At 38.9% G+C, this 284634-nt stretch overlaps 34 protein-coding genes and 4 pseudogenes across 59 annotated transcripts; 17 read left to right on the top strand and 21 right to left on the bottom strand.

Moving 5' to 3' along the window:
* Window positions 1–567, bottom strand: part of LOC135604323 (wall-associated receptor kinase 5-like) — a 5384-nt pseudogene extending 4817 nt beyond the window's left edge.
* A 7221-nt stretch (window positions 568–7788) lies between these two features.
* LOC135604282 (wall-associated receptor kinase 3-like) lies at window positions 7789–11908 on the bottom strand. The gene is made up of 5 exons (XM_065094360.1): window positions 11757–11908; window positions 10220–11229; window positions 9635–10111; window positions 9302–9454; window positions 7789–9203 (listed from the first exon to the last, which is right to left on the bottom strand). Exons 1-5 carry the CDS (start codon window positions 11762–11764, stop codon window positions 7981–7983), a joined length of 2871 nt encoding a protein of 956 aa, XP_064950432.1. The 5' UTR covers window positions 11765–11908; the 3' UTR covers window positions 7789–7980.
* Window positions 11909–35777: 23869 nt separating this feature from the next.
* LOC135611873 (uncharacterized) lies at window positions 35778–36413 on the bottom strand. Its single transcript, XM_065107524.1, has one exon. It carries the CDS (start codon window positions 36411–36413, stop codon window positions 35778–35780), a length of 636 nt encoding a protein of 211 aa, XP_064963596.1.
* A 796-nt stretch (window positions 36414–37209) lies between these two features.
* Window positions 37210–38629, top strand: LOC135611865 (kinase-interacting family protein-like). The gene is made up of 3 exons (XM_065107514.1): window positions 37210–37216; window positions 37441–37703; window positions 37746–38629. The coding sequence occupies exons 1-3, from the start codon at window positions 37210–37212 to the stop codon at window positions 38457–38459; spliced, it is 984 nt and encodes a 327-aa protein (XP_064963586.1). The 3' UTR covers window positions 38460–38629.
* Window positions 38630–39835: 1206 nt separating this feature from the next.
* On the bottom strand, window positions 39836–41068 carry LOC135604266 (wall-associated receptor kinase-like 1). Its single transcript, XM_065094358.1, has one exon. The coding sequence runs from the start codon at window positions 40988–40990 to the stop codon at window positions 40136–40138; it is 855 nt and encodes a 284-aa protein (XP_064950430.1). The 5' UTR covers window positions 40991–41068; the 3' UTR covers window positions 39836–40135.
* Window positions 41069–41170: 102 nt separating this feature from the next.
* Window positions 41171–43920, bottom strand: LOC135611854 (wall-associated receptor kinase 1-like). The gene is made up of 3 exons (XM_065107505.1): window positions 42865–43920; window positions 41850–42344; window positions 41171–41301 (listed from the first exon to the last, which is right to left on the bottom strand). Exons 1-3 carry the CDS (start codon window positions 43760–43762, stop codon window positions 41171–41173), a joined length of 1524 nt encoding a protein of 507 aa, XP_064963577.1. The 5' UTR covers window positions 43763–43920.
* Window positions 43921–56141: 12221 nt separating this feature from the next.
* LOC103975037 (uncharacterized) lies at window positions 56142–76881 on the bottom strand. Its single transcript, XM_065107496.1, is given in 11 exon segments — window positions 56142–57452; window positions 57454–57557; window positions 57656–57808; window positions 58471–58947; window positions 59481–60522; window positions 72598–73817; window positions 73998–74147; window positions 74287–74457; window positions 74615–75091; window positions 75181–76172; window positions 76783–76881. Coding segments are annotated over 11 exon segments (5913 nt in total). The 5' UTR covers window positions 76791–76881; the 3' UTR covers window positions 56142–56333.
* A 6240-nt stretch (window positions 76882–83121) lies between these two features.
* Window positions 83122–98405, bottom strand: LOC135604189 (uncharacterized). Of its 7 annotated transcripts, none has more exons than XM_065094351.1 (9): window positions 98115–98405; window positions 96219–96641; window positions 95463–95527; window positions 94969–95361; window positions 90181–91681; window positions 89323–89385; window positions 88151–88248; window positions 86151–86289; window positions 83122–84088 (listed from the first exon to the last, which is right to left on the bottom strand). In XM_065094351.1, exons 1-9 carry the CDS (start codon window positions 98329–98331, stop codon window positions 83415–83417), a joined length of 3573 nt encoding a protein of 1190 aa, XP_064950423.1. In that variant the 5' UTR covers window positions 98332–98405; the 3' UTR covers window positions 83122–83414. The 7 variants fall into 7 exon arrangements, with proteins under 7 accessions (XP_064950423.1, XP_064950425.1, XP_064950424.1 ...); XM_065094353.1 differs by having other exon boundaries at window positions 90181–91534; XM_065094352.1 differs by lacking the exon at window positions 89323–89385.
* Window positions 98406–100493: 2088 nt separating this feature from the next.
* On the top strand, window positions 100494–104038 carry LOC103976330 (receptor-like protein EIX2). Its single transcript, XM_009391526.2, has 2 exons — window positions 100494–101937; window positions 102058–104038. Exons 1-2 carry the CDS (start codon window positions 100542–100544, stop codon window positions 103893–103895), a joined length of 3234 nt encoding a protein of 1077 aa, XP_009389801.2. The 5' UTR covers window positions 100494–100541; the 3' UTR covers window positions 103896–104038.
* Window positions 104039–110561: 6523 nt separating this feature from the next.
* LOC135611839 (receptor-like protein EIX2) lies at window positions 110562–113591 on the top strand. The gene has a single exon (XM_065107488.1). The coding sequence runs from the start codon at window positions 110562–110564 to the stop codon at window positions 113589–113591; it is 3030 nt and encodes a 1009-aa protein (XP_064963560.1).
* Window positions 113592–119311: 5720 nt separating this feature from the next.
* Window positions 119312–122326, top strand: LOC135611831 (receptor-like protein EIX2). The gene has a single exon (XM_065107478.1). The coding sequence runs from the start codon at window positions 119312–119314 to the stop codon at window positions 122324–122326; it is 3015 nt and encodes a 1004-aa protein (XP_064963550.1).
* Window positions 122327–126577: 4251 nt separating this feature from the next.
* Window positions 126578–129658, top strand: LOC135611826 (receptor-like protein EIX2). The gene has a single exon (XM_065107472.1). It carries the CDS (start codon window positions 126578–126580, stop codon window positions 129656–129658), a length of 3081 nt encoding a protein of 1026 aa, XP_064963544.1.
* Window positions 129659–133960: 4302 nt separating this feature from the next.
* LOC135612882 (receptor-like protein EIX2) lies at window positions 133961–137210 on the top strand (annotated as a pseudogene).
* Window positions 137211–137391: 181 nt separating this feature from the next.
* On the bottom strand, window positions 137392–140801 carry LOC135586445 (dihydroceramide fatty acyl 2-hydroxylase FAH1-like). 5 transcript variants are annotated; one of them, XM_065094346.1, is made up of 8 exons: window positions 140166–140315; window positions 139868–139937; window positions 139070–139162; window positions 138786–138982; window positions 138600–138705; window positions 138261–138407; window positions 138019–138178; window positions 137392–137672 (listed from the first exon to the last, which is right to left on the bottom strand). In XM_065094346.1, exons 1-7 carry the CDS (start codon window positions 140255–140257, stop codon window positions 138059–138061), a joined length of 825 nt encoding a protein of 274 aa, XP_064950418.1. In that variant the 5' UTR covers window positions 140258–140315; the 3' UTR covers window positions 137392–137672; window positions 138019–138058. The 5 variants fall into 5 exon arrangements, with proteins under 5 accessions (XP_064950418.1, XP_064950422.1, XP_064950421.1 ...); XM_065094350.1 differs by lacking the exon at window positions 140166–140315 and adding an exon at window positions 140432–140801 and having other exon boundaries at window positions 137394–137672; XM_065094349.1 differs by lacking the exon at window positions 140166–140315 and adding an exon at window positions 140331–140800 and having other exon boundaries at window positions 137394–137672; window positions 139868–139934.
* Window positions 140802–140975: 174 nt separating this feature from the next.
* LOC103975844 (receptor-like protein EIX1) lies at window positions 140976–144077 on the bottom strand. Its single transcript, XM_009390947.3, has one exon. The coding sequence runs from the start codon at window positions 144049–144051 to the stop codon at window positions 141121–141123; it is 2931 nt and encodes a 976-aa protein (XP_009389222.2). The 5' UTR covers window positions 144052–144077; the 3' UTR covers window positions 140976–141120.
* A 1981-nt stretch (window positions 144078–146058) lies between these two features.
* Window positions 146059–149011, top strand: LOC108951923 (uncharacterized). The gene is made up of 3 exons (XM_018821460.2): window positions 146059–146581; window positions 147002–147132; window positions 148027–149011. Exons 1-3 carry the CDS (start codon window positions 146354–146356, stop codon window positions 148739–148741), a joined length of 1074 nt encoding a protein of 357 aa, XP_018677005.2. The 5' UTR covers window positions 146059–146353; the 3' UTR covers window positions 148742–149011.
* LOC135611819 (uncharacterized) lies at window positions 148992–150765 on the bottom strand. The gene is made up of 2 exons (XM_065107463.1): window positions 150352–150765; window positions 148992–149580 (listed from the first exon to the last, which is right to left on the bottom strand). The coding sequence occupies exons 1-2, from the start codon at window positions 150637–150639 to the stop codon at window positions 149188–149190; spliced, it is 681 nt and encodes a 226-aa protein (XP_064963535.1). The 5' UTR covers window positions 150640–150765; the 3' UTR covers window positions 148992–149187.
* A 699-nt stretch (window positions 150766–151464) lies between these two features.
* LOC135612877 (sugar transport protein 10-like) lies at window positions 151465–153066 on the bottom strand. The gene is made up of 2 exons (XM_065109656.1): window positions 152928–153066; window positions 151465–152852 (listed from the first exon to the last, which is right to left on the bottom strand). The coding sequence occupies exons 1-2, from the start codon at window positions 153064–153066 to the stop codon at window positions 151465–151467; spliced, it is 1527 nt and encodes a 508-aa protein (XP_064965728.1).
* Window positions 153067–153962: 896 nt separating this feature from the next.
* Window positions 153963–154547, bottom strand: LOC135611812 (E3 ubiquitin-protein ligase RING1-like). The gene has a single exon (XM_065107451.1). It carries the CDS (start codon window positions 154545–154547, stop codon window positions 153963–153965), a length of 585 nt encoding a protein of 194 aa, XP_064963523.1.
* A 1615-nt stretch (window positions 154548–156162) lies between these two features.
* LOC135611804 (E3 ubiquitin-protein ligase RING1-like) lies at window positions 156163–156771 on the bottom strand. Its single transcript, XM_065107444.1, has one exon. The coding sequence runs from the start codon at window positions 156769–156771 to the stop codon at window positions 156163–156165; it is 609 nt and encodes a 202-aa protein (XP_064963516.1).
* Window positions 156772–158679: 1908 nt separating this feature from the next.
* LOC135604088 (transcription factor TCP7-like) lies at window positions 158680–160093 on the bottom strand. Its single transcript, XM_065094345.1, has one exon. The coding sequence runs from the start codon at window positions 159985–159987 to the stop codon at window positions 159241–159243; it is 747 nt and encodes a 248-aa protein (XP_064950417.1). The 5' UTR covers window positions 159988–160093; the 3' UTR covers window positions 158680–159240.
* A 12692-nt stretch (window positions 160094–172785) lies between these two features.
* On the top strand, window positions 172786–189587 carry LOC135604026 (myosin-1-like). Of its 4 annotated transcripts, none has more exons than XM_065094341.1 (22): window positions 172786–173943; window positions 176077–176178; window positions 176267–176410; window positions 176487–176637; window positions 176732–176759; window positions 178519–178684; window positions 178903–178966; window positions 179088–179270; window positions 179952–180055; window positions 180146–180284; window positions 181107–181225; window positions 181321–181473; window positions 181590–181679; window positions 183673–183750; window positions 184606–184764; window positions 184849–185052; window positions 185195–185400; window positions 185471–185603; window positions 186003–186132; window positions 186274–186420; window positions 186514–186593; window positions 188688–189587. In XM_065094341.1, exons 1-22 carry the CDS (start codon window positions 173275–173277, stop codon window positions 189354–189356), a joined length of 3918 nt encoding a protein of 1305 aa, XP_064950413.1. In that variant the 5' UTR covers window positions 172786–173274; the 3' UTR covers window positions 189357–189587. The 4 variants fall into 4 exon arrangements, with proteins under 4 accessions (XP_064950413.1, XP_064950412.1, XP_064950414.1 ...); XM_065094340.1 differs by having other exon boundaries at window positions 186514–186602; window positions 188688–189502; XM_065094342.1 differs by having other exon boundaries at window positions 186536–186593; window positions 188688–188866.
* LOC135604072 (putative GEM-like protein 8) lies at window positions 189570–190904 on the bottom strand. Its single transcript, XM_065094344.1, has 4 exons — window positions 190673–190904; window positions 190491–190556; window positions 190125–190399; window positions 189570–190011 (listed from the first exon to the last, which is right to left on the bottom strand). Exons 1-4 carry the CDS (start codon window positions 190887–190889, stop codon window positions 189835–189837), a joined length of 735 nt encoding a protein of 244 aa, XP_064950416.1. The 5' UTR covers window positions 190890–190904; the 3' UTR covers window positions 189570–189834.
* Window positions 190905–193951: 3047 nt separating this feature from the next.
* LOC135612870 (putative ripening-related protein 1) lies at window positions 193952–194618 on the top strand. The gene has a single exon (XM_065109646.1). The coding sequence runs from the start codon at window positions 193977–193979 to the stop codon at window positions 194538–194540; it is 564 nt and encodes a 187-aa protein (XP_064965718.1). The 5' UTR covers window positions 193952–193976; the 3' UTR covers window positions 194541–194618.
* A 3180-nt stretch (window positions 194619–197798) lies between these two features.
* On the bottom strand, window positions 197799–202294 carry LOC103975850 (CDT1-like protein a, chloroplastic). Of its 2 annotated transcripts, none has more exons than XM_009390955.3 (9): window positions 202120–202294; window positions 201612–201885; window positions 201463–201532; window positions 201269–201388; window positions 200966–201197; window positions 199223–199918; window positions 198346–198547; window positions 198164–198254; window positions 197799–197995 (listed from the first exon to the last, which is right to left on the bottom strand). In XM_009390955.3, exons 2-9 carry the CDS (start codon window positions 201853–201855, stop codon window positions 197938–197940), a joined length of 1713 nt encoding a protein of 570 aa, XP_009389230.2. In that variant the 5' UTR covers window positions 201856–201885; window positions 202120–202294; the 3' UTR covers window positions 197799–197937. The 2 variants fall into 2 exon arrangements, with proteins under 2 accessions (XP_009389230.2, XP_009389229.2); XM_009390954.3 differs by having other exon boundaries at window positions 201612–201870.
* Window positions 202295–203213: 919 nt separating this feature from the next.
* On the top strand, window positions 203214–204304 carry LOC135612869 (aquaporin TIP3-1-like). Its single transcript, XM_065109638.1, has 3 exons — window positions 203214–203382; window positions 203455–203702; window positions 203787–204304. The coding sequence occupies exons 1-3, from the start codon at window positions 203250–203252 to the stop codon at window positions 204168–204170; spliced, it is 765 nt and encodes a 254-aa protein (XP_064965710.1). The 5' UTR covers window positions 203214–203249; the 3' UTR covers window positions 204171–204304.
* A 4676-nt stretch (window positions 204305–208980) lies between these two features.
* On the top strand, window positions 208981–212786 carry LOC103975852 (alpha-galactosidase). Its single transcript, XM_009390957.3, has 15 exons — window positions 208981–209128; window positions 209393–209451; window positions 209828–209884; window positions 210009–210043; window positions 210170–210273; window positions 210517–210592; window positions 210670–210728; window positions 210840–210905; window positions 211296–211379; window positions 211477–211541; window positions 211633–211715; window positions 211792–211882; window positions 211989–212041; window positions 212320–212463; window positions 212561–212786. The coding sequence occupies exons 1-15, from the start codon at window positions 208998–209000 to the stop codon at window positions 212645–212647; spliced, it is 1194 nt and encodes a 397-aa protein (XP_009389232.3). The 5' UTR covers window positions 208981–208997; the 3' UTR covers window positions 212648–212786.
* Window positions 212787–213950: 1164 nt separating this feature from the next.
* LOC135603985 (uncharacterized protein At1g65710-like) lies at window positions 213951–216260 on the bottom strand. The gene is made up of 2 exons (XM_065094338.1): window positions 215179–216260; window positions 213951–215087 (listed from the first exon to the last, which is right to left on the bottom strand). Exons 1-2 carry the CDS (start codon window positions 216199–216201, stop codon window positions 214095–214097), a joined length of 2016 nt encoding a protein of 671 aa, XP_064950410.1. The 5' UTR covers window positions 216202–216260; the 3' UTR covers window positions 213951–214094.
* Window positions 216261–217312: 1052 nt separating this feature from the next.
* On the bottom strand, window positions 217313–222961 carry LOC135582786 (ultraviolet-B receptor UVR8-like). Of its 7 annotated transcripts, none has more exons than XM_065094335.1 (8): window positions 222816–222961; window positions 222300–222439; window positions 221834–222197; window positions 220174–220383; window positions 219985–220095; window positions 218705–219073; window positions 218473–218580; window positions 217313–217770 (listed from the first exon to the last, which is right to left on the bottom strand). In XM_065094335.1, exons 3-8 carry the CDS (start codon window positions 222170–222172, stop codon window positions 217429–217431), a joined length of 1479 nt encoding a protein of 492 aa, XP_064950407.1. In that variant the 5' UTR covers window positions 222173–222197; window positions 222300–222439; window positions 222816–222961; the 3' UTR covers window positions 217313–217428. The 7 variants fall into 7 exon arrangements, with proteins under 7 accessions (XP_064950407.1, XP_064950404.1, XP_064950409.1 ...); XM_065094332.1 differs by having other exon boundaries at window positions 221834–222228; window positions 222707–222938; XM_065094337.1 differs by having other exon boundaries at window positions 221834–222228; window positions 222300–222403; window positions 222707–222938.
* A 535-nt stretch (window positions 222962–223496) lies between these two features.
* On the top strand, window positions 223497–224312 carry LOC135603893 (uncharacterized). The gene has a single exon (XM_065094330.1). It carries the CDS (start codon window positions 223517–223519, stop codon window positions 224180–224182), a length of 666 nt encoding a protein of 221 aa, XP_064950402.1. The 5' UTR covers window positions 223497–223516; the 3' UTR covers window positions 224183–224312.
* A 1790-nt stretch (window positions 224313–226102) lies between these two features.
* Window positions 226103–228623, top strand: LOC108952124 (protein Rf1, mitochondrial-like; annotated as a pseudogene). Its single transcript, XR_010486669.1, has 7 exons — window positions 226103–226185; window positions 226301–226644; window positions 226699–226974; window positions 227065–227638; window positions 227839–227890; window positions 228161–228243; window positions 228359–228623. The product of XR_010486669.1 is annotated as a protein Rf1, mitochondrial-like (transcript).
* A 1053-nt stretch (window positions 228624–229676) lies between these two features.
* LOC103975857 (uncharacterized) lies at window positions 229677–233907 on the top strand. The gene is made up of 6 exons (XM_009390967.3): window positions 229677–230358; window positions 230557–230976; window positions 231545–232252; window positions 232351–232444; window positions 232516–232680; window positions 232881–233907. The coding sequence occupies exons 1-6, from the start codon at window positions 229861–229863 to the stop codon at window positions 233717–233719; spliced, it is 2724 nt and encodes a 907-aa protein (XP_009389242.2). The 5' UTR covers window positions 229677–229860; the 3' UTR covers window positions 233720–233907.
* Window positions 233908–234426: 519 nt separating this feature from the next.
* LOC135603862 (monothiol glutaredoxin-S11-like) lies at window positions 234427–239726 on the top strand. The gene is made up of 3 exons (XM_065094329.1): window positions 234427–234659; window positions 237529–237603; window positions 238210–239726. Exons 1-3 carry the CDS (start codon window positions 234465–234467, stop codon window positions 239458–239460), a joined length of 1521 nt encoding a protein of 506 aa, XP_064950401.1. The 5' UTR covers window positions 234427–234464; the 3' UTR covers window positions 239461–239726.
* Window positions 239727–243987: 4261 nt separating this feature from the next.
* LOC135586330 (membrane steroid-binding protein 1-like) lies at window positions 243988–246938 on the bottom strand (annotated as a pseudogene).
* A 7146-nt stretch (window positions 246939–254084) lies between these two features.
* Window positions 254085–261841, top strand: LOC135603836 (DEAD-box ATP-dependent RNA helicase 8-like). 2 transcript variants are annotated; one of them, XM_065094327.1, is made up of 10 exons: window positions 254085–254528; window positions 256322–256382; window positions 256949–257183; window positions 257586–257824; window positions 258615–258866; window positions 258955–259135; window positions 260175–260263; window positions 260644–260717; window positions 260812–260962; window positions 261623–261841. In XM_065094327.1, the coding sequence occupies exons 1-9, from the start codon at window positions 254278–254280 to the stop codon at window positions 260888–260890; spliced, it is 1461 nt and encodes a 486-aa protein (XP_064950399.1). In that variant the 5' UTR covers window positions 254085–254277; the 3' UTR covers window positions 260891–260962; window positions 261623–261841. The 2 variants fall into 2 exon arrangements, with proteins under 2 accessions (XP_064950399.1, XP_064950400.1); XM_065094328.1 differs by lacking the exon at window positions 261623–261841 and having other exon boundaries at window positions 254144–254528; window positions 260167–260263; window positions 260812–260878.
* A 400-nt stretch (window positions 261842–262241) lies between these two features.
* On the top strand, window positions 262242–263941 carry LOC135611791 (hydroxycinnamoyltransferase 1-like). Its single transcript, XM_065107431.1, has 2 exons — window positions 262242–262948; window positions 263338–263941. The coding sequence occupies exons 1-2, from the start codon at window positions 262526–262528 to the stop codon at window positions 263806–263808; spliced, it is 894 nt and encodes a 297-aa protein (XP_064963503.1). The 5' UTR covers window positions 262242–262525; the 3' UTR covers window positions 263809–263941.
* Window positions 263942–264544: 603 nt separating this feature from the next.
* On the bottom strand, window positions 264545–270803 carry LOC135582768 (uncharacterized). Of its 2 annotated transcripts, none has more exons than XM_065109609.1 (3): window positions 270656–270803; window positions 265739–267751; window positions 264545–265236 (listed from the first exon to the last, which is right to left on the bottom strand). In XM_065109609.1, exons 2-3 carry the CDS (start codon window positions 267734–267736, stop codon window positions 264910–264912), a joined length of 2325 nt encoding a protein of 774 aa, XP_064965681.1. In that variant the 5' UTR covers window positions 267737–267751; window positions 270656–270803; the 3' UTR covers window positions 264545–264909. The 2 variants fall into 2 exon arrangements, with proteins under 2 accessions (XP_064965681.1, XP_064965684.1); XM_065109612.1 differs by having other exon boundaries at window positions 265739–267748.
* Window positions 270804–278335: 7532 nt separating this feature from the next.
* Window positions 278336–281135, bottom strand: LOC135582762 (silicon efflux transporter LSI2-like). 3 transcript variants are annotated; one of them, XM_065094322.1, is made up of 4 exons: window positions 281006–281135; window positions 279399–280493; window positions 278996–279185; window positions 278336–278820 (listed from the first exon to the last, which is right to left on the bottom strand). In XM_065094322.1, exons 2-4 carry the CDS (start codon window positions 280377–280379, stop codon window positions 278555–278557), a joined length of 1437 nt encoding a protein of 478 aa, XP_064950394.1. In that variant the 5' UTR covers window positions 280380–280493; window positions 281006–281135; the 3' UTR covers window positions 278336–278554. The 3 variants fall into 3 exon arrangements, with proteins under 3 accessions (XP_064950394.1, XP_064950396.1, XP_064950395.1); XM_065094324.1 differs by lacking the exon at window positions 281006–281135 and adding an exon at window positions 280683–280951; XM_065094323.1 differs by lacking the exon at window positions 281006–281135 and having other exon boundaries at window positions 279399–280652.
* Between the last annotated feature and the right edge of the window lie 3499 nt (window positions 281136–284634).

Below are 284634 nucleotides of genomic sequence, written 5' to 3'. Positions count from 1 at the left end.
CCGAAAGGGTACTCGATGCCGATATTACCGCATCTTTTTGTGCAATTGGAAGGTAAAATGAAAGGTTCCTTTGTCGATGCGCTTTCTACATTTGTTAAACCCATTGAACTCAATGTCAGAAGTAGCAGCAACAGTTCCACCCACCCCATCCTCTCTCTCTCTCTCTCTCAGAGACTAACCTTTCCCTCTTCCGGCTGCCTCAGTCCTGTTCGATAAAGCGGGATTCGTGCAGGTCAGAGAGTAACTTGAATCGGCGACATGGGCAAGACATAAAACACTCTACGGTAATACCATAAATGCTGCTACAGGGGAAGCTATGTATGTATGTATGTATGTATGATAGTTAACAGTAGCTAAATTGCCAAGCATGATACTACTGAGGTTTTCTGCATATTTCTAGCTATAGCCCAAGATATGGAGGATCTCTAGCATAAGAAGAGAATTCATTTGATCATATACATCCGTTTTGCATCGATGTTACTAAGGAAAACCAAGAAGCGCAACACAGAAATTAAATGTCAAGCTTGTGAAGAAGACCGGAGTAATGGGAGAGCAAATTCCACTCACCTTCGCGTCTCTGGTTGGTGCTCTAGCTTGAAGGACACCTGCAATAGGGAGTTAGGCCGTTGATATAGATGATGTTCTAGAAACAATTGCTGGAGTTATAATTAACCACACTTGCAGATGGAGATGTCATGACAATCAACAAAGTTGAATAGACTTGTAGTGTGTACTGCTACGTCTTTGAACTCGTCAGAACTGTTCCATCGGCCACCAATTATGATGCAATGCATGTTTTTATTTTCCAAACGACTAAGCTGGTCGGAATCATTGCCACTTCCAAAGGCTCGCGAAATCTATTTCTATTGTCCATCGTACAAAAACAATATCCGGGTCGATCTCGATGCTACGGTGAAAAAGAAAATAATATGAACAACCCGCTATTGCATGCAAATATGTCTACTTCTGGGTATCGACCTGAGATTGTGCTTGACTCATAAAGTCAACAACACCCTTATAAGCCATAAATTTGGTTCAATGAGAAGCCAGTCTTCCTTCGTTGGTGGCTCGGCTTAAGTATTGTTGTAAAACCGGCATTGTCGTGATCATATGGCCTCACCTTTTACATTACGTGATTGAGACAACTGAAGTTTGATGAATCGCTTGCATATCTTTCAACGATAAAGTCAATACAACCCAACATCGACGCCAATAGCTTGATTGGGATAGATTGAGAAAAACCCACCTGGAAATTAAACCATTCTCATTCCGTTTCTCACCTGATAAGATGGTCGATGACATCCGATTGCTGCCTCCTATGATCTTTCAAAAGAACAATCGGTTCTTTACTCGGTTTCAAGTTTGCCTTCGGATTCACATCCAACAGGCATTTGTGAATTCCAGGAAAAGAGAACAGAATTAGGAACAACGTGCAACAACACTTACAATGGAATGCGAATAAATGAGTGGAACGAGAATGGAGCATGATTTCATGATGACAGGGTGAGGATCAATTTAAGTTGTCATCACACCTGCTTCACAACCATCCCCTATTTAGAGTTTGCATATGGTGGTAATATATATAAGGATAAAAAATAATTGAAAAGTCTCCATTCCTGCAAATATTATAATTGATTTCTTAATTTTATCTGACATGCCAGTTCAAACAGGAGAAAGATTAATGCCATGAGTATCACATCTCCAAAACGACAATGGACCTTGACTTCCAAGTCTTCACACTAAGTCCTATGGTAGAATATGTTGTGATGCTAACTTGTGTTATCTGTCCTCCCTAGAAAAAAAAATCCTTGTGCTCGTGGAAATTTCAAATAGGAGGCAAAAACATGCATTTTGACTTAAAAACTTGACTTGAGCCCTAAAATAAATAGAACTTACCAATATTTAGAATAATAATTTGCAAGCACAACGCCTCAGATAATTTAGGAAAACAATTTAAATCAATATTAGAGTAAAATAATAAAACCACATAAGTAAAATTAGAATTTTAAAATATTATTTTTCTGAAGACCCAACCCTTCTTGTTTAAGTAATATCTAACCAACACTTCACAGATTAATTGGGAAAGAAGGGGAATAAATATATAAATGTTGTCTTCCGAATATTTGTTTCAGAGCAATAATTAGAACTACACTACGGAACAGACTTTGCTAGAATTGTAGAGTGTATTGCTATCTATGTCGACTTGTGGTTGTTCCATCGGGCACGAACAATGATACGATACGTTTCTCCCTGCTGAAAAATCGAGTCTGTAACAATATATCACGGTTTAACGTTTTGATAAAAATATAAAATAGAAATAGTGGACTTGACATCTGTCCCAATTCACGTAATCAGTTTATAATATTTGTGTATCATGTCATTCTGATTACTCTGATTACTCGCACTTCATTTGTTGTCTTAGATGTAGCTAGTATGCCAACTAGAACTTCTTTTAGGACATATAATACGTGGCTTTTGGATTCGATAAAATTGTGATATATCCTTCACAACTAGTAACAAAAATTGATATTTGACTCATATACTAAGAGTCAAACAAGGATCATCTCAAAGTACTAATTGAATAGTGCCGTATGGTATGCTAAAAGTTATTATTGACTAGTCAAGTAATGTTTTTAACTTTGAAGTTAAATGTGGATTTCGAGTTAGTCTATACTTTCACAATTTTTCTCTTAATAGTCTACGCTTGTAGTCATCTAAAGCATCCATATTCAATTAAGATATTATATTTGGATTTTTTCATTGTGTTGTTGTTATCTTCTCGTTCGAAGAAAAACTATCCTTAGAGGCTTTCACATAAAGTCGTTCTCGCTTCTATCTTCATGTTGCAGTGAGGTAGGTTTATTCTTTGGATTTGAATAGGGAACGACTAGTCAAGCTATCAGTAGAGTAATATAACATGATTATAATCTAAAAACTTATATTATTTATTTTAGATATGAAATTACTTTCTAATAAAATCCCATAATTAGTAATAAAAATTAGGATTTAACTCATCCACTAATAGTCAAACAATGATCATTTCGATGTACTAATCAGATAGTGCAGTATCGTATTATTGAAGTTATTATGGCTTGTGAAGTAATGTTTTATCTTTGAAGTTAAATGTAGACTTTAACGTTAGCTTATACTTTTCATATTTTCTCTTATTAGTCTACAGTGATAGTCGTCTAAAGCTTCCATCTATGAGTGAGACATCATATTTGGATTTTCTATCGAGTTATTGTTATCTCTTCATTCGAAGAGAAACTAATTTAGAGATTTTCACGTAAGTCGTTCTCACTTCTTATCTTCTTATTATACTATGATTTATTTTTCAGATTTGGATAGGGAACAACTAGTCATACCATCAGTAGGGTAATATATCATTAAATGTATATCTAAAAACTTATGTTATTTAGTTTTTGGAGCAATGTTGATAGCGGGACTAATCCTAAACTACTCATTTCTTAATTTATTTTAGATATGAAATTACTTTCTAATATAATCCCACGAATAGTAACAGAAATAGGGATTTAACTCATACACTAAAAGCCAAACAATGGTCATTTCAACGTCCAAATATGATGGTACAGTATCGTATAGTTGAAGTTATTGTAGGATTGTCAAGAAATGTCTTTATCTTTGAAGTGTATATATAATTTTTCAACGATAAATATGAACTTTCGGGTAGCTTATACTTTTCTCTTTTTTTTTTCTCATCAATCAACACTTGTAGTCCATTTATGAGTGAGAATCATGCTTGAATTTTTCATTAGGTTGCTATTCTACATAACTCGTTCTCGCTCCTCTTTTGTCACCAAAAAAGTGACTCAAGGAATCTGATAGGTAACGCTGATATGAAGACGAGACATTTTATAGCACAAGAGTGCAGCATTTTTTTTTAATTTACCGAAGCTAATATCTATCTCTTAAAAATTAATCCTTTAATTTTTTTTTGTCCCTTAATCTTTCATCATGTGGCATTGTCACGAATCGACCTGATAGATAACTAATATATTAAACCTGAACTATTAACTCAAGGTACTTAAGCATAATTTAGCAGTAATATATATATATATATATATATATATATATATATATAACATAATTTTTTACACCTTTTTGTTAGCTGATACTATCTTTGTAATCAAGTTTATATTAATTTATATTCAAAGGCTTGAAAAATCTAACTTCACTTATCTTCATACAAATAACTATATATATGAGTTAATCTTGATGCTATGATGAAAAAGAAAACAATGAATGAACGATGCATGATTATTGCAAATGGATTGCTAGTTATAGTTACGTTATAGTTACGTGTATGGGTGCTGAACGACTAAACTGTGTCACATATTTTACGCACGGTATATGAAAATGAAACGTCAAAATCATATGTTGAAGATCATCAAAATTAGAAACTAATGGAGTGCTCAAGTACTTAATAATAGTGTCAAATGTTTAAAACAATAACTACAAAGGTTAGAGAGAAAATAAATTATGATTGGCTCCTCTTAACTGACCATCATTTTCCACAATGAGGATAATCATACAGTTTTGAAATAATTCATTTGACATAGAAAATGATATATTAAATTGGATCCTGACTTAGACTTCGCCCTTTCTTGACAACCTCCTGAACTTAAAAGAAAAAGAAAGAGCATGATTTTAAATTGATATTTCAACAACCCGTCTCTTAGAAAGTCAACAAGACAATCAGTTTAAGCCCACCTCATTAGGTCATTAGTGGTCAGCGCAGCAGCACGAGTCTATCTAACGTGAACAACACGTTCACGCTACAGAAGGTGTGGTCGATTTCAATAGAATACAGATTAACCTACCATATTTCTGTCCCAAAAATGTTCTCATTCTGTGGCTCTCACATGATCTTTTAAATGTATTTGGGATGAAAATTTCAAACACAACGTTACCCAAAACAGCATTACATTCTATGTGACTCACCTTGGATAATTGTGTGACCACAAGAATTCCATCTCCAAGCTATAATTTGAGAAAGAATTACAACCTTATTAAGAATTGATTTATGTCACTCTTCTTCTTAATTTTTGATTTTTTATGGCAACTACACCTTGATCCGGTATAATTCCTTTTGAACTGCTCCATGTCCTCCACCATCGAGTATTCGATTCTCATAAAAAAATGTTAATTGATTTCTATCTTCTAAAGAAAATATTTTTGTTGTTCTCCATGCAATATTTTCAATGGAATAGATTAACTGTTGTAGTGGTAATCCATAATTTTGACGGACGTACCTTACCCTTATTTTCTTTTGATTTCTCTTCTTCCATTTCTTTCTTAGAACCACAGAAACCTATACATAACAGTAGCAGCCCCGTGCCATTGCTTGCACCGAAGATAACACCTGCACGGTACCGATCAAGTTTTAGCTACTATTAACTTCCCGTCTGTGTTTCATAGCTTTGTCAATGACGTTTAGTTTCTTTTTCTATTTCTTTTGCTTTCTTTTCCATTTCAGTTACTCAATCATGCAATTCCACGTACCTAACAAAAGAGTCTGCTTTTTGTCAGGGATGCACTGTCCCTGTTTACGATCACCGAGTGTCCCCGGTTTACATGCGCACGCAATTGTATCTGCCGTTCGTATTAGCACAAATCCCACGCCAAACATATTTCTCAAGAAAGCTGCATTCATTGATGTCTAACAGACCATCAAAAGATTAAAAGTTATGTCTAACATCGGGATTTAACTTTTGAATCCAATTTTTAGGGAAGCTACTATTCATAACCTCCTCTTTACAATTGACAATCTCCTTACTATAGGCAATCATTTATAAAATAATAAAATATTATTTTATTATTAACAATCTTTGAATTATTATTTTATTTTTTTCTTCTCACAATCACTTATTTCATCGTCGCAATTGATGTTGCTTATTGTTACCGCTTGCCATGCTCGATGTCATTTTTTTTAAGAGAAGAAGATGATATTTATATCTATTTGTCAGATAATTTTAAAATATTAAAAAAATTAAATTAAAATTATAAATAATAAAAAAATAGATTACAAATAGTAATATCCTCTCTTAAAAAGAAGATTACTTTGTTTAGTCCCTTCTTTCGTTATAAGATCTTCTATGAGTTCGTACAAGTGTTTGTTTATTCTGTGGAAAGATAGGTTCTATTTATTTTTGAGGCTCTAAAATCTGATACTTTTGTCATGAAATGATCACCCAAAAGCATGCTCGACGACTTAACATCTCTGTGTAAAATAGATATGGAAATAGCTAAGGTGCAAATAGGCAAGTGCTGCATAAGTGATGTTGTCAAGTAAAAGTAAGAAGCGCATCAAGAAATCAAATGTCAAACTTGTGAAGAAGACAGCAGTAATGGGAGAACAAATTTTATGGTACAGCGGTCAACAAAGTTGATTTGACTTGTCCTATGTACATTCGTAACATGAACTTCATGTTGGTCGAAGCTTGTCTGGGTTCTATTCGAATCGAAATATTAGAATTATAATTGAATGGAAATCGAATTTAGGTGGTTCGATTTTGATTTCTGATTTTGGAAAATTAAGATCGATGATTTCGGTTCAAAATCAACTGTTTCGATTTCGAACCGTTTAAATATTTTTAAAAATAATTATATATTATATATAGTATAGTGGCTAAAATATTAAATTTAAATCAATGTATATGAGTTTCAGAGAGACTTTTTGTTTGATTAAAGATTTTCTTTGAAAAGAGCTATTTAGTTGGATTAAAAATTTTATTATTTTATTTTATTTATAATAGCCTTGCCTATTATAGTTATACATCTATTTTTTAAATTTTAGAAATAAAATTATTATTTTTATATTTTAAATTATTTTTTAATTAAAAATTTTGAGGTTAGAATCGGAACCAAAATAGTCCGAATCAGAACCAAAACCGATAGTTCTGATTTCTAATTTCGAGAAATCAAAACCTATGATTCCGGAATCACGATTCGATCTGGTCAGAGCTGTCCCATTGTGTGTGAATATATATCGATGCTTGGCTTCCTTAAATTGGCATCCACTATTAAAACTTTCTATTATAGAAGTTGGTCCGATACAATTTTTCGTGGAACAGAGTCTCCTTCCTGGTCGTGATTTTGACCTCAATATGGGATATTGGTGCCATTACAGTTAACAATAATATGACAATTTTAACTCATTAACTAATTAACAATTTTAACTAATTTTAACATGACTAATGTTTAATTCTGAAGAAACGAATAGGATATCAAACTAATAAAAGTAACAGATCCTATTTCTTCGCTTTTCTCGAGTCTAATTAATGCCATCGTGTGTATCCGTTTTTGTCTTATATATCAACGATATAAAATTCTCATGTGTCGGTGAGAGTCGAATAAAACAGAGCAACGACACAAAATGTATATGCAGCAACAAAAATATCTCCAGATAGCAATATACGATCGAATCCATTTATATCCTACTAATGAGATTTCTGATTGATGTAGGTGAAGATTATATAAGAAAGAATATGTTTTTCATTGATTTTCCATATTTTGATGTTGAAGTATACTGGCCATCATAAAGATGCTACTCCTTTGGTGTAGATAAAAAAAAAAAGCAACCAATATTAGTGAGTGACATAAAATCAGTAATTGTCATTTTTATATCTATGAAACTAGTATTTAACTAATAAGTATTTCATAAGAAGCATCATCATAACTGTCAATAACACTACAAATTCAAACGAGAGAAAATTAACCTGAGCCATTAAGCCAATAAGTTGTATACATAATATGATCAGATACATATATCAGATAACATATACGATCATTTATAAGATATAATCATGTCAGTGACAATACAAGTCCTTAACAATCCTCATAGTTATTTGGCTACATAACGTTCCCACATGAGAACTACACGACATAATGACCCGCGCATAAGATGCGTTAGGTTACATTGCCTATACAAACAAATATAAATACCAGTACAATACACACTCACCGTGGGTTATAATGTGACCACATGAATTCTTTTTCTAAGCTATAATTCCTGGATGTCCCTTCGGTTGCTTGGTCAACTGAATCAGAGAAAGCATAAGATGAATCGCTCAGCAGGCACTCAGTTTCTTCATTACCTTCTGCAATATGACGTCCTCCATTCTTTCGAATCCTTCTTAGGCTTTGTAGTTTATACTCCACTTCTTTCATCGTAGGCCTTTCGCTTCCTTTAAATTTTAAGCATGTTGCTACTAGTTGAATAACTTCCACAAGTTCTTGTTTAGTCCCTTCTTTCATAACACGATCTTCCACGAGATCAAAATAGCGCTTCTCTTGTAGTGCTCGGAGAAAATACATTGACAGGTTCTGTTTATTCTCATGTTCGATGGAGAAAATAGGTTTCTTTCCTGTTAAAAGCTCCAGAAGAATGACCCCAAAGCTATAAACATCGCTCTTCTCTGTCAATTGACTTGTTTGATAATACTCTGGATCCAAGTATCCAAAGGTCCCTTGAATACCGGTGACTATATGAGTTTGATCAAGTGGAATAAATCTTGAAGCTCCAAAATCTGATACTTTTGCTGTGAAGTGATCATCCAAGAGAATATTCGATGACTTAACATCTCTGTGTAAAATAGATATTGAAGCAGCCGAGTGCAAATAAGCAAGTGCTCCTGCGGTTTCTGCAGCGATCCTCAGACGAGCTTCCCATGACAATGCAGAACTACCATCTGAAGTATGGAGATGGTCCGAAAGAGCTCCGTTTGAGATAAATTCATAGATCAATAAGGGCACTTCGGTCTCCAAGCAGCATCCAAAAAGCTTTACCACGTTTCTGTGATTAATTTGAGAAAGAATTGCAACCTCATTGACGAATTGATCTATCTCGCTCTTCTTCACAATCTTTGACTTCTTTATGGCGACTACGCGTTGATCCGACAGAATCCCTTTGTAAACTGTTCCGTGTCCTCCACGACCGAGCACTCGAGTTTCATCAAAATTATTGGTTGCCTTTTCTATCTCTTCCAGAGGAAATATCTTTGTTCTCTCAGCAACATCTTCACGGGAAGAGATGAGTTGTTGTAGCAGTAAACCATGATTCTGACGGAAGTGTTTTTCTCTTATTCTCTTTTGTTTTCTTCTCTTCCATTTCGTCCTCAGGATGATCAAACTCGTACTCAACAGCAATAGGCCCACGCCATTACTTACGCCGATGATGACACCTGCACGTTAACACTCAAGTTTTAGCTTTCCCTGACTCTTGGTTAGCTTTGTCGATGGCATTTATCCTCTACTGTGTGAATTGGTATCCAGGACTTACCCATTACAAGAGTATGCTTTTTGCCAGGGATACAGGCTTTTTGAGTAGGATCACCGGACGACCCAGGTGGGCACGTGCAACTAAAACTGCCGTTCGTGTTAATACAAGTTCCATAGCAAACATATTTTTGGGTAATGCTACACTCATCGATATCTGACAATTCATCAAAAATATTAGCGATGCTTGAGAAGGAAATTTTAGAAGGTCATTGCAAAAAGAAGTATGTGAATGCGGAAAGCTCGAGCATTTCTGCTGTGCGTGTGCATTAAGTAGATGTTGCTCAGACGACTAATAATCTTCATATCAAAGAGGGAGGGAAAAAGTTCCAAGTACCTCTACATCCATTACGGAGATATGGATTTCCTTCGTAACCATCGTTGCATTGGCAACGATATCCTGAGATTTTCTGGTCATTGCTACTAATGTTCTTGTCGTTACATGAGCTGTTTTGGTCGACACATGCGAATGTGGTCGTGTTCACCTTAGCATCCTTGCAGGACTGGTCTGTGATTATCCAATTCAAGATGATTAGCTCTTCAAAACCGATGAAAGGTTGATTTTCGTCTGTGAAGGAAAAGTACTCATAATCATGTATTCTCTTGACTTCCAATTTCCCTTCCTCGAACGACATATTCATCACTATGTAGTAGTCTTGGAAGAGGAGAGTGGGTGGCTTAGTCGACCTGTTGCATGTTAGTAAAAATGATTGGTCTCTATGGCAACCCTTTTCCAGCCCAAACGGAAAGGTGATATTAACATCCCCGCATTTTGTTGAACAGTTATTTAGTAGAGATGGTGTGGAAGTTGCATCTGTTGAGATGGTCAAAATGGTCAGCAACAGAATAAATGCAACACAACTTTTCTTTTAATACATTTATTTATTTAGATAAATACAGCGAGATGAGGAAGGAACGTTACCTTGGCAGCCATTGGGTATGTAGGGATTACCTTGATAACTTAATGAACACCGACAAATATATCCAATAGTATAATTTATATGGGCAAATTCAGGAAAGACATCGTAGCAATCACTATTCTTGCTGCGGCAAGCATAAGTGATCATATTCTTGTAAGCCTCTTTACATGTTGGGTGGTCGGTGATGTAATATGCTTGGGTGGTAACCGACACTTGTGTTCTCGTCCCGTTCAATATTCCTTCGATATTCTCATCAGTAAAATTTCTCGAGCTATACAAGAAGGCCTTAATAATAGAGGCATTAAACAAATGATGCTCGGTCTGGTTGAGACGAGTTAACCGAATCCCCAAAGAAGTCAAATTCTCAGCATTCAAATAATACATATCAAAACGACAGTATCCTGTATCAAATGAGTACCAGTACTCATGTGGACTTGAACTATTGGCATAACAGGTAGTTGAGCAAGTATCAATGGTTTTATTGGTAGCAAGATCAACTAGATCAGCATTGGCGCTGCAACCAGCGACAAAAATCACGTTATATGCCAATGAAATAGTGAAACTGTCAGTAAAGTTTGCCTCCAAGTTAAAAGAGAAGGGGAAATTCCCCAGATCAATCAATGTGTCGTTGATATATTCATCGTGGACATCCAAGGTGACAATTGGAGTTTTCACGTACACGATTCCATTGTCCATATCAAAATCAATGACCTCAACGGTGCCATCGCCCAAGAAGAGGCTACGAGTAGGAGGATCAGTGGAATGGTTCATGCAGGTAAGGTTAAAACCTGGACGAAAGCAGCCGCTGCCTATACCGAAAGGGTACTCGAAGCTGATGTTACCACAGTTTTTTGGGCAGTTGGAAGGGAGGGGAAAAGTTGTGTCTGTGGATGTATTTTCTGCTCCTGTTGAACCCATTGGCCCCAATGTCAGAAATAGTAAGAGCAGCACCTCTGCTAACCCCATCCCTTCTCTTCCCTCACTCGAACACCAACGTCCAGATGTTACCAACCTGTAGAAAAAGAGAGTTACTTGAGTTGGCTACATGGACAATATTTATAACACGAACCCATAACACCATAAATTTAATTAGTGGAAAAGTCGATTTCTGCAGCCCAGGAAAAGCATCCCAAGCCTGCATATGTATATAGTATTAATTTATACAAGTGTCCATTATGAATAATATTTAGCAGTTTGATAGTATAGTGGTGATGACAAGTGTGACCCAGGGCTTTTAGAGGATGAGCAGAGGAACTCTGAAAACACGTCGGATAAAGAACGGGCTTGATGAATTCTGAGCTATCAATAATCCTCGGACACAACTCCATGGCATCTGCGAGGTTAGGGAGGTTCTCTCTAATGGATTAGCCAGGATGGGAAGCAAACGGAGGCAGTGGGAAAGGAAGGGAAAACTTGTATATAGGGGATAAAGCACGGGCACATGTTTCATATTTGACATTAATCTAAGAATAGCTTAAGAAGAAAATTGGTTTAATGATATAAGAAATTGCAAGAACAGCCAACGATAGCTCTACTAACCTTCGCATAGCATGAAGCCTAGCAACTCTCTTCACCTTTCTCCTCTCCGCTTCTGGCTCTTACAGGGACGAAACTGTTGCAGTGCACAGAGTGGTATATTCTCGATGTAGATAAATAACGCTGGGGCAATAATTAGCATTAGACTAGCGAACATATTGACTTAGTCTGGATTGCTACCTCTTTGGATTTCTCAGAGCTGTTCCATCGGGCATGAACAACGATGTTATACATTTCTCGGTGATATCGGATAAGTTCAATTCCTTGGAAAACAATGTTTCCACCGATTTATCTAGCTGAAGTATGTATTATCTAATTTCAATTTGATTGGTCCTACTAAAACTTTAGTCAGTATATATTTGCAGTCCACCTCAGGAAAGTGAATCCAGAGTAGTCCGATGTGACGTGGTTTTCAGTGAGTCATTTGAATATACTAATGGGATAGTGCAATATTGTATTAGTTGTGAAAATTATCGTTGACATGTCAACGATATATAATGACAATACCCGTGGGCCCTAGTGTTTCAGTTTTCTCCAAAGATCTAATCACGTGATTTCCTTAAGACTTTGAGTCTAGTTTTTCTCTTTGTCTGAGCATAAACTTTGAATTGTCTAAATGACTTTGTTGTTTGTACGAAGAATATAATAATATAACTCATACTTCTTTATCGATGAAAGTGATTGTAGGATTAATACTAGGAATTGCAAGTCAGTAGTTGAGAGAAGTAGACGATTGACATGAGAGATCAGACTTGATGACACAAACTCCTTTTAATATTATAAGAAAAATTACATGTAATAACTTTCTAAGCGACGTAGCCCCCACGTGCTAATGACATCACCAGACTTCCAACGTATATATATAAGGTTTTTTTTAAAAAAAATAAACAACAAACTTATTTAATAGAAAATATAATAGTTACAAAAATCATCTCACCATCAAAGCGAAGGTTAAATGGGAGAGAATTCCCTCGCCAAAAGAATTTATAATGCTTCTTGTATTTTCCTTGGCTATAGGTATCTTAACCTTTGAGATAGCACATGCTATAAGATAAATATGGGTAGCTGCTAAAGACGGTTTGAAACGTGCTTACATCAAGACGGATTTCAATACGAACATCCTCAACCGATATATTTCTTCACCTAGGTTTTGTTGAGTGTGAATTCACACATTTTGTAAGAAAAATAATATTACTAATTGGTTTGCTGAAGTGCTCAATTGAGAATAATAGTGTCAAATGTTTAAAACAATAACCACAAGGCCAGAGAAGAGTAATTATTGGTTGGCTCCTCTTAACTGACCATCATTTTTCACAATGATGATAATCACATAGTTTTTAAATAATTCGTTTGTCATAGAAAACGATATATTAAAATGGATAGTGACTCTGTTGACTTCGGTCTTTCTTGGTAACCTCCTGAACTCAAAAGAAAAGTAGAAAGCACGATTCCAATTGATATTAATCTAACGTGAACATCACGTTCACGCTACAAAAGGTGTGGCCCTTGTGAATCCACCCGTTTGCATTTGTCCCATTGGTTTGTCCCATTGGAGCTCGTGCTTGAATCATGCAGTCCACACTATGCTACAACGTTGGATAGAAGAGACTGAGACTCACCTTTTGTTCGACAAGTGGCCTTGTCCTGCTACATGCGTTACATCATGTAGAAAAATCAATCACCGTGGGTCACCTTATGTGAAATGAGAATAAAAGATCAATGGGATGACTTCCAACAAGTCTTTACATCGCTCCCTGATGTGGTACGCAATGATAAAACAAACAAGAACCTGAGCTGTCTGATAAAACAAACGTATAATGTGCATATGATGTGGTACATACAAAGGCTATACTGAACGAAAATTGACTTAACACAAGCTCATCACCCGCAATTTCAATAGATTTAAATACCAAATTTCTGTCCCAAAAATGTTCTCATTCTATGTGGCTCTCACATGAACTTTGAAATGTATTTGGGATGAAAATTTCAAACACAACATTACCCAAAACAGCATTACGTTATATCATTAAACCCAAAGACAAATAAACTGCAACATTATATAGGCATAAGTAGAGATCAAATGGTCAATGAATCATGAATATTTACCCAATACAAACTCACCTCAGGTAATTGTGTGACCACAAGAGTTCCTTCTCCAAGCTATAATTCATGGATGTGTATCGTTTACATACACACATTATAATGACATTACTGGTGGGCCCTGTTGCTTCATTTTTCTTCAAAGATCGAATCACATGATCTTCCCAAAACTGAGTATGATTTCTCTCTCGGCAACATAACGTAAACTTTGAGTTGTTTGAAGGGCTATGTCTTCATTTGAAGAATATAACGATGTAACTCAAAGTTTCTTTATCGATGAACATGATGGTGGAACTGATACGAGGAACTGTAAATCATCACTTGAGAAGGAGAGACAATTGATATGGAAGACTAGACTTGGAGGACACAAACTCCTTTATATATATATATATATATATATATATATATATATATATATATATATATATATATATATATATATATATAAAGGATTACATGAGATAATTGAAACCGATATTTTATCTAAACATATTCAAGGCATAAGAGGTTGAGAGCAAGTAACTAATAGAAACATAAGTACTAACCGGAAACAAACTCTTCCTGGAATATTGTATTAGTTGTGGAAATTATTGTTGACATGTCACCTAGCATATTCACTTTGGACTAACATATACTGTTCATATACACATACAGTGTAAAGACATTACTGGTGGGCCCTGTTGCTTCATTTTTCTCCAAAAATCGAATCATGTGGTCTTCCTAAGACTGAGTCTGGTTTCTCCCTCAATAATATAGCATAAACTATGAGTTGTCGGAAGAATAGAATCATGTGCTCTATCCTTGTTTGAAGAATAGAATGATGTCACTCAAGCTTCTTTATCAATGGACATATTGGTGGGACAGATACTAGGAACTACTAAGTCATCACTTGAGAAGGGGAGATGATTGGCAAGCGAGAATTGATACTAAAGGTTTTTTCTTAACATGTTGAAGGCATAAGAGGTTGCAAGCAAGTAGCCAATATAAACATAAGTAATAAATGGAAAAGAACTCATCAAAGAATATTGTATTAGTTGTGGAAATTATTGTTGACATGTTTACTAGCATATTAACATTGGATTACTAGTAGGCCCTATTGCTTTATTTTTCTCCAAAGATTGAATCACGTGATCTTCCTAAGACCAAGTCTGGTTTTTCCCTCAATAACGTAACATAAACTTTGAGTTGTTTGAAGGGTTTTGTCCTCATTTGAAGAATAGAATGATATAACTCAAGCTTTTTTATCGATGAACATGACAGTGTGACTGATACAAGAAACTACAAGTCATCACTTGAGAATGGGAGACGATTGGTATAGAAGTCTAGACTTAGAAGACAAACTCCTTTTAATATTATAAAGAGAATTACATGCAATAATTTTCTAGGCGAGGTAGCCCCATGTGCCAGTGTCATCTTCAAACTTCCAATATATATATATATATATAAGGATTACATGAGATAATTGAAACTGAGATTTTATCTAAACATGTTCAAGGCATAAGAGGTTGAGAGCAAGTAGCCAATACAAACATAAGTACTAAATGGAAACAAACTAATCAAACTCACCTTTGATTACCATCCTCATCCTGGATGCAACATCCTTTGTCTCATCAACCCTTGAATCCTTCATTGGACCATGCGTCACTCCTTTCACAACCTCAAATGGTGGTGCCAATTTCTAGTCAAGCACTCCTTACAAATCCCCATTGCCTCGTTGAACTCTCCTTTCTCAATCAAACCTCGGATCAGGAAACCATATATGTCAGCATTAGGCGACACACCCTCACTACCATTCATCCTTTTCATGTCCATCCTCCTGAACGCTTGAACTACAGCATTAACGTATTTCCTTCTCAACAGAACCCATCAATATGGTATTAAAAGTGGTCAAGTTAGGTTGGATCCCTTTCAAAACCATAACATTGAGCAACTCTTTGGCTTTAAAGTTATCCGAATTTTGACACAGCTTGGAAATCCTACAATTGTAGGCAACAACATTAGGTTCCAATTCCTTGTTCAAGACTTCCTTCAGAATCTCTTCAAACTAATCGCCATCCCCTTTCTTCAAGTACCCATTCAAGAGAGTATTGTAAGAGACGATATCCGGCCCAACTCTTTTTTTGCACATTTCGTCGAGCACATTGCGGGCGGTTTCAAGATCACCTTTTTCACACAGAGATTGAAGCAGAATGTTATAAGAGACGATGCCAGGAGCAATACAGAGTTCCCTCGGTGCACGATCAACGGTCTCGATGATGAGATCAAATAGGCGATTGTGGAAGTAGTCGGAAAAGAGGCCGGAGAGGGATTTATCGGAGCGGGGCCTGCCAAGGAGGTCTGGTATGCGGTTGAAGGGGCGGCGGCGGCGTGGTTAGGCATGCCAGCGGCAGAGTAAAGGGAGATGAGACGGATGATGAAGCAACGGCGGGATTTTGTTAAATAAATCACTTGAAACAGCTAAATAAGTTATTACGAGATTGCTAAGTGCATAGCTAGTAATGCCATAAGCATGTGATAGCTAACTAGTGATCCATCATAGTTCATCTACATATCTCGGTGTGCATATTCCAAGGACATTTAAATACGTTCGACAATACATAGGTCAATCTTTGGCCTTGTACATATCCCACCAAGACGCAGCCTTTCCTACTACTGAAAAAATATATAATTACAAATCCCATCTTTCACCATTTACTCTTTGAAAAAAATATATAATTACAAATCCGTATATGATCATGCACAGAGAATAAATACCTCTTCCTGTTCGTACAATGAATCGATACGAGACAATCAATTGTTGCGTCTCACATGCGTACCATTTTTTTATATCTAGATTTAGGTTAGAACACTAGTAACGAATGTTAGAACTTTGACATCAAAATGACTGATGATGCCAGGCTCTTTGATTCTGCTATTCTTCCGATGCCCCGTTGTATGATACATAATACATAGAATTTAATTTCTTTAATCAGCTTATGTACAAGTTTCCATCTCAAAGGCTATTTCTTTATTTGGTCGATTCCCATCGCCAACAGTATTCAAAGTCGAATACATAGACCAGATTAAAAACATATATCCAAGCAGGAGAGTTTGGCAACCAAAATAATGCAGCTACGGAACTGTTGGGGAAAAAATAAAAATCACATCATCTTTGCAAGAAAAGCCCAAAAAAGCAATTAACCACCACTCACCTCAACGGCTTTCAAATACAAAAAAAAAAGGAAAAGAAAAGGGCAACAGAGAATATATCATTTCTAGTTGTATAGAGCATGCTCTTCTAGAAATTAAAATAATGATTCTGTAATAGTGAATACTTATGATCAAAGGGCAAGGCCAGATCAAAATGTAAAAGGAGCCATGAATTTTCTGAGAAAATAAAGCTATGATCTACTTTTTTACTTATGAAAATTGTATGCTGAGAAATTTCACAAGTCAAACCTAGAAGAAATGATCTGTTCCGCTTACAACATCCAAAGTAGTACAATTACAAATTCTCATTCAGGTCGTTCATTTGAGTTCCGACTTCTGTGACCAGAGCTGTCAAAACTGCATCATACTGCCTACCTCACCAAGCATCCACCAAATGCATCATTGATCCAATATCTATGTCAAAAGATGTAGGCAGATGAAGAATCTATTAGTTCTCTGGCCAATCTAAATGTTCAATAGGATCTCCACTCAGCCGCCATGCTCCTTCTGTAATCTCTTGGAAAAGCTGGTCATATCCCCAACTTGAGAAACCCAAGAAGAACCAATAATCATCAGGAGATTCTTTTTTCAATTTAATTTCTTCAATCGCCTGACGTGTTACGATTGGATTTCCAAAATAAACACCTTTCACGATCTCTATATAACCCTCTTTAGCTTTCCGAATCAAACTGACAAGAGGTAAAGTCTGAAACCTGACAGGACCTCCATAGTAGAGAGGAGCATGCTTTAGTGAAACCAGATCACTGTCTAGTTCCTTAAAAATATCTCAGCTTATCCGTTTGTTAATGATCAAACCTTGGAAACCCTGGTTCTTGTCCATGGTCACTATCAGCACTGTAGAGTTGTCAAATGGAGCAGCATTGAAGAGTTTATCAGTGGCAGCAAGAATGGATCCCACAACTACATGTATGTGTTTATCATGAGAGGTGACTGGTGTACATTTATTAAGGGGATGTTCGCTGTCTGCAGAAATAGCTTTATTCAGCACAATTTTGTTGTATTTGTCTTCTGGTGAATGAGGTTTCTCATCAGCAGCCAAAGTGGATGCATATAACACCTGTTCATCCGTGTTTCCCTTCCTTGAATGGGTCCACATAAGGCCTAGATATATATAGAAAAATATTGGACTACATGATGGAGAAAATGAGAGACGAAAGCAGTGTCACAAAAGAGTAGAATGATTCTTCAATTACTGGATATCGATACAAAAGCAGTGCCAAATACTGCATTGAATATATGATCTGCCGGACAATTTCTGTTCCATTTAGGACTCAAAAACTCGTGGTAGCTAATCTCAACTTAAAGACATGCAGGCAGTTGAGTTTACTGTTAACTTAAAGGGCAGTTGGCAAAAAAGAGTCCTATCAGACTACTAATGTAGATAGTGGACAGAAAGGAAACTAACTGCAATATCTGTTAAGGAACCAAAGATACCACGTCTATGGAGGAGCTGTAGAAGTCAAACAAGGCTGGTGTAATAGCTAAGTCATAGGATCCCAGATCATTCTCATTTTAGACTGACATTGAAGATGCCAGGTACATATGAAGAGGCAGTTGTGCTCCAATAATTTCTGATGTGTAGTCATCAGATCCATAGACCTTAATACTGTAGCATGTCTATAATTCCATGACCTTTCAGTTTTCCAATCAAACAACAATTGAAGCATTCATGACATTGACGGACGTACTTCATCCGTATTTTCTTTTGATTTCTTTCCTTCCATTTCTTTCTTAGAACCACAAAAACCTATACATAACAGTAGCAGCCCCGTGGCATTGCTTGCACCGATGATAACACCTGCGCTGTACCAATCAAGTTTTAGCTTCATATAACTTTCCGTTTGTGTTTCATATCTTTGTCAATGACGCTTAGTTTCTTTTTAATTTCTCTTGCTTTTTTTTCCATTTCAATTACTCAATCACGCAGTTCCACGTACCTAACAAAAGAGTCTGCTTTTTGTCAGGGAGGCTACCATTTATTCCTCCTCTTTACAATTGACAATCTTTTTACTATGGGCAATCATTTAAAAAATAATAAAATATTATATTATTTTTAACAATCCTTGTATTATCATTTTCTCTTTTTTATTTTTTATTTTCATAATCGCAATCGAAGTTGGTTATTGTTATCACTTGCCGATGACTCCGCTCAACCTCTCGATGTCACTCTTCGAAAGGAAAAAAATAAAAAAAAGAAGATGATAGCATTTACATCTATTGTGAGATAGTTTTAAAATATTAAAAAATTTTAAAATAAAATTATAAATAATAAAAAAATTATAAATAGTAAACTTATCTCTTAAAAAGAAGATTACTTTGTTTAGTCCCTTCTTTCATTATAAACTTATCTCTTAAAAAAAAGATTACTTTGTTTAGTCCTTTCTTTCGTTATAAGATCTTTTATGAGTTGGTACATGTCTCTCTCTCTCTCATTATCCGAAGAAAATACATTAATAGACTATGTTTATTCTGTGAAAAATATATTAATAGACTCGAACTATAAAAATTCTCTTCTCCATCAATTGACTAGTTTGATAATACGATCTAGGTATCCAAAGGTACCTTGTGTAGTCGTGACTATGTGAGCTTGATAAGGTGGAATAAATCTTGAGGCTCCAAAATCTGATACTTGTGTCATGAAATGATCAGAATGTTCGACGAACTAAATATCGTGTAAAATAGATACGGAAACAGCTGAGGTGCAAATAGGCAAGTGCTGTATAAGTGATATTGTCAAGTAAAAGTAAGAAGCGCAGCAAAGAAATTAAATGTCAAAGTTGTGAAGAATACAGTAGTAATGGGAGGGCAAATTCCACTCACCTTCGTGTCTCTGGCTGTTGCAATGGCTTGAAGGACGCCTGCAGGGTTGTACAGAGAGAGATAGATTGTTGATATAGATGATGTATCGAACCTGCAGTAGCTGTGATTGAGGAGCGAGACTTACCGGAGGGACGGATTGCAGAAGCTCACAAAGGGGTAGATTGCTGATATAGATGATGATGACTTGGAACGGCAGATGCAGTAGTAATTGGCACGACTCAAAAGACGGTACAGCGGTCAACAAAGTTGTTAGACTTGTACTATGTACACTCATAACATGAACTTCATGTTGATCGGAGCTTGTCGTGGTTCTGTCCTGTTCCTGTTCTGATCAAAATCGAATTAGGTTGAAATTATAATTGAATCGGGATTGATTCTAAGTGGTTCGATTTTTATTTTTTATTTTGAAAAACTAAAGTCGATGGTTTTAGTTCTAAACTGACGGTTTTAATTTTAAACCATTGAAATATTTTTAAAAATAATTATATATTATATATAGTATAGTGACTAAAATGTTAAAGTTAAATAAATGAATGTGGGTTTGAGTCTTGAGAGAGGTTTTATGTTTGATTAAAGATTTTTTTTAAAAAAAAGCTATTTAGTTGGATTAAAAATTTTATAATTTTTTTTATTTCAGCCTTGCCTATTATAGTTATACATCTATTTTAAATTTTTAAAAATAAATTTATGATTTTTTATATTTTAAATTATTTTTTAATTAAAAAAATCTGAGGTTAGAATCGGAATCGAAATTGTCCAAATCAGAACCAAAACCGATGGTTTCGATTCCTGATTTCGAGAAATCAAAATTGATGATTTCGTAATCATGGTTCAGTCTGGTGGGATCTGTCCCATTTCATGTGAATATATATTGATGCTAAGCTTTTTTAAATTGACAAAGTTGGCATCCACTATTAAAATTTTCTATTCCCTTCATTTTTCTTAACAAAATCTCCTTCTTAACAATAACATGACAATTTTAACTAATTAATAATGTACGACTAATATTTAACTCGTTTCCTCGTAAAGAAAAGAAAAATATATTGAACTAATAAAAGCAACGGGTCCTCTGTCCTCTCTTTATTTGAGTCCAATCAATGCCATCGTGTGTATTCGTTTTCATCCCATTTGTCGACGATGTGAAATACTCATCAGTTGTTGAGAGTATAACAAAAAAGAGCAAAGACACAGTGTGCATCTACAACTACAAAATTGTATCCAGACAGCACTATATGATTGAATCCATTTAAATTCTACCAATATAACTTCTGATGGGTGTACGCAAAGGTTATATAAGAAAGTACACGTTTTGGTTGTTCATATTTTGATGTTAGAGTATACTGGTCATCATAAAGATACTACTCTTTCGGCATGGATCAGAAAAGAGTAACCACTATCGATGAGCGTCGTATTATTAGTTATTGTCATTCTTATATCTATGAAACTAGTATTTAACTGTTAGAATAAGTATTTCTTAAGTATCATCATCATAATCATCATTAACACTATAAAAACAAGAGAAAGATTAACCTAGGCCATTAAGCAAACAAGCTGTATACATATTATGATCAAATACAAACATCCTAGCGTTTATAATATATACTAGCGTTTATAAAATACAAACATCCTAGCGTTTATCAAGAGAGTTATTTAAAATAAAAATTTACTACATAACATATCTACATGATGACCATGATGACCGTAAGAAAAATCAAGGGGTGACATCATATGTACAACATACAAGAACAAAAAGAAAAATCTCATATTTTTACAAAAAAAGGTTTTATCGATGTGTGAAGATTAGTACAAAAAATTCGTGAAACTGAAAACCATGTGTGCGATAGTTGTGTTCCTCGGAGAGATAGTATATTTTTGAATTTCTCTAGATCTATGGGAGAGGATGAAGGAGATCAAACACCCTCCTCCTTAGCGGTGATCCACATAACATAGGTTGCGAAGACGCTCCTCAAATTGTTTGCTGAGAAGAAAAAGAGGAGAGGAGAATAGGAGATGACAACCAAGAATACCCTGATTCTTTGGTTCTCTCCTATTTATATACGTTCTTTATCAATTAACCCTAATGGATCATGCCCTATTGGGTATTGGATCTCCATCCAATTACTCAAGCCTATTAGATTAATGAGTCTCTACCCAATAATCTCTTATTAAATCTCATCTATAGGATCAAATAATTCAGGAGCTTATTGGATATCCAACAAGATATGACCTCAAACGAATATCTCATATCTAGATCTCTACTTATTGTAATTTCTATCATATGTGTGTGACCCTCTAGGCCCAATATTGAGCTGATCGTGAGTCATATATATCAGAACTCCTTCTGGCTTAGTGAATTATTATCTTCATAATAATTCACTCGACTTATCAACTGCGGAAGTACTAGATCACTACGCCGCAATCCAAATGATATAGGGGAATCCAATCCTTTGAACGTATCCATCCTTAGTTACCATGTACCTATAGTCCCTCATCAATCTAATATCATAGAGATCGTATATGGTGCTATTAGACTTACACGATTTCTCCTCGAGTCTTCCTATAATCGGATTCTCTTGGAAAACTCTTTCTCTCTCAATTCGAATGACCTTGACTAAGGATTTGTCTAAGCAAGAACACATGTGATATTCCCAACATGATTTTCCTGCTTTAATTGTCTCATCCTGATCGAAGCATCCTGCGTCACTCAAAACACAGATTAAATCATAAACATATATCAAGTAGTTTCATCATCAAAATACGAGATTCAACAATATTCCTCTCATGATACGAGAGTGGATGATCCTATATCGATACTCAATAGCCCTCATAAGGTTGGTTGTCACTCTCCATGTCTGATTGTGCTAGATCTGAAACTTCTAAACATATATGTCCGATATCAAAGAGTGGGGTACTCATATAGGACATCTTTGGTATCTCAAGTTTAAGGATCATATACACCATTGGGATGACAAATCATTGTAGGTATCATCAACCATCCAGCATTCCGTGAGCAGATCAATCAATAAACTCATTCTTCAATAAGCATATGTACTATAGCCCCAATGTCCCCACATGGGCAACTATGAAACCAATCGTTTCCATCATATGGACAGGTATACAGTACACCAAGTTTTAGTTATCTCGATTTCCCTCTCGAGTAACATATGACTAGGATTATTTATAGTATGTGTTTAAAGGTGAATCGATCTCATTATCGTGATCTCATCACGATCGGATTTTCATTGCATATATCCATAGACATCAAAATATATTTATGCAACAAGAAATAAAAAATAAAAATTATTATAATAATAATAAATAAAAAGAGTGTTTGTCATGTCACACGTGTCATCATTCACGTGATTGACTTATATGATATAATTACCAGCATAATGATCGGCACATAAGATGTGTTAGGCTATATTGCCCGTACAAACAAATATAAATATTAATACAATACACAATGACCATGGGTTATAATGTGATTATATATGAATTCGTTTTCTAAGCTATAAATTTCGGATGTCTTTTCGGTTACTTGGTCAGCTGAATCAGATAAAGTATACAATGAATCACTAAGTAAGCACACTCAATTTCTTCATTACCTTCTGCAATATGATGTCCTCCATTCTTTCTAATTCTCCTTAGGTTTTGTTGTTTATACTTGATTTCTTCGTCTTTCGCTTCCTTTAAACTTCAAGTACGTTGCTACCAGTCGAATGAGTTCCATAAACTCTTGTTTAGTCCCTTCTTTTATAACATGATCTTCCACGAGATCAAAATATATTTCTCTTTTAGTGCTTAAAGTAAATACATTGACTGGTTCTATTTATTCTCATGTTCAATGGAGGAAATATGTTTCTTTCTTATTAAAAGCTCCAGAAGAATGACTCCAAAAGCTATCAATATCGCTCTTCTCTGTCAATTGACTTGTTTGATAATATTTTGGATCCAAGTATCTAGAGGTACCTTGAATACCAGTAACTATATAAGTTTGATCAAGTAGAATAAATCTTGAAGCCTCAAATTCTAATACTTTTGCAGTGAAGTGATTATTCAAGAGAATATTCGATGACTTAGCCTCTCTATGTAAAATAGATATCGAAGCAGCTGAGTGCAAATAAGCAAGTGCTCCTACGGTTTCTGCAGCGATCCTTAGACGAGCTTCCCATGACAATGTCCGAAAGAACTTCGTTTGAGATAAAATTCATAAATCAATAAGGACACTTCGGTCTCCAAGCAGTATCCAAAAAGCTTTATCACGTTTCTATGATTAATTTGAGAAAGAATTACAATCTCATCGACGAATTGATCAATCTCGCTTTTCTTCACAATTTTTAATTTTTTAAGATTACTATGCATTGATCCGACAGAATCTCTTTGTAAATTGTTCCGTGTCCTCCGCGACGAAGCACTCGAGTTCATCAAAATTATTGATTACCTTTTCTATCGCTTCAAGAGGAAATATCTTTGTTCTCTCAGCAACATCTTCATGGGAAGAGATTAGTTGTTGTAACAGTAAACCATGATTATGACGAAAGTGTTTTCCTCTTGTACTCTTTTATTTTCTTTTCTTCCATTTCGTCCCGTCCTTAGGATGATTAAATTCGTACTCAAGAGAAATAGGCCCATGCCATTACTTAGCCGATGATGACACCTGCACGCTAACACTCAAGTTTTAGCTTTTCCTGACTCTTGTTAGCTTCGCCGATGGCATTTACCCTCTACAGTGTTAATTGGTATCCAGGACTTACCTAATACAAGAGTCTGCTTTTTGTCAGGGATACAGGCTTTTTGTCTAGGATCACCGTATGAGCCAGGTGGGCATGTGCAAAGTATAACTGGCCATCGTGTTATTGCAAGTTCCATGGCAAACATATTTTTCGGGAAAGCTACACTCATCAATATCTGACAATTCATCAAAAATATTAGCGATGCTTGAGAAGGAAATTTTAGGTCATTGCAAAAAGAAGTATGTGAATGCGGAAAGCTCGAGCATTTCTGCTGTGTGTGTGCATTAAATAGATGTTTCTTATACGACTAATAATCTTCATATCAAAGAGGGAGGGAAAAAGTTCCAAGTACCTCTACATCCATTTAGAAGATATGAATTTACTTCATAACCATCATTATATTCGCAACGATATCCTAAAATTTTCTGACGATTGCTACTAATTTTCTCATCCTTGCATGAGCTGTGTTTGACACATGCAAATGTAGTCATGTTCAGCTTAGCATCCTTGTAGGACTGGTATGTGATTATCCAATTCAAGATGAATAGCTCTTTAAGACCAATGAAAGGTTGATTTTCGTATGAAAAAAATAGTAATCATGATTTTTTCTTACTTCCGATGTCCCTTCAACGATACATTCATCACTATGTAGTAGTCTAAAAGATTGTGAGGCTCAGTTGTCCTGTTGCATGTTAGAAAAAACGATCGGTCTCTGTAGTAGCCCTCCTCCACCCCAAACAAAACAAAGATGTCAACATCGACGCATTTTGTTGAACAGTGATTTGGCAGAGATTGTGTGACTGTTTTATCTATTGAGATGATCAAAATGGTCAACAACAGAATTAATGCAACATAACTTTTCTTTTAATTCATATATATATTTAAATATACACAGAGAGATGAGTACGTAGAGACAACCTTAATAACTTAATGAATATCGACACATGTATCCAATAGTATAATTTATGTTGGATACATAACGAAAGACATCTTAGCAATCACTATTGTTGCTGCGGCAAGCTTAAGTCGTCATATGCTTGTTTGCTTTTTTATATGTTGGGTGGTCGGTGATGTAATATGTTAGGATCACCATAACTTGTATTTTCGTCCTGTTTACTATTCCTTTGATACCCCCAGAAAAAATGCTCCAATTATATAAGAAAGTCTTAATGATAGAGGTATTAAACAAATGATGCTTAGTTTGGTTGAGTCGAGTTAATCGAATCCCCAAAGAAGTAAAATTATCAGCATTCAAATAATACATGTTAAAACTACAGTATCCCACCTCAAATGAGTACCAGTATTCATGTGGACTTGAACTATTGGCATAACAGATAGTTGAGCAAGTATTAATGCTTTTATTGGTAGCAAGATCAACCATATCATCATTAGCGCTGCAACCAGCGACTAATATCTCGTTAAGTGCCAATGGAAAACTGTAACTGTCTGTAAGGTTTGCCGCCAAGTTAAAAGAGAAGGGGAAATTCCTCAGATCAATCAATATTTGGTTGACATATTCCTGTTGACTTCCATGGTGACAATTGGAGTTTTCACGTACACGATTCCAATGTCCATATAAAACCTGCACGAAAGCAGCCGCTGCCTATACCGAATGGGTACTCGAAGCTGATGTTACCACATCTTTTTGGGCAGTTGGAAGGGAGGGGAAAAGTTACGTCTGTGGATGTATTTTCTTCTCCTGTTGAACCCGTTGGTCCCAATGTCAGAAATAGTAAGAGCAGCACCTCTGCTAACCCCATCCCTTCTCTTCCCTCACTCGAACACCGACGTCCAGATGTTACCAACCTGTTAGAAAAAGAGAGTTAGGCTTAGTTAGGAATGCTTACTTAAGTTGGCTACGTGGACAATATTTATAACACAAACTGATAACACCATAAAATTAATTAGTGGAAAAGTCGATTTCACTGACACCAGAGCACTTCCATATCGATCAAATATGGTAGTGTTGAAATCATAAAGATTTTCTGCAGCCCAGGAAAAGTATCCCCAGCCTGCATATGTATACATTATTAATATATATCAATGTCTATTATAAATAATATTTACCGGTTTGATAGTATAGTGGTGATGACTAGTGTGACCCAGGGCTTATAGAGAATGAGCAGAGGACCTCCTCTGCCGACCCTGAAAACAGGAACTCTGAAAACACACGTTTTGATGAAGCGGGCTTGATGATTTATATGGTATCAATAATCCTCGGACACAACTCCATGGCATCTGCTAGGTTAGGGAGGTTCTCTCTAATGGATCAGCCAGGATGGGAAGTAAACGGAGGCAGAGGGAAAGGAAGGGAAAACTTGTATACATGATACGTAATAGGTCGACCAAGTCACCTAATTTTTACTCAGCAAAAGACGATCTCATAATTAGATCTCATAGCAGGAAGCAGACCGAGTCGGAGAAAGAACCGTCGGCGAATCCAAAATCACCCTCAAAATTACCAATAGAAACATAATCACTTTAATCATATAACTAAAAAGGGCAAGTCGCTTACAGTGGTGATGTTGCTATGGAACGGAAGACAGCAGTCGAAGTCTACTCACCTTCGCCTCTCCTCTTCTTGATGTTGGACTACCTGCGACAAAATACCGAGAGGTAGGTTGTCGATATAGATAGATGTTTCACCAAGTAAATGCCGCAGCAGTATTTTGAATTAGCTGGAGATGGCATAAAGTCACCGAGGTTGACCACACTTGCAGTATAAAATTACAGCAATAATTGTATCATATTAAAAATTAAAATGCTGAACACTGCTTACAGAATGTATTTGTTTTGGCTCGTGGCTTCAAAATTATATGTTGATGGCTAGCCAACATTTATTCTTCACATTAAAAAAGAAAAAAGAAAAGAAAAGAGAGAGAGTATTGAACTGATATAACTGGCAGCTGGTCGTCGTTCTCCACGTAAAAAAAAGTCTAATCAACACCGCGTGGTATATATTTTGGTCTAAGATGATAGGTCAATGGCAAGTCTGGCTTCACCAGCCCATCTCATTCCCATCTGACGGATGCACGGAACTGTTCTGAACCTTCACATTGATGCTAGTCGTTGTAGAATTCCACACCTCAAAAAGAGACAGAAGACGGGTTTCACATGTGCGTCTACGGTACGAGGAGGGACGAAGTTTCTCGTGTCATTTCCGGGAGCGTGAAGCTGAGAGACTTGCTTGGAACCTGATCTCGATTATTAATTGTCACTGTTGACACTTGAGTGGTGTTAAGTTCATGTTATCCGGAAAGTAAACAAGGACTTATTGTGCAAGGCCTGCAAAGCGAACAAGTTAATTCAAGTAGGATGGAGCAATGCAACTTTGTACAAACACTTAAACAACTTTTCTCTGTTAGCTTACCAGGAATGAGATTTTGCATTCCAGCTACGGTTAATGACAGAGTAAGGGAAGACAAAATAACTCAAATAATAAATAAAACCTGCAAAAATCAGTTAAAGGGAGCAACGATGAGATGTGGATCTGCACATAAAAAAGACACACTGGATTTAAGTTCATTCAGATGGTAACAATTGGACATTTCACAACTGACACCGACGGTTAACACATCTTTTCCTTTGGTTCTTCAATTTTTTTCCCTAAAAGTAAAGCAGATTAATTAAGTAGCAGAATTACAAGTGGATATACCTAGATCTGAGCATAAAAAATTAACTTAAAGGGTCACTCCCCTCTCTAAAAAATATAACCTTAGTTAGCCTACCATAGTTAGCTAATCAGTTAACAATATCATTCAAGTAGATACCAAATATCTTCAATAAATTCTGCATTGTCCAAGGAATAGGGATAAGCATGGATAGACCCCGAACCAATATCTTCGAGTCTGATTTCACATGAATTAATTTGACTCCATCCTATGCAACAATCTGGAGACCAGTCTTGACAAGCAATCGCTTCATAGTAGAGCACACTTCTTCTTTCAGCACATCTGCACCTAGCAAATAGAGGGTCACTGATATCATTTCTTAAAATAAACCCCAAACCACCAATTTCATTATTTTTAATGGAACCATTACAGTAAAGTTTCACACATCATTCTCGCTGTTTGCACCATGACACTTGTCTTTGGACTAGCACTCGCTTACATCCATCAACTTGTTTGACCATGTCATAAGCCACAACTAATGCAATGACCTTATGAAAAATATCATGCACAGAAGTACACTTTTACCTAAAGACATGATCATTTCTCACCCACCACAACCACCATAAAGCAATGACAATGACAAACCCAAATAACAACCTAGAACTTCCCCCGTTTGCATCCCCTGTTAACCTTCTCTCCCTCGTGCCATGTTTGGAAGGAAATGAAATGCACATCAAATCTCTGTTCTATCATATTCCACAAATCACATGCAAAAAAAAAGAAAAGAAAAATAAATTGACTCAGGTTCCATTCGATAAAAGGGACACAATACAGTATTATATACACCCAACCGGACATGTCCATCACTCGTGGGGAGGCGACGGTGCAAAGTTACCAGCAAAATACTCTTTACCCTTGGCAACACCGACAACTTCCATAACCTATGCCATTGATTCTCACCTGATACAAAATTACCCATCTGACAATGCAGATACCGATAAGCTGACTTGCAAGAAATAAAACCTTCCTCATCATGTTTTTAAGCCAAATATTATCACGTGGTACAAGGGCAAGATCCAACTGACAAATGACCTTGGATAAGACACTTCCAAACAGAAAATCCAGGTTATGCACATTCTAACAGCCATTATGAATTAAATCTGAAACCACCACATAAGGGTTATGCAGCTCAAAAACATTGTAAAAGGTAGGCTTCAAAGATATCAGCAAATCCAAAATCCAAGGATCCGAAAAAGTTTTAATTACCCATAAATATAAAGAAACAATCATGCAATTTTTTCAAAAGCAGTTAAAAGTAATCTCCAACACCAATTATCTTTAGAAGAAAACTGCAAGTCCTAAGAATCAAGTCCTAACCACTTCAGCCCACAAGATATCAAAGTTATTTAGATATTACAATATCCTCTTTCCTTGCAAAGTAAACTTCATGAAGTGCAAGTCCTTTGATTGTTCATTTCAAAGTTGAAACCTATCATGACAGTAAATTAAGAACCAACTAGTTGATATATCATGTTAGGTAACTTAGCTGAAATCTGGAACAACTCCAAACAATTCAACTCATTTCGCTATAGAGAGAGGGCACCCCTCCATCAAGCTTCGTCCAAGCATCCACAGCATCACCTTTGATTACCATCCTCATCCTGGATGCAACATTCTTTGCCTCATCAACCCTTGAATCCTTCAACGGACCATGCATCAGTCCTTTCACAACCTCGAATGGTGGTGCCAATTTCTTAGTCATGCACTCCTTACAAATCCCCGTCGTCTCATCTAACTCTCCTTTCTCAATCAAACCTCGGATCAGCAAAACGTATATGTCAGCATTAGGCAGCACACCTTTGCTCCCATTCATCCATTTCATGTCCTTCATCCTCTTTGACACTTGAACTGCAGCAGTAACATATTTCCTTCTCAACAGAACCCATCAGGAGAGGTCGATTCCCACCGCCGACAGTATTCAAAGTCGAATACATAGACCAGATTAAAAACACATATCCAAGCATTTTGATGATTTCAGGAGAGGTCAAAGTTGTTAGAGCTAGCCCCAGGATATTTACCAAAGGGTAATTTTGGCAACACAACCAAGACAATAAAGCAGAAAGAATAAAAGCGACAAGAACAAACAAAACACCAGAACACCAGATATACGTGGTTCGGTCAATTGACTTTGACCTACATCCACGGAAGAAAGAGGAGCAAATTACTACTATAAAAGAGGGACACTTACAAATGCCTTAGGAAGATGTTCCTAGGCCATAAAACACCTTCAGCTTACTAAACAAGAAAAACTTAAACCGTAAGCAGGTTTTCTTGTGGTGCCTCTTGTGCTGCCTGTGGTACCTCTGACTTCAAAGCCCAGACCCTTATTTATAGTTCCAAGACGAGACAACAAGTCTAATTTTCCCGATGTGGGACTATGGGACTTGCCAAACTAACAAATCTCCACCTTGGCATGTCCCAACAAAACTTGCTCCACCTTCTTCACAAAAGCCCCAACGGGCAATCACCAATAATGAATTCCAACCAAGTTCAAGCACTGCTTGAACTTGTAAACCGGAAGAGGCTTCGTAAACATATCAGCTGGATTGTCTTTCGTATGAATTTTCTGAACAAGGACTTTTCCTTCAGCAATGATATCCCGAATAAAATGAAACTTCACATCGATGTGTTTTGTCCTCTCATGATACATCTGGTCTTTAGTCAAATGAATAGCACTTTGACCATCACAGTAAATTGTAGTAACACTTTGATGCAGACATAATTCGCTGAACAATCCTCTTAACCATAAAACTTTTTTGATCGCCTCTGTCACTGCCATATATTCTGCCTCTGTAGTAGATAAAGCTACGACAGGTTGTAAGGAAGCTTTCCAACTAACTGCACAACCGCCAACGCAAAATACATAGCCTGTCAAAGATCTTCGTTTATCAAGATCCGCAGCATAATCAGAGTCGACGTAACCAACCAAAGTGTCACAATTTTTCCCAAATTCCAAACAAACATCTGAAGTCCCTTGCAAGTATATGAGAATCCACTTCACAGCCTGCCAATGTATTTTACCTGGGCGAGACATATATCTACTAACCACACTGACTGCTTGTGAAATATCTGGACGAGTACAAACCATTGCATACATAATATTGCCGATGGCACTAGAATATGGAACTTTCACCATATATTCTTTCTCTTCAACTGACTGTGGTGACTGAGCAGCAGATAGCCGAAAATGGCTAGCAAGAGGAGTACTAACTGGCTTAGCATTTTTCATGCCAAACCTCTCCAAGACTTTCTTGAGGTAATTTTTCTGAGTCAGAAATAATTTTCCAACTCCTCGATCTCTTTTGATCTCCATGCCAAGAATTTTCTTAGCTGCTCCCAAATCTTTCATTTCAAATTCACTACTCAACTGCATTTTCAAAGTGTGAATTTCTGACAAATTCTTAGCTGCAATAAGCATATCATCAACATAAAGCAACAAATACACAAAAGAGCCATCAGTTAACTTCCGGAAGTAAACACAACTATCATACATGCTCCTCGTGTAACCATGACCCAACATAAAAGAATCAAACCTCTTATACCATTGTCTTGGAGACTGCTTCAATCCATACAAGGATTTCTTTAATAAGCAAACATGGTCTTCCTTTCCATCAACTTCAAATCCATGAGGTTGCTCCATATAAATTTGTTCTTCAAGTTCACTATGTAAGAAAGCTGTCTTAACATCAAGTTGCTCCAATTCCAAATCATACATGGCAACTAAAGCAAGCAAAACACGAATAGAGCTATGTTTAACAACAGGTGAAAATACGTCATTAAAATCAACACCATGTACCTGACTATAGCCCTTTGCAACCAATCGTGCTTTGTACCTTGCATCTTCAACCCCTGGAATACCTTCCTTCCTTTTGAAGACCCATTTGCATCCAACAATTTTCTTACCCGAAGGCGGTTTCACAAGATCCCAAGTTCTATTCCGATGGAGAGACTCAATTTCTTCATTCATTGCAATCGACCACTTAGCGGAATTATCACAAGAAACTGCATCTGAGTAGGAAGTAGGCTCACCAACTTCACTTGTCTCTTCTGCAACAGATAAAGCATATGCAACCAAATTTGCATATCTTTGTGGTGGTCGAATTTCTCTCCGTGGTCTATCCTTGGCTATGGAATATTGCTCTTCCTCTGGATCATCTGTGTCAGTAGACTCGGGACCACCTACTGGCATTCTTTGAGTAGAAGAGTTTGACTTAAAAGAATCTGAACTACCAATCTCAAGCTCCACCTGCTTCTGCACACTATCATTTGTACAACTAGTAGATTCCTCTTTAGAAGATAGCATAGATAATTCATCAAAAGTAACATATCTACTGATTACAAATTTTGGGGATTTGGGATCAGGACACCATAATCTGTATCCTTTCACCCCAGAAGCATACCCAAGGAAAATGCACTTTTTAGCCCGAGGCTCTAATTTTCCTTCATTTACATGCATGTATGCTGGACACCCAAAAATTTTAAAATCAGAATAATCAGCAGGAGTACCTGACCAAACTTCCTTTGGAGTTTTAAAGTTAAGTGCTGCAGAAGGAGCGCGGTTGACAACGTAACATGCCATATTAATCGCCTCTGCCCAAAAGTCCATTGTCAACCCTGCATTTGAGATCATACACCTTGCTCTCTCCAAGAGTGTTCTGTTCATACGTTCGGCTACACCATTTTGCTGAGGCGTCATCCTAACAGTGTGATGCCGAACGATTCCTTCATTTTTGCAGAATTCTTCAAAATCACCTTCACAAAATTCCATGCCATTATCTGTTCGAAGCCGCTTAATCTGTTTACCTGTTTGCTTCTCAATCAAAGCCTTCCATTGTTTAAATGTTAGAAAAACATCATTTTTATGCTTCAGAAAATAAACCCAAACTTTCTTGGAATAATCATCAATGAAAGTCAACATATACCTGGCACCACCCTTAGACTGAACATGAGCTGGACCCCAAAGATCTGAATGAATATAGTCAAGAGTACCTTTTGTTTTGTGAACTACCGGAGAAGTAAAGCTGACTCTTTTCTGCTATCCAAAAATGCAGTGTTCACAAAAGTCCAGTGGCCTAGTACTCTGTCCGCAAAGTAGACCTCTTTTGCTCAATATGCTCAAACCTTTTTCGCTCATATGACTCAAACGCATATGCCATAATTTGGTGATGTCAGAATCAGACAATGATGATGACGAAACGGCAACCGAACCTGTGACAGTAGTTCCCTGCAGAATATACAAGCTACCAGACCTACAAGCTTTCATAACAATAAGGGCACTTCTAGAAACTTTCATAACTCTACCTTCAGCTGTGTATTTACACCCAAGGGCCTCTAGGGTGCCTAAAGAGATGAGATTCTTTTTCAAATCAGGAACATGTCTAACATTAGTGAGCGTCCTCACAATACCATCATGCATTTTAATTCGGATTGTTCCTCTACCAACAACATCACATGCGGCATTATTGCCCATCAAAACAATTCCACCATTATAAGATTCATATGTGGAAAACAAATCCCTATTGGGACACATGTGATAAGAACAACCCGAATCTAAAATCCATTCATTTTTAGACCTCGTCCTGTCATCAATAGCAGAAAAAATATTTCCAACAATCTCATCAGTTGCTACACTAACTTCAGCAGATTCAATAGTTTTCTCAACAAAATTTTCCTTTTGCTTTAATTTATTTTTCAATTTAAAGCAATCAGATTTAATGTGCCCCATTTTATGACAATATCTGCATTCCAAATTTCTATGTCTGGATTTAGATCTAGATTTAGATCTACTACTGTCAAATTCTCTTTTATCCATTCTTCCCCTAACAACCAGACCCTCAGCCTGATTCTCTCTACTTTCCCCAGTGATATTCCTGTCTATCTGCTCCTTAGATTTCAATGCAGATTTAATTTCTTGATACAAAACTGTTTCTTTTCCATAAATCAAAGTATCATGGAAATGCTTAAAAGATTGGGGAAGAGAACACAAGAGTAACAAAGCCTTATCCTCATCATCAATTTTTGCATCTATATTCTCCAAATTCATAACCAAAGAATCAAACTTATCAAGATGCGAGAGTATAGATGTACCTTCAATCATCCGAAGCATATACAGACTCTGCTTCAAGTAGAGACGATTCTCCACTGTCCTCTTCATGTACAAAGCTTTAAGCTTGTCCCACATGCTCTTAGCCGTAGTCTTTGTAGCCACCTCCTGTAAAACCTCATCAGAGAGATTTAGAATGATGCTGGATCGGGCCTTCTTATCCATACCCGCAAGTTCTTCCTTTGACGTACCATCTGGAATGTTCTCAGCACCCTGAAGTGCCAAATCAACTCCGTCTTGAACCAGAATGGTTTCCATCTTGAGTTGCCACAAGCCGAAGTTGACATTTCTGTCGAATTTCTCGACAACGATCTTTGATATTGTCATCGTTGCCAAAAGATCCCAGAACCAGGCTCTGATACCAGTTTGTTAAAGCTAGCCCCAGGATATTTACCAAAGGGTAATTTTGGCAACACAACAAAGACAATAAAGCGGAAAGAATAAAAGCGACAAGAACAAACAAAACACCAGAACACCAGATATACGTGGTTCGATCAATTGACTTTGACCTACATTCACGGAAGAAAGAGGAGCAAATTACTATTATAAAAGAGGGACACTTACAAATGCCTTAGGAAGATGTTCCTAGGCCATAAAATACCTTCAACTTACTAAACAAGAAAAACTCAAATCGTAAGTAGGTTTTCTTGTGGTGCCTCTTGTGCTGCCTGTGGTACCTCTGACTTCAAAGCCCAGGCCCTTATTTATAGTTCCAAGACGAGACAATAAGTCTAATTTTCCCGATGTGGGACTATGGGACTTGCCAAACTAACTAAAGTAACTACAGAAGTATTATGTCACTCACCTAGTTCGTTTTCAAATAAAAAGCAAAGACGGACAGATTACAGAGCATCACAGAAGGGCTTTGCCATGACAACTCAGAAAGCATGGAAGACGAGTATTGGCAACCAAAATAATGCAGCTAAGGAACTATTGGGGGGGAAAAATCACATCATCTTTGCATCAAAAGCCCAAAAAAGCAGTTAACCACCACTTAACGGCTTTCAATAAAATAAAAGAAGGGGAGACATAGAATACATCATTACTAGTTGTATAGAATATGCTCTTCTAGAAATTAAAAAGATGATTTTGTAATCATGAATAGTTATGATCATAATGTAAAAGGAGCCATAAATATGAATTTTCTGAACAAATATAGCTATGATCTACAAATTTCACAAGTCAAACCTAGAAGAAACGGTTTGTTCCGCTTACAACATCCAAAATTGTACAATTACAAATTCTCATTCAGGCCGTTCATTTGAGTTCCGACTTCTGTGACCAGAGCTGTCAAAACTGCATCATACTGCCTACCTCACGAAGCATCCACCAAATGCATCATTGATCCAATATCTATGTCAAAAGATCTAGGCAGATGGAGAATCTGTTAGTTCTCTGGCCAATCTAAATGTTCAATAGGATCTCCAGTCAGCCGCCATGCTCCTTCTGTAATCTCTTGGAAAAGCTGGTCATATCCCCAACTTGAGAAACCCAAGAAGAACCAATAATCATCAGGAGATTCTTCTTTCAATTTAATTTCTTCAATCACCTGACGTGTTACGACTGGATTTCCAAAATAAACACCTTTCACGATCTCTGTATAACCCTCTTTAGCTTTCCGAATCAAACTGACAAGAGGTAAAGTCTGAAACCTGACAGGACCTCCATAGTAGAGAGGAGAATGCTTTAGCGAAACCAGATCACTGTCTAGTTCTTTAAAATTATCCCAGCTTATCCGTTTGTTAATGATCAAACCTTGGAAACCCTGGTTCTTGTCCATGGTCACTATCAGCACTGTAGAGTTGTCAAATGAAACAGCATTGAAGAGTTTATCAGTGGCAACAGGAATGGATCCCACAACTACATGTATATGTTTATCATGAGAGGTGACTGGTGTATATGCATTAAGAGGATGTTCGCTGTCTGCAGAAATAGCTTTATTCAGCACAATTTTGTTGTATGTCTTCTGGTGAATGAGGTTCCTCGTGAGCAGCCAAAGTGGATGCATATAACACCTGTTCATCCCTGTTTCCCTTCCTTGAATGGATCCACGGAAGGCCTAGATATATATATGAAAAAACATTGGACTACATGATGGAATACTCGAGTAGTCTTGAAAATGAGAGACAAAAACAGTGTCTAAAAGAGTAGAATGATTCTTCAATTACCGGATATAGATACAAAAGCAGTGCCGAGTACTACATGAATATATGATCTGCCGGACAAAATTTCTGATCCATTAGGAGTTCCATTTAGGACAAAAGAACTCCTGGTAGTTGAGCTTAAAGACAGAAAGGCAGTTGAGCTTACTATCAACTTAAAGGGCAGTTGGCAAAAAAGTGTCCTATCAGACTACTAATGTCGATGGTGGACAGAAGGAAAACTAATTGCAAGATCTGTTTAGGAACCAAAGATGCCACGTCGATGGAGGAGCCGTAGAAGTCAAACAGGGCTGGTGTAATAGCTAAGTCATAGTATCCCATATCATTCTCATTTTAGACTGACATAGTAAAGTGGTCGAATTGTCCACGTTTTCTTTGGATTGATGCAGTCATCTCCTTTTGGTTTGAATTCGAAATTTAAATTAAATGTATATGAAGAGTCAAATTTCATCGGGACATTGTTGTCAAAAAGTAGTGCAATTTAAAGGGGGAAGCAGTGTAGCACTCATTATTGCGACACATCGTAGTGTTTGTTACCCCTAACATCTGCCTTCTTTTCCGCAAAAGTATATAAAGTTAAATTGCAATCCATGACAAGTGTAGCATCCATTATGACCATCTTAGATTAAAAGTAACTTTTTATATTTTTGATGCAGGATGACTTGTAGCTTATTTTTCTATTTCATTCTTCTTTGAAAACACACCATACTCTGTTTAGTTCCAATTCAAAACATGTGTTGTCCATGGCACATACTGCAAGCATTGTGCGAAGAATTACGAGGAGATACTTCATTTTTCCTTCATAACCTCTTATTTCGACGCCCACAAGGAAAATGTCTCTTTTTGATCTCACAAAATCACAAAATTCTTTGTGGTGGGAATTGTAAGTAGCATATGTTCGACCGAGTGCAGATATAGAGCAGAGGGTGCAATCACTTGCAGTGAATATACCGGACGACCCGGAATCGGACTCGTTTGCGGAGCGGGCGGAGAACTACTACCAGAAGCGGCCACAACTCATCGCCCTCCTCCACGACCTCCACCACCGCTACCTCTACCTGGCCGACCGCTACGCCCAGTCTCTACTCTACCGCCACCACCGTCGCACCTCCTCCGTCCCCTCCGACCTCGACGCCGATGAAGACACCGACCTCCCGGACTCCACTTGCTCCGACGCCGATGAAGACACCGACCTCCCGGACTCCACTTGCTCCGACGCCGAGAGCTCCCTCTCCTTCCAAACCTTACCCGCTCAGCCCCGTCCGCAGTTCCAAGGTCCGAACCCCGCCGTCGCGGCCGCCGATCTAGACATGATCATGGCGGAGCTGGTGCTGGCAGCGGTCGAGCGGGACCGTGTGGAGGCGGAGGGGGCGGAGGTGGAGCGACGGTTGGCGGAGTCGGCGCGCAAGATCGAGCTGCAGGGGAGCTTGGTTGAAGTGCTCGAGGCAGAGCGGATGGTGCTGTTGGGTGAGAACGCTCGGCTAGCGTTCCGGGCGGCGGCCGCGGAGGAGGAGGCGCGGACAGTGGCTGCGGAGTTGGGGTACATGCGGCGGCGGGCGGGGGAGCTGGCGCGGGCAGTGGTGAAGCTGCGGGAGGACCACCGGGTGTGCCTGCTGGGCCGGAGGATCGAGGGCCTCCAGGCGCAAATATATGGCCTGGAGCGGCGCAACCGGGAGTGCTTCGAGGCCATGGCAAGGCGGGAGAAGGAGAAGGGGGAGGCGCGGGCGGAGGTGGACCGCCTCCGGGAGGAGAACCGCCGGCTGAGGCAGGAGGCGGAGGCGGCGCGGGCCAGGCGCCGTTCGGGCCGGAGCTGGTGGGAGCGGGTGCGGCGGTTCGACTGGGCCCCAGCCTCGTGTGCGCCGCACGTGAGGGAATCCAAGGTGCCCAAGAATTGTTTCTACATATAGATAAATGCACCTTCTTTTTTTCGTCTTCGTATGTTTTTGTTTATTTACGGTCCAAAAATATGGCTATGTGAAGGACAGCACAGAGTTGGTTGTAGAGAGTCCGTGGTAGTCACCTTGTACTATGATATTATGGGTTGGACTAAACCTATAAGTATGGCAGTTGTATCTGATGATTGTCTCGCGGGATGGCTGATCGAATCATGGGTGATGGACATGGGAAATTATGTATTCAGCACGCTAATTAGTATACATGAGGCGTGCATCGATGATGATGATTTACGATGGCATTTGCACGCCACATTTACAAGTTCGAAGTGATACCAGGGTTTATAGCCGAGGCTATTCATTAAATATTGTTACCAATATTATAACCATCTTTTAACTAAGTACAGGGTTTATAGCCGAGGCTATTCATTAAATATTGTTACCAATATTATAATCATCTTTTAACTAAGTACAGGGTTTATAGCCGAGACTATTCATTAAATATTGTTACCAATATTATAACCATCTTTTAACTAAGTACAGGGTTTATAGCCGAGGCTATTCATTAAATATTGTTATCAATATTATAACCATCTTTTAACTAAGTAGATGCAAACTCAAACAATTAACCTAGGACATTAAGCGAAGTAGATATCTATATATAGGACATTAAGCGAAGGAGATGCTTATATATGATCTGATGCATACAAAGGATAGCACTGTATTAGCATTTATGGGATACAAACTTTCTAGTGATAATACCATGACAACTCATATGAGAACTATACAAAACATTTAGATGTATACAAAGAATAACGCTGTATAAACGTTTATAGGATATAAATTTTTTGATAATAATACAAGACACAATAATATTAAGATGAGATGAGGACTACATGAAACACTTGATGCACATAGAGGATAACATTGTATAACCGTTTATGAGTGACAATACAAGACATTAATATTCACACGAGAACTTTATAAAACATGTTCAATTTTATACATAACTTTCTAGTGATAATATAAGACACAACAATATTCACAGGAAGACTACATGAAATACTTGATGCATACAAAGGATAACGTTGTATAACTGTTTATGAGACAAACTTTCTAGTGATAATACAAGACACAATAATACTCACACGAAAACTTCATAAAACATGCTTAATATTATACATAACTTTCTAGTAATAATACAAGACACAACAACATTCACACGAGGACTACATGAAACACTTGATGCATACAAAGAATAACGTTGTATAATCGTTTATGAGATAAACTTTCTAATGACAATACAAGACACATTAATACTCACACGAGAACTTTATAAAACATGCTCAATATTATATATCTAACATATAACATCACACCAAATAGAGATATAAATATGAATAATTAAGTGGAATACGAGCTCATCGTGGGTTATATAATGACCATAGGAATTCCTTTTCTAAGCTATAATTCCTAGATGTCCCTGTTTGGTCAACTGAATCAGAAAAGGTACAAGATGAATCACTTAGCAGATACTCGGTTTCTTCCATACCTTCTGGAATAGGATATCGTTTTTTCTTTCCGATCCTTCTTAAGCTTTGTAATTTATACTCCACTTCTTTCATCGTTGGCCTTTCAATCCCATTCAACTTCAAACACATTTCTATCAGTTGAATAATCTCGAGAAGCTCTTATTTAGTTCCTTCTTTCATGATATGTTCTTCCACGAGATCAAAAGAATGCTTCTCTCTCATTGCTTGAAGAAAAAACATAGATAGGTTTTGCCTATTCTCATGCTCAATGGAGAAAACAGGTTTCTTTCCTGTCAGAAGCTCCAGAAGAATAACCCCAAAGCTATAAACATCACTTTTCTCCGTCAATTGACTAGTCTGGTAATATTCTGGATCCAAGTATCCAAAGGTGCCTTGGATAACAGTAATTATATGAGTTTCATCAAGCGGGATAAATCTTGAGGCTCCAAAATCCGATACTTTTGCCATGAAATGATCATCCAAAAGAATATTTGATGACTTAACATCTCTATGTAAAATTGATATTGAAGCAGCCGAGTGCAGATAGGCAAGAGCGCCGGCAGTTTCTGTAGCGATCCTCAAACGAGCTTCCCATGATAATGTAGAATTACCATCTGAAACATGGAGGTGGTCTGCAAGGGTCCCGTTGGAGATGAATTCATAGACTAACAAGGGGACTTCTGTTTCTAAACAACATCCAAAAAGCCTGACGATGTTTCTATGATTAATTTGAGAAAGAATTGCAACCTCATTTATAAATTGATCTATCTCACTCTTCTTGACTATTTTGGACTTTTTTATAGCGACTACGCGTTGATCTGATAGAATCCCTTTATAAACTGTTCCATGTCCTCCATGGCCAAGCACTCGAGTTTCATCAAAATTGTTAGTTGCTTTTTCTATTTCTTTCAAAGAAATTATCTTTGTTCTCTCAGCATTGTCTTCGTCGGAAGTGATGAGTTGCTGTAGTAGTAAACCATGATTTTGATGAAAGTATTTTTCTCTTAGTTTCATTTGCTTTCTTCTCTTCCATTTCCTTCTGAGGATGACAAAACTTATACTCAAGACCAATAAGCCGACGCCGGTACTTACACCGATGATGACACCTGCGCAATGCCAATCAAGTTTTAGCTTCACAAGCCTTTCCTTTTTATTCTCACACCGAAGCTTGGTTCTTTCTTTATATAGTTTGATTTATATTAGCCACAGTTTAGAGGACTTACCTAATAAAACAGACCGTTTTTGGATGCAGTTATAGCTGCCGATCATATTTCTACATATCCCATCGCAAGCATATTTGTCAGGAAATGTGCACTCGTCAATATCTAACAAACCATAAAGAATTAATAGTTACATCTCACTTTAACTTGGAACCCAAAATGCAATAAATATATATATATATATATATATATATATATATATATATATATATATATATATATATATACATAAGCATACAATAGAACAACTTCTCAAAATGTTGAAAAGCATAACACATTCGCCTCGTATTAAGTTGGCCTTCCAAACGTTTTTCTTTTCTTATAAGTACACTGATAGGTTTTATTTGCATAATTCCCTGAATACTTTCTCCAACAGTGTATATATCCGTACCTTCAGCTATATTAAAAAACTAGCATCAATACATGTAAGATTGTGTGAATTAATACAGCTACTCAAGATTTTAAGGTCAATTTTACCTTCCAGAACCCGCAAGTTTACACTCCTTGTTCTTCTATGTGAAAAAGCACTCCTAAATTTTTTTTTATCATATACAGAAATAACGTTAATTAGAAAATAATACCATGCATTAGGATGTTAAAAATGGAAACCAAATTGTCACCCACATATATACAGAGACAGAGAGAGAGAGTACCTTGACACCCATTGCTAAGGTATGGATTTCCTTGATAACCTTCAGAGCATTTGCAGCGATATCCCAAACGATCTTTGGTAGAACTTTTGGTATTCAGACATGTGCTGTGTTCGTCGACACATGCGAAGGTGGAAATGTTCATTCTGGCACTCTCACAACTCTGGGACTCAATTACCCAACTAAAGGTAAACAACTGCTCAATTTGAGTGAAAGTTCGAGTTTCATACGGAACTTGAAGGTAGGAGCGGTAAAAGAAACTGTAACTGTATGGTTCTCTGTTTGGCGCCATGAGTTCCAAGTGTCCTTCCAACGATATATTGCGCACTATGTAATTGTCCTGGAAGAGGAGAGTGGGAGGATTGGACGTCTTGTTGCATGTTAGAGCAAATGACTGGCTTCTGTAACAGCCCTGATTCAGTCCGAATGGAAAAGAGACGTTAACACCCCCACATTCCGTTAGACAGCCTTTCACCGGAACAAGAGTCGAAGATGTTTCTGTTGATATGAACCAACTGATCAGCAGCAGAAGTTTTTCTTTCTTGGATTGGTCAAAACGGAATCTACAATTGTTTTATAGCTTAAAAGTCAGCATCTACCGACGTGAAGGGGGGCCATATGTTTAAATATGCAGAATTGTAAGACAAGTATTGAAAACGAGTTGAGTAGGGATCATGAGAACTCGAAGATGCAATATTGTAGCCATGACAACCAGACCATTTTCTTGTGTTCCTGTGGTTCGGGAAGTGGAGACGGATAAGGCAAATGACTAGGTATGTATGTTATACCATTTAATTATCTCATGAGCATGGGATTCGAGCAATCACATGGATTAGACGCTTTTCTGTTTGACTGATATAAATTACCATTAATCAATCATAACGGAGAAGCATGATCATTTCAAAATGTTTTAACCTACAAAAACAAAATTAGCATGACTATAATATTATCCATCACTTGTGGCAGGCCATGCTTACCTAATCAAATTCACTCAAGGGGAGATTAGGAGGAATATTACCTTGACAGCCATCGGGTAGGTATGGATTGCCTTGATAATTAAAAGAACATCGACACGAGTACCCAAGATTCTTTTCGTTATAATTAAAGATGTCGTTGCAGTCACTATTGGAACTGATGCAAGCGTAAGATTTCATATTCTTCTCAGCCTCTTCACAAGTAGGATCGTCTTTGATGTACCATGATAGGGCGGCCTCCACTTCTGTGCTTTCTCTGTTCGTCACTTCTTTGAGATCATCTTTAGAATACTTGTTTGCATCATAAAGAAAGACTTTGATGCTGGAGCTGTTAACAAGAAATTCGTTCTGGTCGAGTCGAGTTAATTGAATCCCCAGGGAAGTCCTGTTCCAACTCATGAGATCAATTGTGCAGTACCTGTTACCATTGGGTGTGCATATAGTTGCGCAAGTATCAAAAGTTTCATTAGTGATGGGATCCACTAGAGTGGCGATGGCGCTGCAACCAGAGACATGCAATCCATTATATGTAGTAATAAGATAGGTGTTACGTAGCATCAATTCAGCTGATGTTAAAGAGTAAGGCCAATTGTGAAGATCAACCAATGGAACGTTAATGAACTTCACATCCGCGCCAATGGTGACATTGGGTGTTTTGACGTGCACTTTCCTAGTATCCAAATCGATTCTAGTGACCTCGAGTTTTCCATCACCCAAGAAGAGCCTTGGAGGTTGGTCGGTATCTTTCTTGCAAGTAAGATTAAAGCCCTGACGATAACAACCTTTGTCTATCCCGAAAGGGTACTCGAAGCTGATATTACCACATCTTTTTGTGCAATTGGAAGGTAAAGTGAAAGTTTCCTTTGTTGATGCGCTTTCTACATTTGTTGAACCCACTGAACTCAATTTCAGCAGCAACAGCAACAGCTCCACCCACACCATCCCTTCTCTCTCTCTCTCAGACTAACCTTTCCCTCTTCCAGCTACCTCAGTCCTGTTCGATAAAGCGGGATTCCTGCAGGTCAGAGAATAACTTGAATCGGCGACATGGACAATACATAAAACACTCTACGGTAACACCATAAACCCAGCCACAGGAGAAGCTATGTCTGATAATTAACAGTAGCAAAATTCCCAAGCATGATACTACTGAGGTTGTCTGCATATTTCTAGCTATAGCCCAAGATATGGAGGATCCCTAGCATAAGAAGAGACTTCATTTGATCATACACATCCGTTTTGCATCGATGTTACTAAGGAAAACCAAGAAGCGCAACAAAGAAATTAAATGTCAAGCTTGTGAAGAAGACCGGAGTAATGGGAGAGCAAATTCCACTGACCTTCGCGTCTCTGGTTGTTGCTCTATCTTGAAGGACACCTGCGATAGGGAGTTAGGTCGTTGATATAGATGATGTGCTCGAAACAATTGCTGGAGTTATAACTAACATCGCTTGCAGATGGAGATGTGATGACAATCAACAAAGTTGACTATACATTTAGTGTGTACTGCTACGTCTTTGAACTCGTCAGAGCTGTTCCTTCGGCCACCAATTATGATGCAATGCATCTTTTTTTCTCCAAATGACTACGTTGGTCGGAATCATTCCCACTTCCAAAGGCTCGCGAAATCTAATTCCATTGTCCATCGTACAAAAACAATATCCGGGTCGATCTCGATGCTACGGTGAAAAAGAAAATAATATGAACAACCCGCGACTGCATGCAAATATATCTACTTGGAATTACATGTATGGTTGCTGAACAGCTATACTGATTAAGTGTTGCGTAATTTACTCGTCTATATTATGACCATTATGGAATTGTTAATCACGCATAAACAACTGACTTTGGAAGGCTTCCGGGTATCGACCTGAGATCGTACTGGACTCATAAAGTCAACAACACCCTTATAAGCCATAAATTTCGTTCAATGAGAAGCCAGTCTTCCTTCGTTGGTGGCTCGGCTTAAGTATTGTTGTAAAACCGGCATTGTCGTGGCCATATGGCCTCACGTTTTACATTACGTGATTGAGACAACTGAAGTTTGATGAATCGCTTGCGAATCTTTCAACGATAAAGTCAATACAACCCATCATCGACGCCAGTAGCTTGATTGGGATAGATTGAGATAAACCCACCGGGAAATTAAACCATTCACACTGCGTTTCTCACCTGATAAGATGGCTGATGACATCCAATTGCTGCCTCCTATGATCTTTCAAAAGAACAATCGGTTCTTTACTCGGTTTCAAGTTTGCCTTCGGATTCACAACCAACAGGCATTTGTGAATTCCAGGAAAAGAGAACAGAATTAGGAACAACGTGCAACAGCACTTACAATGGAATGCGAATAAATGAGTGGAACGAGAATGGAGCATGATTTCATGATGACAGGGTGAGGATCATTTAAGTTGTCATCACACCTGCTTCACAACCATCCCCTGTAACGGTTATTATTAAATATCTTATTTAATAATAACGTAACCGTTCTTATTAAACTAAAATATAGATTTTAGTTTTTTCTTGGAAACTTGTTGATATATTTTGTTGAAAATCATGAGGAAATATCATTTTCAACATTTTTAGTCGATAAAATGCTCATATTATGTATGCATATTTAGTTATATTAAATTATGTTTATGAGCAAATTTTTTATGTTTAAAATGTCTAGTGATCCATATAATCTTAATTAATTAAGAATTAGCCACAGCATCCTTAATTAATTAAAATTATATATAAAGTTAAAATAAGGATCACATAAGTAATTAGACATCATATTGTGATTGATTATATTTTATATAATAATTATTATCCCACATGATCTTTTATTATATTTAATATAATTAATCAGGATAAAATATCAGATTATTTTCATAATTTACCCACAGGGATTATGAATTGAAATATAATTTGATAGTTTTATCATAAAGACCATATGAATCTATTTGAATTAAGAATTTAGCCCACAGGCAAATTTTATGTCATGAGATTCATATTTTTGGCATGTTTCACATTGGTAAAACATGTAATTTAGTCTATTAAGCTTCAAATTCTGACATAAGCATGTTTGATTTTATGCAGTTTCTCAAACTGTTAATTTCTCTGATATTCGATGTGATATTCCCGAACTTAGTGGTAATAACTATAAGATATGGAAGGAGACGGTTCTCCTCCATTTAGGGTGGATGGATATCGATTATGCTATCAGGAAAGACGAACCACCTATAGTCACTAATACCAGCACTCCAACTGAGATCGCGTTATATGAGCGATGGGAGTGATCCAATCGGCTCAGCGTGATGTTTATCAAAACTAAGATAATTGCTGGCATACGTGGTTCTGTTGACCAGCATGAAAATGTCCGAGACTTGCTAAAAGCTATTGATGAACAATTCGTCACTTCGGATAAGGCACTAGCAAGTACCCTTATTATGAAATTTTCATCCCTTAGACTCACCAACATAAAGGGTGTGCGTGAGCACATAATGCAAATGCGAGATATTGCGGCTCAACTTAAGAAACTTGAGGTTAATATGTCAGAATCCTTCCTGGTGCACTATATTCTGAACACCCTTCCACCTCATTATAGCCCTTTTAAAATTTCATATAATACACATAAGGATAAATGGTCAATCAATGAATTAATGACCATGTGTGTTCAAGAAGAAGAGAGGCTAGTAATGGAATTGGGTGAGAGTACATTGATGGTAACCACTCGAGGGAAGAACAAAACTGACAAACATCAAGCCAATCAAAGGGCTTATCAGCAGGGAAAAGGTAAAATACCACCCCAAGCTGATATCAAGAAAGAAGCAAGGTGTTTCTTTTGTAAAAGAAAGGGACACATGAAGAAGGAATGTACGAAATTCCAACAATGGCTTGAAAAGAAAGGTAAACCAACCTCATATGTATGTTATGAATCTAATATGGTCAATGTTAATATTAACACCTGGTGGATTGACTCTGGATCAACAATCCATATTGCAAACTCTTTGCAGGGTATGCAAAACCTAAGGAAGCCAGTGGGAAGTGAGCAAAGCATCTTATCAGGAAATAAGATGGGCTCACATGTGGAAGCAATTGGAACATGCATTTTAACTTTAAGTAGTGGTTTTATTTTAAAATTGGAAAGAACCTTTTATGTACCAAGTTTCTCACGAAACTTAATTTCTGTTTCCAGACTCGTATCATTTGGGTATTCCTTTAATTTTAAAGACACATCATTTCATTTATTACATAAATCTGATTGTGTTGGGAATGGTATTTTGTCTGATGGTCTTTACCGTATTTTATTACAAAATGATAATACTCAAAGTTCAATGCATGTTTACGCTGGTATTAAGAGGTGTAATATTAATGAGGACTCCTCTATATTATGGCATCGGAGATTAGAACATATCTCCATAGAGAGAATTAAAAGATTAGTTAAAGATGGAGTACTTAGTACTCTTGATTTTACTAATTTTAAGACTTGTGTGGACTGTATTAAAGGAAAACAGACCAATAAGTCCAAAAGGGGTGCTAATAGGAGTTCAGACTCATTAGAAATAATTCATACTGATATATGTTGTCCAGACATGGACATACATGGTCAGAAATACTTCATCTCCTTTATAGATGATTACTCACGATATATGTATATATATTTGCTTCATAATAAAAATGAAGCATTGGATGCCTTCAAAGTCTTTAAGGCTGAAGTTGAGAACCAATGTGGTAAGCAAATTAAAATTGTAAGATCAGATAGGGGTGGAGAATATTATGGTAGATATACTGAAAATGGACAAGCACCTGGTCCTTTTGCTAAGTTTCTTCAAGAACATGGGATTATTGCCCAATACACTATGCCTGGTTCTCCAGACCAGAATGGTGTTGCAGAAAGAAGAAACCGAACATTATTGGACATGGTGCGAAGTATGCTTAGCAACTCCAATCTTCCTAAGTTCTTGTGGACTGAAGCATTAAAAACGGCTGTGTATATATTAAACCGAGTTCCAACCAAGGCTGTCCAAAAGACACCATTTGAACTATGGAAAGGTTGGAAACCGAGTTTGCGACATATGCGCATTTGGGGATGTCCGTCTGAAGTCAGGATATATAATCCACAAGAGAAGAAACTGGACCCGAGGACTGTTAGTGGGTATTTCATTGGATATGCCGAAAAGTCCAAAGGTTACAGGTTCTATTGTCCATCTCACACAACTAGGATTGTGGAATCAAGAAACGCTAAATTTCTTGAGGATGATGTGATTAGTGGGAGCAATCATTTCAGGAACATAGTTTCCGCACATGATCATATAGAATCTCAACCTTCCACATCAAATGATAGATTGGTTATAGTTCATAGCACTCCTCAAGTACAAACTAGTGCTGAACAACCAATCATTGAAATTCCACAAGTTGTTGATAGTATTCTAATAGATCAAGCAGTTCAGGAATTACAACAAGCTCCTGAACAACTAGTTGAACCACAAGTTCCACAAGGAACCATTGGTACAACATTAAGAAGATCTACTAGAAATAAAAGATCAGCAATTCCTAGTGATTATGTTATATATCTACAAGAATCTGATTATAATATTGGAGCCAAAAATGATCCTGAAACATTTTCACAAGCCATGAGTTGCAAAGAATCAAATTTATGGCATGATGCCATGAAAGAAGAGATGAATTCCATGATGAGCAATGGAGTCTGGGATCTTGTAGAGTTTCCTAATGAAGCAAAGGCCATTGGTTGCAAATGAGTCTTTAAAACTAAGAAAGATTCGTTAGGCAACATTGAGAGATACAAGGCAAGACTTGTTGCAAAGGGATTTACTCAAAAAGAGGGAATCGATTATACGGAGACATTTTCTCCTGTATCTAAGAAAGATTCTCTGCGTATTATTTTAGCATTAGTTGCTCATTTTGATCTTGAGTTGCAACAAATGGATGTGAAAACAGCATTTCTTAATGGAGATCTAGAGGAAGAGGTTTATATGAAACAACCTGAAGGTTTCTCCTCTAGTGTTGGTGAACACTTGGTTTGCAAGCTTAGGAAGTCTATATACGGTTTAAAACAAGCCTCCCGCCAATGGTATTTTAAATTTCATGAAGTGATTTCTTCATTCGGATTTGTTGAAAATCCCATGGATCAATGCATATACCAGAAGGTTAGTGGGAGTAAAATATGTTTCCTTGTTTTATACGTAGATGATATTTTGCTTGCAACCAACGATAAGGGATTGCTGCATGAGGTAAAACAATTCCTTTCTAAAAATTTTGACATGAAGGATATGGGTGAAGCATCTTATGTCATTGGCATTAAGATCCATAGAGATAGACCTCGAGGTATTTTAGGTCTATCACAAGAAACCTATATTGATAAACTTTTAGAAAGATTTCGGATGAAGGATTGTTCACCAAGTGTTGCACCCATTGTGAAAGGTGATAGGTTCAATTTGAACCAATGCCCAAAGAACAATTTTGAAAGGGAATCAATGAAAAACATCCCATATGCTTCTGTCGTAGGAAGCCTTATGTATGCTCAGGTCTGTACTAGACCTGATATTGCATTTATTGTGGGGATGCTACGTCGATATCAGAGTAATCCAGGTATGGACCACTGGAGAGCTGCAAAGAAAGTGATGAGGTATCTACAAGGAACCAAAGATTACATGCTTATGTATAGACATACAAACAATCTGGATGTGATTGGTTACTCAGATTCAGACTTCGCCGGTTGTGTTGATTCTCGTAAATCAACATCAGGATATATTTTTATGATGGTCGGTGGAGCTATTTCTTGGAGAAGCGCTAAGCAGACCTTGACTGCTACTTCTACCATGGAAGCTGAGTTTGTCTCCTGCTTTGAGGCTACTTCACATGGTATATGGCTTAAGAGTTTCATTTCTGGGCTTAGAATCATGGATTCTATTTCTAGGCCATTAAGAATTTTCTGTGACAATTCAGCTGCTGTCTTTATGGCTAAAAACAATAAAAGTCGAAGTCGAAGTAAACACATCGACATTAAGTATTTAGCCATAAGAGAACGTGTAAAAGAAAAGAAAGTGGTCATTGAGCACATTAGCACTGAATTGATGATTGCTGATCCTTTGACTAAAGGCATGCCACCTCTAAAATTCAAGGATCATGTAAAGAAAATGGGACTTAGTTCCACTTTGTAATGATATTGAAACTCTTATATATTGTGAAATTTTCTCATTTATGTGCACATTATTTTGAGAAAATATATTGTTGTTGGACCAAGAATAAACATAAGGTTTATTCATAAAGTAATATTACCACATTAAGATTAAGAAACTAAATACATCGTGATACATGGATGATAATACTCGTTCTTAGAGGACTTATCGCTATGATTCATGTATTTATTTCTTAAGAAAGTTGTTCGAGAAAGATTAATTCAAATTATTAAGATAAACGTATGGACCAAGTGGGAGAATGTAACGGTTATTATTAAATATCTTATTTAATAATAACGTAACCGTTCTTATTAAGATTCATAATTCATTATCATGAATTTCTTTATTTATTATGGTTTAAATGATTTCAGTTTCTTATTCTTTATGCATGAAACCGTTATTATTAAATTAAATATTTAATATCATTAAGTTCTTCATTATGGTCCAAACGTTATAAATTTGAATTAATTCTTGAACGTTATGAGTTGGTGATGATAAATGTTCTTGATGGGAGAACATCTATATATACATGAGGATTTTGGTCCCTTGGCTCAATCATCTCTTTGAAATCTTTGAAACCAAAGGCTTTCCTACACCATCTAAAGCGAGAGTTCTGAGCCGAGAAGAACCAAAGTTCAAGAAGAAACCTCTGCAGAAATTCTTGGCGACAATGGCTGGAGGTACGCTATTTCGTTTCCGCATAATTTTATTGTGTTTCTATTATAACAATTTGGAAACACAAGTTAGCTTCATCAAAATTTCTTACATCCCCTATTTAGAGTTTGCATATGGTGGTAATATATATAAGGATAAAAAATAATTGAAAAGTCTCCATTCCTGCAAATATTATAATTGATTTCTTAATTTTATCTGACATGCCAGTTCAAACAGGAGAAAGATTAATGCCATGACTATCACATCTCCAAAACGACAATGGACCTTGACTTCCAAGTCTTTACACTAAGTCCTATGGTAGAATGTGTTGTGATGCTAACTTGTGTTATCTGTCCTCCCTAGAAAAAAAAATCCTTGTGCTCGTGGAAATTTCAAATAGGAGGCAAAAACATGCATTTTGACTTAAAAACTTGACTTGAGCCTTAAAATAAATAGAACATACCGATATTTAGATTAATAATTTGCAAGCACAACGCCTTAGATAATTTAGGAAAACAATTTAAATCAATATTAGAGTAAAATAATAAAACCACATAAGTAAAATTAGAATTTTAAAATATTTTTTTTCTGAAGACCCCACCCTTCTTGTTTAAGTAATATCTAACCAACACTTCAAAGATTAATTGGGAAAGAAGGGGAATAAAAATATAAATGTTGTCTTCCGAGTATTTGTTTCAGAGTAATAATTAGAACTACACTACGGAACAGACTTGACTAGAATTGTAGATTATCTATTTCGACTTATTGAAGTTATTATGGCTTGCGAAGTAATGTTTTATCTTTGAAGTTAAATGTAGACTTTAAGGTTAACATATACTTTTCATATTTTCTCTTATTAGCCTACAGTGATAGTCGTCTAAAGCTTCCATCTATGAGTGAGACATCATGTTTGGATTTTCTATCGGATTATTGGTATCTCTTCGTTCGAAGAGAAACTAATTTAGAGATTTTCACATAAGTCGTTCTCACTTCTATCTTCTTATTGCACTATGATTTATTTCGGGTAATATATCATGATTGTAATCTAAAAACTTATGTTATTTAGTTTATGAAGCAATATTGATAGCGGGACTAATCCTAAACTACTCATTTCTTAATTTATTTTAGATATAAAATTACTTTCTAATAGAATCCCACTAATAGTAACAGAAATAGAGATTTAACTCATATACTAAAAGCCAAACAATGGTCATTTCAACGTCCAAATATGATGGTGGTATAGTTGAAGTTATTGTTGGATTGTCAAGAAATGTCTTTATCTTTGAAGTGTATATATAATTTTTCAACCATAAATATGAACTTTCGGGTAGCTTATCCTTTTTCTTTTTCTTTTTCTCATCAATCAACGCTTGTAGTCCATTTATGAGTGAGAATCATGTTTGAATTTTTCATTAGGTTGCTGTTCTACATAACTCGTTCTCGCTCCTCTTTGTCACCAAAAGAAGTGACTCGGAATCTGATAGGTAAGGCTGATACGAAGACGAGACAGTTTATAGCACAAGAGTGCAGCATTTTTTTTTTGAAGTTTTTTTAATTTACCCAAGCTAATATCTATCTCATAAAAATTAATACTTTAGATTTTTTTTTGTCCCTTAATCTTTCATCATGTGCTATTGTCACGAATCATAGATAACTAATATATTAACTTCTTTTTATTAGCATATATATATATATATATATATATATAAATATATATATATATATATATATCACATAATTTTTTACACCTTTTTGTTAGCTGATACTATCTTTGTATTCAAGTTTATATTAATTTAGATTCAAAGTCTTGAGAAATCTAACATCACTTACCTTCATACGAATAACTATATATACGAGTTAATCTTGATGCTATGGTAAAAAAGAAAATAATGAATGAATGACCCATGATTATTGTAAATGGATTGCTAGTTATAGTTATATGTATGGGTGCTGATCGACTAAACTGTGTCACATATTTTACGCAAGGTGTATGAAAATGAAACATCAAAATCATACGGTGAAGATCATCAAAATTAGAAACTAATGGAGTGCTCAAGTACTTAATAGTAGTGTCAAATGTTTAAAACAATAACTACAAAGGTTAGAGAGAAAAGAAATTATGATTGGCTCCTCTTAGCTGACCATCATTTTCCACAATGAGGATAATTACACAGTTTTGAAATAATTCATTTGACATAGAAAATGATATATTAAAATGGATCGACTTCGCCCTTTCTTGGCAACCTCCTGAACTTAAAAGAAAAGTAAAGAGCATGATTCCAATTGATATTAACGTAATGTTTCAACAACTCGTATCTTAGAAAGTCAACAAGGCAGTCAGTTTAAGCCCGTCTCATTAGATCATTAGTGGTCAAAGTAGCAGCACGAGTCTATCTAGCATGAACAGCACGTTCACGCTACAGAAGGTGTGGCCCTTGTGAATCCACCCCTTTGCAGAAGGTGTGGCCGATTTCAATAGAATACAAATTAACATACCAAGTTTCTGTCCCAACAATATTCTCATTCTATGTGGCTCTCACATGATCTTTGAAATGTATTTGGGATGAAAATTTCAAACACAACATTATCCAAAACAGCATTACATTATATCATCAAACCCAAAGATGATAGATACACTGCAACATTATATAGGCATACGTGGAGATCAAACGGTCAACAAAACATGAATATTTATAGACTCACCTTGGATAATTGTGTGACCTCAAGAGTTCCATCTCCAAGCTATAATTTGAGAAAGAATTACAACCTTATTTAGAATTGATTTATCTCACTCTTCTTCTTAATTTTAGAATTTTTATGGCAACTACACCTTGATCCGGTATAATTCCTTTTGAACTGCTCCATGTCCTCCACCATCGAGTATTCGATTCTCATAAAAAAATGTTAATTGATTTCTATCTTCTGAAGAAAATATTTTTGTTGTTCTCCATGCAATATTTTCAATGGAATAGATTAACTGTTGTAGTGGTAATCCATAATTTTGACGGACGTACCTTACCCTTATTTTCTTTTGATTTCTCTTCTTCCATTTCTTTCTTAGAACCACAGAAACCTATACATAACAGTAGCAGGCCCGTGCCATTGCTTGCACCGAAGATAACACCTGCACAGTACCGATCAAGTTTTAGCTACTATTAACTTCCCGTCTGTGTTTCATAGCTTTGTCAATGACGTTTAGTTTCTTTTTCTATTTCTTTTGCTTTCTTTTCCATTTCAGTTACTCGATCATGCAATTCCACGTACCTAACAAAAGAGTCTGCTTTTTGTCAGGGATGCACTGTCCCTGTTTACGATCACCGAATGTCCCCGGTTTACATGCGCACGCAATTGTATCTGCCGTTCGTATTAGCACAAATCCCATGCCAAACATATTTCTCAAGAAAGCTGCATTCATTGATGTCTAACAGACCATCAAAAGATTAAAAGTTATGTCTAACATCGGGATTTAACTTTTGAATCCAATTTTTAGGGAAGCTACTATTCATAACCTCCTCTTTACAATTGACAATCTCCTTACTATAGGCAATCATTTATAAAATAATAAAATATTATTTTATTATTAACAATCTTTGAATTATTATTTTATTTTTTTCTTCTCACAATCACTTATTTCATCGTCGCAATTGATGTTGCTTATTGTTACCGCTTGCCATGCTCGATGTCATTTTTTTTAAGAGAAGAAGATGATATTTATATCTATTTGTCAGATAATTTTAAAATATTAAAAAAATTAAATTAAAATTATAAATAATAAAAAAATAGATTACAAATAGTAATATCCTCTCTTAAAAAGAAGATTACTTTGTTTAGTCCCTTCTTTCGTTATAAGATCTTCTATGAGTTCGTACAAGTGTTTGTTTATTCTGTGGAAAGATAGGTTCTATTTATTTTTGAGGCTCTAAAATCTGATACTTTTGTCATGAAATGATCACCCAAAAGCATGCTCGACGACTTAACATCTCTGTGTAAAATAGATATGGAAATAGCTAAGGTGCAAATAGGCAAGTGCTGCATAAGTGATGTTGTCAAGTAAAAGTAAGAAGCGCATCAAGAAATTAAATGTCAAATTTGTGAAGAAGACAGCAGTAATGGGAGAACAAATTTTATGGTACAGCGGTCAACAAAGTTGATTTGACTTGTCCTATGTACATTCGTAACATGAACTTCATGTTGGTCGAAGCTTGTCTGGGTTCTATTCGAATCGAAATATTAGAATTATTATTGAATCGAAATCGAATTTAGGTGGTTCGATTTTGATTTCTGATTTTGGAAAATTAAGATCGATGATTTCGGTTCCAAATCAACTGTTTCGATTTCGAACCGTTTAAATATTTTTAAAAATAATTATATATTATATATAGTATAGTGGCTAAAATACTAAATTTAAATAAATGTATATGAGTTTCAGAGAGACTTTTTGTTTGATTAAAGATTTTCTTTGAAAAGAGCTATTTAGTTGGATTAAAAATTTTATTATTTTATTTTATTTATAATAGCCTTGCCTATTATAGTTATACATCTATTTTTTAAATTTTAGAAATAAAATTATTATTTTTATATTTTAAATTATTTTTTAATTAAAAATTTTGAGGTTAGAATCGGAACCAAAATAGTCCGAATCAGAACCAAAACCGATGGTTCTGATTTCTAATTTCGAGAAATCAAAACCGATGATTCCGGAATCACGAATCGATTTGGTCAGAGCTGTCCCATTGGAATATATATCGATGCTTGGCTTCCTTAAATTGGCATCCACTATTAAAACTTTCTATTATAGAAGTTGGTCCGATACAATTTTTCGTGGAACAGAGTCTCCTTCCTGGTCGTGATTTTGACCTCAATATGGGATATTGGTGCCATTACAGTTAACAATAATATCACAATTTTAACTCATTAACTAATTAACAATTTTAACTAATTTTAACATGACTAATGTTTAATTCGTTTCTAGTGAAGAAACGAATAGGATATCGAACTAATAAAACCAACAGGCCCTATTTCTTCGCTTTTCTCGAGTCTAATCAATGCCATCGTGTGTATCCGTTTTTGTCTTATATATCAACGATAAAAAATTCTCATGTGTCGTTGAGAGTCGAATAAAACAGAGCAAAGACAAAATGTGCAGCAACAAAATTATCTCCAGATAGCAATATACGACTAATGAGATTTCTGATTGATGTAGGTGAAGATTATATAAGAAAGAATATGTTTTTCATTGATTTTCCATATTTTGATGTTGAAGTATACTGACCATCATAAAGATGCTACTCTGGTGTAGATAAAAAAAAAAGCAACCAATATCAGTGAGTGACATATCATAGTAATCGTCATTTTTATATCTATCAAACTAGTATTTAACTAATAAGTATTTCATAAGAAGCATCATCATAACTGTCATTAACACTACAAATTCAAACGAGAGAAATTAACCTGAGCCATTAAGCCAATAAGTTGTATACATATATCAGATAACATATACGACCATTTATAAGATATAATCATGTCAGTGACAATACAAGTCCTTAACAATCCTCATAGTTATTTGGCTACATAACGTTCCCACATGAGAACTACACGACATTATGACCGGCGCATAAGATGCTTTAGGTTACATTGCCTATACAAACAAATATAAATACCAGTACAATACACACTCACCGTGGGTTATAATGTGACCACATGAATTCTTTTTCTAAGCTATAATTCCTGGATGTCCCTTCGGTTGCTTGGTCAACTGAATCAGAGAAAGTATAAGATGAATCGCTCAACAGGCACTCAGTTTCTTCATTACCTTCTGCAATATGACGTCCTCCATTCTTTCGAATCCTGCTTAGGCTTTGTAGTTTATACTCCACTTCTTTCATCGTAGGCCTTTCGCTTCCTTTAAATTTCAAGCATGTTGCTACTAGTTGAATAACTTCCACAAGTTCTTGTTTAGTCCCTTCTTTCATAACACGATCTTCCACGAGATCAAAATAGCGCTTCTCTTGTAGTGCTTGGAGAAAATACATTGACAGGTTCTGTTTATTCTCATGTTCGATGGAGAAAATAGGTTTCTTTCTTGTCAAAAGCTCTAGAAGAATGACCCCAAAGCTATAAATATCGCTCTTTTCTGTCAATTGACTTGTTTGATAATACTCTGGATCCAAGTATCCAAAGGTCCCTTGAATACCGGTGACTATATGAGTTTGATCAAGTGGAATAAATCTTGAAGCTCCAAAATCTGATACTTTTGCTGTGAAGTGATCATCCAAGAGAATATTCGATGACTTAACATCTCTGTGTAAAATAGATATCGAAGCGGCTGAGTGCAAATAAGCAAGTGCTCCTGCGGTTTCTGCAGCGATCCTCAGACGAGCTTCCCATGACAATGCAGAACTACCATCTGAAGTATGGAGATGGTCCGAAAGAGCTCCGTTTGAGATGAATTCATAGATCAATAAGGGCACTTCGGTCTCCAAGCAGCATCCAAAAAGCTTTACCACGTTTCTGTGATTAATTTGAGAAAGAATTGCAACCTCATTGACGAATTGATCTATCTCGCTCTTCTTCACAATCTTTGACTTCTTTATGGCGACTACGCGTTGATCCGACAGAATCCCTTTGTAAACTGTTCCGTGTCCTCCACGACCGAGCACTCGAGTTTCATCAAAATTATTGGTTGCCTTTTCTATCTCTTCAAGAGGAAATATCTTTGTTCTCTCAGCAACATCTTCACGGGAAGAGATGAGTTGTTGTAGCAGTAAACCGTGATTCTGACGGAAGTGTTTTTTTTCTTATTCTCTTTTGTTTTCTTTTCTTCCATTTCCTCCATAGGATGATCAAACTCGTACTCAACAGCAACAGGCCCACGCCATTACTTACGCCGATGATGACACCTGCACGTTAACACTCAAGTTTTAGCTTTCCCTGACTCTTGGTTAGCTTTGTCGACGGCATTTAACCTCTACTGTGTGAATTGGTATCCAGGACTTACCCATTACAAGAGTATGCTTTTTGCCAGGGATACAGGCTTTTTGAGTAGGATCACCGGACGACCCAGGTGGGCACGTGCAACTATAACTGCCGTTCGTGTTGATACAAGTTCCATAGCAAACATATTTTTGGGGATTGCGACACTCATCAATATCTGACAATTCATCAAAAAGAAAGTTAGTAGCTATATCTCACGTTAAACTCAGAACTCGATCTTTTAAATGATAATTACCATGCACACAGTTTACATAATTTATTTTTCTGAGCTGAACACTGACGATTAAATATTAGTTTTTGACGTCATTTGACAAAATTATTTTTGCGATGAAATGGTACTCTTTGGTAATTAACGTTACTGTTTATAGAAGGAAAAATATTGTAATCATTTCAAGAGTAATTTCTCCCCCATAGAAGAACAAGGAGTGTAAATTTGATAGGTTCTGGACGATAAAATTGTCCTATAAAAAAATATGTAAGTAGTCATGTACTAAGTCGGCACCATCTTACACGTAATAAATTCGATTTCGTTATTCGGATATGAAGTTAAGGTAACTGAAGATATCGGTATGCACAATTCTCGAGAAGGATTCTTAGGAAATCATGCAAATAAATAACATGCATAAATGAGAAACAAGGAAAACTTTTGAATGGATAATTGGACAAATAAGATAAAAAACGAAGTCTCTGAATGTGAAAGTATTCAGCGTCTATTTCGTGGCTAGCCTTTTTTTTTTTTTTTTGGCTTTTAACAGTGTGTAGATTTTAATTACATGACTAATTTTCAACATTTAAGAGAGAGATAAAGGAATCAAGTACCTGTACATCCATTACGTAGGTATGGATTTCCTTCGTAACCTTTGGAGCAAGTACAACGGTACCCCCAGAAATCTTGACCATCGCTTGTTGTGGTGTTAATGTCCAAACATGAGCTATGTTCATCGACACATGCAAACCTGGTCCTATTGCTTTGAGCATCCTTGCAACGCTGATAATCAATGACCCAACTAACAATAGGCGGCTCGTCAACGTAGTTGAAAGGTGTCGTTTCAAAGGTAAAACTGTAGGACTCAGTGTGTTCATACTCAATTTCTATTTGCCCTTTCTCCAACGATATACTGTGTACTCTGTAATACTCTTGGAATAGGAGAGTGGGAGGACTTGATGTGTCGTTACATGTTAAAGCAAATGCCTCATCTCTGTAACACCCTTTCTTTAGCCCGAATGGAAAAGGAATGTCAACAGTCCCACATTTTGATGGACAATCATTCACTGGATATAGAGTAAAATTTGTATCTGTTGACATGATCAAGCAGGTCAGCAACGGAAGTTGTCATAAGCTTACCATATTTTTCTCTTATGGATGGCCAAAAGGAGCTTTGCGATTGACTTATATGTAAAAACTAAGAATTGTAAGCCAAGCATTGAGAATAAGTGAGTAGTGATCATAAAATCCGGAAGGCGTAGGATTGTAGATAAGGCGGCGAGACTTTCTCCTGTGTTATTGTGGGGATGAATAAGGCAAATGGCCTAGGTATCTAATGCATATTGCACCATTTAATTATCTAATGAGCATGCGACTCAAGCCGTTACATGATTTAGACTCTTCTACTATGTAAGAGTCTTATTTAATAGTGAGATGGATGTCTACACAAGTAAACATCTCTTTTACCAGTTTGACTGTCAAAAAAAGAAACCATTATCAGGCATAACAGAGAACCACGAAGAATATTTAAACTTATCATGCGTGTACTATATTTAATCACTTCTATTGCAAATCTTGTTTTTCAAATTGAACTCACACAAAGAGAGATAGGGAGGAATATTACCTTGACAGCCATTTGGTAGGTATGGATTGCCTTGATAATTAAACGAGCATCGACATAAGTACCCAAAATTATAATCAGTGTAGTTATAATAATTAGTGACGTCATAGCAATCACTATTGAGGCTAAGGCAAGCGTAAGTCGCCGTATTCTTACGAGCCTCTTCACAAGTAGGATAGTCTTGGATGTACCACGATAGAGCAGCCTCCACTTCCGTGCTCCTTCCCTTCACTATTTCGTTGAGATCATCTTTCGTAACATTTCTTTGATCATATAAAAAGACTTTGATGCTCGATGCATTAAACAATTGGGTGTGAAATCGAGTTAATTGAATCCTCAGTAGAGTACTATTCCAACCAAAGAGGTCAAGTGTGCAGTTTCTATTTCCACCAGAAGTGCAAATAGTTAGGCAAGTATCAAGAGTCCTATTAGTAGCGGTATCCACTAGATAGGCAATGGCGTTACAACCAGACACATAAAATCTATTATATGCATAACCACCTCTTCCCATATAACGTCGTTCTAAGTCCAGTGATTTGAAAGTGTAAGGCCAATTCTCAACATCAATGAACGGAATATTAATAGATTCCACATCCACATCCATGGTGACAATGGGTGTTTTGACGTGCACAATTCCAGTATCCAAATTGATGTTCGTGACCTCCATTTTTCCATCACCCAAGAAAAGCCTCGGAGGTTTGGTGGTGTTGTACGTGCAAGTAAGATTAAAGCCCGGACGATAACAACCATTGCCTATCCCGAAAGGGTACTCGATGCTGATATTACCGCATCTTTTTGTGCAATTGGAAGGTAAAGTGAAAGGTTCCTTTGTCGATGCGCTTTCTACATTTGTTAAACCCATTGAACTCAATGTCAGAAGTAGCAGCAACAGTTCCACCCACCCCATCCTCTCTCTCTCTCTCTCTCTCTCTCTCTCTCTATAACGTTTCCCTCTTCCAGCTGCCTCAGTCCTGTTCGATAAAGCGGGATTCCTGCAGGTCAGAGAGTAACTTGAATCGGCGACATGGGCAAGGCATAAAACACTCTACGGTAATACCAAAAACGCAGCTACAGGAGAAGCTATATATGATAATTAACAGTAGCAAAATTCCCAATCATGATACTACTGAGGTTGTAGCTATAGCCCAAGATATGGAGGATCTGTAGCACAAGAATCGAAATTATATGATCATATACATCCGTTTTGCATCGATGTTACTAAGGAAAACGAAGAAGCGCAACAAAGAAATTAAATGTAAAGCTTGTGAAGAAGACCGGAGTAATGGGAGAGCAAATTCCACTCACCTTCGCGTCTCTGGTTGTTGCTCTATCATGAAGGACACCTGCAATAGGGAGTTAGGTCGTTGATATAGATGATGTGCTCGAAACAATTGCTGGAGTTATAACTAACCACGCTTGCAGATGGAGATGGCAAGCCAATCAACAAAGTTGACTAGACTTTTAGTGGGTACTGCTTACCTCTTTGAACTCGTCAGAGCTGTTCCATCGGCCACCAGTTATGATGCAATGCATCTTTTTTTCTCCAAACGACTACGTTGGTCGGAATCATTGCCACTTCCAAAGGCTCGGGAAATCTAATTCCATTGTCCATCGTACAAAGACAATATCCGGGTCGATCTCAATGCTACGGTGAAAAAGAAAATAAAATGAACAACCCAATACTGCATGCAAATATGTCTACTTCGAATTATATGTATGGTTGCTGAACAGCTATACTGACTAAGTGTTGCGTAATCTAAACGTGTACATTATGACCATTATCGAATTGTTAATCACGCATAAACAACTGACTTTAGAAGGCTTCTGGGTATCGACCTGAGCTTGTGCTTGACTCAAAGTCAACAACACCCTTATAAGCCATAAATCTGGTTCAATGAGAAGCCGGTCTTCCTTCGTTGGTGGCACGGACGAAGTATTGGTGTAAAACCGGCCTTGTCGTGGTCATATGGCCTCACCTTTTACACTATGTGATTGAGACAAACGAAGTTTGATGAATCGCTTGCATATCTTTCAACGATAAAGTGAATACAACCCATCATCGACGCCAATAGCTTGATTGGGATAGATTGAGAAAAACCCACCTGGAAATTAAACCATTCACACTGCGTTTCTCACCTGATAAGATGGCGGATGACATCCGATTGCTGCCTCCTATGATCTTTCAAAAGAACAATCGGTTCTTTATTCGGTTTCAAGTTTGCCTTCGGATTCACATCCAACAGGCATTTGTGAATTCCAGGAAAATAGAACAGAATATTTATCTAATAACATTAGAAACAACGTGCAACAATACCTACATTGGAATGCGAATTAATAGGTGGAACGAGAATGGAGCATGATTTCATGATGACAGGGTGAGAATCAATTCAAGTTATCATGGCACCTGCTTCACAACCATTCCCTCTTTAGAGTTTGTATATGGTGGTAACATATATAAGGATAAAAACAAGGAGAAAAGTCTCCATTCTTCCAAATATTATAATTGATTTCTTAATTTTGTCTGACATGCCAGTTCAAACAGGAGAAAGATTAATGCCATGACTATCACATCTCCAAAACAACAATGGACTTTGACTTCCAAGTCTTTGCACTAAATCCTACGGTAGAATATGTTGTGATGTTAACTTGCGTTATCTGTTATCTGTCCTCCCTTGGAAACAATTTCTTGTGCTTGTGGAAATTTCAAGTAGGACGCAAAACATGCTTTTTGACTTAAGAACTTGAGTTGAGCCCTAAGATAGATGGAACTTACCAATATTTATTAGTAATTTGCAAGCACAACGCCTTGGATAATTTAGGAAAAAACTTTAAATCAATTTTAGAGTAAAATAATAAAACGACATAAGTAAAATTAAAATTTTAAAATATATATATTTTTTTCCGAAGACCCAATCCTTCTTGTTTAAGTAATATCTAACAAACACTTAAAAAGGTTACATGGGAAAAAAGGGGAATAAAAATATAAATATTGTCTTCGAGTATTTGTTTCAGAGCAATAATTAGAACTACAATACTGAACAGACTTGACTAGAATTGTAGAGGGTATTGCTATCTGTTTGGACTTGTGGAAGCTGTTCCATCGGGCACGAACAACGATATGATACGTTTCTCCATGCTGAAAAATCAAGTCTTTGTGGTGTATCCTTCACAACTAGTAGCAAAAATTGGTATTTGACTCATATACTAAACGAGGGTCATTTCAAAGTATTAATCGGATAGTGCAGCATGGTTGAAGTTATTGTTGGCTTATCAAGTAATATCTTTATTATTGAAGTTAAATGTGAATTTTCAGCTAGTCTATACGTTCACATTTTTTCTCTCATTAGTTACGCTTGTAGCCATCTAAAGCATCCATATACAAGTGAGATACCATATTTGGATTTTCCTTTGGTTGCCATTATCTTTTCATTTGACGAGAAACTCGGAAATTTTCATGTCAATCATTCTCGTCTCTATCTTCTTGTATGAATATTCTTCAAATTTAGACAGGGAACAACTAGTCAAGTCATCAATAAGGTAATATAGCATGACTGTAATCTAAAAACTTATATTATTTAGTTTACGAACCAATATTGATAGCAAGATTAATCCTGAACTACTCATTTCTTAATTTATTTTAGATATAAAATTGAGTTTATTTTCTCTTTGTGTATTAAAATAGGTTCATAATCAAAATACCAACTTAATATCCAAATGAAAATATCAACCAGTACAGCAAAACAATAGAGAAAAATCAATCACACAGTGAGACCAAATCTTTTTAACGTGAAAAACCCAACGTGGAAAAAACCACGGGACCGTAGTCCACCTCAAACTTCCACTATCATGACAGGTTTATAATAGGTTTCTCTAGAATAACTAGAGGATCATAATAACATCAAGATCATAAATCTTAGTTTAAGAATAGCATATCTTTATCACGTAGGATGGATCTAGAATTCTAAGTCTCACAAAGTAGATATCGCAGGAAAGTACCTTAGAGAAGGTAAACTGTAGATCAACACCGTTAGAATTATAGAGTTTGCTACAAGGATTCTCCACATAAAATTTGGATCGAAATTGACAACGTTTGGCCACTGATTGTCAAGTAAAAAACTCATAAACCTAATCTTTCTCTCTCCTCTTTCCTCTTCACGTCACCGTACGTCACTGTGCTCTGTCAAGTTTGTCCCATATGTAGAAGTTTGTCTGTGACAATAAGTCGGGTAATATCATGATTGTAATATAGAAAACTTATTTAATTTATGGACCAATATTGATAGCAGGACTAATTCTAAACTGTTCATTTCTTAATTCATTTTAGATATGAAATTACTTTCTAAAAAAATCTCACTGCTAGTGACAAAAATTGGGACTTAACCTATAAACTAACAGCTAAACAATGATCATTTCAACGTTTTGATGGAATCTGATGTTGCAGTTACGTATAGTTGAAGTTATTATTGGATTGTCAAGTAATATCTTTATCTTTGAAGTATATATATATATATATATATATATATATATATATATATATATATATATATATATATATATATATATATATTCTTGGATAAATGTGGATTTTCAGGTAGTTTATACTTTTCATATTTTCTCTTATTAGTCGATGCTTAGTGGTCCATCTACGAGTGAGACATTATGTTTGGATTTTTCTTTAGGTTGTTGTTCTCTGCTTGTTGTTTAAAGAGGAACTGTCCCGACTTTCACATAACTCACTCGTTCTCCCTCCTATCTGTCATGAAAAAAAGTAACTCTGAGAAATATGACAGGTAAGGTTGATACAAAGATACTAACCTAATATTTTCTTTTTTAAAGTTTTTTTATTTTATCCAAGCTAATATCTGCCTCTTATAAATTAATCCTCGATCTTTCAGCATGTCCGTTTGTCTTGAATCAACCTAAGAAGATACTAACCTATTAACTTCTTTATATCTGAACTATTAACTCAAGGTGCTTAAGCATAATTTATCAGTAATATTTCTATCACACAAATTTTTTACACTTTCTTGTTAGCTGATACTATCTTTATATTCAAGTTTGCATTAATATAGATTTAAAGGCTTGAGAAATCAAACTTTACTTACCTTCTTACGAAAAACTATATATGAGTTAATCTCATTGCTACGGTGAAAAAGAAAACAATGAATGAATAACCCATTATTACTAGAGATAGATTGTTAGTTATAGTTATATATGTATGGGTGTTGAACGACTAAACCGTGTCATATACTTTACGCATAATATGTGAAGATAGAACGGTAAAAATATATGATAAAGATCATTAAGTTAGAAACTAAGGGAGTGCTGAAGTACTCAATAATAGTGTTAAATGTTTAAAACAATAACTACAAGGCAAGGCTAGAGAAAGGAAATAATGATTGGCTTCTCTTAATTGACCATCACTTTCCACAATGAGGATAATCACAAATAATTCATTTGATATAGAAAGTGATATATTAAAATGGATCCTGACTCTGTAGGCCTCTCCCTTTCTTGACAACCTCCTGAACTAGAAAGGAAAGGAAAGAGCACGATGTTAAATTGATATGAGTGGCTTAGAAATTCCAATTGATGTTAACGTAATAATTCAAATCTTAGAAAGTCAACAAGGCAATCAGTTTAAGCCCGCCTCATTAGATCATTAGTCGTCGATGCAGCACAACGAGTCTATCTAGCGTGAACATCACGTTCACGCTCCAGAAGGTGTGGCCTTTGTGCATCCACCCGTCCGCATTTGTGCCACGGGAGCTCGTGCTTGAATCAAGTAGTCCAACACTAAGCTACATCTTTGGATAGAAGAGATAGAGACTCACCTTTCGTTCTACAAGTGGCCTTCTCCTGCTACTTACGTTACATCATGTAGACAAATCAATCACCGTGGGTCACCTTATGCGAAATGAAAATAAAAAGATCAATGGACTGACTTCCACCACGTCTTTGCATTGCTCCCTAATATGGTACGTATTGATAAAACAAACAAACATATGATGTGCATATGGTGTGGTACATACAAAGGCTATACTGAACGAAAATTGACTTAATACAAGCTCATCACCAGCGATTTCAATAGAACACAGATTAACCTACCAAATTTTTGTCGCAAAATTGTTCTCACTCTATGTGGGTATCACATGAACTTTGAAATGTATTTGGAATAAAAATTTAAAACACAACATTATCCAAAACCGCATTACATTATATGGTTAAACCCAAATCTAATACACTGCAACATTATATAGGCATGAGTGGAGATCAAATGGTCAACAAAACATGAATATTTTTCGAATTCAAATTCACCTTGGGTAATCGTGTGACCACAAGAGTTCCTTCTCCAAGCTATAATTCATGGATGTGTATCCATGAATTATATAAATTATGTGTCTCCAAGCTATAATTTGAGAAAGAATTACAATCTTATTTTTGAATTGATTTATCTCATTCTCCTTCTTAATTTTTTATTTCTTATGGCAACTGCACCTTTATCCGGTAGAATTCATTTCCAACTTTTCCATGTCCTCCACCATCGAGTATTCGATTCTCATAAAAATTGTTAATTGATTTTATCTTCTACAGAAAATATTTTTGTTCTCTGTGCAATATTTTCATTGGAATAGATTAACTGTTGTAGTGGTAATCCATAATTTTGACGGACGTACTTTACCCGTATTTTCTTTTATTTCTTTCCTTCCATTTCTTTCTTAGAACCACAAAAACCTACACATAATCAAGTTTTAGCTTCATATAACTTCCCGTTTGTGTTTCATAGCTTTGTCAATGACGTTTAGTTTCTCTTTTATTTCTTTTGTTTTTTTTGTTTTCCATTTCAATTACTCAATCATACAGTTCCACGTACCTAACAAAAGAGTCTGCTTTTTGTCAGGGATGCACAGTCCATGTTTAGGACCACCGTATGTCCGCGGTTTACATGCGCACGCAATTGTAGCTACCGTTCGTATCAGCACAAATCCCATGCCAAACATATTTCTAATGAAATCTAACGGACCATCAAAAGACAGAAAGTAATGTCTAACGTCAGGATTTAACTTTTTGAATCCAATTTTTAGGGAAGATACTGTTCATAGCCTCTTTTTTTTCAATCCAATTTTTAGGGAAGATATTTACATCAATAATTTAGAATTATAAAAAGATTATAAAATAGTAAAAATAGATTAAAAAGTAATATCTTCTCCTTAAAAGGAAGAATATTATTTGAACCTCTTTTTGTTATTTGTAATTCTATTTAAAAGTTTCAAATATTTTTATACTATCTATAAACAAAAATAAATATTCTCTTCCGCTTCCTCTTCTTGTTCTTTCTCTATATCATTTTTTTTTTTCTAAAGGGATGACATTCAAGGGGCGATAAGTGGGGTCGAACAATATCAAGCGACATCAATAGAATGAAATAAAGGGTTTTTGGAGAATAAAAAATATAAATACTACCAAAACCATAAATAGTAAAATAATATTTTATTATTTTTAAAAATTATCAATAATAAAAAGGACTTTAAATAGTAAACTTTATCTTTTAATATGCTCGTCAAAACTACAAAATCTTAACTCAAAGCAAAGAAAACTACATCCCGTTGCTACCCTCGGATTCACATCCAACAGGGATTCCTGAATTCCAAGAAAAAAAGAACAGAACCTGTTATCTATTAACGTTAGGAAAGACGTGTGACCATACATACCTATAATGGAATGCGAACTAAAGGGTGGAATGAGAATGGAGCATGATCTGACCATTCAAACGAGAGAAAGATTAAGCAAACGCGCAATACACATGATCTGATGCACGTAAAGCATAACCATTTATCGGGCATAGTTTAACTTGCCAGTGGAAGTACAAGTCAATAACAATCCTGGAATTATTTGGAACCATATTCTGCAACATCATACAACCCACATGAGGGTTTCGTGAGATCCTTGACCCCAAATATTATACACACAATATATACTAGGCACAAGAGAAAGAGAGTTCAAGTGGTCAATATAAATGTGAATACTAGTAGAATCCGAACATCACCCACATGAGGGTTGATAAGGGAAAAAATGGCAACGCGCCACGTCAGCCACGCCAGGTGGACGCACTGCCCGAGGAGGCAAGCATTAATGCCGACTCGACGTGCGCCGACGTCACCAGCCCTCAGCCAACCACCTCGGCATTTGACCCCGTGCGCTCGGCCGAGGCACAGGAGCACATCGACTGAGGCTCGCCCATACCCTGCGGCAGCCCGGTTCTCCACGCAACCCCAGTGGCGATGTCAGACGCCACGTGAGGTATTGTCCTGCCCCTGCGAGCGGGCACGTCAGGTAACATCAAAACTCATCTATAAATATCCCAGAGTTCTAAACGAACTAGGGGAGAAAAGCACAACACACTTGGAGGAACTTCTACTTCTCTTCCTCCAAAACCCTCTCCACATCATCGCTAACTTGATCGTCGGAGGGGTTGGGCCGAGCTTCCGACCCGACCTAGGAACGAAGATGGTGTCACCTCTTCCCGGCACTGCGGTGGAGCTTCCTCCTGACCCGAACCACCGACCTGCCGACCCAAATGACTGATCCCGAACCATAGTGCTCGGCCGCCAGGAGACCCCGAGGGACGTTGCCCGAGATCCCCGACATCCGGAGCCCCGAACTGAACTGCGTCGGCCCCGAGGCCACGGCTTAAACAGATGCCCTTCGCATCATTTTGGCACTAGAAGGAGGGCCCGGAATGACGGTAAGTTAGCCTTCTCTTGGGTTGCTCCACTACAGCTGACCTGCACCAGCAGCAGCGACTTCTGGGGCTGGTCTCAGCTCCTCGACCCCACGCGCGCGGCCAACCCGCCCGCGTCGGCCCCACGTGCGCGGCCAGCCCATGCGCCTGGACCCCTCGGTCCCACGCGCGCGGCCAACCCGTCGCCCGCGTCGACCCCCCGCGCACGACCAGCCAGCGCAGCTTGCTGCCTCGGCCCCATGCGCGGCCAGCCCGCGTCAGCTCCTCGGCTAACGGCGCAACCTGCTGCCTAGGTCCCATGCGCGGCCAGCCCGCACTAGCAGCCCGGCTGATGGTGCAGCCCGCTGCCTCGACTCCTCGGCCCCGTGCGCAGCCAACACGCTGCCTCGGCCCCTCGACCCCATGCACTGGCAACATGCTGCCTCGACCCCATGCGCGGTCGCCCGCCTCAACTGCTCGGCTGATGACGCAGCCTGCTGCCTCGGCCCCATGCGCGGTCTGCCCGCCTGCGTCGTGCCACTCGGTCGCATGGCCCTCGCGACCACGCCTGCGCGGTCAGCCCGACGCACGTCGTGCTACTCGGCCGCATGACCCTTGCGACCACGCCTGCGCGGTCTGCCCGCCTGCGTCGTGATCCTCGGCCGCATAATGCCTGAGACCACCCTGCGCGGCCAGCCCGCCTGCGCCGTGTTCCTTGGCCCCATGTTCCCGAGACAGACCTGCACGGCCTGCCCGCCTGCGTCGTGTTCCTTGGCCCTATGTTCCCGAGACACATCGGCGCGGTCGGCCCTCCTACGCCGAACCCCTCGTCCACACGCTGCCGAGCTCCCCTCAGAGCGTCCTGCCCGCCTGAGTTGTCTCTCGGCCCGAGCCTACCTCCTCGGCTTGCATGTTCCCGAGACAGACCTGCGTGGCCTGCCCGTCTGCGTCGTGTTCTTTGGCCCCATGTTCCCGAGACGCGCTTGCGCGGTCGGCCCTTCTGCGTCGAACCCCTCGGTCACACTCTGCCGAGCTCCCCTCAGAGCGGCTTGCCCCTCTGAGCGGTGTCACTCGGCCGCAGCATGCTTGCGCCGGGCTTCTTGGCCCTTCACCGTCGAGTTCACCTCAGCGCGGCCTCCTCGTGTGAGTTGTCTCTCGGCCGGAGCCTACCTCCTCAGCCTGCGTCGTGCCACTCGGCCGCATGGCCCTCGCGACCACACTTGCGTGGTCAGCCCACCTGCGTCGTGCTACTCGGCCGCATGGCCCTCGCGACCACACTTGCGCGGTCAGCCCGCCTGCGTCGTGCTACTCGGCCACATGGCCCTCGCGACCACACCTGCGCGATTAGCCCGCCTGCGTCGTGCTACTCGGCCGCATGGCCCTCGCGACCATGCCTGCGCGGTCTGCCTGCTTGCGTCGTGATCCTCGGCCGCATAATGCCCGAGACCACCCTGCGCGGCCAGCCCGCCTGCGTCGTGTTCCTTGGCCCCATGTTCCCGAGACAAACCTACGTGGCCTACTCGCCTACGTCGTGCTCCTTTGTTCCCATGCTCCCGGGACACACCTGCGCGGTTCACCCGCCTGCGTTGTGCTCCTCGGCCCACTACTCCCGAGGCACACCTACGCGGTTCACCCGCCTGCCTCGTGCTGCTCGGCCCTCCGGCTCCCGGGACACACCTGCGCGGTTCATCCACCTGTGTCGTGCTCCTCGGCCCCCTGCTCCCGAGGCACGCCTGCGCGGTTCACCTGCCTGCGTCGTGCTCCTCGGCCCTACGGCTCCCGGGACACACCTGCGCGGTTCACCCACCTGCGTCGTGCTCCTCGGCCCCCTGCTCCCGAGGCACACCTGCGCGGTTCACCCGCCTGCGTCGTGCTCCTCGGCCCCCTGCTCCTGAGGCACACCTGCGCGGCCAGCCCGCCCGCATCGTGCTCCTCGGCTCGTCAGCTCTACGCCACCTGGGACACACCTGCGTGGCTAGCCCGCCTACGTCATGCTCCTCACCCCCGCGGCCCCGTTCTCCCCGAAACTGCGTCCGCACGGCCAGCCTACCTGAAGACAGAAGCCATGCATCAGACTCCCCTTGCGTGACAACCGACGCATAGCTCCTTTCGGGGGGGGGGGGGGGAATATGATAAGGGAAAAAATGGCAACGCGCCATGCCAGCCACGCCAAGTGGACGCACTGCCCGAGGAGGCAAGCATTAATGCCGACTCGACGTGCGCCGACGTCACCAGCCCTCAGCCAACCACCTCGGCATTTGACCCCGTGCGCTCGGCCGAGGCACAGGAGCACATCGATCGAGGCTCGCCCATACCCTGCGGCAGCCCGGTTCTCCACGCAACCCCAGTGGCGATGTCAGACGCCTCGTGAGGTATTGTCCTGCCCCTGTAAGCGGGCACGTCAGGTAACTTGGAGGAACTTCTACTTCTCTTCCTCCAAAACCCTCTCCACATCATCGCTAACTTGATCGTCGAAGGGGTCGGGCCGAGCTTCCGACCCGACCTACGTGCAGGAACGAAGACGGTGTCACCTCTTCCCGACGCTGCGGCGGAGCTTCCTCCCGACCCGAACCGCCGACCTGCCGACCCGAACGACCGATCCCGAACCACAGTGCTCGGCCGCCAGGAGACCCCGAGGGACGTCGCCCGAGATCCCCGACATCCGGACCCCCGAACCGAGCCGCGTCGGCCCCGAGGCCACGGCTTAAACAGATGCCCTCTGCATCAAGGGTTATTTGGCGACTACATGAATTCCTTCTCTAAGTTATAATTTCTAGATGTCTCTTAAATTGCTTGGTCAGTTGAATTAGAGAAAACATAAGATCAATCGCTTAGCTGATACTTGGTTTCTTCGTCACCATCTACAATATTATATGCTCCTCTATTTTTAATTTTTCTCAGGTTTTGTAAATTGTACTCGTAGGTCTTTCAATTCTTTTTAACCTCAACCACATTTCTATCATCTTGATGATTTCCATAAAATCTTGTTTAGACCATTTATTTCATGATAAGATCTTTTATGAGTTCGTACAAGTGTCTCTATCTCATTACCCGAAGAAAATACATTGATAGACTCCGTTTATTCTATGGAAAGGATAGGTTTTTTCCTGTTAAAAGTGCTAAGAGAATGACTCTAAAACTATAAACATCGCTCTTCTCAGTTTATTGATTAGTATGATAATACTCTGGATCTAGGTATCCAAAGGTACCTTGTGTAGCATTGATTATATGAGTTTGACCAAGCGGAATATATCTTAAGACTCCAAAATCTGATATTTCTGTCATAAAATGATCATCCAGAAAAATGTTTGACGACTTAACATCTCCGTCTAAAATAGATTTGGAAACAGCTGAGTGCAAATAGGCAAGTGCTGTATAGTGATGTTGTTTAGTAAAAGTAAGAAGCGCAGCAAAGAAATTTAATGTCAAACTTGTGAAGAAGACAGGAGCAATGGGAGAGCAAATTCCACTCACCTTCGCGTCTCTGGCTGTTGCTCTGGCTTGAAGAACGCCTGCAGAGGTGTACACAGAGAGAGAGATTGTTGATGTATGGGACCTGCAGCAGCTGTGATGGAGGAGCGAGAGACTTGTCCTATGTACACTCGTAACATGAACTTCATGTTGGTCGGAGCATGTCCGGGTTCTGTTACTGTTCTAATCAAAATCGAATTAAGTTGGAATTAAAATTGAATCGGAATCGTGGTTCGGTTTTAATTTTTTATTTACAAAATTAAAACCGATGATTTTGATTCCAAACTGATGATTTCGATTTTAAACTGTTGAATTTTTTTTAAAAATAATTATATAATATATATAGTATAGTGACTAAAATGTTAAATTTAAATCAATGAATGTGGGTTTGAGTCTTGAGAGTGGTTTTATGTTTGATTAAAGATTTTTTTTCGAAGAGTTATTTAGTTTGATTAAAAATTTTATATATTTTTTTATATCAGCCTTGCCTATTATAGTTATACATCTATTTTTAAATTTTAAAAAATTATGATTTTTTATATTTAAAAATATTTTTTAAAATCGGAATCGAAATCATCAAAATCGGAACCAAAACCGATGGTTTCGATTCTTGATTTTGAGAACTCAACATTTCATAAGTATCATCATCATAACTGTCATTAACACTATAGATTCAAGAAAGGGAAGATTAACATGGGCCATTAAGCAAACAAGTTGTATACATATTATGATCAGATATATAATAAGATACAAGCATACCAATGGCAATACCAGTCCTTAACAATCTTGGGAGTTATTTGGAATCAAAATTTGCTACATAACGTTCTCACGTAATCACCACATGACATATAATGACCCACACATAAGATGCGTTAGGTTTATATTGCCAATACACACAAATATAAATATTAGTACAGTACACACTCATCGTGGGTTATAATGTGACCACATGAATTCTTTTTCTAAGCTATAATTCCTGGATGTCCCTTCGGTTGCTTGGTCAACTGAATCGGAGAAAGTATAAGATGAATCACTCAGCAGGCACTCAGTTTCTTCGTTACCTTCTGCAATATGACGTCCTCCATTCTTTCGAATCCTTCTTAGGCTTTGTAGTTTATACTCCACTTCTTTCATTGTAGGCCTTTCGCTTCCTTTAAATTTCAAGCACGTTGCTACTAGTTGAATAACTTCCGCAAGTTCTTGTTTAGTCCCTTCTTTCATAACACGATCTTCCACGAGATCAAAATAGCGCTTCTCTTGTAGTGCTTGGAGAAAATACATTGACAGGTTCTGTTTATTCTCATGTTCGATGGAGAAAATAGGTTTCTTTCCTGTTAAAAGCTCCAGAAGAATGACCCCAAAGCTATAAACATCGCTCTTCTCTGTCAATTGACTTGTTTGATAATACTCTGGATCCAAGTATCCAAAGGTCCCTTGAATACCGGTGACTATATGAGTTTGATCAAGTGGAATAAATCTTGAAGCCCCAAAATCTGATACTTTTGCTGTGAAGTGATCATCCAAGAGAATATTCGATGACTTTACATCTCTATGTAAAATAGATATTGAAGCAGCCGAGTGCAAATAAGCAAGTGCTCCTGCGGTTTCTGCAGCGATCCTCAGACGAGCTTCCCATGACAATGCAGAACTACCATCTGAAGTATGGAGATGGTCCGAAAGAGCTCCGTTTGAGATAAATTCATAGATCAATAAGGGCACTTCGGTCTCCAAGCAGCATCCAAAAAGCTTTACCACGTTTCTATGATTAATTTGAGAAAGAATTGCAACTTCATTGACGAATTGATCTATCTCGCTCTTCTTCACAATCTTTGACTTTTTTATAGCGACTACGCGTTGATCCGACAGAATCCCTTTGAAAACTGTTCCATGTCCTCCACGACCGAGCACTCGAGTTTCATCAAAATTATTAGTTGCCTTTTCTATCTCTTCCAGAGGAAATATCTTTGTTCTATCAGCAACATCTTCACGGGAAGAGATGAGTTGTTGTAGCAGTAAACCATGATTCTGACGGAAGTGTTTTTCTCTTATTCTCTTTTGTTTTCTTCTCTTCCATTTCGTCCTCAGGATGATCAAACTCGTACTCAATAGCAATAGGCCCACGCCATTACTTACGCCGATGATGACACCTGTAAATACCAACCATTGAGTTTTCTATCCTCACATTGCAGCCTGTGTACATTAATTTTGGTGCATGTTTGGTTCTTTATTTATATTTGCTCAATCATATGTATATATACTTTGATTTATATCAGACGTATTAATATTCCTATTGCATCTTTATAAACCAATAAGTTTGGAGGACTTACCTAATAGAACAGTCTGTTTTTTGTCGGGGATGCATGCTCGTTTAGGATCACCAGTTGTCCCTCGTGGACATGTGCAGTTGTAACTGCCGATCGTGTTCTTACAAACCCCATTGCAGACGTATTTGTCGGGGAATTTACACTCATCGATATCTGACAAATCATCAAAAAGAAAAATGGTAGCTATATCTCACGTTTACATAATTTATTTTTTCGGAGGTGCACACTGACGATTAAATATTAGTTTTTGACGTCAATTAACATTTAAGAAAGGGGTAAAGGAATCAGGTACCTGTGCATCCATTACGAACGTATGGATTTCCTTCATAACCTTTGGAGCAATTGCATGCTCGTCTAGGATCGCCAGTTGTCCCTGGTGGACATGTGCAGCTGTAACTGCCGATCGTGTTAGTACAAGTTCCATAGCAAACATATTTTTGGGGAAAGCTACACTCATCAATATCTGTCAATTCATCAAAAATATTAGCAATGCTTGAGAAGGAAATTTTAGAAGATCATTGCAAAAAGTAAAATGAAGTCTGTGTGTATGCATTAAGTAGATGCTGCTTATACGACTAATATTCTTCATATGCAAGAGGGAGGGAAAGAGTTCGAAGTACCTCTACATCCATTACGGAGATATGGATTTCCTTCGTAACCATCGTTACATTCGCAACGATATCCTGAAATTTTCTGACCATGGCTACTAATATTTCTGTCCTTACATGAGCTGTGTTGGTCGACACATGCAAATGTGGTCATGTTCAGCTTAGCATCCTTGCAGGACTGGTCTGTGATTATCCAATTCAAGATGATTAGCTCTTCAAAACTAATGAAAGGTTGATTTTCATATGCGAAGGAAAAGTAGTCATAATCATCTATTCTCTTGACTTCCAATGTCCCTTCCTCCAACGACATATTCATCACTATGTAGGAGTCTTGGAAGAAGAGAGTGGGAGGCTTAATCGTTCTGTTGCATGTTAGAAAAAATGACTGATCTCTGTAACAACCCTTTTCTAACCCAAACGGAAAGGAGATGTTAACATTCCCGCATTTTGTTGTACAGTTCTTTAGCAGAGATGGTGTGAAAGTTGTATCTGTTGAGATGATCAAAATGGTCAACTGTTATATTTAAATACATTTATATATATAAATTATACACAAAGAGATGAGGATGGAACATTACCTTGGCAGTTATTGGGTATGTAGGGATTGCCTTGATAACTTAACGAACACCGACAAATGTATCCAATAGTATAATTTATATGGGTTCCCTCAGGAAAGACATCATAACAATCACTATTGTTGCTACCACAAGCATAAGTCATCATATTCTTCTGAGCCTCTTTACACATAGTGTGGTCGGTCATATACCATGCTAGGGTAGTCACTATCGCTTGTGTTTCCGTCCCGTTTAGTATTCCTTCGATATCCCCAGTAAAATTAATCGGATTATACATAAAGGCCCTAATGGTAGAGGCGTTAAACAAATGGTGCTCTGTCTGATTGAGTCGGGTTAACCGAATCCCCAAGGAAGTCAAATTCTCAGCATTCAAATAATATATGTCAAAACTACAGTATCCTGTATCATGTGGACTTGAACTGTTGGCATAACAGGTAGTCGAGCAAGTTTGAATGGTTTTATTGGTAGCAAGATCAACTAGATCAGCATTAGCGCTGCAACCAGCGACTAAAATCTCGTTATATGCCAATGAAATAGTGAAACTGTCTGTAAAGTTTGCGTCCAAGTTAAAAGAGAAGGGGAAATTTCTCAGATCAATCAATGTGCGGCTGATATATTCCTCATCGACACCCATGGTGACAATTGGAGTTTTCACGTACACGATTCCATTGTCCATATCAATATCAATGACCTCAACGGTGCCATCGCCCAAGAAGAGGCTACGACGAGTAGGAGGATCAGTGGTTTGGTTTATGCAGGTAAGATTAAAACCTGGACGAAAGCAGCCGCTGCCTATACCGAAAGGGTACTCGAAGCTGATGTTACCACAGCTTTTTGGGCAGTTGGGAGGGAGGGGAAAAGTTATGTTTGTGGATGTGTTTTCTTCTCCTGTTGAACCCATTGGTCCCAACGTCAGAAATAGTAAGAGCAGCACCTCTGCTAACCCCATCCCTTCTCTTCCCTCACTCGAACACCAACGTCCAGATGTTACCAACCTGTTAGAAAAAGAGAGTTAGGCTTAGTTAGGAAAGCTTACTTAAGTTGGCTACTTGGACAATACTTATAACACGAACTGGTAACACCACAAAATTAATTAGTGGAAAAGTCGATTTCTGCGACACCAGAGCACTTTCATATCCATCAAATATGGTGGTATTGAAATCTTAGAGATTTTCTGCAGCCCAGGAAAAGCGTCCCCAGCCTGCATATGTATATATTATTAATTTATATCAGTGTCCATTATGTATAATATTTAGCGGTTTGATAGTATAGTGGTGATGACAAGTGTGACCCAGGGCTTTTAGAGGATGAGCAGAGGAACTCTGAAAACACGTGGGATAAAGAACGAGCTTGATGAATTCTAAGCTATCAATAATCCTCGGACACAACTCCATGGCATCTGCGAGGTTAGGGAGGTTCTCTCTAATGGATCAGCCAGGATGGGAAGCAAACGGAGGCAGTGGGAAAGGAAGGGAAGACTTGTATACAGGGGATAAAGCACGGGCACATGTTTCATATTTGACATTAATCTAAGAATACCTTAAGAAGAAAATTGGTTTAATAATATAAGAAATTGCAAGAACAGCCAACGATAGCTCTACTAACCTTCGCATAGCATGAAGCCTAGCAACTCTCTTCACCCCTCTCCTTTCCGCTTTCTGGCTCTTACAGGGACGAAACTGTTGCAGTGCACAGAGGGGTAGATTCTCGATGTAGATAAATAACGCTGGGGCAATAATTAGCATTAGACTGGCGAACGTATTGACTTAGTATGGATTGCTACCTGTTTGGATTTCTCAGAGCTGTTCCATCGGGCATGAACAACGATGTTATACATTTCTCGGTGATATCGTATAAGTTAAATTCCTCGAAAAACAATGATTCCACCGATTTATCTAGCTGAAGTATGTATTATCTAATTTCAATCTGATTGGACCTACTAAAACTTTAGTCAGTATATATTTGCAGTCCACTTCGGGAAAGTGAATCCAGAGTAGTCCATTTGCAGGATGACGTGGTTTTCAGCGAGTCATTTGTATATACTAATGACAGTGCAATACCCGTGGGCCCTAGTGTTTCAGTTTCCTCCAAAGATCTAATCACATGATTTCCTTTAGACTTTGAGTCTAGTTTTTCTCTATGTGTCTGAGCATACACTTTGAATTGTCTAAAGGACTTTGTTGTGGTACGAAGAATATAATAATATAACTCATACTTCTTTATCGATGAAAGTGATTGTAGGATTAATACTAGGAATTGCAAGTCATTAGTTGAGAGAAGAAGACGATTGACATGAGAGATTAGACTTGATGACACAAACTCCTTTTAATATTATAAGAAAAATTACATGTAATAACTTTCTAAGCGACGTAGCCCCACGTGCTAATGACATCACCAGACTTCCAACGTATATATATCAGGTTTTTTTTTTTCTAAAATAAACAATAAACTTATTTAATAGAAAATATAATAGTTACAAAAATCATCTCACCATCAAAGCGAAGGTTAAATGGGAGAGAATTCCCTCGCCAAAAGAATTTATAATGCTTCTTGTATTTTCCTTGGCTATAGGTATCTTAACCTTTGAGATAGCACATGCTATAAGATAAATATGGGTGGCTGCTAAAGACGGTTTGAAACGTGTTTACATCAAGACGGATTTCAATACGAACATCCTCAACCGATATATTTCTTCACCTAGGTTTTGTTGAGTGTGAATTCACACGTACATTTTGTAAGAAAAATAATATTACTAATTGGTTTGCTTTGAGCCACCCAATGTTCTTACGTATACAGACATAATGACTCTATTTCCTCTTGGTAAAGTATAGTTTATTTTCTAAAAATAAAAAGTATTAGAAGAGTACCCTCTTTGTGTTTGTGTCGTGGTGTTGCGAAAACAAGGACACAAAGGAGCGTTCGACCCAACCTCACTCCATCGGACCGCCTCAATAGAGTTGGTTCCTCACTGCCTACTTTTTGCACAATTCTGCTCTGGACAACAATCTCAAATTGGGACAGCGGGCAGGTTTTCTCAAACGTATTTGACTATCCAATTACGTGTGCACTACGAAATCTCCAGAATAAAATTATCACATCTGTCACAGCAGCCCACCTCGATGGGACAATTTTCTTCTTTTTTTTTTGAAGTTTTTTTAATCAACTCAAGCTAAAATATACCTCTTATAAATTAATCCTCAATCTTTCATCATTCATCATGTGCAATTGGCACGAATCGACCTAATAATACTTAAGCATATTTAGCAGTAATATATCTATCACACATAATTTTTTACACATGATACTATCTTTATATTCAATTATGTTAATTTAGATTCAAAGGATTGAGAAATCTAACTTTATTTATCTTCGTACAAAAAACTATCTCACTGTTACGATGAAAAAAAAACAATGAACGAATAATCTATTATTATTGTAAAAGGATTGCTAGCTATAGTTATATGTATGGGTACTGAAGGATTAATCCGTGTCATATACTTTACGTACAGTATATGAAGATGAAACGATAAAACATATGATGAAGATCATCAAGTTATAAATAAAGAAAGTACTGAAGTGCTAAGAATAATAGTGTCAAATGTCTAAAACAATAACTACAAGGCTAGAGAATTGTAATTATTGGTTGGCTCCTCTTAACTGACCATCATTTTTCACAATGAGGATAATCACAGAGTTTTGAAATAATTTGTTTGACATAGAAAATGATATATTAAAATGGATCGACTTCGTTCTTTCTTGGCAACCTCCTGAACTTAAAAGAAAAGTAAAGAGCACGATTCCAATTGATGTTAACGTAATATTTCAATAACTCGTCTCTTAGGAAGTCAACAAGGCACTCAGTTTAAGCCGCCTCATTAGATCATTAGTGGTCAATGCAGCAACACCGTGAACATCACGTTCATGCTACAAAAGGTGTGGCCCTTGTGAATCCACCCGTTTGCATTGGTCCCACTGGAGCTCATGTTTGAATCATGCAGTCCACACTATGCTACAGCGTTGGATTGAAGAGATAGAGACTCACCTTTTGTTCTACAAGTGGTCTTGTCCTGCTACATGCGTTATATCATGTGGAAAAATCAATCACCGTGGGTCACCTTATGTGAAATGAGAATAAAAGATCAATGGGCTGACTTCCACCAAGTCTTTACATCGCTCCCTGATGTGGTACGCAATGATAAAACAAACAAGAACCTGAGCTGTTTGATAAAACAAACGTATAATGTGCATATGATGTGGTACATACAAAGGCTATATATACTGAACGAAAATTGACTTGACACAAGCTCATCACCCGTAATTTCAATAGATTTAAATACCAAATTTCTGTCCCAAAAATGTTCTCATTCTATGTGGCTCTCGCATGAACTTTGAAATGTATTTGGGATGAAAATTTCAAACACAAAATTACCCAAAACAACATTACGTTATATCATTAAACCCAAAGACGATAAACTGCAACATTATATAGGCATAAGTAGAGATCAAATGGTCAATGAATCATGAATATTTACCCAATACAAACTCACCTCAGGTAATTGTGTGACCACAAGAGTTCCTTCTCCAAGCTATAATTCATGGATGTGTACCGTTTACATACACATATTATAATGACATTACTGGTGGGCCCTGTTGCTTCATTTTTCTTCAAAGATCGAATCACATGATCTTCCCAAAACTGAGTATGATTTCTCTCTTGGCAACGTAACGTAAACTTTGAGTTGTTTGAAGGGCTATCTCCTCATTTGAAGAATAGAATGATGTAACTCAAAGTTTCTTTATCGATGAACATGATGGTGGAACTGATACAAGGAACTGTAAGTCATCACTTGAGAAGGAGAGACAATTGATATGGAAGACTAGACTTGGAGGACACAAACTCCTTTATATATATATATAAAGGATTATATGAGATAATTGAAACTGATATTTTATCTAAACATGTTCAAGGCATAAAAGGTTGAGAGCAAGTAACCAATACAAACATAAGTACTAACCGGAAACAAACTCTTCAAGGAATATTGTATTAGTTGTGGAAATTATTGTTGACATGTCACCTAGCATATTCACTTTGGACTAACGTATACTGTTCATATACACACATACAATGTAACGACATTACCGGTGGGCCCTGTTGCTTCATTTTCTCCAAAAATCGAATCACGTGGTCTTCCTAAGACCAAGTCTGGTTTCTCCCTCAATAACATAGCATAAACTACGAGTTGTCTGAATAGCTCTACCCTTGTTTGAAGAATAGAATGATGTCACTCAAGCTTCTTTATCAATGGACATATTGGTGGGACAGATACTAGGAACTACTAAGTCATCACTTGGGAAGGGGAGATGATTGGCAAGCGAGATTAGACTTGGAGGACACAACTCCTTTTGATACTATGATACTATAAGGATAATTGCATGCAACAATATTCTAAGCGAGGTAATCGTGTATATATATATATATATATATATATATATATATATATATGGGGATTACATGAGATAATTGATACTGAGGTTTTTTCTTAACATGTTGAAGGCATAAGAGGTTGCAAGCAAGTAGCCAATATAAACATAAGTAATAAATGGAAACAAACTCATCAAAGAATATTGTATTAGTTGTGGAAATTATTGTTGACATGTTAACTAGCATATTAACATTGGATTACTGGTAGGCCCTATTGCTTTATTTTTCTTCAAAGATCGAATCACGTGATCTTCCTAAGACTAAGTCCGGTTTTTCCCTCAATAACGAAGAATAGAATGATATAACTCAAGCTTTTTTATCGATGAACATGACAGTGTGACTGATACAAGAAACTACAAGTCATCACTTGAGAAGGGGAGACGATTGGTATAGAAGTCTAGACTTGGAAGACAAACTCCTTTTAATATTATAAGGAGAATTACATGCAATAATTTTCTAGGCGAGGTAGGCCCATGTGCCAGTGACATCTTCAAACTTCCAATATATATATATATATATATATATATATATATATATATATATATATATATATATATATATATATATATATAAGGATTACATGAGATAATTGAAACTGAGATTTTATCTAAACATGTTCAAGGCATAAGAGGTTGAGAGCAAGTAGCCAATACAAACATAAGTACTAAATGGAAACAAACTAATCAAACTCACCTTTGATTACCATCCTCATCCTGGATGCAACATCATTTGCCTCATCAACCCTTGAATCCTTCAACGGACCATGCGTCACTCCTTTCACAACCTCAAATGGTCGTGCCAATTTCTAGTCAAGCACTCCTTACAAATCCCCATTGCCTCGTCGAACTCTCCTTTCTCAATCAAACCTCGGATCAGGAAACCATATATGTCAGCATTAGGCGACACACCCTCGCTACCATTCATCCTTTTCATGTCCTTCATCCTCTTGAACGCTTGAACTGCAGCATTAACATATTTCCTTCTCAACAGAACCCATCAATATGGTATTAAAAGTGGTCAAGTTAGGTTGGATCCCTTTCAAAACCATCACATTGAGCAACTCTTTGGCTTTAAAGTCATCTGAATTTTGACACAGCTTGGAAATCCTACAATTGTAGGCAACAACATTAGGTTCCAATTCCTTGTTCAAGACTTCCTTCAGAATCTCTTCAAACTAATCGCCATCCCCTTTCTTCAAGTACCCATTCAAGAGAGTATTGTAAGAGACGATATCCGGCCTAACTCTTTTTTTGCACATTTCGTCGAGCACATTGCGGGCGGTTTCAAGATCACCTTTTTCACACAGAGATTGAAGCAGAATGTTATAAGAGACGATGCCAGGAGCAATACAGAGTTCCCTCGGTGCACGATCAACGGTCTCGATGATGAGATCAAATAGGCGATTGTGGAAGTAGACGGAAAAGAGGCCGGAGAGGGATTTATCGGAGCGGGGCCTGCCAAGGAGGTCTGGTATGCGGTTGAAGGGGCGGCGGCGGCGTGGTTAGGCATGCCAGCGGCAGAGTAAAGGGAGATGAGACGGATGATGAAGCAACGGCGGGATTTTGTTAAATAAATCACTTGAAACAGCTAAATAAGATATTACGAGATTGCCAAGTGCTTAGCTAGCAATGCCATAAGCATGTGATAGCTAACTAGTGATCCATCATAGTTCGTCTACATATCTCGGTATGCATATTCCAAGGACATTTAAATACGTTCGACAATACATAGGTCAATCTTTGGCCTTGTACATATCCCACCAAGACGCAGCCTTTCCTACTACTGAAAAAATATATAATTACAAATCCCATCTTTCACCATTTCCTCTTTGAAAAAAATATATAATTACAAATCCGTATATGATCATGCACAGAGAATAAATACCTCTTCCTCTTCGTACAATGAATCGATACGAGACAATCAATTGTTGCGTCTCACATGCGTACCATTTTTTTATATCTAGATTTAGGTTAGAACACTAGTAACGAATGTTAGAACTTTGACATCAAAATGACCGATGATGCCAGATTCTTTGATTCTGCTATTCTTCCGATGCCCCGTTGTATGATACATAATACATAGAATTTAATTTCTTTAATCAGCTTATGTACAAGTTTCCGCTATTTCTTTATTTGGTCGATTCCCATCGCCGACAGTATTCAAAGTCGAATACATAGACCAGATTAAAAACATATATCCAAGCAGGAGAGTTTGGCAACCAAAATAATGCAGCTAAGGAACTGTTGGGGAAAAAATAAAAATCACATCATCTTTGCATGAAAAGCCCAAAAAAGCAATTAACCACTACTCACCTCAACGGCTTTCAAATACAAAAAAAAATAAAGGAAAGGGCGACAGAGAATATATCATTACTAGTTGTATAGAACATGCTCTTCTAGAAATTAAAAAGATGATTCTGTAATCGTGAATACTTATGATCAAAGGGCAAGGCCAGATCAAAATGTAAAAGGAGCCATGAATTTTCTGAGCAAAGAAAGCTATGATCTACTTTTTTACTTATGAAAATTGTATGCCGAGAAATTTCACAGGTCAAACCTAGAAGAAACGGTTTGTTCCGCTTACAACATCCAAAATTGTACAATTACAAATTCTCATTCAGGCCGTTCATTTGAGTTCCGACTTCTGTGACCAGAGCTGTCAAAACTGCATCATACTGCCTACCTCACGAAGCATCCACCAAATGCATCATTGATCCAATATCTATGTCAAAAGATCTAGGCAGATGGAGAATCTGTTAGTTCTCTGGCCAATCTAAATGTTCAATAGGATCTCCAGTCAGCCGCCATGCTCCTTCTGTAATCTCTTGGAAAAGCTGGTCATATCCCCAACTTGAGAAACCCAAGAAGAACCAATAATCATCAGGAGATTCTTCTTTCAATTTAATTTCTTCAATCACCTGACGTGTTACGACTGGATTTCCAAAATAAACACCTTTCACGATCTCTGTATAACCCTCTTTAGCTTTCCAAATCAAACTGACAAGAGGTAAAGTCTGAAACCTGACAGGACCTCCATAGTAGAGAGGAGCATGCTTTAGTGAAACCAGATCACTGTCTAGTTCCTTAAAAATATCCCAGCTTATCCGTTTGTTAATGATCAAACCTTGGAAACCCTGGTTCTTGTCCATGGTCACTATCAGCACTGTAGAGTTGTCAAATGGAGCAGCATTGAAGAGTTTATCAGTGGCAGCAAGAATGGATCCCACAACTACATGTATGTGTTTATCATGAGAGGTGACTGGTGTACATGTATTAAGGGGATGTTCGCTGTCTGCAGAAATAGCTTTATTCAGCACAATTTTGTTGTATTTGTCTGCTGGTGAATGAGGTTTCTCATCAGCAGCCAAAGTGGATGCATATAACACCTGTTCATCCTTGTTTCCCTTCCTTGAATGGGTCCACAGAAGGCCTAGATATATATAGAAAAAGATTGGACTACATGATGGAGAAAATGAGAGACGAAAACAGTGTGTCAAAAGAGTAGAATGATTCTTCAATTACTGGATATCGATACAAAAGCAGTGCCAAATACTACATTGAATATATGATCTGCTGGACAAAATTTCTGTTCCATTTAGGACTCAAACTCGTGGTAGCTAATCTCAACTTAAAGACATGCAGGCAGTTGAGCTTACTGTTAACTTAAAGGGCAGTTGGCAAAAAAGATTCCTATCAGACTACTAATGTAGATAGTGGCCAGAAAGGAAACTAACTGCAATATCTATTAAGGAACCAAAGATACCACATCTATGTAGGAGCTGTAGAAGTCAAACAGGGCTGGTGTAATAGCTAAGTCATAGTATCCCAGATCATTCTCATTTTAGACTGACATTGAAGATGCCAGGTACATATGATGAGGCAGTTGTGCTACAATAATTTCTGATGTGTAGTCATCAGATCCATAGACCTTAATACTGTAGCATGTCTATAATTCCATGACCTTTCTGTTTTCCAATCAAACAACAATTGAAGAATTCATGGCATTAGTAATACCATCATCAAAGCCAAAAGTTCTAGGGTGCAAGACCTGATTCACAAACCTTCACAAATATTACTCCACTATTCCCTCCGAGAAGCTTTTTCAGACACCAACGTCACATTTCCATGATCATGTAACAAATGACCATTAAGCCTCTGTTTGGTTGCTTAATAAGTAAGAGAAAAGGAAGCTAATAGATGAAATCTAATTTTCCCATTATCTGGCAATGAACAACATTCAGGAAGAGAATTCAAGAAGTAATTCATGGACTTTAGGAGACAATGTTCTAGACAATTTTATCATACTAAAAAACAAACATTGCAATTTCCTTTATAATATTTGTGCAGCTTTTTATCTGACCAAACAAGAGAAAGTTATATATTTCTTTTCTTAGCTAACGTATTCCAAGATAACATACACCAAATCCCATAAGAAATGAGAAATGACATGAAAGGTATGGGGAGGGTCAACGTATGCATCTTTACTCCTACAAGAGGTTGTCCCGTCATCTGAACCCTGATCACATGGCAGCAAGGCTTGCAAACCCTAATCAACCAGATCATAAAGAGATAGTGGTATGCCAAAAAAGTGAATATGCTAATACTACAAGGAAACTGGCGCCTGCGGAGCTTCTCTTTCTTCCCGTGATGAGTGGAGAAGGAGAAGTAAGACGGTCACAGGCCACCTGATGGCAACAATATGAAATCAACTCCACAATAAACTAGGTATCACATAGAAGGACCCAAATATTAGCAGTTTGAAGAAATAGAAAAGAAGCTCATGCAGATAGTTGAAATGGCTATTTCTAATGTCTGGAACATGTTGATCCAACTTATAATCAAGATGTATTATCACAGATGATCTAATCACCTTGGGTTTATGACAACAAATAAATAACCAATACTTAAGAAGTTAGAACAAACTTCAAAAAAAGAAGTTTGTGACCCTTAGACCAAACACCATACTTGCTCCTTTCAAATCAAGGAGGGCTCTTGGCCCATGAAGTGCTTGGGAACTTACTTTCATCCTACTAGTTTTCCTAAAAGATACCAAAACATCATGGTTGATGAAGCCTTAGCCAAGATTAGTTGTTGGTATAAATGTCTCCTGAACCAGACTGGAAAATATTTCTTAATTAATGCTATCATTAACTCTATCACCACTCGTACTCTCAACAGTTGGATTTCTGACCCTGGATATAATCATGAGTATCAAGAATAATTCCATCAAGGACGTCTTAATGATCAAGTCTTTCCATATCAGAATCAAAGCGAGCTCAGAGTCAATACACCTACCTATTAAATTTCGATTGTCCTAAAACTTAGGAAGAATGCCACAAGGAACATACTGCAGCCAAAACAGAAATTCATGAGTTCGATCAAATAGTTGGGTAAGACCAATCTGAACCACATGGAAGTTGTTAAATATGCCCAATAAGCTACATCTGTGTAGAGTTGCTATAATATTACAAAGAAATTCAAAATAAAAATACCTTTATAATTATGATTATGAGAATTGCCTCCATAAGATTCTAGAAATTCCATGATACTAACAACTGACATATTGCCTTCATAGGTAATTGCACTTTTGTTCTCAGCACGAAATAACAACAGTATTGGATAATTTTCCTTCTGCAAAATCATTACAAAGAGACAAAAAAGTTACGTGAAAACCTTTTAGTTAAGACTTGCAGGATAGTACTCGTGAGGAATAAGTAAAGACGAGGCTGCTTCCTGTGTAGTTGCAAGCTAGAATCTGAAAGGCTACAAGCCTATGTATTACCAACTAACTAATTAACATTAATCTCATAGCTTCAACATGTTTCAAATAAAACTTACCAACAATTTAAGTTCATGGTTCTAAAAATGGGCTGAATTGATCTAGGATTGGATATAGAGCACTGAAATGCTCCTATTTACGAGACCCTTGGTATTTGTTCAACTAGCAAAATATAGTATGTAACTTCATGAAAAATAATCTACATATTATGTGATAGTATATGTTAAGATTTTAACTATCAATCATATCGTCAAAGTTGGGCCAGTTGCCAACTGATATTTACTGGTCAAACCAAGAACCAATAGTAGATTGGTAACTATTCATATTTATTATTATTTTTTTAGTGATATTAAGTGATGTAGATTGATATACCATCCACTACACTGCGGCCCAACCAGTTGGAAAATTTGCTAGTAATAGATTGATATAAAAACCTTACAAACATGACACATTACAAATAAAAAGTAACAAAAGCGCATGACAAGATTGTTTATGATATAAGTCATAAAATACATATCATAATTCAATTATTCATAGTTCATAATAACATCAAGAAATAAAGAATATAATAAATTGAGTGTAATCACATCATTGTTACAAAAATATTAAAATGTTAGCTTCAAACTTAAAATTTAAAATTTTAGTTACAAATTATTGATAACTTGAAGAGTTGAAGTAAAATTTTAAAAACTTTAATGAAACTTAATCATCCATTTCCTATCATCTAAGTCAATTGGTCTAAATCAGTCAATCCTAACCTAAATTTAAATGATAATCTAGGATATGATATTATCAAATTTTCAAATGGCATAAATATAGGCCAGCAGAAGTAATGACCAATCAATTACTGTTATATTAACTATAAGAAATCCTACTCAAAATTTGGAAAATCTTTTACAGGTATATCAAGAATCTATTACAAGATAGGCTATGAGCTTTGTGAGAAAGCACACTATAAGACAGGAGGCCATTATAAATCATATGAGTCAGGAAAATAAGTGCCTTAAAACATCAGTCAATTTTCGCTGGCTTTCTATTGAGAAGCAGTTACAAAATAAAATTACAGATTCATGAGAAACAATTAGACCATCAAATAGACTGAGAAACACTTACACCATCAAATAGACAAATTATAAATGAATCTCCTGCTCAAAAAAAAAAAAATCAAATACCTTTTTCATTCTAAGCATTTGGTAGAAAGTCTTAATTGATTAAACTACCTATAGCACTTTGGAAAATATATTAAGGATCAACTCCATGCATGTATGTTTTCTATAAGCAATATGAAAATACTTCTACTGAAATGAGTACATATTTTCAACAGAGAATTAAGGAAACTGATATATTTGAGTACACAATGTAAGGGAAAAGAGAAATAAATAGACAAAGCAACACAAACAACATGAGAGAGAGAGAGAAAGGGTCGGCAGATGACATGTAGCCGACCTCATATGATGGGGACCTTATGGTGGGAAAAGATCCATGTTTTGGTTATCGTTGTTAAAGTTTCTATAGATCATTAGTTTATTTTGATGTCCACCAATGTCAGAAAGCAATGGCAATATGGATCTACAAAAGAAAATTCAAAAGCAATAGATATCAACAAGGAAGAAACATGTCAAAAACAGCAATTTCTCCAGGCTCGAACAGTGTGTTTGAGAAAGAGCATAGTTTTAAGTATCTGAAAATGCTTGGCATGTTTAAATTGGTTACCTTGCCAAGTGGCTTTAAGAATAAACCACAATCATTAAGGGTACAATCCATTAAAAATATTGCTGGAAACTTATTCAGCACCAGATCTTCTTTCTTATCTGCAAGGAACTTGTGCACTATTAGTGACCATAAATTCATGCACTGAGAATATGGATTCCAGTGTAGTATTTTAGAAGATAACATCTAGATGGAAAAAGCATACATTTAAAACAATCTTATTTCTGGATAGAGTATAATATAATTATTTTTAGAAGATGACATCCATATGACAAAAAGATACAATCAAAACAAGCTTATTCCTGAATAGAGTAAAATAACATGAATAAATATTTCCACAGGTGATGTTCCTGCTTTCAGTGTCTTGCATTAGAGTAAGGTTTGAGGAAGATAGTTGTACTAAATGGGCAAGATCACTGATGGCACAAATAGGTTTCAATGTCTTTTAACTTGAATATCAAAAGAAAGGACAAATATAACATCATGACAAAACAGCAAGATAATAAAGCAGCAATAAACAAACATATACATTAGTGTTTCTAAAAGTTTATCTTCTCTGGGTATAATTACATATGTGCTTAAAAATAGCAAACGTAATTCCATAGTATGCAATCCACTTAACAAATGAAGCACACATCATCACAGTTATCTAAGTTACTGGATAATCAAGAGAACTACTTTATGCATTTATAAGATGGAATAGATAAAGCTTCTCTTGAACAAGTTGATTAGACACCAAAATAACATGCAAAATGGAACCAGACTCTTGTTGCATTATCATTAGGGGCTACTCATACACAAACATAAAGTATATGTGATGCAAGCTTGACAACAGAGAAACATAATATATGACTTCTTTAAGTTACACGCTCAATGTTGATTTAATAACAGTTAATAGTGACAAATTCTAAACATATCATGAACAATTTGATACTAAAAGAATTATTAATAATATACCTTTTGTTTAGTTTATAGACGTTTATGACTTTCAATAAGTTCAAGTTTAAACTGTCATTGTCTTTGATACAACACCTAGAGTACTCTGTTATTCCAGAATGAAATTCAACAACCAGAATTTAACATCTTTTGTGGAGAACTGGCTGTGGAAAGCTGAAGGCAACATTACCATATTTTTCAGTTTCTTTCTATGAGACCTATCATGAAACTAATCATACCTTTGAAAATAAGAATGAAATCCAAAAGATGAAATCCAAAATGAGCAACCAGAGTTGGCTGACCTAACAAATAATGATCCGAGTCATTATGAATGAACACTAATAGGTACTTTGCAGCACAGTATATGCATATATAGAACAAAAAGACAATATCCCTAATTATTTCATAAATCTCAAATTGCTCATGGTTTCCACTCAGTTCAATTTTTCACCAAATATTCTCCAAAATGGAACCTAAATAAATTATGATCATGCATATTTTCACAGATTCCATTCATGACTAATTCAACAATGGATTAAATTAGTTAACATACTGTTTGCTTACATTGGTGGCAACTATTATTAATTCATATACATACAACAGTAGGAATTCTTTCCCAATCTTTTCTGTATTAATTAAAAATCTTCATCCTGAAACTCACCTAATACATTTCTGAACAAAAATCATCATCATGGATATTCTAGTTGTTATGTTATGCTACATCATACACCATTCAAGTTATTTTGTATTTTTCTACTTTCTAAACAAGGGACACATACTGGAGATGACATTTTGATTTTCAATCTGGCAAGGTGTTATTTGAATTTGTGCTAAATTATGCAACATTCAAGTTCTTTTGTATTTTTCTTCTTTCTAAACAAGGGGTAAATACTAAACATGACATTTTGACTTTCAATCTGGCAAGGTGTCTTTTGCTTTAGCTCCTTTTCTCTAGCTGATGCACATGAAGTGGCTTCCAGTTGATCTATCTTACGAGAGTACCCACCAAATGGAACATAAAGAAACATAATCATGAAAATATGCAAAACATAAAACAATAAATATTCCCGCACATGCTTTTATTTAAGGTGGAGTACCTTTGATTTGTGTAGGATCATCATTCTTGGATTGACTTATTGAGAAATTTATAGAGTTCTTAAAAGCTCGATGTACTTCACGCACAATCAGCTCCATACGCTGGCAGAATCCACACCAAGGAGTGCTAAAAAGCACCAAAACATCGATCTTCCAAGCAGATTTAAGTTCTCGAGAGTTAGAAAATGGCAATTTATCATTCATTTCACAAGGTATAAAACCTATAACCAGTTCACAAAATGTGCTACTTGTAACTTGAGGTATAGAATCAATTTCATGGAAATCCAAATTCACAAGTGGTGGCTTTGGCATATCTCTAGAAGTTTTAAGAGATGATACTGAATGTTGATATGGTGTAAGACTTCCATTTAAAAATCTGTCTACAAAACTAACTACAGAAGGGTAATTAATATCCGATGCCTCGGAAAATACGAAGTGCTGTTGCATAACCGGGTCAAGAATTACTAGAGATGGGATCCTAGATTCTGCAGTCAATGTTCTCAGCAACCGGTAGCCACCATCGATGAAGAAAAAAGAGCCTAAGAAAGGTTGGTGCTGATAACATGGTTCATCTGCCTTTCTTAATCTGTTGGATATCCTAATGCTTCCCATATCATCCCCTGCTGAAAGAACTGATGAACTGTGTCCAAAATCTGACTTAACTTGTCTGATGCTTGATGTAGAATCAATTTTATCAGCTTGCTCTTCCTGAACGTGTTCCTCTGGAGTAGGTAACTCTTGTTCCACACAACAAGATCTTTCAACGTGACATGAGAATGCATTGTCATTATCATAAGGAGCTGCTTCACGAGTTTCAAGAAAATTGGCAACATCATCTGGATGCTCAGATTGCTTTCTTTCATCGGTCATAATATTTTCAGTAGTATATAATAACCCACCACTACTCACATCATCCTGGCTTTCAGTAAGTTCATTGGGATCATTTAACATGGTAGTGGTACTCCTACCCATTTCTCTGAACTGATTATCGTCATTATGTGATTGGAACGACTCTATTATCTGAACTTCAAAATCATCAGACAAGAGCTCAAAGCCAGCTTTCTTTGCTACTTCACTTATTTTGGTTTCTTTATTCTTCAGTGCCGGACTTTCTCGCTGAAGTAATCGTGTCAGGATATCATAGACAGGGTTGCCTTGACTTTCAAGTGCAGTGTTTTTCAATGAAATATGTTCACCTTCATTAACTATCATGAAAGCCATATTATCCTTAATTTTCACAACCTTGGGGGTCTGAGAAACTTTTCCTGATTGATGACTAGAGGACCCTGATAAACTTCTGGAACTACTCATGACTCTGCTGTCTCGTCCTCTAACTGTTTGATAGCAAAGCTGATTCTGCAATGAGAATTTTCGAAGAACCTCAAGAGATAACTTGCTCCCTTCCCTAACTTTCGAAGAATTTGAGGATCTATCAATAAATAGAATGATTGAAGGTCTATTTGCTGGAAATGCAGGTTCAAGATTGCGTCCATCAACATCAAACTATGTAACAAAAAAAAAAGTAAATCCAATACACTTATGCCCATAAAAGATATAATTTAGTAAATCCAAATAACAAAAGAAAATCAAATATTGAACAAAAGAAAACATTAATCAAACAGATGTCAGAAATGGGCCTTAAGGAAAATACAGTCATGGTTTGTGGATTAATGAAACTGGTATGACATTGAAAAACAAATATCTGTTGCATTGGGTAAATAAACCATGGCAGGTATGCAATAGTATATCATAAATAGCAGGATACTAAATCATCTATCCTGACATGAACTTCAATTAGTTTCTCTATAATGTGCTTAAAGTCAATTAAGTCATTATCTGACTTCCTCTTCAAGAATTTAGATAGTAGATCTCAGCTTCAGCTGGTTCAAGTCAGTGTCATGGAACTTTATTAGTAACTCCATCCATTAAATCTTTCATAAAATTTTTAGCAATCCACATTTTGACAATCCAAGGCCTGCTTCTGTTCATGTAATGAATTATCCTTGTCAAGGAGAACACTTATACTGAACCATTGTTTCCCAGTACCTTGAAATGCATGAGACTCTTCATGTGCTGTCAATATATTAGTGACCAAATTGACTTACAGGCTTTGCTCAACAACTGATAGTTCATCAGTGTCTACTGCCTTACCGCAATTAAAACACAATCTAAGTAAGACCTCCAGTCTTTCATAAAAAATCAAAGGGTTGTGTTGGCTTCTCGTCTCATAATTTTTATATTCATGCAGATATCCATTAAGATGTATTGACTGGTTAATGTTATCTTAAATGAATCCGAGTTCACTAGAAACATTCATAAGACCTAGATTAGTAACCTAAAGTTGCATGTACTACATATGCCACTATCTAGGGGTTATTCATGGACCTCTCCTGTCAAATTTCTATAAATACACAGATATCCTCTAGGACATATTGACTAGCAATTGTTAGGTCAATGAACCTGAGTTAATAATCAACATTCAGTAAGCAGAAGAACACTAATAGAGTTGCCTCTAGACCCTCTACTGCATGTGCCACTACACACTGTCCAGAATGTAACACATCAAATAAGTATATGTCAGCATGTGTTGGTAAAAGCTTTTCCAATATACATTGAAGCATGGTTCGCCTTACTGATTCATACCAGTGTACCGATCAGCCATCAGTATAGTATGTACTGACATACTGACACACTGTCACGACCTTAGCTGGATTTGCCTAAGGCGTGCGGCACCCTTGCGGCCAACGACGCGAACTTAGCTTGCGTTGCCTAAGTCGCGAGTCACTCTTGCGGCAAAGACGCGAACTTAGCTTGCGTTGCCTAAGTCGCGCTTCGCCCTTGCGATCTTGCTCCGCAAGGATCAGCCCACTTTGTAACCTCTCGCAGGTCCCGAAGGACCTGTAAAAGAGAAAGAGAGTTAGATCGAAAGAACGAGCAACGGACAAGTCCCGAAGTCTCGCGAAAAGGAAAGCTTTACAAGCAATTCGTCGAACACCTTGTGTGCACAAGAGAAAAGAGGGAGAGGGGGAAAAGCAAGGCTTTCAAGGATGAACGAACAGCTGCAAGCCCACAAACAGCCGCTCACCTGGTCCCGGACGCAACACCAAGTTCCCGTAAAGGTCACGTGCGAACTTGCGAAAGAGTGTTCAACGCCCGGTATATAACCGAAGCCCCATCCAGCCATGTGCCACCCGGGGGGTTCCTGGGTGCTGAGATGGCTGACGTTTTGGTGAGCGGAGGCAGCACTCCGCTCACCTCCCGCGGCACGCGAAAACGGAGCCGTTTTGGGCTGTTTTGGGGCTGTTTTGCTCGGTTCGGTGAGCGATCGCTTTGCAACGCTGCAGCTTGTTCGAACTTACATATTTACAAGCAAAATGACCCAAAACCATGGGAAAACATGCTGTCAAGCAGCTGTACATGCGGGTGTGAGCGACGAACGGTTCGTTGAACGAAGTTGTTGCGGGTGCGCGACGACCGTTCGTGACATGTACTACATATGCCACTATCTAGGGGTTATTCATGGACCTCTCCTGTCAAATTTCTATAAATACACAGATATCCTCTAGGACATATTGACTAGCAATTGTTAGGTCAATGAACCTGAGTTAATAATCAACATTCAGTAAGCAGAAGAACACTAATAGAGTTGCCTCTAGACCCTCTACTGCATGTGCCACTACACACTGTCCAGAATGTAACACATCAAATAAGTATATGTCAGCATGTGTTGGTAAAAGCTTTTCCAATATACATTGAAGCATGGTTCGCCTTACTGATTCATACCAGTGTACCGATCAGCCATCAGTATAGTATGTACTGACATACTGACACACGGTATGGTATAGTGTACTGATGGACTGATATGAACCGCCCATATCGATCCCCTGTTAGATTGGTACATACCACTTGTACTGGGCGGTACACCATGGTACGACGAACCTTGCATTAAAGTAGCTTTTAGTTTTTTACTTAATGCTACTTAGAACCCTCCATATGTCAACTGGCAAATACCATTACAACAAAGAATCCCCATTGTACTAGAGCATGTAAATCATAACTCTTCCATGTTTAAATATTCCAATTTTACATTTGAACAATCAGTTAATGTTGTTTGATTTGACACCTAAAAAGTGGCAGAAAGCACTAATAAGTATAAATATTAATTTCTGTCATGCAACTATCAACATAAGACCTTACAGTATAGACATTACACAATTTAAATGAGTGTGTGTATAGATCAATGTGCATGAGACAGAGATGAAAAAATCCATTGTCAATTATGTATAAAACGTCATTCTAAATGTTGGTCATAAAAGGCCATTGGGGAATCTTATTACCAGTAACAGCCTTATAGTTGCAACAAAAGTCAAAAACTTATCTTGTTATAAATGCATATGAGAAGACCCTTAGTTACTCTTGTTTTCTATAACTCACTCTTAAAAATCTACATACCGATCCATCTGATTACTGGCCAACAGTGAGAATAGTAAACTATGAGAATACAGCACAGTATACCTTGGCATACTACTGCCAAAAAAAAAATTGTAAAACAAAAAAATTATATAGTGTCTGAAGATGTCAGTATGGTTGGTACACATACTGTTTGGCCTCGGACCAATACAGCCTGGTTGTTATTAACTGGTAATTAATTTTTTATGACCTTCGTGTGACTATTAAGATGTAAAAAATATATATTACTGGTAAAGTTGAAGACTTTTGGTGCAATCTTTCAACCCAATTTCATCAAAATGAAAGCATGAAAAGTTGTCAAACAAGTTTCAAGAACATACCTCCATGATCAGAGAGTGATGTGTTTGCAAAATGTTCCTCAGATCATCTCCTTGTTGGACTATCATTGTACAATTAGAACATCCAGAGAAATGAAGCATAACTAACCATTTATCTGGACTGCTAATACCAAGGAAAGATAACAAAGCTCCTTCAGATATCAAACCAAACCTTTGTCTCTCAGGAGGTAGAAAAAACTCTCTTGCAATAGCAGTGAACTTCATAAAAAAAGTTTCAAATTGCTTAAACTCTTCATCTGTACACAGCATTCTAGTACCAGCACCTCCATCATCTAATTGCTCTAGAGTACTTTGATTTGCTAAAGTATATTCCTTAAGCCAAACTGATCTTCCTAGTCCATCTTCAACTGCACATGTAAGTCTATTTTCCATTCCCTGTAATGATCACAAATGAATGTGTAATTAGCACTTCCATTAACTTCCTGGATCCCATCTGCTTTTGTACCATAAGGTGCCTAATTTTAAGAGCAAACAACCTTGTGGTGTTCAACATGAAAGTCATCCACCATTTCTCTGTTGATGCTTTGTCCAATTATGCCAACTGCAATATGTTGTTACATAAACAACCTTACTACAAGAATAATGATTTACTCTGAGCATAGAATTAGTTGTGTAATCAACAAAGTATGTCCAAAGGTTGATCATTATGAAAAACAGTGGCTTATGGCAGGTTATCTAGAGATTTTTATCTATAAGAAATTAAAAGGCCAAACAGAAAGGTATAAGGAATGCTTTTTTTTAACTTAGCACAACACCACTTCCAAGATATCTGCAGAACCTCTTAAAAGGAACATACTTTGCAAGCACCTAAAATTGCAGGATGAATGAAAGTGATATCAATTAGATTTATCCAGGCTAAATGGGGTTGAAAATTTTTAATTAAAAACACACTTAAAACGGATATATATGTCAATGTGAACCATTAACTAACACATGGCAGTTTTAAGTGTTGCTATTAGTTAAAAGGTTACTTGCCAAAAAACAACTGGCCTAGTGCTCCATGACAATGAACCTATAGATTATTTTTATACAATAAAAGAAACAAAATCCCTATAATGCAATACCCTTTATCAAATTTGTTTTATGTCTACTAAGAATGTCATTGACATTTGGCATATTAAACAGCAAGGTGTCAATGCTAAACGAGGGTTGATTCTACATGCTGCTTACATAAAGTAAGAAGACCTGAAATGAGCCATCAATAGGCAAAAGAGTAAGTTAAGATGGAAAACCATTCTCTGAATGATTAAATGCAGACATAGGAGTCTCATAATTTCCATTATTCTTTCTGCGCAACAATTTAGCTGACCATCCACAGAACTCAAGGAGTAGAACAGCTTTATCTGTTGATAGGAAAAAGTTCTCCACGTCTTCTGGAGTTTGCAGCAGCTTCAAAGGAAGTTCCTCAGGTTCAAGTGATTGAAAATGATTGACTGAAGAAAGTATATTTTCTGCACGCAGTCTTCCATGATATTTATATGACATGGAATTATGATAGTAGAATAATGTTATTTCCTCAGTAGCACCAAGGATATCAGCTAGCATCTTCTCAGAACTCCTATATATGACCATTAATTTTAGAAAGTCAAGTTTGTCCTGATTATTAGCCACCAAATGTGCCACTTCCTTCATTAGAGATCGTGATTCCCCAGACCCTGCAAAAAAATTTAGAACAATCATCAAACTTGGAACCCATAGTGCATTAAGAATATCTAGCACCCTGCAGATAGTTTAAGCATTCTTGGAAGGCATCTAATCCCCTGAAGAAGCAAATCTTACAACACTATAACGTGGAAGTTTCGTTTGAACAGGAGAAAGAATAAGTTGGTCCTTTGAATAGCATCTGCTTTTCAATGACAGGAAATCATGTACACCTATCTTAAGCCAAGAATTCTCAAGAACAACTGCTATATGTTTCAATAATTGATAATCTTGCCTACCAGACACATAAACATAGATCTAAGTGTCTTGCCCAATGTGATGCTATTTAATAGTGATTTTGAAAACAACAATGAACAGGAAGTCACAGTTGCTACAAGGGGAATCAGTAATTTCATGGAGATAAAATTATCATTAATTTAAGTAATGTTAAACTTATCAAATTTACCAACCATTAATCACCACATGTCATATTGATACAATTTACAAAATAGGAAATGGATGGTATCAAGTGCACATCACACATCCATAGACACGGCCACGTACATACACGTGGTCACACAAGGCATGCACACTCACACACACTGTTCAAGAGGAAAGGCTCAAAGAAGAAGGTATTAGGACATCAAGAGCCAGAGATTCTATGAAGTCTCAGTTTAGGCAAAAAGAAACATGTTAAATTTGATAAGAGGGGCCAAAAGTAAACAAGCTCTGATACCAAAGAATACAAATACTAATCTTCTTATCAACAATAACCTAGTCAAATACTACCTTAGTTCGTAAAGACTTTGATAATTGATCATAAGGTCCCAGGCTCAAATACCACCATCATCACTTATCCTTTATAAAAAATAAAAATAAAAATAACCCGGCCAAAGAGAAAATAAATTGAAATTTGCTCATAAGGTTCACTACTATGAAATCACAATATACATTTTTCGGCATCACATATATTCTTATCAAGGTAGAACCACATAAATAACTGTTATCCCATTTTAAAAGAAATTTTCATCTATTGGATTTTAATTTTTTATCTCAACGTCTACTACTAAAGTGGCAAGGGCAGATGAATATTAAGAATATTGTTACCAGATAACTTTCGGTCTCACCAACTAAGTCAAACTCTTTGCTCTGTTGGAGCAGAATTACTGAGACCGACCAAAGAAAGCACAAGGATGTGTCTTAACTGCCTGTCTACAACCAAATAACCAATTACATTTCACATTGGTAAAGCCCTCTATCATATGTGAAACGGTTTGAATGGCAATAATCGAAGCAATACGATTCAAACATCAAGAAGACTCAGAAAGATAACCAGAGCAAAATTAGTTCCAGCAAACCCTTGATCGAAAAAACAGAATAAAAAATGGTATGGACCTCGTGATTCACCTAAAATTCATATTCTTGATCGATCTAGCAGTGCGCGAGCATCAAGGCAAAAGGATAATCAAGAAAGGGAAGCGGCGTACATGGGACGGTAACCATCAGGAGGATCTGGGGATGGAGACGGATCTGCGAGGAGAAATTTCTCTTGGTAAGGATCTGCCATTCCAATCTCGCACCGGAGCTCCTGCTGCTGCTCGCGTCGCCTCCGGTACCGGCGACAGACTCCGAAGAAGACGAGAGCAGCAACGAAGAAAAGATCACGTAGATGAGGAGGAGGAGCTGCGACAGCGGCACTCCCATCGGCGGCGACACCTTCGACGGGGTTTCTGGAGACCAAGGTGGGTTCTCTCGATCTTCCTCGCCCGTTTGGGCCGCAATTCAATCTAAAAGATCATTTGGGCTTTCGTGATTCGACCGTGTGGTACGGGCTCGAGTTTTGTCGGATCCGATTTCAAAATTAGACTCATCAGCCTGTATTCATGTAACCTTCGAGAGTTTGAACAAATTCTGGACAAGATTAGAGCTCAGAATTTGTAGAAATAAGATATCGTTATAAGCTATTTCACAGATTAGATAACATGTTTCGGTACAAATTCGGGTACTTAGCCACAATGACACATCATGTGCCAACTTGGCAAAGAGATGGATCGAATTCATATGCCCCTTGCCTTGAGCCTTCCATTGTGATGCCAACATAACAAAATATAAGCAATATACATTGGTATAAGCTCCTTGATTTGAACATTCAAGGTAATGCAGCATGCACGATGGAGCTCGTCCTCCTTTTCTTCTGACAGAAGAACATTGTTTTCTAACAGAACAGACATTAGTGGTCTAATCGTCCTGAACTATGTAGGAAAAAATAAAGGGTTGTGTAACATCAATTACGATCGATATAAAATTACGTTTTATGTCACTTTTCTTTTATTTTTTAATTATTTTTATTTAAAGTCATGATAATAATAATAATAGATTTGAAATGAAAAATATTATACTAAAAATACTAATGCATGTCCTAAGCTCAAATGAAAAAAAAAATTGTAGAGTTATCTAAAGTCACTAATAACCGCCATAATATTTTAAGTTGAAAATCTCATAAAAGATATGCATTTTAATTCAATTGGGAAACGACAAGAAGTTGATTCATGATATGATAGAGCTACAAATTGGTTAGCTAATTTTGTTTATAATTTTAAAGTATGTAACTACGTGAAAGAATTGATTCAATGAGTTCTATAGTACATGATCGATCGAGGCACGCTCTTAATTATATCTTTAAAATTATATATTTATGTTTTCTCTCAAAAAATTCTACTACAAATACTTCAAACACCATTATACGTCTCTATATCCTTCAATCACGATTGATATGGACATGAGCTGTAGAAAAAATTACTATTTATATTATTATTTGGTTATATACAATCAAGTTATGATTATAATTGATGAGGCATGACTTGTGTAGGCGTCAACTTCTCACTTCTTTATAAGATTAAATAAAATAATTATTGGGTCAACTTTGGTTGGCAAATTCCTCAATCTTTTGAAAGACTAAATACGATAATTATCGGGTCAAGTAAATGATAGTGATTTTTATCTTTTTTTATTCATTAGTTACTCTTTTCAATAGTAACTAAATTATTAACTAGGCCAAGTGAATGATAAGGATTTTGGTCGTATTTTTCTCTAATACCTTTCTCAGTCATGACTTTCTTCTTTGAATATGGCGTAGTGTCTCTCTCATCTTTTTCTGTCGTCAATTTTATGCTACATTGTCAATCGAAGCGAACGAGGACTTTTGACTTCCACCACCAATCTCTAATCATATTATTAGATGTCTATATCTGTGGTCAAGCTCGGTTAGTGATACAGTTTGATGTATAGCAAATACATCATTTCCCCCAAGGTTTGATTGATAGATTAGGATTATGATCAGATTATGATAAAAAAGGTGAAAATTAAGCAATGGAAAAGCCTCCACCATAGGTGTCGCATTTCTATCAATCAATCAAACCTTGAGGGAAATGATGTATTTATTATACATCAAATTGTATCACTAACCGAGCTTGACTGAACATATAGACATCCCACAGTATGATTAGAGATTGGTGGTCAAAGTGAAAAGCCCTCATTCTCTTCGATTGTCAACCGAGCATAAAATTTACGACAGAAAAAGATGAGAGAGAGAGCCACTACGACATGTTCAAAGAAGAAAGTTATGACTGAGGAAGGTATCAAAGAAAAATGCGACCAAAATCGTTATCATTCGCTTGGCCCAGTAAATAAGTGAGTTTCCAATTTGTTTTGGACATTGACTTGTTTCCATATTACTTGACTTGGACTCATGACAATTTTGTTAGGCACATCTTCGTGTGGAACGTTCAGCCTCCAAGAGTTCCCTCTTGACAACTTTCCCCTCTAACGGGGCACTCACGCATGCGTTAGGCAAATATGAGCTTATATACACATATGAGAGTTGCCTGCTTTAGGGGTAGAGCTCACCATTAAACATGGGTGGGAGAACTCCTCTTCTTGTCCTCACCTTTTCTCTTGCTGTTCTGAGCATTGAGCTTGGGATTTCTCACGGTTGTCGTGAGAAGGAGAGGAAAGCCCTCATCGACTTCAAGCGTGGACTTCATGATCCTTCCGATCGTCTCTCTTCCTGGGTCGGGGAGGACTGTTGTGCGTGGGAAGGTGTTGGCTGCAGCAACATCTCTGGTCATGTTATCAAGCTGGATCTTCGGAATAGACGTCGAATGGATCTATATGAGGGCTGCTCTCAACAGGAAGTTAATGATGATCCAGGATGCAAATGGGCAGTGCGTGGTGACATAACTCCATCTCTGCGTTCTCTCCAACAACTTAATCACCTGGACCTCAGCGGCAATTATTTTACGCATAAACCTATCCCCAGGTTCTTGGGAGCTTTCAGAAGACTAACATATCTTAACCTGTCAGGTGCAGGCTTCATGGGTAGAGTACCTGACCAGCTCGGAAATCTATCCACTTTGCAGCATCTCGACCTTTCTTATAACTGCTATAGGGATGATGAAGGTGGTGGCTTCTTCTGCTTGTACCTTGAGAACACTGGTTGGATTTCTCTGCTCACTTCCCTTCGGCACCTTAACATGAATCGTGTTCATCTTACAAATGCGTCCAACTGTTTACAAGATCTGAATGCGCTCCCACGTGTTCAAGAGATTGAACTAAGTTCTTGTGACTTGGGGACCTTTCCACGTTCGCTGTCTCATGTCAACTTCACATCTCTTATCACTCTTGATTTACGATACAATTATATAAACTCCACCATACCAGATTGGGTATTCAATATTACTAGCCTTGAGTTCCTTTATCTTGGTGGGAATGGCCTTCACGGATTCTTTCCTGATTCTGTTGCAAAGTTAACATCTCTCAGGGCACTCGACTTGTCTGGGAGTGTGTTCCAAGATGGCTTCATGCAAGTAGCTCCTATATCCAACATCTGCAAGCTCCAAATTCTCTACCTGCGCTCTGTGCCTATCCATGATGTGCTTGCCAATCTAGAAATGGTTTTCTCTGGATGTCTTAGGTATAGCATGGAGGAATTAGACCTCAGCAACACCCATCTGAGTGGTTCCTTTCCTGATTGGCTAGGGAACATCAAGAATCTCAAATCTCTTAATCTTTCTTTCAACTCCCTCTATGGATCAGTGCCTGCGTCTATCGGGAATCTGTCATTGCTGCAACATTTGGTTTTATGTTTCAATGATTTGAATGGGACGATTTCGGAAGGCATCGGACAACTGAAGAGCCTTGTTTATTTGGATCTCAATAGTAACTCGTTGAGCTTATCAGAGATCCAGTTGGCTAATCTATCAAGTTTAAGGTATTTGGACATTTCGAGCAACTGCAACTCGAGAAAAAATGGTGATTGGATCTCGCCCTTTTCAGCTTGAAGCTCTTTATATAGCATATTTTTTAATGAAATAGCCTGTTTTCCAAAATGGCTTCAAACACAAGCTTCTATTCATGAATTATATTTTTCAGGTGCAGGAGTAATAGACATGATTCTTGACGGGCTTCCTTCTGGTCTTGAGTATTTGGATCTTTCTCACAACTCTCTTAATGGATCATTGCCTGCATCTCTTGGAAATTTCTTGTTGTTGCATTCTTTGATTTTAAGTTCCAATTATTTGACTGGAATGCTTCCGGAAGGCATCAAATGGTTGAAGGGCCTCGTCAGATTGAATCTCTGTAATAACTCTTTGAGATTGTCGGAGGACGACCTTGCTAATCTATCAAGTTTGAAATATTTGGAAATTTCATACAACTCTATACAATTGAACAAAAGCGGTGATTGGATTCCTCCCTTTCAGCTTAACACTCTTTACATGGGATTCTGTCAAATACTGCCTGTGCCTCATTTTCCGAAATGGCTCCGAACACAAAACGCTCTTTGTGAATTAGATTTATCAAACACTGGTATCGAAGAAACAATTCCCAACTGGCTTTCATCCAATCTGCGATATTTGTATCTCTCCAATAACAAGATTACTGGTAAGGTGCCACAATTCTTTCCAAAATTGAAGTATCTAATTCTTTCAAACAACTCGTTCTCAGGGGATCTTCCACCAAGAATCTCAAACACAATGCCACGCTTACAATGGTTAGATCTATCTATGAATAATTTGAGCGGCGGGATTCCCTTCTCTTATTGTCGATCGAGGTATTTGGAAGGGCTTCTGCTTTCCGAAAATAATTTGTCAGGAGGTGTTCCTAATTGTTGGAAAAATCCCTCAAATTTACTTCTTTTAGACTTATCAAGCAACAAATTAGTAGGTGGAATCCCTGATTCAGTCTGTAATTTGCAAACGCTGGAGTCACTGCACTTGAGGCGCAATAATTTATCCGGGCCGATTCCTCTTTGTTTAAAGAGTTGCACAGAACTCGTTACTCTAGACCTCGGCCACAATAATTTTATCGGGAATATACCAACTTGGATCGGAGAAAGCCTCTTGTACCTGAAGACACTCAGCTTACGCTCGAATGCTTTCACTGGCAGCATTCCTCAATTATCTTCTCTAGCATCTCTTCGTATCTTGGATTTCTCCAACAACAATCTTTCAGGAATAATACCACGGAGCTTTGGAAACTTCAGTGCATTAAAAGGCACTCCTACCTATCATTGTTGTTACTTCAACAACAATCGACCCTACGAGGAAGTTATGTGGCTCTTCGTAAAAGGAAGTGAAATCAAGTATACCACCACCAGTCAACTTTCAATTGATACACTTATTGATCTCTCCAACAATTACTTATCTGGAAACATCCCTGAAGAGTTGGGGAATTTGCATGGATTGCGGAGCTTAAATCTATCCAAAAATTATCTTATAGGTCAAATACCAAGAAGTATTGACGGAATGAAACAACTGGAAGTTCTCGATCTATCAAGAAATAATCTCTCGGGTGCAATTCCTTCCGGTTTGGCAACTTTGAATTTCTTGAACCAATTGAATTTATCATATAACAATCTTTCAGGAAGGATTCCCACTGGCAACCAGTTGCAAACTTTTACTGATCTATCTGTCTACGCTGGCAATCCAAATCTTTGTGGCCCTCCTCTCCCTAAAAATTGTACGATGAATATGACGAAGGCTGATGAAGAAGATCAAGATGAAGATTCTTATGAGAGTAGCATGGAAGCACTTTGGTTATACACGAGCATCACACTGGGATTTATTACTGGATTTTGGGCAATTTGTGGAAGCCTTTTGTTGCGACGAACATGGAGGATCGTGTACTTTCGCGCCATTGATAACATGTATGACAAGCTATACGTGGTGACGGTAGTGACCGTGACAAAATACAAAAGGAAGCTACGATAACTCTGTTGCGAGAGGGGGTCGATATGACTCATCCAACTTAAGCCATAGCAATAGCATTAGTATCGATGTAATAAACTCATGATTTGCATGTCTTGTCATAATGCACCGTCACATGATTTTAATTTTTCCTTTTTGTGCATGCTATAAAGACTGTTATATTATCGGTTGATGTTTGTGTACGTAGTTGTTTGTCAAAACTTTAGGTCGCCAAAATATGAGTTCTCTGCCTATGGTTTATGAGCTGTTATTTACTTCATGCTGCAGTGGAAAGCATAAATTAATGTAAAGATTAATAATAGTGAATCTTTTGTCATCCGAAATTTATCTTTCTGTCAATTGTGTTGCAGTAAGTTGACATCACTTGCGGTATGCATACATGAAACTAGACCTTTACATATTTTTATCAAACTGATAAATATAGGTGATGTGGCTCCTAAACTGGCTAGTCTAAACCCGAGAGCCTTGATTGCTAATGGCCCGTGGAAGGTTAAAAATGATTTCAAATCTAATGAAAAGTACACTAACCGCTATGTGATTCTTCTCAACGTTTCCATCTTACTATTGTTCAGGGGATCATTTATCTGAAGGACCCAAGGGATATGCCAATTATATGTAAAATGATACCCTCACTTTGAGAATTGGCATCAGCTCAATTATACTGACTCTAGCAATATGGATGCTGCTAGAGAGACTGGTTTTCTTATCCGGAATAACAATGAGCTTACTTTGATTGTTGCATGCAATCGAACAATGAACATGCCATTACTCTACAATTAATCGGTTGCATCGATGGAAGGGCTTGTTGTTGCATGTAGAACTTGATGAGCTTACATGTGGCAATGGCTATTGCAGCAACAAAATTAAAATTTATATCACAGAATAGCAATTAACCTGATACAAAATGATATCCTTAATACATTGTAATAGACTTTGCAATAGAGATTAACACTTCAAAATCAACACTCCGGGTAGTTGATTGCTATAAATTCAATCACCATATTTTGATGACACATTTTCAGCTTGAATGATTTAGGATATTAGTGGAGTTAAGTACATGATAATTCGAGAGATTTTTTTTTGTTAATTTTCTCTATTTAATAATTAGTTAAATCGTTGGGTCAAGTAAATGATTACAATTTGAATTAGTTTTCTTGTCTTCCGTGAATAGATTATTTGATATGACACAAGATCCTTAATAATAATTAACTTGATATAAAATGATATCTTAATACATTACAATAGAGATTAATGCTCCCAGGTATTTGACTACTTCTACTGATTCAATCACCAACGTTTGATGATAAATTTTCAGCTCAATTGAATGATTCAACGCATTAATATAGTCAAGTAAATGATAATGATTCGAGTGACTTTTCTTTATTTTCTTGGTTCAAGAATTGGACAAATCGTTAGGTCAAGTAAACGATAATGATTAGTAGTAGTTTTCTTTGGTTACTTTCGATGAATGAATTGTTTGACATGACATGATATCCTAAATAGTAATTAACTTGAGACAAAATGATATCCTTAATACATTAGAAAAGAAACTAATGCCCTAAATGGTATTTGACTGCTTAGCCAGCCACTGATTCAAATCACTAACTTTTGATAGTAAATTCTTAGCTCAATTGAATGATTCAACATACTAGTAAATCAAGTAAATGATAATGATTTGAATGACTATACTTTATTTTATCTATTCAGGACGAATTGCTAGGTCAAGTAAACGATTGTGGAGTAGCTTTCTTCGATTGTCTTTAATAAATGGATTATTTGATACGATACCCAATTGTAGACGGAAGGTCTTTCCTGTTTTTATTGTAAATTTTGAGCCACATAAAAGGATGTGGTAGTTGATAAAAAAAGGATAAGAAATGCTTTTGAGTTAATAGAAATAAGAAAATATTGCCACGTTGAAGAATCTGCAACGTATATTAATAAGAAAACTAGCGTCTAGGAAAAGTACAAATATAATTAATTCGTGACAAGTATAATTTATATTCATTGGGGTTAATTAATACGTCTCCTAGACAATTACAACGCCATCTTCAATAGTATATTAATAATTAATGCATACTAACATAAGCAATAAGTCATCTCCAATGTCGTATTATCTAGGAAAAATCCAAAAAGACAAGTATCTGCCATCTTCATCAAAAACAAAAAAAAACATTCGGGTAATTATATTTGAGATCGAAAGAGTGTAAATTGTCCATCCTCAACTTAATCTCAGCGTTATGGCTGGAACCTTTTCAACATTGCAAGTGCTTCAGCCATCAATGGATTGTGCGTTTTGTATTGAAGCAGACTTAATACCTACAGTGAATTCAAGAGAAGAGAATGAGCCATCACATTGTCTAATATAATCAAAAGCTCCATCCCCTAAAATTAATTTTTTTTATTGAAATAGTAACAACTTTCATCGAAATTAAAGAAAGATAACAAGAGGATTAGATGATATATCAGAATCACCCACTTTATAAAAACATGAGAACCCATTGGTTCTTAGAAAAGCAACAAGCTGATGAACTTTGCTGTCGAGAGCCTTAGGGATAAAACTATGAGCAATGATGTGAAGTTTGGCCATCAAAAACTTTTACATCAGAAATAATGACAGTAAGGAACCAAGGGATTTCCTCGGCACTGTTAACAATAGATATTAGTGATTTTAAGATCCAATTATTTGAATGGGATACTTTTAGAAAGAAGTTGAAGGATCTCGTCAATTTGGATCTCTACGATATCTCGTTGAGATTGTTAAAAGATGGCCTTACTAATAAATCAAGCTTAAAATATTTGGACATTTCATATAACTCTGTACACTTGAACAAAAGATGATTGGATCCCTCCTTTTCAGCTTAACACACTTCTCATGGGATTCTATCAAATATGGCACATACCTCATTTTCTAAAATGACTCCTAACACAAATTATTCTTTGTGATTTAGATTTATCAAATACAAGTATTAAAAAAATGATTCCCAATTGACTTCCATCTTGTCTCGAGTTTTTGGATCTCTCCAATAATATAATTGGCGGCGACGTGCCATATTATTTTCCAAATCTAACTACTTTTTCTCTAGGCATCTTTTACTGAGAATCTCAGATACTACCAAGCTCAAAATGGTTTGATATGTCCTTGATCCTCTTTTTTTATTATCGAATCAAGTCTTTAGTAATGCTTCGGCTTTCTAAAAATAATTTTACGAGAGAGTTTTCTAAAAATAATCTTAGACTTATCAAGAAATAAATTACAAGGAGGAATTCCCAACTCCCTTAGCAATTTACAAAGTCTAAACCCAGTTATCTCATCTTACATCCCTTCGGATAGTGACTCTCTCGAATAATCATTTTCGGGAACAATACCAAGTAGCTTTGACAATTTTAATGCCTTGAAAGGTTCTCCTATAATTTCCATAATTTCTCCTACAATTTTGATGAGTTTTTATCATAAAATAGTATTAATTGAGGATCACATATGACTCTTCGTAAAAGGGAGTGAACTCGAATACAACACCAGGGTACTTTCGATCGATATAGTTATTGATCTCTCTAATAATGATTTGTCTGTGCACATCCCTAGAGAGCTAGGAAATTTACATGATCAGCGGAGATTAAATCTATACGGGAATTACCTAACAGGGGAGATGCCAAACAACATTGACGGAATGCAACAACTAGAAATCCTCGACCTCTCAAGAAATAATTTCTCGAGTATAATTCCTTCGGCCTTGACAGCTTTAAACTTCTTGAATGATTTAAACTTGTCATGTAACAATCTCTCGGATAGACTGATAGTCAATTGCAAACTTTAAATGATCCATCTATCTATATCAACAATCCAAATCTTTGTGGGCCTCCTCTCCCAAAAAAAAATTGTACAGTTGGCCTGGCAAAACATACTGAACAAGAGAACAAAGAGGACTCTGGGAGTAGAACTGAAATAATTTGGCTATGCATCTGGACTGCACTGGGATTTCTCGTGGGACTTTAGACGATCTGTGGAAGCCTCGTACTTTCAAGCTTTTGATAACATGTATGAGAGGCTCCGCGTGCTGATGGCAATGAACGTGACAATGTTCAATAGATTGCCATCGGTAGGAAGTCGAGATGGTCGATCCAACGTTGGCATTTTCAATTACTGTCGAGCATTATGTAATAGAGTCATGATTTGCATATGTTTTCTTTTCGTAATACGCTGGCCACATGATTTCAGTTTTTGTAAGACTTATCGATTCGTCTTCGATGCAACCTTCCTTCTCTTATCTAAAAAGCTTGGTTCATTGAATTATGTGTTCTCTGCTTATAACAATATAATAATACAAAATAGTGTCACATTTTCACAACCCAATTTATGCTTAATTTGATCACTAACAAAAGCATCTTGTTTTAACACCTCAATCACGTGAATGTTAGTTGCAATTTCGAAGAAATTTATGATCCCTTGTAGATCGATCCAAGTTGGTGGGTCAATATGACCCATCAAATCATGGATTGATTCAAAATACTTAAATCTAAATTAATAATAATATATACCAATTTCTTTTGGTATAGGTAGGCCATTGGTCTTAGAATCCCAAAAACCAAATTAATTGGTGGGTTGGAAAATCGAGTCCAATAATTCAATCCATGTGATGGTGAGCGTCCGACAAACTTTCTCACATATTGACTTGGATGAACTTTTGATTCATGACACGGTTTGTGATACATGTGCTATGATTAATGATTTGTGATACATGTGCTATGATTAATTTCAAACTCTTTTTAAATCTCTACATCCTTTGGTTAATGATTGATGTGGACATAAGCTGTGGGAACAACCACTCCATTGACAATTTTCAACAACAAGTGTGACATTTCAAATATTTATAAAAAATTATAAAAGTCGCATTCTTTATTGATAAATTTGTTTGGAACGTTAAGTACCTTCATTTGATCAAGTAAATGAGAGTGATTTAAGTGGTTTTTTTTTTCTTTGGTTATTCTTTCATAGAATCGACAAAGCAAGTGGGTGAAGCCAATGATAGTGATTTTGAGTATATTTCTCTTTATATTTTTCTATAGTCAATGAACCTCTACAAGTTTCCCCGTTTTACACTAGCAAAATTAGTTCCTTGGAAAAACAAGTAGCTGATTGATGATGCATTTAATGTTTGATGATTCTACTAAAAATAATAATATGAATTGTTATAACCATGCAAATGCATTAGATTATTAAAATTTTATATTTTCATTCTCTAAAAGTCTTGTTACAAATATTTGAAACTCCCGATTAGATCTCTACATCCTGCGATAAAGAGTGACTTCCATATGAGCTGTGGAAATAGTTACTGTTTCAAAGATTAGGCAAATGATAGTGATTTAGAGTAGTGTTTTTCTTTGTTATCTTTTGAATGAATATGTACATATCTTTTACACAATATGACAGTATATCTTTCTCTTTTTTTTTTTATTATGTCCCGATGATATTTTATGTCCCTTTGAAATCTTTCTATTTTATTGAGAGAAATCTTCTATTTTAGAAATCTTCCATTGTAATCTATATAAATAGGAGAGGGACATGTTAATGTATTCAAGAAAACTTTTTCAATAAAGCTTCTTTAATAATTCTTCTTATCATCTATTTTCTTATTTTCTATTCTTTTTATTAACTGAATTGTAGACGGATGGTCTTCTTGTTTTGCCGTAAACTTAGTGAAGGATAAGCAATTTAAATGATTGCTTAATAATTCATTTGAGAAATAATTTGGAGTTGATACAAATAAGAAGCTTGTAACTCCTTCGAAAGATTAGACAAATTAATTGGATCAAGTAAATAATAATGATTTTGAGTAGCTTATGCATGTATTTATCTTTTAAAATAAATAAAAAGAATAATTGGGTCAAGTAAATGATAGTAGTTTTAAGTAATTTTTTTTCTGATATTTTCGATGAATGGATTTCTCCTAAACAATACCGGGCACCATCTTTTAGATCCATATTTTAAATTCAACAAAATTAATAAATTAATTATCTCGTCAAATTTGACCACAATTATTTAAGTTGTATTATTGCTTTGTTAATGAAAGACACTCTACAATCCAATTTATGCTTAATTTAATCACAAACAAAAAAAAATTATTGTTTTAATACCTCAATCACGATTGATTTGTCATGATCCCAATTGATGAATCGATATAACCTATCGAATTATTGAGTCAAAACGAAATATCCAAAATACTTAAGTTTAAATTAATAATAATAAAATATATAATCCATCCTATTATATTCATAACACAAACATAGGTCACTAGTCTTAGAATCTTAAAATCTTAATCAAATAGTGGGTTGGAAAATTGAGTCCAATAATTCAATCGTGTAAAGTGTGGAGGGAAAATTGACTCCAAATTGAGATCACCATCGTGTAAAGTGTGGAGGGAAGATGTGGAGGAAAAGCTCCCCGGCCTCTCTTTCCATTGGGTGTTGAATGATTCTCACCTCAGACGACTTTGACTACCAGCCGAATAATGACATCTATCTATGGATATCCAGCACCCACCAAGTCTATAGTCCTAATGTTCATGTTCACAAGAGGCTAGAGCGGAATATTAATATAAATACACACACATGGACTACTGCCTGCCGCACGAGTAATAAGAAGTTAGTTAGATCCTCTAATATCCATCCATGGGTGAAAGATCTCCTCTTCTTGTGATCGTCATCTCTCTTTCCGTGCTCTGCATTGATCTCGGGATCTCGGATGGTTTCTCCATGATCCGCTGTCAAGAGACAGAGAGGAAAGCCCTCATGGAGTTCAAGCAACGAGTCCGTGATCCTTCCCGTCGTCTTTCTTCCTGGGTTGGGGAGGATTGTTGTAGTTGGGAAGGCATCCGCTGCAGCAACGTCACTGGCCATGTTATCGAGATCCACCTTCGCAATAGACATCGGTCAGATGTTTCATACATAGATTGCTCTGAGACTGACTTCGATGATGATGATGTTGGATGCAGATGGGCGCTGCACGGTGGCATAACTCCATCATTGCTTTCTCTCCAACACCTTAATCATTTGGATCTTAGCGGCAACAACTTTGAAGGAAATCGTATCCCAGAGTTCTTGGGATCCTTTGGAAGACTAACATATCTTAATCTCTCAGGAGCAGGCTTCGGAGGTAAAGTACCTGATCAGCTGGGAAATCTCTCCACCTTGCACCAACTCGATCTTTCTTATAATTTCTACTCGGAAGATGATTTTTATAAATTCTTATACATCGAAAACATTGGATGGATCTCTCGTTTGACTTCTCTACAGCACCTTAACATGAATTGGGTTAGTTTTAGAAATGTGTCCAACTGGTTACAAGCACTGAACGTGCTCTCTAGTATTCAAGTGGTTGAATTGGCTTATTGTGGCTTGAGGGCCTTTCCCCCTTCACTACCACATGTCAACTTCACATCTCTTACAACTCTAAATTTGTACGATAACTTGATCAACTCTACTGTGCCAGACTGGCTGTTTAACATAACCAGCCTCGAGGTGCTTTCTCTTGGTTGGAATTACCTCTACTGGCACACTCCTGATTCTATTGGCAAGTTGACAAATCTCAGGTCACTCGACTTATCTAGTAATATGTTCCACGACGGCTTCAGACCACAAGCTCTATCCAACCTCTGCAAGCTCCAAATTCTCTACCTAGAAGAGGTACCAATCAACGATATGCTGTCCAATCTAGAATCGGTTTTCTCTGGATGCCTAATGTTTAGCTTAAAGGAATTGGATCTCCACGGCACCCAGTTGAGAGGTTCCTTGCCGGATTGGTTGGGGAACTTCAAGAATCTCAAGTCTCTTGATCTTTCAAACAACTTCCTCTACGGATCAGTTCCTGCATCTCTTGGAAATCTATCATCGCTGCAATCTTTGTTTTTATACTCCAACGATTTGAACGGGTCGATTTCAGAAGGCATCGGAGGACTGAAGGGCCTTATCAATTTGGATCTCTCTAATAACTCATTTCGCTTGTCAGAGGTCGACTTTGCTAATTTATCGAGTTTAAAGTGGTTGGACATTTCATATAGCTATATTGATTTGAATAAAGGTGATGACTGGATCCCTCCTTTTCAGCTTCATGGCCTCAATATGACCTTTTGCCAAATAGTGCCGAGGCCTCATTTTCCGAAATGGCTCCGATTGCAAACAACTCTTCGTGATTTATCTTTATCAAGTACAAGTATCAAAGAAAGGATTCCCAACTGGCTTCCTTCCTCTCTCGAGTATTTGGATCTTTCCAATAATGAGATTATCGATGATGTGCCACAATATCTTCCAAACCTGATGTATATGGATCTCTCAAACAACTCGCTCTCGGGCCACCTTCCTCCAAGAATCACAAACATCATGCCACATCTTCAGTATTTGGATCTCTCAAATAACTCATTCTCAAGCCAACTTCCTCTAAGAATCTCAAATACAATGCGATATTTATATTGGTTTGATTTATCTATGAATCATCTGAGTGGGAGCATCCCCTTGTCGTTTTGTCAAAAGAGGTTTTTGCAAGTGCTTCGACTTTCAAAAAATAATTTATCAGGAGAGCTTCCTAATTGCTGGAAAAATTCCTCAAGTTTGTTTATTTTGGACTTATCGAACAACAAATTCCAAGGAAGAATTCCTGACTCTCTCAGCAATTTGCAAAGCCTACAATCACTGCATCTGAGCAACAATAATTTAGTAGGGCAAATTCCTCTTTCTTTAAAAGGTTGTACAAATTTGGTTACTCTTGATTTGGCTTACAACAACTTCAACGGAAATATACCAGCTTGGATTGGGGAAAGCTTACCATACTTAAAGACTCTCAGCTTACGCTCGAATGCCCTCACCGGAAGAATTCCTGAACTATCTCATCTTACATCTCTTCAAATATTGGATCTCTCAAATAACAATCTTTCAGGAGCAATACCACATACCTTCAGCAACTTCAGTTCATTAAAGAGGTCTTCTTCTTCAAGTGATTTATATTTCAACAACTATAGCTACGACGATGAAATGTGGCTCTTCATAAAAGGGAGTGAACTCGAGTATACTACAAGACAGCTTTCATTTGATAAAGTTATTGATCTCTCCAACAATAGTTTATCTGGCTTTATTCCTGAGGAGTTGGGAAATCTACATGGATTACGGAGCTTGAATCTATCTAGAAATTACCTAACAGGGGAGATACCGAGCAACATTAATGGAATGCAACAATTAGAAATTCTTGATCTCTCCAGAAATAATTTGTCTGGAGCGATTCCTTCAACCTTGGCGGCGTTAAATTTCTTGAGTTATTTGAACTTGTCATATAACAATCTTTCAGGTAGAATTCCAACGGGTAGCCAATTACAAACGCTTACAGATCCATCAATCTATGCCGGCAATTCAGATCTTTGTGGCTCTCCTCTTGCCAAAATTTGTACAGATGATATGCCAACAGAAGGTAAAGAAGAAGAGGAAAATGAAAATTCTAAGGATAGACTTAAAAGTATTTGGCTATACATGTGCCGTGCAGTAGGATTTATCGTGGGATTTTGGACGATTTGTGGAAGCATCTTATTGAACTCGAGATGGAGGATTGCTTACTTCCGAGCTATTGATAGCATATGTGATAGGCTCTATGTGGTGCTGGTACTGAATGTGGCGATGTTCAAGAGGAAGCTACTGGTAGGGGGTCAAGTTGACTAAGCCGATGGGAGCGTTCACCATTAGTATCAGGCAGTATGTATTGGGCTCATGGTTTGCATGTTTTTTCATAATCCACTGGTGACATGATTTTAATTTTTGCAAGGACTATCGATTTGTCTTTCTGAATTCTCTTAGCGTCAAAATTTTATTTCATCAAAGTATGAGTTCTCTGCGTATAGTCTATAAGCTCTAATTAACATTTAGCCAGCAGTATTGTTCGACTCTGTTTTTGCCGTAAGCTACACTGTGGCTTAGTTTATTGAATAGATTCTATTTGTCATGAATCATCTATGAAAATATGTAAAAGAATTCCACCATCTGTGATGTGTAACAACATTTGCATAACACATGACAAGAAATCTTCTCACTGAGTGTCACAATCTTTGCCGTAACACTAATTACAGGATTTATAGTACTCCACTCATAACAAGAAAAATCTTTCTAGTCTTAAGCCTCATTTTCACTTGTTGATTGGTCTATAGCTTATACACATCCTCTATTTTGGATTCTTTTATTTTCCTTTCCACCTCTGCTAAACACAAGACATTCATCACCGTACAGTGTCTTAACAGGAAAAGTTGAAGATAGAGTTCTGCATGATGAAGAGTTGGATTAGGATGCAGACCATGAACAAATTACTGACCAATTAAAAACTCATATTAAGCACCATGAGAGCCTCCACTGACATGGCACAGCCATTTTACCTTTGCTGCTAATCGAGACAGTTTAAATTTTTCAAAAAGAGAAAATAAAAGTCATATATACCAAAATGCTCAAAAGCATTAGACGAAACATGGCATGCTCATTAATTCCAGCACATATATAAAATGGATGAGAAAGATAAGTGCTAATACCGGCACACATATGATGGCTGTAGCAGCAGGTGGAAAAACAAGGCGCAGTCCGTCCGTGGGGTACTTGTGATGGCATCCATGAAACAGATAATGAATTGTGTTTCCCCTGCATCATGGTTCTCAACAAGAAGCTAGAAGGTTACTTGCCAATAAGCAACTGGCGCAGTTCTCCATGACAATGAACCTATAAATTATTTTTATACAATAAAAGAAACAAAATTCCCTATAATGCATAACCCTTTATCAAATTTGTTTTATATCTACTAAGAGTGTCATTGACATTTGGCGTATTAAACAGCAAGGTGTCAATGCTAAACGAGAGCTGATTCTACATGCTGCTTACATAAAGTAAGAAGACCTGAAATGAGCCATCAATAGGCAAACAAGTTAGGATGGAAAAGCATTTCTCTGAATGATTAAATGCAGACATATTAGTCTAATAATTTCCATTGTTCTTTCTGCGCAACAATTTGGCTGACCATCCACGGAACTCAAGGATTAGAACAGCTTTATCTGTTGACAGGAAAAAAGTTCTCTACGTCTTCTGGAGTTTGCAGCAGCTTCAAAGGAAGTTCCTCAGGTATAAGTGATTGAAAATGATAGACTGAAGAAAGTATATTTTCTGCACCCAGGCTCCCATGAAATTTATATGACATGGAATTATGATAGTAGAATAATGTTATTTCCTCAGTAGCACCAAGGATATCAACTAGCATCGTCTCGGAACTCCTCCTATACATGGCCATTAATTTTAGAAAGTCAAGGTTGTCCTGATTATTAGCCACCAAATGTGCCACTTCCTTCATTAGAGATAGTGATTGCCCAGACCCTGCAGAGAAATCTATAACGATCATCAAACATGGAACCCAAAGTGCATTAAGAATTTCGAGCACCCGGCAGATTGTTTAAACATTCTCGGAAGGCATCTAATCCCCTGAACTATAATAATTTAATGAAAAAAATCCCTCTTTCTTTCAGAAATTTTACCGGATTGGTTAGTCTTAATTTGGTCCACAATAAATTCGTCTGCAATATCCAAATTGGATCGGATAAAGCTTACCGTACTTACGGACTCTCAACTTATACTTGAATACCTTTACCGGTAGTATTTCTTAGTTATCTCATCTTACATCTCTTAGGATAGTGGATCTCTCGAATAATCATCTTTCGAGAACAATTCCAAATAGCTTTGATAATTTTATTGCCTTGAAAGGTTCTCCTACATTTGTCACAATTTATCCTACAATTTTGATGAGTTTTTATCCTAAAATAGCAGTACTTGAGGATCACATGTGGCTCTTCGTAAAAAGAAGTGAACTCGAATACAACAGCATGCTACTTTGGATCGATATAGTTATTGATCTCTCCAACAATGGTTTGTCCGAGTGCATCTCTAGAGAGTTGGGAAATTTGCATAGTCTGCGGAGCTTAAATCTATCTGAAAATTATTTGACAAGGGAGATACCAAACAACATTGATAGAATGCAACACCTAAAAATCCTCAACCTCTCAAGAAACAATCTCTCGAGTACAATTCTTTCGACTTTGGCAGCTTTAAACTTCTTGAATGATTTGAACTTGTCGTATAATAATCTCTCGAGTAAAATCAAACTTTAAATGATCTATCTATCTATATCAAAATCCAAATATTTGTGGGCCTCCTCTCCCAAAAAAAAAAATTGTACAGTTGGCCTGGCAAAACATACTGAACAAGAGAACTGAAATAATTTGGCTATGCATCTGGACTGCACTGGGATTTCTCGTGGGACTTTAGACGATCCATGGAAGCCTCGTACTTTCAAGCTTTTGATAACATGCATGAGAGGCTCCGCGTGCTGTTGGCAATGAATGTGGCAATGTTCAATAGATTGCTATCGGTAGGAGGAGGTCGAGGTGGTCGATCCAACGTTGGAATTTTCAATTACTGTCGAGCATTATGTAATAGACTCATAATTTGCATATGTTTTCTTGTCGTAATACGCTGGCCACATGATTTTAGTTTTTGTAGGACTTATCGATTCGTCTTCGATACAACCTTCCGTCTCTTATCTAAAAAGCTTGGTTCATTGAATTATGTGTTCTCTGCTTATAACAATATAATAATACAAAATAGTGTCACATTTTCACAATCCAATTTATGCTAATTTGATCACTAACAAAAGCATCTTGTTTTAATACCTCAATCACGTGAATGTTAGTTGCAATTTCTAAGAAATTTATGATCCCATGTAGATCGATCCAAGTTGGTGGGTCAAAATGACCCATCAAATCATGGATTGATTCAAAATACTTAAATCTAAATTAATAATAATATATACATATAATTATTACAATTGCATTTGTGTTATTTCTTTTGGTATAGGTAGGCCATTGGTCTTAAAATCCCAAAAACCAAATTAATTAGGGGGTTGGAAAATTGAATCCAATAATTCAATCCATGTGATTGTGAGCATCCGCAAACTTTCTCACATATTGACTCAGATGTACTTTTGATTCATGACACGGTTTGTGATACATGTGCTATGACAATTTCAAACTCTCTTTAAATCTCTACATCATTTGGTTAATGATTGATGTGGACGTAAGCTGTGGGAACAATCACTCCATGTACAATTTTCAACAACATGTGTTACATTTCAAATATTTATAAAAAATCATAAAAGTCACATTCTTTATTGATTAATTTATTTGGAAAGTAAATTCGTTTGATCAAATAAATGAGAGTGATTTAAGTGGTTCTTTTTCTTTGGTTATTCTTTGATAGAATCGACAAAGCAAGTGGGTCAAGTCAATGATAAAATTTTGAGTATATTTCTCTTTTTATTTTTTTATAGTCAATGAACCTCCACAAGTTTCTCCGTTTTACACTGACAAAATTAGTCCCTTGGAAAGACGAATAGCTGATTGGTGATGCATTTAATGTTTGATGATTCTACTAAAAATAATAATAGGAATTGTTATAACCATGCAAATGCATTAGATTATTAAAATTTTAGATTTTCTTTTTCTAAAAGTCTTGTTACAAATATTTGAAACTCCCGATTAGATCTCGACCTCCTGCGATCAAAGTTGACGTCCATATAAGCTGTGGAAATAATCACTGTTTCAAATATTATGCAAATGATAATGATTTAGAATAGTATTTTTCTTTGTTATCTTTTGAATGAATACATATCTTCTACACAACACGACCGAATGTCTTTCTCTTTTTTTTTTAAATCATGTCCCTTCTGATAATGATATTTTATAAAATCATGACACATATAATCATCAATCTTTGTTATTATATGTCTCATCTGTTTTGCAAGACTATAACATAGTAATTGAATAAAGTAAATGACAGTGATTTCTAGGTGCTTTTTTTTTCTATGGTCAAGTCAATGATAACGATTTTGAGTAGCTCGTCTTTCAATGAGCTTTTAAGCGAACGAATGTCTTTTGCACAACACACATGGGTTGACTCGAAAACCCACATTGAACGTCAAGTAGGAGGCTTCGTATTGAGATCACGATCACTATTTAATTCAATCATTCAACACATTAGTTGAGTTAGGTAAATAATAATTATTTAAGTGAAATTTACTAGGTCAAGTAAATGATGATGATTCGGAATAACTTACCTTGATTTCCTCAGATGAATAGACTGTTTGACATGATTCTGGATTGTAGACAGATGGTATTCTTGTTTTTGCCGTAAACTTAGTGCTACATAAGATGTGGTAGCTGATCAAAAAGGATAAGCAATTTAAATGATTGCTTGATAATTCATTTGAGAAATAATTTGGAGTTGATACAAATAAGAAGCTTGCTATATGTAATATACTTACGGGAAGCTTGCAACTCCTTCGAAAGATTAGACAAATTAATTGGATCAAGTAAATAATAGTGATTTTGAGTAGCTTATCCATGTATTTATCTTTTAAAATAAATAAAAAGAATAATTGGGTCAAGTAAATGATAGTAGTTTTAAGTAATTTTTTTCTGATCTTTTCGATGAATGGATTTCTCCTAAACAATACCAGAGACCATCTTTTAGATCCATATTTTAAATTCAACAAAATTAATAAATACATTTATCATAAATAATAAATGTGATATCTTTTGTTGCTAATTTTTTTCAATTTCTTTAGAACATTAAGTATATTCATTTAGTAAAGTAACTGAGATCGATTTTAAATGCATTTTTTTTCCATTGATTATTCATTCATACAATAGATAAAGTAGGTCAAGTAACTGATAGCGACTTTGAGTATTATTTTATATTTATTTATCAATGAACATCCATAAATTTTCCTGTTTCACACGTACAAAACTTGAGTCCTTTGGAAAGACGAGTAGTGCTTAATAACTCCTATCACATATGATAATTAGAATGTGCAAATTTATCAGTTAATTTTGCAAGACCAAATCTGTAATCATATTGAAATGGGATTGGCACAACGAGCTTCACCATATATTTTCTACAAATGAATGAGGTTGGCTTGCTCTGTATTAGATCATTAAAATTTTAGATTTGCTTTTTCTAAAAGTCTTGTTACAAATATTTGAAACTCTCGAATTTGTACAGCCTCCAATATGAGCAAAGGTATGAAACTCCAAATTGAGATCACCATCGTGTAAAGTGTGGATGAAAAGCTCCCCGGCCTCTCTTTCCATTGGGTGTTGAATGATTGTCACCTCAGACGACTTTGACTACCAGCCGAATAATGACATCTATCTATGGATATCCAGCACCCACCAAGTCTATAGTCCTAATATTCATGTTCACAAGAGGCTAGAGCGGAATATTAATATAAATACACACATATGGACTACTGCCTGCCGCACGAGTAATAAGAAGTTAGTTAGATCCTCTAATATCCATCCATGGGTGAAAGATCTCCTCTCCTTGTGATCGTCATCTCTCTTTCCGTGCTTTGCATTGAGCTCGGGATCTCGGATGGTTTCTCCATGATCCGCTGTCAAGAGACAGAGAGGAAAGCCCTCATGGAGTTCAAGCAACGAGTCCGTGATCCTTCCCGTCGTCTTTCTTCCTGGGTTGGGGAGGATTGTTGTAGTTGGGAAGGCATCCGCTGCAGCAACGTCACTGGCCATGTTATCGAGCTCCACCTTCGCAATAGACATCGGTTAGATGTTTCATACATGGATTGCTCTGAGATTTACTTCGATGATCGTTTTGGATGCAGATGGGCACTGCACGGTGGCATAACTCCATCATTGCTTTCTCTCCAACACCTTAATCATTTGGATCTTAGCGGCAACAACTTTGAAGGAAATCGTATCCCAGAGTTCTTGGGATCCTTTGGAAGACTAACATATCTTAATCTCTCAGGAGCAGGCTTCGGAGGTAAAGTACCTGATCAGCTGGGAAATCTCTCCACTTTACACCAACTCGACCTTTCTGATAATTTCTATCTAGATGATGATTTATACATCGAAAACATTGGATGGATCTCTCGTTTGACTTCTCTACAGCACCTTAACATGAATTGGGTTAGTTTTAGAAATATGTCCAACTGGTTACAAGCATTGAACGCGCTCTCTCGTATTCAAGTTGTTAAATTAGTTTCTTGTGACTTGGGGACCTTTCCTCCTTCGCTGCCTCATGTCAACTTCACATCGCTTACAACTCTAAATTTGGAAGTCAACTTCATCAACTCTACCGTGCCAGACTGGCTGTTTAATATAACCAGCCTCGAGGAGCTGTATCTTGGTTGGAATTACCTCTACTGGCACACTCCTGATTCTATTGCCAAGTTGACAAATCTCAGGGCACTCGACTTATCTAGTAATATATTCGATGACAGCTTCAGACCAGATGCTCTATCCAACCTCTGCAAGCTCCAAATTCTCTCCCTAGAAGAGGTACCAATCAACGATGTGCTGTCCAATCTAGAATCGGTTTTCTCTGGATGCCTAATGTTTAGCTTAGAGGAATTGGATCTCGGCGACACCCACTTGAGGGGTTCCTTGCCGGATTGGTTGGGGAACTTCAAGAATCTCAAGTCTCTTGATCTTTCAAACAACTTCCTCTACGGATCAGTTCCTGCATCTCTTGGAAATCTATCATCGCTGCAATCTTTGTTTTTATCTTCCAACGATTTGAACGGGTCGATTTCAGAAGGCATCGGAGGGCTGAAGGGCCTTATCCAATTGGATCTCTCTAATAACTCATTTCGCTTTTCAAAGGTTCACTTTGCTAATTTATCGAGTTTAAAGTGGTTGGACATTTCATATAGCTATATTGATTTGAATAAAGGTGATGACTGGATCCCTCCTTTTCAGCTTCATGGCCTCAATATGACCTTTTGCCAAATAGTGCCGAGGCCTCATTTTCCGAAATGGCTCCGATTGCAAACAACTCTTCGTGATTTATCTTTATCAAGTACAAGTATCAAAGAAAGGATTCCCAACTGGCTTCCTTCCTCTCTCGAGTATTTGGATCTTTCCAATAATGAGATTATCGATGATGTGCCACAATATCTTCCAAACCTGATGTATATGGATCTCTCAAACAACTCGCTCTCGGGCCACCTTCCTCCAAGAATCACAAACATCATGCCACATCTTCAGTATTTGGATCTCTCAAATAACTCATTCTCAAGCCAACTTCCTCTAAGAATCTCAAATACAATGCGATATTTATATTGGTTTGATTTATCTATGAATCATCTGAGTGGGAGCATCCCCTTGTCGTTTTGTCAAAAGAGGTTTTTGCAAGTGCTTCGACTTTCAAAAAATAATTTATCAGGAGAGCTTCCTAATTGCTGGAAAAATTCCTCAAGTTTGTTTATTTTGGACTTATCGAACAACAAATTCCAAGGAAGAATTCCTGACTCTCTCAGCAATTTGCAAAGCCTACAATCACTGCATCTGAGCAACAATAATTTAGTAGGGCAAATTCCTCTTTCTTTAAAAGGTTGTACAAATTTGGTTACTCTTGATTTGGCTTACAACAACTTCAACGGAAATATACCAGCTTGGATTGGGGAAAGCTTACCATACTTAAAGACTCTCAGCTTACGCTCGAATGCCCTCACCGGAAGAATTCCTGAACTATCTCATCTTACATCTCTTCAAATATTGGATCTCTCAAATAACAATCTTTCAGGAGCAATACCACATACCTTCAGCAACTTCAGTTCATTAAAGAGGTCTTCTTCTTCAAGTGATTTATATTTCAACAACTATAGCTACGACGATGAAATGTGGCTCTTCATAAAAGGGAGTGAACTCGAGTATACTACAAGACAGCTTTCATTTGATAAAGTTATTGATCTCTCCAACAATAGTTTATCTGGCTTTATTCCTGAGGAGTTGGGAAATCTACATGGATTACGGAGCTTGAATCTATCTAGAAATTACCTAACAGGGGAGATACCGAGCAACATTAATGGAATGCAACAATTAGAAATTCTTGATCTCTCCAGAAATAATTTGTCTGGAGCGATTCCTTCAACCTTGGCGGCGTTAAATTTCTTGAGTTATTTGAACTTGTCATATAACAATCTTTCAGGTAGAATTCCAACGGGTAGCCAATTACAAACGCTTACAGATCCATCAATCTATGCCGGCAATTCAGATCTTTGTGGCTCTCCTCTTGCCAAAATTTGTACAGATGATATGCCAACAGAAGGTAAAGAAGAAGAGGAAAATGAAAATTCTAAGGATAGACTTAAAAGTATTTGGCTATACATGTGCCGTGCAGTAGGATTTATCGTGGGATTTTGGACGATTTGTGGAAGCATCTTATTGAACTCGAGATGGAGGATTGCTTACTTCCGAGCTATTGATAGCATATGTGATAGGCTCTATGTGGTGCTGGTACTGAATGTGGCGATGTTCAAGAGGAAGCTACTGGTAGGGGGTCAAGTTGACTAAGCCGATGGGAGCGTTCACCATTAGTATCAGGCAGTATGTATTGGGCTCATGGTTTGCATGTTTTTTCATAATCCACTGGTGACATGATTTTAATTTTTGCAAGGACTATCGATTTGTCTTTCTGAATTCTCTTAGCATCAAAATTTTATTTCATCAAAGTATGAGTTCTCTGCGTATAGTCTATAAGCTCTAATTAACATTTAGCCAGCAGTATTGTTCGACTCTGTTTTTGCCGTAAGCTACACTGTGGCTTAGTTTATTGAATAGATTCTATTTGTCATGAATCATCTATGAAAATATGTAAAAGTATTCCACCATCTGTGATGTGTAACAACATTTGCATAACACATGACAAGAAATCTTCTCACTGAGTGTCACAATCTTTGCCGTAACACTAATTACAGGATTTATAGTACTCCACTCATAACAAGAAAAATCTTTCTAGTCTTAAGCCTCATTTTCACTTGTTGATTGGTCTATAGCTTATACACATCCTCCATTTTGGATTCTTTTATTTTCCTTTCCACCTCTGCTAAACACAAGACATTCATCACCGTACAGTGTCTTAACAGGAAAAGTTGAAGATAGAGTTCTGCATGATGAAGAGTTGGATTAGGATGCAGACCATGAACAAATTACTGACCAATTAAAAACTCATATTAAGCACCATGAGAGCCTCCACTGACATGGCACAGCCATTTTACCTTTGCTGCAAATCGAGACAGTTTAAATTTTTCAAAAAGAGAAAATAGAAGTCATATATACCAAAATGCTCAAAAGCATTAGACGAAACATGGCATGCTCATTAATTCCAGCACATATATAAAATGGATGAGAAAAATAAGTGCCAATACCGGCACACATGTGATGGCTGTAGCAGCAGGTGGAAAAACAAGGCGCAGTCCGTCCGTGGGGTACTTGTGATGGCATCCATGAAACAGATAATGAATTGTGTTTCCCCTGCATCATGCTTCTCAACAAGAAGCTAGAAGGTTACTTGCCAATAAGCAACTGGCGCAGTTCTCCATGACAATGAACCTATAAATTATTTTTATACAATAAAAGAAAAAAATTCCCTATAATGCATAACCCTTTATCAAATTTGTTTTATATCTACTAAGAGTGTCATTGACATTTGGCGTATTCAACAGCAAGGTGTCAATGCTAAACGAGAGCTGATTCTACATGCTGCTTACATAAAGTAAGAAGACCTGAAATGAGCCATCAGTTGGCAAACAAGTTAAGGTGGAAAAGCATTCTCTGAATGATTAAATGCAGACATATTAGTCTAATAATTTCCATTGTTCTTTCTGCGCAACAATTTGGCTGACCATCCACGGAACTCAAGGAGTAGAACAGCTTTATCTGTTGACAGGAAAAAAGTTCTCTACGTCTTCTGGAGTTTGCAGCAGCTTCAAAGGAAGTTCCTCGGGTTTAAGTGATTGAAATTGATAGACTGAAGAAAGTATATTTTCTGCACCCAGGCTCGCATGAAATTTATATGACATGGAATTATGATAGTAGAATAATGTTATTTCCTTCGTTATTTTCTGCACCCAGGCTCGCATCAACTAGCATCTTCTCGGAACTCCTCCTATACATGGCCGTTAATTTTAGAAAGTCAAGGTTGTCCTGATTATTAGCGACCAAATGTGCCACTTCCTTCGTAAGAGATCGTGATTGCCCAGACCCTGCAGAAAATTTTATAAGGATCATCAAACTTGGAACCCAAAGTGGATTAAGAATGTCGAGCACCCTGCAGATAGCTTAAACATTCTCGGAAGGCATCTAATCCCCTGAAGAAGAAGCAAATCTTACGATACTATCAAGTGGAAGTTTCCTTTGAACAGAGGAGGTACCAAACAACATTGATGGAATGCAATAGCTAGAAATCCTCAACCTCTCAAAAAATAATCTCTCGGGTACAATTCCTTGCACCTTAATAGTTTTAAATTTCTTGAATGATTTGAACTTGTGGTATAACCATCTCTCGGGTAAAATCCCCACCTAGTAGCCAATCGCAAACTTTAAATGATCCATCTATCTATATCGGCAATCCAAATCTTTGTGGCCTCCTCTCCCAAAAAATTGTATAGACGACCTGGCAAAACATACTGAAGAAAAAGAGAACAATAAGAATTCTGCAAGCAGAACTGAAATAATTTGGCTGTTCATGTGGACTGCACTGGGATTTATCGTGGGATTTTGGACGATCTGTGGAAGCCTCATGCTTCACATGAGATGGAGGATTGTTTACTTTCAAGCTTTTGATAACATGTATGAGAGGCTCCGCGTCCATTTTTTTCTCACATATTGACTTAGATAACATGTATGTTCTCAAGCTTTTTGATAACATGTATGTGATGGTGAGCATCCGCAAACTTTCTCATATATTGACTCAAATGAACTTTTCATTCACGACACCGTTTGTGATACATGTCCTATGACTATTTCAAATTCTCTTTAAATCTCTACATTCTTTGGTTAATGATTGATGTGGACGTAAGCTGTGGGAACAACCCACTCCATGTACAATTTTCAACAACATGTGTGACATTTCAAATATTTATAAAAATGATATTCTTTATTGATAAATTTGTTTGGAACCTTAAGCACATTCGTTTGATCAAGTAAATGAGAGTGAAATGAGAATGATTTAAGTGGTTTTTTTTTCTTTGATTATTCTTTCATCGAATAGGCAAAGTAAATGGGTCAAGTCAATGATAGTGATTTTGAGTATATTTCTCTTTATATTTTTCTATAGTCAATGAACCTCCGTAAGTTTCCCCGTTTTACACTGGCGAAATTAGTCCCTTGGAAAGATGAGTAGCTGATTGATGATGCATTTAATGTTTGATGATTCTACTAAAAATAATAATAGGAATTGTTATAACCATGCAAATGCATTAGATGATTAAAATTTTAGATTTGCTTTTTCTGAAAGTCTTGTTACAAATATTTGAAACTCCGATTAGATCTCTACATCCTGCGATAAAGATTGACGTACATGTAAGCTGTACAATAGCAACTGTTTCAAAGATCCCGCAAATGATAGTGATTTAGAGTAGCATTTCTCTTTGTTGTCTTTTCAATAAGTACATATTTTCTGCACAACACGACGGAGTATCTTTCTCATTTTTTTAAATCAGAGCCCTTCTAATGATGATATTTTATAATGTCATGACACACGTAACCATCGATCTTCGTTATTATATGTTTCATCTGCTTTGGAGGACTAAACATAGTAATTGAGTAAAGTAAATGCCAGTGATTTCTAGTTGCTTTTTTTTCTTTGGTCAAGTAAATGACAGTCTTGTCTTTGGTAAAGTAACGAATGTCTTATACACAACACACATGGGTTGACTCGAAAACCACATTGAACGTCAAGTAGGAGACTTCAAATTGTGATCACGATCACTATTTAAATGAATCATTCAACATATTAGTTGAGTCAGGCAAATAACAATTATTTAAGTGAAATTTACTAGGTCAAATAAATGATGATGATTCATAATAACTTTCCTTGATTCCCTTACGTGAATAGATTGTTTAACACAATACCCGATTGTAGATAGATGGTGGCTGATAAAAAAGGATAAGCAATTTAAATGACAGTGATTTTAGTAGCTTTTTTTTTGTTATAGTTTTTTTAAAGATTAAACAGATTAATTGAGTCAAGTATATGATAACAATTTTGAGGAGCTCTTTTGTTTGATCAAAGTTTTTAAGTGAAGAAATGTCTGTTACACAACAGGCATATGTTGACTCGAAAACACGCATTAAGCAGCCTCGTATGATCAGTTTTGTAGGATGCGGTGATTTGTACAATAGTGAACAGATTACATTCCCAAGTTTTGAATCTCCAAATAAGTTATAATCTTGATATGTGATACACAAAAAATCATTTTGATGGAACCATCATCGTATTCGTAAATCTTAAAATCCAATATGAGCAAAGGTAGGAAACTCCAAATTGAGATCACGATCGTGTAAAGTGTGGAGGAAAAGCTTCCCGGCCTCTCTACGGCACCCAATTTCCATCGAGTGTTGAATGATTCTCACCTCAGACGACTTTGACTACCAGCGGAATAATGACATCTATCTATGGATATCCAGCATCCACCAAGTCCATAGTCCTAATGTTCATGTTCACAAGAGACTAGAGCAGAATATTCATATAAATACACACACATGGACTACTGCCTGCCGCACGAGTAATAAGAAGTTAATTAGATCCTCTAATATCCATCCATGGGTGAAAGATCTCCTCTTCCTGTGATCGTCTTCTCTCTTTCCGTACTTTGCATTGAGCTCGGGATCTCGGATGGTTTCTCCATGATCCGCTGTCAAGAGACAGAGAGGAAAGCCCTCATGGAGTTCAAGCAACGAGTCCGTGATCCTTCCCATCGTCTTTCTTCCTGGGTTGGGGAGGATTGTTGTAGTTGGGAAGGCATCCGCTGCAGCAACGTCACTGGCCATGTTATCGAGCTCCACCTTCGCAATAGACATCGGTCAGATGTTTCATACATGGATTGCTCTGAGACTAACTTCGATGATGATGATGTTGGATGCAGATGGGCACTGCACGGTGGCATAACTCCATCATTGCTTTCTCTCCAACACCTTAATCATTTGGATCTTAGCGGCAACAACTTTGAAGGAAATCGTATCCCAGAGTTCTTGGGATCATTTAGAAGACTAACATATCTTAATCTCTCAAGTGCAGGCTTCGGAGGTAGAGTACCTGATCAGCTGGGAAATATCTCCACCTTGCACCAACTCGACCTTTCTTATAATTTCTACTCGAATTATGATTTGCACATCGAAAACATTGGATGGATCTCTCGTTTGACTTCTCTACAGCACCTTTACATGAATTGGGTTAGTTTTAGAAATGTGTCCAATTGGTTACAAGCATTGAACACGCTCTCTCGTATTCAAGTGATTGAATTAGTTTCTTGTGACTTGAGGACCTTTCCTCCGTCGCTGCCTCATGTCAACTTCACATCTCTTACAACTCTAAATTTGGAAGACAACATCATCAACTCTACCGTGCCAGACTGGCTGTTTAATATAACCAGCCTCGAGGAGCTTTATCTTTGTTGGAATTACCTATATGGGCAAACTCCTGATACTATTGCCAAGTTGACAAATCTCAGGGCACTCGACTTGTCTGGTAATATGTTCCACGACGACTTCAGACTAGAAGCTCTATCCAATCTCAGCAAGCTCCAAATTCTCTACCTAGAAGAGGTACCAATCAACGATATGCTGTCCAATCTAGAATCGGTTTTCTCTGGATGCCTAATGTTTAGCTTAAAGGAATTGGATCTCCACGGCACCCAGTTGAGAGGTTCCTTGCCGGATTGGTTGGGGAACTTCAAGAATCTCAAGTCTCTTCGTCTTTCATACAACTTCCTCTACGGATCAGTTCCTGCATCTCTTGGAAATCTATCATCGCTGCAATCTTTGTTTTTATACTCCAACGATTTGAACGGGTCGATTTCAGAAGGCATCGGAGGACTGAAGGGCCTTATCAATTTGGATCTCTCTAATAACTCATTTCGCTTTTCAAAGGTTCACTTTGCTAATTTATCGAGTTTAAAGTTCTTGGACATTTCATATAGCTATATTGATTTGAATAAAGGTGATGACTGGATCCCTCCTTTTCAGCTTCAAAGTCTCTATATGTTCTTCTGCCAAATAGTGCCGAGGCCTCATTTTCCGAAATGGCTCCGATTGCAAACAACTCTTCGTGGTTTAGATTTATCAAGTACAAGTATCAAAGAAAGGATTCCCAACTGGCTTCCTTCCTCTCTCGAGTATTTGTATCTTTCCAATAATAAGATTAGCGGTGATTTGCTACAATATCTTCCAAACCTAATTTCTTTGGATCTCTCAAACAACTCGCTCTCAGGCCACCTTTCTCCAAGAATCGCAAACATCATGCCAAATCTTGAGGTTTTGGATCTCTCTGGCAATAAGATTGCTGGTGAGCTGCCACAACTTTTTGGAAAGCAAACTTACTATTTGGATCTCTCAAATAACTCGTTCTTGGGTCATCTTTCATCAAAAATCTCAAACACAATGCAATATTTATATTGGTTTGATTTATCTATGAATCATCTGAGTGGGAGCATCCCCTTGTCCTTTTGCCAAAATAAGTATTTGCTAGTGCTTCGAATTTCAAAAAATAATTTATCAGGAGAGATTCCTAATTGCTGGAAAAATTTCTCGAGTTTGTTTATTTTGGACGTATCGAGCAACAAATTACAAGGAAGAATTCCCAACTCCCTCAGCAATTTGCGAAGCCTACAGTCACTGCATCTGAGCAACAATAATTTAATAGGGCAAATTCCTCTATCCTTAAAAAGTTGTACAAACTTGGTTACTCTTGATTTGGGCTACAACAACTTCATTGGAAATATACCAGCTTGGATTGAAGAAAGCCTACCATTCCTTAAGACTCTCAGCTTAAGGTCGAATGCCCTCACCGGAAGCATTCCTGAATTATCTCATCTTACATATCTGCAGATATTGGATCTCTCCAATAATGCATTTTCAGGAGCAATACCACGTAGCTTGGGCAACTTCAGTTCATTGAAGAGGTCTTCTTCAAGTGAATTATACTTCAACAACTATAGCTACGATGACGAAATGTGGCTCTTCATAAAAGGGAGTGAACTCGAGTATACTACAAGACTGCTTTCAATTGATAAAGTTATTGATCTCTCCAACAACAGTTTGTCTGGATACATCCCTGAGGAGTTGGGAAATTTGCATGAATTACGGAGCTTAAATCTATCGAGAAATTGCCTAACAGGGGAGATACCGAGCAATATTAATGGAATGCAACAATTAGAAATTCTTGATCTCTCCAGAAATAATTTGTCTGGAGCAATTCCTTCAACCTTGGCGGCGTTAAATTTCCTGAGTGATTTGAACTTATCATATAACAATCTTTCAGGTAGAATTCCCACTGGTAGTCAATTACAAACATTTACTGATCCATCTATCTATATCGGCAATTCAGATCTTTGTGGCTCTCCTCTCACCAAATATTGTCCAGAAGATATGCCAACAAAAGGTAAAGAAGAAGAGGAAAAAAAAAAATCTAAGGACAGAATTGAAAGTATTTGGCTATACATGTGCCGTGCACTAGGATTTATCGTGGGATTTTGGACGATTTGTGGAAGCATCTTATTGAACTCGAGATGGAGGATTGCTTACTTCCATGCTATTGATAGCATGTGTGATAGGCTCTATGTGGTGCTGGTACTGAATGTGGCAATGTTCAAGAGGAAGCTACTGGTAGGAGGTCAAGTTGACTAAGCCGATGGGAGCGTTCACAATTAGTATCAGGCAGTATGTATTGGGCTCATGGTTTGCATGTTTTTCCATAATCCACTGGTGACATGATTTTATTTTTTGCAAGGACTATCGATTTGTCTTTCTGAATTCTATAAGCTCTAATTAACATTTAGCCAGCAGTATTGTTCGACTCTGTTTTTGCCATAAGCTACACTGTAGCGTTGTTTATTGAATAGATTCTATTTGTCATGAATCATCAATGAAAATATGTAAAAGAATTCCACCATCTGTGATGTGTAATAACATTTGAATAACACATGACAAGAAATCTTCTCACTGAGTGTCACAATCTTTGCCGTAACACTCATTACAGGATTTATAGTACTCCACTCATACCAGGAAAAATCTTTCTAGTCTTTAAGCCTCATTTTCACTTGTGGATTGGACTATAGCTTATACACATCTTCTATTTTGATTTATTTATTTTCCTTTCCACCTCTGCTAAACACGACATTCATCACCGTACAGTGTCTTAACAGGAAAAGTTGAAGATAGAGTTCTGCATGATGAAGAGTTGGATTAGGATGCAGACCATGAACAAATTACTGACCAATTAAAAACTCATGTTTCCATATAAACTGGTTTAATACACAAGGTAGCTTTCATCAAATAATGTCCTCAATACATGATGATCAAGGGCACTGATCTGTGATGTATCCAAGGAAAGAATTGGAGAGCAATGTTTATTTATTTGGGATATGCAGGAAAAAAAAAAGGAACCACCAAAGAGAACAGTAGGGAATCTGAAAAAAAAAGAAAAAAAAGAAAAAATAATGAATAGATGAGAACAGATGGCATCGTGGTTAATGTAAAACTGTTTTAGTGAATAAAGGAAGGAGGCTAACCTCAATAAATTACAAGCTATTCTTGCATTGTCCAAAAGAATCAGTTTTTCTGATGAGAGGTTTTTGCTGGTGGCAATGTGCCAAAGATGATGTCCCAGAGTGAAGAAGTTATTCCAAACACCTTGTTTTGAACTTTGAAGTGATGGTTTAGATGATACCGCTGTGCAAAAGAAGCAGCATTTTTCCTCTTCATCCGAGGTTGCCAAAACAAAATGCAATCCTTTTCTTTCTCACCTTCAGATGTTTAGCTGGGTGTTTGGATGGATGTCCATGATGCAGGTAGCAATGAGTGCAGTCATATATAACGAACGTACCCCAACAGGCCACCTCCAAACACAGCATGCGCAGCTGATGCAGCTATGTCAACTTGATTAGGGGTTCTTTTGGAAGAACTGAGAGAACGTTAAGCACCATGAGAGCCTCCATCGGCATGATACAGCATTTTACCTTTGTTGATCGAGACAGTTTATATTTCATGTCAACTTGATTAGGGACTCATTGGGTTTATTGGAAGACTAATTCAGTAACCTAAAGTTAGGCCTAGCTGTTGTGCCACCTATGAGTTTGAAAGTACAAAATGTAATTTTCAAAAAAAAAAAAGCCTTGACAACAGTACCGTCAAGGTCAGTGGTGGTACTGTCCAGTGTCAGATGTACCATCCAAATACAATCTCATAACTATATCGAGCAGTGGCACCGTCAATACTCTGAAAATCTATGTATTTGAATTTTTTACTCCATTTTTGAAGTCATTTGGGGCTTATAAATACCCCATTCATTTTTGCTTGAGATAGCAAGAAAAGAGCATGAAAAACTTGTGATTCTAAGTATAAATTCTATCGAGTTCTTTCCTCCTTAAAGCGTTATTCAAAGGGAGATGTAAGAATTACTTATAAAAGAGAGTTATAAATGTTCTCTCCTAAGCCTGTAAAAATGAGAAAATTGTTATAACAAGGATAGTTAATCTTTGCCCATTATAAAAAAGATCGATAATGAAAGTCGATGACCTCGAAGGAAGAGGAATCCAGAGTGAACGTATGTCGGGATGATCAAACCACTATAAATCAATTTATATTTTTCTTTATGCTTTTCATTATTATTACTAACTGATTTACTTAGTCACTATTCTTACTCACATTTGAAATTAAATGTATTTCCGATACGGATTTCATCGAAAGTTATTGAATTATTTTAACTTTTTCGAAAGCACAAATTCCCTCTCTTTCGGATACGGGTTTCACCGAACAAAAGTCTTTGAATCGTTTCAAGTTTTTCAAAAGCACTAATTAACCCCCTTTCTGATTCGAGTTTCATCGAATGAAATTCTTCGAATCGTTTAAACTTTTTCGAAAGCACTAAGTCACCCTCCTATTAGTGTCTTTACGGTCCTAAGATATATGGCTTAAATATTTTAAATTAATATTTTAAACTTAACAAAATTAATAAGTTAATTATCTCATCAAATTGGATCACGATAGCATTGATATTTTTAAGTTGTATTATTGCTTTGTGAAAGACACTCGTCATTGCTTCTACAATCCAATTTATGCTTAATTTAATCACTAACAAAAAAAATCTTATTTTAATACCTCAATCACATTCTGATTTGTCATGATCCGTATTGATGAATCAATATTACCTATAAGTTATTAAGTCGAAACTAAATATCCAAAATACTTAAGTTTAAATTAATAATAATAAAATATATAATCCATATTGTTACATTCGTAATACAAGACATAAGCCACTAGTCTTAGAATCTTAAAATCTTAATCCAACAGTGGGTTGGAAAATTGAGTCCAATAATTCAATCATATTGATTTGAGAACAATCTTTTGACTCATGACATGCTTGTGATACAACATATTCTATGACTATTTCAAACTCTCTCTAAATCACTGTATCCTCTGGTTAACGATTGATGCAATTTCTCGATGTACAATTTCTAATAACATATGTGACATTTCAAATATTTATCATAAATAATAAAAGTGATATCTTTTGTTGCTAAATTTCTCGATTTCTTTGGAACATTACATTAAGTATATTCATTTAGTCAAGTAACTGAGAGTAACTTTTAAGTACAATTTTTTCCATTGGTTATTCATTCATAGAATAGACAAAGTAGGTTAAGCAAATGATAGCGATTTTGAGTTTTTATTTATTTATTTATCTAACATCCACAAATTTTCCTATTTCACACGGACAAAAGTTGAGTCCTTCGGAAAGACGAGTAGTGTTTAATACCTCCTATGATAAATGGAATGTCGTAGCCGTGCAAATTTATCAGCTAATTTTGCAAGGCCAAGTCTATAATCATATTGAAATGGGATTGGCACAACAAGCTTCACTATATATTTTCTACAAATGAAGTTGGCTTGCTCTGTATTTGATCACTAAAATTTTAGGTTTGCTTTTTTCTAAAAGTCTTGTTGCAAATATTTGTAACTCTCGTGTTTTACATCCTCGGATAAAGATTGACGTTGATAAAATCTATGAAAATAGCCACTAATTCAAAGATCAGGCAAACTAATTGGGTCAAGTAATTCATAGTGGATTTTCTTTGGTGTCTTTTCAGTAAATGCATATCTTCTCTTCTGCATAGCATCGGGAATGGCTTTCTCATCATTTTAAATTATAACTCTTCTGTCCATGATATTTTATAAAGTCATGACACGTAACCATCAATTTTCATTATCAAATTTCTCATCTATTTTAGAATATTAAACATCATAATTGAGTCAAAGTAAACGATAGTGATTTTAGTAGCTTTTTTTCTTGGTTATAGTTTTCAAAGATTGGACAGATTAATTGGGTCAAGTATATGATAACAATTTTGAGGAGCTCTTTTGTTTGATCAAAGTTTGAAGCGAAGAAATGTCTTCTACACAGCACGCATATGTTGACTCGAAAACACGCATTGAGCAGCCTCGTATGATCAGTTTTGTACGATGCGATGAATTTGAACGACCACCTTTTTCTCCTCTGTAACTACTTTAGGATCATATTTCTACGTAACTTCTCTCTAAATGATTTGTACAACAGTGAACAGATTGCATTCCCATGTTTTGAATCTCCAAACAAGTTATAATCTTGATATGTGATACATCAAAAATCGTTTTGATGGAACCATCATCGTATTCGTAAATCTTAAAATCCAATATGAGCAAAGGTAGGAAACTCCAAATTGAGATCACGATCGTGTAAAATGTGGAGGAAAAGCTCCCCGGCCTCTCTACGGCACCCAATTTCCAATGCGTTGAATCGTTCTCATTTCAGACTACTTTGACTAGCAACCTAATAACGATATCTATCGATGGATATCCAGCATCCACCAAGTCCATAGTCCTAATGTTCATGTTCACAAGAGGCTAGAGCAGAATATTCATATAAATACACACACATGGACTACTGCCTGCCGCACGAGTAATAAGAAGTTAGTTAGATCCTCTAATATCCATCCATGGGTGAAAGATCTCCTCTCCTTGTGATCGTCATCTCTCTTTCCGTGCTTTGCATTGAGCTCGGGATCTCGGATGGTTTCTCCATGATCCGCTGTCAAGAGACAGAGAGGAAAGCCCTCATGGAGTTCAAGCAACGAGTCCGTGATCCTTCCCATCGTCTTTCTTCCTGGGTTGGGGAGGATTGTTGTAGTTGGGAAGGAATCCGCTGCAGCAACGTCACTGGCCATGTTATCGAGCTCCACCTTCGCAATAGACATCGGTCAGATGTCTCATACATGGGTTGCTCTGAGACTAACTTCGATGATGATGATGGATGCAGACGGGCACTGCACGGTGGCATAACTCCATCATTGCTTTCTCTCCAACACCTTAATCATTTGGATCTTAGCGGCAACAATTTTGAGGGAAATCGTATCCCAGAGTTCTTGGGATCCTTTGGAAGACTAACATATCTTAATCTCTCGGGAGCAGGCTTCGGAGGTAAAGTACCCGATCAGCTGGGAAATCTCTCCACTTTACACCAACTCGACCTTTCTTATAATTTCTATCTAGATGATGATTTATACATCGAAAACATTGGATGGATCTCTCGTTTGACTTCTCTACAGCACCTTAACATGAATCAGGTTAGATTTAGAAATGTGTCCAATTGGTTGCAAGCATTGAACGCACTCTCTCGTATTCAAGTGGTTGAAATGGCTTCTTGTGGCTTGGAGACCTTTCCTCCTTCGCTGCCTCATGTCAACTTCACATCTCTCACAACTCTAAATTTGGAAGGCAACATCATCAACTCTACTGTGCCAGACTGGCTATTTAACATAACCAGCCTCGAGGTGCTTTCTCTTGGGTCGAATCACCTATATGGGCAAACTCTTGATTCAATTGCCAAGTTGACAAATCTCAGGCAACTCGACTTGTCTTATAATACGTTCCACGACGGCTTCAAACCAGAACCTCTATCCAACCTCTGCAAGCTCCAAATTCTCGACCTAGATAAAGTGCCTATCAATAATGTGCTAGCCAATCTAGAACAGGTCTTCTCTGGATGTCTAATGCTCATCTTAGAGGAATTGAATCTCAGCGGCACCCAATTGAGGGGTTCCATTCCAGATTGGTTGGGGAACTTCAAAAATCTCAAGTTTCTTGATCTTTCACACAACTCCCTCTCTGGATCAGTTCCTAGATCTCTTGGAAATCTATCATCGCTGCGATCTTTGTTTTTATACTCCAACGATTTGAATGGGTCGATTGCAGAAGGCATCGGAGGACTGAAGGGCCTTATCTATTTGGTTCTTTCTTATAACTCATTTCGCTTGTCGGAGCTCCACTTGGTTAATCTGTCGAGTTTAAAGTATTTGGACATTTCATACAACTACATCGATTTGAATAAAGGTGATGAGTGGATTCCTCCTTTTCAGCTTCGAAGCCTCTATATGACCTTCTGCCAAATATTGCCGAGGCCTCATTTTCCGAGATGGCTCCGATTGCAAACAACTCTTCGTGATTTATCTTTATCAAGTACAAGTAAAAAAGGAAGGATTCCCAACTGGCTTCCTTCCTCTCTCGAGTATTTGTCTCTTTCCAATAATGAGATTAGCGGTGATGTGCCACAATATCTTCCAAACCTAATGTATTTGGATATCTCTAACAACTTGCTCACGAGCCACCTTTCTCCAAGAATCGTAAATATGATGCCAAGTCTTCAGTTTTTGGATCTCTCTAACAATAAGATTACTGGTGAGCTACCACAACTCTTTTCAAAGCAAATTTCTTATTTGGATTTCTCAAAGAACTTATTCTCAGGACATTTTCCATCAAAAATCTCAAACACAATGCCAAACTTAAATTGGTTTGATTTATCTATTAATAATCTGAGCGGGAGCATCCCCTTATCTTTTTGTCCAAATAAGTATTTGCTAGTGCTTCGACTTTTCAAAAATAATTTATCAGGAGAGCTTCCTAATTGCTGGAAAAATTCCTCGAGTTTGTTTATTTTGGACTTATCGAGCAACAAGTTCCAAGGAAGAATTCCCAACTCCCTCAGCAATTTGCAAAGCCTACAATCACTACATCTGAGCAACAATAATTTAATAGGGCAAATTCCTTTTTCTTTAAAAGGTTGTACAAGCTTGGTTACTCTAGATTTGGGGAACAACAACTTTATCGGAAATATACCAGCTTGGATTGGAGAAAGTCTACCACACCTAAAGACTCTCAGCTTACGCTCGAATGCCTTCACCGGAAGAATTCCTGAACTATCTCATCTTACATCTCTTCAAATATTGGATCTCTCGATAATAATTTTTCAGGAATAATACCACCTAGCTTAGGCAACTTCAGTTCATTGAAGAGATCTTCTTCTTCAAGTGATTTATACTTCAACAACCATAGCGACGAGGATGTAATGTGGCTCTTCATAAAAGGGAGTGAACTCGAGTATACCACAAGATTGCTTTCAATTGATAAAGTTATTGATCTCTCCAACAATGGTTTATCTGGAAGTATACCTGAGGAGTTGGGAAATCTGCATGGATTACGGAGTTTAAATCTATCTAGAAATTACCTAACGGGGAAGATACCGAACAACATTAATGGAATGCAACGATTAGAAATTCTTGATCTCTCCAGAAATAATTTGTCTGGAGCAATTCCTTCAACCTTGGCAGCGTTAAATTTCTTGAATTATTTGAACTTGTCATATAACAATCTTTCGGGTAGAATTCCCACCGGTAGCCAATTACAAACGCTTACTGATCCATCTTTCTATGCCGGCAATTCAGATCTTTGTGACCCTTCTCTCACAAAAAATTGTACAGATAATATTCCAACAAAAGAAGAGGAAAATGAAAATTCTATGGACAGAATTGAAAGTATTTGGGTATACATGTGCCGTGCACTAGGATTTATCGTGGGATTTTGGACGATTTGTGGAAGCATCTTATTGAAATCGAGATGGAGGATTGCTTACTTCCAAGCTATTGATAACATGTGTGATAGGCTCTATGTGGTGCTGGTATTGAATGTAGCAATGTTCAAGAGGAAGCTAATGGTAGGACGTCAAGTTGACTAAGCCGATGGGAGCATTCACCATTAGTATGAAGCAACATGTATTGGGCTCATTGTTTGCATGCTTTTTCATAATCCACTGGTCACATGATTTTAATTTTTGCAAGGACTATCGATTTGTCTTTCTGCCTTATCTTGGCATCAATATTTTAGTTCATTAAAGTATGAGTTCTCAGCGTATAGTCTATAAGCTTTAATTAACATTCAGCCAGCAGTATTGTTCGACTCTGTTTTATCCATAAGCTACACTGTGGCGTAGTTTATTGAATAGATTTCATTTGTCATGAATCATCTATGAAAATATGTAAAAGCATTCCACCATATGCGATGTGTAATAACATTTGCAAGTTACGTATAACACAAGACAAGAAATCTTCTCACTGAGTGTCACAATCTTTGCCGTAATACTTATTACAGGATTTATAGTACTCCACTCATAACAAGAAAAATCTTTCTAGTCTTTAAGCCTCATTTTCACTTGTTGATTCGACCAGCTTATACACATCTTCTATTTAGATTCTTTTATTTTCCTTTCCACCTCTGCTAAACACGACATTCATCACTGTACAGTGTCTTAACAGGAAAAGTTGAAGATAGAGTTCTGCATGATGAAGAGTTGGATTAGGATGCAGACAATGAACAAATTACTGACCAATTAAAAACTCATGTTTCCATATAAACCAGTTTAATACATAAGGTAGCTTTCATCAAATAATGCCCTCAATACATGATGATCAAGGGCACTGATCTGTGATGTATCCAAGGAAAGAATTGGAGGGCAATGTTTATTTATTTGGGATATGCAGGAAAAAAAAAAGGAACCACCAAAGAGAACAGTAGGGAATCTGAAAAAAAAAGAAAAAAAAGAATGAATAATGAATATATGAGAACAGATGGCATCGTGGTTAATGTAAAACTGTTTTAGTGAATAAAGGAAGGAGGCTAACCTCAATAAATTACAAGCTATTCTTGCATTGTCCAAAAGAATCAGTTTTTCTGATGAGAGGTTTTTGCTGGTGGCAATGTGCCAAAGATGATGTCCCAGAGTGAAGAAGTTATTCCAAACCCCTTGTTTTGAACTTTGAAGTGATGGTTTAGATGATACCGCTGTGCAAAAGAAGCAGCATTTTTCCTCTTCAGAACTACATCCGAGGTTGCCAAAACAAAATGCAATCCTTTTCTTTCTCACCTTCAGGTGTTTAGCTGGGTGTTTGGATGGATGTCCATGATGCAGGTAGTAATGGGTGCAGTCATATATAACGTATCCCAACAGGCCACCTCCAAACACGGCAGGCGCAGCTGATGGAGCCATGAGTAGGTGCAGCAGATGCCAGAACTGAGAGAGAACGTTAAACACCATGAGAGCCTCCACTGACATGACAGCCATTTTACCTTTGCTAATCGAGACAGTTTAAATTTTTCAGAAAGAGAAAATAAAAGTCATATACCAAAAGCATTAGACGAAACATGGCATGCTCATCAAATCCGGCACACATATAAAATGGCTGAGAAAAATAAGTGCTAATACCGGCACACATATGATGGCTGTTGCAGCAGGTGGAAAAACAAGGCGCAGTCCGTCCATGGGGTACTTGTGATGGCATCCATGAAACAGATAATGAATTGTGTTTCCCCTGCATCATGGTTCTCAACAAGAAGTTAAAAGGACTCATGAAGTTTACATCAATCATACAAAGACTGGAAACAATTGTACCAGTAGCCTTTTGTTTTCATGTGGAAAAGGAAGCGATGCAAAGAATACTCAATCATGGTCCAGAGAAGAATTCCTGATGACACCAGTGGGACCAATTGAGGGAGTGTGTTGCCCATTCGAATAGAGATGGTCAGACACCAGAAAACAACTGGGAGCCATATCACTGGAACAACCCACCACACTGTTCTCGTTAAGCACTGAATAATTGCAACAAAAGCATATTAGTCAGGAAATCTTATCAAATCTATCATCTCATGCTGCATTAATTCTCGTCAGAGTATTACCTCCATGAAGCCATTTGCAAAGAATCGTGGGATCTCCTTGGTAACGATGGGCCGGTGAACCCAGTCCTCATAATCTTCCCCAAGATGACCAACCTTTAGATATATACATGAGCAAGAATGTGAAATGTTTGAAATGTTAAATCTGTATCAGGTGAGAGCAATGATAAACATTAAAACATGTGGAAAGGATGAGATCATATCTTTATTAGAAATGTGATTGATTTTACTATTCAAGATTCCAATAATTGTGAAGAAATGATATCATCAAAATTGTCAAATCCTCTACATGGTCATCGATGGTGACCTCCTTAGATGTATATGTAAATGTAAAATATATGGAAGCCTATAGTAAAAACAGGTAAAATTTTATGCAAATTCTAAGGGTATTCATCAAAAAATTTTAGATTACTTGATGCAAAATTACCGAAAAGACATCATGGTCTAAGATAATAAAAGCATTGTGACAACTGAAGATGTGGAATATTGAAAAAATTGTTGGCTTTTTCATGTGTAATGATATTGATTTTTCACAAAATAGATTAAGATTCCAAGCAACCTTGAACTTTTGATTAGTTCTTGTTAGGGTATCTATATAAATACAGTAATGATCAGGAATGTTGCAAGAGAGCGAATTAGAACAATTATAACAAAATCAGCATTCATTTTATTGAGATGGTTATGTCAAGATACTTATGAAATGTATGTGTTTTTGCAGTAAGTTTTTACATTATCTTCACATTGGCTTGGTATAATAAGAAAGAGAAAAGAAATCAAGACATGAAACCACCACAATTGTACCTGGAAAACCAGAGGCTTGTTCAAGTCAACCGAGAACCCCTGGGCAACCATTTCTGTATTGTAAATTCTACTGCAAGCAAATCAATTCATTATTTTGTGCAATATAGAGAGACGGATTATGAAAAAGATCATTCAATTCCTCAAATTGTATGTTCTGCAATCAAATGAACTTTTCAGTATCATATTTTTCAATTCATTAACCAAATCTTACTTTTCAGTATCATATGTTCTGCAATCAAACAGTACTAACAACGAAACATGTTTGGGGTAGAAATGCATAATGTAAAAAATTACTAACGTGATTGCAGAATGCGCTTTGGAAGAACAAATCAACTTTTTTTCCTTTCGACAGGAATTTATCTGAATAAATGTTACAACATCTGAAACCATCCATTTAGAACCAACGAATCACGAGAGACATAAATCGTCCCCAAAGAGAAAAGACCGCATTGGAATTCCCTACCGAAAAGCAAGCGCAGGGGCGAACCAAAACTCCGTCGACAACTGAGTCGGACCACAAATCCCACAAGAAACCACCACTCTTCTTCAATGGAAGAGGAAAACCTGAAGAATAGCGTGGGAATGAGGGGCGTCGAGAACCGCGGGAGGGATCGCCTCTCCGCGCTCCGAGGCGAAAATGCCTAATTCCTCCTCCTTGCTCGTTTCTCGTTCTTTCTCTCGTATAAATAGGAGGCTGTGACTTCGTCGCGGGCCGTACATCGTGTAGCGCTTCCGGAATCAAATCCATGCCGTCGACTTCCCCACGGAACGCCCGGGTGCCAGCTCGGCTTCGCGACGTAAAAATGAGGATTCGTTGGCACGGCCCAACAGGATCCAATCCAAGAAAGACATGACCAACGCCTTCCAATCGTAGGATTCGGAGCGCAAACCCGTTGATCATCGATGAGGATCACAATTCTAAATGGTATCGGATGAAACTTAATCGAATCTGTTTAAAGAATGTGACTAAATTGATGTACACGAGTACTTTTGTTTTCTTGCTCATAATTATTATAGCATGTAATCGTGCTTATTAATCCAATTTGAATGGGAATATCCAACTGCAAGAATCAAGGACGAGGTCATAGATGCGAAGAAAATATCTTGGTTGACATAAAAGCTAAAGCGGTCTTATTATCGTGACAGGACACACAAGTAGAAGATACAACTGCAGATAACTAGAAAACCTGTAAACATGCCTCTATCAGGTACTTGATTCTTGATGTTACCCAAGCCGTAGTGCTTATATCGGATCACCCATCTTGACCACTTCCTCGTAGCTTCCTTCTGAGCTTTGCCATGTTCAATACCGTCACCACGTAGAGCCTATCGGACATGTTATCGATGGCGCGGAAGTAAGCAATCCTCCATCTCCATTGCAACAGTAGGGTTCCACAAATCGTCCAAAATCCTACGATAAATCCCAGCGTGATGCTGGCGTACACCCAAATAGTTTCGGTTCTGCTGTCAAGATCTTCGCTTTGCTTTTCTTTATCATCGATGGATATGTCCTTTGGACAGCTTTTGGTAAGAGGAGGGCCACAAAGATTTGGGTTACCGGCATATATGGATGGATCAGTAAAAGTCTGCAATTGGTTACCGGTGGGAATTCTGCCTGAAAGATTATTATATGACAGGTTCAAATGGTTCAAAAAATTCAAGGTGGCCAAGGTCGAAGGAATTGAACCTGAGAGATTATTTCTTGATAGATCCAGAGTTTCTAGTTGTTGCATTCCCTTGATATTGTTTGGTATCTCTCCCGTCAGATAATTCCAAGATAGATTTAAGGTCTGAAGACTTTGTAGATTTCCTAACTCCTCGGGGATACTTCCTGACAAGCCATTGTTGGAGAGATCGATCATAGTGACGAGCGGAAGTAGGCTGCTGTAATCGGATCCGATTCCTTTGACAAATAGCCACATATTTTCTGCCGCACCTCCGATATCATAGTCGCCCTTTTGAGGAGAGAGTTTCATGGCAGGGAAGTTGCCGAAGCTCCGAGGGATAGTTCCAGATAGATTGTTGTTCGAAAGATCCAAGATTTGAAGAGATGCCAGATGAGAAAAGCCAGGAATACTGCCGGTGAAGGCATTTGAGCGTAAGCTGAGCGTCTTTAGGTTCAATAGGTTTTCTCCGATCCCGGGCGGTACATCTCCAACGAAGCTGTTGTAGCCGAGATCAAGAGTTTCCAGTTCTGTGAGACTCTTTAAACAAAGAGGCATCTGACCCGATAGATTGTTGTTGCTCAGGTGAAGCGACTGTAGCTTTTTCAAATTGCAGATTGAGTGTGGAATCCCCCCTTGTAAAGTGTTGTTTGATAGATCCATGACAACTAGGATTGAGGAATTTTTCCAGCAATTAGGAAGATCTCCCGACAGATTGTTCTGGGCAAGTCGAAGCACGTACAGAAACTTATTTCGACAAAGGGAAAGAGGGAGGATCCCACTCAGATTATTCGTAGATAAGTAGAGAAACTGTATTGCCGGCATGGTGTCTGCGATTGTCGAGGGAAGGGGCCCTGACACCCGATTATTTGAGAGACCCAAAAAACTTAAGTTTGGAAGATATTGTGGCATGCCTCCGGTGATGCCATTATAGGAGAGGTCCAGTTGCTCGAGACTGGGAGGAAGCCAGTTAGGAATAGCGCCTTGGATGCCTGCGCCAGCTAAATCTAAATACGTAAGAGCTGTCTGTGTTCGAAGCCATTTCGGAAACTGGGGTCTTGGCACTATCTCACAGAGTTGCATCGAAAGAGTATTAAGCTTAAAAGGGGGAATCCAGTCATTGCCTTCTTCCAAGACAAACGAGTTGTAGGAAATGTCCAAATCCTTCAAATTTGATAGATTGGCCAAGTGGACTTGAGACAATCTCAACGAATTGTCAGTCAGAAACAAAGAGACAAGGCTCTTCATCTGCCCGATGCCATCCGGAATCGACCCATTCAAATCATTAGAACTTACATCCAAAGTTTGCAGCATCGACAGATTTCCAAGCGACGCAGGCAGTGATCCGTAGAGGAAGTTGGAGGAAAGATCAAGAGATTTGAGATTCTCCATGTTTCCTAACCAGTCCGGCAAGGTACCACTCAGCTGGCTGTGTCTGAGGTACACTTCCTGCAAGCTAGACATAAGACATCCGGAGAAAATTACTTCTAGATTAGCCAGTGTATCATTGATAGGCACATCTATTAGATAAAGAAATTGAAGCCTGCAGAGGCTGGACAGTGCTGCTGGAATGAAGCCGTCATGGAAGGTATTCTGAGACAAGTCGAGTGCCTTGAGCGACGTCAACTTCGCGATGGACTCAGGAATGAGCCAGTTCAGGTCATTCCCACCAAGATAAAGGAAGTCGAGGCTGGTTATGTTGAAAAGCCAATCTGGTATGGTAGAGTTGATGTTGTTGTATCCTAAATCAAGAGTAGTGAGAGATGTGAAGTTGACAAGAGGCAGGGAAGGAGGAAAGGTCCCCAAGTCACACGACTTCAATTCTACCGCTTGAATGTGAGGGAGTGCATTAAATGCTTGTAACCAATTGGATGCATTTCGAAAGCTGACCCAGCTCATGTTGAGGAGACGAAGGGAAGTGAGACGAGAGAGCCATCCAGGGTCTTCAACGTACAATTTGAGAAGGCCATAAAAATTGTAAGAAAGATCGAGGTGGCGCAAGGTGGAGAGATTTCCGAGCCGCTCGGGTACTCTGCCGGCGACGCCTACGCTCGAGAGATTTAGATACCTTAGTCTCCTCAAGGATCCCAAGAACTCGGGAATTCGGCGACGTTCAAAGACGTTGCCGCTAAGGTCCAGGTGTTGAAGGTGTGGGAGAGAGAGCAGCGACGGGCTTATGTCACCGTATAATGTCCATTTGCATCCTTTACTATCACCATACCAGTAGTCAAAATTGTCAGAGCAATCAGAAAATAAATTGACGCGTGCATTCCGAAGGTCGAGCTTGATAACACGGCCGGTGACGTTGCTGCAGCCGACGCCTTCCCACATACAGCACTCCTTCCCGACCCAGGAAGAGAGACGACCGGAAGGATCATAGAATCCTCGCTTGAACTGGATCAGGGCTTGCCTCTCTGCCTCCTGGCAGAGGACGGTGGTGGAAGCATGAGAAATCGCAAGCTGAACGCTCAGCACTGTAAGAAAGCATATGATAGAAAGAAGAGGGCATCTCCTCTCCATATCACCCGCAAGGAATTGGGTATTATCACCCGCAAGGCAGAAGACAGATCTCCAGCGTCTTATAAAGCTCACAAGAGATGGCGCGTGAATTGGTGGTGCAAGTTCGACGGTCAATTTGGCGACTGGCGTTTGATGACTTGACCCATGACTTTGGCCGCACATTTTCGAGTGGGTGGGGTCATTTTTGGTGGTTATTCTTTCGCCGACACTGTGGATAGTCATATTGCAGCGTTTTCCGAGCAAACAAGCGTATATTGTAAGAAGACTTGAGCGGGTCATTGTGGATAGTCATCATCGGACAACTTCAATTTTGACCAAACAAGTGTGAATTAACGTGCCACAGCTTGGACTTAGTGGTGCTTTGTCTTTGAATAAGACCTACTTGTTGACTGTGTGGGTACAGATCAAATCAGCCTACTACGATAGCGACATCAATAGGTAGGACGTATGTGTGTGTGAACTCGATGTTATGTTTGGATATATAATGATGCATGTGAACCTGTTGAAACCAGCTGGATTAGTCTTGGTTTGTCCATCATCCAAATGATTGATATGTCCTTAGTTACACATCATCCTTAAATTTATAATTTTTTTCATATCAATTAAGTATTAGAAAAAAAATAAAAGTTCAAGGTACATCCAATTTGCTGGAGCCCCATCAGCCTTCACGATCGCCATCGCTATCTCCTCCCACAGGATCGGCTCTCTCAATTACAATCGTTGATTGTGCAAGAAACAAAATAGCACGGTAAGGACGGTAAGGTGAGAACAGAAATGAAAAGAGAGGTGACTAAAAGGTGAGATGGGAGAGTGTTTTCGGAAATATTTTGGATGTTTTTATTTTGTTTGATTAGTTTAAAATGATACATGGATTTAGTAAAAAATTCACCTATAAATTAATTAATGAATTATGCATAAGATGAATGACTTTTGAATGGAGGACTATCTTATGTCGGAAGTAATGATTGTAATCGTTTTTTTGATTTATTTTTTTTAATAAGAAAAGTATGAGGCAATCAAAATAAATATTGGTAGTTCATTAAATGAAATTTAAAAAATATATCCATCCTATGTACCCTAATAAAATTGTTAGTGAATTTATCACATAGTTTTTTTTAAATATATGTATGAATTTGATTTTCTCAAAAAAATTTAAAATTAAAGATATTATAAATAATATTTTATATGACCCTCAGAGTAATAGGTCCTTAGAGATGATAATGATAAAAGGAAAAAGAGAGGAAAGGCAAGGGCGATAGGATGTCATGAACGCAACAAACGATGTTAATTATGATAAGAGAAAAAAAAAAATAAAATAAAAAGAAATATGAGGTGAGGGTGATGAGCAACATAGGCAAAGTTAAAAGTAATTTTATCTTTTAAGACATAAAGATACTATGAAAATAAATAAAAAAAGAGAAAACTAAAAATAAAGATTTTCTTAAAATTGCCCTTATTTTTTTATCAGTTGTCGCCAAAAAAAAGAAAAAAAAATGTTAAAACATGAATGTCCAAATTGAGATATGCATAAAGTTGTCCAATTTAGGATGTCTACAATATTTGCCATTGCACTTGCTGTAGACTAGATTAATATTGTTAGTCTCACAGGTACCTATAAATATTTAGATATATAAATTCATATTGTTTTTCTTCAAACTTGTTCGAAAGACCCCTAAATTGCACATTTGGATTCGGATATATAATAAAATTTAACTCATAGTCATCTTTATACATGCATCAGTCTCTCATCAATACATTTCCATATTATACATGCATCATTCTCTCATCAAGACATTTCTGTAATAGATGATGTTCTCATTACTTTACTCTCTTCTATCATCCTTGTTGTTATTATTATTATTATTATTAAACAACTGGAGCCAAAGATTCGAAAGGTTAAATTTGGTGCTCGCCCGCTTAGAAACCGCGTAGAATGCAACGTACGCGTGCTGTAACTCGTTTCTCGCGTCCTCGCTTCCGTCTGCCTATTTGTGGCCGGATTTTTTGACTTCCATGCCCGATTGCGATCCCAACGGCTTTCGATTCCACGAATTCCATGCGAGGTTAATCGAATCCTCATAGGATCTACCGGTGTAGGTGTGTCTTTCTCTTGCTTCGCCAAGTTCCCTCGACTCTGGATCCCGTCGTGTAGAATTCCCCATTTCTTGGAGGTTTAGCTGTTTGAATCGTACATCGGACTGGGAAGTCGATAAAATTAGGGCTCCATATGTGAGGAAGTCTACATTTTGCTGGAAAGGATTGGGTTTTTTGGCCGAGGGGAAGTGCATTTGCGCCGTCGAAGATGATGCTGGCGGAGGGAAGCAGGAGGAATTCTCAACTCTTTTCTGATGATTCGTTGGATGGCGACGTCGCCCGTCCGAGAGAGATCGATGGTATCGCGACGATCCCCGTGTCCTCGTCTTTGTCTCCGTCGTCGCCGCCTGGTTTCTCTCTTGAATCTAATCACATCCAGCATCGCGTCTCTAGGATGGATACTCTTGCTGGTGTTGCGATAAAGTATGGCGTCGAGGTAATTAGAGTTCTGTTTGAATGCTTATATTTGTAGTGATCAAATTTTAACCTCATAATGCAATAATATGTTAAAAAAATTTGAATATCGTGATATATTTTCCTTCATTTTTTGACTAAATTTTGGATTTTGCTTTCGAATAGATTTAATTTAAGCACCATAATTTCTTTTGTATCAGTTCTATCTATGTGCCATTTGTGGTATGAGGTCGATGGATGAATAGGTAGCTAAGGAAAACTAAGAAAAAGAGTAACCAAGTTTTGTATGTGCAGAGCATAAATCTTTGTTCTGTCTATTTAATAATTTTGTTGTGAGAAGTAACAATATTGGTTAAATCATATACAATTTAAAAAGACATATAACTGCCTCTTTTTTTTTCTTTTATCTGATATGTGATAATTTCTGTTCTTCATTAATTAGGTTGCAGACATCAAACGATTAAATGGATTAGTAACGGACCTTCAGATGTTTGCTCACAAGTCATTGCAGATTCCTCTGCCAGGAAGGCATCCACCGTCGCCTTGTCTATCCGATGGTTCTATTGAGAATCGGTATTTCCTTTTGCCTTTGCCTTCAAACCATATTTCTTCTTAGTGGCTACGAGATCCTTTTTTCCCCTGATATGGCATTAAGATATTGCTGATCCTCATGAACTGAGACTTTCAATCACAGATTGCTTTGCATTTTTCATTTTTTTGTAATTGTTGAATGACCTATTTTTTATTGTCCTGTAATATCAAAAACAGATAGTGTTTTTTGCTTGTTACTTTCTCTGTCATCATTGTCCAAATTGTTTTGATTAAATTGAATGATAATAACTGGAAAAATACTTGGTTATTTCTACACTGATCATCTTACATTATCATCATTTTGGAAGTCTTCCATTAGCAGTTGAAGGCTTGCATCCGATTGTAACTTTCATCTAAACATTCCAACCTATCCTAGAATCTTACCAAGTCCTAGATATAGCCAGATCTTTCTGAGGGATAAGTGTTGCCCAAAATCTGGGGACATCTTAAATTTCATGATTTTGATTTGATTTTTATACAAATATCATTGCTCCTGCTCTTTCTGTAATTGACCACTAGCCTATCTTTAACAATCATTTGGATGAATGTTCTTTAGTCGAACGATCAGGTGTTGTTGCTGGGTTTCTTCTAATTGTGATAAATACTACATTGCTCTAACCTTTCTTTAACAATGTTTAAGAATGCCATGTACTGTCATGGAGTATGCTAAGTTTTGGATTCAAGATTGTGTGCTGAGTCTTCCTCTTTTTGGTAAAAGTGTGTATTATGAATGTGGCAAGACTGTGTCTAGCAACAGTCAATTCATTATAGATTGAAGTTGAACAACTAACTGCAGCTTTTGTGCTACATCATGTTTGTTCTACACTCATTCCATCGAGATTACCAGTTCTCTTATCATGGTTGTATTTGTTGCAGAGATCAGAGTCCGCCCCATCGACCTTGTAATGACGTTTTAGAATTGATCGAGTCAATCAACATGAGACCTCGTCCGCGTAAAGTTTCTCCTGCCATGAGCAGGTTACAGGGATACTATGGTCTCGGCCACACTAAAAGAAGGCCGGTTCTTGGAGGCGAGGATATGTCACTCTATGGAACAGGAAAATGCTGCTTCGACGATGAACTACTATATAAAAAGTCACCGACTTCTGATCCACCTCCAAGCAGGCACAGGAAGTCTAGGAGTCTGATGAATGGATTCTCACTAGAGAACGGTTATATTGCCGACGAAAAAGCAGTTTTTGAAGCTGGGGAAAACAGTGACATTGAGAGATCTATCAGGAGACGTCAAAAAACTGATACCCCAGAATTGTTTCTCGAGGACAGCAATGGTGGATTCTCAGGGAGGACAGGAAAGGGTATAGCACCAAGACCGAAATCAGGGTACAGGATCGATACGGATGTGGGTCGGTTGAGTGCTCTACCCAATGGGGACTATGTCAAGAACGAAGCTCTTGCTTCTGTGAGGAAGTCATCCAGCACCTCGTGTTTGCAATCGCAGGACTTCGATAACATCTCTTCCATGTGGCCCATGAGCAAGTGGAGTTTGAAATCAGACGTCCTTGCTAGGCCGATATTTGATGGCTTGCCGAAGTCCATGACTGTGAGGAGAAACAAAGCTGCTCGGGATTAGCCATCCATGGCTCATGTTTAGCTCTACGTCTTGGTGTACACAATTTATGGAGATTCTGATGGGTACTGCACACGAGGCCTTCAATTGTGCAAGACAAAAACTGGCTGCATTCTTTTAGGGCAACTGACCACTGTTTCTGCAGAGCCTGTGTAGAAGGATTCGTTTGTATAAATGCAGTTGTTTGATTAAAGAGGGAAGGAACATCAATTGTTGTACGAATCTTTTAATTTGCATTCATATAAAATTAGCTCCTCATCTGAGTTGCAACTCTTATTCCCTGTTGGACAGTTTCTGCTTTAATCACTTTTACTGTACTGTATAAAAATGGTATGCTTCCATGCCTTGCTCTCTCTCTCTCTCTCTCTCTCTCTCTCTCTCTCAGAAAGAATACAAAATCTATCATGCCTTGCTCTGGTGGATCAACGCATGGTACTGCCCATTCTTCTCTAGCAGTACCAAGTCTTCCACCAGGGTTGGCCACCATAGCGCGGCAGAAAGTATAAGCAAGAGCACAAGCAAATGATAGCAGTTGCACGACCGGAGAATACCGTCACTGCCAGTGTCGCCGCCACCACCCATGTTCCAACAGAAGGCATGAGCCTGTCGGACCGGACCTGATTAGGGGAAGAGGAGGAAGGGACGGACAGGGATGATCTTGGTCCGCTACTCCTCGCCTCACTTTGAACTGGAGTCTGGTGCGGATTTGGTGGAAGTGGATCTCGGCGAGCATCGATCTCAGTTGAGATCTGCGTGACACTGTTGCCTGGCCGGACCTGGTCCTCTGGGACTGCTTCTTGTTGCTGGTTCTCTATATCGATTTCGTTACCATTGTTACAACCCTGGACTCACAATTTTCATGAACCAGTCTCATTAGATCCTGCAATATGGTTATTTTTGTGGTGAAACAAGTCCTATGTGCTGTTCCTTGTAAATGTATGTGCACCTGTGATTATTGATCATGGCATTATAAAGCATCACCGTAGATTTTATGCATCAGTTTGATAAACATGGATATGGTTCTGAAACACGTAAGACGGACCCCACAAGATCCTACAAATTACAACTCACGGCTCAAATGGACCCACATGATAAAGACACCCGAGCATGTCTGGGGGACGACAGCTAACTCCGCGCGCGGTTAGGTGACGCAGGCCACCTACGGAAAACAAGAAACCTCGTCTTCTAGGAAGATGATGGTGCGAAATTTATCCGTAGAGGTGACCACGTCATCCTTTTTTTTTCCGACAAGAATATCTAATTAAGAAGTTTGCCTTAAGATTCGCACACGGGAAGGATGGACATAGACTTAAGCTCGTAGTGATTGGGTGTGACTTTACCTGTTTATTATACCCATTCTTTTCCTACCTGTTTAAGATATAGCCACTCACCTCCCTGCCTTCTGATTGGAGCTAAACATGATTCTGGTGTGACATTTATGTTTGAGGAAACAACATTAGGACTTGAGGATTGTGACAAATCCCTCGACTGTAACATTGAAGTGCATGACAAAACATTTCGTTTGAGTCGCGAACGTCTCGGATTCACGGAAAAGTTGTAGAGGGGGTGCGATCGTGTCAGGGATGTAATCAGAAGAGATATGATGCATGAACCAAAGCTAACGAAACAGGACGCAAACGAAAGCAATATAGGCACGGTTCCGTCTCTCTTACCTTATCAGGTAATGACCTCCCTTGAGCTGATGGCGTCGCATTGGAGGAAACCGCCTTCCTCTTCTTATGCTTCCTTTGGAACCAGGAGAACCGCCATGAGAGCTTGCGCTTGGAGACTGGCCGCTCTGGCTTCGACTGCTCCGGAGAACCCAAGAAGCAGGCGAAGCAGAAATACGATCTCTTCTTCCCCTTTCGGACCTTGAGGGAGCTGTTCTTGTTGATGGACATAGTTGTATGGGTAGAACGCGGAGCTGGAGAGAGGGCAAAGATATAGTTTCAGTTGTAGACCTGAGTTTCTTGTTTGATAAGCTTCACCAACATGGCTAAAGAATAATGGCGAAATACGGAATTGGTACATTTTGAAAAGCGTCAAGTTGTTCCTTCATCAAAGTCTATATATAAAAAAGGCTAAAGCTGACGAGCTTTGCCTGTGATGACGTCCGGGCTAATAGAAGAATTCGCTCACCATGGACTTAAAACGACAAAGGGTGCTGTTACATACGTTCGAGGGATGGCTTGTGAACGACAGAGATCTATTCTTCTATTGTGCCACGTTATAATTTTATTGGTCGATAAAGACATTGGGAAATGTTGATTTTGATCCTCGTTCGTCCACGTTATAATCGATCATGATCACCTGATCAGAACAGGAGAGAGACTCCTTAAATTGAGAAAACAGAGGATGATTTGGAGCACATTAATAGTTCATCGCTTGATCCCATTCTATCTAAAACTTATAGTGCACGGAGAGAGCTAAGAAGTAAATTTTTATGGAAACATTGCATACTCTTAGTTGATTAATTGTAGTTCTCTTTTTTCTTGGAAAAGTAGAAGATCGCAAAACATGTTGGGATGCAAGAATGGTGTTTTACTTGTAAATTGTGAGTATAAACAATAAGGGAAATTTGAGGATATACGAGCCTACACAATTGGCTTGGATGTCCTCTGATGACTTTTCTGGTGTTCTTGGCGCTGCCAATAGCGAGGATATCTTCCCTCCCGTGAGTTGTGTACAAGGAAAAAGAGACGTCTCGAAAGAGTTGGCAGTTTGGTTCAAGCTGTTCTGACATGGTCCTCCGGCATGTACTTCTTCCAAAACCAGTGCTTCTTCCACACTAAAGCCATCTCTTCGATGGGCACGCCCTTGGTTTCTGGCACCAGGAAGATGACGAACAACGTCATCACCAGCACGAAGGCCGCGAACAGGTAGAAGAGCCCGGCCTTGAGGTGGCAGAGCGCCATGAGGAAGAGCTGAGCGATGATGAAGGTGAAGAAGAAGTTGACGCCGACCACGATCGCCTGCCCCGCCGACCGGATGTCCATCGGGAAGATCTCGCTGGGCACTAGCCACCCAAGCGGCCCCCATGACCACGCGAACGCCGCGACATAGATGCAGATGAGTGCCAGCACCAGGTTGGCCATAGCAGGCGAGAGCTTCCCTGTTCCGGCCGAACCGAAGAATGTCCCCAGGATGGCCCCGACAGCCACCTGGCTCACCAGCATCTGCACTCCGCCCTCGAAGAAGAGGATCCTGCGGCCGAACTTGTCGACGGTCCCGATGGATACGGTGGTAGCGAGGACGTTGACGAGGCCGGAGATGACAGCGGACATGAGAGACGCGCTGTTCCCGAAGCCGATGGTCTTGAAGAGCACCGGCGCGTAGAACATGATTACGTTGATGCCGGTGAGCTGCTGGAACGCTGGGATGGCGATGGCCATGATGAGGTGGGGGCGGTGCTCCCGGCGGAGGATGCTCTGCCAGGGGTGGCGCACCTGCTTCGACGCCTCGCTCGCCTCGATCATGTCGTGCAGCTCCACGTCGACGTCCTCGGTGCCCCGGATCTTCTGGAGCGTGGCCTTGGCCTCGGCGCGCAGGCCGCGCTCGACGAGGGAGTTCGGGGTGTCAGGGAGGACGATGGCGCCAACGGTCATGACGAGGGCTGGCACCGCAGCGAGGGCCACCGAGATGCGCCACCCGTATCCGCCCTTGAGCTTAGCCGTGCCATAGTTCACGAGGCTGGCTACGAGGATGCCGATGGTGGTGGCCATCTGGAATCCCATATTCAGCGCTCCTCGGAGCTGCGCCGGGGCCATCTCGGACAGGTAGAGCGGGACGGCCTGGTTGGCGAACCCCACGCCAACGCCGAGCAGGAGGCGGCCAATGATTAGCATGGCTACGTTCATGGAGATGCCGTTGATTGCGGAGCCAACGAGGAAGGCTGCTCCTCCAAACAGCATGGAGGTCTTCCGGCCGAAGGTCCGGGTCACCGTGGACGCGAAATACGTGGAGATGAGCCCCGCGATGTAGAGGGATGACGTAAAGGCCGTCAGCAGAGCGCTGTCGAATTGGCACCACTGATTCGTGCCAGCGGCGTTCTTCTCGTCCCTCAACACCGATGGGAAGAACTTCTGGAGGAACTCATCCATGGAAGTCACACCCCCTCCACGACACAACACAACACATTAGCCATTTCTCAGTTAATAGTCAAATAGGCATTTGGGCGTCGATCAATCACCAGAAACGCCGATGTCGTATCCGAAGATGAGACCACCAGAGGCTGCTATCACGCAAGTGACGATCACGAAGACCGTCACATGCCCATTGTAGTGCTTCACCTCACCATCAGGCGTCGGTGCTAATCCTCCACCGGCCATCTCGACACCGAGCAAGCAAGTTTTCCGTTTCTATGGTGATGGAAGCAAAGGTAAACGTTTTCCACTTCCCTTGGAGCTCCCACGGTTGCAAGGATAATACAGGTGGTCCTTTCCTTTTATATCTCCTCTTACCTCCATTTTTGGTCTCCAAGAACATCAACAGCCTATGATGGGCCATGAAATCCCTAGCCACTCCCACTTTCGTCAACGGATAGGAGGAATTATCTCTGGTCTTATCCGGATAAGGGCTCACCCCGTTGACTTCCAGCTTGCCAACCAGAGCATGTACTCTGTCGTGTTCCCCCTGTACCTCGCCCGAACCTTGCCTATGCATCCTTGTGTTGCCTTCATCGACGCTTGCATCTTGTATCAGAAACCAGCCGACACAAGTTGCTATGAATGCAAACATACTCTCTTCCAGCATCACATCATGACACCACATTTGGGTCATGCAATCCTGACAACTTATTTATGGCCAAACCAATATGCAGTAACCAGATAAATTCGGTCCCACAAAAAAGTCAATATTGACCAGAGCAAGCAATATTGATCCTTCACCCGAGTTTTTGGCTGGGATGGCTGATACCAATCTGGAAACTGGAAATCCCATTAATTTGGTCAACTGGAAATCCCATCCATTGGCCCTGTTTCATCCAACACCTAATTGATCCACACTGCAAGTAACTTTTTGAGTATGTCGCGCATCCTATTCTAAGACAATCAACTAACTAAACCGAAATAACGTAAATATTATTGAGCCGCAAAATCCAGATTGTAAATCATATTCAGCAAAGAAACCAAGTTTGCTACTTCTACATGTTCAGTAAACATACAAGGAAGAAAAAGCAATTCAATGTTTGTGTGTGCATTATGTTCAGAACAATATGCAGTCACAATCATCGGGGCAGCTCATATCGACAGAGCGGGCAGGAGTTGTGGCAGTCGAGCCACCGGAGAATGCACCGGTCGTGGAACATGTGCTTGCAGGGCATCTGCTTCACCGCCTCGCCTGCGTCGAACGACTCCATGCAAACCGAGCAATCGACCGGATCGTCCCCCGGAGCTGCTACGGAGATCTTGACGTCCGGTAGGGCCTCTACGGCGGCCCTCGAAGCTGACTGGGTGCCGGAGCTGGAAGCAGAGAGGTCGATTGGTTCCTCATACCATTGTTCGAATTCTTGCTCTAACTCATCAAGAGACACCACTCTGGCGTTGAGGAACCCCGCGGAGGGCAATCCGATGATGGAGGAAGGGAACATGTCAACATCGTCGAAAGGCGCAGGGTCTGGATCATCATCGTCACTGGATGAGGGTTGCTCGTCGCCGAAAATGACCACTCCAGGGTTTGGGTTAGCGAGGACGACGCTTCTGCCGCAGTGGAAGCACCAGATGATGTCGCCGCCATTTACGGCGTTGGCGAGATTGAAGGGAAAAGTGCAGCCGCACTGGCAGCAAAAAAATATATTAGCAGCGGAAGACATGTCTTTCCCGGCGACGAGACAAAGCGACGTTGAGACGAAGAGCAGAACTCCCTGCTACGAATTCTATAAACCTCTGCACATCAACGAAAAGGCTGTTGGAGTATGGCTCGGATAGGATGACATCCACAATAACTTGGTCAGAATTTTATTCGAAATAAATTCTGATTTTTTTTTCTTCCAAGACAACAAAAAAACCTGTATTACTAAAAATGGTAAAGAGCTCAAGCCATGCAACTGCTGCTTCCAAAAACAAGAAACCTATTAACCCTAGCAAAATTAATCGACCATAAAGGTTTTGCAACAAAGCCATAATGTGTATGGTGTGGTTAATAAGCTTCCAAGATGGATGAGAATTTGTGTTCAAAATTCTGACCACCAACTCTGCATCTGACTCGATCACCAACTTAGTGCAACCTTCCTTCACAGCCTATTCACCATGCCTTCTTTAACAACCTGCGAAAAGAGAAGTCCACAAGCATGCTGCTCAAAAGAACGATCTTGCAGCACACCAACTATCTTCCCTCAGACTCGCAACCAAAGTTACAGCTCATCAAGTGAGCTATCACCCAGTGTGCCACACCCATAGGAGAAGAATTTTCTTCTTTGGAAGTCAATCGTATTATTACGGACCTTTCAGATCAACCTGAAAAGAAAGTATGGCATCCCCCAGTTGCCCAATTTTTGCATTCCTATCTTGCTAACGCGGTGGATGTTCGGGACTGGTGATAACGTTTATGGCAGCTCCAAATTCTACTTAGAACTAAGGTGTTTTGTCGGAAGCTACTACGTATCGTCGCTTAGCTTTAATAGGCATCAATGTGCAGTGCATCTGTAGTTTCTATCGTGGGTTGCAAGCAATCGTTGCTTGCTTTTTCTTTTTGTGCGACGGCTTCCAGAACGAGGAGGATTCCTATCCAATAGTTTCCTCTACTGTTTTGATCCGAATATGTGACTGCCACTATACTTTGGGTGTTCTTGGATGCTCGAAATGATGATATCTTTCATGCTAAGTCTCCAAATGTCATTATCCTGTTATACTTAAATCATATTGTATTTGCACTTACTATGAGACCTTCAGTGTCCGAAGAGGACCCTCCCATTCAACCGAACCATATTCTATTGTGGATTGGGTCAAAATTAAGGAGCTTTAGACCACAACTTAATGGTCGTAATAGTTTGTTGCCCGTAAGACTGATGTTTCGTATATTGTTTTTGGATGCATTATGCTCTGCCTTCAACTGAGTTCCAGTGAGAAGTGGTGGTGAAAACTGGACATTTCATTAATTTGGTGAATTAAATCCGAAACCAATAGACGAAGTGGGAAACAAAGATCATGTAAGTATCCCTTCCATTGGCCCCGTTTCATCCAACACCTAATGGGTCGAAACCGCAAGTAATTTGAAGTATAGTGAGCGACATATTCTGAGACAATCAATTAGATCAACCGAAATAACGTAAATATTATATATTGAGCCGTAAAATCCAGATTGTAAATCATATAAGTTTGCTACTTTCACCTATCATCGCCGTCTAAATCGCAAATCTACAAGGAAATAGGAAACCTATTCGATATTTGTGTGTATATTTTGTCCAGAAGAATATGTAGTCGGAATAGTCAGGGCAGCTCAGATCGGCAGAGCGGGCAGGAGTTATGGCTGTCGAGCCACCGGAGAATGCACTTCTTGTGGAACATGTGCTTGCAGGGCAACTGCGTCACCACCGCGCTGGCGTCGAACGAGTCCATGCAAATCGTGCACTCGATCGGATCGGTCCCCGGGGCCGCTTTTTTGATATTGATGTCCGGTAGGGCCTCCACGGCGGCCATCCATGCTGGCTGGGTGCCGCGCCTGGAAGGAGCGAGGTTCAGTGATCGCCTAGACCATCGTTCGAGTTGTTGCTCTATGAACATCGCGTCAAAGTAGAAGTCCGTGACAGACGAGCTAAAAGGGGGCATGATAAGCTCGTCGAAAGGCACAGAGTCTGCATCATGGTCAGAAAGGTGGGAGGGCGAGGGTTGCTGGGCGTCGAGAGAGCCCAAGTCAGAGTTAGGGTTCTCGAGGTTTGGGAAGTTGGATGCCTGGGCGACGCTCCCGCCGCAGTGGACGCAGCAGACGACGCCATGATCTCCGGCGTCGGCGGGGTCGAAGGTGAAAGTGTGGTCGCACTGGGAGCAAAAGTATAAATTCGAAGCGGCGGCACCGCCGGTGGCTCCAGCGGACGACATGTCTTTCCCGGCGACGATACCAACGTTGAGAGCAATAAAAGAGCTCCCGACTACAGACTCTCTCTCTGGACGCTTTTGAAGCCCACATGTCTCCGTATATAGATAAATATGCACACAGGCTGTTGAAGTCCGACTTCGATCAGGATTCTGATACTACTCCTGTTTCGACTGGTACTCTGATGTATGTGCCTATATCTTGTTAGAATGATTTAAAATTACTTTGTCAGAATCTTATTCGAAATTACTTTCAATTAGATTTTACTATGAAGTTTATGTTATGATGCTTAGATTATAATTCATTTTTGTCAAAGAAATAAAAGAAGATGTGTCTACTATCTACAAGAATCATTAATGAACGATAAAACATATCTTATTATTGGTCTCAATCTCCATCACAAATGAAACTATAGATCAGCAAGTTCGACAAATATAAGCAATCGAAATCGCAGACAGTAAAGCAGGAGCTGACAGGATTTCACCATTACTTCTGAGAACATCCTATTGATGTTCCCGAGTCAGAAAGCAGACCTCTCCCCCATCGAGGACTTCATGTGCATTGCTCGCGCATGTCCGCGACAAGCGGAGACGTATCCGTGTGACCGTCCGTCGTTTCATTTCCATTTGTACTTCGTCTAAGGTACTCATCGTACTAAGCAATCCTTCTCTACGGGTCCTTGTTGAATTGCATGAGACTAAAGTGAAACTGACTCTTGCGAGTAACTCTTATTTTGGTATCGCATGTTTTAGGCAATCCCTGTTAAAGATCTGCGGCCAATCTCTCCCAGAACTGATACAAATAACGTGTTTTTAGTGCAAGGCTTTTTCGAACACAGGGTTTGAGTAGGATTAATATAGGCAACCTAAAACCGACATCAGGTATCCATGAAAGAAGCAAAGAGGGCACTGCTGCTTGCAACTCCTGATGTAGAATATATGTGGAGACATCCGAAGCAATAAAGTCATGTCATCAGATGTGTAAGCAACAGCATATGATATTTATAAATGCCAGCATTTGCTTTCCAAAAGCCCAGTTGTGAAGCCACCAAATAAAGGCACAGAGGTTGGGTGTTCAATCCAACAGTAGAGAGGTAGGTGAGGTGGAAACAAATTAAAGATGTCAGCCTCCATCATATCAGCACGCCTACTTTATTAGATTAACAAAGTGCCATTACAAGAAGTTGAGCCCAGCCATGACGTACAGGGATCAATCACAGATGTTATATTCCTTCCTTTATATGATTGCAGCTGTAGATTATTCTTCTCCCATGTTTGTCAAACAAATAGGCTGCGTTTCACATGCATGACAGTGAACGCTGAAGCAGATGTGAGTCAATTCCACGCCCGCAACGAGCACCTGCGGAAGCTTCCCAGCCACAATCTTTATGGACATGCATATGCTGCAGTTTTGTTGAAGGAATCAGCATGTTTACATTGTAAGCTTTACAAGATTCAGCTGCCTCTGCTTTCTAAAGTTGAAGGCTATCTGAATCCGTGAAAGCAGATTAATGATATCAAATTCTGCAAATAGAATATAAGCAACATTGTTTCTTTAAATGCGATATCAATCCATCAAATAGCTTAAACTTTTGGTCATACAAATTGACAATAATGCAGAGCAAGAAGGTAAGTGATGGGGCATGTCGAACTGCATAGAGCTCTGTTGATGATGCTCGGGCCACTCTGACTTCGTCACAGAATCTGAAACCGGGTAGAGATGAATTATTCCTAGTGTAAAATGGATTTAGGTTTAGATTCTGCAAGTTGTTTAACGACCAACTCTGCTGCATAATGTTCTACAAGAAATTCCCCAAAAAATATATTTTGGTTCGATTGAACCGTTCAGAATAAAAAGCGATAGAAGATTGCAGATGTATCTATCCAAACTATACAGTAGGTAAGATGACAGAATGCAGGAAGAACAACTAGAGTTTATTTGCACTCGCACATCTCAAACAATCCAGAATTACATACGCAGAAACCACGTTATTGTCACACAGGCAAAATCCAAGAAAAAACAGAGAAAAGACTCGTAGAGTACACATGGAGCTTTGACAGTGGAGAACTTACGGACTGAAAACAGAGGCTTCCATGCAATCGGATTCTCTCGGGTTCTCCCAGCCATGCTGATACAAACATGTCACCTATCTAGAATCACAAACCTTGCAGCTCCCAGGCCTTGTTCATCATAGCACATTGGACTTCTTGATTTCACATGCACATCTTCACGGTGCTTCTTCACAGGATTTCAACTTCAGTAGTGTCTACATTTGACTTGATTCCTCTGTCACGAAGCACTCGAGACCAGACAACCATGGAATCCGAACTGAGACTAATCAACAAGAAAGGGGGGTAACGAGAGAACCAATCGAACTCTACTCTAATGCCAATCCAAACTCCACAAACCTAATCTTTTCTAATTCGATAGGAGGTGGGAACACTAATCAGCTAAAGCTAAAAATACCGAAGCTATCAGCGGGTTTCGTCTTCCGCCTGCGCGGCTGCCGCAGCGGAGGTGGCACCAGGTGGTCCTGACAGCGAGGCCAGCAGGTTGAGGTGCCCAGCTAGGGGGAGGTAATTCCCCACTCTTGCAGCGGATGCTTCCCCCATAGGCTGCCCGGCGAACGTCCCGGTGAAGGCGGCATGCTGCGACGCCACCATCTCCGGCGCAGCAAAGCTCCAGACCTGCCCGAAGTCCGCCCGGGCGGGCAAGGCCCAGAACCCGGTCGCTGGCCCGATTCCGATCGTCGCCCCACCTCCGGCAGCAATGAAGCGGTCGTCCTTGGCGGAGTCGTCTGCGGCGTCGGCCCGGAGGCGCTTGCCGAGGATGAAGGGCGCCGGAGAGGAGGTGGGCTTCGAGGAGGTGGCGACGGAGGGCGAGGTGGTGGAAAAGGAGGACGGGATGGTACCGGAACCAGTGGCAGCGATGATGGAGGGCTCGGCCTGGCGGAGAAGCCACTCGATGGTCTGGCCGTCGGACTTGTGACCGAGCTCGCGAGTGAGCTGGAAAACCCGGGCGGCGCAGATGATGGGCATGCGGATGCGCCGCCCTCGCCCGTCCACCTTACTGTGCCGGTCTTTGGATGGCGCCTTCTTCACGGCCACGGTCACGCCGCCGCTTCCTCCTCCTCCCCCCACCACCACCCCCGCCGTTATCTGCCTCTTCTGCTGCTGCACTGGCGCGGGCCCGCCGTTCATGGCGCGGTCAGCGGTGCTCATGGCCCCCGCGCGAGAGAAACTGAATAGAAAATAGAACTAGAAAAGGAGAAGGGATGTGGGGTGTTCAGAGAGAGATGACCCAAGTCTAATGATTGAGAGAGAGAGGGAGAGAGGGAGAGAGAGAAAGAGGCGGGCGGAGAAGAGGGGACGACGCAGAGAGTGCGGGTGGAGACAAAGAGGGAAAGAGCACATGGGCCGATGGGACCCTCTTGATCACCTGTCTTGCCCGGCCAGGATCACGATGCAAGACACCTACGTGTCATCTTTGCAATGCGTACTATAGCGGGGTCGATCAACTCACAGTCTGACATCCACGGTATCGTCCAACCGGAGGCGACATTTTTGTGTCTCCTGCCTCGGACGATATAGCCCAAACTTGATTTCCCTCATCTCGTCCCCATGAGCTGTCGCCACGATTTTTGAGGCAGTACGGCTGTTCTGGGCATTTACTCATACACTTCACTACTACTTGGCCTGCTGTAATTGGCAGGCGGCAAAGCGAAATCCATCTTTGCTTTCACCTTGTCCAGCAATAGAGGAGTTGCAAATGGATAATGACGACAATGCCACCGAACGACCTTCCGACGACCTCGTGCGCAGTATGGCCGTGCTGCCGTAGGGGGGCAGCACAGTCGGGTATCCCATCAAAGGCACCAAACATGCAAAATAGCTCTCTCATTGGTTACCAGATAGGAACTGTTGAAATACACGGCCGACAACCCAATTGGAGAACGCCCTTCTGTGCTCGGTCTCTGGTTCGATGAACAGCGACCACGGCGAGCCGGAGTCATAGGCGGTCAAACATGGTGGGCTCGAAGTCTCTAACTTTGACGCAGACGGAAGGGTTCGACTTTGTCTTCACTAAGCTGCCACTCTGGTTGCTCGCAATGGGCGAGTCAGTCGGGGGTTTGACAACGGTAGCATCCATTAGCGTGCAGTTGAAGGTCAAACTTGGTGGCTCGATAGTTACCAGGATTACGATCGAGTCCACTAATTAAACATGACAATTAGCAACATAAATATCACCGTAAAACACTACTATTTTGACAGTAGAAGTGTTTGTTGTTAAAGAATATTATCCCTAGGATTTGAGTATCAAAGCTAGAATCATATTTTTATTTTATGACAATATTAATATTATTAAACATATTAGTCATTCATAAATATTTGTCCCAGATTAATTCATAACTTTATTTAGTACACGCATAAAGAAGCCGGATTTGTCGGATTTGTCGGATGACATCCCAAAAGAAGGTGAAGGTAGATAATCTTAACGAAGACTGGCTGTGGGAGGAGATATGGGACTAATAAAGATAATTATCGCATCTTTCATCGATATTAATCCTACACTTCTCCATGAATACCAAACTGATCCTTCTTGTCGTTATGCATTTCATGAATCTTAGAGCTTAGGGTGTGTTAGCTTCACTTTATTAGGTCAGCGTTGCACTAGCTTGAGTAGCGAATTAACAGAAACAATATTAAAAAAATATTACTAGAAAGGACTCTAATAACTAATCTTATAATAAAGGACGAGATAAATCAATTAGGAGAATTGCCTTTACAATACTTGAAGATATTATTTATTGATTATTCCATAAGCTTAAAAGGAGATTAATGTGAAATAAGCTAACAGAAGAGACTACTTTCAAAGAACATAAAATTGTTCACTTATCATTTTTATATTTCTTTTGTCCCACATTGCTAGTTAACTGATCTTCAAGACTTCAAACTGGTATAAATAAAATCCCCTTCTAAATCTATAGAATTATTAAGAAATAATATTTTTAAGTATTATAAAGATCTTCTCCGTTATAAAGATTTGATTTCTCTCGTCCTTCATTATAAATTCAGTCAAATAACAAATTGATCTTATAAGGAAGGACGATAGAAATCAAATTTTTATAATGGAGAAGACCTTTATAATATTTGAAGATATTTTTCTTTGATAATTTTATAAGTTTAGAGGTTATTGATACTAGTTTTAGGTATTTAAAACAAGTTAACTTATAATTTGGGATAAAAAATATAAAATTGATAAGTAAACAACTTTAAACTTTTTGAAAATAATCTTCTTATATTCCACAATACGAATCTAGCGCCGAACGAGTATGTTTCCTTACATCAGAGTAATATACAGATCGATATTTCATCATTCATGAGACTGCACTGTTTGCATGACAAAATGCAGAGTGCCATTTTCATCCATGTTTTCCTAAATGTTGATCATAATGGTCGGATGTCAAGCTTGCGTCTATAAACGCAACAGAACAAACATAAAACTATTGCATCTGCTTACAGACATGGTGATGTACTATGTGAAGCGATCATTAGATTTTGCAGCTCCACCTTAAGACACACGAACTAGCCTAGACATGTAAGCATAAAAATCTATAATTATGCTAAATCAATAATGCGGAATTAACCTATATGCCAGGATTTGAAATTCAATACATAGATCTAATTATACGATGCGTACCTTTTGATGCCATCCGTTCAGAGATCTTGTTTGATCTGCTCAGCACCGTGATCCAAGATTGCTGCGCTCCGTCTTTAATCCGATCGCGCTGCGGAATCTGCAGGGAGTGCGAAGCGTAGACCCTTTCTCCTCTCTTCCTATCCTTTCACAGGATCACATAAATTGATGGATTTGGGGAGAGGGTTTTGGGGGAGAGAGTCGAGGAGAATAACTGAATTCCTCAACGGAGAGATGCGTCTATACGTGTGACGCGCTAACACACTAACCACCCTTAACAACCCCTAGAGATCCTGTCCTTTAATAGGCGAGAGCAGAGGGTCTACGATGAGATGAGATCTCAGAAGATATCCTCCCATCAAGAATATCTCCGAGGAATCGTTCCGTAGTGGACTTAGTCTTGGCTAAAATATCGGAACCCAATTCTATTATATATCTTATTCAATAAAAGGCCACATATTCTAATATTCTCCCACTTGGCCCATTAATTGATAAGATATAAAAGAGATACAAAATCAAAACAAACAAAACAAAATTTGTTTGAAAACAATTTTACCTAATTGGATTCCAAAAAATTTTGAAAAAGCATTTTATACATGGCCATGTTTTTAAAAATAAGCCAATAAGTCCAATAATCACAATAATACTATATTAAGTCCAACTATCAATGCGAGTCATAGCGGTTGTATTTCATCAATGTCATACTCCCTTCTATGTACCACAACATTGTTAGTCTTTCCTAACATAGTCCATAATGACCCCTGTAATTTGTCTTGTCAAGACAATCCTGTTGTTACATTCAACCATAATATGCATAAACATAAATGTAAACAGGATAGCAGAAACAGATAACTTTTATTAAAAATGTCAATAATAGCATCCACATAAATATGCATCACCATATCCTTTATGACTTGCTCACAAGCCCCATTCTAAGAACATGTTCTTTGAATATTTTGCACTGTAAGGCTTTTGTCAATGGATCAGCAATCATCATAGTGGTGCTCAAGTTCTCAATTGACACTTGCTGTTTCTGGACTCTTTCTCTAACCACCAAGTACTTTATCTCAATGTGCTTGGAACCACTAGAGTACTTGCCATTCTTAGAGAAGAAAACTGCTGCGGTGTTATCACAAAATATCTTCAGCGGCTTGGCAATTGAGTCGACCACACCAAGTCCTGAGATGAAATTTCGCAGCCATAAAGCTTGATTTGTGGCCTCAAAGCATGCCACAAATTCAGCTTCCATTGTTGATGATGCAATAAGCGATTGCTTTGCACTTTTCCAAGAAATTGCCCCACCAGCTAACATAAATACAAATCCTGAAGTGGACTTCCTGCTGTCGAGGCAATTTGCAAAATCAGCATCTGAATATCCAGTTACTTCAAGCTGATCAGATCTCCTGTATGTGAGCATATAATCTTTTGTCCCTTGTAGATATCTCATTACTTTCTTTGCAGCTTTCCAATGTTCCATTCCTGGGTTACTTTGATATCTTCCCAGCATTGCAACTGCAAAACTGATATCTGGTCTTGTACAGGTTTGAGCATATAATAGACTTCCAACTGCGCATCCATAAGGAATATTCTTCATTTGATTCTTTTCTAAGTCATTTCTTGGGCACTGGTTTTGACTGAATTTTTCACCTTTAGTAATAGGTACATCATTGGTTGAGCAAAGCTGCATATTAAATCTCTCCAAGATACGATCAATATATCCTTTCTGAGACAATCCTAATAATCCTTGAGATCTATCCCTGAATATCTCAATGCCAATGACGTAGGATGCCTCATTCATATCAACCATCTTAAAGTTCTTGTTGAGAAATATTTTGGTTTCGTGCAATAAACCAAGATCACTGCTGGCAAGTAAAATATCATCCACATATAAGACCAATATAATAAACTTGCTCCCACTTACCTTCAGGTATATACACTGATTAACAGTGTTTTCCTTAAATCCGAAGGAAGTAATGGTATTATGAAACTTTATATACCATTGTCTGGAAGCTTGTTTAAGGCCATAAATGGATTTCTTAAGTTTACAAGCCCAACTTTCTTTTCCCTTTTCTATGAATCCTTCGGGTTGTTCCATATAGATTTCCTCATCTAGATCCCCATTCAGAAATGCTGTTTTCACATCCATCTGATGCAACTCAAGATCATAATGAGCTACTAATGCCATAACGATTCTCAATGAGTCCTTTTTAGAAACAGGAGAAAAAGTCTCATTATAGTCGATGCCTTCCTTCTGAGAAAAACCTTTGGCCACAAGTCTGGCTTTATATCGTTCGATATTGCCCGTTGAGTCACGTTTTGTCTTAAAGACCCATTTACAACCGACTCTTTTACAATCATTGGGCAATTCAACGAGATCCCAGACATCATTCTGTACCATTGATTTTAACTCTTCTTTCATTGCATCATACCATTTTTCAGAATCGTTACTTTCTATGGCTTGTGAAAACGATAAGGGGTCTCTTTTTATTCCTATATCATAATCTGATTCTTGTAGATATACAACATAATCATCAGAAATGACATGTTTCCTTTTCCTTTGAGATCTTCTCAAATCTGCCAATTGTGATTGTTCTACAAGATCATCAGCGGCGACATCAACATCATGTGAGAGTTCTTGGATATTATTTTGTTGTTCACCCTCATCAATACTCTCATTGATTTGAGGAACAACAATCTCTCGGACAGGAGATGATATGGGAGAATTAACCTGAATCTCCTCAATATCAAAATTAATCCTTCGAGATTTTTCACTCCCACTGATTTCGCCATTTTCTAGGAATTTTGCATTACCAGATTCTACTATTCTCATACTATGATTAGGGCAATAAAATCTGAATCCCTTGGATTTTTCTGGATAACCAATAAAATATCCTGAAATAATTCTTGGATCCAATTTCTTTTCATGTGGATTGAATACTCTTATCTCTGCAGGACACCCCCATATATGTAGATGTCTCAGACTGGGCTTCCTACCAGTCCATAACTCAAATGGAGTCGATGAAACTGACTTGCTAGGAACCCTGTTCAAGATGTACATAGCTGTCCTAAGAGCTTCACCCCACATCGACTCAGGTACAGAGGAATAACTCATCATGCTCCTAACCATATCCATCAGAGTACGATTTCGCCTTTCAGCAACACCGTTCTGCTGTGGCACACCTGGTAATGCATATTAAGCACAAATACCCCGTTGTTCCAGGAATCTAGCAAAAGGACCAATATTCTGACTAGATCCATCATATCTGCCATAAAATTCACCACCTCTGTCAGATCTGACAATTTTAACTTTTCTATCTAATTGTCTCTCAACCTCATTTATGTATACTTCAAGAGTATCAACGGCTTGAGACTTTTCATGTATTAGATAAACTTTGCCATATCTGGACAGATCATCTATAAATGTGATGAAATATTTTTCTCCACTAAAACAAGGAATATGGAGTGGTCCGCAGATATCAGTATGAATAATCTCAAGGAGTTCTTTACTTCTTGTGGCATTTTTCTTTATATGTTTAGTTTGCTTTCCCTTAATGCAATATATACAAATATCAAAATCAGTGAAGTCTAAATGTTCCAAAATATTATCCTTCACTAATCTTTCAATTCTTTCCTTGGAGATATGCCCCAATCGTCTATGCCACAATATAGAAGATCTTTCATTATTGAAACTACGTTTCAATCCAACATTTGATTGCAGGGTCATTAGTGTCTTTGCAAACTCAAGATCCAAATTAATTCTGTACAAACCATCACACAGAATTCCAGAACCAACTTTTATTGAATCGTAAAATATGCTGAGTTTGCCACTACCAAAAGAAATACAATATCCCAACTCATCAATTCTAGAAAGAGAAATCAAATTTCTAGAAATTGTAGGGACATAACATGTGTCAACAAGATCCATCAAGTGACCCGTCTCTAAGCGTAGACGATAAGTTCCCATTGATATCACTTTCGCTTTAAGACGATTTCCCATAATGATGAATCTTTCATGTTCTTTTGGTTTCCGAATTGAAAGGAATCCCTGCATATTATTTGTAACATGAGTTGAAGCACCGGAATCAATCCACCAAGTGTTAGAAGGAACTTCTGTAATGTTTGATTCGAAACATACAAAGGTCGAGTTAATACCTTTCTTTTCGAACCAAGTCTTGCGTTTAATGCAATCCTTCTTCACATGTCCTTTCTTGCCACAAAAGAAGCACTTTACAGTAAAGACTTTCTTTTCATTATTCTGTTTAACATTTCCAGACTTAGCAAATCTCTTTGATGGATGATGCTTCAACTTTCTTTTCTTATTACCACCTCCTTGAGTAGTCGTCATGACATTATATGAATTTTCCTGCCTTAATCTCAATTCTTCCTGAACACACATGCTAGTCAACTCATTCAAGTCCCACTTATCTTTATTTGTATTGTAATGAATCTTGAATGGGCCAAACTGAGAAGGAAGAGAATTGAGAATAAATTGCACAAGGAAGGATTCATCAACATTCATGCCTAATGTTTTAAGTTTTGCAGCTTTGTCAGCCATATTGAGGATATGATCCTGAATTCCTCGAGTACCATCATACTGAGCCGTAGTCAGTTCTTTCATCAATGTGCCAGCCAATGACTTATCAGCAGATTTAAATCTGTCTTCAATAACCTTTAAATATTCCTTTGCGCTAGTTGCCATCGGTAATGAAGTCTTTATGTTATTTGCAATTGTCATTCTTATGAACATTAAACTAAGCCTATCAGATCTTTCCCAAGCCTTCATTTCATTAACTTGTTCTGCAGTACTTTCATCAGTCAAGTTTGCAGGCTTTTCAACAAGTAATGCTAGATCAAGATCTAATACGCCTAGTGTGAATTGCACATGCTCTAACCATTCTGAATAATTTGATCCAGAAAGTACAGGGACACTTGAAGCATATGAGTGTATATGCAGAAGTACCACTGCAAAAAAGATATATAACGACATTAATGCTTTGAGTTTGTCAAAAATTGATGAACTATTGATATCATCTATATTACACCTTTGGGTGAAATATTGACATATCTAGTGTTCACTCAAGAATATTTTTGGAGGACTGATACCATCCTTGAGGAATAGGTATTGTTACCTTTGGGTATACAACCCTAAACTGCAAGGATATCTAAATAGTATCATCCTACCCCATCACATAATTATTTGAATTAGATTCTCCTTTGGGATTATCTAAATCTCATAATTATATGTGCCATTATGAATATTATTTCTTTAATATCATTTAGGACTAATTCTTTAATATTATTTTATAAGTCATTAGTCCAGGTCACTTTGGTGGCTACAAGACTAATGCCATGATATAAAATAAAAATGTCCTATAAATGATAAAACTTTTATTGTAATTCATATCACAAAAGTTTATCATCCTAGGCCACTTTGGCAGCTACTAGTCAGATAGAACTTAGGGAAATGAATTACAAATAATATTCATCAATTTATTTAATTTTTGCTAAGCAATTCAATAATAAAATGACCATAATAATTATTGAATACTAATGCAAAACAATTCAATAATAAATAACCATAATAATTATTGAACTTTAATAAAAAGCAATTCAATAATAAATAACAATAATAATTATTGAAATTTAATGCTAAGAAGTTCAATAATAAATAACAATAACAGTTATTGAACTTTAATAAAAAGCAATTTAATAATAAATAACAATAATAATTATTGAACTTTAATAAAACTCATATGATAATTTCAAGCATATACATGTGAATAAATAAATAAAAATTCCAAAAACAATAATTGGATTTTAATTTTATTTACCACATATATAATGAATAATTCATATGAGAAAACCATAAAATAAACCATAATTTATAGTTTTTTTTTTAATCAAAATTAAATCCAATCAAATAATCAAAAATTATAATCATGATTAAAATTAATCATAATTATAATAAATGATATTTATCAATTTTATAATTGAGAATATAACCTAAATTTCTCAATTTCATAATGATAAAAAACCGAAAATATTTGATAGGATATAAAATCGAAAATATGCGAATGGCAGAACTGTAATTTGGCAGAAATTAGACCCGAGGGCAAAACCGTAAATATGTTGACAGAACATAAACTGTAATTACGATATTTGCAAAGGGTAAAACTGTAATTTTTCAAAAAACCCTAGCCTCGAGGGCAGAAACGTAAATATGCCAAAACCCTAATCTGCCATCGCCGCCGCCGCCGCCTGCGCGAGCGGCGCTGCCGCTGCTGCCTGCGGCCTGGCCGCCTGTACGCGACTGCGGGTTGCAGCCTGTGCGCGGCTGCCGCCTGTACGCGGCTGCGGGTTGCCGCCTGTGCGCGGCTGCCGCCTGTACGCGGCTGCGGGTTGCCGCCTGTGCGCGGCTGCCGCCTGTACGCGGCTGCGGGCTACCGCCTGTGCGCGGCTGCCAGCGACCGCCTGTGTGCGGCTGCCAGCGACCGCCTGTGTGCGGCTGCCAGCGATAGATCTAGTCTGCGCACGGCCACTGCCGCCACGGCGCTGCCGCCGCGGGGCATACTGCTCATGCGCGGCCACTGCCGCTGCGGCGGTTCCTGCCCGCGGTTGGCTGCTGCCAGCACGCGGCCGCCGCCTGTGCACGGCCTACTCACGCATGGCCGCCACCAGGGCTGTCTGCCTGCGTGCGGCCGACCGTCGCATGGACGGATTGTGGCCGTGTGCGACCGGGGTTCTGTGATGCCGTCGCGTGGACGGAGTTCTGTGATGCCGTCGCGTGGACGGAGTTCTGTGATGCCGTCGCACGGACGGAGTTCTGTGATGCCGTCGCACGGACGGAGTTCTGTGATGCCGTCGCACGGACGGAGTTCTGTGATGCCGTCGCACGGACGGAGTTCTGTGATGCCGTCGCACGGACGGAGTTCTGTGATGCCGTCGCACGGACGGAGTTCTGTGATGCCGTCGCACGGACGGAGTTCTGTGATGCCGTCGCGTGGACGGGTTCTGTGATGCCGTCGCACCGGACGGAGTTCTGTAATGTCCGCATATGGGACGAGTTCTGTAATGCGTACGCTACTTTGCGTAACCGCAGATTTGCAGCGAGATCGACGGTGACCATTACTGCTTAGCAGTTCTTGGAAGATAAAGGTAATTATGCATCGTAAATTAATTTACAGATCTAATGCATGATTTCAAAAACCGGGCTCTGATACCAATTGTAAGCATAAAAATATATAATTATGCTAAATCAATAATGCGGAATTAACCTATATGCCAGGATTTGAAATTCAATATATAGATCTAATTATACGATGCGTACCTTTTGATGCCATCCGTTCAGAGATCTTGTTTGATCTGCTCAGCACCGTGATCCAAGATTGCTGCGCTCCGTCTTTAATCCGATCGCGCTGCGGAATCTGCAGGGAGTGCGAAGCGTAGACCCTTTCTCCTCTCTTCCTATCCTTTCACAGGATCACATAAATTGATGGATTTGGGGAGAGGGTTTTGAGGGAGAGAGTCGAGGAGAATAACTGAATTCCTCAACGGAGAGATGCGTCTATACGTGTGACGCGCTAACACACTAACCACCCTTAACAACCCCTAGAGATCCTGTCCTTTAATAGGCGAGAGCAGAGGGTCTACGATGAGATGAGATCTCAGAAGATATCCTCCCATCAAGAATATCTCCGAGGAATCGTTCCGTAGGACTTAGTCTTGGCTAAAATATCGCAACGGAACCCAATTCTATTATATATCTTATTCAATAAAAGGCCACATATTCTAACAAGACATAGTTCGAAACCTGAGTTCAATCAAGGCCATCGATGTCCCGGAGTGTTCGTTTTGTTCATACCAAGGAATATTGGTGAGTTTGCTCGATCGCGTGGGACTTTTCCAACGTCGAGTTGACAGGGAACCATACTCGATTAATCTTACAAGATTTGAACTGGACTTGCCTTCTAAGGATCCATGGTAGACTTCTTCCTGTGATCTTGAGTTGTCAAGTAGGTCATCCACCTTCCTTTCTCCACCAATTGTGCCACTCGGATCAACGTCCTGGACATGTCGTGGCTTCAGGACTTCTCTCTTGGTGTTGGGGTGTCGGCTTCACGTACATGAGAAGTCAGGCATGGAGCACACGCTTGCATAATTGCCTCATGGCATGGGGGTCACCCCCCAACTTTTTCTTCCCCTCCCTTTTGATTCTTCTTCCCATCCCCCGACTTTTTCTATTATACAACTCATGTTCACACATGCATGGGGTCAGGTGGTTTTGATCCCTCCCCTTCACCATCTCCTGCTGTGTCACTTCTCTACCTATCTTTCACCATCTCCTAACTCCAAAATCTAGTATGACCTCAAGAGCTGAACTAATAGATGCTGCCATCAAGCAGAATTTTCATTGAGTGCCAACCTCCAATCTGACTTAAAATAGTGGTCGGATTTCGGCAGTAGTGAAACTTAACATCACAGTCGAGCTCTCCGATGTCACATGAATTTCACAAACACATCTCTTACCACTCTTAAAAGTTCATGACATGATCTATATCTAATGCATACCTTCTGCTGTTTGTGCCGAATGTGGTCAAGGCCATACTAAGGGTAATCTATCATTCAAGGTTTTGTAAGAAGGGGTTTGTTGTCCTTGATTTGTGTCAGCTTCTCCATTTTACAGTGGCATCAAAAATATATTATGCTCTTTATGTCATGGAGTTTGCTCCAACTTGATTAAACCGGAAAAAGTACAAGATGACTCATCTGGCTGTAGACAACTGATGCAAAAAAATGACTCATTAACCACTTGTAATGAGATGCATGGAGCATACATTGCCACTGACATCTGCAGATTAATGTCACAGGTATGTGTAGGTAGACTACAGACCTTTGTCCTTCAATGCTTGGAGAGAAGACTGTTGATTCAAGTAACATTTAAGGAAACATCATGAGATATCTAATAATGAGATACAAGAAATTTTCCATTGATTTACTACTACTCAATATTTCTTTTTCGAAGAACAACTGATGTATCTAATCACTTGCAAATTAGGCAAGCTCTCAATATTATAATTCTCACCAGGATAATGAAGCAAGAAAAATAATACAATCATTAGTAAGAAACATAATATTTTTTTAATAAATATTGAAAAAGACTACGGATAAAGTTGACTGTACCACATACCCTTATGAGTAAGGGGATAAAATTAATCACACCACTAACTAAGTTATGATTATGGATAAAACTAATTGTACTATCTATTTTTACGAATAATGATTACGATTAAAAATATTCACGAATGATAAACAAAAGAGAATTAAAAAAATAAAGAGAGAGGTGAACAGATTGTAACAAAGTTAGCCACACCACTAGAGCAGCCAAGTCTCGAATCAAAGCATTGAAGATTTCGACGATGGAATGGATTTAGTAGAGTTATATTAAGTCAATGATGAGGACGTGCTTAACAGTTCCACATACATAAAACAACAACGAGTCAATTATTTTTGATACTGCGTTCGTGACCCCATTGATATGATTTAGCATAACTAATCAAAGCGATCTTTGTTGTACTTTTTTCCTTGGCTACTTTTCAATTCATTTCTATCTTAAAGCAAAGTTCTCTTGTAAACACCATAGTTCTAATGTTACAAATCAACATAAATCATACATCGTTGCATTCCGTACTCTTCATGTGAGTGCAGAATAACAGTATATTAGGGGATCATCCTAATTTTGGCATTGTCACATTCAACATGCATTTATGATGAACAGTGATTTAGATGAAATTGAGATATCTCATCGCAATAATAATAATGGGTGGGGTAACTACACCGTCCGTGCTGGAATCCACCATTCCAACCGACAGCAACAGCCAATTTAAACTTTCTCCTTTCTGTCGGCTCTGTATGAAGCGTACGATCCTGATCCAACGGCCAACGTTCAAAACGGGCTCATGATGTTAACCCGTCCTCCATCGCTTGCCTCTTTCCTAGAACATGCCTCCTGCGTCCGAAAGCCGGGCGAAGAAGCTAGTTTTAATTACCTTTTTTGTCCCTGCATTAATTCTGAAATAACCCATATTTTCTTGATATATTAGCCAAAGGAGGTGTAGATTACTCATTTCGCCCGAGAAATTTCTTCCGGAGAAAAGAAAGGAGGGCAACAACCATTCGAAGGGAGAGAGGTGTACGCGCGTGTTGGTTGCTTACCGACACGCGGCGGTGTCGGCAGCCACGTGGCGATGAAGACCCCTTTTTTTCATTGTTACTTCTTCTCGGCTTCCTTTCCAAAGCTGATATGTTACCGGCTGAGACGGGCTCCCACCGTTTGGTTGTTGACGTCACCACGTCCAGATTACGAATGGTACACGCGCGTGTACTCCGTCCATGAGGAGGAGCAAACCATTGCAGTTTGACAGCGGGGAAGAACAGATCGATTCTTTACTCTTTCTCGACTCCCAAACTACTCAATTTTCCTCTTTCCACCCATTTAATTACCTCCAGTTCTTTCTTGCCTTTGATCCTTTTATTTTGGTGTCTGGGAGACGACCCAGATTGTTCAGATTTGTTCTTTTATCCCCATTGTTGCGGGGATTCTTATTAAAAGATCATTTCTTTGGTTGTTAGTTGTTCGATTTTGTTTCCTGGATGACGTTTCACACCGGAAGATCGTTCAGGTTGTATGGTTTGGATCTCCAGCTACTTTTTCTTTTTGGTTCTCGATTTTTTTAGGGTTCAAGAAAGGACTGTTTTGGAGATCAACAGAACTTTCTAAGGTTTGTTCTTGGGGGCTCTAGACTAGGTTAAATATGTCATCCGCGAGAATGCCGTCGTCCAGAACGCGGGAATCAAGAAAGACAACCAGGACAGAACGGCCGAAGGTGAAGCCCCGCCCACCGACCTCGCTGCAGCCCGTGAGATCGATGCCGCTCGATTCCAGGATTGCTGGCGGCTTGCCTTTCATGGACGGGGGCAGAAAGGTCGAATCGGGTGCGAAATTTGCTTCTTTGAAGGAAAAGGATACGAAAGAGAAGGGTAAGAGGGATGCCAAGCGGAAGGAAAATTTATCGTACAGCTCGAAGCGCGACGAGAGACCTTCAGCGGATGCGAAGGATGTGGGGGATGCCAAGGGGAACGAGGAATCACCGTGCAGATTGGAGACCACTTCTGGCGTGGAGAGACCACCGGAGGAAGCAAAGGATATAGGGGACGCCAATTGGAACAAGGATCTATCATACATTTTGAAGAGCCCTAATGGTGAGGACAGATCTCTGGGGGAAGCAAAGGATGTGGGGGACGCCGAGGGGTACGAGGATTCGCCATACAGCTTGAAGACCACTTTTTACAAGAACAGGCCTCTGGAAGAAGAGGAAGGAGAAGTTCGATTGTCGAATCCAGCGACTGCTAAAATGCTTCCAATCTCCCCATCGAGGACCGAGTCCAATTGGGGAGATACCAGTTCGTTTGTGATGAAAAAGGTCAGTCTTGTTCTTCTTTCTTTTAGTTTGTCGTCTGAGATTATTCTATCTGACTTGAGAATAAATGTGTTACTTTGTTGATTGCAAATTACTGTTCTTTTTCATACAATGTAATTAGTAATACGTAGCTGTTCTTTTTTTTTTTTATCCTGATAAAAACTATCAGGAATATGAAAGAATTATAAAGATTTGTTACGTTCTTTGTGCTTATTAGCTTTAAAAAACATTAAGAAATATGAAATAATTGATTGGACGATTGGTATAATTTATGATTCTTTTTTACTCTGTTATTGTTTTATTTACAAACTTTGCTGGAACTTCCCAGGTGAGAAAGGTCGAATAGTGATCACTGTGATGGTTTGTAGTTCATCTGTTTTGTAAATGAGATTGCTCAATCCCATTGTTAGCGTAAAACAACAGAAGCATATGTCACATCCATTTCTTCAAGGAAGAGATGGGGAGAGGGATTAGAGGATTGAGATAGATTTGAAGAAGGTTTGTTGCTGCAGTAATTTTCAGTGTACATGCCCAAGGGCTAGAATCAAGTATAAATAGACTATTTGGATTCTATATTTGTCTACACTAGCTAAGACTTGAAAAAACATACAAGATCAGACTACTTCACTAGGTTGCTGCCCTACTCTTGACTATCTTGCTCCTAAAACTGTCTACGCTAGTTAGGACTAAAGAAAATATGAAATAAGACTAATTAATTAAGTTGTTGCCATACCCTTGATGAACCATGAGCAAGTGATATGTGCAACTTAAGGCAGACCAGCACTAGGTTGGTGACAGGTGACAGGTGACAAGTGACAAGTGACAACTGTGGCTATTTGTCTCTTGTTTTCCCTGGTTTGGGGTAATTTTCGTCCATCTCCTAAATCGGCTGGGAGTCTTCAACTTCTCTGTTTTGAATTGGAACTACTCCAACAGAGGAAAGTTATGGTGGACCTATCTTGCTGGTTGACAAAACATGCTTGCTCGAATCGCAATCAAGTTAAGAATCTGCACAGTTTGTGTCAATAAACCTTCTAATTCCCATGTGGCATAATCTCTGTCTCCATTACTCTATCAAAGTACATTTTGGTATCTGAATAATACATTATTGTCATTGCTGTAGAACTTCCAGTAGTTTATGCACATGGTCTTCAATAAGCTCAGGTGGCAAGATGGGCTGAGCATTTGATTCTCCTTGGTTTGGCTTTAGCTTGGATGCATAAACATTTCATGGATTTTTGCCTGAGGTGAGAGTTAAAACCTTTAGGTTGTTGGTCTTTTTTGTTATTCCTGTTAGAAACATCCATAAAATTGAGGAGATAGATTGTTATAGTTCTTATCCCACACAAAACTTGTTGGTACCATGGTAGTTGAAACAATACCAAGTCACCTGTAAAAGCTTCTAATTATTATGCCGATGATTATGAACTTCTTGCATTCTATTATGGGTGGCTGAAATATGTTTCTTTCATTCTAGATTGATATAATCCTTTTTTCTTTCTTATTCTCAATGCTTACTGCATCAATCTCTTGATTGTTTCCACGTATTATGAAATTGAGAGTGGTGGCCTTATATCATCTCAAAGGTGTTATAAATTTAGCAGAGCGGCAGGAAATGCAACAATGATAAGAAATTAACAATGCTTTAGACTACGTATAACATTAGTAGGCAATGTTTTAGGCTGCATATAGTATCAGTAGGGTTTTCAATTTATATGCAACACCTTGGACTATCTGTGAGGGATAGTTAGAGCTTCTGCCAAATCTTGTGCTGCTAAGGGACTATTTTTTGTCAAAAAGGTAATAAAAAATCTTGATATTTATAACATAAAATGGTTTGTTGCATACCATATAGTTTAGCTCCATACTCCACGAATAGTTTGCCCTACATTTTTTAGAGTATGTGGATGAAAATCGACAATAAAATGCACATACTTAGTTTTACCATCTTTAATGGTCTCTGCCACCAAGAAATGTGGAGCTAATGTTTCTCTGTTAATCACCAAAAAAGTGTCAAATATCCTAGAGAAATGTATTGATGCTGCCTTTTTAATTTCTATATCTTCAATTGGTATGATATGATCCACATATCATATATTGATTGCAAGATCTACATGTTAAATTTTACTGTTTCAGAAACTTCAAGTTTGGTGTCAACTTTCTAACGGTGACTGGGCACTAGGGACCATACTATCATCTTCTGGATCAGAGTCTGTAATATCTCTTTCTGAGGGTGGAGTAAGTCTTTCAAGTCTTAGTAGAATTTTCCACGTACTTGACCTGTATATTTGTGTTATTCAAATTAGGTAACTTCTTCATTTTTCAGGTTTTAAAGGTCAACACTGAAAGTTTGTTAGCTTCAAACCCTGAAATTCTTGATGGGGTGGATGATCTTATGCAACTTAGTTATCTAAATGAACCATCGGTCTTGTACAACCTACAACTTAGATACTCTCGAGATTCAATATATGTGAGTATTTTTGCTCATTTCTAGCTATCTTCTTGAAGAATGCCTTGATTTATCCATACTTTTTATGTGTTTTTAGACTAAAGCAGGACCAGTTTTGGTTGCTATCAATCCATTTAAAGAAGTACATCTTTATGGAAATGAGTACATTGAAGCATATAAACATAAGTCTATAAACAGTCCACATGTTTATGCAATAGCTGATACTGCCATCCATGAAATGATCCGAGGTATTTCCTATCTTGTTTATAATTTGTTTCAGAAGTGGAACTGACTGTTGCCTCCACTGTAATCTGATTTATGCCGTGGTTACCTCAATTGCAGATGATATCAACCAGTCAATTGTTATAAGGTTGGTATTTGTTTACATAATTAGAGAATGGTTTCCTAATTCAGTAGTTCTTAGGATTGCTGTTCCCTCCACTTTCTCCATCTTATGCAACTGTTCATTCTTATATATGGAAGAAAATCTTATTTCCATGCATGAAAGATTAAGCTTAAATTCAATATGTTTCATACTGAACTCAATAATAAATTAAGAAAAATAACACACATCTCCTAGTTGGCCAATTGAGAAATATAAATTCCAAGATTAGGCAGATAATTTGATGGTTATTTCAGACAGTTCAGGTTAATCAGGTTTTTGGTTTGTAATTGTGTTTTGATTGATTATGGGTCATTTGTTTGGAGGAGCTTTTCATTGTCAAGGTGTTGGACATTTATTAGCATACCTGATCTGTTGAAGGAAATTGGTCTAGCTTTGTCCTACCAGAAGTGTTTCCTTTTCTAAAAGAAGATTTGTTACATGAAAAGTTGTTAGAAATATGGGAAATCTACATCTTCATTTTAATTGGCCAATAATTAGCTTGCATGTAAAGATTAGAAATTTTGACTTGCATCTTCTATCGTATTCAGTGATCTTGAGCCTTTGCATCTGTTTTAAGTCCTTGTTTGATGAAGCAGATACTTTTATGAGCCTAGTAAAATAGTGTTGCAGTTTTTGTCCTTTAGTAACAATGATGTCATCTAACAATGTCAGATGCGAATGGAACCCATGGAAGGATATGTAGTATTATATTGTAAGTTTGTAACTAATTTGTTTAACAATGGTTTCTTGTCTTTTTTTCCTATAGTCACATTGATTTCTTGTCTTTTTTCTTGTCCAAGATTAGAACCAAGGATTACAATACCAAATGATACCACCCGTACCGGGTGGTACGTACCGGTCCACCGACAGACCAGTACGTGGATCGCTTGCTACCAGGTGGTACCATTGATCTAGCCCCATATCGGATGATACGGGGCTGTATTGGGTGGTAACGGTTGATATTTCAATCGTTACCACCCGAAACAGGTTGGTAACAATCGATTTCGATCGTCGCAGCCCGCTACCGAGCAGTATCAGCCTAGCTACGGTGAGGGAAGAGGAAACGTCGAGGGAGAAGAGGGAGAAGACGCTCGAAGAAGAGGGAGAATTGAGAGAACCTCGACGCTTCCCGATCCGACGCCGCCCTCCCTCAACGATCCCGATCTAGGAGGTAATGGAGAGGCGACGACTCGACTTCTTCTTTGCCGCGTTCTTCGCCGAAGGCCGGAGACGTTTGCGACCTTCGATGTATTCGCCGAATGTTGCAGATGAGGAGAAGACCGCATTATTCTCCTCGTTTGACGCGACGAGGAGAAGAAAAGGAGGCGATGCCATCGAGGCAGCATACGCCTCCTTTTTTTTATATTTTTAATATTATTTTTATATTTTTATATATTGATTTTTATATTTTTTATATTATATATATATATATATATATATATATATATATATATATATATATATATATATATATATATATATATATATATATATATATATATATATATATATATATATATATATATACGCACCGGGCGGTACACCCTGACGTACTGCTCGATACGCCCATACCATACCGTATCAAGCAAGGCTTGATACGTCAGTACGTTACGAAATTATGAACCTTGATTAGAACAACCTAAATTTAATCCTTCTAAGTTGCTTAATAAGGTACCAAGTTGGAGTTTATGAGGCTGTACATTTTCAGAAGGTGAAATTGACTAATTCTTTGTTGGATTTGCAGTGGTGAAAGTGGAGCAGGGAAAACTGAAACGGCAAAAATAGCAATGCAATATTTGGCTGCTCTTGGTGGAGGTAGTGGTATTGAATATGAAATTCTACAAACAAATCCAATACTTGAAGCATTTGGGAATGCAAGAACATTACGAAATGATAATTCTAGCCGCTTTGTAAGTCAATTAACTCTTTCTATGCCCCTGCTTCCTATTTAGCCAATTTTTCCCAGAACATTTTAGGGAAACCTTTTATTACCATTTTTTTTAAGATATAACAATTTCTCGAATGCACAAACTTAGATTTTGACAGTGTTTGTCACAGTTATCATGTATAGTTATCAGTATCTATCAAGTCTATTATTGTTTACAAAATTTCTGTGTTGCTTTTACAGGGAAAGCTCACTGCAATTCATTTTAGTGTGACTGGCAAAATATCTGGTGCCTCAATTCAAACATGTAAGTGAAATGGTTTTCTGTGCTTTGTTCACTTTCAGTAGTGAATTTGTTCTTTGTTTCTCCGTACTTAATAGCTTCATTCTTTCTGTTTTTTTCTTCTTGACTTTGTACGTGTTGACAGTTTTACTTGAGAAGGTACTCTATCTGCCTGTTAGTCTGATCTTTCCTTTATTTGCTTGCTGTCCATTTTTGATTTGGAGTTCCTTAAACCTCATGCAGTCAAGAGTGGTACAATGTGCAGTGGGTGAGCGATCTTATCATATATTTTATCAGCTATGTGCTGGTGCTCCCAAATCTCTAAGAGGTATGGTATCGTTTCCACTATTTTGCCTCACTTCAGCAATTATTTCTACTGGCACGTCAAGTTGTTAATTCTTGCTGCAAGCAAGATGATTTGAGATGTCAGTTAGTGCTCATCTTTAAGTTAAATTAACTAACTTCAAATTTTATTACAAATAGTTCCTGGTATTTTGTGAACCTGCTATATTGATTCTTTGATGATATTCGATCCCTTTTACGCATACCATGACCACAGAAGATAATGATGGTAATTAAATGGTAGGGAATGAAGCATCCAATGCTCCAAATGATCTCATGCCCCTGGTATATTTCTTAACTTGTCTGCATATTCATTCACTGCTAAATGATACATTCTGTTGTTTCTGTAATTTTGGAAATTGTTTTGTGCATTTATCCTGTGAGATCATTTGCTTCTTAGATTTTACATTTGACTTTACTCTTTATGATCTACTTTCTACATGCATTGGTAGGTCTCGTCTCACATATACATTGCATTTTCATTTTTGGCATATAGGAATTATAATTTTTTAATACCTTTTTACACTAGGTCATGTTTTGTGAGTTTACATTCTTTATGTTTGCAGGAAAAGTTCTTTCTGTAAATGTAGATCTTCATCAAATTCTTATCAGCAGTTAGTTTATCATGCTACGCTGGCTTGTTAATGTTTTGCTTTTCTGAACTCAGCAAAATTAAATCTGAGGAAAGTGGACGAATATAAATACCTGAAGCAGAGCAATTGCTATACTATTGCTGGGGTTGACGATGTTAAAAGGTTCCATCTCGTTATGGTACATCTTAAACTGCTACAAAAGTTTTCTTATGCATATTCTTGTTAAGGAATGGAGCTTTTTGGTTGACATGCTTAAGAACTATCACAGAAAGCTATGGATGTTGTTCATATCAGCAAAGTGGATCAAGAGAGTGTATTTGCTATGCTTGCTGCAGTTTTATGGCTGGGTAACATATCCTTTATGGTGATTGATAACGAAAATCATGTTGAAGTTGTTGCAGATGAAGGTAGAACATTTAGATGTCAATGAAAATTAAAATTTTCCTGTATTAGCTTTTGCTAGTTGATAACAATTTTGGCTCATTTTATAAAGTCAAATACAGAAATTCTTTGTTACCCCATCTTTCCTTTTCTTGTTATTTTCATTATTTAGTCTTTTGTTACTTTATAAATGAGTAAATGACTACTAATTTGTGTCTTCCAGCCTCTTTTCTTCTTCTTATTTGTCTTCTAATTGTTTATTACACTATTATTTTTTCTTCAATTGTCTTCAGTTCTCTCTTTCTGAATAAATTCATTTACCACAATTGTTTAGATGTGTACATGAGATTCCCGAGACTATGACCAAACTGATAAAATCCTAATCATGAATTATAGTTGAATTGATTCTTGACTATTTTACCTCAAACAGCTTAAGGTTCCACCTTTGCACATCTTTCAAATATTCAATCGATTTTCTCCTGTTCCAGTGGGAATTTGTTTTTAGTCACTTGTCATATATGTAGTCTTATTCAAGACTACCTATGAAACTCTGTCAATTGAAACCTATTTTGAAGTTTGAACTACAAAACAGATCCTATTGTCAAGTATGCAGATGATTGCCATTAATACTTGTTGAGATGGTTCCTGGATTAACATAAGATTCCATTTTGACATAAAATTTTCTTGGAGAATCATGGTAGTCTTCTCCATACTCTTGATTGTCTTCTTGCATCTTTTGTTTTAGTCTCTGGATCATCAATTTTGGTGCTTTTCTTCTTTCTACTATAACATATATATATGCCTTTTTCTAAAAAGCACTCATAATATAATACTGACTGTTGATTCAGGTGCACAAACTGTTTCTAAGCTTATTGGATGCACTGTTTCTGAACTCAATCTTGCCTTGTCAACTCGTAAGATGAAAGTTGGCAATGATAACATTGTCCAGAAGCTTACACTTGCACAGGTTTGTTTTTATCTACCTGGAAGCCAAATTATTGGTTAATTTGGTTTTGGCCTTGGGTGACTCATTTGCTTTCTTTTTTCTTTTTTGTTCCATAGGCAATTGATACAAGAGATGCATTAGCAAAATCGTTATATGCTAGTCTCTTTGAGTGGCTTGTAGGACAGATCAATAAATCGCTTGGAATAGGCAAGCGTCACACTGGAAGATCCATCAGTATTCTTGATATCTATGGATTTGAGTCTTTTGATGTAATGTTCTTCCAACATGTGGTTCTACAACTTCTGCCTAATGATTCAGTTGTACACATCTCATGACAAATTCTCTTTTCTCTTTGCTTTCTGTTTTTTGTTTTTGTTTCTTGCAGAAGAATAGTTTCGAACAATTTTGCATCAATTATGCTAATGAAAGGCTGCAACAACATTTTAATCGCCACCTGTTTAAACTGGAACAAGAGGTATATTTTATCAAATAAGCAGCTAGTTAATTGTAGTGGGAGCATGGTGGGGCATTACAATTAATTATTAGCTTCTGGTGGAATTGCAGTTTGTGCTTTACTATCAAAACATAGTTTTATTTCAAAACATATTTTTCTCTGTTTGATGCCAGTCCGTACTGAACGTAAAGGATTGCACTTTGTTCCAATCTGAAACTCCCATTGAGATCCACAAGGCTGAAATTTGTTAATTTCTTCAAATCCACCAACATGGATTTCTGGATTTATCAAGCATGAGTGCTGAATGAATTTTTATCATACATATTTTTTATTCTGTTAAAGTGAAAAAAATTTTGATGTCATGTTTTTCTAATGCTTATTTACAAGAGACCTAAGTTTGGAAAAATTGAAATAATCTAGCTGAAAATTTCTGAAAGTGAAGAAATAACCGAGATTGCTGAAACTATGTAAACAAAAATGCTTTTAGTGGGTTGAAACTGGAAGAGAATTGAAATTAAAATAATTGGATCAAACACTACATTTAGTGTGTCATGATCTATTTATCTGCACTTGTTATTGTCTTTGAGTTTCCTGTCTTTTCTAATATGTTAATCCATCATCAAGTTTTGAATTGGAGTGCAAATTGTATCATTAATCTACAGTACTGTCAGAAAGACCACTAGACATGTCTCCCATTAGGCTGGTCGGTTTATGCTGTTCAAACTGTTCAGTATGGTTTTACCATTTTAATTTTGGATCCTTACCATCTTGAAAGCATATTAACAATGACAACTATTAAATGAAAATTTTGAAGTCAATTTAAATGTGTGATATGCAAATTGCAAACATTTTCAGAAATCTAATTATATACAAACCTTATGTTCCGCATATTCTGGTTCTACATCTCTTTGCCAGCTTTCTACTTGTAAATGTTAACTATGCGTCTTTCACATATTTAGAAGTAGCATCTAAATGTTAACTATGCATCTTTCGCATGATCATATATTTTATAGATGTTTTTAAACAAAGCCTGGTCAAAGATAACTTGATCCATAGAAGTGATATATTTGGCCTAAGGATGAGAAATTGTCAGAATTTTTCGAGATTGTGAAATTCTTTTCCTTATGCTTTTCTTTTCCTATATAACACTAAGTTCCAAGTGCTTTTTCTTTAGAGACAACCATAGTATATTCTCTAATCATATTGGATACTAGGTGGCAATTTATTGTAGTCAAATCTCTACCACAATCATCATGTAGCATCTCAGAACCACAAGGGATATTATCTTATTATGCTTCTTGTAAGACAAATTTTATTCACAGACTTTTCCTCATGAAGATTTTTCACCTGGAATTTTGAACTATTCTAAACCATCCTTTCCCACATAATATGGCATGAATTTACCTGTAGGTGATGAGCCCCATGCTGGTTGGCATCCAGATTTGATAATTATCTAGAATGTGATGCTTCTACATGCAATATTTAGCTTACTTTGATCTTTATTTAATCTATAAACTATTTTTAAAAACTATGTTTATGCTTATGCAGTATTTTATAATAAGTTTCAAGTATTGTATTTCCCCAAAATTGCATCACCGCATTGTTGGAGCATGCCAATATTGGGCAGGCACATTAAATGATGCTGCATGTAATATGAAACGTGTATTGTGCTTTACTCATTCTAGTGGCAATACAATTAGATGGGCATTGATGTGAACTTAAGTTCTGTGGCAGTTGCTGCTACCTTGGTGGCTTATTACATAACATAGGCGCAGATAGACATGCCTGGAATAATAAATTCTGCATGACACTGCAGTTGTTTTGTATTTGGTTTGAAATTGGTATGCACTTTTTTAACCTTTGTTCTATGATTTTTTTCATAATTCAGGAGTCTTGAGTGCTTGCTGAACTGTTACCATTTTCTTTAACAAGTTTGATGCGCTTACCTTCGTTGCAAATTGATGTTCTTGATCCCTTTTTGGATATGTTCACATTGTTATGATATTTTTACCAGGAATATGTTCAAGATGGCATAGACTGGGCAAAAGTTGACTTTGAGGATAATCAGGACTGCCTTAATCTTTTTGAGAAAGTATGTTTTCTACATAAGCTTCACTAGATTGAAGAATTTAACTTCACTTCTATCACTTCAAATTTGAAAGTTACAGTTGCTAGTTCTATGTCATTATGGCAATCAGGGAAATAGAATATCATGGCAGCTTTCCTATTAAGTAACTCTTTCCTATATTTATTCTTAGTTTAAAGGTGAAATGGAGATAAATAATTAATTTAAAAACAAAATATAGAAAAGGTTAACCGCGTCCAAGAATCAAAGGAGGCTGAGTTTAAGTTTATGATGTGGAGTACAGAAAATTTTCAAGGCTGAAGGATTTTTTAAAACTGTTTCATGCTCTCTTTACAAGTATCTCTGGCAGATAGATATTTTAGTTAAACAAGAGTCTAAATTGTTGAAATATATACTGATCTTGAGATTATAGGAGTAATATACAAATATGAAGAGTGGAGGGATCAATAAAAAAGCACCATACAATTCAGTGCCTGTTGTTCTGTTACATGGAGCATAAATATTAAAAGAAACAAATTGCTATATTTATTCTTCATTTGGTCGTTATGTGCTTGGAAGTTGGTGATTTGTATATACTTATGCTTTTAATTACTTTTGCATTTTAAGTTAAAAGGCCTATAATATATGTTATCAGACATTCTATTTGTTGGACCAATCATATTCTATCCATTTGGGACATGCTTGAGATATTATATTTCATTGCACAATTATGATAAACATATGATATTTTTCAGGATTTTGATTATTGTTGCTTATAAAATTGAGACTTCCACTCATTTTCTCTTGCTGTTCTTCTTTTTTATATACATTTATCTTAAAATGACAAAAAATTATTAGTTTTTAAGATACTTCTTGGTGCAGAGACCACTAGGGTTGTTGTCTCTTTTGGATGAAGAGTCTACTTTTCCAAACGGGACTGATCTTACATTCGTGAATAAGCTTAAGCAACATCTTCATTCTAGTCCATGCTTTAGAGGAGAAAGAGACAAGGCTTTTACAATACATCACTATGCAGGGGAGGTTGCAATTTAGACATTGTCTATTTTTCATTGGATATTCTTTGGTATTTCGTTCAAAACTTTTGATGATAAGCAACTTAATTAGGTGGTCTATGACACAACTGGGTTTTTGGAGAAGAATAGGGATCTACTGCACATGGATATTATTCAGCTCCTTGCTAATTGTAAATGCCATCTTCCTCAAATCTTTGCTTCAAAAATGCTATCTCAATCTGAAAATTCAGCAGCTAGTCCATATAGATTCAATGTTGCAGATTCCCAAAAGTTAAGTGTTGCATCAAAGTTTAAGGTTAGTATCATTATCAAGTAGATAATTTTCAAGTTGTGAAAAGTTAGGAAATTGCGAGTTCTGTTTTTTTTGTCACGACTCTGATGATTCTGTTAGTTGGGTGAACTCTACACTTTTTCTTCTTTTTCACTCGTTTGTTCAGGGGCAACTATTTCAACTGATGCAAAGACTTGGGAATACAACACCTCATTTCATACGCTGCATTAAACCAAACAACTCGCAACTTCCTGAAACATATGAACAAGGACTTATATTGCAGCAGCTTAGATGTTGTGGAGTTCTAGAAGTGGTTCGTATATCAAGATCTGGTTATCCTACCAGAATGTCTCACCAAAAATTTGCTAAGAGGTAAAGATATTCCACATGCTGCATAGTTATTGTTTTGTTCATTTTTTGAATTTAATTAAGATTATATCAGGTATGGCTTTCTCCTCGAGAATGTTGCATCTCAAGATCCTCTAAGTGTCTCAGTGGCAATACTCCAACAGTTTAGCATTATTCCAGAGATGTATCAAGTTGGTTACACAAAATTATTTTTCCGAACTGGACAGGTGAGAGTAAAACTTGATATTGATGTGCAATTTTTTTTTCCATCCTCTCTCTCCCTAGGTTCACAGACTCCCTACCCTAGGTACCATTGCCATGTACCAAAAGAAAGATCTTTCTGCTGGTGTGGCATGTAATAACCACTATCTCCCTCTTTCTCTATCTATTCTCCAGCTTTTCTTCTCTTTCACTTGTCCATTGACCAATAAAACCCTATATAAAAAAGCAGGCTTTTGTACCATAATGCCATCCTTTCTTTGAAGTTTTTTAGGTCATGTGGTGCACATATATGGTGTTTATGGCTTAGATGTGAACAAATGAATATTAGCATTTCATTTTTATATTTGTCTGCAGAGTTTATTTTAATTTTATTCTAATTTTTCCTGTCATGTTACAATACATAGATTGGTTTACTTGAAGATACAAGAACTCGTACTCTTCATGGCATTTTAAGGGTGCAAAGCTGTTTCAGAGGTCATCAAGCTCGGCTTTATGTGAAAGAACTTAAAAAAGGAATTGTTGCATTGCAATCATGTAATTTCTCCTCTTGGACCATAGGACATGTTTCTTCTTACGGGAAACAAACTAATACTTGATCTTAGTTGATGAAATTTTTTTTGGATATGAATAACAAGTTATAAGATCTGACTAGAACATTGTTGTATCATGTTATAGTTATTCGGAGTGAGAAGACGAGGCGTGTGTCCTCAGGTTTGCTTCAGAGGCACAGAGCTGTGATTGCTTTGCAGAGAAATATAAAATGCCGAGCTGCTAGGAGGAACTTTGTTGACGTCCGTAATGCATCAATAGCAATACAATCTGGTAAATCTGTTCACGTCTGGAGTTTTGTTACAACTTACAAGTACTTGCATCTGGAATAATCTATCACTTACTGATCATCAAAGTATTGAAAAGTCATCCGTGGATGGCTTGTTAGGAGGTGTTCCAGAGATGTCGCTTTGCTCAATGCAAATAAGCATATTGGAGGTACAAAGGTAATCTCTGTAAGTTCTAGTCTTCTTCTTCCCCAGCATAAAAATATATGCTGTACTTGTTTAGTATCAATCATCTTCTTATATTTCTGTTGATCACTGGATTTAAATTTAAACTGAAGAAATTTCCCTGTCAAATGAAGGATTTGTTAGAATTAATAATGGCACCAGTAGGTTTATCAACTGAAACTTTTGGGATCCAATGATGACAATAGGCTTTATCATTAGTTTTTCTATACAGGGAATATTAATAATTGATTGCATTTATCCCTGTCAACCACAAGGAGTTAGAAGTATTGATACTTCAAGCTATATCACTTAACTTTTGACATTGAGTTCAAATTATTTTTTGGGGTTGTTGTGCAGATGATTATTAGAAGTCATTCTAATACCTTTCCATCATGTAATTAACTTGCCTTTTTGCGTCATATTGATTTTGTTGCATGATTAACGCATTGGCATGACTTTATGCATTGTTTGAACTTTGACGTATTGTCTAAAATGGTACGAAATGGGCAGTATATCAACTGATATGCAGACCAGCCCGTTTTGGATGGTATGCAGGAAACAGGTTAGGTATTGGCCGGCATGGGTGATGTATCAGTCAATAGTTGAAACTTTTGATATATCTACTAATACGGGTCCATGTCAATTGAAATTAGATCAATACCGACATCAATAGGTTCAAGTTTGACCCCATCAGTGAAATTGTATGTTGGGGCCTTTTTTTTGGACTTTAAATCCCCTTCCTTCCCCCCTCTTTCACTTTCTCACGCACTCTCATTCACTCTCTCATCCTTATAACCCAGAATTCCTATTCTTCTATGCCTCATATACACTATATTCTTATTTAAATATAATACAATTATCATTAAATAGGATAAAAACCATAAAAAGGGTTTTCTTGTGATTTTTTTATCATTTTTGGCTTTTTCTTTTGAAAATCGATACGTATTGATGTATCAACATACAATATGTCAGTATCTGACGAGTATGTACCAGTCTGCCCATGGACTAATACCATCAGATGACATAGTATGGTAGTCAATGCTTTCAGGTTTATTAAATAATATGATGACTCCTTGTTATTGTCATTTACAAACCAATAGTTAGATACCTATTGCCATAATGTGTTAATTTTTTAGTACCTTAGTAACTTTGATGCATATGCTTGTCATGCCTACACTGGGCATACACCTTGTAACATTGAACCAGGCAACTTTCTTTGTGGTATAATATTCAGGTTTTATTCTGAAGTTATGAACTCACATTTGAGATATGACTTGGAGTCTATGGTTCACAATGGCTCCTCACAGGCTTGATTAATTGGTGTATAGGCATAGATATGGCCAAAGAGGATTTCTTTCAGGACAAGTCTGCATTATGTTTCACCCAAGAGTGAAGCCAAGATTTTTGGCCAAAATAAACTATTCTTTTACAGCTCAGTACATCTAACCTTACTGATGAAACATATAGAATATATTTTGACCAAAGAACTAATGAGAGTGAAAAAAATTAATCTTATCAATAAACTTTGGAGAACTTTATAGTGAAGATGCTTACTATAGACTTATGACTTGTTGAATATCACATGTACCAATTTAGTGGTTTGGCCTTAATAATCTTAAATTAGTTTCTATATTTATAAAATAGGTTCAAGAGATTATAAACTAATTAGATATTATTTTTTTAAAAACAATGTTGAATGAGGTTCTCTTGCTCTCTCTTTTGATATATATATATATATATACACACACACACACATTATATAGCTTATAGTTACAAAAGGGGAATTAAATAATATTGCTACTAAATTAACAATTATATATCATAGGGATCAATTGCAGCAACAGCTCCCCTTGGCCATACAATAGCTTCTTCACTTGTCGCACTATTTATTGTCGGGTTTAATTAATCTTCAGTTTTATCCTTATTAGATTGTATATTTCATTAAAATTTGCTTGATGTCCCATTCCTGCTATATATTGCTTAAGCACCTGTGGAGATGATACTAAAAAGATTTATAACAAGCTCAAAATTCTTTTGCTGCTCTGCTTTGTTGCTGGTGAACTGAAGGTAAATCTGAATACATTTCAGGGTGAGGAACCAGAAGAGAATTTGGTGAAGTCATCTGTCCTTGCGGAACTAGAAAGGAGGGCTTTAAAAGCCGAGGCGGCACTGAGGGACAAGGAAGAAGAGAACAACATTCTTCACCAGAGGCTTCAACAGTATGAGAGTCGATGGTCCGAATATGAGCAAAAGATGGAATCCATGGAAGAAGTGTGGCAGAAGCAGATGGCATCCTTGCAGTCTAGCCTCTCGGTCGCAAAGAACAGCTTTGCTATTGATGACATTGAACGACATTCTGTTGCATCACTAGATCAAAGTTGGAGTAGCACAGACCCCATCAGGGCCAAGGGATGGGAGAATGGAAAGCGATCAGTTTCTCGAGCAATTAACAGAGATATGAGCTCTGGCCTGAGCGTCATCAGCCGTCTGTCTGAAGAATTTGAGCAGCGGACACAGGTGTTTGCAGATGATGCAAAGTTTTTGATGGAGGTGAAGTCTGGTAAGTCAGAGGCCAGCCTGAATCCAGAAAGAGAACTGAGGAGGCTAAAACAAGACTTTGAACTATGGAAAAAGGACTTCAACTCTCGTTTACGAGAGGCAAAGATGGTCATAAACAAGCTTGGAACAGATGATGCAGGTTCTGACAAGGGAAAGAGGAAATGGTGGGTGAGATTGAATAGTAGAAGGATAATGTGAAACGGCAACAAAACGGCCATATTGCACTGTCATAAGCCCTTGTGATTATATATGCATATTGAAGGAGAAGACTTCTGTTGTGTATTATCACTGAGTTACGAATGATCAAAAGCTTGGCATTTATTATTAGCTTTTGCTATGTATCTGCTGTATATTGCCCCAAAAAAACATCATTGTTTATGAATGATTATCCAGATATGCTCCATTTCCAAGTATCATAACATTGTTTATATATATATAACTTTCAACATATTGGTCAGCATAGCATTTCTGAGGATTTTTGTTCTTGTGTGGCAGCATTACATGTAAGAGAAAAAAATGAAATAACAAATCCTTTTCTTTTGCTAAACTTGCTCGTAAAAAAAAAATTGTAGAGCATGACACTATTTACTGCGACTGGAGATTGTACGGGTGGCTTCTCATCATTCCATGTACTTGAATCATTTGGTGAAGACTGCGAAGTTGATGCTCTCGAAGCTTATTGTAATGTTGAGATTGCCTGCCGTAAGTACCTGTAGGTTGTGTCATAATTAACCAAACCCATAAACCAGAACTCGAACTCATCCTCTGTGACTATTTGGATATATTTCTGATTTGGCTTGCTCATGTTCTGACTTGGAATGGCTTCCTTTATCCTCCTCAATGGAACCAAAACCTACATAGCATACAGATGCATGGTACGTTCAGTGTTAAATCTTCCATTTTATTTCTTCTGCAGTACCTTTGAGGGAAAGCACACATGCAAGCAGCTTTGAGCTTTGAGATTACCTTGTAAGGTACTCTAACCAAGCCTCCTTTGGGAGAAGATAATTTGAGGGATCGATCACTGCGGAACGCTATCTTCTCGTTCGAGATAAAGAGCAGCCCTGAGATAGGACCTGCTGTGGTTGATAGATAGCACTGAAAGGCCTTCAGCAACCTTTCTCCTTCTCCGACAGAGAAAGCTTGTCTGAAGACCCTCTCGACCCCACCTGCTTGAAGAATCCGTGCACCCATGCTCAACTTTCCCTTCATAGTTTCAGAGACCTTGGGGCCCAAACTCACTTCATTTAAGATATCAAAGATCAGTTCTAGATCAAGGAGTAGAAAACCTACAATCATGGATCAATCATGAAGGTAGGGGTTGAAGCTTACCATGCCCTCGGATGCCTTCTGCTTTTTCTCCAAGCTTACTCATCCAGTCAACGATCAAGTCCTTTTCTGCAACCAGAGAAGGATCCACATAAGTTACATAGCCCAAGACATGCATGTAGATCTGAAACCTATATCTTAAAGTGCACTACAGAAACCAAGAGTGGGAAAGAGCTGATCATTACTCTGTTTGCTGTGGGAAGAACTGCGTGAAGCTACAGAAGCAGAAGCAGGATTTCCAGGCAGTCCCTCTGCAGCAAACGTCACAGAATTCACAGGAATTCCCATGACATGGTCACAATTTGCGCTATCCATATTGGGGTGTAGCTGCTCTTGCTCTTGCTCTTGCCTTCTTAGGCTCTGCGTCTCTTGAGATTGCTTCCGGGATCTTCCTGGCTCCATAACCAGAAGTGACTCCCTTTTATAACACGAAGCAACCTAATCTCAATCAGCACCTTATTCTGCAGTCATCATCAGCTCATCAAGGATGAAGGCAATGTAGTATAATGGGTGGTCCCATAAGCCAGAAAAATAAGGAAATTCCACTGCGTTTTGCCATCAACCCATATAATGGAAGAGGATAGCATGACCTTTCCATATTTTACAGCTGCTACTTAAATATTTGCAGTATCCAATTTAGTGGATTGGCTACTACTGTCTTAGTTTCTAAGACCATTCACTAGCTTATTTCTGGTTAGTGTCTGCTTCATCAAAAGAGAGAGAGAGAGAGTTTGCTGAGCAAATCAGCTTCTTTTTCGTGTAAAGTGTGTCAAAAATTGTTCCTTGGTAACTTTCCAGTGTGGATTAGGTCAAAGTTGCAGCATAGTATCTATCTTTACATAAAAGCTCCCGCCTCTGTGGATCACACTCCTGTCTCTGTTCCTAAAATCTCCACGTTTCATGTCAATGTTGGATTGCGCAGCACTGAGTCAGCATACAGTCATACTTAACCACTCAGTCGGCAAATCATTACAGCTAATTGACTTTAGAGGATCTACTCTCTCCATGTGGATGTTGACTTGTGCAGCAGCATGGGGTCAGCATCCCCTATCATACGCAGCACTGAGTCAGCATGTCATTACACCCAACTGCCCTGGCGAGGACAGCAGAAGCTTCTCTCATGTTCGAACAGGTTAGCATCTTCGTCTACAATAATTATCTTAAAGACATTAATTAGGTCAGTGAACCTAATTTGAGGTTTGAAATGCTTGTCATTCACCAGTTCTTGTCACCTTGATTGTGATAATTCTTCTCATCATTTGAAGGTAGGTTTGTATCAGACTTTTAAGTATTTGACCCACACAATTCTCCACCTACATTTCTTTTCCGTTCTGTTTTTGGTAGCAAAACTGCAGGCCTTGAGTTCAATGATGATTTTAATGCTAACAGGATCAACTTTCTTTGAAATAAGAATGATATTAATGGAACTCCGATGCTGGAAAGCTTGCTTCCATCAACAAACAAACGTGGAACCACAATAAAAGGCAATACATGTTTGTTGTTTTATTCCAGGAACAAAGCTTAGAGAAAGTGAATCCAATGTCAAAGGAGGACAAAAGAGAGGTGTCATCTCACAAGGCTTATCTATTAAACTTCTTTGTTCTGAGCTGGAGGTACATTCGATGAATAACACAAGCTACTGGCCTTCCAAAACCTGCACATTTCCAAAGAAAAGGTGCCGACAAAAGGTGCAGTGGATTAGTCATGAGTTCCCCACCTAAGATCTCCCATATTTTGATTGTTGAAAGCTGGCGTTTCCCTCCATCAACTACTAACTGATGAGAACACACAATCAGATACAGCGAGGTATTCGGTGGATTAGGTGAACCGATTGTTAGGATTTGAATCATGAAAGCGTTCTCTTTGGTAAAAGGTTGCTGATGCTGAGCTGATACAAGTTTCATTTTATCTGTTTATGGGATTTAGTGCTACTTGCTTAATAAGGACTCCAAACATAATCCTCATGTCCTCAACTATTGACACAAGCTTTACGATTCATCTTGTTTATGGCTTACTTGAGTTGGTCGTCTAATGCTAGATTCTATGCTAACTAAATTTACATACACAAAGAATAATTTTCCTATGAATATGAGGGCAAATGAGAAGGAAGTTTGTTGAAAGGGGATATCGACAATTTAAGTATGAATATAGTACCAAGTGTTGTAGTACAAACAAACTTGGGAAATTTTCATGAGAAAGCTCATGTTTTTTCTTTTTCTTTTTTTTTGCTTTTTAGGAGGTGCTCATGTTTTTTTTTTTTTTTTTTTTTTTTGAGATGGTGTCCTCTATTTTTAATAAACATATAAATACTTCTCGTCAGTATTTGCAATGGCAAGGCTCTCGTTATTATCCTCACCACCTCCCGTCACGTTGGTCATCGAACTGTTCCCTCCCTCCTTCCTTATCAGGTCATCCCTTACCTATCGTGCCCACACTATCTCAGCCCTCACCTTCGTCATCGTCTTTGCTCTCGTCCTTGTCTGTCATTATCGTCGTACTGCTAAGGCCACACCACCCTCATCAACCTCCTTCCCCTCCACTGAGGTCAACGAGCACTATGGAGGCAAGGGCCTGGGCAATGTGGGCATGATTGACAGGGCTCGGGCAAGGGAATGGATGGTGCCACCTATTCGAACAGGAGACTAGATGATGAACCATGCAGGGGAGGAGGGTGGGGAAGCCGCACCGAGGCTGCCTCCTTCCCCTTAATCTCCTTCTCCTCCGCTAAGGTCGACGATCGACGAGAGGGAGGGGAGGAAGGCTTAAAGAAAGGTGAAAAGGGTCTTGTGGGGAAATGGCAATGGGGCCTCTTTGGTTGGACGAAGGCAATGAGCAACCGACTAGTTGAAAATCCTCAAAAAGTATTTTGTTTTTAGGAAAATCATCCAAGAAGCTTTCTTCTTTATTGATATAAATACGCGTGGTCGGTAGTGTGATGATGAATAAAGAATAAAAAGATTAAAACGATGCTAATGGTCTCCGATAGCATACTTATTCTAGTTTACTCACCATGAATGAATAGAATCTAAGCTTAAAGAAGACGTGAATCCCCTATAGTTAGGGTCGTCATGGCAGCCAACCGTCCGCTCACATTAATGTTGGAACTTATAGAACAAGTGGTTAGAAATTAGAATATAATTTAGATTTGATAGGTAAAGTTTGTTGTTATCTATCGGATTATAGTTTGAGCTTTTCTTTAATTAGAAACTTGGATGTCGAAGGAGGTTCTTGTTGCATAATCCTATTGTATTATATTAGATGTTATCAATGTAATGTCGGAATGCATGGCAGATAAAACCGAGATCAGATTTAATAGAAAATTGAGTTTTGCCTCTTTTTCTCCACTAATCTCTTCCCTCTTCTATCCAGTTTAATATTGCAGAACCTTTGATTGGTTCTAACAAGCAGTCTATATATACCTATCAATCCACATTCAAACCAAAGATCGATCCTTTGGAGCAGTTCTTACTCACAAGGAGTAAGCGAGAGATGGCCAAATCTTCACTGCTGCTTATGACGATACTGCTACTTGTAGCTCTCATGAATCTCTATCTTGCAAGCTCACACCGTCAACTGGCTAGTTGCCATCCCAGCGGACACCTACCGGGCAAGCCCGGCCACTGCGACCCGGGCTACAGCTCTGACTGCTGCAAGGCCGGCGAGTCGTACCCGCAGTACCGCTGTTCGCCACCCATCACCGGACACACCCATGCGAAGCTGACCGTCAACTGCTTCGAGGAGAACTGCGACGGAGGTGGCCCGTCGGAGTGCGACAATAGTTACCACAGTGACAAGGAGATGGTGGTCGCGCTGTCCACCGGGTGGTACGCCGGTGGAAGCCGCTGCCATCAGATGATTAGGATCCACGCTAATGGGAGGTCTGTTCTTGCCAAGGTGGTGGACGAGTGCGACTCGGTGAATGGATGTGATGACGAGCATGACTTCCAGCCTCCTTGCCCGAACAACATTGTGGATGCTTCCCCTGCCGTGTGGAAAGCGTTGGGGATCTCCACAGACGTGGGACTCTATCACGTCACCTGGTCTGATGCGTGAGCAAGCAATAGTCTACTCGCTCTATATAAGTAAGCGTATTATCAATCAGGCACGTACGTGACTTTGGACATCTGTGTGTTCGACCTTTAAATAATCAAAGCTATTAAGTTTGAAGGCTAAAATGTCATCCTCCGACAAGATATGCTGTTGTTATGCTTTACCTGATAAGAAAGCATCTAAAACACTCTATTTATCACTATCTACAAAGACTTTGGACTCATCGCCCGTAAGCGTTCTCGCATACGTTGTCAGTTTTCAGAAATGATAATAGAACTAAGATTTCTTCGAATAAATGCCTATGAAAGATCATCACCAAACATAAGTCAACGTATTTAATATTTTGGTGGTGTGCACAAACAGGGCAGATGAAACATCATCATATCTGTTAACTGCAAATCATCAACAACAATCACTCCCTCGATGTATAATTTATGGACTCGACAACAAATATTTTCATGTAAATTCCATCAAGTATTAGCATGCCATGTCAGAAAGCATGGTCGTGTAGCATCATTGAAGAGTTAGATCTGCAATACGCGAAACAGAGAAAAAAAGGGATCGAGTTTGAATGCAGCTGTTAAAACTCACGTATGCTATCAGAGGCTCGGAAGAAGATGCACAGAAGAAGGCCGCACGCGCAGAAGCTTATAGGGCATCTGACGATCATGGAGGATAGCACCCCGAGAAGAATTGTGGAATGGTGGTATACTTGAGGTGGCCATGGGCTCCAGATATACCGGGATCGATCGCCTAGAATATACAGATAGCTGGGACGAAACTGGCAGAGGAGAATATGCCACTCTTGCATGGATACGTTAGTGGAGCTCGATGTCGTCGAGGAGATGAGATGATCCCACAGAATATGCTCCAAGAGTACATGCGGTCTCTTAGCCAGAAGCTTGTTTACTGTAGCTCATAGATTAGTTTAATGTCCTCAATCTGGCTCTCAAGTGCATTAATTCATTTGCTTATGTATAGCAGCAAAGGCCAAATAACATGATCCATATCAGATCTTGGTTAGGTTACACAGAGGTTCTTAGTAGATCCATGGCAAAGTTCATGTTTAGCTTGGGACAGATACTGAAGCTGGAATTCTTGGACTTGTCAAGCAATGAGCTCGGTGACCATATTCTTCACCGTGTGTGGAAATAGAAAGCAGCAAATCCTTGTGAATCAAGAGAGTTTTATCAAGCAGTTGTGGGCCTGTGGCACGTGCCACCCTCCTCAATACAGTTGCATTGAAGGGTGAGGGTTCAGAACAGAGAAGCAGCAGAAGAACAGTGGAATCAAAGAAGCCATAATGGCCTTTCTACGGTTCATCTGTTCTCCTGATCCTAAGACAGCAGCAGCGGTAGAAGAAGCAGAGACACTGCTACTCGCAATTCCTTCTCAAGTTTTGTTCTTTAGAATGAACTCTCTATTTTTTCTTTGTAAGATCACTTCCTACGTTTGCTCGGGAAGAACAGTCGAGTAGAACTTGATCGATGGTTTAGAAGAGCATTCAACGAAAGAAACAGACAGTGATCAAGGAGAAATATACAAAGAGAAGCTTCTGGCTCAAAACATCAGCATTGATGAGCTGCCATGAGTTCGTTCACCCTTTTGCTGCATCAAGCTCCGCTTCGTTTCATCCCAACCCAGCGACGGAAAACCAGAAACAGGCTTTCGAAAGGCCGTCAAACCACTCATTACTACTGCAACACTTCCCTATATACATCACTCAGAGCTACAAAAGACAAACCAGAAGCTACAGGGACAGGAAGCCGGAGGAGCTGCAACCGTCGTCGAAGTTGAGGGCATAGCTGAAAGGGTCATAGTGGAAGCTGAAGCGCTGCTTGCTCTCCCTTGCTTTCCCCAGCTGCCTCCTTATCTCCGCCCTGAGCCGCCAGTAGAGGCTTCTAAACCTCCTCTTCCCTCCTGCCAGCGTCACCCCAGCCTCTCCCAAGGTTGCCGCCACTGCTCCAACGGCCACGGCCATCCCCGCCACCTCACAGACCAGCAAATGGAATAATATTCTTCAACCTCTGAGGGACGTAAGAGAACACCCCACTGCTAAGAGTCGTCTCGCCCGACTCAATCCTTTTCTAAGTAGAGAGAGCGGGTGGTGGGGAGGGAGGTGAGGTAAAAAGAGGCTTGTTGGATAACTCTGAGGGTATAGTGGACGTTGCAGAGCTATATAGGACAGACAAGGGCGGGGGAGATGCTCGCTTTTGATCTCTCTTTTGCTTTGTTTAAGATTCTGGGTCCGCCGTGTTATGGAATATGGCGAGGTTTTGGTCATCACATGGATAAAGGAAGATGAGCGCTGCAGTGCTACAGTTGGTCATATTGTAGCTTCTTGCTCTTACTTCTCCCATACCTATGTGTGATTTAGATCAATGTTTGTCACGATCACATGGTTGAGATAAAGACTCGCATGGATAAAAGAAATAGCTAAGTAGCTGCTGCTACCTGCTTAAACTATACATTTCTGTCTGAGAGATGCAAGTGGAATGTCGAGCCTTATCGACTAATATTTTCAAAGCCTCAGAGTACTTTGATTCGATCACTTTGTAGGGGCTACATTGCCTCGGGGGTCCCTAAATTCCACTTTTTAATGCGGGTATTGACAGTGGTGGAGGCAGAGATGCTGTCCCTTCTCGGCCTCCGAGCATCTGAAAACCATTTCATTTGCCCACTGTTTCCTCTGCTGCTGGAAATCATCACTCGCCAGCGTTTCCTCTACTGCTATAAATCATCATAAAACCATTTTACTCAAGGATTGTGTTCGTGCCTCAGTAAAGTCGATGCAGAATTTACTTCGCTTGGCCTACTGCCAACCTTTCCTCAGTGTCCTCAGTTCACTTTGTTCTTCTTTTTCTCTCCCATTATATTAACTATTATTAAAGGTCAGCTGATGAGAAGGATCAGGCCATCATCCCACTCATGCCCTCACAGTTCCCAGTTTTTATGGCCACGTTTGTGGTCCATAAAACCTTTTCAGAGTCTGGAGAAAAAGCTTGAAAAAGAAAAACTGATCCGCGTCCTGCACGAGGAACGCCTATATTCTTAAATTAGTTTTTTCTATTTTAAGATGAATATCTGATGTTGTTCCAACATTTATAGTCATTATGTGAGCAGCTGTACCATGCAAACTTGCATTGCTCGACAAATAAAATGAAACAGATCTCATGGCACTTCAATAATCAAAGAGACAGAAAAAAGACATCCAACTTTTTCTGTTAATAGTCACAGGCTATTAACAGAAAAAAGCATTCATAAGAGAAAAAGAAGACTGATTGATTAGAAAAAAGCATAAAACAGAAACTTTTAACACTTACAGGTGTTCTTTTCAACTTTGTGCACTCATAATTGGCAATTAGACTAAATCAAGTAACTCTTACAAGAAAAGAAAATCTCACAAAGCTTCTAGTAGCTTAGCACGTAAGGCTTCTCGATCTGATGTTTGCTCGATGCTGCAAAATTAACAAAAATGATATGAATAGAAAACATAGCACTGCATAAAAAGAAAGTGCTTCACTGGATTTCTAACTCAGGTAACATTGAGTTTAGATTGTCCAGAGATCTAAAGGAAATTCTTGCAAGAAAACATAATTCGAATGACTTGGTTAGAAATAACTTGCCGATAAAAATGCTGGCCATTAGATGCTGCCTTCTTAGAAATCCAATCTGGAAGTAGACGTTCTAATAAACTCAAGTGCTCCTCTGCTTCTCCTGCCATGCAAACACATTAGAATAGTTAACCATCTGGCATGAAAAAAAGAAAGATTCCAATATAAGAATAGGCTGTCAAAAAAAATCATACTGGTCTCCTCAATTTCCAAGTTATTAGAAAGTATTTTGTGTAAAAGCTCCTCCTTTGTGATTATTGAACACTTGATGGACCGAGAAATGAAGCAGATTGCATCAAATGTTTCTGACAAACCAGCTAGCATCTCATTGTGCTTCCTATCTCCCATTTGGACCAACTTGTAATCCTTAGAATTTGCAGCTGTTAGATTATGTACCTATAATTATATATCAGAAGTCAATTTATTATGTAATACCAAACAAACTACATTGACTGATTAAAAGACTGAACCTAATGCTCACGAATGCCTGATTTGCAAAACAAGAATGTGACCGTAATTAAAAGAAAGAATGTTATAAAAGGGTTATAAAAGAATGTGGTCGTAATTAAAAGAAAGAATGTTACAAAAGGGTTTGTAACAATGACTACTAAGTCATTGCTATGTCATGGTATAACGTTAAAATCTTGATAGATATATATCGCACAAGTTCGCATATCATATAGAAGGCTACAAACTAATCAAAACATGCATCAACCTATGTCAGTCAGTGTCACTCCATGTGGATGTCAATGAAAACAAAATTTCGTGCAAGAATGATATGTGACACTTAAGTAGCAACATATATAACCAACATCTTCGAACTTGATGATAAACAAGTTTTTAGAATCTTAAATGTAAGCACCTCTATGGAATGCAAATTCAGCACAATGCTATCACTTAATTTGGAGGCAACATTTTACATACTGAGGCAATAAGTTATGAGTCAAGCTACACAAAACCTAGAAATTTCAGGCCATATGCAATTACTAATAAAGATACACGAACAAGAACATAAGACGAGACTAACATTACTGCACATTGGCCACATCATAATCACTACAATAAACATACCATGTCTACCAGATGGGTACGGGATTTTCCAGTTTCTTCTTCCCAAGTATAACTTCTAGTAGATGGAGCTTCATGTGAAGAATACTCAGCAACCATGCATTTCTGAGATGTATTGGTAACTGAACCTTTGACAGTTTCCTCCATGTTTGTAGAGTAAATAAGTGACCTACGAGCTGACGTAGTCAATCTGGCTTCATCAACTGACTCTTCACTTTCGGTAGTCAACTTTTCATGAGGAGTTGGAACTGGTCTTTTGGGTGTCTGCTGAGCTGGAGTGTCTGTCATCTCGCCTAATTGTAAAGCACCTTTCACAGGTGTGCTTTCAAAATACTGGAAAATCGTGGGGCTATCTGAATTAGAGGTCATATCAGCAGATGAATTTTTGGCCGAACCAGAAGAAAGGCTATCAAACTTTGGGGGGCTACTGCTCTCCTTGGCCGCATCACAACTGCTTGTAGATTTAAAGGAAACTGAAGCAGCAAGTACTTGAGTTGTATGAGTTTCTGATATGACACCTTTTTTAGAAAATTGCCTTTTAAATGATGATGGTAAGAGAGAAGAATTTGACAAGAATCCAAGCTCAGCAGAAATTTCTAGTGGTTCAATGCAAGAATTCTCAGGTAATAATTCTAGAGGCAGACTATGGCTTCTTTGATTGAATGGCTCTGGTAGCTCGGCCTCAGGGATATCAGTACCCTATTATCCAGACAACCAAGGAAAAACATAAGTTCTTGAAGAAACCATGTAAGTGAAAGTTTAGCAAAAGGACCATTTACCTTCTGTGCAATTCTGAAATAGCTTAATCTACTAACAACAACAACAACAATAATAATGATGATGCAACCAAGTGGTTAAAGAACGCAATGTTCAGATAACAAAATTTTCCATTCTTGACAATTGAAAATTGTGAAGAAAAAATCAGAAAGTAAACGATCTAATCGTCAAACTATCAAATCTGCAAGGGATACAAAAAGGCCACCAACTAGTGGTGTTGCTGCACTGGAAACATATGTGTTGATCCTCAGGCTTACGTGCTTCAAGATTGTCATCACTTTCTAATTTCCTGTCGTTATGCAGGTGTGTACTATGCAATTATTTTTTTCCTCATCACAAAATCCATAATTAGTGCTGACAATTAATTAACACATCAATCATACAAAGGCTCATCAGGAATTGTATGCAGAGCCACTAGATCAAATAGATAGGAAGATATATTCAATTTTAACATCATAAAAATGCATTGCAGACATAGAAGTGAGAACTGAAACAAATTTATCAAATACTTCTAAAAAGATCAACAAATTGATACAAGAATTCTACTAAAATATCCAAGTCATATTAAGCACATATACCAACTCAATTACAAAACGCATTATACCAAACCTATGGTACTTCAATCACCTCCAACAAGTATGACACATAATCCATTTTAACATATAATATTGACTGTATGAACCCTGCTTCACTGTTATAATATTCATTTTTAATCAAGTATAAGCAGTAAAATGATCTATTATATAATACAATATCTTTCAACTAACTCTTCCATAAAGCATATCATCTAAAAACTACAAAACCACAAGAAATGTTCTCAACCTTTTGCAAGAAAAAACAAGTGAACTTTACAGCATTTAGAAGTCAAATACCAAAGAATTTAATAGAAAACAATAAACAATTGCTTTCAGTAACCCTCATTTGTTCAGATAACAACTAGGCCTGGATTAAAGCATCATGGAAGAATACCTCTGGATGTGTAATGAAGAAATCCAAGAGCCTTGCACGAAAGGTTTTGCATAAAGCGACGGATGCAGATTGGCAGGAATGTGAATTATGATCCGCAACCTCTTTTAGTAGAGTAATCTTCATATCTGAAATGACTAATAAGCTCTCCTTGTCATGTACAAGTATCTTTTCTGTCTGAATTGCTTCAGGGAAGATATATTTCATCTGTGCAATATGGCTGTATAGAATCTTCCTGGCAAAAGAGAAGCCATATGAATGAGTAAAACAATGTTTCTTCAAATACTTAACATAACATTCTAGTACCTCTTCGTCAAGACCTCCACCTGTGTGCAAATGTTGCGAAAAGTTGGCAACAACTTACGCAACCCAAGCAACCTTGTAGAAGTCTCTAATCGACTAAATAGTTCAGCCAAAATCTGGTAACTGTTATTAAAGGCATGCGATCACTACTGGTTGCAAAAAAAAATAAAAGAAGGATGTAATATCATGTAACACACTTCTCTGGAAGTTCATCTGATTTATGTTCCTTCTTTTGTCCATGCGAAAGACCATTTTTTTCGACTGGCTCTGAGACCAAAGAATTTGTATCAGAAAGCGAGTCAAAATTTTACAAACTTGAAAAAAAAAGCAGATTGGTCACCATCACCTTCATTTCTTAAATCTTCAGCAAGTTGTTTCCTAGAAAGAGAAGAAATTACTCTTGCTTTGCTGCTCCACTCAGGTTTCTCAGGTGTTGGAGTTGCAAGGCTACTTCCAAGTCCTTGCTTTTGATCAATTTTCATGTCTTCAAGAGATTCGCTATCCGAATCTTTCTTGTTTGACATCACAGGCAGTGTCACCCCAGACCCCAAGTTAGTAGGAGTGTTCATCTTGCATCCTTCATGCTCCATAAGTTTTAATTAACTCTGCAAAAATTTCAACTAACAGGAATAGTCAAATGTGGAGCTATTTGATGCAGCCACACGCCCTCATGTGAGAACAAACTCATTTGAACCATAACAGATCAAGATTGCTTCAAATAATCCAAAATTTAAACCACGTGACATGCACAAAGCAATACAAATACGCAGAAATGAGCTAACAAATCTAGCGGTGCCTGGGATACCCAAATACTATAAGGTATAAAGAGAAGATTAAGGTCGACTATACCAAACCTGAAGATGCGGAGAAAAACTAGGGTCAGGAATCAAGATCCGATGTCGAGAACAAACAGAAGCGGTAGATCTCGGACGGCCCGGAGAACTCACGACGGATCGAGCGGAGAGCACGAGACGAGAGCGAGGACTTCGAGGGGAGAGGTAGGGTTTCTTCGACAGCTAGAGAAAGGAGCGACCGCGGAGAAGATATAATGTTACGACCTATGGCAAATTTCACTTGTAGAATTTACGGTCAAGGAATTTTACGAGTAGGCCCCACATCAAATACCACAGCACCTTCGTACGACACCTCATCACGTAAGGATTTCGCGTTAGTCATAGACGTGAGAAAGACCATTAAGGCAAAATAGCCGTTCGAAAAGAGGCATCTCTTCGGCTTTTGGAACACGGGGGCATCCAACCCGGTAATTCAAATTTTAAGCGATATGGGCCTGGGCCTGGGCCTGTGCTTTCGAAAAGGCATTTGCAATGATCTTGGAATACCAACTTGATCACACATAATGCAAGAAATCAAAAGCAATAGAGTATCAAACCGATCTTGATGTGAATTGATATCTTTTGGTGCATGGCTGGTTTTGCTGACAAGTGCAAGTCCTTGGCCACTCCAGTTCCTGTGGAAACTGTGCTTCTCCTTTACTACACGAGAGGCGACACGCACTGGTAGAGCAGCTCTCACATTTTATCATCGTAATTGGCAATGATCTTTGCAAAACCAATGCAAACTGGATAAGGTCATGTATCCACTCCTCAATCCATAGATAAACCACTGTTACATAAAGCCAATTTTTAGGGAAGGCAACGCTGATCTCCGGAACATCGAGTTCTTCCCCTGCATGCAGGAAGCACGCACCGAGCGAGCGTCACGACTCGAAGATAATAAGATAAGAAGATAAAGAAGCCACCAGACTGCACTGCACTATGAGCAGGTTTTGGCCACCTCAACACTACCCTCAACGTGCCACTCCTCTCAGTAACCTTCTTCCCACGTGTCCCCTCACTCCTCGTTTGGAACCCTCTTCTCGGCACGATCCTCATCCTTTTCTCCTCGGCAATTCCCCGTTCAGAACGACTATCGGTACCGGTAAGAAAGAGGAAGGGCTGATCGAGAGTTAGATTGAGCTGCAGCCATGCCACCTCGCAGGTTCGCCTTCGGTCGCGCGGAAGATGCCGTCCACCCGGACACCATGCGTGCGGCACTCTCCGAGTTCATCGCCACGGCTCTCTTTGTCTTCGCCGCCGAAGGCTCCGTTCTCTCCCTCGGTAAGTAGATCACATGCGTTGTACGCACATGCGTGCGTGTCGTTACCAAGGGTAGAGGCTAATTGGTCGCAGGAAAGCTCTACAAGGACACCTCCACCGCCGGAGGGCTTGTGGTGGTGGCCATAGCCCACGCTCTGGCTTTTTCTGTCGCGGTCTCCGTCGCCTTCAACATTTCCGGCGGCCATGTCAACCCTGCTGTCACACTCGGCGCCCTTGTCGGCGGCCGGATCTCTCTCATACTGGCGGTCTTCTACTGGGTGGCTCAGCTACTCGGCGCTGTCGTCGCCGCTCTCCTCCTCAGGCTGGCAACCGGTGGCATGGTAAGGAACGCTTGCAATCCACTGTAACATGTCATTTGTTTGTTTATGGTGAGGTTGTTCGGTGTATGTTTTTTCGACATGAAGAGGCCGCTGGGATTCGGGGTGGCGTCGGGCGTCAGTGAGGGGCACGCAGTCCTGCTGGAGATCGTAATGACGTTCGGGCTCGTCTACACCGTGTACGCGACGGCGATCGATCCCAGGAGAGGCCATCTCGGCATCATCGCGCCTCTCGCCATCGGCTTCATCCTGGGCGCCAACATCCTTGCCGGCGGGCCATTCGACGGCGCCGCGATGAATCCCGCGCGGGCCTTCGGACCGGCAGTCGTCGGCTGGAGGTGGAAGAGCCACTGGGTGTACTGGGTTGGCCCCTTGGTAGGAGCAGCTCTTGCAGGGCTTACCTATGAGTTCCTTGTGATCCCGGATGAGACTCCCCGCACTCACCAGCCCTTGGCTCCCGAGGACTACTAACTTCTCTAGCCCTACCTGTTTCTTCTCCTCTCACGTTCTTTGTTGTTGAGTGTTCGCTCTGTAGTACAGTATTGTAATCAACTGCCGAACTCTTTGAATGGTTTATAATTAAATAAAAGTTGTGGTGTCTTTAATCTATGTATGTAAATGTTGGCTGGAAATTTGAATGCTTGGTCGTGGAATGGTGATTTGAGGTCCTCGTGGGTGTTGCTCCTCGTATCAGACAATGATCTCGGATGGCAACTCACAGCGCAGATATGAAAACAAAAGACGACAGCTTGGTTTTTGATCTCATACATATAGACACTTCCGACTGTGCATTAGATGAAATGATTCTGCAAACAGCCGCATGAGGTGGAATTTCTTCTCGGGTCAGATAATCCAGAGTAAATCTCTACAGGGTTGGAAACAGAGTCTACATGCAGAAATCACAACATAAGATGAGTATCATACCTTTTGTTTTCTCCTTTTATGACATAGGGTGGAGGTTGGTGACGGCGTGATCATACAAGGATCACGTTTGATTTGTTCGACCATCACTTATCACTTATATTGGGCGATATTATAATTAAATTTTGATGAATCATAAATCTAAATTTTTATGATCTTATTATCATAAAATTTAAATTATAGATAGTATTATCACCGATGATATTATTATCCTAGAGGACATTATTATCAAAAAATATTGATAAAATAATATTTATACTTGTCAGTTGACCCGGTCTAAGCCCAGTTAGGCTACTAGCATGACCTTTTAGTAGACTGATTTTAATCCTGCTACAAGTCCAAAAGCTTTTATGATAAGCGGGCCCTATTTCAGCTCAATATTAATTTAAAATGATCTTAATCAAAATCTTAACTCATTGATTCATTTTTTAAGCTTTCAGCTTATACCATCACTCATGTGATTGACTTACATAACACTTATGATTAGCAGGTTGAGGTGAGAAAAAGGCTTAATGTCATCTCGAGGATCTATCAATTATGACACATCTTTTAGAAGAAAAATCATTATCAAATAGCATTCACGAGACTTCATTAGATTGCTCTTGAATTCCTTTTGACTCTTGATCCTATTGGAAATTTTATCGATATGTGATAAGTTGAGACCATAGCCCGAAGCTACTTAGTATAGGTCAACCAATAATAACATCATATGCTAACAAAATATTGGCCTCTATGAATTTTGTCAACATTATCATTGAGCAAGGCTATGAGTCAGACCTGACATACAAGTTGATGATGCTGAGAGGGGTAGAAGGAATCACTAATGAACCATATCAAAAACTAAAATGTTGGGGTAAGATCATTAATAGTTAACCTTAGCTTGTAAAATGTGTCATAGTAATGTATGTCAATAAAAGTATCTATGTTGATCAGGGCCTTTTTGATAGAGACGGTGTCATTATAGTTGGAGTTAAGGCTTTTCGCCTCCTCTTTATTGGATCCGATCATAAAGAATTTAATACTTTCTAACATAGTCAAATTTGATTATGAAGTTTTCATTATCTACGAGCATGTCCATGAAGCATTCAGTTATAAAGCTTTTGAGTCTCAAATTTTGATGATTAAATTAATTGATAAATTTAAGAAATTAATATTATGCTAAGTGATGCAAAAATTACTTTAACTATGGATTTGGGCCATTAAATGGTTTATTTTTTTATTATATAATTAGATATTATGCTTGAATATTATCGTGTTGAAAAATTGGATGTTAAATCAACAAAATTGGTTAATATACTAAAGATCAGACTTCGTATCAAATGTCAGGCATTATATTACAAGATCGAATATCGTGTTAGAAGATCAAATATCATAGTAAAGTTAATATACTGAAGAATTAGATAATATATTGAATGCTTAGATAAAGTACAAAAGGATTAGATGATATACGAGAAGAATGGACAATATATCAAAAGTTTCAATGATGTATTAAAAGAGTGGTTGACATATTTAGTTTTAGTTAAATTATTAGGCCCGTACAAATGCTTAGTTTTAGTTAAACTCAAAATAGACCTTTACGAGGTTAGATTGCTTAGGTTAGTTTTTGGGCTATTTTAAGCTCTTATTAGGCTTGAAAGCTTGTCACCCAACCTGATGATAGTACTATCCTGAGTTGTGGTAGTACGTTTCAATGTAATGCGATTTTGGTTGTTTAGTATTTGTACTACTCGGAGCGATTGGAGAACCTTCAATATTATGTTTTTAAATATTTTTCCTTGATTCACTTCATGTTTTGAGGCGTTCGGAGCCTTTATATATACCTCATATGGTTTGTGAGTTGAGATAAGAGTTGCTAAAGATATTTTAGCTTAAGTACGAAAAGTTTTCTCTTGTATTATAAAAGTTGTTCTTTGATGAAAGAGAAGTGTTTCAAGTATAGAGTTTTTTCGTAAGCCTTGAAAATGAGAAAGGGTAAAGGATAGATAATTTTCAACCTTTGGATCAAACCATGAAGTGTTCAAATCTGCTAATGCTAGTAAGTATAGTCATGAAGCATAAAGCATCTATTATCTCTTAACATAATCAAATTTGACCATAAAGCATCAAATCGAATCAAATAATTAATCATTTATTAATGAACCCGATTACGAAGCATCTATTATCTTTTGACATAGATAAATTTGACCATAAAATATCCTTTATGGTCAGATGAATTTGACTATAAAGCCTCTTGATGCTTCTAAATTTAGCTTTGAAGTGTCTGTTATTTTATAACAGAGCAGAATTCATCCATGAAGTGTCTACTATCTCCTGACATAATAAAATCTGGTCATCAAATTCTCGTTATCTTTTGACAATGTTGAACCCAACCATAAAGTATCTATTATCTCCTAACGCAACCAAATTCAACTGTGAAATATTTGTTAACTCCTAATACAATTGAGTCTGGCCATGAACTATCTATTATCTCTAAAAGTAATCAAATTTAATCATGCAGCATTCTTGGTCTCTTGGCACAATCATGAAGATACATATTTGAACCTCTAAGACTTGACATGGTTGAATCATTAAATTATTATTACATTTTGCTTTGGTACCCTTTACGTGCTAACAATAGCGTAAATGACAAGGATGTCGATTATATGGAGGATTAAACATGATTATCGACACTACATCGACTTGGAATTTTTGGCAACTCAACACGTTGACCAAATGGTCCACTAGTTTCATGTAGTTTTACAAGAAATCTAAGATTTGAATCCACTCACTTCTAACATTGAGACTTACAATAAGGGTTGACGATGGACCTAGGTTGGCTCTAAATTCTCAACATGTCAAATAACTAGATCTACTTTAACACGTGAGACGCATCCACCTAGGTGAAAAAAATAAAATAAAATTGAAGCACCTTACATATCCCAAATGTCTCATTATAACAATAAAACATTTGAAGCGTTTAATGAATTCCAAAGCATCTCATTTGTATGTGATGCGTTATCTAGGGCAAAAAAGTATTTAATGCATTTGATACATCTCAAAGCATCTCATTTGTGTGTTATATCGATCTAAGATAAGAAAACATATGAAATATTCGTTGTATCTCAAAATATTTCATTGACATATGAGATATCGATTCACGATAAAAACATAACTGAAGCATGTGATGCATCCCAAATCATCATGTTTGCATGTAATATGCCTATCGAGCATAAAAGGTTTAACGTACATCTTATTTATATGTTAAGCATTCATGTAAGGCGAAAATAATAACAATAATCAAGATCCCCAAAATATACACATCTTCTTTCCTTGAATTAAAAATCAGAGGAGATACATGTTATGGACATTTTCTATTTTAAAATTATTTTTAGGTCCAATCTTTATATTTTATTTATTTTATAGTGACACGATAAATGGACTTGTCAGGATCAATTTCATTCGGTTGAATCGACAACTAAATTTGCTTAATGCATACTAAAATTTATAATCATTTATAGAAACAATATATAGCAGATATGGATTCAAATTTTATAGAAACAATATACAACAGATATGGAGTCAAATTTTATGTAGTTAATATGATGGTGTTTACTTAATTTGTTCATTGCCATATTCATATTTATTTTTCTTTCCCAATTAATCTCTTCGTGGAAATCTAAAACCACATTCATGTCTGAAAGATCCTTTTGTTTTTCTTCTATCTTTTTTTCTTTCACCCACCAACTAAAGATAGTCATAGTAATAATGGTAGAAACGGAAGCTGTTAATAATGATGACTATGAAGATTACAACAACAACAACGATAATGACATTCGAAATACCGATGATAGTGGTGGAAATAGTGATAGTAATTATAGTAATGAATAATGATAACAATAGTAATAACACTAAAAATATATGAGTGGTGATAGCGATAATTGTTATGGAAAATTAATGATGACGATGACGAGACCAACGTCGGGAATTGTGATGACCAAATGATGGTGGCGACGATAATTAATCGTATTCGATCGCACAGTGATGATGCATTTATTACAGCATATCACTGTTTATCCTAACGAATACATTCTTTCCCTTCCCACCAATATGGACAAGTCCGTAACATACATTGCATACGATTCGGGGAGCTGGTTTGAGCTAATTAGGTGTACCCCTTGACGCGACGCCGAGGTACGTCACCCACCTTGACTACGGTCGCTACCGCCGTGGCGGGTCCCACGCCATCCGTCGCACTTCATTGGTGGAACAGGTCATCGACGAACTGCACCTTTCTCTCTTCGCCCACTCCTCTCTCCGTACGTTGATGCTGTATAAATATCGGTGTATGGTGACTTTGGGTTGGATATCAGGATGGCTCGAGCTGGAGGTGAGGCAACGATGACAACTCTCCTACTCTTCGTCTTGCTTCCGATGATCGTAACGGAAGGCAGAGTCACGAAACGTGGGGCATCGGCGGTGGAGAGGAGAAAAGTGTTGGACGATGGCCTCGGCCGGACTCCTCCCATGGGGTAATTTTCTTCTCCTGCAACAGTGCTTCATAGGCAAACCTTGTTATCTATTCACGTGGGAGTTTTTGTCGTAGGAACGTTCATGTTCTTCTTTTATGAGTATTATTCCTCAAAAGAGAAAACAAATCATCCTTTTTCTTCCGCAGAACATTGTTGTTTGTTCTTTACACTTCACGTGAATCATTTTTGCTCTATCTTTGAAGCAACAAATTGACTTTGTGCATATATGTGATACCGATACTGATCTGAAAAAAACTGGATCAGGTGGAACAGCTGGAACCATTTCCAATGCAACATCAACGAGCAGACCATCAGAGAAACTGGTACCACTCGTCTCTCTTCTTCTCTTCGTGTTTTAGGTTTTGTTCATGTTGCTGTACCCACCCGACCTAATCCTTGATATGATGCAAAGTCATTTGCAATAACGTCGGTGTGCTGTCCGGGGAATATTTAGTCGAGTCAACACGTGAAGGGACAGCAATACCGTCGTTGACCTGAGGATTATTAGATCATCATATTACACCAAAAGTCTTCGTCTTCTTCCCTTTTACAACCCACCAGAAGTTACTGTCAAAAAGAAGATGACCAACTTGCGTCGCAGTCTACCAAACAAATCATGAAAACAGATGCTAAACTATGAAATGTTACAAATCATGAAAACAGATGCTAAACTATGAAATGTTTTGCTGGTTTATGCAGCTGATGCACTGGTGAACACTGGACTTGCCAATCTGGGTTATCGATATGTCAACATAGGTCGTCTTCTCCTCTATCTCTATCCAAACCTTATCGTTTTGATTGACTGATTCAGTGGGTAAATGGTTTAATTTACTGACTCGTTTTCCTGTTGTCGTGGTGGTGGTTTCTGGATCACTCTCAGATGACTGCTGGGCAGAACTCACCAGGGACTCTCAAGTGAGGATTATTTCCCATCTCATCTCCTTTCTCCTGCGCCATGGATGCTCATGAACTCAGTTTCTGTATTCTATCACAAATTCCTGTTCTCATCCATGATGCTAACGCATTTGAGCTTTTTATCAGGGAAATTTAGTGCCAAAGAAGTCGACATTCCCCTCTGGCATTAAGGCGCTCGCAGATTACGTGCATGGAAAAGGGCTTAAGCTTGGAATCTACAGTGATGCAGGGTATTAATTTTATGGCATCAGACAAAGCTTAAATCATGTACCTTTCTGTGATGCAGGACTTATTTAATGAGTAGGCATTTGAGATATTATTAAATGCGTTATAGGATAGGCCTATAAAACTATGTAGCATCATAAATTTTACAATGCAACAAAGGGCTACATTCAAATGAATCTACCGGTAGTTCTTTGGAGATTTATTGTTCCAAGCAAACATAGATGTAGCCTAATGGTGAGAAATCTCAGGACGCTGACATGCAGCAAGACAATGCCCGGCTCCTTGGGACATGAAGAACAGGATGCAAAGACCTTTGCCGCCTGGGTATGCAATGGTTTCAACTACCTACTTCAACGTCTCAGCCATTTGGTATGTCTGCATTCTCATGGCTTCGATTTCAGGGGATCGATTACTTGAAGTATGACAACTGCAACGACCAGGGTATCAAACCAATTGAAAGGTAGCTATATGGTCAATGTCTAAAAAGAAGTTGGTTTCTATATCAAATGATCAGATTCCAGCAGGTGATCAAACTTATGAACTGGCATCTGAATTGTTCTTCGCAACGTAGGTACCCCAAGATGAGCAGAGCTCTAAAGAATAGTGGAAGGCCTATTTTCTTCTCTCTATGTGAATGGTAGGTTTGATTGCCCCAAAAGTTCATAAGAGCAGAATTCAACATGAGTTTTTATATTTATAGATTAATGTTAGCTAGGATACGAATGAGTGGATGGGATCATATTTGACTTGACAGCTAAAGCAGCAAAGCATTTCTGATTAGTTTCCTGTTCACATCAACCTGCACACAAAATTTGATAGACAAATTAGCAGTTAGATTCCTAATGGTGCATCATACTAACCACTGTGCCTGTGATGACACTGAAGCCATTTTTGTACCTCTTGTCTCGTGGATTTGAGTTTGCTTGCACTAAGCTGATTATTCCAGCGAATTTGGATCAAACAGTGCATCAGATGGAAATTAACAGAAAAATTTGACTTGTCTCTCTGCAAAAAAACTACATCACAGGGGTGTCGATAATCCAGCAACTTGGGCAAGCACTTTAGGACACAGTTGGAGAACAACAGAAGACATCTTCGACAAATGGGACAGGTTGAAGAGATTACCTGATCGAGATGTTTGTTTCAGAAGCTACATTAGATTTCTCTAATCTCGTTCAGAAACTTGTATTTTACCTGCAATATATTAGGATGATATCGCTTGCCGATCAGAACGATAGATGGGCAGCTTATGCAAAGCCTGGTGGCTGGAATGGTACTTCACCTTGACATTAATTCTTATGGTTGCAGTAGTGTTGTGAGCAATGACCAAAAGCATCTTCTCATATTTGTCTGAATGATGTTAGATCCGGATATGCTTGAAGTCGGAAATGGCGGGATGACAACAGAGGAGTATCGATCGCATTTTAGTATATGGGCATTGGTCAAGGTATTTACTCTCGATATGGGAAACATTTGCCTCCCATCAAATCCTTCAGCTGCATTACTGATCTGCAATCTTTTAGGCTCCCTTGTTGATTGGATGTGATGTAAGATCAATTACCAAAGAAGCATACGATATACTGAGCAACCAAGAAGTCATTGCTGTTAATCAAGGTAAGAGCTTAATGAATGCTATTCCATTTGCCATTTCAAATAGGCTTCACAGCAATCAGTAGGACCATATAAAAGAGTTCTCATTCTGATTGGTCTCTGCCAACAGACTCACTTGGAGTTCAAGGGAGGAAGATAGTTTTGGGACCCAATAATACAGAGGTTTGCTCCTTTCTTTATGCTGCAATCCTTTTACACGGAGACTTCATAAGTCTAATGCATCTGCGACAATGTCAACTACATCGACAAATTACTACTTTATATCTTTTGTTTTCTGTATCCTAAAGATAAAATTCTGGAAGAGTAGTTATCCAAACCCTAAGAAGAACTCTTCTGATTTAGACTGCATATAATGGAAGATGAAAATGTATCTCGGAGATAAGATCTTGAGAATTGATGTGATTCTTTCCTTACGTTGCAATTGTTGCCTGCTTGTGTAGGTTTGGGCGGGTGTACTCAGCGGCGGGAGGGTGGCTGTCGTCCTGTGGAACCGAGGAAGCTCAAGGGCAACGATCACAGCCCAATGGCCTAACATCGGCATTGTGTCACCATCGGCTATTGTTAAAGCTCGTGATCTTTGGGCAGTAAGTATCGGATATATGTTGTTGTTCTATGATCTAAACATCTTCCAAATGTTGCTGGAAATTTTTACTGAGCTTCATGTTCTTGATTCATGTTCAGCATGCGGATATTGGCAATCTTCAAGGGCAAATCACCGTTACGGTGGACTCTCATGCTTGCAAGATGTACATTCTGACACTGCAGTAGAGCATTGTGCTCGTTGCCATGTAAGACTTGGAGTTGGAGCACAAAGATGCAGAAGCCCGTTTCTTTCACATATTTCATGAACAAGCTTGCTATATTTTTCGATTCAGTGAAGACTACACCGTTGTGATTGATTAATGGCAAAAAAAAACAATTAAAACAGTATCTAGAATTCAAATTGTTTGCTCACGATGAAATGCATTACAATTAAATCTTAGCAATTACACCTTGTCCGATCTTCTCCATGACAACCACAGCATGAGCAGCCTTTCTCTATGGAGCAATAGCGTGAGACAAACTTCATTATGTTCCTTGAAGCATGATTTCTATGACAGTTTTAATAGCGTTCGCTGACCAAAGTATGAAACATATATAGATCATAACTCCTCACAGATCAAAACAACAACTCGAAGAAAATAGATTTGCAGAGAACCGTGCAAACAAAAAAGAAAACGAGAACTCGTAGCAGAATGTTACGGCAGCTCCTGAAGACTAATCAGAAAAGGCTTTTGAATAGAAACCAACCAAATTGATTTGAAGAACATCCTAATGCAGGTTGTGATCTTCGTTGCGGTCTACCCTTTGGTTTATAAAAGAGGCGTGCAATTGCAGTCTCATCAAATGGTTTGAAAGAGAAAGCAATCTGCCAGCTTATAGCATCGATAAAAAGTGGTCGACCCTTCTCAGATCACCTGCAGAGTGTTTACCTCAATAAAAACATCAAAACGTAGGACCACTTAGATCAGATATATCTTTATTGGCCAAAGTCTATGTTTGCTTTCCAACCAAGAGAATATTAGCAGAAGTTCTGCAAAGTGAGGACATTTACTCCAACTAATACCTCTGAAGGGCAAGTTACTTTTTTGGCTACTGGTGCTCAATGACAACTTTAGAGGATGAATGGTCCAAACCTTGGAACCATCTTAAATTGTTCCTTATCAAAGGTTGCTGAGATAGTGGAGAATGACGTGTAAATATATTTGACCAACAAATACTGGATGTGACTGTCAATGAATCCCAAGTTTGGTTTCCCACTCTAAGATCTAATTGGTTTGGATTAGGAAGATTTAAATGAGATGTGGTGTTTGACACCTCTTATTAGATGAATCTGGAGATCCAGATGCTTTTTCCCTCCTCCTTTGCTTTACCTTGTGACAGTTCTCTGATGTGTCTGCTAAAGAAGAAAGTTAGCTTTTTTACTTTTTGCTGCAGCAACATGAGCAAGCTTGTAACATGCAAAAACTACTGTTACAGCATAATAAGAAGGAACTCTACCTAGAACTAAACAAGATTTGAATGCCAACTACAAGCATAGATTGCCACAACCATTTCCACCACAGCATCTGAGATTGTGTGGAAAGAAGGAGAAGAGAAATTACATCATCAATGGCAAATTCTCCCTTGCCATGGCACCAAAATATTGTAGAACCAAGGCGCATTGGTGCAGCCACTACGAGCTCGAACTAGCAGCAGAGTAGGCTCGGTTACTGCCAGGCTTGCCACCACCACTGTCACCACTACCAGTTCGGTGAAGCTGGACACGATGATGAAGTTCTCTCTTACTGTTCTTGCTCGACTTCGCATTAGACCGATGGTTGCTGCTGTTACCGGAGACACCCCTCGATCTTCTTCCTCGGGTTTCAGGTTCTCGTACAACCTCGGGAACTGGCTGCTGGTGGTACCGACTCCCATGGCTCACCGGGCTCTGGTTGGCTTCTTCTTCCTCCACCTCCTCACCATCAATTGATCTTGAATTCTGGTAGCGGTCCGTGGAATCGACCGAATTGGGCTCCCACCCCGAAGACCATGGCTGTCCCATGAAGCTGTTGCTCCCCGCGGATTCCTGAGGCTCTACATCGCTCCTCCTCATGTCCCTCACCGTAACATACTTATGGAGGCTTGGCTCCAGGAGATCATCCTTCACCACAATCTCCGATTCCACAAATGGCACTTTCGATGCCGAACCTCTCCTTTGGTGCCGTCCATTGAGCGAGCCATTGTTCTCCGACGAAGCGGAGTTGAGATCAGCCACTGCTTCGAGGATCGAGCAGGCCTTGGACACACAAGCAGGGAGGGAGAAGGATGCTTTCGGAAGCTGCTGCTGGTAATTATGGATGTCTTCAAGAAGAGAAGAAGCATAGGAATTGGGATTGAGAAAGGCTTCCTGGTTCAGCTCAGAAGGGTGGTCGAGATCTCTGGAGGATCTAGTTCCTGAAATGGTCTTCAGGATGTGGCTTTCCACCCCAAGATTCGGCGACTCTGTAACCTTGGATGACGCTTTTGCTATGGCTTCTTCCGCGACTGCAGCTTCCGTCTCTAGCTCTTTCGCTCTACAGCTCATCACCTGCACATCGTTGCTTCTTGTTGCGCTTGTGAACTCTGCTGCTGCTCCATTTCTTTGCGAAGAAGATTTGCTTGCTCGAATACTGTTTTCGCTTGTTTTCTGTGATGAATTAAGTCGAAATCACAATCTACGAACGATTACTTGCGAAAACGAAGGGAGAAAATGTGGGCAACACATGATTCTTGCTCACCTGCGTGTGCGATTGGCTCAGCTTCCGAATTCTTTCCTCGCCTTCGTTGGTCTTCTGAATCTTGTTATCAATGCTCGCATGTTGGTTTGCTCTGAGGGCGTTCTCGTCAATTTCTGCCATCGGATTCCTGCGAAACGGCGATTGCTCGGCCTTCCTCGACGAGCTCCGGCTGAGGGATTGCGGCTGGTTCGGAGGCGGAACATGATAGGCAGCATTCTCATTAGATATCGGAGTAGTATTCGCCGGCGACCGCGACCGAGGTGAAGCGCTCCTCAAGGCTCCGGCCTCGCCACCTCTCTTGTTAGAGGCAGCAGGGGAGACTCCCCTCCCCTTCTCACGTGCCGGAACAGCCACCATCTTTGCTGGCGGCTTCGACCTCTCGTTGGGGGTGCCCGACGAAGCCGGCACTTCGGAGCGCCTCCCGGGAGATCGGCTCACCCTCCGTCCTCCGCCACCGCTTCCTCGCTCCCTGCTCCCCGACCGCTCCCGGCTGGGCGTTCTCCGGCGAGGGGAAGGCCTCGACGCGGGCTTCTCCCCCCACTCCCCTTCCTCCTCATCCCCCTTCTTCTCATTGTCAAAATCATAGCTGCGCTTCGAACCCGAGTACTTTCTGTGTCCAATCCCCGTCTCGTCGGAGGCCTTCCCCGACGAGCTGCGGCTGAGGCGGCCGCACTGGATCAGTATGGCGTCCACTTCCTCCTTGGTGCAGCTTGAGGTCCTGACGGCAGCAACCGGCCTGAATTCCTCCACCGCAGGCACCACCACGACCCCACCAGCGCCATTAGTCTCGACCTCTTTGCCGGCCTTCTTCGTCGGGGTCTCGCCACGCTTCTTCTCCTTGTCGTCTTCGGCCGCGCTCTTCTTGGCGTTGTGGGCGACGACAAACACCTGCTTCTTCTCAGCGGTTGCTTCCACCACTCTCTGAGATGGCTTCTCTACTTTCTTGTCGCTCGGGGCGCTACAGGAAGTGGGAGCACTCCTTGGCGGCGAGACCGCCTTCTTCTTGCTAAGGCAAAGTCCCATTTGGTGGCAACAGAAGGAAGGCTCGAAGCTTGACTTCTTCTTTGGAAAGACGCAACCGCTTTTGCGGAAGTGGAGGAGATTTGAACTCGTGGAGATGAAGAAGAGGGGTATTTAAGGAATAGAATATGGATTTCAAATTCGTGGAGTGGGCGGGATGTGATGCGCGTGTGAAGGGCATGGAGCCGTTGGCTGTGGTATCTTTACGAAAAGGTCTGCTGCACTTTTGTGAGATCGCAAATGATAAGTCCCCTCGTTATTAACATACCTCTACATCAAATACAAAGATTCTTGTTGTTCTCTTCGTCGTTGTACTGTCGGGTATTAAGGGTGTTTTTAATCTTTTTGCAACGGCTATGTCAACTGTCATTTTCGCTGTCTCGTTTGCGGCATGTTCCTTTTCTTCCTCCTACTTACCTGTTCCTCTACTATGAGTTGCCATGGGCTTCTTCCTTCGTTCTTCTTCTTCCTTGGAATGAGGATGGCATATAGAGGACCTTTTTGTGTGCATTTGAAGCAACCCTACGTGCTTGCAGCAACTTATGTTTGACTGACCAAACTACAAAATTGTCTGCAGAAGGCTACTGCATAGAGTAATAATTCCTGCAAGGAAAACTTGTCCTAATATTTGTAGACATCTGTTGACTTCAATGAGATGTTGGAAGATCACATTGCTGATGGTAGTGGGAAGCCCAATTGAATGGGAGTCCTTGAGAGGTCTACTTCGTCATTGTGAAGCCCAATTCAATGGGAGCGCCCCAAAACTCGTTGCAAGCTCGTTTAAGATGGCCCAAGAGTGGGTCGCAGGTCATCTTGACTGCAATCGCCAAGAATGAGGCAACAACTCTCTCTTTCTCCGTCTCTCTCTCTCTCCAAAGAGCATAAACCTCACTTGCAGTATGTATATTTACACACAAGGAAGACAGAGATTGGCTCCCTTCCATGGCGTCCAAGCTGGTCCTTGTCGTCATCCTCGGCCCCGACTTCATGTCCATCGGCCTCGCTGTCGCCGCCGAACAGCAGTCACCACGAACTTGTAGTTGCCACCGCCTTCTTGTTCTATGATGGAGCAGTCCACCCTGTAATTAACCCACCACTGGAAGACAAGTCAACAGGAACCAAAACATATTGGAGTCTCTTATTTATTAATAACTACATTAGCAGAATCCATGACCACTCTACATTCATTTGGAAGCTGAACAAAATGCATATAGGTACACAACAAAATCTTCAATTATCTTGCACTTCAATGTACGTATCGTCCATTGCCTGATGAACCATTATTTCGGCTGGCTTCAGGCAACTTCGCATCTCATCATGCCCAAGCTGTGCCCGCTCGTTGTCCCCAAACCCGAATAGGAGACCTCTGCTGGTGACTGCAACAGTGTGGTACAGTCCAGTGCTGATTTGGGAGACGCGGTGGGGTCTCAAGCTGTCCAACATACATGGCTGGAGAACTTTGTCAGAGATTCCTCTGTCAGAAAACCCCAAACTTCCAAAACCCGTCCATCCAAAGGCGAAAACGCAGCCTTCATTAGTAAGCACGAAGGTTTTTCTTTTCCTTGCACACACCTGCACTTGTTAGTGGCCAAGCAGAAGATCAGTAGACATATTGTACTGCCAAATCAAGCACAATGGTCATTCATTATTCGGGTGCTTATGAAATTTAACCTTGACAAGAGGGAACCAGATAAATTAGTCAATTAATGACAAAATAACATACGTTCTTGAAGTAGGTGCTTACGAAACAAAAAATGGGATAATATTCATGGTGTAGAACAATACTTTTTTTTTTGTCAACATTATTGTTGCATCATCAAAAAATTATTCACTAATCTTCCAAATTATAATAGCAATTTTTAGCAGTATGATAACTCATCATAGGCACAATATGTGCTCCTCCTATTTCAATATTAATAACTAAAACATTGTAGGGTCTTTAAATATTTTCAAATGGCAAGTTTGGATTAATAAACACAAAAGCTAGAAACTTGTACTGTAAGGATCTTGCTGGCTTCTCCTACATCCAATTGCAATTAGAAACGATAAGAAAACTGGCAGAACATTGCTTTAAAGGCTTTATAGTTTGTTATAGGATATTTGGATTTGCATAACTATTAATATCCTTTTCTCTCTTGAATAAATACCATTGAAATTCCAAAAGATAGTTCACTTGTCTCGTTTTAGATACTACTATGTCATACCAGTGTACTGACAATTTGGAAATCTATTGATTTAGCATAGCTGAAATGGAGAAAAGCGAAGACATCAAACCTGCACGGCAAGGTGACACTCGAGGCTGGTCAATAATTCCGGACTGGTCTTATCGGTTTCATCCCCATGGCCTAAGGCTCCACAATAGCCTCTACCCCATGTATATGCCTGAAAAGTAATTGTTTGGTTAATTTCTTCCACAGATCCAAGAGAGTTAGAAGAGAACAGTTGAAAATTTGACTTTGAATTTACAATCCAAAAATAAAATAAAATCATTAGAAATGAGCCATACATATCCACTTGAATCAACTGCCACTGCATGCTCATCTCCGGCAGCGATACGTATTATATGAATATTCCTCATCTTAAATGATTCGATGGCACGTGGAACAAGTTCATCAAGTTGATTCCCATGCCCGAGGCAAAAATTGGTACAAGAACCAAAAGAATGAACTACCCCATCATCTGTCACAGCAAAGGCATAACTCGCACCCGCAGCAATCTGCACCACATGTCCCAGTCCCTCAAACAGTTCAATCTTCCTTGGAGTTGGTCTGTCTAGAGTGTCACCATGACCAAGTTGGCCGTGTGCATTGCTCCCGCATGTGTAAACTTGGCCTTGCGTTGTAAGAATCACAGTAAAGCTTAACCCGGTGGCAACCTGAAAACAATTTAAAAAAAAGTTTCACAAACGAATAGTAGTTCAAAAAATTTGACAATACGATTATGCATTATCATGTATATCAGATAGGAAACTAGAGGAACACACCTACGTACAAAGCAAACACTCCGTCAGAATTCAAGGGAAAAAGCAATTCTCCAGAAAATGGATACAAACAGACAGGAAAACCAAAGATTGGATTAACGCCCTTAAAAATAGAAATTCTTCAATAATAGAAAAAATTCCATTAGAATATAGCAGTCAGAATTTTTCGACAAGTTCTTGATGACATTATTGAGAATTTAGATGTTCTTGGCATGATTCAAGGCACTAAATTAACTATAAACTTTTGCTTATGTTGGAATTATGATTGATTTGCACTACCATAATAGCAATGTTAACATATATAGCTGACATTAAATAATTGGGATCTACAGCTTGTTGCCATCCGTAGCACTGTCTGACTATTAATAAAAACATTATGGAAAGAATGAGAGATTATATTAAGACATAAATTGATCACCTTAGACAAGTTATTGTTCTTCATTGATCGCATAGTGATGATACATGGTATATACCTATTCCAAGGAAATCATTCATTTTCTAGTTGGTCCACTGCATTAGGATCAATTTTTCAACAAGTCCCAAAAGGTACATTGATGGCTGAAAATGTGATTTTACAATGTCAAAAAAATAACGAATATCCAATCCTACCAAACCTGCCTGCAAATATTATCTTTTCTCTTAACAATACTAGGTTTTCTCCTTTCATATTTTTGTAAACTCCTTAAGAGTATCTTTGTGGCTTGCAGAACAATTTAAGCACTAAGCACTTGGTGTGCTCCTGCCACAATCTCTCTCAGTACCAAAAATGTGAAGTATGAACTACATGATGGTACATGATGATATACCTGCTTGCAAGGAATCCCCTTCAGTGCTTCGATTCGTGTAGGCCTGAATATGGCATGCCCTACTTCTCCAAGACCACAACAGAATGATGAATTATCACCACAAGTGAACACCTAAAAAAGCAACAAAACATTCAGCCAAGCAAGAAAAATCTCACTGCTGTACGAAATTCATAAATTTCAAAGATTAACCTCTCCAGATTGCACGACAAATGCTGTATGGTTGTGAGAGGCTGAGATATGGGTGACAAAAGATTGAGATGGAAGACTAATGCGGCTGAACGCAGCACGTTGTGTTATCTCTTGACCATGACCAAGTACCCCGCATGAACTGGATCCACAAGAGTACACTGATGAGCCATGAACTAGTAGTGTGTGATATCTTCCAGCAGTGACCTGCATCTGCATAATTAAAATAGATTTCAGCAAAAATGTAGCTGCAAATTCGGTTGTTTGTTCATAATAAAGAACAAAATTTAAATGCTCTGCCATATATGTCAATGTTTTTCTAATAGGAAAGCCTCAGTTAAAATACTGCAAGTCTTTTGAGAAAGCAAAATTCATAACTTGGGTTTTGTGAGCTCAAGTTTGGAAACTCATGGCTCAAATAAATGCTAATACAAACACCTCATAACTCAAGATACACACTTTACTTTTCTGCTATCCTAGATTGAAATTGTTAATTGTGTAGTTGTTGGAAGAGATAGAGTCTACATTAATGTTCCATTACAGACTAACATATTCCGAGAGGCCATATTAAATGTAAACATATTGGTATTTTTCTATAAAAAGCCATAACGACAAAAGCTGTTTAATCATTTCAATAGAACTTCTATAAAATTAAGAAACACTCCTAGAATCCTGAACAAGCCAAATGTAAACTTAAGTTGCTTGATCTTGAACATCTAGATTAATACTTTGCTTCTAAGTTATAAATTTATGTGCAAACAATGGTGCCAAAACATGTAATACATGCTCACTTTAACACAAAGATGCAAAAGCTGGTCAAACATCACCCTAATTGTCAAAGTCATTACTCATTGTTGGAATGAATATATATAAATTATTACTTACAAGCTTCTCGCCAAATTTGAAGTTCTACCAAAGTATTAGATAAGTCTGACACAAGCAATAGTTAACACTAGCAAATTATAATATTAAATTTGGTAGCTCAAATTTCCCAAGGTTTGTAAAATGATGGTCGGATTTGAGGTAGGTCACAGGATATGCGATCGTGATTGATCTAGATCAACTAAATAGATTGAATCTGATTGTGGGTTTAGTTCCTTGAAATGATTGGAAATTGACTAGGATCAATGTGATTGGTGGATCAACCCGATCAACGGAAGTCATTTGCAAGGCATGGCTATGCAGACAACAAGGATCACAGAAATTGGTCGGATCGACATTGGTCCGGTTGATCTATGAGTCTTAACGAAGCAAAAACAAGGGATGTAGAAACAAAATCTAGCTTCCTCGGTTAACCAGCTTATTTAAAGGTTAAATATGTTTATATGGAATAGATATGAGTGCCATTGTTTCTACAAGACATATGATCTTTTGTCAAAGATGACAAAAGGACAAACAGCAGTATCAAAGAGTTCCCTTAAAGCTGATGTAGTATTATTTGTTACCCAACAATAGTAGAACCTTGCCAACAGGACCTTAAAAACTCAACAGTCTTATTTGCGTTATGGAAGTACAGATTAATTAAATGAGCATAACAAATTTAGAGGATATGGCTTCAAAGCTACCCTAAAGTATATAAATATAGGACATAATTTCATCATGGAATACCAAAAAAGATATATAAAAAAGCATAAGCAACACTATATATGAAAAAATGCTATACATTGCCTGATGATGTCTCAACACTGCTGGAAGAATGCTCCACGGATTGCAAGAACCTCAGGACCTTTTTCCAGTTTCCACCACAACGATCAAGCAGCTTAGTTCGTGCAGTTGGAGGGAGAGAACTGAATATAGAATGTTCCTTGCAAAGATTGAATGCAGCTATTTCAACCATGGATTGAAACCTGTCCGGAAAAAGCCCATGATCCCCACAGAACATCCGACAAGTTGCCTCGAAGCATGCAAGGTCGGCTGCACCTAGATGACCAGAGCTCAGTATCTCCAAAATTAGATGAGCGGGCAGCTCTTCCATACAGATGGCACTATTGCATCCCGTCATTGGAGGCACTGTCTTTCTTGATCCCCTGAATCAAAAGCAGAACGCTAACCTCTGTTCTGTTCGAAAAAGAGACGAACTTTACTGCAGAAAGAGTCCAAACATTGATAAAGAATGAAACAGTTCTTACCAAGAGTAGCTTCCTTTATGCGGTTATTGGCTGCTACAAGAAAGAAGCATCTGGAATTGATTCCGATCCGAAAGAAACGCTTTTTGCGACTACGATTCGCGGGTCTTCGAACGGAAAGGAGCAAGATATTAAGAAAATATCTGATGGAAGGAGCAAACCAGAAATCAAACATGCGATCGTGGCTGCCAGCAATCAAATCGACGTTCCAAAATCGTGGAAATGAAGCATCGGAAGGAATCAAAACACGCCAACAGCAACAAAACAATGTCCCGTCACCCAATTGCGAAAACCCTCAAGATCTCAAGCAGAATTAGATGAGATCGAACCAAATCAACACGAAAACGAACCGCATCAAAGAGGGGGAAAAAATAACAGCTCGACGAGTGCGATCAAGGTAATAACATTACCGACACGATCTTACACGAAGTCAACTCCGACTGACGCAAGAACCGAACAAAGGAAGGCACTGAGGGGAGGCAAAGAGGAGAAAGAAAGCCTCTGTTTGCCGATCGCCACCTTTTGCTTTCGTTCGTCCGTTTCTCCGCCGAAACCAACAAAGATAAGGAGTGCGGCGAAGAGGGAGCTTGATGACGAAGCTTTGCACCAGTTCGGGGTTTATTTTAAGACGATCAGTATCGAGCGGTGAGGAGCGACGGAAGCTGTCGGTGTATTGGGATCAGCTACTCGGGACATGCGACCCAGTCACCATATTTTCTTGATGAATCTTCATGATATGTTGATTTATCTGGTACGTGGCACTTGATGGTTGGTGCTGTAACGAACTTGATCAACACCGTCATGAGCGTTGAACTGTACGGAATGGTGGAAAAGACCAATCCGATCGCAACTTGTCGGGCTGTTATAAATGAAGGGCTTATCTCTAATCATAACCATCATCACTGTATACTATCTATGGTGCCAGCTATTACTCTTTAGTTTATGAAGGGTGAATTCGACATTTGGTTATAAATGGAGGGCTTATCACCGATCATTATCATCACAATATGTGAGCTAATTAAATCGAAATGAGATAGAATCTGTGCTCAGTGATAAATGATATAATATTTTCATTAACAGAATCGAGATATAAGAAGAAACGAATTAAATATTTTAATTTTATAAGCATAAAAATCTGTAACTTTTAAAAGTAACTATAAGGATGAAGATGGATAATATATAATTAGCCATTTGTGACACAAACCATTGTTCCTTAATATATGGAGGGTAAATTCGACTTTTTAGTCCAGCAATATCACGGAAACGACTCGTTTCCTGATCCACAAAGGCGAGGGAAGGCTATCGATCGCAGCCCCAACGATAACAATAACTCCAACACCTATCGGGACTTCCAACCACAAGTCGAGATTGTCGACATGGCTTCCTCTTCCACGGCGCTCCTCCTCAACCCTCTCCTTTCTAACTGCGGCGCCGGCCGCCGTGGCGGCGTCCGCTGCTTCATCACCCCCTCATCCTCCCCTCAGCCGGCGCCGCGGCAAATTCTCGGCGGCAGGAGGAACTGCCTGCTTTTCCTCGTCCTCTCCACCGCTGCACCCCTCGCCGCTCTCGCTCCCCAGGCCAGGTCGCAGGAAATCCCGCTCTTCGGGCTCCGGAAGAGGATAAAGAAGATCGAGGAGGAAGCGGAGGAGATCGTGGAGGAGGGGGAGAAGGCGGTGGAGCAGGGTATCGCGGCGGCCGAGAAGGGCATCGTGGCCGCGGAGAAGGAGATCCAGGCAGCGGAGGAGGGAATCGTGGCGTCGGCCGGCGTCGGTGTTGCTGGGGATCTTCTGCAGGCCGGCGCGGTGGCCGGGGCGGAGGCCGTCGGCGTGCTCGTAGGCGTCTCCGTCGTCAATGGGATTCTCGCGCCAGAGCGCCAGAAACTCTAGCCCTTCGATTCTCATCATTGAGGTCGTGCCTCGTTTGGTATCTCTCAGAATTTTCACGAACCCATTGAGGCATGTATGATATGCTGTAACTACTACCATGTTATATCGGTTAATTTGTGTTCTGGGTTTACGCGTTGTTGTTGGGGGGAGAATAACGTCGATCGTGAGCTAGTCTGGTCTGGTTTGGTCTTGACTTAAAAGATGTCAGAGTATTTGAGGGATCTTCGTGGCAGCCTCACGATGGAGTTTCTCGCAATAAAGGTCAGCGTCGGGTGAGTTTCTTATGCTTAGATTCCTCAACACTAAGTGTTTTAGAATTGTCTAGAATATGAGAGGTTTTTTGAGAGAAGTTTGACCTTTGGGTCGGCATTGGGAGTCGACTTTTATATATGACTGAACGAGGGAATCATTTATAACGATTGTAATGCCCTCTCTTTGGCAGACAAGCCTGAATAGTTTCTCATAGACGATTGTCCACGGAGACGGGCGGACGACAAGACCGAATGACATCTTATAGACTATAATCCATGAAGACCAACAAAGCTAGTTCGAACGACCTCCCATGGACTGTTGTCCACGGTGGTCGACAGACCGTAACCTCTCCCATGTCATCGCCCAATGGAGGGGATGACTTGACACTTTTCTTTTAAGTTAGTGCCTCTAGAGGGGAGATGACTTGACCCTTTTCTTTCACGTCAATACCCTTGCAGTGTCTAGCTAAATGACAATGATCGGTTGCCAAAATACTTCTTATCAACTTGTGCGTCGTTTGATTCATTTAGGAGCGTTCGAGATCTCATCTTACGGGTTGAGTTTTCTCGATTCATGTGTCTCAAGCACGTTGAGCATATGTTTTTGTCATAGTGGATTTTTCTTAGTGTGGGTTGGGTTTTTTTGAATCACAAACATTGGGCACATCTAGCTTGGGACTTTTGTCATAGTAAATTTGTTTCAGCATAGGTATGGTTTTCTCGCCTCAAATACTTGGGGCACATTTGGCCCGAGACTTCCGTCATAGCGGATTCATCTTAGTGTGAGACAGGTTTTCTCGACTCATACGCTTGAGGCACATTTGGCCCCGGACTTCTGCCATAACGAGTTTAGATGTTCTACTATATTAGTATTAAGAATCACATATTTTGAGGTTTAACCATGTTGGCATTAAGAGCTACCTCTTCGGGGTCCAACTATGTTAGTGTTATGAACTACTTGTTCGGGTGTTTGACTATATTGACATCAAAAGCCACTTCTTCGGGGGAATCACCTCTTCCGGGGATTTAACTATGTTAGTATCGAAAAAAATCTCTTTAGGAGTTTCGATCATATTGTATGGAGAACTACTTTTTCATGAGTTAGATTATGTTAACATCGAGAGCTTTAATCTTATTTATATCATGAACTATTTATTTGGGAGTTTTATTATGTTAACTTTCGTAAACTATTATGTTTGGTCTCGAAAAATATCTCGGATCCATCGTTTCGGAGGTTTGACCATTATAGCCCTTTATGTTCTTGCTCAGTTTAACAGTAACTTTTATAATTAAGAAATTGAATCGATTTATGTGGATCGATCTAAAATCGGTGAACAGATTCACTCTAGGAATAGATCCAGCAAAAAGGAGATCTATTGTTATGTTATTGTTATGTATGTCAGGGTCTTGACATCAGTAATGGTGGCGTACATTCAAAGATAAGAAAAAAGTTTTACCTAGTGGAAAACGGAGAAGAAAAAACAAAAAAGAAGGCTTTGCCGAGGATTCTCGCCAAGTAATTATACTTGGACGGAGTATTTATGGCTTTTTGTAACATAGCAAATGGGTGGACTCCGACAACTTACTTCTGCAGAGGCTGTTGGTACGGTTGTGCCCTCGCCCCGATCGCTCGCCTTTGCACCTAATCACGGTTGAAAGACGAGGCGTGATGAGCTCCGCATCACCTCCTCCTTCTAGTCGCCTCACCACCGCCCAACTGGAGAAGCTGGTGAAGGAACGCCATCGATTGGGGTCTCTCCAAATCGAAGAGGCTTCCGGCCTCTTCATTCGAATGCTGAAATCCAACCCCAGACCATCCATCGTTGCTTTTAACGTCCTACACACGACCATCTCCCCGATGAGGAAGACGCAACACTACCCAACTCTCCTTTGCTTTTCAGCCGGAAGAATGGGGCTCTGATGCCGTCACCTTTGCCATCCTGATTGATTGCTGCTGCCGCATGAACCTCGTGGATTTGCGTTTCGGTGTACTCGGTAGCATGCTGAAGCGCGACTGCAGTTCGACGACCGTAATATTCGGTACCCTCATCAGAGGGCTCTGTCCGGAGAAGAGGATCGGGGACGCCGCCAACCTGTTTGAGATAATGCCTGAGATGGGTTGCGTACTTGATCTGATCACATACAATATTTTCATCAAGGGTCTTTGCGATAACGGGAACACGGGCAGGGCACTTTGATTGCATCAGAAGGGTTTTTGCAGGAAGGGAGATATGCACAGTGTCTTCAAACTCTTCGAATAAATGATTTGTGAAGGTGTTGCACCAGATGCTGTAACTTATGGTGCGATCATCAGTGGCCTCTGCAAAGAGGGATTTTTGGAGAAGGCTTTCAAGATATTTCAAGAAATGGTTGCTCTAGGGTATATGCCAAGTGTTTTGACATACAGTGTACTAATCAGTGCCCATTGCAAAGTCGGTGCTGTGAGTAAGGCCTTTGAAATGTTTCAGCAAATGGTTGTTACAGGTGTCGAGCCAGACATCGTCACGTATACTTCTCTTATTCATGGAGATTCTAGTTTAGGCCATTGGATTCTTACAGGAGATGTTGAATTGAGGTCTTATACCAAACACCGTGACATACAACACTTTAATGAATTCTCTCTGCAGAAAGGGAAGGCTGGTGAAGCACATAAGCTATGGATCCAATGATTGTGAGAGGTAATGAGCCTAACATTAGGTCCTATAATTTATTAATGCACGAATATGTTTTGGAAGGTCACCTTAATGATGCAGCAAAAGTTGTTAATTCCATGGTGCAAGAGGGACTTGAGCTCAATGTTCATAGTTATGGAATCCTGATTAGTGCATGTTGTAAGAATGGGAGAATGAATGAGGCCATGTCTTTGTTTAATGAAATGATAGGTGAAGGAGTGACACCTAATGTTGTTATTTACAGTACTATCTTCGACAGATATTGCAAGATTGGGCAACTTTCAGAAGATCGTACACTCTTCAATGACATGATTGATCAAGGGCTGAAACCTGGTGTCTACAGTTATAGTTCGTTGATCTGGGGCAATTGCAAATCTGGTGAGTGGAAAGAAGTCAATAATTTACTTGAACAGATGAAAGATCAAGGAGTTTATCCAGATGATGTGTCTTTTAATATATTAATTGATGCTCTATGTAAAGATGAGAAAGCCAACGAAGCACAAAAGCTAGTGGGTATGATGACTCAAGGAGGTGTTTAGCCTGATACAGTTATAACATATTTATTAATGGATATTGTTTAGAGGAAAGAATTGATGAAGCTGCCAAATAATTGATTCTATGGTTTTGATTGGTTTTTTCGCCAATGTTGCTACTTACAGTACATTGATCAGTGGCTTTTGTGAGCTTGGAAGCAGATGAGGCTTTAGGATTTCTTGGTGAAATGAACCATGAGGTATTGAAACCCACAGTGATATCTTATAACAGTGTTAGATGGATTGTATCAGGTGGGGATGGTTGTGCAAAATATTGCATAAGAAGATGCTTGTAGCAAAGTCAGCACGGACATCGCAACCTACCACATAACAATGGATGGACTATGTTAAGATCAATAATCAAAGATAGCTTGTCTCAGAAAAAACTCTTGATGGAAACCTTCGACCTTTTTTTTTTGCGAAGGCGAGATTCGCGCCTATGACCTTGCGATAAACTGTCAAGATCTCAACTTGTTGACACATTAAAAAAAATCTTTGACGTCATAATAAGTGAACTTTTAGACTGATAAAATTGGTGCAGTAAGAGATATTTCCAGTGCTATTCTCACGGAAGACTTGAAGCCAGATGTTATAGCATACACTTTGTCGTTAAAGCTTTCCCTAAAGAAGTGTCACTGGATGAGGCTAATGAGTTGGCTTTATCAATGTAGTAAATGGTTGTTCCTCACATTCTGCCATGCTAAATGCAATTATTCGAAGCTTACCTGAGAAAAAAGAGGTGATGAAAACAATTTCTGTAATTTCTCTTAAAATATGCTTGTTTTCGAAGGATGGAAGATTTCGATAGCATTTGAAATTGCTTCCTGTGTTTTGTCAAGATTGTAAACAAGGTCAATGATATAGTAGGAATGTCTCAATTACATGCTCCACTGTCAGCTTACAATTTTATTTTCTATGTACATTATTTCGATTTTTATTTCTTGCCATATCTTTTATCTTAGCTTTCTACACAAATATTAATGGAATTACTTGCTGACCGTATGATATTACTGCAACTTTTATATAACCTGCCATCTTGATAGCGTAATTTTCTGCTGTTGACATTTTGGCCAAATTGTCTTTGAACTAAAATGGTTAGAGTTTGCAACTCCTGTGATTAGGAAAAGATATTCTACTGTATAAAACATGTGGGGAAGCATATATATATATATATATATATATATATATATATATATATATATATATATATATATATATATATATATTCTTATAAATTTAATTTGCCTCCCTTGCATCTCCTCACATATGAAGGTGTCATCAACATAAATAAAATAATAAGTTGGTTCAGTGCATGAGGTTTTTGCTAATATAGGTCGAAGACGGAAGGCCATTTCATGGGTAAAATAAGTCCCTGTGTGTTAAGATATCATTCAGTGGATAAATGTCTACCACCTAAGCCTGTCAGCCCATTCATATAAATTGTAGATTGCGGGGTAGTCATCTTCTATTTGGTTCTCTGGCAATCTTGATAAGGTGCAGGGGTAGTCATTTATGGTACATCTCTTTACGAGGCATTGCTTCGAGTGCAGTCACTTCCTGGCACCACATCCATGAGCACAAGGCAGATGAGAACAGTGGTGGCATCTTTTGGAACATGGACGTTCTATTCTGGCGATTGCTCTCTTTCGATGTCATTGCGTGTGTATTAGAACTCCCAAAGTGTTTGTCTTATTTTTGTCTCGTCGTTGATTCGACTAAATAAATATAATGTTATTTTCTACCGCATAAAAGCTACTAATACCGCTCACATGTACATCTGTTATAACTATAAGATAATAAAAAGATATTAGTATGAAATTATAAAGATTCGTTTTCTTCGGTCAAATTGTGGGCAAAAATCATTTAAGAATCCATGACCTGCAAAGTGATGGACGGTCCTGATGTTCCATGAGAAAAGATTTGAACGGCCGATTTCACTTTCCCGCATTTTTGTGTTTCGATCCGCGCACTGGTACTGGTGCGTCCTTCGACCTCTCCACTTCTTTCCCTTCACCCACCCTGTCGCGGACACCGGGGTGCGTCTTGGGAAATTCTCACCCACTCCCTCTCTCCCGATGTCGCGGTTCCCGAGGAGGCAAGATGACGTCAGGTAAGTAAACCGCAGGGGTGGACCAGAGCAATGGTCTTGTCGTCGTCTCTTCTCACTCTCTCTCTTCCGTTGCCCCCTCGTTTGGTGTTGGAAATATCGAAGCCTAACCCTGATGGGGAGATCGGACGGACCCCGCGGCATGAAGAGGAGGAGGAGGAGCGGCGGCAGTGCGTTCGCGGTGGGGGCGAAGGTGGAGGTTCGGAGTGATGAAGACGGGTTCCGAGGGGCGTGGTACGAGGCCACCGTCGTTCGACAGCTCTCGCAGCGCCGCTTCGAGGTCGTCTATGCCTTCCTCGTTGAGGACCACGATCCATCTCAGCCCCTCCGCGAGGTTGTCCAGCGCTCTAATTTACGCCCCCAACCACCGCCGCTACTGGCCGCGGACGCAGCCTCCTCCGGCGGAGGCCGCTACAGTCTTCACGATCTCGTCGAGGCTTTCCACAACGACGGGTGGTGGGCCGGCGTCATATTCGCCGTCCTCCATGGACCGACCACTAGTCGGTACCTCGTGTCCTTTCCTACAAGCAGGGAAGAGGTAGTGTTCGAGGAGTCTCAAATGCGGCCCCAACTTCAGTGGGTACGCGGCCGCTGGGTACCTGTGGACGAGCAGGTAAAGGTCGCACCTCTCGCAATGGTTTTATCTTTGGTACATTATGCTTCATTCTGAGGACTAGGGTTTTTGTCTCCGTGGAACTTTTCTGTTCCACCACTGTTTGCTCTAGCTATGAGTGCGTATGAGTTAGGAGACCCGTTTGCTTTAGCTACGAGTAATTATTGTATTAAAGCTTTCTCCTTTGCCTAATGTCAGAGAGCTGAAGATCCAGCGTTCTCAAGTGGAGCTCAAGTCGAAGTCAGTCGGGACAGAGAGAACTATGGCGCAGCCTGGTTTGGCGCTAGTGTTGTGGAAGTGTTCAACAGCACTACAGTCTTGGTAGAGTATGAGAATCTGAAAGCTGAGAATAACGATGAACTTCTGAGAGAGATTGTTGATGCTCAATACATAAGAACCTGTCAGCCAAATGCAGCCCTGGTGAAGGATTTTGCCTTGAATGATGAGGTGGAGGTGCTTCACCATGGCGGGTGGGTGCCAGGAATGATTTCAAAGATAGTCAATGGGTCCAAGTACATTATCAAGATGTTGCACGATGAGAATGAGACTGAGTTTGGTCATGCTGAGCTCAGACACCGCCGATTTTGGAATGGTCAGCAGTGGGTTTTCAAGTCTCAGGTGTCACTTTTTCTTTAAACGAGGCATTATTATTGGTTTCCCATGATGCTTTAGATTGGCATAAAACTAAATCACATAAGTTCTCAGAAATTATTTGTTTGTTAAATCACTTGTTTGCTAGCTTATATGAATTGTTTAATCTATTACTTGTAAATGCCTATGGATGATTAGGGCTGTTTGTTAACCTGGATATTAAGTGTAACCAATTTGATTTTAGTGTTTTGGGAGGGTGCTTTCAGCCACTATGCCATTATATGTCAATTCACTGTAGAATTGAATAGTGATGGTAGAATCTTTACTTGTACTTAGTGGTTTGCGGGACTAAAAACACATTAGTATACAATAAAGTTAACAATGATTAATTTATATTGATGGTTAGACTGTTCAGTCAGTTACATGTTTTAAGTATTTTAGTATGCAACATAGGCATGCAGTAGTTCGTAGCGAGGAATGTGGAATTTATTGTTGATTGTGGTTACTCCAGTCAAGGCTGGATACATGATGTTTTCATCAAATCTTGGTAATGCTTATGAACATTCGTATGCCATTGTGTTTGATATCTCAACAGATGACATCAACAGCTCTAACTGAAGCCAGGTCTACTGGTAGTAAACGAAATTCACATTCTGGCAAAAGATATCATCTTCCCATTTCAGTGTCAACTTCTAGTGATGATGATGATGTTGATGTTGATGTCACATGTGAACCTGGCGCTACTAACTTGAGTCTGAAACATAAGAAAGCGGAGGGTCAGCTTGAGTGTTCACAAGTTTGCAACAACATGAAGAAAGTGGATTCTTTGGAATACAGCATGGGATCACCATGTAGTTCACTACTTGTAGGATACCCTGCAACTCCAATGACCGAGATTAACCTTTCCGTTGCAATGCCAATGATAGAATATAGCTCTTCAGTGGAGAAGCATCATTCTGAAAGCCCATTTTTAGGGGAAATTGCTGATATGGCCAATGTGGGTACAACATTGCCACCTAACCCCTTATTAGATGAGCATCTTAATGCACATAAGAATGGTTTACCCAAAATACCAGTCAGGGATGAAGTTTCTCCACGTAACAGTGGCAATGGATCAGAGCATCAATCAAAGGTAACTCAAGTCAGTGGTGCACCAATTAGTCATGAAATCAATGGTTTTTTCCAATATGCAGAACAGAGGAACTCTGAAGGTGTCCATGGTTCTAGTCTGAACATTACAAAGGGAAGAAGGAAGCTCATCATTAAGGCTCCACGACGTCTAAAAATGGCCAATAGTGATGATGTAAGAACATTTTTCTCCATGGTTCTTTCATATTTTTGCATAAATCAATATTTCTTACATGAGTCTTTTTTTTTTCTTTTTCCTCTCCTGGTTTCTAGAGTGTGAGACAGCAAGCACAAGATGAGACCCAAAGGAGGCCAAGCATAGTAGATTCAATGAGATGCTTCAGCAGCATGTGTGCCTCCATAAGATGTAAGCCCTACTATCTTAAAGTTTTGTGTGGTAAAATTTATTTGCTGACGTCTGTAATACTAAATTATTAGGTGAACCTATAAATTCTAACAAATCAGCTAATGAGGTCTTCACAAGCGATGGTAGTAGGGATAAGAATGAGTTATCAGGTTGTTTATGCCAAGCTACTTCACCACTTTGCCAACAAAATGATGTCTTATTGCTTCAAGGAAACACACCGATTCTGGATGTAGTAGGTGAGCTCAATTATCAGTTGGTTTATGTTTGAAGGTCAGAATGATCTTTATTCCCTTTCTTTTTTTCGTTGACATTGTCTTTGCTTCAGCATATTCATCTGTTAGTGATGCCATAGGCATTTACAGGGCCAAAAACGAAGTTAATTATTGTCAATATGATTATGCCCAATGCTATAAGAAAAAAAACCTTTTGACTGCAGGGAACTCAAGAATCAGGTGTTTGGTAGCACAATCTTTGCCAGATGTTGTATCAAGCTCATTAAGAACTACATGTGGTGGTATTCTTAACACTGCAAGGGTTTACACTGTAGACCAGATTATTCCATCTGTAATTGGGGAAAGCTGTACTGAGATTAATCACAATAAAGCACCATCTGAGACAGTTATCTTTGAGAGTATGGGTGCCCTGATTGATCCCATCTCTACAGGGTCACCTTTAAAAGAGGAACTGATGCCATTCTCAAAGACTTCATCCATGTGGGAACCAATAGAGTCAATGGAAATCTTCCAGGTAATGCCTCAACAGCCACATTTTCACCCATTGGAGCAGTACTCTATGGAGTTTCGCGAAGGAATGGCTATTGGTCTTATGATATCATTTGCCAACTTAGTTGCCAATATTCAGCAGATACATATTGATGATGCACAAGCAACTATTGAGGGAAGGTTGAGGGCACTCAGCGCCTTTGAGGCAAATGGATTCAATGTTCATTGTTTGCGGTCGCGCCTTCAGGACCTGCTTGAGATGCATGTCAACCGAAGGCAGTGTGAGACTAGAAAAGCAGCACTCAAAGTGAAGATGTTAGAGAAAAAAGATGATAATGAGAGGCTAGACTCTTTAATTGCAGCATTTGATAATGCTATCTTGGAACTGGAGCAAAATCTTGCCAGCTTCCGTGATAAAAAGGATTCAGTCATCAGGGAAAGGAGCAGCAATGATTCTGAGATATCAAAATTGCAAGTGAATATCCTGGAAGCTGAAGTGACATATAATTCTGCCGAAGAAAATTTCAAAGCTATCTTATCTGCACCATGGTAAACGTCCACAACGATGGCATCTTAAGATGTGTTTTTCTTTTTTTTCGTCTAAGTGTGAGCTTAAATTAGGAAGTGTTTCTTTTCCGACCCATGTGTAATTTTGAACACTGATGTAATCATCAGATGCTATGTAAATTGTCTGGTAGTTTTGGCTCTTTATCATGTCAACCTAGTATGGTGTTTGAAGCATATGATTGGTACTGTCGTCTGTTGATTTTCCCCTTGTAGTCAATTTTTAGCCATTTTAGTATTCATGCATTACCCGTAGCATTCGTATAAACTTTGTTCTGATGAGATGGCACGTTAAACTTGCATTTGCTCATTCTATACGCACTGCTAGATTGTTCTACAAATGCCAAGGGTGATATATAAACACCAAGGCCAAAAAAAGGTATGTGAATAGATAATGTATTTGTCAATAGGATGATATGTTCTGTAATGTTTGTTTGCGGGCTACATAATTATTTGTGAATGAAAGCATTTGTAATATGAGTGATCGTGTTATAACGGCAGTTTAGACACCTCAAAATCATTATAACGGCCGTTATAATGTTATCGTCTTATTCGCTGTTCGGTGCTTCAGGTGTCGTGTCCAATCAATCTTTATCAGAACCTTTCAACATCTACGCACGAATAATAAAGAAACTTTAAAAACGGACCACAAACCCGAACTTTATTAAAATTATAAATACGTCGATTTCGGCTGGTGAGAAGAAATCTCTCCTCCATTCGATCGGCTTGACACAATGGGTGGCGGCGGCGGTGGTGGCGGCGGCGGCGTGGTTAAGGACGTCGGATCGAAGGCACAGCTTGATGAAGCGCTCCACGGGGCGGCGCCGGTGGTGGTCCACTTTTGGGCGTCGTGGTGCGAGGCCTCGAAGCAGATGGATCAAGTCTTCGCCCATCTCGCCACCGACTTCCCTCAAGCACTCTTCCTCAGAGTCTGTATCCCCCTTCCCCTTCTCCCTATTTTCGTCGTTCGCTTGTTGTGTCTTCCCTCGGTGTTACAATTTTTAGGAAAAGATTCGTTCTTTGATTCGCTGTCTCCTAGATTTTGTACGGGGCTTCGCGTTCTGAACTCGTTTGCGTCGCTGATGATATGATTTTCGGTGTTCTTTTGGTTTTCTCGGTGCCGAACCGGAAAGGGGTTAGGGTTTTTATGGGCGTGGTATAACGTTCTTGTTTGTGGCTGGGGTTTCTGTTAATTAGCACCGAACCTGGTGAAGATAGACGTCTGCTGATAATACTCGAGATTTTTTTTTTTTTGCTGTTCAAACGGGTAATTTTGACAAGGTTCTGCCAACTTAGGTTCCTGCATATGGTTGCTTTAATTGCAACTGTTGCTTTAGTCTCCCCACGCACTCGAAGTTGCACTGCTTCAGTTTGAATAAGATCATCTAAACGGACGACTTGAGATAGGTTACAGTATATCTATGGTGTTTATCATATTGGAGGTTCTTCTCTATGTTGCTTGCTGCACTATTGATCTACTTATCAACCTATCCTATCTTTTTTTTCACGTAGACTGACTTCCAAACAAAAGCACAGCCTATTCTTGTAAAAAACTGATTTTGAATAATTGATTCCTTGTTAAAAGATGAATAGTACTCGATCAATATTTGCTTGCATGTTCATATAAGTGCTGGTAGTAGTAAGGATCATGCATGCTTCTTCTTGTAATCCTTAGGTTACTCTATCGGTTAGCTTTATATAGTTCCTGTTATTTGCCCTTCAGTGTGGTCCAGGGTAATTTTGAGCTTTCACCTTGAAACTTGTGATGCTTCTGGTTGAAAATGCATTATTTCATTACTTTTGTACTTTTTAGTCAATTCAATGTTCTCCGTTTTGATAGTATATTTAGTGTTGCAGCTCACAGCCTTCCACTCTTCCTTCAGTCTTCCATGTGGAGGAATTACATGTACATAATCATAGTTCATTCAGATCTGATATTTTGTATGGACAACTACTTTGATAATACATTGGTGTTAGTGCGAAGGATGATTTTGTAGATCCTAATCTTTAGCACCAACATACAGTATCAACCTAACACTAATAATGAGCTTAAAATGTGCTAGTAGTTGCTAATCACACTTAATGTGAACATATCAACACATGGCTATCATGTCAGAATCTATGTTCAGATACACACTAGTTGAAAGTAAATGACAGGAAGTCCTAGAAGTCAAAGCCTTACAATAAAAAGGCTCAGCAGAAGAAAGAGCGGACAGTTCGAGTTGGATAAGTCTCACCATTCTACTTCTACTTTTTTTGAACCATTGAGGCCCTCTATCTGCTCTAAGCCATGACAGATAGAGGCACTCTCCTAGCCTTCTTGGGCCCCTGATCAATGAAGGAAGATCTGCTTAATCTCACCCCAGTTGAGTCCACCATCATATCATCATGTTGGGATCTGCTATGGTCTTTGTACATGTAACCTTCTTATTGTTGTGTAACGATATGCATGTGTTGGTTTAGAAAACTGGATTGGTTAAGACTATGTAGGAAATCATTAGCATTAAACTCGTTAACAACATTATCAACTATTTCTACTTCTACCTGTTTAGGTTATTGATAAATCAGATTGAAACTTTCTATGAGTTTTACATCATGGTAAATAACATATTCCATTACAGGATATTTTTTCTTTACAGGCGGAACTAACTTAATACCTCTATCACTTGACTTTTACCATAATCAACACTTAAAAGGTTTTTTAAAAATTTATGATGATTTTGTATCACAAGAAATTTCTTGTCATATTTGTTCAAAAATGATAGACGAAGCAATGATTAACACAGAAGAGATTGAGGAAGAAGGACACCAATGGTTGATAAGAAGGAAAGAGATCATTTTTGTGTCCACTAAAAGTCTGGTTCATCATAGTTAGATTTTAGATTTTTCTACATCTAGCATATGAGATCAACTTATAAGAATCTGAATGTTAAGAACAAGTGCTTGTACTATTATTTAGACTTGGTGCGATGATATTGTCCTCGATCACATGTATGAGTTCTTAGTCTTGGAAAGTTACAAGAATGTTATCCCTGTCCTTGTTTGCTTGTCTAGGTTGGATTGTATCGCATGCTTTTATGCCAATCTTTGTAACATACTTGATTATTTGTGTTTTCTAGGGCTTCTTGAGAAGATTCCATCTTAAGCTTTAACAGGGGGCACTACCTAAAAAATAGTTCTCATCTAATAAAAACAACATAAATTATATTTAAATATAGGACGTTAAAAGTCAAGTGAAACCTAAGTGCAAATGTACAATGCATTAGAAGGTTAATCAGGGATTTTTTTTTTTAATCTAAGGAGAAATGATTAGGCTCCAAGTCTCTTGATTTTGATTAAGCAGGTAGAAAAGTCTATGGAAAGTAAATATAGCTTACATTGTATTAATGCACAATTGAAACATATAAATGTTTCCACAACCAGAAAATAGATGTGATTGTCCTTTGTATTATTTTAAATATAAATAGAGTTCTATAAATGTTATTTCTACCTTAAAACAAGCTATATTTCACCTACAATAAATTTGTTGTATGGCATAAAATATGTCATATAAGATTAATATTTGAAGATAATTTTTTATGGCTCGATCTTATTATTTCCTTCTTGCTAAATCTTTAGGTATATCATTATTTTCAATAAGAAAGCATCCTTGTGTTGGTCTAGCTTCTCCTTTTCTTGGTTGAGGTTGGGTTTCTTCAGTTATGGTTCATAATCTCTTCTGGTCTTTTGACATTGAAGGTCAATTCCAGCTCCTGTTTTGTGTAACATCTTGATACTTGAAGCTTGTAATTTTCTCAGGTTGAAGCAGAAGAGCAGCCAGAAATTTCTGAAGCATATGCAGTTGCAGCTGTTCCATACTTCGTTTTCTTCAAGGTTAGTGCTTTCAGGACAGCAATTTATTTGTTAATGGTGGACATAAATTGACCTTTTCTAATCTATAAAAGGTGCCCCTCGAAGATTAGTTGAAACCAAGTTTATATTGTGAATGTTCTGTAAAATTAGGAGGTTTTCTACTGTTGAACAACATTGTATCAGGATTTTGGTCAATTCTGAGTATTAACATGTTATATTGGACTGAACTTAGACTGCTAACAGCAACCAGATTCATATTTCACTTAAATAAGATTGTAGTACCTTCATCCTTATCCTTGTGAGAATTCACTTTTTTTTAAGCATCTATGTAGTTAGGGCTATGATCAATTTTTTAATGATAATATTTTATTATTATTGTGTTTTTTGGAATATTTTAGCAGTCTAATTATTTTTTTAATTCAAACATAAGATGAACCTGGGGAATTTAAAATTCAGTTCATCGCAGCAGGGATATCTCATAACCTGTGATTTTGTTTGGTTTGATGAATTCATCATGCTACCTCAGTGTGGAGTGGAAGTGTGACATTGTAGAACCTCCCAGGATTTTGTTTATTGGCTGCCATCTTCCAAATACATTAATATATTTGTTAAATTACCTTTTGTCAGGATGGTAAAAGTGTGGATAAACTTGAGGGTGCAAATCCGTCCATTTTGGCTAACAGGGTTGCTAAAGTTGCTGGATCCACAAGCCTTGTAGAATCTGCTTCACCTGCAAGCCTTGGGATTGCTGCTGGCCCTACAGTTCTGGAAGCAGTGAAAGACATGGCAAAGGAAAATAATTCTTCCAAAAATGAAAATGCAAACTCTGACCTGAGTGGACTGACAACGCGCCTATGGCAGCTTGTCAATTCTCACCCTGTTTTCCTATTCATGAAAGGAAGTCCAGAGCAACCAAGGTGTGGATTTAGCCGAAAGGTTGTTGAAATTTTGAAGGATGAGGGAGTGGAATTTGGAAGCTTTGATATTCTTACTGATAATGAGGTCCGAGAGGGAATGAAGAAGTTTTCCAATTGGCCGACTTTCCCTCAGCTCTTTTGCAAGGGTGAGCTTCTTGGTGGTGGTGATATTGCAGTTGCTATGCATGAAAGTGGTGAGTTAAAAGATGTATTCAGAGATCATGGAGTTCCTATGAATTCTAAAGAAACCAAAGTTGCAGAAAGTGCAAAAGATGTCTCCGAGACTTCTATTCCTGAAAAAGGTGGAGGCATTTCTGATTCCACGGGCCTTAATGTTGAATTGGCTTCTCGTCTTCGAACTCTTGTAAATTCAAGCCCTGTCATCATCTTCATGAAAGGTAGACCAGAGGAACCGAAGTGTGGCTTCAGTCATAAGGTTATTGAAATTCTTCAGCAAGAGAAGGTTGCTTTTGAGAGCTTCGATATCCTCTCCGACGATGAAGTGAGGCAGGGTCTGAAAATTTTCTCTAACTGGTCTAGCTATCCACAACTTTATATAGGAGGTGAGCTGATTGGAGGATCCGATATCATGATGGAGATGCTGAAGAGTGGGGAGCTGAAGAAGATTCTAGCTGAAAAAGGAATTGTTCCAAAGGTCACTCTCGAGGACAGACTAAAAAATCTGGTCACCTCATCACCAGTAATGCTTTTTATGAAGGGCACACCAGATGCTCCTCGGTGTGGTTTCAGCTCCAAAGTCGTCAATGCCCTTCAGGATGAAGGAATCAGCTTTGGGTCTTTTGATATTCTCACCAATGAAGAAATAAGGCAGGGATTGAAGACTTACTCTAATTGGCCGACATATCCTCAGCTTTACTACAAAGGCGAGCTGATAGGGGGATGCGATATCGTGTTGGAACTGCAGAACAGTGGGGAGCTGAAGTCTACGCTTTCTGAGTAGATGTTGCCGTCATCTATGCTAAACTGTTGGTCATACAGTCGTGTCTGAAGAGTTTGCCATCTTAGAGTCTTGTCTACTGAGAGTTTATGTATGAGGGATCTAGTTATATGCTTCTAAGTTATCCTGTGTCGTTCACAATTGTGTTGCGGTTCTGCTATCACTCCATCTGCTATACCTTTCAGTTTCTCTTCATATTTTGTCTTTGGTTTAATGGTACTCTTTGCCCCAGACAATATAACTTGAAGAGATGCTACCTATTTACAGTACATTTGCACTTGGTTCTATGGTATTTCGTAACTTTTGACCGCCTTATTTTGCGAAGACAGCCCTATAAACTTTTATTTTGGACCGTCGAAAACATTTATTCATTAGCATAATCAGATTAACTCGATTTGCCAAGTTTGGATCTTTCACATGAACTTTACGATAGAGTTCCTTTGAACGAACCATCCTATGATATTAAATCTGAACTATTTAACTTTCGATATTTATTTAGGTATTTTTCGATTGTTTTTTGTCATAGTAGTATAAAAACCTTATTATTTAATTTGAGTTACATTAGGTAAGTGTACAAGTAATAAATATTATAAGGCATCTTTTCATTTGTAGAACGAGATATGGATACATCAACTCAAAGTTAAGACCGAGTTATTTACAATAAAAGAAAATGTTATTCGGATAGGAGAAAGAATGAGAAAACATTGAGATTTACTGGACCTGTGAAGAGATTTAGTGCCAATAGTCCAACGGCAGGATTGGTAGAGCTTTGATCCAAAAGGAGGATGAGTAAAGCAGAGATCTTGATTGACCAACTCAAATGACTTGATCTTAGAGCTGTCTTTCGGGAATTCTACAAGATATCTGATTAAAGACCAACAATAACTTGCATGACATGTAATGGTGGTTGAATTGGCTACCTTGCTCAACACTACAAGACAGAGGCTAACACAGTCACTCGAGGAAAAAGGATTTCCATTATTCTCTTGTTGCTTCTTCAAGTTTTAAACTTGCCTGCTACTTCAGAAGCATTCTACAGAAGGAACAAAAGGCCGGTCAGCAGCGTGGGGTAATTGAGACTCCACACCATGTTTCATCGGTTGTCTTCTGCTCACCAATCATGGCTAACATCAAAAATATTAGCACACAACCTTTCCTTGGAAGCTAGAGTACATTGATCTGCAGTTACCCCTGTCACAGGTGTTGGCCACCATTCTAGTGCATGGTACCAACTATATGATTACTACTTGCTATCCTCCGTAGTTTACACACCCCTTTCTCTCGTTACTTACTGAAAGGAGAAGGCTTAGAATTATGCTTCCTCGGAATGTAGATTACATACAATAACTATATCATTACAAGCATAGATGAAATAATAATGGTCTGTAACTTCGTTTTGTGCTCCAGTGGAAAGGAAGACGCAGTAACGTTCGCCAGACGCCGATCAGTTGTGCAGTGGATTTGGACCCTGAGGCACCAATCTCTTGGAAACTCCATGAATCGGGCGGAAGCGGATGCCATCGTCGTCGTCGTTGTCGCCGTGCTCTTGGGAAGGAGCAATCCGGGGGAACTCGCTCTTCCACCTCTTCACCTCTCGGTTGACCGTTCTTGCACGGCCGAGGCTGGCAAACTGCCCAGCCACCAGCAGAAGCAGGAGAACGAAGGCCATGCGCGGCAAAGGAGAGCTTGGCGACCTCATGGCGACAAGGCGAGAAGCAGAGCGAGGTAGAATCGAAGGCAGGCGAGACTATAAGAAGGTGGAGAAGCCTGCCCTGATGGGCCACCTGCTACAGCGAGCAGACTACCCATCAAAATGGGACATAAGCTTGCTCCAACTCGCTCAAGTATCCCTGCAATGCTGTTGTCATATATGATGAGTGTTGACTACGTAGGGGAAGGTGATTCCCCTCTTTTCCATTTGGCATCACATGGTAGAATATATTAATACTCCTTGAGCGTAATTTATCGACATGATCTTGACAACCCTGAAACCCGTGTGCCGAGGACCCAACGAGAGTGCCACCGCAGGACAAACGAGACCCAGCAAAAGAGCCAAGAAGAACTCAGATCGAGCTTAGCCGGTAATAATTAATACGAGTATAAAGGATTTACTGAGGTGTACTGTGTTCCCATCAATGCAGCATTGGAATTAAGGGTGGATCAATGAGATCCAGGCGACATGGGGCCCATCACTTGTACTCCAATCGCCGTCTTTTAAATAAGGTTTTAATGGCTTTGCCGACCGCTTCACATCTTATTAGCATTGAATAAGATTTCTGTAGCGATACTTTGCAGACCTTTCTGGAACCAGTAAGCAAGATGTGGATTTGGTAACTGTGGTGGAAGATTTGGCCATTAATTTGCAGCTTAATGTCAACTTTTCCTGTGACCTGATAATACTATCAGGTCTAAATTATGAGCATGAACTCACGTAGATAAATAGCGTACTCATCAACTATAAATTTTAGTAAATAATGTATATAATTCGATTACTTACATCCTAATTCACATATATTTCTTTCAGTAACCTTCATTCATTCAGAGAACTCAGGTTAAACACTTGCATCAGAATTACACACTTTGTATCTATTTATATACAATTAAATAAGATTATTTGTGTGCCAAATTTCATACGTCTGCAGAGCATGTTGACATATGTCATTTAGGTTAGGCAGGCTATGAAAGAGGTGGTTGATTAGTCGATGGTATTTGTTACACACACAAACTAGTTTGATCTGACCAATGTAGACAATGTGAGAGATGATGCACTAAACACCACACGTTTGCGAGACTACCCCAATGTCCGATAATGCCAATGGATGGCAGCAGTAATTTGGGACGTCATGCGGACATTTTATATGTGTAGTGCGCAGTAGTATGTTCAAAACATAATGAGACTCGCACTGACTGACTATTTCTCATTCTATAAATACGTCAATTAATTTTACATTAAAAAATTAAATAATTCTTAGAAAAATTACCATCACGATATAATAGTTGATGAGGGAATTAAAGATTAAATAGCCGACCCTAATAATTAGACACTATGAGTTCTTGTTGTTGATGCCGATGATGAGTCACATCGCGTTAAAGAGAGGCGGCAGGAAAAAGATGGCTCCAGCTTGCGCTCTCGATGGAGAAAGGCGACGATTTAACTCATCGTATCTAAGAACAATGACGCCGTGAAGAGGAAAAAGCAAAGCCTCAGCTCATCCTATTTAAGAACGATTTACTCCGGCTTGCTGAAATCGTTGACGTACAGTGAGTCTCCAATCTCCATTCAATAAGACGACGCCTTGGTCTCCATGTCAACCATTCTGCTGTGTCAGTAACAAGATGAACATCAGCTTTCTCATCCTTCGTTTTCGCACGGATGAAACAGACCACAGATTAGCTTCCTCGTTGCAGTCTCAAGAGTCCAGAGTTCTGCAATGCGGTACCTCTCTCTCTCTTTCTCTCTCTTGTGTGTGTGTGTGCATCGGAGGAATTAGAACTCTGCCCAAGCCCGAGTCGAAAAGATTTATGTGAAGGAAGATTCTCCTCCCACTTACAGATTGCCTCAAATATTAACATAATTCGCTACACAAATTGATTGTATGATTAGTCTCTCTAAGAATGTATCCTAACACTGCACAAGTCCAATAATCAACAAAAACGAATTTGCGCAAGGAGAAAGGATTCAGAATTGAATGAAAAATGATGTTTATAAAAACAACAATGACTCCAGGGCAGTCGATGAATACTGATGTTGCCCTCTTACATAGCAACTCAAAAAATAATATGATTCTATTTAATTAGATAAGATATATTAAGAATTCTGATGTTGCCCTCTTACATAGCAACTCAAAGAATAATCTATTTTCTGTTAGATTATATGATTTTATTTAATTAGATAAAATATATTATAGATATAATTAGATTTTGATTATGATTATTGATCAATAGAAAAAAAAATATATTTATTCTTCTGAACAACAATAAAAAATACGCATCGTAATATTATTAGATCTAATTTTATTTGACTTTAATCTTAACATAAATTTTTTTTTCTGCATTACAGATATTATAATTATAGATTTTATGTTAATATTTTTATCCAATCTTGGTAAAAAAAAAAATTACCAACTAACATAGAAAACACTATTCAATTACAGAATATTCACACATTGGTTGGTCCCGTATGACATAGAATGGAAGCTGAACACAAAAGGAAGATTTATGTAATGAGATATCACTGCTTCTAAAAGCAGCAAGGCCAACCAACCAGGCACAATGACACTTCAGTTCGTGAACTGTCCCCAATGATGCCATAGATCACACTACCATTACCATCTGATGGTATAACAATAGGCAATCACCCAATGACACATCCAAGAATATACATCCAGCATATTAGTGAAATCCCTACTTTCTTATATCAGGCTGGTTTTTATTAGTGAAAAACCAACATCTGCTAGCTGCTAAACATGAGGTCCAGAGATAGACAGACAAAGTACTGTGACACGAAAAACATTATATACTACTATCAATGAGGAATGATCGATGGAACTTGATCTCTAGTACTTCACCTTGCAATGATTTCCATTGATTATGCATTATGGACTGCTGCATCATCCTCACCTGACGGACCATTCTTCTTTACTTCATCCCTCTATTCTGCTTCATCAGCATGACTTGCAGGACCATCCTCCTTCGACATTTTGCTCATGTTCTGCTTTGGCACCAAGGGCTGCTGTAACATCTTCCTTTTGTGCATCATGATCTTCTCGACTGCTTGTACCTTTTGTGGTCTCAGCAATTCGTTCCATTGTGTCTGATGTATCGACATCAGACCCCTCAGTCACATTCACTGTCTTCTTGATTGTGCCCACTTTTACATATTTGCTCATGAACTTATATTCCCAGTCTTGCAAGGCCTCAAGCTCAAAGGGACCAAGGACAGAAATATCACCAGTCTAACTCTTTGGCTCAAAAGACGTCTTTGCTAGTGCTCTACTTGCATCTTTGCCAGCAAAAAGTGCATATGGTCCACCAGGTCCATAAAACATCCTGGGAACGACAGCACTGAAATGTAAAGATACGAAAGATATGTGATGCTAATGATGGTTGTCGACGATAAGCAAAAGCATACGTAGTTCAGTCTCAAATAGATGATGCAATACCTGTTCACTTTAGTGTCAGGCAATGTAAAAGGTAGCACGCATGCATTTAAAGGAAATTAGCAGCTAAAATTTAGTGTGTGCAGATTTAGGGGATCACGATAAGGCATTGAACAACAAAAATGTTCATTCAACCAAATTACCATCTAGACAAAGGCACAATTTAGACACTAACATACACCTATTGTGAAAAAGGTGTATGAAAAGAAAAAGGATGAATCCAGTGCACAAGACTCCTAAAGTTTCAGGAAAGAGGCTGTTTCATGCACATACAGCCTGTTAATAACAATGCTCAACCTCAGTTAACAATGAATATTGTCTACATGAGGTCATGCCTATACAGCCTCTTACACATTAATTGTAGGTAAAAAAAGAAAAACGTTTCAATTTCTGAAGATGGCAATCCACTTTTAGCCAACCACTATAGAGTACAAATAGAGACAGATTACTATATTACAAGGAACAAGCAAAACAATTTCCTGTCTTATCATTTTTCATTTAGAAAAATAATACAAAGTAGACTGTAAATATAGATGGTAGCACTTACTAATATCACAAATAAAATTTCTCCCAAGTGTATCAACCGTACAAAAATTATTGGCTAAAAGGAGGAAAATGTAGTTCAACTTAAAAAATCAAGTGCTCATTTGCTAGATGTCGCTAACAGATATGAAAACAACCATTTTCAAAGATGATATTCAGGTCACAAACAAGTAGAAGGACATAGAATCTGGCTTGGTAAAGTCAATGAATTCATTCGGCTGCCAACCGACTAATACTTTCAGAGAGCAGCATAAAGTTACAATTCAAGACATAAGCAGCAGGCAACGTACTTGATATGAAAGTTTACAAGCATACAATACAAAGTGAAGCTAAAATATCTAATTAAATGAGAATAGCTGGCCAGAAAGATTTAGAAAGAACAAATTAAAAAATAAGAACTAACATCAGTAACCATTAGCAGCTAATCATACCAAGTAAAGCGAAAAGCCTCTAACTACCAATATGGACTATATAATATGCATAGTTGCAGAAACTCCATAACAAAGACAAGATTATCAACTAAATCAAGCCTGATGGCTAAATCAATAGGAATATCCACAGCTGATGAGCTCAGAGTCTATGTCAGCTCAGAAGCAAATATCAAACAGTTATCCTTGCAACGCACAATAGTATGTAATAGCTTCCATTTCTTCAGGATTTAGATTGTTGTAAGCATGGTATGCAATTTCCAATAGTACTGGACGGTACATATCGGTCCGACGGTATACCGGTACACGGACCGTCTGCTATCGGACAGAACATGCTACAGTGCTACAGTAAGAGAAAAAATTATTTAAAATAATTCGGTACTCCTTGATATACCGAGCGATACATGGTACCGTATCATACCGAACCAATCTCGAAACATCAGTACGATATTGCATACCTTGGTTGTAAGCATAGTTAGGTATATTATAATAACATAGGATGAACATGCTATTTGATATAATGTAAAAACCAACCATAAGGAATCAATAAGCAGACAGTGACCTATGAAAAAGAATCCTAAAAGTTGTCCGCTTTTAATCTCATCAACAAAAGCTTACACCATCTTAAAAATTTAATGAGAACTTTTATACAAAAATCAAGAAAGAAAAGATGAAATTTAACTGATGGTCACTCAAAGTTCAATACTCAAAAAGCAGCGAAGGACATCAACAGAAAGGAAAAATTGGTCCAAATGAGAAGGGATCAGGTAAAGACAACCGACAGGCGGACAAGAAAAAAAGGCACTTGGCTCTAAACCTTAGCAGAACGAAACTAATCCACACGTGAAATTTGAGATGCAATTAGGGCTTAACCAAGAGATCCAAGGACAGACAGAGGGAATGGGGTGAAGACGGACCTGCTCTGGGTGACGTCATAGACCTGGCCCTTGATGGCCATGAGGAGCGGCTACTTGGGGCCGGAGCCGTCGTAGGCACGGAGCTCCTCCTCGGTGATCTCCTCAAGCTGCACGGGCAGCGGGAGGGGCTCTACCGTCTCCCGCTCCCCAGCACCCCGGTCCCGCGGCACCTGCGGCTGGGGCTCGAGGAACCCCGACACGGCGTAGTAGAAGTCCAACGCCAACGCCACCGCCACCGCCAGCACCGTGAAGAACGTCACCGGTGATGGCCCCATGTACGCCTCCACCGCGTCCTTCAGCGTCTCCCACGCCTTCGCCTCCGCCTCCGCTTCCGCCTTCGCCTTCCACATCGCTCCGCTCCATTCCTTTCCGTCTCCGCTCCATATCAACGTTGATACGTCTCCGATTCTGATTCGGACATCGTTCCGCGTCGTTGGCTCGCTTCTCCTAACCAAACCGAGAATGCCGCCTTATGATATAGTTAAATGTGGCTCGCTCCGCCCGGGGATTCACGGAAGGGTGATCTCCTGAAGTTTAATCTCCGCCGCTTATTTGATTTGACGACAATAAGTACGAATCAAAATGAACGCGTGGGATTCTACGATTGGAAATGTGAACTTTGTCTTGTTAGTGAAATTGCATCTCCTCGAACCCGACCTGGCGGAGATAGGTGGGGTATAGGTATGGCGAGTGCGTGGGAACGGTCCGTAGAAATGCGTAGTCAGCACCCAACAAATATTCTAGGAACTTAAACACTAAGATAAGGTGGTTATCCGAATCTCAAATTTAATTAAAATATTTATTGTTAAAAAATATTCTAACAATCAATCTCATCCCATCAAATCATCCCTCACGAGTAGTGATGTAGAAGTAATTATGGTCTATTATCCACGGAAGGTCATTTGGGTTAGCTCTGTTACCTTCCATGGACAGTAGTCTATAAGCGATTGTTAGGATCCACCCCTCCTAGATCGGTCCTTATGGACAATAATTCACGGGAGGCCATTTAGGCTTGTCGTCTCCCATTGATAAAACATCAAAGGAAAAGCGTTGCAATCATTATAGGTCTATTGCCCCTTAAGACAAAACGTCAAAGAAAATGTATTATAACTGTTATAGGTGATTCCCTCAATTGAATAGGTATAAAAGTCGACTCTTAGTGCCAACTCAAGGATCGGATCTCTCGACAATTAACCTCTTTGTCCTTCATTCCACTCCAAAAACTAACTTAGGCGTATGAGAAGTCGAGTCAGGAAACTCACCCTAACATTAACCTTTGTGCAGGAAACCATTGAGGAACCATACTTCTCACCTTGGCCCAGCCTCGGGACCACCTCGGACACCTAGATTCCAACCGAAGACCACCTCGGAGCCACCTCGGGTGCCCTAGTGTCCTCATCAGCCACCTTATAGGATTGTTACGTAGGTTTCTCGGACATTCTTGCACCTTTAAGTCCATACTAAATCGAGCAACTCACGGTCGATGGTACTCCCCCCATAATATTTTGGCGCTTGAGGAGGCTCCACCCCTAAGCCATAGTACATTAATATAAGGAGGGCAGCTACTCTCCTTTCATCAAGTGGATGTATTCATCTTGGCTCAAACACTAGGGCATTATTGGCGCTTATTCAATGATCTTGAACTCTCGCCTCTGGGGACAAGCATAGGGCACCTGGTTGTCCCCGTCGAAGCCTTCTTGAACCTCATGCATTAGGTTCAAGCATTCACAGGGATGATGCAAGTTATCAACTCACTTTTGCCCCAACTAGCTCAATAAATTATGACATCTTTACAACCATGACCAGTGTCTCAACTGCCAATCATAGGTACCCTGCAAGCTAATCACGTAAGTGATGACAAATGTAACATGATACACACTCTTTTTTGCTTATTATTTATTTGATATTTTTTTCACTTTATATTGTCTGTTGCATATATTGTGATATTCTTAAATCTATGTAATGAGAATCGAATTATGATAAAATCACGATAATGAGAATGATTCGTTTTAAACATAAACCCTAAATAATCTCAATTATAGATTACTCAAGAAGGACATTGAGATAATCGGATAAACTGAAGTATTGTATATCCGTCTATATGATGGAGGCAACTAGTCTTATAGTCGCTTATATGGAGACACTAAGGATATAGTGCAGGTGCTAATTGGAGAATGAGTTCGTTGATTGATTCGCTCATAGAATGTTGAATGGTTGATGATACCTTATTATCAGATAATGATTTTGTCGTCGTAGTAGTGTATTTGGTCCTTAGACTTGAGATACCAAGTTTATCCTGTATGAGTACTCAACTCTTTGATACCATACTTATATGTTTGGAAGTTTCAAATCTAGCACGGTCGTTATCGGGAGTGACAACCGATCTTATAAGGGCAATTGAGTGTCGATAGAAGATCATCCACTCTTGGTATCATGAGAGTAATATCCTATATGTTCTTGCTCAGGTAAATCCCTATAGTCATTCGAATTGAGAGAGAGAGAGAGTTCTCCCGTAATGGCCTAGTACGTCCATAGTCGACGAGTCGAGTGAATTATTATGAAGATAATAATTCACTAAGTTAGAAGGAGTTCTAACAGATATGACTCATGACCAGCTCGATATTAAGCCTAGAGGGTCACACACACATATAAGTGTTGCGACGAGTAAATGTTCGTATATGAGATATTCATTGTGTTCGTATATGAGATATTCGTTAGAGCTCTTATCTTATTGGATATCCAGTAAACTCATGAATTATTGAATTTTGTAGATAAGATCCAATAAGAGCCAATGAAAGATTATTGGGTAGTGATATATTAATCTGAGAGACCTGGATAGTTAGATGAAAATCCAGTACCTAATAAGGTAGGATCCATTAGGATTAAGTTGATATGGGACCTTTATAAATATAAGGGAACCATAGGGGCATAAGCTAGACCCTTTTTAGCTACCACCTCTTATACTCCTCTCTCCCTCTCCTCATTAGCCAACAACCCCAGTTTGGGATGTGTGGATAATAAGAAGAGTCGGCCCCTTCTTGATCATGTGGTGCTTGCAGAAAGGAGGATTGTGAAGCGATTTGAGAGGCGTATTCACAACGCTTGCTACGTGGATCATCGTTAGATAACAGGACAATTGACCTCCTTCATCCTCTCTCATAGATCTATAAGTTTTAAAAAATATATGATCTCCCTAAATAATACATCTTTCATATATGTGTTGTTTTTTGGTTTTGTTGATTTTTGCGTACTAATTTTCGCACGACGATAAAAAAACTTTTTCTGCGAGAAATTATGAGATTTTATTTTTTTTGTTCTTCCACTACGCATGTGATTCTGCCCTAGATTTCTTAACATCAACCACCACTAAAATCCATGCCCGTCGAGGTTCCCCTAATTAACCCAATGTCGATAACCTAGGACTGCTTCTAACTAGTTGAAATGTTGATCGGAGCACCATGCTCCCCAATAGTGGAATTCAGCACACTTCTACACTTGGGTTTGTCTTACTTGAGTCGGAGACCTAATCGACAAATTTGATGGTTGACTCCTTAAGGGCCGAACTACAATAGGTGGATCAACATCTAGAAAAGATACACTAGGAGTTCTAACGATCAAAAGGGGAAGGCACGGACAACCCCACCTTGGGCCACTCCCCATTCATTTAGAGCATTTAGGAGGAGCCAATCTCAATGAACTTTTATCTGCCATCACTAGAAGCCTTCTATAACATATTTGACCTAATGGAGCACACCATAGCTTTCCAAGCTCATATGTCATTATATGGTACATCGGATGCTTTGATATGTCAAACATTCCCAACGACATTGAGGGGCTCAGTGTGAGAATGATACAATCACTTGAAGCCACTCTCGATTTCATCATTCGCTCAGTTCACGAAGGAATTTGAGCCCCACTTCTTCAAGAAGATACACCGGAGGCCATCCATAGCAATGTTGCTTGGGTTGAGATAAAGAGAGGTCAAGACCCTCTCTGACTTCATCACACAATTCATTGGCAAAGTCCAAAGCATGTAAGACACCCTTCTTACATGCTTCTGGTTGTTAGTGGAGAGACCACCGATGACAATCCCCGAGATGCTCCAAAGGGTTAATCAATACATAGTTACAGAAGTAATGATCTCAGATAAGTAAGAAGAAACCCACAAAAGGCCATGTTAAGAATCACTTTAGGCACCAAATTCGAGCTTGCCACAAAGGAAACATGACTGACCCGAGATACCTCACCCGAGATTCTGGTAAACTCCCTTCAATATGATAATGATTGGGATATTCTCACAATTAAATGATAAAGAATTCTTGAAAGACTCATTGTTGATGAGGACCCCCTTAGAAATGAGGGACAAATCAAAGTACTATCTCTTCCATCGGAATTATGATCACAACACCGAGGAATGTCATGATTTGAAGGACAAGATTAAGGAGCTCTCTGTCAAGGACACATCGGGAGGTTCATCCATAAACCCCGAGAACCTTTACCTCGCTCACAAGGCCTAGTGGAAAGATAAATTGATATCATCAGCGGTGGACTTGTCTTAGGGGAGATAGTTCTTCGAAGTGGAAAGCTTACGCTCGAGCCACCATCGAGAAATGCACAAAGCCAAAAAAGGTGCAAAAATCACTTTCAAAAAAGAAGAGATGGATTACTTTGACACAAACCATGACGATATATTGGTGGTCTCCGTGAGGATGATCAACACTCGGGTAAAGAGGCTCATGATCGACATAAGTAGTTTTACTGACCTAATTTATTTCAACGCCTTTCAAAAACTTGGATTGTTAACTAACAACCTCTCCTCAGTGACATTTTCGCTAATGAGATTCACTAATGACTTATCTGCCCACTTGAGACTATAAGCTTACATGTCACATTCAGTGAAGAGTCCTACCCTAATATGCTAATGACCAAGTTTATTATGGTGGATATTCTCAAACTAGAAAACAATTATTAGTTGATCAACTTTCAACTAACTAAAAGTCGTGGTATCTACCTACCATATTATGATTAAATTCCCAATGATGATTGGTGTTGGGAACTAAGGAGCAACCCGAAAGAGTTCTGACAATGCTACTTGATGATAGCATCACTATCGAAGAAAGCTAAGTCTGAGTCATCGCCGATGGAGCCCTAGATTTTATCAAGCCTCTCCCTCACCTGAAGCTGATAGGGCAGATGAAGGTGTCCCTGGATAAGACTCGACCTGACTAGGTTGTTAAGATCATAGCAAGACTCCCTAAGGAGAATCATATATAACTTATCAACTTCCTTAGGAAAATCATCAAGGTATTTGTTAAGTCACAGAGGGACATGTTGGGTATTGATCCAAATATAGCTCAACATTGCTTGAACATATCCCCCCAAGGCCCAACCGGTAAAACAAAGGCCTCACAGGTTCACTCCCGAGTGCCAGCAAGCAATTAGTGCTGAGGTTGATAGGCTATCGAAAGCAAGGTTTATTACTAAAGTTTAGTACCCTTAGTGGCTTTCTAATATTGTATTAGTTAAGAAATCTAATAGAAACTAGAGAATGTGCATTGATTGAATCAATAACAAAGTCTGTCTGAAGGACAACTATCCTCAGATCGATGAACCTGTGGACGTCACCTTGGGTCATGAATTTATTACTTTTATGGACATTCTCGGGCCATAATTAGATCAAAATGATATCCTAGGATTAGGAACATACATTCTTCATTACCCACTTAGGCATATACTAGCATTTCAAACTAATAAACATGGGGGCAACATATCAAAAATGATGAACAGGATATTCAAGTACTAAATCGGGAGAAACATAGAAGTATGTGTAGATGATATGATAGTTAAAAGTAGAACGATTGACTCATACTTGGCAGACATGGCCGAGACATTTCAGATCCTAAAAAAGTTCAATATACACCTTAACCCATCCAAGTGCGCTTTCGAGATCAGTTCGAGAAAGTTTCTCGAATTCATCGTTCACCAAAGGGGAATTGATGCAAACCCCGAGAAGGTTCATGCCATAACCAAGATGCTCCCACCTTGGTCCATGAAGGAGGTGTAACAATTAATGAGATGACTAATAGTGCTTATTCGATTCTAATTCCGGTTAAGTAATAAGTGCCTACACTTCTTTCAGACGTTGAGGAATCCAAAAGACTTTTTATGGACCAAGGCATGTCAGGAGGCATTCGAACGACTGAAGCATCACCTCGCTTGGTTGTTGCAGGTCTCCTTCACCTTGAGCGAAGTGCTAAGTTTGTACTTTGCAGCTACCGAACATGATGTTAGCTCGGTGCTACTGTGGGACAACACGAGAGCCTAACAACCCACATATTACATCAATCATATGTTGAGTGAACTTGATGAATGCTACTCTTCCATCGAGAGACTAGCAATCATTGGTGTTGGTGACAAGGAAGTTGCATGCTTATTTATAAGCAATCCTGATATAGATGATTATTGACTAGCCATTGAGATAGGTCCTCTCACGATTTGATATCTCGGGGCGAATGCTGAAGTGATTGATAGAACTGAGAGAGTTTAACATCCAATACATTCTAAGGACCATCATCAAGGCTCAAGCATTAGCAGATTTCATATCAAAACTGACCCCCTCACTTGAGGTCGAGGCAGGCAAATGTGCCTCCCTGATATGGACTTTGTTCGTAGACAACTCAGCTACTTTAGAAAGGGGATGAGTTGAGCTCATTTTGAAGGGCCTGAGCAACCAAGTGTATGAGCAAGTCCTTTTGTTCGAGTTTAAATCTCTAACAATGAAGTCGAGAATGAAACACTTCTATCGAGGCTTTGACTCACTCGTGAACTTCAAATGGAATACAAGGGCTAAGTTACCCCCTCACAAGGCAATGACATGGAGGCAGTTACAACCTATTGAGCCCTATGGACAATAGTCCACCCAAGACCATTCGGGTTGGCCCTATCGATCTCCGTGGGTAGTAGTCTATGGGTAGTCGTTCAGGTCTGACCCCCTCTTGGTCGGCCTCCATGGACAATAGCTATGAGAAATTGTTCAGACCTAGCCCATGGGAAAAACACCATAGGAAAGACATTATGATCGTTATAAGTGATTTTCTTGATCAGACAAATATAAAAGTCAACCCAAGAGTCGAATCTTTCAATAATTAACCTCTTTGTCCTTCATTTCACCCTAGGAGCTAACTTGAGCGTCAGAGGAGTTGGGTTGAGAAGCTCCCCTCAACAGTGACTTTTGTGCAGAACCCACTAAGGAATCAAACACTATCTCAAACACTTGAATTCCAACCGAAGACCACTTTGTAGTCATCTCAAGTGTCCCGATGTCCTCGTCAACCACCTTATATGATTATAATTATAGCACTATGACTAATGTTTCACGGACTCGCCCATAATATTTATGTAGTTATTGTTAGTCCTAATATTACGATTGAAGCAGAAGTAAAATAAGGAAAAATAAAAATGGTAAGGAAAATAAACAGAAATATTTAAATTATACACGTGTGATGCGTGCTTAATACCATTAGCAGTTTTACTATTAATACTCGAAGGGCTGCATCGTCATTCCATTCGTCGTCGACGCCCTAAAAGCAAAAGAAAAGGGATGCAGTTGTAGGGAAAGAAACCCTATCACTTCCCATCCATTGATCTCAAATCCTTCCCTTAGTTTCGCTTGCAATCTTTCGATCTTTGCCCTGCGATCGACGAACTGTTGCTTCAATCGCAACTTTCGGTTCTTTCTTCCTTGCGTGATATAATTGTTTCGGGAAGTCGTAGATGAATCCTCGAAGTAGGTATCCTCCGCCCGGCATGGGCAACGGCCGAGGGGGCGGTGCGAGTACGAACCCTAATTTCTATGCAAGGAGCGCTCACCAGCACCAGCAGTATGCTCAGCAGAGTCCGGCGCATGGTCAGCCACGCCAGCAGTTCCAGCAGCAACAGCAGTGGTCGAGAAGGAATCAGCTTGGAGGTGACTTTGGTGCTGGCCAAATAGTGAAATCGGTTCAATCTGAGGCCACTAATACGAGGTATACAGGAAGGAAGGGTCCTTGATTAAAATTGCTGGTTATGTTTGTAAATTCCCTCGTAGGCTTTCACTTCTTGAATACTTGAAAACTACCTCAGAGAATCGAATTATGTGGTCCGCCATTAATTGTTTTAACCAGCGGGTGTCATTTGTTAGAGACATTGCAGTTAGGGCCAGTAATGATCAGGTGATTTCCAGCGTAAGTTGTGATCTCTAACCCATCCTGTCGGAAATGATAGTTTTTTCCCCTGCTTGTGCCGGGTTATTTTGACATTTGTGTCTAATGTTCTGCATAAAGTTGTCAGAATGATGTAAGATTGTGTTTTGTCTTATGGTTTGGTAGTTGTCGAATTTTGGGATGTTCCAATATAAATTTTAGTGGACCACATCTGGAAGTTTTGGGGAGAGAATAATTCAGAGTCAAAATCTCTATAAAATGGAACGTGGTGAAATAGAAAGATTATTTCTCCAAAACACTTTCTTTCTACTTCTCATTAGTGGAGTCATCTGGAGAGAAACTGAAAAGCAGAGAAAACCCATACCTTTTATTTCTCATTGTCTCTTCCATATGCCTAATTGCCTATAAAATTAACTTATCTAGGCCGATGGGATAATTGATAATTAATTTATTGTGCATGAACTACTAGTCTAAAATGTTTAATCTCAAGTTAACAATACTCCATCTGTCAGATCCTTATAAGTCACTCTAAATATTTGTTTATTTTGATATGAGGTTAAACCAGTAGTCATGGTTAAATCTTTTCATTTCTTCTGCATGAGGTGTATATTAATTAATACCATTATCCTTCTGGATTTTTTCTACCAACATATTGCATTTTGCTGCTTGAAGGGAGAAAAAAAAGATAAAAATAACGTAGAAGATGAAGTTTGCCTTGTTTATGTAGAAAATATTGTTTTCCTTCTTTAGGTCACATAACCTAGTGTTTAGTACATATACAACTATGTAGGACATAATTGATCTAGGATTGGTCCAAAGGATTCCTTTTTACCCCAAAGGAGATGGTGTCTTATTTGACTGGTATTTTCAGCAACTAGTAATCTCAATTGCCGGATACTTTTGATGCTATTAGGGAGTTTTTGGGCAATGTCATCCCATTTGTTCTTTTATCAAGTCTTTCTTGTACTAAACTAACCAGTTCACTTTGGGACGTTTTGCTTGATGAAAAAGGTGCTCCAAATTGATTTGAACTTTTTTGGTCCAGCGAAAATGGAAGAAAGTCAACCTTCGGAAAGTCCCAGCCCCTTGATTTTGTCTTTTTTTTTTTTGCATGGTTTTCTGGTTATTGTAGCTGGTGTTATTTGTGTATGTTTCTTTCTTTTTAGTATTGACTTTTTTTAACCAAGCCAAATAGGATGGTTCTATTTAAAAAACAAAACTTAGTATGACATGATCCAATATAATCTTTACTTTTCCTGCCCAATCTCACCTGAACCATATGATCTAGTTAAATCAATACAATAAATTAAAACCAAACCAATTAAATATGGTTCAACTAAACCAACCCTTTTTTTAACCATGACAAAAGAATGAAGTAATGCCTTTCTCTTCTATGATCCCTCATATTTAATCTATTTAAAATAATATTAAAATGTCATCATATTGAAATTTTAAAATTTGAGTTATTGCTTAGGAACTGCTTTATCAAATATTCATGTTGTTATTTGGTTCAATTTATTTGAGTTATACATCATTCTTTGTTGCAAAATCAGTTAACACATATTGGGATTTATACTTTTGTTCCTTTTTTAATAAATTGATCTTGATGGTTTCAGTTTGCAAGATTGGAAGGCACAATTGAAAATGGCACCTCCAGACACACGCTACAAGACAGAGGTAAAATTAGTTCTTATCTTTCTGTGACTAAGATAAGGGAATAACATTGGCTTTTGGAAGTTTCTTGCAATTAAATAAAGTAATGTATCTGCTAAAAACGTTCAACCAACTTCCATTATGATTTCTAAAGGTGCTTTTGCGCATGGGTTTCTTATCTTGAATAAATAGGCTAAGGATGCTGGTTAAATACTTGTTTTCGCTTATTGTAATATGTAACATCTAAAACACTATCTTTATGTCCGTCTGCTACACTTGCCAATATACACAAGAATATAATGTACTATTGTATATTATGTCGCATAGGTATCCTCTGTCTATATCCATGCTTCATATTTGTCCTGTAATGATTTTCAAGCTTAACCTTCTTATTCATAGTACATGGTGCTAATGTTTAAGTAGCACTTTCTGTTATGTTTGTTAACTGATATAAATATGTAACCTTCTTTCATCTTCCATTGGAGTATAACACAAACATATAATAATTTTGGAGCATTGTTGATTTCTTGGCGAGTCACTTTTTTGATAATTATCTACAACTGTCAAAATGTTGGACATATATTTGCCAGGATGTGACTGCAACCAAGGGGAATGAATTCGAGGACTATTTTCTGAAGCGAGAACTGCTTATGGGAATATATGAGAAAGGTTTCGAAAGGCCTTCACCAATTCAGGAAGAAAGCATTCCAATTGCACTCACTGGCAGTGACATTCTTGCCAGAGCTAAAAATGGGACTGGAAAGACTGCTGCATTTTGTATTCCTGCACTTGAGAAAATTGACCAGGATCATAATGTCATTCAAGGTTTCTCATTATACTTTATTTTTATAAAAGTACAAACAAATTGTTCATCTATTGAATTTTTTTAAAGTTTTATACTTTTTGAGTATTAGTGAGTTTTATCGCACTTGCATGTCTTGCTTTGTCTTTTTTTATTTTGTGTAGAGGTTATATTTTGGCTGCCTCTTTGGTATCAAATATTTGAGTTTGATGTCCAACCTTATGCAGATCATTTCTGATAAGTTTTGTAATGCAGATTTGATATGCATGCTGCATAATTTCTAGTGCATCATACTTGATCTGCATTAGTAGATGACATCAAGAAGATTACACCAAATATATTCATGTAAATTGTCTGTTGTGGCACTGAAATTGTTGCAGGTTCTATTTTTCTCCACCTAATGATTGACAATTTTTCATGTTCAGTTGTCATATTGGTTCCTACAAGAGAGTTAGCTCTTCAGACATCACAAGTTTGTAAGGAACTTGGGAAACATTTGAATATTCAAGTCATGGTTACTACTGGAGGAACCAGCTTGAAGGATGACATTATGCGTTTATATCAACCTGTTCACTTGCTTGTTGGAACACCTGGTCGAATTCTTGATCTTGCACGAAAAGGTGTCTGTGTTTTGAAGGATTGTTCAATGCTTATTATGGATGAGGTAATATTTTGAAGCTTAGTCTAGCTTTGCCATTCTGAGTGGGAACTTTTGCATGGTTATTGAAGTTACTATATTGTACTAGAAACCCTATATTCTCATCATATTCTGTTTCTTAAAAAAGCTTTTCCTCAAATATTTAAGGTTCTTGGGCATATCTCTCTCTAATGCGAATCTCTTATAGATGATGCTGACTGCTTTTCTTTTTGTTAATTTTTCATTTGGATTCATCTGATTTGAGAATATATGTCTCGCTCATTTTTACTTCTGATGAACCTGTTTGTGAAGATTTCCCTAACCATATGGATGGAAAGAAAGAAAGAAAGAAAGAAAGATATATATATATATATATATATATATATATATATATATATATATATATATATATATGTTGGCATAGATGTTCTTTTTCCTCATAAGCAGGGTAGAAAATATTATACAGATAATTTGATATATATATAAATGGGATGTTAGCTTGCATTACATTTAGCCTTTAATTATTACCTGTTTTATTAATAAAGTATTCTTCTTTGGATTTTGTAAGTTGCATTGTGTTTAATGTAATTATTTTTGAAAGGATTATTTGTTCTTGGAAAATCTTTTAAGTTAAATTTCATTGTAAAATCAAATTTATTTATTTGATTCTTGAAGTGTTACAATGTTAATCATTAATTGCTTCTGCTCACTGCTGTGGTCAACATGTAACTTTCAGTGTTCTCGTTGCATTTGTTATGTTTTTTTCTTTGCACACATGTTCTTCTCTGATGGCAGATACATGTTTTTCATTTCTCAGGCGGATAAACTTCTCTCTCCTGAGTTCCAGCCGTCTATAGAGCAGCTTATTCAGTTTCTTCCTGCCAATAGGCAGATTTTAATGTTTTCCGCAACATTCCCTGTTACCATAAAACATTTTAAAGACAGATATCTTCCAAAACCATATATTATCAATCTAATGGATGAACTGACACTGAAGGGAATAACACAATTCTATGCTTTTGTAGAGGAAAGGCAGAAGGTTCAATGCCTTAATACCCTTTTCTCAAAGGTTTGTCCTCAGTTAGGAGTGCTTTGTCTTCTGAATGTTCTTCATAGTTCATAGATCTGACAATAGTGAACGTTTTTTGTTTTGACAGCTGCAAATTAACCAATCTATTATCTTTTGCAATTCTGTTAACCGGGTGGAGCTATTAGCAAAGAAGATCACTGAGCTTGGTTATTCATGCTTTTACATTCATGCTAAGATGTTGCAAGATCACAGGAACCGCGTCTTTCATGACTTTCGCAATGGTGCATGCAGGAATCTTGTCTGTACAGGTATGACATTGTTGTCAGAAGTCCTTTTTTAAACTTCTATTTAAAATTAATTTTGTGGATCTCTGGATTCACTAGTTGTTAGAATCATGTTGCAATTTTCTTTTTCATCTGATACATTTCATACATAAACAATGACACCTATTGCTTGTGACTTTGTGCCTAGTTTATGTATCATGTCTCATGGAGGGTCATGGCTTTCCCATCCCTTGTGACTTTTGAGAAAACTGGAAAACATGTAAAGTTATGCACTTCAGTAGGTATCACTGCATTTATTGTGGATTTGCCATGCTCTTTTTTCTAACCACTTCTGGTTGATACTTGACCTGAACTAAATGCACCATCCTTTTTCTTCCTCTCCCTCGTCTTACTCAGTTGGAGGTAATTGTGGATCCATCACGTTAAGGTGGGAAGTGATATACAATATATGAGGCACTTATGTATAATGAACCATTCAATGTTTTATGTAAAACCTTGTCCACAACTTTACTAACAACCAGATTAAACAGATAAGCTATCCACTGCTTAGGAATTTGCCTTGTGTTGATTGCTAGATGGACCAATGTGGTCCTTGGTGACGTTGAAGAGAGCACTCTGGCTTAATGATGTTCCTTAGCTGTCTAAGCAAAAGACCATCTAAGTCCTGCTTGGAATGTGGCTACCCATCGCTTAGGAGTTTGCATAGTGTTGATTGCTGGATGGACCATTATGGTCCTTGGAGAGGTGTGAAGAGGGTCCCCTTGTCTAATGATCTTCGAGTTGTTTAGGCCAAAAAAAACCTATCCAGTCCTGTTTGTAATGTGCTATGGAGTCACCGACCCTCAATGTACTTCTCCATGCATTTCTCCTTCAGGACACAAACTGACCTGCTGAAACTCTTGGAATCTGGGAAACAATAATCCCTGGGTTTGGTACAATACATCGCAGCTCATTGTAAAGAACTGAATTGGTGTTTATTACAAATTGTATCTGTCTTCATTTCATGTCACTTTTTATATTAAGATGCTTTTCTACCTTGTGACATTTTTGCCTAGCTTTGCAGATCTGTTTACAAGGGGAATCGATATTCAAGCTGTTAATGTTGTGATCAATTTTGATTTTCCAAAGAACTCTGAGACGTATCTGCACAGGGTATGTTTTGACAACATACTGTTTATGTTAGTGTTCTATCTGCAATGCCAGTTTACTGGGCATGTTAGCCAACATGAACTGCTGATTAAGTAGTTTTTCTTCATCTGTTCAGATGGGAGGGAAAATAAATAAATAAATGAGCTGCCAATCCACAAGATTAATCGGAAGGATCCATGTGTTTTTGAATTCGTCTAAATTCACAGCGGTCATTGCCTCGAATTTACTTGTCCATCGTTGGATTAATTAACAGATTTGCTTATTTGCTACTTGGATACACTCTTTTATTGTCTGAAATTTTCTATGCTTGTGTCCTAAAAACAATAGAAGTTTTTAATATTGAAATGAACCTGCTGAGACTAGCAGTTGTTGGACAATTTCAGGTTGGTCGTTCAGGCAGATATGGTCACCTTGGTCTAGCAGTCAATCTTATCACCTATGAGGATCGCTTTAACTTGTATGATCATTTATCAATCCGCAAAATGCTAAAACATTCTTCTTGTCTTTAGTTCATCTTTCTCATGACATGAAAAATAATCACCTAATGCCAGGTATAGGATTGAGCAAGAACTCGGAACAGAAATAAAGCAGATTCCTCCGCAGATTGATCAGGCTATATACTGCAGGTGATCTGCAACGACGACTATTCTGATATTTTCATGGCGAATAACTAGAAGACTTCTTGTAAATATGGCGTGCCAAGTATGGAACTCTTTCACACTTTTAATTTCCATCTACAACTTGGTCCTTTCAATTAGTTGTGGAACTTGTCAGATTCCAAATTTACATTTTCCATGTCATCCAGAGTCTTGTTCAGGGCTGTCATTCGGTGATTATTTCATTGCCTTCCATAGATTGTTGTTTTTTTATTTGAGAGTATTAATTATATTGTTCTTATCGATCAATAACCATCAGTGCCACCATAAAAAATAAACCACCATGTCCAACCATTTGGGGTTGGCTAGTTGGATCTATTCCCCCATTTAGCATTATAAATGGCATCACTTGTCCATGCCACCACTAATCATAATTGTATCTTTTTTTCTCACCAGTGAATCTGTGAAGAATTGTGTATACATTTATGAAGCTACTTTCATCTAGAAAAAAAATTGCGTTTCCTATTTGCTCTTATTGATCACAAAGTGAACTAATTCTTTGCATTAAATTCCTTCTGCCTTGGATGTTCTCTGCTAATCTTGAAAATTTGTCACCTTTGTTCATCTTTTAAGCAAGTCAGTCGAGTAGATATGGTATTTAAGTGCATGAATATATGGCCATGTAAAAGCAAATGGTCCTTTTTGATGGATTTAATATTAGTTTCTCTGTGTGCCTGACATCTTCTCTCTTTGCGCATGTATACAGGGTTTGTTTTGTCACCTTGTCCGTGGTCTCCTAGTGGTGTCTGATGGCACATTGGAGATGTCATTATCAGCTCTTATTTTAGGCTATATGCTGATACCCATTGGTGACTTCATAACATGATTGCTGTTGTCTTTGTATGTTTGTCATATCAGTATTGGATTCTAATGGTACTCAGGCTGAAGAAGGTTCTAAATTGCTTGTACTAGTTTTCCTTTTTCATGTTGAACGAGTACTGATGCTTATTATCTACCATATGCATTAATCTAAAATAGAATTTAAAATGATTAAAGATCAATCCATCTGGATTTTATGTCTAATCAATCTGGATCCGATCTGTTTATGGGTAATGCTATCACCTTGATGTCGTTGATCGGAGGGTCAACATGACTTGATTTTGTTCCGAAAACATAACCTCGTCTCGATGGCTCACGTGACAATATGAGAGGTGGTTGGAGTGAGGGAAGATTAAAGCAATCTTGAGGTGGATTTTGTGTTGGACCGAGGTGATTGAAGCTTTTTCGAGGTTTTAGGGATGAGCCAAGGTATGTTTTGCGAGACCCAACTCCTTCGATGGTAAAGTTAGCGTTTGAAGGGAGTGGGAATGGTAGGGTTTTTGTGTGTCGATCCTCTCTTCTATTCAAACCTTGGGGACTAGTTTTTAACCTTGGGGAGTGGGAATAGTTGTTTGCGTAGGGTCGACGATTGATGTTGATGGACCTGTACGTCCTTCAGGGTTCGTTTATGTAGACTGGCGTAATTGGAGGGATTAATGTTCTCTGCGGTGGGTTGTGGGGATTCAGAGTATATACTGAGAGTAGTTGTTGACACAGGACGTAGACGTCACTGTCCTAGCGCTGTAAAATCCATGGCAGCACCTGGTACAAGATTCATCACTCGGCAAACATGGTGGTTCGAGTGCTGAACTCATGCCTTGTGGCCCCGGAGGAGGAGACCCCAAGGCTATCCATCTGGCTCTCAACCTTGGATCTGTTTCAGATTCGGTCTCACGTTCCCACCGTCTACTTCTACCGGCCGCCCATCCAAGGAGACGGCTCCGGTTTCTTCTCCCCGGAGGTGCTTAAAGCTGGCCTGCGCAAAGCGCTGGTGCCGTTCTATCTCTTCGCCGGCCGGATCGGAACCGACGATACTGGCCGGACGGAGATCGAGTGCAATGGGAAGGGCGTGCTGTTTGTGGAGGCCAAGGCGGAGGAGCTCACCATCGACAAGTTCGGCGATTTCGCACCCTCGCCGGAGTGCAGGCGAATGCTAATACCCACTGTAGATCCTGGTGAAGGGGACGATGCCATCCCTCTACTGCTGCTTCAGGTTCTTTGGCACTCCAACTGTGTGAAAAGATATTTAAAAATTAAATTATAAATTTTATTAAAAAAATAAATTATAAATTTTATTAAAAAATAAATTATAAATTTTAGACATATATGTTTATTTATAAAAATAAATTAAAATATTCAAAGTTTTCATCATGCGATTGTAAATAAAAATAGAGGATGACAAATATTAATCTTCTAAAAGAATAATTTTATATTAGTATATATTGAATTTAGCTCATAATCGAAAGATTTAAGTTTTCAACTAGGATGTTTATCATCCGGATATATGTTAATTTTGACTAGTTTGACCAAGTTCAACGTTAGCAAACAAGCTGATGGTCAACTTGTGATATTTATATTCACACTCGAGGATAACATTTATAGGTGACATATTTGAAGTGTGGACTGGTGTGCCTGGGGGTCGGCGCGCACCACCTGGTCTCCGACGGTGTCGCCTCCCTTCTCTTCATCAATGCATGGTCCGACATCACCAGGGGCATCGAACCCGCGGTGCCGCCCTTCCTCGACCAGTCCCTCCTCCTGCCTCGATCCCCGCCTTCCGTCCGCTTCCCCCACGTCGAGTTCAAGCGCTATGCTGCCGGCATCCACACCTACGCCGACATGCCTGCCATCTCAACCGCCATTCTCGAGCTCACAGCCGACCAGATCGCAGCGCTTAAGCGCTCGTGCGCCGCGACGATGCCCTCGCCCCGGCGCGTCACCACCTACGAGGCGGTGGCCGCGCACGTCTGGCGCCAAGCATGCATGGCCCGCCGTCTGGACGCCCACAGCGAGACCAGGGTCTACATCACGACCGACGCCCGTCGTTGCCGGAGGGCTACATCGGTAACGTGATATTCCCGACCGTGGCGATCGCGGCGGTCGGCGACGTGGTGTCAGAGCGGCCCGGGGACGTCGCGAGCAGGATCCACCGCGCCACCGCGATCGCGGACGACGAGTACCTGCGCTCGGCGCTGGACTTCTTGGAGATGGAGGAGGACGTGAGGAGCCTCGGGCGGCGGGCGGGCAACTTCACGTCGGCGGATCTTTCGATCACATGTTGGACGTCGCTGCCGATCTACGAGGCAGACTTCGGGTGGGGGAGGCCGGAGTTCATGGGACCGGCTTCCATGTTCTACGGTGGCCTGTGCTACATCATGCCCAAGCCACCGGGCAAGGACTGGGGCATTATGGTGGCCGTCTCAATGGAGGCGGAGTACATGGACTACTACAAGGAGTTCTTCTACGACTTCAGCTCCGATCAGTGCAACGTTTACGTAGGTCTTGTCGTTCCAAGTGTGTGACTTGTGTCAGATGTTGAACACCACTATTTGCTTAAATAAAGACCATTGTCTCAGATTACGTTCAAAGATTTTATATTCATATTTGAGAGAGTTCACAGTGTTAATGTAAAGAATGAACATTAAGGGAAAGGAATCCAAGCGCGAAACAAAAAATTTGAAAGATCAATAATAATAATAAAATATACTAAAAAATTAATACAAGATTAACGTGATTCGGTATTTTCTATAGGCTGTGATATGAGCTCAAGGAGACTTTTAACTATCAGAATCATGCGAAACAATAACACTGATCAGCGGCTGGACTTCAGTTTTCCTTGAAATAACTCGTGCACATAATCGTCCGCAAGGCTTCAAATGTCTCAAAAATCAAGTATTATTTGTTTCTGAGATTGCTTACCAACTCAAGATCAATCATGACATCCAGCAAGCAATCGGACAAAAAGGTGTACTACCTCTTCTTTATATACAGAAAAGAACTTCCTCGTCTCACTTGTAAGTATGGACATGGACATGAATTCGCACCCGTCATTCTCATGAACATGTAGTCGCAATGACTTGAATATTTTGGCATGTTTCCCATCTTCTCTTGAGGACTTTGCTCCATTGAAGTAATCATCCTCAACTTCTTCAGTAAGCATGTGGTGCTCAAAGTTTACACCCTCCCAATGGGAGAAAAGGGTGGGTCTATGCAAAAAGGAGGCATTTGTTCTCCTCCCTTTTTAGATTTTCTTTTCTCTTCATCTGCAACTGCTTCGATCAAATGCTTTACTTCTTCCTCAAGGAGTGATTTCAGTGAGTTAGAACAAGATCTGTGTCTGCTTTTCTCCAGAAGAACGGGTGTAGAAATGTTGGCACTGTGCAACATGGCCATGCAGATTGAAAATGCCTGTAGAGATGAGAATCGTGCATGGAAATCGACTGAATACTGTCCTTCCCCATCTGCTGTTATCGATAGAGCAGGTTCCTTTTCCTTGCTTCCCTGTTTAAAAATATGAGTCAGAGGCAATACCAAATAATTTCACTAAAAGTAATGTATGTAAAAGATTGAGATCAGATAAACATTCATCCTCCGAAAGAATATACAAAGAAAAATTTAGAATGGTTCTCAAACGATTAGTCGTGTTAACTGTGAAGGCAGAGCTAAAAATGTATAATCTGTGATTCAGGAGTTGAAAGTGGAAACCTAAGTAGGTCTATATGCCCCAGATAATTTGATCTGCCAAACTACACAAAGTTTTATTGGAGACAATCATGCAATCACCCAGCATGAGTATACACACTGGCTAACTCTCCTAAATCAAAGAACTATGAAGTCTATGAATCCATGCCAAAGTACAAAGTTAAAATGAATGTTGATGCAAAAACTTCCAGTTTTCCATCAAATAGCAGAAAGTTTGAAACTGCACTACACTAGTGGATGTGCAGAAAGACTGAGGAATCACACTTAAACAAATTTATCATAAAAAATGAGATAGGCATACCTGAACAAAAAGCAAAATGGGATTTTGAAATTTCCCAGTTGAATGATCTATCAAACCATCAGCCTGGGGATTGTTATATACAAGAATTGGGCAGGCCATATCCCAGCCACCACAATCACAGCCTCCACCAGACCTCCATCTATCTAGAAGTGCAGATGGGCCACATTCATCAGTATTTGGCAACCCATGAGGCCCATTCGGAATCACGACCTTCACAAATGCAGGATTCAGGCTGTTCTTGGTCTCCCTTCCTGGATCATCTGTGGGCAGTCTTGATAAATTTTGATTTTCTTTTAGGTCGAACACTTTGATATCTTTCAGATTTTCTGTTTTGCTGAGAGGAATTTGAACTACAGTAGCTGCAATCTCAAGTTGTGGATGCAAATCTTCTGGTAACCAAGGGTAAGAAGTTGAAGCATTTGTGTCACAACAACTAAATCCATGTCTAGCAGGATTAGGGTGCCCCACTGGAATGTTTCTCTCTAGAGGTCCTCCTGTGATCAGGCCTTCTGTAGCATTACTTGCAACAGAATGAATGGAATCTAAAGAGCACTTGGATCTTTCTTCAACAGCAAAGCTGCATCTTGCTCGTGCAATGTCATATAACACAAACTCTGTAACTGTTGAGTTAGCCAAAGATCCATTTTCTATCACTTCTGAGCATAGATGACAAGAAACCTGCATCTGCCCGACTAATGGAGGTGACTGCCCATGTTTATCTTTGGTCCCTCGACCAGTGTTCATTTTCTTTTTAGACCTGTGGAAGGTGTAAACCCAGTTATATGCAGTATCTGTTCTCCATGTCTTTGTGGATAGGACATCTTCTGGATCTTCTAGAGTAAACTGAAATGAAGGGTTCCCATTCTCTATTTCCAGTTTAAGAATTCCATGTAGATGAGCAGGCAAGACAGCAGCGTTCAAGTGCTCTCCACCCATCAAACATGCAGCATGCTCTATCTTCTTTTCCATTATTGAGAATTCATTTAGTACAGATTCCTGGAACACTCCATTCCTCCTGACGTTTGCATTTTCAGTAACTCTGCTCCCAGTGCTTTGTCTTCCCGAGAGCGGTAGATTTCGGACATATTTGGATTTCATTATAGGATCAAACATTCTCTTGAGTGACCTAAAGATAGTTTTTGGACCACTTTCTTCAGCTAAACCACATTCCAACTGAGAAACTGTATGGGACATATTTGCATTTTCTGAAAAGCACTTTGGAAGAGCTTTTAGTGAATTTCTCTCATAAGTGATTTTCCTGTAACTTTCAGGACATATCATTTCATGGAAGTTGGACTTCTGTAACGTGAGAGATCCTGATGTTCGCAGCCTAGGAGCTGCTTTTGTACAATGAGTTCTTGCATCAACAGTGTGATCAGAGATATCCAAGAGATCATCTACAGGACTACTTTTTGCTGGCACAATGTCTGAGCATGAGTTATTGGTATTCGGAGGCTTGTCAAGAAGATCACGGAATGAAAGATCCAGAAACTCCATGGAGCTTGTTGTGATAGGATTAACTGTGGCAGCAGTATGTTTTGAGTTAGCATTTGATGAAACAAGAGGCAAAAGCTTCTGATGTAGTGACTGATTGACTTTGTCCATGCCATGCTGTAGCAGATGATCAACAATCTCAAATGAAAGAAAATCGTCACCTCTGCATTCCAATTCTACTTTCCTCCTTTCCTCTCGCAGTTTTCTCATTCTCCTGACCTCTTTAGAGCTCTGATACATAGAACCTCTTTTTAACACTTCATTATCACCATTAGCTCGAAAAGATTTGGAGTGCATGCTTTCATAATGAAGACTTGATGAATAACTGCGGTTAAGTTCTCTCAGATCATCATCCAATATCTTGAAGTAGTGGTACCTGTCAGTTGTCTCTCTTTTTCTCACTCTCTCTTGTACCTTAGTGCTAAGACTAGAAACGTGGACAATTTTAGGCTTCATTCTTGCTTGTAAATGATTTCCACATTCCAAAACAGCATTTTGACCCATGGTTACAATGAACTGCTGAAGCATAAAGATAGGTTAGCTTTCACAAGAGTAGGCAAAAAATCTCTTGATTACTTAAAGCTAAAACTAAGCAAGCTTTGAATCTAAACTAGCAAATAGAACTAGTTCACTATCTGACCAAGTCATCAATCAGACTATTGTACGAATTATTTAAAAACACTTGTCTTGGCTAACTTTAGTCTAGCATAGGATCCATCATCTTAAAATAATAAGAAAATTTAAGTATCAAAACAAAAGAAAATCACAAAATGATGGATTGTTTGGAGTTCACTAGGAATGCTTCAGTCTCATAACACTACCAAAACCTAGTAACAAGTTTTGCCGCAGAGAACTGTACCAGATGTTGATGCACAGACATGAGCAAATACATGTAAGTTGGGCAAAGAAAACCAAAATATCTCAAGAAACGTCCATCAAAACAACATAAATAAAATCAATAAACAATTACCATTCTGTGTAAAAAGGATTTTCCTTTTCTCCTAAATCTACTTTTAGTTGGTTTTGACTAAAACTGGTTAGAACAAATTGGGCTTAGTTTTCGACTAACCTAGACTATAACTGGTTAATATGAGATCTTGGTAGACCAAGCCTAATCAAATTCGCACTTCTCTTTCAAGCCAATAAAATCTTGGATCAAGATTTAGCCAATACCCCTTTCTTCAGATAGCCACTGCCAAAATTATGGTGTCCTCTGATGTTGACTAGTGAAGCAGATGACCTACTTCCTAAATAGCTGGAGTGGAAAGGCAAGAAGAGGGAAAAGTGGGGAAATGCTCAACTACTCAATTTCACTTTTTACCTTTTCCTCCATCTCCTCAAGTGTTCCCTCATTGGGCCAGTCAACCACTACAATTGCTGCGAAAGGTGCAGCATAGTTTGTTCTGTTCCATTTTATCTTATACTTTTTAAGTTCATGCAACAGCTGGAAAATGCGAAACATTGTCTGGTTACATATTAGACCTGATCCACATCCCTAGTTTGATGGTCTTGCCCAATTGTTGAAATTTGGATAAAAGAGCAAATACACCAGTTGGTCAAGTTTTGAGAAGTCTAGTTCTCAATTTGGTTTAAATATGCAACATAAGTAAATAGAATGGTGATATCATAAGAGTTAAGGAGCACAAATTAGAAGGTATCAAAGTAGTAAAAAGATCCACATACAGAGAACAAATAACAATAATTATTGGCTGAAAAATGAATACATTAGAAGCATGTCACTAACTTGAGTTTACTAAACTGAAATTATAATGAAATACATTGCTTGTAAATAAAAGTATTACAAATGTTGACTTCTGATTTACTGATATTGTAACATGGTAGACAGCAAAGAATGCATAACCAATTCAAAGGAGGCAATACTCTGACCTATGAAGACATCTCATAAGAAAATCACGGTTTATTTAGGAGTCAACATTTGCAAAAGAATCATATCTATTGCAGCTTAGAGACTTCTATGTAACAAACATTTTCACTTAAGAATTAAGTTCAATATCTGATTCAATGAATAATATCATCCCAAAACTTAATCGTCAAGATAAGTAATACAATGGATATGCACAATTTTTTTGTTGCCATTGGATGGAAATGAAAAATGATGGTGATGATTACTGTACTGAAGTTGAAGCAACATAACTAACAAAACATTGATATATGGTATCTCCAAGAAGGAAAAAGAATTAAGAAAGACAAACAGCGAGTTTTGGTGCATAAACAATACATGATGATAAAGAACAAGTCAAAAAATGACATCATAGATTTGCTTTGTTATGCTGTTCTAACAATTATCAGAAATCTCTGTGCAGCAATTCTTTCGTGTATTTGAAAAGCATAACAAGAGTAGTAAATAACAGTAATGTAGTGAATAACACTAACATTTTCGCGGTGATTAGTTATACAACTAAGGAGGGTATTAAAATCTAGGTCTACTTTATATAGGACAAAGCCCTCCCTACTCTATGGCATGTTGAAGATTCTGGTACTCACTCGTACCAAATTCCCATCCTTCCTAAAACTCCCTTTCCTGAATCTATATATGTTCTTGAACCCATCAGATCAATGACATTTTGTACCTGAAGGGCATGCCCAACCCACTAGTCAAACATAGTGCTGCAGTTACCAATTTCTGTTGTTTATAGGGAAAGAGCTCTTTCCTTGTAGCATTGCATGGATAAAGTAGTTCAATCAAATTATTCCATTACAATTGCATAAAATGACTTCTTTCTACAGAAATTTATGATGCAGTAGAAAATCTAGTGGACCCATTTCGTTAATCTACCATCATATTAATCATTATCTTTCGCAATGAAAGATAATGGGTACCCATTTGGATGAAGGAAATAACCAGATGGTACCAGCAGCAGAAGAACAACGACTCGAGGTTTATAGCAACGAAGAGAGATTTCAACGTTCTAAATAAAAGTACCAAAAGGCGAATGGATATGACAATAAAGTAACATGCAGAAACGAAGAAAAACAATAGTGAAACAGAACAATAAAATCCAGTGCAGAATGGAAGATCCTCTAATATCTCATCCTTAATACGAGTAAAAGTGCAGACTAATGGCAAATCTCCAGCAGTTTGAATTATCATCTCAAGTCTAATTCGAAATCACTAGCAGGATAAGTGCTGGCCAAGCCGGTACCCTAATTTCACCAGATCTCAGGCATTTCATCGCGGAAATTTACCATGCATTTCCAAAATGCTACACGACACCTGAGTCGCACAAAGGTGACATTTTTCTTCCTAAAGATCACATTTTTCGCCCAAAGAATGCTCAACCAACAAAAGAATAACTTTCAAGCGCCATTTCTTAGAAAATCCGTCCTTAAACCCCATCCACTTTAAAAGATTTTACAACTCGTTAAAAATCGGAGGAAAAGCTACATCAGGATGGAGACTACCTGTGTTCAAGAACAGTTGATAGATTGAGAGATATGTATTCCTCTGCCACTGGTGTTGGCCGAGGAGAAGGGAGAGCAATGGCGGCGATCAGATACTCTTTGGCTTCACAAGCTTCAGCTCTTTTCATAAAAGAAAAATAGACATTTGGCGACAAATGACCTGAACCTGTAAAATATAGGAGATATATATATATATTTAGAGAGAGAGAGAGAGAGAGAGAGAGATGTATAGTTTTGTCTTACTTCTCCAAGCTTAACTCAAGCTCTCTTGTTGTCCGGTCTCTCTAATAAAGAAGCTTATGGTTGATTACTTGTCCCAAAGCTTGCATTGTCCACATTCATTCATGTTGTAGCTTCTGAAATTACTGATACCTCCTTTGCTTTCTCTTAAAGTAATCCAACGGAACTTGGTCTGTGCTGATTGAGTACTCTGTCCCCGCCACACCAAGCAGCATCATTTGCTCAAGCATCATCTGGCCATGGCCAAAAGGTGTAATGAATAGGTGTTTAGGTGTTGTAATCCCTTCCCTTATAACACCAATCCCATGTCTCCTCCTCCTCCCAACTGTTTGATAGCAATCTATAGTGTTCTTTCTCCCTAATGATCACAGTAAACACACTATTAGGGGCCCCTGTCAAATGATGTAAAGATTGAATGGAGAGACAATTGTGTCAGCTTGTGCTCGTGGTCCTTTGACTGTGTCCCCATGTTGATGTACTGTTCCCAAAGACTAAACTGGACATGAAACATAGATTGTCACGATACTGAGACATTTTTCGAACACTATTCGGCCCTACAAAACGTGACGTGATCCTTTAAAGTAATTAAAGATCTATAAATATTTAGGTGGGTCATATGATCAACCCTGTGAGAAGGCATCCTTTCAGAACCACATTAGATGATCTTTTCCCCCCTCAATGGGCATTCAGCTCAGAAAGTCGATATGGACTGCAGAAGAGGCAGACAATCCACGTGCAGGAAGAGTTGGGGCCACGCCATGAATGATCTTGAACAACTCTCTGCTATGGCTCGTCTTGCATGAACATGGAACAAATTTCCTCTGCTTTTGAGCATGGGGTAAAGTGAGACTGTAGTAGGTCGGAATTCATGAGAAGAACATGCCTCGTTGTCCATGCATCAGGTTGCACAGAGTGCAGCGTACGCCTTGTAGACTCGCCACAGTCATTGTCTGGCATTGTCCTCCGGAAGAGATCATGCAGACATGCTATTGCTGGTGACTCCATAGCAGCAAAAATACGATCTTGCGTTTTCATCATCCAGGCGAACACTCCTATCAAGACGCTAAATCTACTTATTACGGAAGAAACATCAAATATTGACGGGGTGTTAAGAGCAAACCGATCTCTTCCCCTTGATCCTTTTCCCATGAACGGGTTGAGTTGACCATCTGCGATCTTGACTAGTCAGCGTCTGGCGCGCTGTTGACTACGGAATCACGGAACGCGGGTGTATAAAGAGCAGGCATCTTGTCCAACGACATCCATGGCATTGGATCCGTCGAGTGGTCACAGTCACAAGACGCGCATGTGGGCAGGTCCAGAGAACTCGGACGCTTCAGAGTCTGTGCACAGGCGACCTGCCCCATGAGAAATCATATGAAGAGTAGTACTACATGGATCTGTGCCCTGTTAACAGTGGCAGAGCCTTTCGTCTCACCAGTGCTTCTTAAACTTGGATCTCTGTTTGTAGTTCCACAAGTCGGTGAATAGGCGACGCTGTAAAGCTTCTATGTAATCAATCACTCAAGACTAGTCCATCAAGAACTGTTCTGCAATTACTGTTGCCCATATGGGCTTGGACAAATTGGGTTTATTGAGCCCAAATCACTAATTAAGATGAAGTAAGGCAAATTAGGGGGTGCAGAGAAAAAAAAAAAACGCAGAGCAGCGTGCAGCGTACGTGCACAGTGAACAGCGACGGCGTGCAGAGAGAAAAGAGGAGAGAGGAACAGAGAGAGAAAGTAAGGTTTCTGAGTTTTCTGCTTGACGATCGGTGGCCAAACGTTGTCAGTTTCGGCCCAAATTTTATGTGGAGAATCATTGTAGCAAACTCTACAATCCTAACGGTGTTGATCTGCAGTTTACCCTCTCTAAGATACTTTCCTGTGATATCCACTTTGTGAGATCTAGAATTCTCTTTGGAGGAGATCCACCTATGTGATGAAGATATAGTATTCTTGAGCCAAGATCTATGTTCTTGATGTTATTCTGATCCTCTAGTTATTCTAGAGAAGACCTACTGTAAACCTGTTATCATCATTATTGATAGTGGAAGTTTGAGGTGGACTACGGTCCCGTGGTTTTTCCCACATTGGGTTTTCCACGTTAAAAAGATTTGGTCTCACTGTGTGATTGATTTATTGCTCTATTGTTTATGCTGTGCTGATTGATATTAGTATTTGGATATCAAGTTGGTATTTTGATAAGGAACCTATTTTGATACACAAAGAGGGAAAGAATTATTCCGCATTAACAGGTTTCTTCCCAACAAGTGGTATCAGAGCATCAGGTTGTTTGGTGCTAGTTTTCTTGTGTGATTGAAATGGAGCAGTCAGATGGTATGATTAAATTGAACTCATCAAATTATTTCACTTGGAGGCGTCTGATGGAAGATTTGCTCTATTGCAAAGATTTGTATACGCCTATCAAGGTTAAAAATAAACCTTCTATTATGGACGATGAAGAATGGGAAGTTCAACATAGAAAAGCTATTGCCTATATTAGAAGATGGATGGATATAAACTTGCATGAGCATATTTCAGATGAAACCAGAGCTGATGTTGTTTGGCAAAGGTTAGAAAATCTTTTTACGAAAAAGACAGTGGGAAATAGAATTTCTCTCCTCAGAAGGCTTGTAAATTTGAAGTATAAAGATGGTGGTAACATTATTGAGCACATAAGCCTATTTCAGAGTCTTGCAAACAAGTTGGTTGCTATGAAAATGAATATAGATGATGAGATGCAGGGATTATTACTTCTCAGCTCTTTACCAGAAAGTTGGGAAATGTATGTGGTGACTATTTGTAACTCCACGCCAGAGGGGACTCTAACCATAGATATGGTTAAAGACAGTTTGCTAAATGAAGATGCAAGAAGGAAAGAACAGGGTGAATCTTCTTCTGGTGCATTTGTTACTGAAAAACAAGAAAGACGTGGAAGAAGTCATAGCAGAAATCCATATGGTTATAGAGGAAGATCCAAGTCTAGAAGAGATATCAAATGTTTTCACTGTAACAGACTAGGTCACATGAAGAAAGAGTGTAGGTTTTGGAAGCGAGAACAAAATGAAATGAAGAAAAATGAAAAAGAGACCAATACAGTTGCTGCTGAAGGTAATATCACTATTGTCTGTGATGAAGGTTGTGTTAGCCTTGTAGCTCAGGACAGTAATTGGGTAATTGACTCTGGTGCTTCATTTCATGTTACTTCTCATGGTGATTTCTTTAGATCTTACACTGCTGGTGATTTTGGTAATGTCAGAATGGGAAACAATGGTACATCTAAGATTGTGGGTATTGGAGATATTTGCTTGGAGACCAGTATTGGGAGCAAATTGATACTCAAAGATGTAAGGCATGTTCCAGATATTCGTCTTAACTTGATATCTATAGGTAGACTTGATGATGAGGGCTTTGCACATTATTTTGGTGAAAGTAAATGGAAACTCACTAAAGGTTCTCTAATTGTGGCAAAAGGAAAGAAGATTAACTCTTTTTATGTCATGGAAGCTAAGCTACACAAAGGAGAGATTAATGCAATTCGAAAAGGTGAAAGTATAGATATTTGGCATAAGAGGCTTGGACATATCAGCGAGAAGGGACTTCAAACTCTTGCTAGAAAGCAGTTCTTACCAGAGTTGCAAGGTACATCTCTTAAATCTTGTGATCATTGCTTAGTTGGAAAAACACATAGAGTTGCATTTCAGACATATCCATTATCTAGAAGATCTGATGTTATTGATTTAGTTCATACTGATGTTTGAACTATGCAAACTAGAACTCTTGGAGGTGCTCTTTATTTTGTTACTTTTATTGATGACAATTCTAGAAAAGTGTGGGCTTTTGCTTTGAAATCTAAAGACCAGGTACTCGATGCTTTCAAGGAGTTTCATGTCAATGTTGAAAGAGAAACTGGCAGAAAACTAAAGTGTGTTCGATCAGATAATGGTGGCGAGTACAAGGGTCCTTTTGAGAATTATTGCAGGTTCCATGGTATCAGGCTTGAGAAAACAGTTCCTAAAACTCCTCAGCAGAACGGTGTGGCAGAAAGGATGAACAGAACCATTGAAGAAATGATTAGGTGTATGCTTTCCCACGCCAAGTTACCAAAGTCATTTTGGGGGGAGGCTATGAGAACTACAGTTGACTTGATAAATCTTTCTCCATCAGTTCCTCTGCAAGGTGATGTTCCAGAGAGAGTATGGAGAGGAAAAGATATATCTTATAATCATTTGAGAGTCTTTGGGTGTAAAGCATTTGTTCATATTCCCAAAGATGAGAGGTCCAAGCTTGATAATAAGGCAAAAGCATGTATCTTCTTGGGATATGGTCATGAAGAGTTTGGGTACAGATTATGGGATCCAGTGAACAAGAAGATTATTAGAAGCAGAGATGTTGTGTTTCTTGAAGACCAATTGTTTGATGATGGTGATAATGTTGAGAAGCCAGAAACCTCTGTTTATATTCCTTGGAGTTTGGGTCCAGTTCCTTCGCCTGTAGTTCATGATGATCATGGGGGAGATGAACAAGAAGATTGTGGTGAGAATACTAGTGATGATACACCTACAGTTGATGATGCTGAACCAACTGAACAGGCACCTCCACCACCAGTTGAGATTCCATTGAGAAGATCCACTAGAGAGCGACAACCCTCTACCAGATATCCTCCACATGAGTATGTTATGCTTACTGACGGAGGAGAGCTAGAAACTTACCAAGAAGCTATTCTACATGAGAATAAGAGTGAGTGGGTTAAAGCCATGCAAGAAGAGATGAGATCCTTGCTTGAGAACCATACCTATGACTTGGTAAAGTTGCCCAAAGAGAAGAAAGCTCTCAAGAATAAGTGGGTTTATAAATTGAAGACTGAAAATAATAGCTCACAACAAATATACAAGGCACGACTAGTTGTGAAAGGATTCAGTCAGAAGAAAAGTATTGACTTTGAAGAAATATTTTCTCCGGTTGTGAAAATGTCCTCTATCCGAGTTGTTCTTGGTTTGGCTGCCCGCTTGAATTTAGAAGTTGAGCAACTTGATGTAAAAACAACATTTCTTCATGGTGACTTAGAAGAAGAAATTTACATGGAGCAACCAGAAGGTTTCAAAGTCAAGAGAAAAGAAAATCTGGTATGTAAGCTTAGGAAAAGCTTATATGGACTCAAACAGGCACCTAGACAATGGTACAAGAAGTTTGATTCATTTATGATGAGCCAAGGGTATGATAGAACCACATCTGATCATTATGTGTTTATGAAGAAATTTTCAGATGATGATTTTATTATTTTACTGTTATATGTTGATGATATGTTGATTGTTGGCCATGATGTTGGAAAAATTGAAAAGCTTAAAAGAGAGCTAAGTAAGTCTTTTGCCATGAAAGACTTGGGATCGGTGAGACAAATACTTGGCATGAAGATTCTTCGTGATAGGAAGAAAAGGAAGATTTGGCTATCTCAGGAGACTTACATTGAAAAGGTTCTTGAAAGATTCAACATGAGTAAAGCCAAAGCAGTTTGTTCTCCACTTGCAGGTCATTTCAAGCTGAGTTCGAAACAATGTCCTACAAGTGAGAAAGAAAAAGAAGAAATATCCAGAGTGCCTTACTCATCTGCAGTAGGCAGTTTGATGTATGCTATGGTTTGTACTAGGCCAGATATAGCTCATGCAGTTGGAGTTGTTAGCCGATTTCTCTCAAATCCTGGAAAGGAACATTGGGCAGCAGTGAAATGGATATTAAGATATCTAAGAGGTACTTCCAGGTTGTGTTTATGTTTTGGCAGTGATGAACCTGTGTTAGAAGGGTACACAGATGCAGACATGGCAGGTGATACTGATTCCAGGAAGTCCACTTCGGGATTCTTGATGACATTTGTAGGAGGAGCAGTCTCTTGGCAGTCTAAGTTACAGAAGTGTGTTGCTCTATCAACCACAGAAGCAGAATACATAGCAGTTACTGAAGCTTGTAAGGAAACTTTATGGATGAAAAAGTTTCTACAGGAATTGGGCTTGAAACAGGAAGTATATACTGTTTACTGTGACAGTCAGAGCGCCATTCACCTCTCCAAGAATTCAACATACCATTCTAGATCCAAGCATATTGATGTGAGATATTACTGGATTCGTGATGTGCTTGAGATGAAAGAATTACAATTGGAAAAAGTGCATACCAATGAGAATGGTTCAGATATGTTGACAAAGTTTTTGCCTAAGGAGAAGCTTGAAGCATGTAGGCGAAGAGCGGGCTTGGTACAGCCTACCATATGAGCTGGAGGGGGAGAATTATTGGGTCCAGCCCATATGTGGGCTTGGACAAATTGGGCCTATTGAGCCCAAATCACTAATTAAGGTGAAGTAAGGCAAATTAAGGGATGCAGAGAAAAAAAAAACGCAGAGCAGCGTGCAGCGTACGTGCACAGTGAACAGCTACGGCGTGCAGAGAGAAATAGAGAGAGAAAGTAAGGTTTCTGAGTTTTCTGCTTGACGATCGGTGGCCAAACGTTGTCAGTTTCGGCCCAAATTTTATGTGGAGAATCCTTGCAGCAAACTCTACAATCCTAACGGTGTTGATCTACAGTTTACCCTCTCTAAGGTACTTTCCTGTGATATCCACTCTGTGAGACCTATAATTCTCTTTTGAGGAGATCCATGATGAACATATGGTATTCTTGAGCCAAGATCTATGTTCTTGATGTTATTCTGATCCTCTAGTTATTCTAGAGAAGACCTACTGTAAACCTGTTATCATCATTATTGATAGTGGAAGTTTGAGGGGACCGTAATGGTTTTTCCCACATTGGGTTTTCCACGTTAAAAAGATTTGGTCTCACTGTGTGATTGATTTATTGCTCTATTGTTTATGCTGTGCTGATGGATATCAAGTTGGTATTTTGATGAGGAACCTATTTTGATACAGGGAAAGAATTATTCCGCATTAACATATTTCTTCCCAACAATTACCAATCAAAAGCCGAAACCGATGCACATATATATATACCTCAGCAAGCTTCAAGCTCATCTTCTTTGGTTCGCAGAGTGGACTATATTCCTACTCGCCGCCTAGGTTCTCAACGAGGGCGTCACCTACTCGGCCCGCTTCTCGCCGCCGATGAGCGCCTTCGTGCCCGTCTTCCACAACACCAAGCGCCTCTTCACCATCCTCGAGTGGGGGGTGGTGTGCGAGGTCGAAAAGGCTGGGGGCGAAGCACGGGGCGGCCCTGCGGCTGCGCTCGCCGTCTCCAATTTGGGCTTTTGGGCCTTCAGTCTTTTTGGGTTTCTACACGCCGTCTACCTCCCAAGGGCCTTCAAAGGATATTATAACGATAACACCACCACTAAGCTCAAGGATTAGTCTAATTAGATGATTATTAGCTATTAATAAACATTAATTTTCTTTTTTATCCTTGTTTCTAGTTTCGATCAATTGAGCATCCGAACTCAAATTATGAAGGAAAAAAGGAATACATGATTGGAATATTTGTTTGTAGCTGGCCAGCATGCGTCTACTGATCTACATACATACATACGAGTTCACACGCTTCTTGAACTCTCATTTCACTGAATACAAGCTCCTAAAAGAAGTATACCTCGTTCGGGAATCACCAGGGAGTACATGGTAACGATCTGGATTATTTCTAGTTACAGCATTCTACGACGATGAGCTAAGCCCTGATCAAGGGGAGTCCGGCGGCGGTGACGACGAGCGTCGACGGCAGTCCAAAGACAATGTGTTCCCAGAAGGAGAGAGTGTACTTGTGGAGCTCCGACCGCCGCGCCTGCTCGCATACTATCAGGTTGGCCGCCGAGCCCAGCAGCGAGAGGTTGCCGGCGACGGTGCTAACGAACGCGAGCAACAGCCATGATCTCGCCTCGTACTTGGGCGACACTGCAGCGGCTGACTTGGCCACCTGAGCCCCCAGCAAGAGCACTGCCACCAATGTTTCATCAAGAGGTTACCGTGGTGGATCATTTGATACGTTTCATCGGAGACTCATTTGATTTCGAGATTAAGTTTTGAGTTAGTAACCATGTTTGATTCAATCATGCAGTCCAATGCACTGTACGTGTGGCAGATGAAAGCAACAAGGAGAAGTTTAACCTACCGGTGGGTACATTGGATGCCAAGTTCGATAGCAGCAATATGACAATGGATAGCACTGTGACTCCACTCACATGATTAATCCGAGAATAAGGCTCCATAAAATTCCAAAAGCCACTCGGTATTCCTGTCCTGTTGAATCCATTAACAGTGATGAACATCCCACAGAAGAACACCAACAGGGAATATGAAACCTGAGCCATTCCACAAGTTCTAAGACTCGTCAGTTTTCACAATAAGATATTTCCTAGTGCTAAACACTGAGAAACAAAGTTCAGAGCATAGTAAAATGGTAAATCGCGGGAGTCTTTTCAACATAGATAAGTGAACTCCAAAAAAGAATCAAAAGGCATTTTATCTCCCTCTCTTCGGCTTTCTTTAAGCATGAAAGATCATGGAATAATTACCTTGTCAAGACATGGGCCAGCATCCTTGAAGTCGATCACCACCAGTATCAGAGCAGCAGTGAGTGCAGTCCATGACATGTTTAGTCCCATTAGCAGAGCAATCAGCATGCCGATGCTTACAAAATACACAGAACCCTTCAAGAACACTTCCTTTTTTGTCAGAAACCTCTTCATATCAGAAACTTGTGCACAGCCTTGCCGAGAACCGTCTTTGCGCGGATCATTCTTCTCGACATCATTCATCTCTTGGGAGTCCAAAGGAGGAGGGTGCGACATTCTCGCGGGCACGAAAGTATGGGAATTCACTTCCATCTCGGTGACTTCGACTTCCATTTTCTGTTCTTCGCCCTCCTTGCTCGATAACTGCTTCCAAAACATGCCGAGAAGGATCACTACGTTGATGACAACACCAACAAGCATCGCGGGGAAGATTCCGAGAAAGAACTTGATGAAGGAGATTTTACTCTCGACAGCTATAACCAGGTTCTGTGGGTTGCCGATGGGAGTTGCACTTGAGCCGATGTTGGCACTAGATGCTAATGCTAGGAGAAAGGGCTTGGCAGGAAGCTTGTGCTGCTTTGCGAGCTTGAGGACGAACTCGGTGAGCACAATGCAGGTGGTGTCGTTGGTGAAGAGTGCACTTGCCAAGGCCGAAACAAGGCAGACTCGGCAGAGCAAGTCCCGGCCACCTTTGCTCTTCCATGAAAGCAGCCTGCCCAAGTACTTGAACATCTGGGCTCGTTCCAGGTAGATGCTAACGACCATGGTACCGAAGAGGAGGCCCAGGATGGGGAGGTCGATGGATGCGTAGGCCTGCTCGGGGCTGACGACCTGAAAGATCACCATGAGCATGGCACCAAGAAGAGATCCAGCAGTTCTTCCTACGGGTAGGAAGGGGACTGCAGGGAATACAGCCAGCATCCAGAATACGGTGAAGGCAATCGAGCCCAGGACTACTGCAGGAATCGAAGCAAGTGCCATTTTCCTAGATATGGCAAGTGCAAAAGATCTACTACTACAATGTAATCTAGTTCAGCCTCAATGTTTCCGACTCGTACTCCTTTGATACTCCCTATGCAAACAGCAACAAAGTATCTGAAAGAACAAAGAAAGAAAATGCATGTTAGGAACCAATCCAGTAGGAGAAAGGAATAGCAACCAAATCGATAGTAGTGCATTGATTCCATGCACATATTGTGCAATCATGATCATCCTTGCATCTCTCAGCTACGTGAGGTCTTTAAATACATGGGGCAAATACTAGAGAAGGAGATCAATAGCAACCTGCTTTCTCGAGTAATAAATCTGTGCTTTGGAACCTTTTATCTTTCACCTTCAGAATCTCTGACTGTTTCTTATAGTATACATAGTCTATGACAGTCTATCTATGATGAGCATTAGGTGAGCAGCAAAAACGGTATAGCTTCCTAAAGAAGCTCAAAGAGGAAACTGCATACATAAAACAAACAAGAAAAATAATCATGAAGATGATGTCTGCAGCTTAAAAGCTCGGCATCATTCTCAACATTCATCAGGAAAAACCAAAAGTATGGCTCTCATGGGACTAAGCAGAGAAACAATACTCTCCATGGAACGAACACTTGTACCTGTAAAGAGCAATGCCCGGGAAAAGCTGATATGAACTAGTGCTGGAGTCATCACCAATTTATAGCGTGGCCAGAGTTGTAGATTACATTAACTACGGTAGTGGATGGACTTTAGTGCTACTACTACTCTGATGCGAAGATTAGGTTGAAGTATTACAATGAATCAAAAGGCAAAATAAAGAAAAAGATTAGGTAGATAGCCTTTTGATTTAACTGGCCGAAACCATAGATCTGGACTGCGATTGGACTACGATTTATTGGGTGGACCTAATCAAAAAGAGAATGATGAGATTTATTCAAGAACTTTTCTACCATGCACCCCACTCTATGACAAGCGAACTGGATGATCAATGGACATATAAATGAGTGAGGCAATGCTAATGGAGACCGAGAGGGAATGAGATGAGACAGCTCAAGTTATTGCATATATGGAATGATTGTTCTATTGACCAAAATATCAAGAACAGCCAAGCCTGTCTCTCATTGGTCTTGCACAATAAACAAAGCTCGATTCACTAAGATTATATCTCTTAATTGGAAAGTTGATGTTTTATGCCTCGTTACTTTTCACTGTGAACTTTTGTCTACAATATCAATCTTTCATAAAGTCTTTGATGCTTTATGTAAAGTGAATGCATGGTTACTTTTTTGGTATTAGAATTGCTTACGTTGAATTCCTTTCAACATATTCTCATGAGCAATTTGACTCGTCTCAAATATTATCATGAGAAATCATTCAATAACTTAAGGAGGATTTCGTGGACGTCCTTTATCACGTTATGTTGCTTACGGGAGAAGGCATAGCTACTGCATCGATGATATGTTTTCTTAAGGTTAACTTGTCTTAGTCTTTAACACAAATCATCAAGTAACTTAAGGAGGATTTCATGGATGTCCACTATTACGTAATGTAGCTTATGAAAGAAGAATGGATACCCCCATTAAAGAACTTCTTTGTTAAGGCTAACTTGTTTAACCTTTTCTTTGACCTTTTTCGGCCTATGTTATACCGCGTTGCATGTCATTGACCAAAGAGCTTCAGCCTAGTGGTTGGTACGTCTCAGAAGAGCAAAAAAATGCATGCCGATTTTAGGTAGCGTCAAAGATTCCACTAGCGAAGTGCAAGAATAAAAGGAATGGTTCGTATGAGCAAATAACAAGTTGATGATTGCGGTTCCTTTTTTCTGTCATTATCTTTGCCTATAGTAATTTAGTTACAGGGAGAAAGAATTAGTCCACACAAAGCATAACGATAGATAGAGATCCAATGACAGTCTTGAAGCAGCATCACCCAATGTCCCTTGGGACGTGCAGTGTTTCTTCCTTTGAGCCATGCGTGGAACCTATACTATCTGCTTCAGTAAACATCTAGTGCATGCCTTAAACTTCTCGGCCAACAAACATGGACATGTTAGGAGAAGGACTTCGGGACTCGATACTTCAAGCAATTCTAAGGTTGATGGAATCCAATGTCATTTCTTGCTTTGTGTAGTAGTTAGATTAAGTTCGATTCATATATACGGAGATAGATGACTTCTACTGCTTTTAACTCTTTCATTGTTCTAGCCATCATCATAGCCTACAGTGGCCGTGTCAAAGATATGGTCTCATAGGATATCTAGAGAACTAAAGCTAATAGAACTCTGCGTTGGTTGATAAAAGAATAATCCCGTTCGGTCTTTCTACATTCTTAATCTTAAATATACATGATTGGTGGTTTACGAATGACTACTGCATGCTTGTCTCACTGATAATAATAATAATCCAAAAGGATCAACTCTAATATACAAGACAGAAGACTATGATTAACTCTAATATACTTCACTAAGCATGCATCCAGTAATCTACATGCTACTCATAAGTTCCCAGCAAGCAGTATCCTTTGATGATCCTGCATTCTTTTATACATGGGGTGCAACAAAATGAGTCTTTATTAAAGGGCATGGAGATGGAATAGTGACGTAGAACAACGTGTTACTTCTCCAACTCCTACATTATATATGCATATGAGTGATAGCAGGAGTCTAAGACGAACACTTCGGAGCAAATGCATGCATTCACAGTTGCTTAATTCTTGCATGCTTAGTTCCTCTGTCCGCTCCACGTTTACGTTTACATAAGACAGCATGAGTTGAACAAGTGATAAGGTCGCACTCAATAATTGTCATCATACTAATCCAGTATTTATACTTCGTGTTTTCTTTGTGGATACGTGAGGAGTTCCTACGCAGAAGCCACTCATAGTTCTTAAACGGGGTGGCAATAAAAGTTGCTCACCAGAGTTTTCCTTTCGCACAACCACCACCACCACTACCACCACCAGCTTGCAGATATTGTTGGAAAGCCACCACTGGCCGCAGTGAGGGGAGAGGCCAATAAGAGAAGGCCGAGAAGAGAGGCAATATAAATAAGCACTGCTTTGTGGCACTCCCACTAGCTCATTTATCTTAGTCGGCACTACGACTTCAGCCAGCATGCTTTTACTTTTCGGTGAAGTCTTGACTTCTTCCCGATGAGACTTCGGATAAAGAGGTCCATTGTTTTGGGTGGTATACGACGAGCAGTCAGTGGCTCCTATGTATCTGATGCCGGGGTTGGGGCGGCCGTATCGAGCTCAAAAGTACTTGATAATGGAGGGAGCGTTGCAATGTAGTGCTCTGCCGAGTGTCCACTGCCGCCTGCTCTTGGCTCGGAAACATGGGACATGGAGAAGCTAGCTAGCTATTGGCACTCTCATCTCACACTACATCATAAAAAGGATGCAGGGTCGGACCTAATTAATCCACACCCTAATCATACTGTTTTTGTTTTGGCTCCGCCATTTGAGATCACCGCCGAAGTGGGCACGCTGTGTTCTCCATCGTCTTCGTCATCGCGTCCATCTGCCGGAAAAAGATCTTTCTCCATCTGGTGTTGCATTCTCCTCGTGAGGAAATTTCACTGAAGGTTTGCCATAGATCAGCATCGATCACACAGAACTACATTGGAAATGTGTCATCTCTTCTATGCGATGCTTTAGTTAATGATAAGAGGATAATTCACCCTCCAATTGCAGTTTGACACGGACTGTCAGCTCGACATGGAGATCGGGACTCGCATGACATGACACACACCCAAGCCAACAGCAGTAACTCTAAGAGGAAACACCGTAAAACAACTCTTCTAAACCAAATCTACTATTATCCAGATTAGTCAATGGTCACCCATAATTTTACTCTCGACCTTTGTTCTAACGTTATAGGAGGGATTAGATCGAACATCTCATCCAATTCTAATCTTCTTAGTTCACAAGTGTCGACACCCGAGCTATCTTCCCAGTTATTTCTTAACCCTTACGCATATGATTCAAAATCAAGTCGTCACCGATAACCTCATCATCAGTTAGTAACGAGGTCAGTAAATAAAATTTCATATCAACAATATAATCCTAACTCAAAGAGCTTTTTCATTTACAATAAGCAAAATACGTGGCTCTAAATTTGTCATTTTATATCGGTGTCGGGGCAAGTAACGGCTGGGCTACGTTTGTGGGCCTTATAATCCGTTTGAGGCCCATCTCTGTAGTCGATTCCTGACACGTCCGCATGGGCCCTGTGACAACAACCCTGTTCCCTATACAAGAGCATAAC

The sequence above is a fragment of the Musa acuminata genome, chromosome BXJ1-2 (assembly GCF_036884655.1).
Source record: "Musa acuminata AAA Group cultivar baxijiao chromosome BXJ1-2, Cavendish_Baxijiao_AAA, whole genome shotgun sequence".
Classification (NCBI taxonomy): Eukaryota; Viridiplantae; Streptophyta; class Magnoliopsida; order Zingiberales; family Musaceae; genus Musa; species Musa acuminata.
This window is presented reverse-complemented; position numbering and strand designations above follow the sequence as displayed.

Coding starts and splice junctions, on each gene's coding strand:
- LOC135611812 (XM_065107451.1), bottom strand. CDS start 154,547: ATGTCTTCCGCTGCTAATATATTTTTTTGCTGCCAGTGCGGCTGCACT.
- LOC135611839 (XM_065107488.1), top strand. CDS start 110,562: ATGGGTGAAAGATCTCCTCTTCTTGTGATCGTCATCTCTCTTTCCGTG.
- LOC135582762 (XM_065094322.1), bottom strand. CDS start 280,379: ATGGCACTTGCTTCGATTCCTGCAGTAGTCCTGGGCTCGATTGCCTTC. Junction 279,186..279,398: donor CTGGCCCATGTCTTGACAAG/GTAATTATTCCA, acceptor GGAATGGCTCAG/GTTTCATATTCCCTGTTGGT. Junction 278,821..278,995: donor GGCATCCAATGTACCCACCG/GTAGGTTAAACT, acceptor CATTGGTGGCAG/TGCTCTTGCTGGGGGCTCAG.
- LOC135604189 (XM_065094351.1), bottom strand. CDS start 98,331: ATGGGAGTGCCGCTGTCGCAGCTCCTCCTCCTCATCTACGTGATCTTT. Junction 95,362..95,462: donor TTCATGTTGAACACCACAAG/GTTGTTTGCTCT, acceptor TGATCATTACAG/GGAATGGAAAATAGACTTAC. Junction 86,290..88,150: donor TCTTAAAGCCACTTGGCAAG/GTAACCAATTTA, acceptor ATGATTTTGCAG/AAGGAAAATTATCCAATACT.
- LOC135603985 (XM_065094338.1), bottom strand. CDS start 216,201: ATGGGACTTTGCCTTAGCAAGAAGAAGGCGGTCTCGCCGCCAAGGAGT. Junction 215,088..215,178: donor TGAGCCAATCGCACACGCAG/GTGAGCAAGAAT, acceptor AATTCATCACAG/AAAACAAGCGAAAACAGTAT.
- LOC135612869 (XM_065109638.1), top strand. CDS start 203,250: ATGCCACCTCGCAGGTTCGCCTTCGGTCGCGCGGAAGATGCCGTCCAC. Junction 203,383..203,454: donor AGGCTCCGTTCTCTCCCTCG/GTAAGTAGATCA, acceptor AATTGGTCGCAG/GAAAGCTCTACAAGGACACC. Junction 203,703..203,786: donor GGCTGGCAACCGGTGGCATG/GTAAGGAACGCT, acceptor TTCGACATGAAG/AGGCCGCTGGGATTCGGGGT.
- LOC135586445 (XM_065094347.1), bottom strand. CDS start 140,257: ATGGTTTCAGATGTTGTAACATTTATTCAGATAAATTCCTGTCGAAAG. Junction 138,706..138,785: donor ATGAAAACAAAAGGCTACTG/GTACAATTGTTT, acceptor ACCATGATGCAG/GGGAAACACAATTCATTATC. Junction 138,179..138,260: donor ACCCAGCTAAACACCTGAAG/GTGAGAAAGAAA, acceptor TCTTTTGCACAG/CGGTATCATCTAAACCATCA.
- LOC135611791 (XM_065107431.1), top strand. CDS start 262,526: ATGGTGGTTCGAGTGCTGAACTCATGCCTTGTGGCCCCGGAGGAGGAG. Junction 262,949..263,337: donor TCCCTCTACTGCTGCTTCAG/GTTCTTTGGCAC, acceptor TAACATTTATAG/GTGACATATTTGAAGTGTGG.
- LOC135612870 (XM_065109646.1), top strand. CDS start 193,977: ATGGCCAAATCTTCACTGCTGCTTATGACGATACTGCTACTTGTAGCT.
- LOC103976330 (XM_009391526.2), top strand. CDS start 100,542: ATGGGTGGGAGAACTCCTCTTCTTGTCCTCACCTTTTCTCTTGCTGTT. Junction 101,938..102,057: donor CTGCAACTCGAGAAAAAATG/GTGATTGGATCT, acceptor TATATTTTTCAG/GTGCAGGAGTAATAGACATG.
- LOC135611873 (XM_065107524.1), bottom strand. CDS start 36,413: ATGAACAGGTGTTATATGCATCCACTTTGGCTGCTCACGAGGAACCTC.
- LOC135582768 (XM_065109609.1), bottom strand. CDS start 267,736: ATGGGTCAAAATGCTGTTTTGGAATGTGGAAATCATTTACAAGCAAGA. Junction 265,237..265,738: donor CCATTTTGCTTTTTGTTCAG/GTATGCCTATCT, acceptor ATTTTTAAACAG/GGAAGCAAGGAAAAGGAACC.
- LOC103975852 (XM_009390957.3), top strand. CDS start 208,998: ATGACAACTCTCCTACTCTTCGTCTTGCTTCCGATGATCGTAACGGAA. Junction 211,380..211,476: donor ATCTTCGACAAATGGGACAG/GTTGAAGAGATT, acceptor GCAATATATTAG/GATGATATCGCTTGCCGATC. Junction 212,464..212,560: donor AAGCTCGTGATCTTTGGGCA/GTAAGTATCGGA, acceptor ATTCATGTTCAG/CATGCGGATATTGGCAATCT.
- LOC135611804 (XM_065107444.1), bottom strand. CDS start 156,771: ATGTCGTCCGCTGGAGCCACCGGCGGTGCCGCCGCTTCGAATTTATAC.
- LOC135604072 (XM_065094344.1), bottom strand. CDS start 190,889: ATGGAGCCAGGAAGATCCCGGAAGCAATCTCAAGAGACGCAGAGCCTA. Junction 190,557..190,672: donor TTCTTCCCACAGCAAACAGA/GTAATGATCAGC, acceptor CTCTGGTTGCAG/AAAAGGACTTGATCGTTGAC. Junction 190,012..190,124: donor TGGTTAGAGTACCTTACAAG/GTAATCTCAAAG, acceptor TATGCTATGTAG/GTTTTGGTTCCATTGAGGAG.
- LOC135611819 (XM_065107463.1), bottom strand. CDS start 150,639: ATGTCCATCAACAAGAACAGCTCCCTCAAGGTCCGAAAGGGGAAGAAG. Junction 149,581..150,351: donor GTCCTGTTTCGTTAGCTTTG/GTTCATGCATCA, acceptor TTGTGAGTCCAG/GGTTGTAACAATGGTAACGA.
- LOC135604026 (XM_065094340.1), top strand. CDS start 173,275: ATGTCATCCGCGAGAATGCCGTCGTCCAGAACGCGGGAATCAAGAAAG. Junction 176,179..176,266: donor TATCTCTTTCTGAGGGTGGA/GTAAGTCTTTCA, acceptor TTCATTTTTCAG/GTTTTAAAGGTCAACACTGA. Junction 178,685..178,902: donor ATGATAATTCTAGCCGCTTT/GTAAGTCAATTA, acceptor TTGCTTTTACAG/GGAAAGCTCACTGCAATTCA.
- LOC135603862 (XM_065094329.1), top strand. CDS start 234,465: ATGGGTGGCGGCGGCGGTGGTGGCGGCGGCGGCGTGGTTAAGGACGTC. Junction 234,660..237,528: donor CTCAAGCACTCTTCCTCAGA/GTCTGTATCCCC, acceptor TAATTTTCTCAG/GTTGAAGCAGAAGAGCAGCC. Junction 237,604..238,209: donor CATACTTCGTTTTCTTCAAG/GTTAGTGCTTTC, acceptor ACCTTTTGTCAG/GATGGTAAAAGTGTGGATAA.
- LOC135603893 (XM_065094330.1), top strand. CDS start 223,517: ATGGAGGGTAAATTCGACTTTTTAGTCCAGCAATATCACGGAAACGAC.
- LOC135611826 (XM_065107472.1), top strand. CDS start 126,578: ATGGGTGAAAGATCTCCTCTTCCTGTGATCGTCTTCTCTCTTTCCGTA.
- LOC135611854 (XM_065107505.1), bottom strand. CDS start 43,762: ATGGTGTGGGTGGAGCTGTTGCTGTTGCTGCTGAAATTGAGTTCAGTG. Junction 42,345..42,864: donor CCTACCCGATGGCTGTCAAG/GTAATATTCCTC, acceptor TCATATCAACAG/AAACATCTTCGACTCTTGTT. Junction 41,302..41,849: donor CCTTAGCAATGGGTGTCAAG/GTACTCTCTCTC, acceptor ATGGTTTGTTAG/ATATTGACGAGTGCACATTT.
- LOC108951923 (XM_018821460.2), top strand. CDS start 146,354: ATGATGCTGGCGGAGGGAAGCAGGAGGAATTCTCAACTCTTTTCTGAT. Junction 146,582..147,001: donor CGATAAAGTATGGCGTCGAG/GTAATTAGAGTT, acceptor TTCATTAATTAG/GTTGCAGACATCAAACGATT. Junction 147,133..148,026: donor GATGGTTCTATTGAGAATCG/GTATTTCCTTTT, acceptor TATTTGTTGCAG/AGATCAGAGTCCGCCCCATC.
- LOC103975857 (XM_009390967.3), top strand. CDS start 229,861: ATGGGGAGATCGGACGGACCCCGCGGCATGAAGAGGAGGAGGAGGAGC. Junction 230,359..230,556: donor GGGTACCTGTGGACGAGCAG/GTAAAGGTCGCA, acceptor GCCTAATGTCAG/AGAGCTGAAGATCCAGCGTT. Junction 230,977..231,544: donor AGTGGGTTTTCAAGTCTCAG/GTGTCACTTTTT, acceptor ATATCTCAACAG/ATGACATCAACAGCTCTAAC.
- LOC135604266 (XM_065094358.1), bottom strand. CDS start 40,990: ATGAAACTAAGAGAAAAATACTTTCATCAAAATCATGGTTTACTACTA.
- LOC135603836 (XM_065094327.1), top strand. CDS start 254,278: ATGAATCCTCGAAGTAGGTATCCTCCGCCCGGCATGGGCAACGGCCGA. Junction 257,184..257,585: donor GGATCATAATGTCATTCAAG/GTTTCTCATTAT, acceptor TTTCATGTTCAG/TTGTCATATTGGTTCCTACA. Junction 257,825..258,614: donor CAATGCTTATTATGGATGAG/GTAATATTTTGA, acceptor TTCATTTCTCAG/GCGGATAAACTTCTCTCTCC.
- LOC135604088 (XM_065094345.1), bottom strand. CDS start 159,987: ATGAGCACCGCTGACCGCGCCATGAACGGCGGGCCCGCGCCAGTGCAG.
- LOC135612877 (XM_065109656.1), bottom strand. CDS start 153,066: ATGGCCGGTGGAGGATTAGCACCGACGCCTGATGGTGAGGTGAAGCAC. Junction 152,853..152,927: donor ATACGACATCGGCGTTTCTG/GTGATTGATCGA, acceptor TGTGTCGTGGAG/GGGGTGTGACTTCCATGGAT.
- LOC103975844 (XM_009390947.3), bottom strand. CDS start 144,051: ATGGAGAGGAGATGCCCTCTTCTTTCTATCATATGCTTTCTTACAGTG.
- LOC135611831 (XM_065107478.1), top strand. CDS start 119,312: ATGGGTGAAAGATCTCCTCTCCTTGTGATCGTCATCTCTCTTTCCGTG.
- LOC135582786 (XM_065094335.1), bottom strand. CDS start 222,172: ATGACGGGATGCAATAGTGCCATCTGTATGGAAGAGCTGCCCGCTCAT. Junction 218,581..218,704: donor CAGTTGATTCAAGTGGATAT/GTATGGCTCATT, acceptor ATTACTTTTCAG/GCATATACATGGGGTAGAGG. Junction 217,771..218,472: donor AGTGTCACCTTGCCGTGCAG/GTTTGATGTCTT, acceptor TAACAAGTGCAG/GTGTGTGCAAGGAAAAGAAA.
- LOC135604282 (XM_065094360.1), bottom strand. Junction 9,455..9,634: donor TCTCCGTAATGGATGTAGAG/GTACTTGGAACT, acceptor ATGAATTGTCAG/ATATCGATGAGTGTAGCATT. Junction 9,204..9,301: donor AAAGCATACTCTTGTAATGG/GTAAGTCCTGGA, acceptor GTTAACGTGCAG/GTGTCATCATCGGCGTAAGT.
- LOC135611865 (XM_065107514.1), top strand. Junction 37,704..37,745: donor ACGCCGATGAAGACACCGAC/CTCCCGGACTCC, acceptor GAAGACACCGAC/CTCCCGGACTCCACTTGCTC.
- LOC103975850 (XM_009390955.3), bottom strand. CDS start 201,855: ATGGAGCATGAAGGATGCAAGATGAACACTCCTACTAACTTGGGGTCT. Junction 201,533..201,611: donor TGAAGATTTAAGAAATGAAG/GTGATGGTGACC, acceptor CTTTGGTCTCAG/AGCCAGTCGAAAAAAATGGT. Junction 197,996..198,163: donor AATGGCCAGCATTTTTATCG/GCAAGTTATTTC, acceptor TTAATTTTGCAG/CATCGAGCAAACATCAGATC.